We start from the raw sequence: 283122 nt of genomic DNA, 5'->3' as shown, positions 1-283122 counted from the left end.
GTTCGAGAACGACATGATTCCGAGTTACGACTCGTTCGACTTCGGAATCGGTGGCGACTCTGAATTTGCTAATAACAATTATATTGATGGGGTGGAGTACCTGGCTTTAGACGGTTTGTTTGATTACCCGGGCGGCGGCGTTGCGGATGTTTCGTGGCGAACCGAGTCCCTTTCGGCTTTGTAGAAACGTTTCTGGCTGCATGCCGGAGACCGCTGCATGCGTAAAATGGGGTTTTGTTTCATTTTACGTGTTAGACATGCAGATGTGCATATGATAGGTTGTAAAACTCGACAGAAAGCAAAGTAAAGGAAAAGAAAACTGTGAATTGAACAAAAAAAAAAATATTTTCATTTGTTTCTGTAAGATGTTACCTGGCATAAATATTTTGGTTTAAAATTTGTTTATACATGTTCATCAAAATATCTTAATTTAACAAAAAATCGTTTCAATCTTTACTACGCATGAGTGACCCTCAGTCTCCACTTGGATTATTTTTTTAGATGAGTTCTTAGTTTGCATACGAATGCAGAAAGTTATATATTTGTAATGATTTTGATACTAAAATGGTATGTTATTGATTGAGTGGCGTGGACATAATTTTTAAATAATAGGATTATAATATCCACACAAAAATTTCATCAGATCATTTCGTTGAGCACTTAGTACACCTGTCAATTCTTGTCAACCTATGCTGAAAGTTTGTGCCAATATATGTTAACAACGATTATTATTTGTAGATATGCTTGTCGATGCAAAATACTATAGAGATGTTGAAAACTGTCAACGCTTTACAACTAAAGTATTTCATACTAGAAGAGAAAAATGAAGATAAATATGATAGAAGAAAATAGAAGAAGTAGAAGGAGAAAGTTGTAATTTAGTTAACCTATGAAACTATGATACCCTCAGAGTATAGAACAATGGCAGAAAGAATAAAGAAGAAGACAGCTCTGTATATTTCGAAGAGTAAATGAAATACAATCCAATGCCAAATGACTGCTACATCAGCTATTTATAATAGCTAATATCTCATTACATAATGACTCAATTACCCTTTATAACAACTTCCTCCTAACTAACTCAATCCAATTGACTAACCAATGACATATTGCCATACAACTTAGTTTACATGAATCAGCATGACTATATGGTTATTAGTTTATAGGGTCAAATACGATATATAAACGAACATGCATGTGGTTTTTGAAGTTTTTGGGGTCAAGTGCAACCAAAACTTCCATGTTAGTTCCGCCACTGTTGTTATGGCTTATTATTACTTATTGGTTGACTGTGAAACATAGAATTTATGGTGTGTGATTCAAAAACAGGAGGGAAGGATGGTGGCCGGGTAGATCCTTCGATTTGAAGAGTTAATGGTTTTGCTATCGTTTTCATGATTTCTTTGTTCCACAGCACACAGCTGAAAGGCACATATCACTGAAACAGTGCAGATGAAAGTAGTAATGGAGGTCGTTGATTATATATCAATTTCCATAAATGAGATACGTGTGGCTTTAGTAATTTTATTGTGCGGTATTATTCACACACCTCTTTCATACATTTTTTTTCAATTCCAGCATTCAATCGAACAAATTGAAAATTATCAAAAATAAAAATTAATAAAAAGTGTATGAAAAGTTAAAATAGATGGTGGATAACAGTAATTTTCTTTTTAATGACTGGTTAAGGGATTCCACACTCATGATTCTTTACTTATAAAGTTATGATTATTGAATCGAAGTGCAAGTTTCTGTCAATGAACTGTTAGTATTCTTTTGAAACACAATGATGATATATATTTCATATCTTTTGGTTGCTTGCCAACAAATCAAAGAAGAACAAATTAAATATATGGAAATCAAAATGTTGGATTTTTACATCAGTTTATTATGGTTTTCTTTAAGTTTTTCTATCCAAATAATTCAGTCACAATATTATAAGTTATTTAGAATGAATCTCACATCGGACAAAAAAATCTGTAGAAAACTTCATTTTAATCCTGGGTAGAAATGACTTTTAGATTAAAACCATAAGTAAGATCAAAATCTAATTTTAGTTTCTTGATACATTAATAACCTCATTTATTAATTATATTTTTTTTTTTTTTAATTATTTCTCTTTTTCTTCTTAATTTTTAATGTATTGATTTTATTTCATTATAATTTTCATTTTCATTTCATTTATCGTAATATTTTTGTTGTAAACTTTTAGATAAACAAATTTTTGTTATATAATATATTTCGATATACTTTGTCTTCTTCATTTATGTACATTAAATTCATTATAATACATTTCGGTACACATATTTAGGTACACACATTTCGGTACATACATTTCGATATAAACATTTAGGTACATTAATTTCATATATTACATTTCGGTACTAACATTTTAGTGCATACATTTCGGTACACATATTTAGGTACATTAATTGAATATAATACATTTTGGTGCATATATTTCGGTACATACATTTAAATACATTAGTTTATATATAATATATTGCGGTACACACATTTCGATACTAACATTTAGGTAAATTAATTAAGTCTTTCAAGTTTGAAGAATGTTAAATAAAATTAATAAATTAAAAAACTCGTTTTTGGTCAAAAAATAAATTAAATAGTGTATGTTAATAAATTTAAATTTTTATATGTTAATAAATTTAAATATTTAATGGGAGACATTAAATAAAATGTACATTAATTATTTTGAATTAAGGACACATCAAGTGATTATAATTAATATGTAATCTAACACCAGGTTTATTTTAAATTTCAAACTTCTTGAAGGATTAAAGTTAAAAAAACCCCAAAAATCTTGTATGTGTTAAATAGTTTGACTACTCTTTGTATTACCAATTAATTTTATAGCAAATTTTCAATTATGAGTTAAAACTCTTGAGTCAAATATGAGTTAAAACTCAAAACTCTTTTCTAGGACAAATTTAGCCCAAGATTTCTCCCTGGATTAGTGAGGCTGGTACACCATATATGTATATATTTTTTAGTCTTATATTTATAAATTCATTGAAGCAAACGGTTAAGATCTAATTTGATGAAATCCAACAGTAAAAAAAATATCTAACGGTCCAAATTCAAATCCAACGGCTAAAGTAATAAAAAAAATTCTTTTATGTGTTTCATATTCTTTCATGTGTTTCATATTCTTTTATGATGGGTGACCCACTGAGAAGTTCTCGTGTGAGTTCCCAAAAACAAAACCGTGAGGGCGTGGTCGGGGCCCAAAGCAGACAATATCGTGCTACAATGGAGTCGAGCCCGGGATGTGACAATTTGGTATCAGAGCCAATCCCTGGTCGGAAGTGTGCTGACGAGGACGTTGGGCCCCTAAGGGGGGTGGATTGTGACATCCTACATCGCCAAGGGAAGTGGATCCTCTATGCCTTATATGTACATTCACATCTCTACCTAGCACGAGGCCTTTTGGTAACTCACTAGCTTCGGAGTTCATCGGAATTCTGAAGTTAAGCGAGTTCGTGCGAGAGCAATCTCAAGATGGGTGACCCACTGGGAAGTTCTCGTGTGAGTTCCCAGAAACAAAACCGTGAGGGCATAGTCGGGGCCCAAAGCGAACAATATTGTGCTACGGTGGAGTCGGCCCAGGATGCGATGGGGCCTGGGCCGGGATGTGACACCAAATTTAGCCCAGGATTCCCCCCTGGGTTAGTGGGGTTGGTACAACATATATGTATATATTTTTTTAGTTTTATATTTATAAATTCATTGAATCCAACGGTTAAGATCTAATTTGATAAAATCCAATGGTAAAAAAAATATCTAAAGGTCCAAATTTAAATCCAACGGCTGAAGTAATTAAAAAAAAAATTTCTTTTATGTGTTTCATATTCTTTCATAGTGTTTCACAAGTTTCATTAGTGATTTTTCAATATTTGTCGGAATCTAAATATTTTATGGTTAAAATGTTCATAAAATTAAATTAGGATAGTCTACATAATGTTTTCTTTTTAAAAAGTTACCTTGAGAAAAAAAATTAGCCTAAAAGATTGGAGAAAAAAAGCTATTTCTGGGTTAAAACCCAAATTTTCCGGGCAAAAAATTTTAGGTTTTAACCCAAGGGTTGGAGATTGTGACAACCCGTTCCAAATTTTACGTTTTTATTTTATTTTAAAAGCGTGAATTTACGAAAATGCCATAGAGATAAAGATTTTGACTTATGTTGACCATCGTCTAGAGAGACGTATGACTTATTCTTTTAACATATTCTCGTAGTACTTGTTGGTGTGAACGCATAGGCGAAAGCCGTTTGCGAGTCCGGATTATAACGGTATAGTTATGGACGTTTGAAATTGGTTATTTAAATATTTGAATTCCCACCTTGTGGGATTAGTGGACCAATTAAATTAAAGGGACAAGGAACCAATTAGAAGAGAGGAGGAAAGCCTGCAGCCAATCAGAAAGAAAGAAGAAAAAAAAAAATGTGAAAGCTTCCCGTGCACCCGTGCTCGACCTATGTGACCACCCATTTTCCAAGGCCGATTCCGGCCAACTCCGATGGAATTTTTCGATGCCACCACCAACATCTTGAAGCTATCATTCCCCTCTACAAAACCCACCCAAGAACCACCTTGATTAACCACAGTATGTGGCGGTTTGAGGCCACGAAAGTTGGCGGTTCTCACGGTGCTCTAGGCACCCTTTTTGATTTTCCGGCAAATCAGCCAAATGATGGCCGATGCTACCACTTGGGCTTTGTAGCCCATCATCCTAGGAGCAAAACCCAACCAACCTTGACCCCGTTGGACCACTGTAGAAGACGAATCGACATTGGGAAGTTTTAGGCACCCGCCGGCTTTGTGGGCAAAATTGATCATCTTCCGTCCACTTTTGGACTTCATGGCAGGTATGAAAGTTGCTCCACTCACTGAGATCTTCATTTCTGTGAAGTTTGAGAATTTTTGGAAATAGTTGGATTTTCCGGCGAGTCGGGGCGGTCGACCGCCACCCGCAGTGGCGCGTGGCCAGTGAGCCGCCAATGCTATTTTTAGGCTATGTCGAATGTCTTGAATTCAGTTTTGTCATTTGAATGATGTAGGTTGATCGTTGGAACCTAAATTCGTTACGATACGTTACTTGATAAAAATATGAATCGACGATCCGACCATTGGATCGTCACCAAAATTGGATACATTATAATATGTAATATTTAAAGATCATAGGAATTTATGGATCGGGACTTACGGATCTTCCTGAATTGGATTTGTAAGTTAGTAAAATAAATGTTCACGGCCACTTGTTTTAGGCAATTGGCGGAGATCTGACCGTTGGATCGTAATGAAATTTTAATATGTTATTCTAGAAACATATTGTGGATCGTTGGGAGTTGCGGATTGGAAATCTGATATGCGGATCTTCTGGGTCAAGTTATACAGGGTTGTAGACCCTACCGTCGATCTTTGATCGACTGTTGATTTGTGGTCAATGGGTCTCAAACTATTTTAGAATGTCGTTGAGGTTGTGTTTTATGTGAATTATGTATTCTACGGATAAGAGTTCTGAGATGTGATTTGATAATTGGTCACAGGGACCAATCATTTAGGACGCCTCGATTCGTGCGCTAGAGAATCATAGCGTGGACTCCAGGTGAGTGGATATTTTCCTTTTTATCGTACATATTATTGAGAGTTCTATCGACACTTTTAAATTGATTAGGTATATTACCTTCATATATAATTATTGTGAATGCTTGAAGTACTATATGAACTACGAATGGCTTGATCCATGTTTAGGGTACGTAGGCAGTCTAACGAGACGTTAGATGCAGCCATAATATAATTGAGACAAAAACCTTATTTGAGAAATTGAGTAATGCGAAGGAAATTGGTAAGGGCAAGTTTTAGTTTTGTGAATTAGTTAGTTAAATTAGTGTTAATTGGGTTGTCATGGATAATTATCCCTGAAAATAAGTAGTTCGGGAGTAGGGCGTTATTGATTGTACACTTCACACCTTATTGTTTATAATTGAAGATGCTACGACATGGTTAAGTATTAGATTGCATCATGGTATATCCATATGTATATTACTTGCATATAATTATTGGGAATGCTTTCAAGTGCAAAGGTGAATGTAGGACACCCAGGTAAGTTCAGGTGAGTTTATGGTATTAGTTGAATCGATTGCGTTATAGCATGACTACATTTATGTGTTAGGCAACTCCGATACTGTCGTACTGGTTGCCATGAGTTGCACATGTTATATTGAGATGCATTGAGAGCTCATAAACCTGCACCCCGGTGTTAGTGCTTCCGCCCGTGGCCAGGGCACAGTCCTTCATGTGATGTTCACCTCCCGCACCTTACGCTCACCTTGGACTCAAGGTAGGTGCACAGGATTGTCGTACAGACCACTATAGGTGGTTCCGACTCGTAGGTGATCCGCGATTATTCGCCTAGTCTTCACGTGATCGTAGCACTTAAGCGTACTTATTTACACCCAGTTCTGTCGTACAGACCATTAGAGGTGGTTCCGACTCGTGTGCAGGGATGTTTGATGAGCTATAGATTAAGTCGTACAAGTCACTATAGGTGACTCCCGACTTGTATGCTAGTATTGATTGATGAGATATAGATACCTGCACTCCGGTGTTAGTGCTCCAGCCCGTGGTCAGGGCACAGTCCTTCACGTGATGTTCACCTCCCGCACCTTACGCTCACCTTGGACTCAAGGTAGGTGCACATGCCTGTTGTACAAACCATTATAGGTGGTTCCGACTCGTAGGTGACCCGCGATTATTTGCCCAGTCTTCACGTGATCGTAGCACTTGAGCGTACTTATTTACACCCAGTCCTGTCGTACAGACCACCAGAGATGGTTCCGACTCGTGTGCAGGGATACTTGATGAGATATGGATAAGTCGTATAAGTCACTAGAGATGACTCCCGACTTATATGTTAGTATTGATTGATGAGATGAGTACAGTCGTACGAGTCACGTTAGGTGATTCTGGCTGATGTATCATTTTATATTGATTAAGTTCATTTGGCCTACTTGTTAATGCATTGTAGAGTCTATGGACATGGCATACTCGTGGTTTTGGCCATTTTTTAGCATAGGTGGATATATATATATATATATATATATATATATATATATATATATATATATGTTGTACTGTCCTATAGAAAACGATAAGGGAATTACAGTGAAGGGTTATTACTGATAGAAATGTAATAGTTTTTGGAAGCTTGGTTTTACTGTTTACTCACACTTTTTGTTTTGTACCCCCTTCAGGTTTTAACTGCTGAGTTCGTATCGACTAGGATATATGGCTAATCTTAGTATTGGTGGCTACTTTTAAGGGTATGATTCTTACTCACATTACTGTACTTTGCTTATGCTCTGACATCGCGTGTGAAATGGGTTCGCTCCCACTCGTAGCGCACTCTGGTATTTAGACACTATTAGGTTCAAATTTATTCACATTTTATACACTATCACACTTTATGGCTTCGTCACCTTCCAGGTGTCGGCCAACACAGCTCGATTTGGGGTCCTAGTGGACATTCCGGATCGGGATGTGTCAGAGATGGTCTAAAGGAATGTGATCGCTACATTGTTGATTAATTAAAATGTCATTAGCGAAATATACATTATATTTGTTATCAATTACAATTTTAGATTACGAAATAGGGAATAGGTGGTAATTAGTTTGCCACATATTGTTTCTAATAGGTATTTGGTTTTGACATATGAGACGTAAGATGTGCTACATATCAAAGGGATAAAGGGTTATGAAGACCATCTAGAAGGAGTGAGGATCCCGAGGATCCTCAAATCACATTCGTTCATTGTATATCGTGCGGTCAGAAATCATTGTAATTTATTTTTATTTAAAATTGAATATAAACAATACCTAACGAAAACTGACAGCATAATGTACGATGAACGGAGGATCCCCGAAATCCTCACAAAGAGAATCCGATGAGGATCCTCTCTCATCCAGAAGAGAGCCAATAGCTTTACTGGTCGCCGTCGAAGTGTTTGAAAGGTAACGTTTTTGGTGATATGCACACAAATTGTTGGGTTTTTTTATAACAATAAATTTAAGCTATAATTTAGTAGTGAAATTCATGGTGATTTGGTTACCCTTTTTTAAGAGTAAATCAATCTAAAAAGGGTAACTAAATCTAAGGTCAGTCGTGTGACAGCCCGTCCCGAAATATTTGTATCAATGGCGTGAAATTACTAAAGTACCCTTGAATGTTTGTGGTGTCGTGTGGTTTTACTTTGGATGTGGACCATTTATGCTAAGTCCTATCATTTGGGAACCAATTAGGAACTTGGACTTAGGTTTTATTTTTATTTGTTTTTAGTTGGTGACTTAGCTGGACATCACACACACACAAACCATTTTCCCGTTGACCCTCTCTCTCGGATTTTCTCCCATTTCCGTACAATTGTACGGAAAAACCTCAAACCAACCTTTCCAGTCACAGATCGAGATCGTTGTTGGTGTTTTTGAACTCCTTGCAAGCTCAGAAGTCGATCCATACCTTTGGTTGGACGTGAAACCTTCAAAAACCCTAGTTTCTCGCGAGCTCCGATTTAGGTACTGTTCATGCAATCGTGATCGTAAAGTTTTTAGAAGTTTTTAAGCTTCTAGGGAGCTTTAGAACATCTTCACGAAGCTCGGAGAAGAAAAATAGATGTTTTAGACGTCGGGAAGTTGAGTTTGGTGAGTTTCAATTTTGGTCGGATTATCGAGGGTTCTCCGGCGAGATTTCGGGGATTGTAGGTCTTGAAATTGGTAAGAATGTGTTCTCCTCATCCTAAGCTTCATTTTGATGAAAATTTCATGAATTTTGGTTGAAAATTGAGTGAGATATGAAGTTTTGAATATTTTTCCAGTTTCCGACGACGGCGACGGCAGCCGGTGGTTCACCGGAGAAGAAAAGAGAATATTCCGTCAAAGTTGACAGAATATTCCTTACGGCGTTAACTTTTCTGTTAGGTGTGTCAGGCACATGGCCGTACGTGGGGGCGCGTCTGGCCGTGCCTTGGTCGGCGCATGAGTGGTCGGAAATTTTTTTCTAAAAATATGGGGATGTTCGTGGTGTTAAGTAGATCACGTTGGTATATTCAAACACCTCATTTGAGCAATGTATGAGAAGTTATTAGCTAGTTTCGTTTATGTGCTTTAAATTAACGTTTTTATAGTTGTTTCGCATATAGGTGAGACCTATCCTCAGGACGAGTGTAGTCAATCGAGGTTTGGGGGTTACGACCTTTCCACATACCAGTGAGTGGGCTTTTGGTTTTCTGCATATGCCTATATACTTAAGATTTTTCCCAGAAAATCGATTTAAATGAATTTTGTTGAAATGCCATGCAAAGTGTATGCCTATTTTACTTATGCATTAGTAGTTGCATATATTTATGATTTGACGATGTGTACACTCAGGTAAGTACTAGGTGAGTTGTAGATTGTTTATGTAAATTGATGATTACGTGAGATGTGTTGAGAGCTCATAAACCTGCACCCCGGTGTTAATGCTCCCGCCCAAAGTTAGGACACAGTCCTTCACGTGATGTTCACCTCCCCACCATATGCTCATCTTGGATCCAAGTTAGGTGCACAGTCCTGTCGTACAGACCACTATAGGTGGTTCCGACTCGTAGGTGACCCGCGATTATTCGCACAGTCTTCACGTGATCGTAGCACTAAAGCGTATTTATTTATACCCAGTCCTGTCGTACAGACCACTATAGGTGGTTCCGACTCATGTGCAGGCATGATGTATGAGCTAGAAGTTCAGTCGTACATGCCACTTTAGGTGGATCCGACTGATATGTTATTTCTCATTGATCTATTTTACCTAAGTTACTTATTCTGTCGTATTGAGATATTTGGCATGACATATTTATGATTAAAGCTTGTCTAGCATGGTTTTGAGATACAAATATATATATATATATATATTCTATTTTCTGGGAAATTATACAGGTTTTACGGCGAGGGGTTAGAACATTTGAGAAATGCAATGGTTTTGAAAAGCTTTGTCTTTGCCCACTCACACTTTATGTTTTACGCCTCTCTAGGTTCTAGGAGGAGTTATCATTGGTGGCTTACGAGGTTTCCAGCGAAGGTTCTGACAGAATTCACAAGTGTAGGATCACCTTTGGGTGTTGTTTAATTAGTATTTGTCCTGTTGGACTGCACCTAGGTTACTTATGCTCTGGTTGTGTATTTCACACTTAATCTCGCACTAGCACCTTTTCTTAGCTAGTATTGCCGGTAACTTGGTTTTTATTTATTCGCATTTCTCTATATCAATATTGCTTCCGCATTGTGCACATGGTTACGTCACTCTCACGTGATGGTCAGCACGCCTTGATTTCGATCGGGATGTGTCAAGTCGTAACTCATAAGTAGGATTTTTTTTATCTGCACATTTTAATGCCATTCACTTTGAGTTAAAAATCCAATAACATCCGATCCAATTATAAGTTCAGGTTCAGGGCTACAATATATACATATAAATAAAGGAGATTTGCCTCCCATAGGAAGAAGGGTGATTTACTTGAGATAAACATCACAATGGTCTAATCATATTAATTTGGTTTGAATTCGTTTTTGGCAAAAATCGAACCTTAAACTTCTCATTTACAAATCAAAATTAATACAACTAAGCTGTAGTAGTTAGAGACAAACGTTAAAGGGTTTATCTATCAAATAAAAAGTCTTTGACATTTTATTGCTAGATCACTGTAAGGCTTAGCCTACTCTCCATCCCTTAGTATAGATAATATCTTTTGTTCATAGAAAATACAAAAAAAACCTTCCAACCTTCATCATTTTGGATAACTAGAAAGACTTATTTTTCTTTATCATAAATAAGAGCTAGAAAATTGGTTGGCAGTAACATTACAGTCTAATGAATTTTCTTTTTACTTGTAAATGAATTATTATGCAACTTAAACCAAATCTCCTACCTCTTAGCATAAAATATCCTTATATAATCTACGACATCCGAATGTAAAATATGTTTGAATAAAAAAATATGAGAAAAGAAACAACACCACTTCACTGCTTGGGCTCATGTGATGTAAATAGTTTATTAAAGGATGGACCCGATGGTCCAATATGGAAACAATTCGGGTCAAGTTTATGGAAAAACTTCCATTAGCATCTCCCCATCCCATCCACACATACTGAAGAGATATTTCCACCTTGCTCATTTAGCTTTGTGCTGCTACGAACACAGAGACTCTCACTCTCCTCCCCTCATGGCTCTTACCATAGCCAACAGTGGAAGTTCCACTGGCGGAGCAAGAGTCCTCTACAGCAGCTCCACCACCACCAGACAGTACCCCTACACCAACCTCTCCTTTCAACGCCACCTCCTCTTTCCTTCCTCCTCCAGAAGAGCCCTCTACGTGGTGTCAGCCAAGAGGTTTACTTCCAGAACTGGGAGGACCGACGGCAAGAACAGGAAGAGCACCACAACTACCAGAGACCAAGAACAAGACATGATGGGGTCGCAACGGACGGCTGAGATTGAAAACGTAGGTGGTGGGGTTGTGGGAAACGTTGATGATGGGTATTTCTTGCCTAAGCTTCCGGGGGATGAGCCTTGCTTCTGGGAAGGTGAAAAATGGGATTGGCTTGGATTCTTTGTGGAGTACTTGTGGGCTTTTGGTATTGGCTTTGCGGTATGTTCACTGCTCTTTGTTAATTCGTTCATCAATTTTGATCCCTAATTTACGTTGGGTGTTTATGTTCAGTCATTCAGATGTATCGAACAAATTATCGACGGTTTCAGTAATAATTCAGATTTTAATGAATGCTTATGAATCAACTAAATGATTAGCAATTTGATTAATTCTTTTGCTAGAATGATTCTTAAATAAAATAAATAAATAAATAGTTAAGTGCATTTCAAAGTGTACTTCGTTGTCCATCCAAATTGTGTTTACAACACTTTACTGATATCACAACCGTAACCTGTCATTTACTAAATCACAATTAAAAAAACACATTTAGATTGAAAATCGTTTAGCGGTTCATATATATCGACCAAATGGACGGTTCAAGTTTGAAGATCATAACGGTTACCAAAACTGTTTAGTCAAGTTTTATGAACAAGTCTAGGGAAGTCTAGCTCATAAGTGAATACTACATACCCCGCATCCCCTTGCATACAAATAATGGTATTCTAAGTCAATACACCGTCATGTGGATAAGTTAAAATACACAGCAATACATGATAAATTGAAATACCGTAATTGTGACATTCCATTTTTATGTAAATTTCTCGCGCACTTGTGTTATTTACAAATTGAAGGCTAATGTTTGACCCCCCGTTTGTTTGTTTTGTATTTCCCAGCTTATTGCTTGCTTAGTTGCTGCTACTTCTTACAATGAAGGAGCAACTGATTTCAAGGAGACTCCAGTCTACAAAGATTCGTTTCAGTCTCGGGAGTTTTTGGAAGAACCGGAGGCATCCAACCAGGATGTCTTCGAATCCAACCCGACTGAAGTGGCTCCTAGTTTGGAATAGTTTCTTAATAAAATGACCTTACGTACATCTGAAGCATCTGAATACATGATATGTCATGATACAATCCTAGGAAAACAAACATTCTGTCATACGTAAATACCTCTGTTTGTAAGGTGACTTGCCATGTCTAAACATCTGTTTTTCTGAATTTCATTTTAGTATCCTGTACGATGTTTAGCAAATTGTCAAAGATAGCCTTTTTTGTGGATTTATCTGTTTGAAGTAGAGAAAACTTGTGCATGTCACTGGGTGTATACACGTGTGTCTACATCTCTCAGTACACACGGGTGTATACTTCCGGTAACATGGCCTAACCTCTCCTCACTGTAGGCCTGTCTGTCGTCTCTGGTTTGCACCATCGAAAAACGGTTCCATGACACTGAAACATAAACCTAAGTAAGCCGAGAGGCCATATATAATTTGACAGTCACCGCTATTTTTATTCAAATCAATAGAAGTTCGATGGTATCTATAAAACCGTAACGGAATAAATTCTCGGCCCTAAGTAATTAGTAAAATCTCTAACCCCAACATAAAAAGCCATCAATATATTAATCTGGTGGTATAAATCTTATCATATTTAAAATAGAACGCCGGTCACTGGAAAACCTGCCACGGCGAAAGCCACTGCAAGATAACTTCCCATCTTCAATTTGGTACCGGCATTTGTAGTTCTCCCAAACCCCAACCCCATCGTGGTGGGGATTGGTGCCGTTTGAGGCATTGGAGTGGCTGACATCCGAAAAAATACCATGTCAGAATTCAAGAGGTATTATTACGTAATTAGAGGGAGTGTAACAATTGGATACTTTTATTTTTGCGTACCAGCAATTGTAGAATTAGCAGCAGACGAGCTGGTGTTATTCCCAAGGGTGGGATCTTGAGAACTAGGTGAACTAGGAGGCACAGGCACCCCTGCAGCGAAAACGTTGAAAAAGATTAGATTAATATAAATTAATGTAAATTATTACACAATAATAAAGAACAGCGAACAGATTTGGATCAGAATCGTCACAAATCCCTATTTTTCTTCGAAATCAGAAGTTACCTGGACAAGTAGAGATGTCGACTTGAAGGCTGCAAACAACGGGAAGCTGGAGAGCGCGAGTTGTGTTAATAGGGAAGGCGCTCAAAGTAGTGCCATTGAGCAAAAGGCAAAGGCACTCTGGCTGCTGGCTATATAGCAGCTTGAGGTTGACACAGCATGATTGTGCAGGTGACATGGCACTGCCTTGCACAAATGGTGCACAAGCGGCCAGCGGAAGAAGCTGTGTGGTGCATTGCGCAATGGTAGGGTTTTGTGAGAGGACGGATGGCGGAAGGGAAATAAGAGAGAGGAGTAGAGTCAGAGAGGAAATGGCGAAATGATTTTGAAGCAGACAGCTGTTAGGGGAAGCCATTATTGTGTTCTTATGTAGAAGAGTTAGAAAGTTACCAATTAAGGTGTAAATTAAATAGATGAATTGTGCATGTTTTGGATGTGATGAGTTTCTTCTACATGTATGGTGTGTGCTATTCTCTGCATGCACTTCTTGCTGTCTTAGTGTCAGTTGCTACACGCACTTCTTGTTCTCTTTTCCAAGGGTACAACACTAACATGTACATTCAACTTCAAAGATAAACAAAAAAAAAAAAAAAAACTTTTATTGACACTTCAATAATGTTAGTTTACATTCTTAAGAAAAAAATTACGCATTGAAAAGGACATCATCATTTTATTGAAGTGGCAATTGTAACTCCCAAATAAACTTTGTAAATTGACCTCAAAATTTTGCTTATGTCTTTGCAAGCTAATATTTCACCACTCCAAATGATATAAAACAAACCCTCTTCGTGGAGGAAAGGAAAAATTAACTCAATTCGATCAATTAAGAAAAAGTAATTATATCCTTCGTATTTTTCCAATACTTTTTAGATTTAAAAAAAAAAAAAATTTGTACATTTAGGTAAAGTCAGCCAGCCCAATAAACATAATAAGCAAAGAGCCCACAACAAATTGGAACAAGTAGACAGGCCCAATAGATTAAAAGAACAAACAGTAAGCATAACTTTAATTCCTATTTTGCAATGGCAGAACGTTGTCGCTGCCGCCACAAACAACTTGCCTGCAGCCACAGTGGAGAAATTAACTGAGCGGTACATTCGACATATCTGTAATGTTGGCTGAGGTGGTGTTACTATAATAACATCCGAAATATTATTCTTAGCATATATTTGTAATATCTCTCAAATAAAGATATAACTCATATGTATTGGTGTGCATCTTACTTTTATTAAAGAGAGGGTACAAAATGATTGTGCAAATATGTAGTAAGCATAACATTACTCAATAACATCCAAGTAGATTATCCTAAATAACGAGATACGTATGTAAAAAGAAGGTATGGTTACATGTTTTCTTAATCCTAAATGGTATGTAATAGCTTAGGATTCATAGGTAAACATGGTATGATACCTATTAAAATAGGCTCCAATACGGCTGCTCATAATTAGAATTTGTATAGATTTTGAGTCTAATCTTATATAATATTAACTTATAATCATGAAACCGACTTGATCTTTAGATTATAATTATGAGTTCTTAATAAACCTTCCATTTCCATTTTGGGTGGAAACAAAACTACTAATTCTTTGATTCCCATTATTAATAGGTTCCCTGCAAGCAGCCTGGAATTTTTTAACATACAATTAGATATAACTCAAAAGCATCATTATGATTACGTTGAAAAACAAGCCTATACAGCCATTTCTTATATTGGCCTTTCCTTATTTCCAAAGGCAAGAACGGTAAAGAGACAATTGGAAATCGCAAAAAGAAGTTCTCAATTAGAGTCAACTTAACTTTCCATATTTTCACCTGGATCAAAGCATTTGCCATGCATTTGTCAAAAAGGTGTATTCAGAAAGGTGATGATTTTGCCCCTAGTACTATGGTATCAGGATATTCTTCTTTACTTGAAAGTGAGAGGTCTTAGGTTTGAATCTCGTGGATGATAAATTCGATACCAAATTAAATTGCCTATTATGTAACTTAACCGAACTCTTCACCTCTATAGTGTAAAAATGTCGATGTACTTAAAAAAAAAAAAAGTGATGCTTTTCTAATGGCATATATAATTATTTGCGCCTCTGAAAGCAAGAAAGTAATTATGCTCTAAGCTTAGTGCATGTGAGAAGTACTAAAACAATGCAAAGAAGTCAAGAATATAATGAAAAAATCTAACCACATTGCCAGCATATATGTATACACACACACGCACATATAAATATCTTTGCGTGGGAAGAATCAGATTCCAAGATGAACAGCCATGGCTTAATGAATCAATAGAATCAATATAACCAGCTCATGGATGATTGATCCTTTTTCGTTTTCTATATTATCACATTGCATCATTACCTTTTCATATCACTATTTTTCGTCGTCCATTCGACAGTTTTGGATTCAGCAGCAACAGTACACATCTCTCTCTCTCTCTCACTATTTTTCGTCGTCCATTCGACAGTTTTGGATTCAGCAGCAACAGTACACATCTCTCTCTCTCTCTCTCTCTCTCTCTCTCTCATTGCGATTTAATGACAGATAAGGAACGTTTCAATTGATATTTTTTTTGGGGATACTTTGAATGCGATCCCTAATCTTTAACATTCTTTAATTAAAACTTTAATAGTATTCAAAGTTTGATCAAGGTCTCTTGACTTTGTACACCTTATTATGTTACTATTAATATTTATATTTTTATAGTTTTGACTGTTTGATATTTTATGAGATTTATAATCCTATAAATTGAAAACCCCTCATTATAATACTATTAGAAACGGTTACAATACAAAAAATTCAAACATTTTGATTGAATAAATGGATAAAAACTATGTAAAAATAAGAAATAAGAAATGGCAAAAGAATGTATCCATAGTGTTAAAAAAATTGGTACATTTTACAAAAAAATTGGTACATTTCACATATAACAAAGTGGTATATTAATAAAGAAGAATGGGTACATTATAAACAAATTAGGGTACAGATAAAAGATTAAAAAATATGAGTACAAATGAATTTTTAAAAATATAGGTTCTAAAAGAAATTAATACATGGGTACAAAATAAAACTAAAAAGAAAATACTACAAATTAAAAAAAAAATGTTGCAAATTAAAAGTGGGCACAAACTAAAAATATAAATATATGATACAAAGTTTAGGCATAAAACATAAATATACCATATGTAATTTTTCTATCATTGATTAAATATACAATGTCACGTGATGGTATACACATGGGTACAAACACAAATAAAACTTTAAAAAATATGGGCACAAAAAGAAACTAATATATGGGTACAAATTAAAAATGAAAAGAAAATTCGTACAAATTAAAAAATATTTGCATATTAAAAATAGGTACAAACTAAAAATAAAAATATATGATAAAAAATTTAGCCATAAATATAAATATACGTAATTTAACACTAAAGGAATATATTTAAAAATAAAAATATTTTATTATTCAAATAATTAATGATGTTATTAATACCCAAGGACCGTGATCAAAAATTCAAAATGAATAGGATTTTAATCAATGGAATAACAAAAAGAATATGTGAACCTAATTTTCCTTTTATTTTGGGGTCAGAACTTCATTAGTTTCTAAACTTAGTTACCATTTGTGTGATCTTATGTTGATCATGCATGTTTAGTTCTGCTACATGCTGATGCGAATCCATATGGACTGCAGTGGTTGTTACAGAATAGTAAGGAGAGCAATTCTCGATATGTGAGGTGAGAACAGTTCTTTTCTGTAATCTCTAAACTCGGCTTAGCAAAGTTGGCTAGAGGGAATTAAGTTGTAATATCAATTGAAGAAAGAAAAAAAAATACTCCAAAATTCGTCACACTCGTACACAAATATGTATATAATTTGATTGTTGATGTCTTGGTTGTTTCTGACTATTTTGTGTAGGTTTAGAGAATATGGCTACTATATATGGTAGACCAATTACTAAGCCTTATGTATAACTCGACTGCCCTAATCCATTATTATCCATTAAAAAAAACTGAGTTTGTTGCTCAGAGTTGGAGACTCATTTGATAGAGAAGGAGTGTCGGGTGAGTGTGTGCGGCAGATTTATCCCACAAGACGTGGCGATCAAGATAAGGAAGAAGACGAATCGCAGGGTTGAGATACTCGAAATACAAGAGCTTATGGACAACAGTAACACCGCCACCAACGATCAAGAAAACCTTCAAGATCAGGCGCCGCATATGCCTTTGATTAGTTCTTGGGATAATGTCATATCATACCCTAACCAAGTTGAAACTTTTTGTATAGAATCACATCAATAATCTTGACTCTCCTGATTAATTTGTAATTAAAACTGTTGTAAGGCCATTCAGTACTACAGTCTGGTGATATTCTTTTTTACTGGAAGTGAGAGATCTTAGGTTCGAATCTTATGGATGACGGATTCGATACCAAAATAGGCTATCAATTGTGTGGCTTAGCCAAACTCCATTTTCTCTTAGTGTAAAAATTTCGATTTGCTTAAAAAAAAAATTAAAAAAAAAAACACTGTTGGAATCATCTTTCTTTACAGAGTTAGAGTGAGCAGGATAACTTGTACTACTTTATGTTTCTGTGTGTTATAATTTGAGGTTAGAGAGGCTGTTCAAGTTTGGTGTTCATTACTTTCACTTCAAGTTAAGTGCATATGATTTTGTTCATATTGAGAGACTGAGTACATTTCTTTGAGGCCAAACTACATTTATTATCCATGTGATTTCATTTAATCTTCGACTTAAGGATTAATGTAAATGGGCTTTTTTTGGATGGAATGCGTTGTTGGTTTAGTGAAAAAGATAGTTTACTTGTTTAGTGCTTGAAATCTTGCAATTTGTTTTGTTTGGCTTCATTGTTTAGAGAATTTTCATGGCGATTTGAAGATTTTACTTAGTAAGTTTAATTTGGTGATTTTGAGGTGCGGATTAAATGAAGTTAGAGCATTCAAATCTAACTTTCTCATTCAATGTTATGACGAGTAATGATATTCAATTTAAGTGACGTAGAATTAACATATCTCATTGTATAAATTCTAGTACAAGTGTGATTATCTGACTACTTCGTTTATTTGGTTTATTATTTAGGCTAGTGATTATTTCGTATTAAGATTTGTATTACTTGAACAACAAATTTTTCTATCCTCGTAATCTATTTAAGGAAAGACAAACCAAAGAAAATCAACATCCCTAAAATTTCACGATTCTTTCTATAAAAAATAGGCCACAACAAATATTATTATTTCCTTCCGATTATTTCTATAAAAAAATAGACCACAACAAATATTATTATTATTATTTCCTGTTGGGGGAAAAAAAAAACTTAGAGTACTCAACTCTAACACAAGTGTTGGAGAGACAATACAAGTAAACAAATTACTTGTATTACACAAACAAAATATTACAACACAAACTATTAAGGACAGTCTTGAGAAGCTATGACACTCACTCACTTTCTAGAGACAAACTCTAGAGCACTCACACTCTTACAAGACTATTTTTTCTTCTCACTCTCACTTGCTTGCTTGCTTACAAGCTTGCTTGGTTGGTTACTTGTTGATTTGTTGATACAAATGGTGTGGATGCCTTCTCCTTTTATAGGCATGGATGGAACCTTGGAGAAGCATGAACACACCATGCTAGAGATATCTAGATAATTCCACTAACTTCCTAAGTTAGAATTATCTACATTAATCTTGCATGTTGGTGGAAACCTCACCATTCTTCTAGACTCTTCCACCAACTTAAGAAACAACATTCTAGTCATTTCTACAAAGTACTACTTTAACTTGGATAATCTAGCTAACCAACCTTAGTGAATGTTCTAGAATTCTTTATTCTAGATTTGTGTAGGTCCTTTAATGAGATGGGGTTGATTTCTTTAACATTTCCTCCATACATTTTGCTGCAATAATTCAAGACGTCAGCTTCTTTGCTGTTCGAGGAGCAACGACATTATTACAAAACGTGTTCCAACGATAAAATCGTATCTGGATCTCCCAGTTCAACAAACGCGAACTCATACTTTCCATTTCCTCTGCTTTCCACTTTCCCTCTCCCTGCAAAAATGGCAGCCAAATTGGATTCCTTCGGGTACCGTTTGGTATGTAGGACGGGACGGAATAGAGTGGGATAAGACGTTCTGTTCCACGTTTGGTGTGCCTAAAACGGGTGAAACGAGTTGTTCCACGGAACGAGTTTTTGGTGAATTTTCGTTCCACCTCACCCTCTTGGAACAACTCGTTCCACATCCGTAGAATATAAAATTATAACCTCTCCGTCTCCTTCTTCTTCCTCCCTCCTGTTTCCATTCGAGAACATCTTTACTCCCGCTTCGTTCCGTTCTGTCCTATCCCGTCCCATTCCGTTTCGTCCCGTCCCGTCTACATACCAAACGATACCTCAAGTACAATTTCCAGGAGAAGAGAGAGCGCTTGCTCTCCGTCCAGAAGGGCTACTCCGAGCTCGGCTTCGTCCACATCGAGGAGCAAGAGCCGGCGGGGTCTCCCCGCTGCTGCACTTTCCGATCAGTCTCCAACCGAATCGTCGGCTGGTGCCCAACCGTGCAGCATGCCTCGAGCCGGGCGGTTTAGATGGGTCAATCCGATCCGAGAAAGATCGTCTTCGCGGGGAAGATGGGTCTGGCGCTGATGATCGTCTCACTGCTCTTCTTCCTCAAAAAGCCGTTCAAGCAGCTCAGCCGCTACTCCGTCTGGGCAATTCTTACCGTTGTGGTGGTGTTCGAGTTCAGCATAGGTAAATTGCTGTCTTTATTTGGGTCCATTGTTTTCGTTTTCCCGTTTATTTAGCAATTTTGTCATCTGGGTCTTTGTCAAATTTGATTGCACGTGTCTGCTGTGAGTATGAATCCCATGTTGGAAAAAGCGGACCTGTATGTGTTTTTAAGAAGTTAAACTAACCTCGCATTATCAGTTGATTTTACGGTGCGACCTCAACTTCCTTCAGCTAGTTCTTTTGGGCATCTCTTTGTTTTTATTGGATATTACTTTTGATGTTTTTTGTAGAATTCGAGTTCTTTGTTTGTAAACTTGTTTATTTAATGTGGAAAGAAACGAACTTTAATGTGCTGAATTTAGGTGTTGGCTGAGGTGGTGTTACTATAATAAAGGTACATTCGACATACCTGTAATGTTGGCTGAGGTGGTGTTACTATAATAACATTCGAAATATTATTCTTACCATATATTTGTAACATCTCTCAAATAGAGATATGATCCACATATGTTGGTGTGCACCTTACCTTTATTAAAGAGAGGGTACAAAATGATCGTGTAAATATGTAGTAAGCATAATATTATTCAATAACATCCAAGTAAACTATCATAAATAACGAGATACGTATGTAAAAATAAGGTACGGTTACATGTTTTCTTAATCCTAAATGGTATGTAACAACTTAAGATTCATAGGTGAACATGGTATGGTACCTATTAAAATAGGCTCCAATGCAGCTGCTTATAATTAGAAAGTGTATATATTTTGAGTCTAATCTTATATAATATGAACTTATAATCATGAAACCGATTCGATTTTTAGATTATAATTATGAGTTCATAATAAACCTTCCATTTCCATTTTGGGTGGAAACAAAACTACTAATTCTTTGATTCCCATTATTAATAGGTTCCCTAAAAGCAGCCTAGAATTTTTTAACATACAATTAGATATAAACTCAAAAGCATCATTATGATTCCGTTGAAAAACAAGCCTATACAGCCATTTCTTACATTGGCCTTTCCTTAGTTCCAAAGGCAAGAAAACGGTAAAGAGACAATTTGGAAATCGCAGAAAGAAGTCCTTGATTAGAGTCAACTTAACTTTCCATATTTTCGCCTGGATTAAAGCATTTACCATGCATTTGTTAAAAAGGTGTATTCAGAAAGGTGATGATTTAGCCATTCAGTACTACGGTTTGATGATATTTATTTTTACTTAGAAGTGAGAGGTCTTAGATTTGAATCTCGTGGATGATGAATTCGATACCAAATTAGATTGCCTATTGTGTGACTTAGCTGAACTCTTTACCTCTCTAGTGTAAAAATATTGATGTACTTAAAAAATAAAAAAGAAGAAAGGTGATGCTTTTCTAATGACATATATAATTATTTGCGCCTCTGAAAGCAAGAAAGTAATTATGCTCTAAGCTTAGTGCATGTGAGAAGTACTAAAAGTCTAAAACAATGCAAAGAAGTCAAGAATATAATGAAAAAATCTAACCACATTGCCAGCGTATATATATACACACACACACATACGCACATATAAATATCTTTGCGTGGGAAGAATCGGATTCCAAGACGAATAGCCATGACTTAATGAATCAATGGAATCAATATAACCAGCTCATGGATGATTGATCCTTTTTCGTTTTCTATATTATCACATTGCATCATTGCCTTTTCATATCACCATTTTTCGTAGTCCTCAGCAGCAACAGTACACATCTATCTTTCTCATTACGATTTAATGACAGACAAGGTACGCTTCAATTGATATTTATTTTGGGGTCAGAACTTCATTAGTTTCTAAACTTAGTTACCATCTGTGTGATCTTATGTTCATCATGCATCTTTAGTTCTGCTACATGTTGATGCGAATCCATATGGACTGCAATGGTTGTTACAGAAAAGTACGGAGAGTAATTCTCGATATGCGAGGTGAGAACAATTCTTTTCTGTAATCTCTAAACCCGGCTTAGCAAAGTTGGCTAGAGTGAATTAAGTTATAATATCAATTGAAGAAAGAGAAAAAATACTCCAAAATTCGTCACACTCGTACACAAATATATAATTTGATTGTTGATGTCTTGGTTGGTTCTAATTGTTTGGTGTGGGTTTGGAGAATATGGCTACTACGTACTGGTTTGATACTGAGGTACTTTTATAAAAAATGAGTATAAAAAAAAAGCTGAGCTCAAAAAAATGTTTACTCTTTTGGTAAACACTTAAAAACAACTTATTTTCACAGTTTGGGTGAAAAAAAAAAACTGAAAACGTGAAACAGCAAAAATGAGCTTATTCTCATAGCACAATAGATTTTTTTCAAAGTACAACAATGCCAAACTAGCCCTATATATGGTAGATCAATCACCAAACCTTATGTGTAACTCAACTCCCCTAATCTATTATCATCCCTTAAAAAAACTAATTTTGTTGCGCAGAGTTGGAGACTCATTTGATAGAGAAGAAGGAGTGCCGGGTGAGTGTATGCGGCAGATTTATCCCACGGGACGTGGCGATCAAGATAAGGAAGAAGACGAATCGCAGGGTTGAGATACTCGAAATACAAGAGCTTATGGACAACAGTAACACTGCCACCAACGATCAAGAAAACCTTCAAGATCAGGCGCCGCATACGCCTTTGATCAGTTCTTGGGATAATGTCATATCATACCCTAACCAAGTTGAAACTTTTTGTATAGGATCACATCGTTAATCTTGACTCTCCTGATTAATTTGTAATTAAAACTGTTGTAAGGTCATTCAGTACTATGGTCTGGTGATATTTTTCTTTACTGGAAGTGAGAGTTCTTAGGTTCGAATCTCGTGGATGACGGATTCAATACCAAATTATGCTACCAATTGTATGGCTTATCCGAACTCCCTCTTCTCTTAGTATAAAAATATCGATTTACTTAAAAAAAAAAAAAAAAAAAAAAACTGTTGGAATCATCTTTCTTTACAGAGTTGGAGTGAGCAGGATAACTTGTACTACTTTATGTTTCTGTGTATTTTAATTTGAGGTTAAAGAGGCTGTTCAAGTTTGGTGTTCATTACTTTCACTTCAAGTTAAGTGCATATGATTTTATTTATATTGAGAGACTGGGTACTTTTCTTTGAGGCCAAACTATATTTATTATCCATGTGATTTCATTTAATCTTCAGCTTAAGGATTCGTATAGCTTTAATGTAATTGGGCTTTTTTTTTCAATGGAATGCGTTGTTGGTTTAGCGAAAAAGATAGTTTACTTGCTTAGTACTTGAAATCTTGCAATTTGTTTAAAATTTTAGCGAAGAATAATCTGTTAAATTAACCAAATTAAGTTGAAGTCTTTGTCACATAAGAAACGCGTGAAAAAGCCTAGGCAAAGTTAACCTTTTTTTATTAGGGAATTTTAACGAAAAACTCCTGATACTGTTCACTTTAACGAAAAACCACATTTTTACACTAAAAAGTCAATCTTGGTATTATTCACTTTACCCTTTATTTTGTCTTTATCGTTAAAATTCAAAGTTTTCAAACCCTTTCCATTAATTTTCATTTTTCATTATTAGTATGTTTGAACTTTGAGCCCCAAAAACTCTCATAGGGTTTATAACAATTTGTTTGGCTTCATAATTTTCATGGCGATTTTGAAAATTTTACTTCGTAAGTTTAATTTGGTGATTTTGAGTTTTGAGGTGCGGATTAAATGAAGTTAGAGCGTTCAAATCTAACTTTCTCATTCAATGTCATGACAAGTAATGATGTCCAATTTAAATGACGTAGAACTGATATATCTCATTATATAACTTTTAATACAAGTGTGTTTATCTGAACACTTGGTTGATTTAGTTTACTATTTAGGCTAATGATTATTTCGTATTAAGATTTGTATTACTTAAACAACAAATTTTTCTATCCTCGTAATCTATTTAAATAAAGACAAACAAAAGAAAGTCAACATCCCTAAAATTTCACGATTCTTTCTATAAAAAATAGGCCACAACAAATATTATTATTTCCTCCCGATTATTTCTATAAAAAAATAGGCCACAACAAATATTATTATTTCCTCCCGATTATTTCTATAAAAAAATAGGCCACAACAAATATTATTATTATTATTATTATTTCCTCCATACATTTTGCTGCAACAATTCAAGACGTCAGCTTCTTTGCTGTTCGAGGAGGAACGACATTATTTCCGAAACGTGTTCCAACGATAAAATCGTATCGGGATCTCCCAGTTCAACAAACGCGAGCTCATACTTTCCATTCCCTCTGCTTTCCACTTTCCCTCTCCCTGCAAAAATGGCAGCCAAATTGGGTTCCTTCAAGTACAATTTCCAGGAGAAGAGAGAGCGCTTGCTCTCCGTCCAGAAGGGCTACTCCGAGCTCGGCTTCGTCCACATCGAGGAGCAAGAGCCGTCGGGGTCTCCCCGCTGCTGCACTTTCCGATCAGTCTCCGATCGAATCGTCGGCTGGTGCCGAACCGTGCAGCATGTCTCGAGCCGGGCGGTTCAGATGGGTCAGTCCGATCCGAGAAAGATCGTCTTCGCGGGGAAGATGGGTCTGGCGCTGATGATCGTCTCGCTGCTCATCTTCCTCAAAGAGCCGTTCAAGCAGCTCAGCCGCTACTCCGTCTGGGCAATTCTTACCGTTGTGGTGGTGTTCGAGTTCAGCATAGGTAAATTGCTGTCTTTATTTGGGTCCATTCTCTTCGTTTTCCCGTTTATTTAGCAATTTTGTCATCTGGGTCTTCGTCAAATTTGATTGCACGTCTGTGATGTGAGTATGAATCCCACGTCGGAGAAAGGCGGGACCTTGTATATGTTTATAAGAAGTTAGGCTAGCCTTGCATTATCAGTTGGTTTTATGGTGCGACCTCAACTTCCTTCGGCTAGTCCTTTTGGGCATCTCTCTGTTTTTATTGGATATTACTTTTCATTTTTTTTTTTGCAGAATTCGAGTTCTTTGTTTGTAAACTTGTTTATTTAATGTGGAAAGAAACGAACTTTAATGTGCTGAATTTAATAAAGTGGAATGAAAATGAAGGGAATTGGAAAAAGCATGGAGCTCATGATTATAATAATGAAGTGAAGCTATAGTTTTTGGTCACGAAAGTTGACAATTGTTAATAATAGTTTGAAAGGTCAATTCTTTTTGTTAGTGTTGGACCCTTGACTCGAATTTGTTCTTGGCTAGAATTCGAAGTGCATTTCTTTTACAATGCAATATGTGTTCTTGTGCAGGAGCGACTCTGAGCAAAGGATTTAACCGCGGGTTGGGGACATTATCGGCTGGAGGCCTGGCTTTGGCCGTGGCAAACTTATGTGGGCTAGCTGGAGAGTGGGAAGAAGCTGTTATTTTCGCTAGCATCTTTATCGTAGGTCTGGATTTGGAACCAGTGTACTTTTTTTGTTTTTTGTAATATCATTGAAAAGTTCAACTATATGCTAGACTTGCTAGTTGGTTTCTTTTTATTTGATTTTCATTTTCGTGACATGTTATGTGGTCGCTAGGATTTCTTGCAACTTATGCGAAGCTATACCCGACAATGAAGCCTTATGAATATGGGTTTCGGGTGTTCTTGTTGACATTTTGTTTCATAATGGTGTCCGGGTATCGGACAAGGGAATTTCTTCATACAGCTGTATCTCGATTCTTGCTTATTGCACTGGGTGCTGGTGTTGGTTTGGGAGTAAATATATGCATTTTTCCCATCTGGGCTGGTGAGGATCTGCACAACTTGGTGGTAAAAAATTTCCTGGGGGTTGCAAAATCATTGGAAGGTTCGTTTACTATTGACATTGAATTTGTTTGACATTGTACACTTTTTCCTGTTACTCCAAACCCAGTTTTGTCGTTACCAATTTTGTTTGTTGACCATCATTTTTAGGTGTGGTTAACAATTACCTTAATTGCGTTGAATATGAGAGGGTCCCTTCCAAGATTCTTACATATCAAGCTTCTGATGATCCACTCTATAGTGGCTACAGATCTGCTGTGGAATCTACAAGCCAAGAGGACACTCTGGTATTATTCATTGCAATATGATGATGATTAGGAGTTCACGGCATTAGCAGATTTTCTGGTTTTATTTTTGTTTTAAACTCGATTTTTTTGTTTGAAGATGGGATTCGCTATCTGGGAGCCACCGCATGGTCGATACAGAATGCTTAGATATCCATGGAAGAACTATGTAAAAGTGGGTGGTGCGCTGAGGCATTGTGCTTTTATGGTTATGGCATTGCACGGATGTATACTTTCTGAAATACAGGTACTAACTTTATCCAACTAGATTGTGAGGCTATTAATAACAAAGGTGTAGTATTGTTTTTCTTCATTTATCTGTGCTTCTAAAGATGCTTTGATGTAGCATGACAATTTACTCATTCGAAAAGCAGATCCTTCTAATTTATCGTTAATTATGTTTGTTTGAGAGCGTGTAATTTCTTTCCCACGTCTGCTTGACTAGAAAGGAATTTGTGCATTCAGGGTGTTCATATATTTGTTTGTTGCGTAAATATATCCTCTTGATCTACCTTTGCTCCTTAATATGAATTGCACGTAGATTACCATAATTTAGTTTTCCCTCATACTTGTGAATCACGGGGAAGCTCATTCAGTACTGGTAGTCATGGTATCCATGGCATATTCGTTATCATGCATGGGAAAGTTTTTCCTGCCAAAACATCTCTGGTGTTTTGGTATTGAAGAATTCCCGTCGAATGATCTATTTGAGTGGGGTAATAATACTGTATTTGTGTGGTATCTTGTTTTATGCTCATGTACCTATAACTTCTTCATGATTTATAGTTTTTTCCTGAATTATCTGTTTCTATTTCTGTTTTCTTAATTTGAAATGGTATAGTGTCTGTTTACTGAACATCCAAGTTATGTGTATGTAGGCTCCTGCTGAGCGAAGACAAGTATTTCGTAGGGAGCTTCAAAGGGTAGGATGCGAAGGTGCTAAAGTGTTACGTGAACTTGGAAACAAACTGAAAACGATGGAGAAAATAGGTCCCATAGATATACTCAATGAAGTGCACGAGGCTGCAGAAGACTTACAAAAGAAAGTTGACCAGAAGTCATACCTGCTTGTTAATTCAGAAAGCTGGGAGATTGGAAGCCGGCCAAAGGAGCTGGGAGAACCTCAAGACTTATTGAATGCCGACGATGACGAAAATTATTTCCGGGAATACAAGTCCCTTAGTGAAGCTGTACTTGATCTCAGATCTTTTCCTGTGCCACAAAGTTGGGATAGCCAGATGCCCGTGAAGCCAAATGGCACGGGCTCTGTAACAACTGATGTCAACCACTCGAACTTGCCTGTAGGTGTTTCCTCAGGAAGCATGTTCATGAAACAGATTTCATGGCCTGCAGGACTTAAATTTAAGGGTGATGAACCGCCAGCAGCGGAGGAATCCAACACATATGAAAATGCTAGTCAATTGTCGTTGGCCACATTTACATCCCTGTTGATAGAGTTTGTTGCAAGGCTTCAAAATCTTGTTGACGCGTTTCAAGAATTAAGTGAGAAAGCACATTTCAAGGAACCTATCGAACCACCAGAAGTATTAGAGCCAGCTCGCGGAAGGTTTTGGATCAGATTGTTCAATTGTCTGAAATCCTGAAATCAGCATACGGCAATACTATTCCACTTTATCGAGATCTGCTGCTAGTTCAGTTCTAGAATACAACGGCACTGATTTCTTCTGCTGCTGTCATCACTCACAAGAGCTGTCGGCTTTCTTATTTAACGATAGCAGGTAAAGTTTTCTCTTTTTGGTTGACAGAATAAGCATATAAGCGCGGAGATGGTGGATACCTCCGCGCTTAGGGGACGGATAATCTGCAGGCTAACGTTAAGATTACTCAGAGCATTAGGGGATAATGACAATGGATATGAAATTGTTGTTTTCTGACTAACACTGCATATTGATGTTGGTAGTTTTAGTTTTTGCTCCACCAAATTGTAAGAAAAGATAATTCGGAGTTTCAAACTTTTTATTAGGCCCTGTAACGACCCTGTATCGCGAACGATTATATATATATATATATGTGTGTGTATTGCTAAAGTTATTTCAGTATTCTCTTCTTGATGTATAACTAAGGCGATTCATGACTTTTCTCGCTTCTAATAAGTATACTGTGCCATATAAAGAAAGAAAGAAAGCGGTTATTATAGGATGGATATTTGAACTAGGCCATAGCATTGAGTGGCGATTCCGAGGAAAAAGTTTTAAGCTTGAGCTTCATACGTTCAAGGCCTCAACCCAATCGAACCAATCGAACCAATCGGACCGGAATGAACTAAAATATGAGAATCCATTCGGGTCGGGCAGGATCCGATGTAAGATGTTTGGTCAAAAAAAAAAATAAAAAAAAAAGAAAAAAAAGAACAAAAATCCCCGGATTTTGACGGAAAATTAAAAAACTAATCGTATCTCTCTCTCTCCTTCTGGTTTCTCACCCAAAAGATCTGTCCCATTTCCACCACTGTCTCCTTCTAGATCGAAGCTCTGCAAACAAAGCCCTCAGGTAACCTTCTCTCTCTCCTCTTGGTGTTCTTGTTTGCGCTGTATATGTTCGTGTACTTGATTGATTATTATTCTTCTTTGATTAATTTCGCGCATCGATTTTTCCTTTCCGATATCATTTGATTTTATCAGGTTTCATTTTTTACTCGTAAAAGTAATTAAAAGTCTTCTAATTACGAACTATCTCTATGGATCTTGTTGGAAATGGATTGGAATTTGTTTCTATTTTTGGCTAAGCATTGCTTAATTGAATTTACGGTCCATTGATTTTAATTGAAGTAAAGTTACGGAATTTGTTCCGATTAGGGATTAAAAGTTGGGTGAAAAGTCGAAAACAATCGAAAAATTGTTATATACATGTATGTGTGTTTGATGCAGAAGTGGGTTTTTCTGAAGCCTTTTGGGAATTTGTGTTTTGATTTCAGTTAGCGGCATAATTTGTGGAAAAATATGGCTATGGTTGATGAACGTTTATACCCGATTGCGGTTTTAATCGACGAGCTCAAGAACGAAGACATTCAGCTCCGGTTGAACTCAATCCGGAGGCTTTCCACGATTGCCCGTGCGCTGGGAGAAGAGAGGACCAGGAAGGAACTGATTCCTTTCCTCAGCGAGAACAACGATGACGATGATGAAGTGCTTCTGGCAATGGCGGAAGAGTTGGGGGTGTTTATCCCCTATGTAGGTGGTGTGGAGCATGCCAACATTCTGCTCCCGCCTTTGGAAACACTCTGCACCGTTGAGGAAACATGTGTGAGGGATAAAGCGGTGGATTCGTTGTGTAAAATTGGGGGGCAGATGAGAGAAAAGGACTTGGTTGAATACTTCATTCCTTTGGTTAAGGTCAGATGATCTGATCCTCTTCCATTATTTATTTGTAGTTTTTTGCCTTCTCATTAAGCTTTCACTCTGGACACAGTATCTTGTGGTTCGATCTGGATTTCCCATCTATTGGTTTGTGGAGGGTATTTATAATGCCATGGTAGTAGGTTAAAGTTCCGTTATTTCTTTTCTTTTCTTCCCAGTTCATAATAAATAATTATTCACAAAAACCACTAGAACTTATATTTTGTTCTTGTTATCCCTATGAGAATGCTCTATACCTTGGTGCATTGGAATGACTGTTCCTTTTCTTCATATATCATTTTAAATACAGAGACTTGCTGCTGGTGAGTGGTTTACAGCCCGAGTTTCATCCTGTGGTTTGTTTCATATTGCTTATACTAGTGCACCAGAAACTTTAAAAACTGAACTACGAACGATATACAGTCAACTGTGCCAAGATGACATGCCCATGGTTAGGAGATCTGCTGCAAGTAACCTGGGAAAATTTGCTGGGACGGTAGAAGCTGTGCATCTCAAAGCTGACATAATGTCTATATTTGAGGATTTGACGCAGGATGGTGTGTCTCTTGTCACTCGTATAATATTTTATTATCATCCACTGTAGTATTATCTTATGATTAAAGACCAATAATCTTAGCATTGGTATTAAATATGAACTTGTCCCTGATGAATCTTGTTTTCAGATCAGGATTCTGTTCGGTTATTGGCCGTGGAGGGCTTTGCAGCTCTTGGGAAGTTGTTGGAGCCTCAAGATTGTGTGGCCCATATTCTTCCTGTCATTGTTAACTTTTCACAGGTATATCATAGTTTGAGTGTTAAAATTGCATGCTGTAATGACAAATCGTTATTCTTTATTTATGTTTATCATGTTGCTTTGTGTTTTCTAAAATGCAACTCAATCTTCTGAATTACATGAATTGCAATGGTTGATTATCTCTCGTCATTCTTGTTCTTTTGACCAGGATAAGTCTTGGCGTGTTCGATACATGGTTGCAAATCAATTATATGAGCTTTGTGAAGCTGTTGGTCCAGAAGCCACAAGGTAGTCGTTTTATTTTGTGGCTTGGCTCCTATCGTGAATACTGTTTTACTTGGATTAGGATATTGTAATTCTGTAACTGTGAATCAGTTGTTTCTCTATCTCTCTCTACCTACTTAGTTGGGTTCTAATTGATGAGTGTGGTGATGTTGGCATATATTAGGTCGGACCTGGTGCCTGCATACGTTCGGCTTCTTCGGGATAATGAGGCTGAAGTACGAATAGCTGCTGCAGGAAAAGTAACTAAGTTTTGCCGAATTGTGAATCCAGAACTTGCCATTCAGCAGATCCTTCCTTTCGTAAAGGTTGCACATCTCACTTAACCTGTGGATTATACTTTCCCTAAGCAGTTTGTTGTTGTAGTTTTTAGGCAATTCTAAATACTGTTATGCTTTTACTTACTATGTTTGCCTGCCATAGGAATTGTCAACAGATTCTTCCCAGCACGTTCGTTCTGCATTGGCTTCAGTAATTATGGGAATGGCACCAGTTTTAGGAAAGGCAAGAAAATTTTGGGGCTGTTATTTAATTCAAATTCTTACTTCGAAGCTAATTTTTCTCCCTCTCATTATATGATTGTTACTTTCTTTTGGTGTCTGCAGGATGCAACCATAGAGCAGCTGCTGCCTATTTTTCTTTCTCTTCTAAAAGACGAGTTTCCTGATGTGCGATTGAATATTATCAGCAAGCTTGATCAAGTCAACGAGGTTTGTCACAAGTTTTTCTTTCTGTATGTTTACATATATTTTTTTCTGTGTGTCTTGAACTGGTGGATAAACATGAGATTTTGTATAATGTACATACTTATATCTGGTGGTTGGACTATGTGGTATTCAATTTTGTTCTGGATTCTTGATGAAGGTAGACCTGTTTAGTAGCATACTGCTTTTATGTGGAATATAGCTAAGATTTGTGCTGAAGCAATGTTGGTGAATCAGAAAAAGCTTTTGCAGTATGGTGCTAAATTTGTACTTTTACAGAGAGTAATGATGATCTGATAAGGAAATTTTAGCATTTGCAAAGGAACATAGTGATAGTATAAGCATGAGCAACTCTTGTTGAAGTTATCCGGTTTAAGAGACCAAGAAGTGCTTTTAAATTCTGAAATTCTAGTCATTAACATTAAGTGGATTAGTTCAAGTTGCATATTGAATTTGAATAAGTCATGTTGATATTACTTGGTGATGCAGGTAATTGGGATTGATCTGCTGTCCCAGTCTTTGTTGCCGGCAATTGTTGAACTTGCAGAGGATAGACATTGGAGGGTTCGGCTTGCGATAATAGAATACGTTCCTTTATTGGCAAGTCAGCTGGGTGTTGAGTTTTTTGATGATAAGCTTGGCTCTCTCTGCATGCAGTGGTTAAATGATAAGGTTAGTTTGCCTTCTGGTTTGAGTATTGATGTTTTGGATATCTCATGTTTATCTCTTGGCTCAGAAAAGCAAAAAGAACAAGAAAAGGAGTGATGTTTATGCTTTTTTGTTTCTTTTCCATCATCATAAACAATGAATTTGCTGCCTATAATGGTTTACTTGTTAATGAAGTAAAGCATAGGATTCTTTTTTCTGGGTGGTTGACAGGTGGTGTGATTTAAAAATGTCTAAATTGTAGTATTCGGTGATGCAGTATTGCCTTGTTTTAGATCTATTTTACTGACAATATTTCTGATGATGGTAGGTTTGCTCAATACGTGATGCAGCTGCTAATAATGTGAAGCGCCTTGCAGAAGAATTCGGCCCCGAATGGGCAATGCAGCATATAGTTCCACAGGTTTTCTTTCTTTCCTTTCCTTTTTCTGAAAAGATTAGATGTGGTTATGTCTAAAGCTCTAGTGACATATTACTAAACATAGTTATCGTACCCTGCCTTGTTAAGGGACTGGATCATTGGATAGTGTTCTTTCGAATTTGAAAAACTTTTGACATGGTACATAAACAGTTGAAATTGGAAATCTCGTGACAGGTTTTGGAAATGATTAGCAACCCCCACTATTTGTATCGGATGACCATTCTACATGCCATTTCCCTACTTGCCCCTGTTTTGGGTCCAGAACTCACTTGTTCCAAGCTTCTACCGGTGATAGTCACTGCATCAAAAGACAGGTATAGATTAGAAGCTATTAAGTTAAATTACGCTTTTTGTTTGATTTAGTTTGCACTGTAGCGCTGAGAATTTCTTCTTGTAGGGTACCAAACATCAAGTTCAATGTGGCTAAGGTGTTGCAGTCGATTATTCCGATAGTTGATCAGTCGGTAAGTAATTCATTTGATAGTCCTTACGCAAAGGAGCATAATTTTCAAAATACAATACTGAAATTGAGTTAAAGCACTGAAAGGACTTATGCGTAATACGCTTTGCACAGGTGGTGGAGAAAACTATTCGTCCTTGTTTGCTTGAGCTTAGTGAGGATCCCGACGTTGATGTAAGGTCCTTTGCTAGCCAAGCCCTTCAGTCAAGCGAACAGGTCATGATGTCTAGCTAGCGAGGTAGTCCTTAGTTTCCGTCTTGTTTACTTTTCTTTTTGGTGAACCACGAAATTCAGATGTATCTTTTCTTTACCCTCTTGAGACGCAGAGGTTATTTTCGTGCGCTCAACGATTTGCCATGATTTTGGTTCTTTATGTTACATTTGTTTGAATCAGTGTTAGTAAATGTTGTTGTATCCAAATGTGGTGTTGGAATTTAGTTTTTTCGCCTCTGTGCTGGGTTCCGATGTATCGCTTTCTTTTCCTTCGAGAACATGAGAAACGGTGTTGGCAAACACTTGGCTTGGAGATAATGATTAGACAGCTACCAAAGTATCATTTCGCACTTCAAGTGTTTTGGAAACCCCGCTCGGAAGTCAAATCTCGCAGAGGAGTTTGGTTGAGTGATCAGCCGGAACATCAATGAAAAAAACATCCATAAAGACCAACTCCGACGACGCATATTAAGTAGGTTAACAGTTGGTTGTAAGGGGAGGAGAATCGGTAAGATTTGAATCTGCATCGGGGTGTATAAACATGGTTGTTTTACTGAAAAGTCATTTGCTTTTTGAATTTCAGTTTAAAGTCCCAACAAAAGGCTTTTTTAAGGAAATTAAGAATTGGATTGTAATTTTCAAATTTTTTAAGGAATATGGGATATTTTGCGAAAAGATTTTTGTCATAGTTGGTCTCCGAAATCGACATTTTAATTAAAATAGTCTTTAAAATAGCAAATTCGTCAATTTAATTCTTGAAATTGTGTCGCACAAATTAATTTAGTTATTCCGTCAAATTTTTTTCCGTGATAAAAATCTTGCGAAAATTGTAATTCAATCTGGCAACTCCAAGTCAATTGCTCACTCTGGTGATGCACTTCGACTCAATCACGTCCATCCCGATCATACGGTCATCGCCATCTCGCCCAACACTCAGGTGACGCAATTCCATTCGATCACGTCCGTCCAATTCCAATCTGACGACTACAGTCACCCAGAACAAGAATTATCAAAATAAAATAAAATTCGTCCTCTCTCTCTCTGTCTCTGTCTCTCTCTCTCTCTCTCTCTCTCTCTCTATAGATACAAAACATACATCGAGCTCTGGAGGTAAGTTTTGGATGCATTAGTGAGAAATTCGGATCCCCTTACTCACTGATCGGATCTAAGGTACGATTCTCTTGCAATTAGGGTTACGATTCAGATATTTTCCCAATTTTGCTCTCTAGGATTTGCGTTTTGATGAATTTGTGGTCTGTTTGGTTGCCGAGAAACTGCGGGAAAATTGAATCTAGTTATCTTTTCCGTTTTTTTGATGTGATTCGATTGGGTGCAGTGATCGCGGTGGTGAAAGATGTTGACCAAGTTTGAAACGAAGAGTAACAGAGTGAAGGGGCTGAGCTTCCACACTAAGAGGCCGTGGATCCTCGCGAGTCTTCACAGTGGTGTGGTCCAGCTATGGGACTACCGTATGGGGACGCTCATTGATCGATTCGACGAGCACGATGGGCCTGTTCGCGGCGTCCACTTCCACAAATCTCAGCCCCTCTTTGTGTCTGGAGGTACCAAATTCATATCTGAATTATTAATAATTTTTTTTTAGTTTTGTTTGGATTTGATGCATTTGTTTTTCGCAATTAGATTTAGTAGTTTTTGTATATGGTTTGATTAGATGTAGGTTGAAGGTATCTGTGAATACGAAATTGAAAGCGTAATTTGAATTTGTTTTGAAGACAATTGAAATTGACATAAACTTAGCCGAGTGCTTGTCCGGAATGCTTTACTAGTGGATGATTTGTAAAGTCCAAATTGATGGAGTACCGAATTATGATTATTTCACTTGGCAATTATGCAGTGTATATGTCCGAAAGTTGCCAAGGTTTATCAAATTGCAAGATTGATTTTGAGATGGAATTTTTTTTACCAATACCTTCTCGGGAATGATGATGTCGGAGTCATTATTTAGAGAGAGAATTTGTTGTCACTTTGAGTACTAGTAGTGCAAGATCATGATGTTGGAAATTAGAACTAACGAAAGGACTAATAGTGAAACAAAAATTGAAGAATATGCGATCTCTTTTCTCTGTTGTTTTTTCACCGATGTTACTATCTTATGGAAGATATTTATATTTACTATTCACCCCTGGAGAAAGGGATTTTTCTCCGTGTATTTATCAGAAATTCATCTAATGTGTAGATTGTACAGTTCATATGTTAATCTAGCTGTGTTGCATTTTTACAGGGGATGATTATAAGATTAAAGTTTGGAACTATAAGATGCATAGGTGTCTTTTTACTCTTCTCGGGCACCTTGATTATATCCGTACGGTGCAGTTTCACCATGAGTACCCATGGATTGTGAGTGCCAGCGATGACCAGACTATTCGTATATGGAACTGGCAGTCACGTACTTGTATTTCAGTGTTGACAGGGCACAATCATTATGTCATGTGTGCCTCATTCCATCCTAAAGAGGACCTTGTTGTATCTGCCTCTCTAGATCAGACTGTCCGTGTTTGGGATATTGGTTCCCTGAAAAAGAAGACCGTATCTCCCTCAGATGACATTCTGCGACTAAGTCAGATGAACACAGATCTTTTTGGCGGTGTTGATGCTGTTGTTAAGTATGTCTTGGAAGGGCATGATCGTGGTGTCAATTGGGCTTCATTCCACCCCAACCTGCCTCTGATTGTCTCAGGAGCAGATGATCGCCAAGTTAAATTGTGGCGGATGAATGGTATCATAATAATTACTTTCCTTGTCAATGTATATTTGCCTGCTCTGTTTGGGGAACACACCTTATTAATTCAAATTTTCATAAGATTCGTGGGCTGTCTAACAAATAATTTTACCTTGTAAGTCTCATAGGAGTCCAAGGAACAATTTCTTTTGAGAATAAATTTTGTTCATTTGTAATACAGAGGCACAGCTTTGGTTACTTTAAGGTTTTTTAGTCCTCAGAAGATTATAGTGCTTCTGAATAATATTTCGATTGTGTAGGGGATAGACTTGTTTGAGTTACTGATTCAATCTGTTCATTTTGTATTCAGATACAAAGGCTTGGGAAGTGGATACCTTGAGAGGGCACATGAATAATGTTTCATGTGTCATGTTTCATGCCAAACAGGACATAATTGTATCTAACTCGGAGGACAAAAGTATACGTGTCTGGGATGTAACAAAGCGGACTGGCATTCAAACTTTCCGAAGAGAGCATGACCGTTTTTGGATTCTTTCATCTCACCCTGAAATGAATCTGTTGGCAGCTGGTCATGACAGTGGCATGATTGTATTTAAGCTAGAGAGGGAACGACCAGCCTTTGCAGTGAGTGGTAATTCTCTGTTCTATGCTAGAGATCGCTTTTTGCGGTACTATGAATTTTCAACCCAAAGAGACACACAAGTTATTCCCATTCGACGCCCTGGTTCCACCACTTTAAATCAAAGTCCAAGGACTCTTTCGTACAGTCCTACAGAAAATGCAGTTCTTATTTCCTCAGACTTGGATGGGGGATCTTACGAATTGTATATGATATCCAAAGACAGCATGAGTAGGGGTGATGGTCTACAAGATGCAAAGAGAGGTGTTGGAGGTTCAGCTGTGTTTATTGCACGGAATAGATTCGCCGTGCTTGACAAAAGCAAAAACCAAGTCTTGATTAAGAATATGGCAAATGAGGCTGGTAAACAGATACCCCTTCCTTTTGCTGCTGATGCCATATTCTATGCTGGAACAAATAATTTGCTGTGTAGAGTTGAAGACAAAGTGGTTATATTTGATCTGCAGCAGAAGATTATTCTTGGTGAAATTCAAACCTCCTTCATCAAGTATGTTGTTTGGTCCAATGACATGGAATGCGTTGCCTTGCTCAGCAAGCATGCCATTATCATTGCCAGCAAGAAGCTTGTGCACCAGTGCACTCTTCATGAGACAATTCGTGTAAAGAGTGGTGGCTGGGATGACAATGGTGTTTTCATTTACACGACTCTAAATCACATAAAATATTGCCTCCCAAATGGAGACAGTGGAATAATCAGAACCCTAGATGTTCCTATTTACATTACGAAGGTTTCTGGAAATACTATCTTTTGCTTGGATCGGGATGGGAGAAACAGGGCCATAGTTATTGATGCTACGGAATACATTTTCAAGCTATCCCTATTGAAGAAGAGATATGACCATGTAATGAGCATGATAAGGAACTCACAGCTATGTGGGCAGGCAATGATTGCTTATCTGCAACAGAAGGGGTTCCCTGAAGTTGCCCTCCATTTTGTGAAAGATGAAAGAACCAGATTCAATCTGGCTCTGGAGAGTGGGAATATTCAAATTGCAGTTGCATCCGCTACAGCAATTGATGAAAAAGACTACTGGTATAGGTTAGGGGTGGAGGCTCTTCGCCAAGGCAATGCGGGTATCGTGGAGTATGCCTACCAGAAGACTAAAAATTTTGAAAGGCTGTCTTTCCTTTATCTCATCACTGGTAATATGGAAAAACTGTCCAAGATGCTGAAAATTGCTGAGGTTAAGAATGATGTTATGGGTCAGTTCCATAATGCACTGTATCTAGGTAATGTCAAGGAGCGTATTAAGATCTTGGAGAATGTTGGCCACTTGCCCCTTGCTTACATCACAGCTTCAGTTCACGGCCTACACGATGTTGCTGAAAGGCTATCTGCAGAGTTGGGAGAAAATGTTCCAACTTTGCCGCAGGGGAAAGTGCCCACTCTTTTAATGCCCCCTAACCCAATTATGTGTGGCGGTGATTGGCCTCTTCTTAGAGTCATGAGAGGTATTTTTGAAGGTGGATTGGATAATGTTGGCAGGGGAGTGGTGGATGAAGAGGATGAAGCTGTTGATGGTGATTGGGGTGAGGAGCTGGACATGGTTGACGTTGCTGGCTTGCAAAATGGAGATGCCACTGCAGGATTAGAAGATGAGGAAATGGGTGAAGGACATGAGGAAGAGGAAGGATGGGACCTTGAAGATTTGGAGCTCCCCCCTGAAGCTGACACACCAAGGGCTTCTGTAAATGCTAGTTCATCGGCTTTTATTGCTCCAACTACTGGCATGCCTGTAAGCCAGATTTGGATCCAGAGATCATCTCTTGCTGCTGAACATGCAGCAGCTGGCAATTTTGACACTGCAATGCATTTACTGAAAAGGCAACTTGGATTCAAAAACTTTGTTCCTTTAAAACCCATGTTTCTTGATCTTCACACTGGCAGCCACAGCTATCTACGTGCCTTTTCATCTGCTCCAGTAATATCTCTGGCGGTTGAGCGCGGGTGGAATGAATCTGCTACCCCGAATGTGAGAGGTCCACCAGCACTTGTGTTCAATTTTTCCCAGTTGGAAGAGAAACTGAAAGCTGGTTACAAGGCTACCACAAATGGGAAGCTCCCCGACGCTCTTAAGATCTTTCTGAGCATTCTTCACACAATTCCTTTGATTGTTGTTGATTCTAGGAGGAAAGTTGATGAAGTCAAGGAGTTAATTATAATAGTCAAAGAGTATGTTTTGGGGTTACAAATTGAGCTGAGGAGAAGGGAAACAAAAGATGATCCAAAACGGGAGCAGGAGCTTGCAGCTTATTTCACACACTGCAATCTTCAAACGCCTCACTTACGGCTTGCCTTGATTAGTGCACTGACTGTTTGCTACAAGGCAGGGAACATTGCCACCGCAGCTAACTTTGCCAGGCGGCTGTTGGAAACCAACCCCACCAATGAGAGTCAAGCAAAGAAAGCTCGGCAAGTGCTGCAGGCTGCAGAAAGGAATATGACTGATAAATCTCAACTGAACTATGATTTCAGAAACCCATTTGTGATTTGTGGGGCAACATATGTACCAATTTACCGAGGACAGAGGGACGTCTCGTGCCCATATTGTAGCTCACGGTTTGTGGCAACTCAAGAAGGGCAGTTATGTACTGTTTGTGATCTTGCAGTGGTTGGGGCAGATGCTTCTGGGTTGCTATGTTCTCCTTCTCAGGTTCGATAATCAAGCTCACTAAGAAGGATTCATCCTTTTGGAAGCGGAAGTGGTCATATCAGTTGACCAAATCTGTCAGTTAATTGGTAAGAAATATTACATAGAGTTCAACTTTCAAACGGATTGTTTGTGATTTGTTGGATCCATTGATGAAAGTCGATGGTGTTAAAATTGTGTGTGAAAATAGTCTCCTTATTTGTGTTGTATCCGTTTCATGTCTCCTTTTCTCCTTTCTTGTCTCGTTTAGGCTGGCTGCTTTCTTTAGTGAGAGGATCATGGACTAATTTATGCGTGTTATTTTCAGCTTATCACATTCGTTCTCATATGCTGGTTTGTGGTGTTATATCCTGTTGTGTTGTAATAAGTAGTGTGATGTTTTAGTTCTGTTCTCTTCTGTTTTTCCGTTTCTTAATTTTAAGGTAGATGTAGAGGAGTGCAGTCCTTTTCTGCACAACCGGGGTTTTTCCTGATACGTTAGTAATATATGCAGTCCCACTAGGTGTTCCTTGTGGCGTGCGTGTAATTTTATCTCTTGACATTGCTTTCTTGCAAAACCAATTTATTTCGACATTAATTTTCACTCTTGGTCATTCCATAATACTAAACGAAACTGCTCATTCTTCAAAGTTCAAAACGTAAACTTAATCGTGTGCATTCTTTTCTGTTTTTTGCAGACAATGACGAGCTAGAGAAGGGGCGGTTGTCTTGTTTTTGTCGACATTGGTGATATCTTGTTTTTCCGACCGAAGGCAAATGCAATGGTGTATTTACTCCTAGACAACATTTAAATCTTACAACTTTGAGCAAAATTTTGTTTTGATTGAAATGGTTTTGTAGTATTAAAGTGGAGTATCGCGTTGCGCTCACAGTTTTTGAAGGTATAGTTACTTTTAAATGTCCAGGATTACAGTTACAGTTTGTTCTAATGATATAAATCGTAATCGTATTTGAAAGATAATTGTTTTAGCACAAGCCATCTTAACTTATTTTATTTGCCGCTTTGACGCGGATGGGGGTGGCCAGGGCCCTCTTGCTTCCAAATCCGAATCTCCAATTCCCGTATTTTAGAGTAGTTTAGATATCTCACGTAGCATCTAATGCTACTAGGATTTTCTTACGTAGCATAGCATCCATGTTCAGCCAAGACAATGCCCTTTGCACCATCGGATAAGTACTCAGGGGCTTGGAATTTGAGGCGGCTAGCGAAAATGGTGTCGTGGGTTTTCAAGAGTAGCTCTGCGGCTTGGGGGTCGATGGTGGTTTTGGTGCCTAGGCGAATGGACGTTATAGGTCCATGTGTTTTGGCTAGGCGTCGGAGGGCTTACCTATTATATGAACGTTACCAATGATCGGTAGTGTCGTAGGGCCAACCGGCAGTTTTCGGTGATTTGGACTCCGGAATCCAGAGGTTAGGATGTGAACAAGAGAACGAAGGAAGCTAAGAAAGAGGAAGATGGCTATTGCTAATAGAATAGTCATATGGGACTCAAAGGAGGTGTCGAATATGTGTATATATACAGCCAGAACAAATCGGGGATATAACAAAAATTTTTGTCATTTGATAAACTGGTTATTTTGAAGACAGCATACTTGGTGCAAAACTGAGTGCAATAGTATTCTAGGATTTATACAACCGACCCTACTTAGTGCGATAACGTTTGATGGTGGTGGTGGTTGTTGTTAAACTAGTTAAATTACGAAACCCTACCAGTTGTGTTAGATTACATTTTGTTTATGGTCCTTTTGAATGATTGGAACAGTGTCATGAATATGATGATGGATCTTTACAATAAAGTCATCGATTATCTTATTTAGGTTTGGCGATCTAACGTAGCAAATGGGATCAAAAAAAGAAAAATAGGTACTTCATTATTTAGTATATGTATATATAAATTACAAAATATATATAATAAATTACATAATTGGATTAAGGTACATAAATTGTAAAATAAAATAACATAGATTATTCATCCAAGTATTCAACAAGTCACTTACGATTTATTATAAAAAATGAAACACAAAATAAAAGTTATCATATTTTGTAAGTGAGAGTCCCGACCATGGTAGGCTAGGTGCCATTTCTTAATTTTCAAACACCGAAGGTATGCTAAAAGGAACTTAGACAGCACTGGGCGAGAATTTTTAGAACAATGGTACATACACACCATATGCAAAACCAAATCTCTATGAATGTTAATTGTGTAGGCGATATGTGGGCACGACAAGCAAGTGTTTGGTTTTAGACAGCGACAGGCCAAAAGTCTCAGTCATGTCCAACTCGTTAGGGAGGAGGCCACTTGGGAGATCAAAATTGAAGCAGTGGACCAAATTTGCCAGAGCTAGACGAACCGTGGTTAACCCTAGTTGCATGGCAGGGCACCCTCTTCTTCCGGACCCAAATGGTAAAAGCTGGAAGTCATGCCCCTTAAGGTCAACGTCACTGTCATTAAACCTTTCAGGGTAAAACTCTTCCACGTTATCTGACCATACACTTGGATCTCTCCCAATCGTCCAGATGTTCACAAAGATGGTGGATTTCTTGGGTATATGATATCCATCAACCGTGATGTCCTCCATGGATGCATGTGGAATCAGCAACGGTGCTACCGGATGTAGCCTAAAGCTCTCTTTGACAACCTTGTTCAAGTAGGCCAACTTTGGCAAATCGCTCTCCTCCACCGTTCTATCCATTCCGATCACGGTTTGGAGCTCTTGTTGGAGAAGCTTCATTACCCTAGGATGCCTCAAGAGTTCGGCAAGGTTCCAAACAATCGCGGTCGCTGACGTGTCAAAGGCACCCGAAATCATGTCCAGTAAGATGGCTTTCACATTAGTTCGGTCGACTACGTAGACTTGCTCGTCGTTAGGGTTTAATGGTTGGTTCATCAATGAAAGCAGCATCTCCACAAAGTCCTTATGATTTTGAGGGCGGCCTTGTAGTTGCTCACTTTTAGAAACTTGTTCGTGTTCCCCAATTATCTTTTCCAGAAGTTGGTCGATTGTCTTGCTAAGTCTCTTCATGCGCTTGTTCAATCCCTGAGAAGGAGATCATGCAATGATGAATCGATGATACCGACCTATTGCATGATATATGAATGACATACGTGTACAAAGCATCGCATTTTGTGTTTGTGTAAATGGGAGCGAACCTATTAATGCAATATTTCAGAAGTTCCTTATTTTTATCTTCATATTAAAAAATTTAGCAGTCACATAGTATTATCCGTCACTCTTAAGTAAAAAGTCTTTAAGTTTGAAATTCACCCTCAAAAATTTTCTTTACTATTAGAGGAACAAATATGGTAACCTAAAAGGACACGTACACTTATATCACCATGCTATCATCAGTTCATATTTCATGTCTATTAAAAGAAATGAACACACACATGTATACCTGAATATCAAATGGACTGAGGAAAGGAACATAATCACCAATGTTGACTGCCCCTGTCAACAACATGATCTCCTCAATAATTCCCTTGACATCAAACGTATCATCATTTTTGCTTCCCAACACCATCCTATATGTTATGTCCTCAATAAGCTCACCGACCTTCTCACTAAGATCCACCACTTCTCCAGCCTTCGCGGCCTTCTTCAGTGACTGCACCAACAACCCGACCTCCTCCCTCCTCAGCGGAGCAAAGCCCTCAATTTTTGACGGACAAAGAAGCTGAAGTGTGCACAGCTTCCTAATATGGCGCCAGTACGGACCGTATTCACTAAAACCCATACCCTTTGTGCCATACGACAAGTAGTCCGATGATTGGACTTTGGGGCGACTAGCGAAGATGGTGTCATGGGTTTTAAGGAATAGCTCGGCAACTTTGGGGGACGAGACCACTATGGTGGTTTTGCTGCCTAGGCGCATGGACATTATAGGTCCATACTTTTTGGCTAAGTGTTGGAGGCTGCGGTGTGGGAGGTTGCCTAGCATATGAAGGTTACCAATGATTGGCAGCGCCCAAGGGCCAGGAGGCAGTTTTTTTGGGTGTTTAGATCTTGAGATTATGTGGATGAGAGAGCAGAAGAAGGCAAGAAAGACCAGGAGAAGGATGTGACTCATTCTCGCTGTCTATGTGATAACTGAGATTTGGACATTAATTTGCTCAGGCACTCATATATATATATATATATGTAGGAGAGGTGTTTGATCGATATATATATATATATATATATATATATATATATATATATATATATATATATATATATAAGATATATCTAAACTCTCGGAAATTAATAATTCTGAGGTTGCCGTCGGATTCTAGATAGATTCGACGGCTGATTTCATTTACGTATATTTTTTGGTCTACGGCGGCTGAATTGAACTAAACCCTAGAATAAATGGAGTCAAACAATGCAGGAGGAAAATGGGTGTGTCCCTTTTTAAGTATATTTTTGTTTGACATTGGTAGTGGGAGGGAAAAATTGATCGGTTCTGGGTGGAAGGGCAAATAATTTTGCAAAAAGTCAACTACGATTTATTTTTTCTTGTTTATTTAATAAATTCTCCTAAAAGTTATTTCTCATGATAGCAATGTCGGAGTTGAGTGGATTTTACTGCTAAATTAAAAAAATAAAAAATGTTCAATAGGCAAAAGAAAAAAAAAACTATAATTTATTTTTGAGTATATGCAAGACAAATTATTTTCATGAAGATAGAAGTATTAATTAATGTATTCAAAGAGAGAGAACTTTGGACGTACCAAATCTTCCCACTATGATATTATAATTTATACCAAAATAAGTCATAAACGACGAACTTGATATGTCACCATATATACCCTTTTTATATACAACTAGCCAGGATCGGGGACACCCATTTTAACACACGTTTGGAAACATTTCATAGTAGTTCTCGTTCGTAACTTTTTAGGAAATCGAAATGTCTTTATTTCAATTCTTCATCCACAAGTCATCTTTGTAAAAAAATTAGATAAATAAAAAACCAATAAGACATTTATTTGTAGTGATAAAATAGACGAATATGGTTCTACGAAGAAAACTTAAAGACTCTTAAAATTAAAAAAAAAAAAAAAAAAAAAAAACCCCTAAAGACTACCATTAAATCTAATAGTTATAAGGTTTCAAATTTAGGTGACTTTTAGTAGAGATAATCTTTAAGAAAAGATTTAAAAGATAAACAGATGGGTCGTTGAAATAAATTATGAACTGAGGTCAATAAAAAAGTGTCCATTTTGTCCATAATATATTAAAATTTCATGGTCCCGGATACCGTGTAACTAATTTCAAAAGACATTAAATTTGGGATAGTTTAGTTGCAATTCTTGATTTAGTTTAGTTGCAGTTTTTGGCCCCTAATTGTTATGCATTTTAGGTTTTGAATTGAAGTCCTTCTCCTGCCATATAATAATAAAAGAGATGCAATAATACGTACCAATAAAGACTCAAACCGTTATTTTACTTCATTTACACTACCAATTCAATTATTCAAAATTGCTTATGGGTTTCAACCAAAAAATAATAATAGTAATTGCTTATGGATGCATTCTAGATTATAAAAAAAAAGGGATCTTTTTATTTTTAAAAATATGAGTATATTTATAATAAATAAAAAAATTTGGGTACATTCTACATGCATATAAAAAATTGGTAAATTTTATATATAAAAAAAAAGTCCATTAATAATGGGTAAAAACAAAAGGTTGAAAAAATTATTTAGTACAAATAAAAATTTAAAATATAAAAAATATGGGTGCAAATTAAAGCAGGAAAGAAAATTGGTACAAATTAAAAAAAAAAGTTGCAAATTAAAAATGGCTACAATCTAAAAATAGAAATATATGATCCAAAGTTTAGCCATAAATATAAATATATCAAATGTAACGTTCCTATCACTAAACAAACATATTTGGAAATAAAATTTAATTATCTTGACATGTATATATTTCACTATTGAAATAATCACATTTATTAACAATAAAGGACCATGATAAAAAATTGAAAAGCAATAAGATTTTAATCAATGGACTGAGAACCTTATTTTTTTAATTTTTCATGGGAGATAAAAGAAATTTCGTCAATGGTATATTTTCTTGTTTGGATTTTATATTAACCCAAGTTAAGAAGTATTCATTACATCAATGGCTTTCGTCTATGACATATAAGAGTTACAAATCCTAGAAGGTTAAGGAGGAAGATGGATCGATTTTCACTTTGCGAAATTCCTGAGAAAAATGGAAGCTAAGATCAATTTTGACATTGCAAAATTCCTTTAGTTAAACTATTTGATATGTTTTTTTTTTTTTTTTTGAAATTCTTTTAAGCTAATAATTTAGTTAAGGCCTTTAGATTTAAGCACATTCAATATATATTATATACATACATACATACATATATACATATATATAGGAAAATTAATGAAACGGGTTTGAAAACTTTGAGTTTTAACGATAAGAACAAAATAAAGGGTAAAGTGAATAGTACCAAGTTTGACTTTTTAGTGTAAAAATGTGGTTTTTTATTAAAGTGAATAGTACTGCAGACTTTTCGTTAAAACTCCCCATATATATATTTGTGTGCATAAAAGAAGGGGATGAAAAAGTTGGTGGAAATTGGAAAGGATGTGGAAGAATTAACTACAAATGGTTCATAAGATGAACATTAAAACCTAAAAATTGATAACAATTTTAAGTAATATATTTTTTTTTAATTTAAAACTTTTTCACAATGATCACTTTCCAAACCGTCTTCAGTCTCCTTTGCCTGCTGAGGCTATGGCTATAAGGGAAGGGGCCCAATTGCTAGTAGATTTGAAGTCGTCAGCCGCCGCAGTGATTGAAAGTGATTCCTTGATGTGCATGTCCGCGTTGAAACTGAAGGAGACAAATCTCCGCGGTTGGCCCAGTACTTAATGATGCGAGGTTCTTCGTAGAGAAGTACCACGGCCACCGCTACCGCCTATCGTCATCACCACCCACCATCACGAATGCTGCCGCCTCCACCTGCGCTACTAACATTTTCTAACTTTTTATCTTCCACAAATATATTAATCATTCTAGATGCACGTTAAGTTTCGTATTTGAATTTCTTTATTCTTAAAGTTAGCCAAACAAAAAATTTACAATTTCTAAGATATAAATTCCATAATTTTAACATTCTTTTGAAATTTTAAATTTCCTCATAATCCAATATAGTGGAGGAGATCTAAATCCTCACGAGTGCCAGGATTAACATCTCACTTCTCAGGTTGGGAGTCAATATATTCTCAATTCCGTTGTGCTCTCATTCCTTCTATATTTCTCACTTCCGCTGCCGCACTCCCACTGCATGCGCAATTCACATCGTTGCATCGTTGCTTGCCTGATATGGCGACTCTTTTGTACGACAAGATGGTGGATGCTTCTTTTTGGTCATGTCCATGGCCTTCTTCCTTGTTACTACAGCCGTTTCTGACTTTTTTGGGTTATGTGCGAATTAAAAAAATCTTCTTTATTTAAAATAATAATAATAATTTGGACAATATATTCATACAGAATTCAACAATCAATATTCCAACTTCATTGAAATAAGCATCTCATTCTTACTAATTGAATAATTTCCAATTGCCATGAAATTGTGATTTAAGGTTCATCCATTTAAAACAAAAAGAGCATGATTAAAAAAGAGATACAGCAATATGCTTATGGTTGTGAAAAAAAAGTAATGTGCTTAGTTTTTTTTTTTTTTTTTTATTGCTAGAGAAAAATAGAAAAAAGTAATACACAAGTTTTTGTTATTGTTAGAGAAAATAGAAAATTTAATATTTTAAGGACTAGGTTGGGGTTGCTGCGTTTTTTTAAAGGCTCCTTCTATTGCTGCGTGTTTTTTTTTTTCATGAAAAAAAAGGTAAGTGTTTAGTAAAATATAGTGCTAAAATGGTTTTAGAAAAAGAAAATGAGGGTAGGGTTGTAAATATACAATTTTCCTTAAATGATACTATTCACTTGCCTTCAATAAAAAAAAAAGGTTGACAAAAAAAAAAAAAATTTATAGAAGCATCTGTAGAGTTGTTTCTGCTATTTTGAACTCAAAATTTTGAAAAAAGAAAAAACACTTTTTTTTTATCTACCAAACACAATTAAGGCCCCAACGTTAAAAAACTGCTTTTGTAAAAAAAATTAAACAACCCCAAACCAGCCCTAAGTATAGGCTCCACTTAATCAATTGCAATATAAATAAAATCATATGATAATAATTTTTCTTTTCAGTTAAAACTTTTTTTTATTAAAAATTTATACTCATATGTAATATATAAGAGGATAAAAAATTTTGATTGCACACCGCACGCTGCTACTCATCGCAACATCATTTCTTCTTCTGTGGCCGCGCTTACATGACAGTGGATGGATGGTGAAATATCTGAGATGGGAGTAGGGTAAAGGTGGTGAAACATTATAGCTGCGGACAATGGCAAAACTAGAAATTCTCGGGGAGGAGGGGCGAAATTTAAAAAATTTAGGGTCCCGAAAAAATGTGAACATTCATTCGAGGTCTAAGTCCAGGATTTGCAAGAAGATTATTTGAACTACATGTAATATTCATAGGAGAATTTGCACTAACTGAAATATTCAAAAGAGGATTTGGACTACTCAAAATAGTCGAAGGAGGGTTTGAACAACAATATTATTTGAAGGATGATTTAGCACTGTTTCTTGTTGTATCGTTCTATTACTTAACTGTATAATTAGCAAAATTTTAAAAGATGATGGACATGACTTTACACTTAGGCGAGGACCTAGGCAAATTTTAATAAATTTATTATATACCATATAAATAATTGTCTATTTATTCTATAGCTTATAATATCCAAAAAATATTGATTATAAAGCATATAATATATAAAAATATTGACAAATTTTCTTTATTACTTTGTTGAATTTGATGGTAAGAGAAAAAAACACAAATAATTACGAGTTCGTAATATTTCACAAATTATTTTTTGAAGCTCGCATAAATTTATAATGAGTTTTAAGATAAATAACAGTGTCAAACAAGTGACTTAAAAAATATTGGAAGAGTGGTCAAATTAATTGGACAATAATTAAAAAATAAAACAAATTCCAATATAAATGAGTTAGGTGGGGCAATTTGATTGGCCAATATTAAAAAAAAAAAAAAATTGTAATTCTCAAAAGTCACGTGGGGTGGGGTGGGATGGGAGAGAGAGAAAGTCTCTCTCTTTTTTTGTTTTTTTGGTAAACAAGTCTTTCTCTTCTTCTTTTCTCTTCTTCATTAGAAACAAATTAGAACTTCATTTCCAGTCTCCAGAAGCTGCAAAATGCAGATCTTCATTCCTCCTTTCTTTGGCCTAGGTTTTTCTATTTTTGGAAAAAAAAAAGAGCTCGCAATCAGCTTGTGCTGCGATAGAGCAGGAAAACCCAAAATGCCAGAAAACCAGATGGAATTTCATCACTTCTGACTAGACCGAAGGGGCTGAACCACCACTTCTAGGCTTGATTTCCAGCGAGGGGAGGGGCCACCACTCCTTGTCCTCATGTAGCTATGCCACTGGCTGCGGATGGGGACAAGCTACCAAGGGAAGAGGGGGCTGGTAGGGTTGCTTTTTTATGAAAAATATACAGATGCTGGATACAATTGATACCTTTCTCAATATTTTATCAAATATGAAAACTAACCAACATATCCAATTATCCTTCTATTTTTTACTTTTGAACCTCCGCTTCTCCTTTACTTTATATAAGATTATTTTAACTACTAATTGATTTGTCACTTTGACCTTATTGCTTATAATTGCAATAGACAATTTATTTTCACCCATGGTCATTGCCGGATACACAGCAAATGGGCGAATGTCTAATTAATTAGTCTCTAGCCGGTAAGTTGGTACGGCGAACAAGTGTTGGGCTTTTGACGGCGCCATGCCAAACGTCTCAGCCATGTCCACGTCTTCAGGTAAGAGGCCGCTCGGGAGGTGTTAGATCCCACATCGTCCAGGAGAGAGGATCCTCTATGCCTTATATGTGTATGCCCACCTCCATATAGCACGAGGTCTTTTGGGGACTCATTGGCTTCGGATTCCATCTGAACTCCGAAGTTAAGTGAGTTCGGGCAAGAGCATTCCCAGAATAGGTGACCCACTGGGAAGTTCTCGTGTGAGTTCCCAGAAACAAAACCGTGAGGGCGTGGTCGAGGCCCAAAGGAAACAATATCGTTCTACGGCGGAGTCGAGCTGGGATGTGGTGGAGCCCGGGTAGGGATGTGACAGGACGTCCCAATTAAAGCAGTGGACCAAGTTTGCCAAAGCCAGCGAACTGTGGTTAGCCCTAATTGTATACCAGGGCACCATCTTCGGCCGGACCCGAAAGGTAGAAGCTGGAAGTCATGTCCCAGGACGTCAACGTTGCTATTTATAAACCTTTCAAGGTAAAATTGTTGCACATTATCCGACCAAACATTGGGATCTCTCCCAATAACCCAAGTGTTTATTAGGATTCTCGATTTCTTAGGTATGTAATATTCATCAATTGTAATGTCCTGCATGGATTCACGAGGGATTAGCAACGGTCCAGCTGGGTGTAGTCTAAAGCTCTCAATGACCAACATATTTAAGTAACTCAACCTTGGTAAATCGTTCTCTTCCACCATCTGCTTCATCCCGATCACAGTTCGAAGCTCTTGTTGGAGATGCTTCATTACCCTTGGGTGTCTCAAGAGTTCTGTGAGGCTCCAAACGATTGCGTTAGATGAAGTGTCGAAGGCACCCGTAATCATGTCGACTAAGATGGCTTTCACACTTGTTCGGTCAATCATGTAGGCTTGCTTATCTTTAGGGTTTAATGATTGATTCATTAGTGAGAGCAGCACGTCCACAAAGTCTTTACGATGACGATACTGGAATTGCCCACTCTTAGAAACCTGTTCATGTTCTCCAATTGTCTTTTTTTTAAATTTGGTCGGCTGCCGCCGTAGTTCTCTTCGCGCGTTTGGTTAATCCCTGAGATGAAGAAAAGTTGGTCGGGTGATATGACTAGCAGTAGCTATTAGACAAAAAACTGAAATGAAAACTAACTTTTATCCACATTATCACTCAATATTAATGACATCATCACTTAATACTGGAATATTGTCACTTTACTCTTGGTGTCACAATGGATGTTTAATTTTCAAAACATTAGGTAATTTTTAGAATATTAAAAAAGTTGAGGACAATTTGGAATCATCTCTAAGGGTGAGTTTGTTTGCGCTTGCTAGCATTCGCTGGACTGGATTAGATTAAGTGAGAATGTGGTCCTGTGTTTGTTCCACGCCGGGACAAGTTTTAATGAGACTAATCCCGACTAACCAAGACTAAGGGTTTCGCTAGAGGGTCTTAGCGAGACCCCCCCGAAATCGGCTTGATTGCTAAGACCAACTCCTTGGTTGCCCCCTCTACTTGTTCCTCGCAAAATTCAAAAACATATCCCATGTACCAACTCTGCTCTGCTTCGCCCTTCTCATCTACCATTTTCAAACCTAAATCCCTCAAAATTCGAAGATGAAAAAGGCAAAACATTATGCACGCTTACCATTCTCAAAACCAGATCCAAACCCAAAATTCGATACAAAAATGAAAAAACAAAAAGCAAAAACAAAAACGATGTGCTTATAAAATGCATAGCAGTCGTCCAATCACACATGCACAAGAGCCATTCTAATTACACATGCATTCCAGACTCCCTAATTGCAGACCATCGTCATTGACGCCGAAGAAGCAAAATGATGAGTACCCATATGACTCAAACTCTGATATGGGTTCTAATTTGTCAATTGCATCGTAGAAAAATTAGAAGAAAAAAAAGGGAGATGAACGGAGAAAATAGGAAGAAAAAGGTGGAGATGAAAAGAGAGAGGGATAAAGAAAAAGAGGGATTAGGATGGACAAACTTAGGGAGAAACATAGGGAGTGGGGAGGAACAAGAGGGAGAGGATGGAGCAAAATTATGAAGGGAGAAGGAAATTAACAGAAAAGAAATAGGAAAGGACTAGGGAGGATTCTAGAATGATAAAATATAGACAAAAGTAAGAATAAAATAATAACAAAATGAATTAATAATATAAAATAATAATTATATTGAATTAAATAATATAATATTAGAATTTGTTATTGTTTTTTATTCTTAGTCCGACACTACACCAAACGCTTCACTAAGTTAGTCCAACTTAGTATAGTCTAATTTAGTCCAGCTTAGTCCCCAAAGCTAATCCGGTCCGAGATAGTTCGACGCAACAAATGCACCCTAAGAGTACGTTAATGAACACTTAAGTAATAATTCAATCATCAACTTTTATGACATTTTGAGTACAAATTTTTATCTACAAATGTAGTCTCTCTAGCATTACCCCACATCTAACGGTTTGGTAGTTATGTGTAATTAACCTTCAATAAAAGATATATCATTGGCTAAATATACAAGGTTCTAAATGAAGTTATGCATTAGTCGGGCAGCGGATTGAAGCTTAGCTCCTAGGCGGACTAAGCAAATTTAAGTAAACTTATTGTATATAGATAAATGCATGTTTATACTTAAAAAAAAATACATAATTGTATTGAGATACATAATGAGGGTTCATCCAAGTACCTCTTATAGTATATTAAAAACAATAAAATGCAAAATGAAAGTCATATATTTTCTGTCAAAGTGAGAGTCACAACCTAAGTGAGTGCCTAAGCGGGTCTAGGTGGGCTTCTAGACTTGTTTATGCGAACCCTAGGGATTAATCGGAGCAGTGGTCAGCCACCTAGCGCTTAGGTGGTGCTACACAGAAATTTTTAGAACAGTGTAAATATATAGTCCTTTCATCTACGACATTAGAAATATTCAGGATAACAATTAAGTTAGTAAAGACTAAAGAGAATATTTTTACCTGAAGATCAAATGGACTAAGGAAAGGCACGTAATCACCAATACTAAATGACCCTATCAAGGACACAATCTTCTCAATAATTCCCTTGACATCAAACAAATCATCATTTTTGCTCCCTAATATCATCCTATATATTATGTTCTCTACAAGCTCACCAACCTTAATTATTACTCATATCCACCACCTCACCTACCTTTGCAGCCTTCTTAAGCGACTGAACCAACAACCCCACTTCTTCCCTTCTCAACGGAGAAAAAGACTCAATTTTTAACGGACAAAAAAGCTGCTGGGTGCAAAGCTTCCTTCCTTGCCACCAATACGGACCATAGTAAGTTAGGGCCATGCCCTTTTGCCCATAGGTTAAGTAATCACAGACTTGGAGCGTGGGGCGGCTAGCGAAAACGCTGTCGTGGGTTTTCAAGAATAGCTTTGCAGCTTTGGGGGATGAAACCACTATGGTGGGTACGAAGCCTAGGTGTATAGACATTATAGGGCCATATTTTTCAGCCAAGTGTTGGTGGCGACGGTAGGGAAACTTTCCTAGCATATGAAGATTACAATGATTGGTAGTGCTGTAGGCCCATGAGGCAGTATTCCTCGGTGTTTCGACCTTCGGAATCCAAAGGTTAGGATGTGGATGAGATACCAGAGGAAGGTAAGGAAGAGCATGAGGATGACCATTGCTGAAGGAGTCATTCTGGCTTTCTATTTGAGGGAAATGAGACATTTTCTCATGGACTCAACGAAGGTGTTTGATGTGTATATATACATTTTCAGAAGGGAAACGACGCCACGGTTGAAATACACCGCTTTGTGATTATATATGATGGATTTTGGCCATCCGATGTCGTTTTAGCCTCCAAAACGCAATTTAAAGTTCCGTAATAAAAATTAGACCTTTCGTTTTTGTTCGATTAATGTTGTTTTTATTATCAACATCTTTTGAGTTGTTCTAAGCGGTTCTATCTTTTATTTAAGTCATTGGATTACAAATTGTAATTATTCAATCATTAATCATTTTCAACCCTTTGGAATTTCTCTCAAATTTTTGGCTGACTCCAGACCTCATTCTTTAATAGATTACTTTAGTAACCCTTTTGATTGCTTATGCTGCGTGAACTAAGCCAAGTGTTCCGATAGATTTGGTATAATGTCCTTTTGATTAGATTATATGTTATGGTGATAGGCGTAGGTACATTAAAATTGTGGACAAAAACTGAAACCTAATTTAGCTATCAAAAAGTCATCATCTATCGAAGGGTTTGGAATCCAATGCCAAGTTGGGTCAAACAGTAGAGGTGAAACATGGGTTCTTTAATTATTCAGTATACTATAGCAGTATAGCTATGTGAAAAAACCAAATCACCATGAAGATATATATAACTTTGAAGAAAAATAAAAACCTAATGCCGTATAATGTTCATAGCTGATCAAATGGTGGATTAAGAGTCGTAGCAGTCCTGTATAATGTTCACAAATAACTTGTGCATTCAATCTTCATCCTTCAGGTGCACTACTTCTGATTCATTTTTCAGGAGTTTCTATTATCTTTCTATCATTTTGTGAAAAGAAAATGCAATGATTGCGAATTAGCCATCTGCCATGCCTGTCGATTATTGTGGAACCGAAAGAGCCATTCCTTTAACGCGAGTAAAATTTGACCCAAAAAACGACTATAATAAAAAGAGAATTCAATTTCATTCCTCTATGTAGGTTGATTGTGTAGGCGGTAGCTCGGCAGTCGGCTCGACAAGCAAGTGTTTGGTTTCTGAGAGCGATGGCCCCAAATCTCAGTCATGTCCAAGTCTTTAGACACCAAACCACTTGGGAGCTCCCACTTAAAGCAGTGGATCAAGTTTGCCAGACCTAGAGGAACTGTGGCTAGTTGCATGGCATGCGCCTTCTTTTTCCAGATCCAAATGGTAAAAGCTGGAAGTCATGCCCCTTATTAAGGTCAACATTTCTACCAACCAATTCAAATCGCCACCAGCCCTAATTTATCATATAAGAAATAGGGTAAAGTACAAAAAATTACCTCAACTATTAGTGTCACGACACTTTCATATGTCATCTTTTAAAATTGACAATGTTGTAGAAAAAGAATGTGTGGCTGAAAGTATCTTTCATTAATATGTGAAGAAAGAAAATATATACAATTACATGCCTTGCACAACAAGGTACTATCCCTACAATATAGGAATACACTTATAATTAGGATTACAATCATATCTAGACTCCAACTAGGAAGCTATTTCTAACACTCCCCCTCAAGTTGGAGAGTGGATATCAAGAACTCCCAACTTGCGCAACATAGTCGAAAACTTATCCTTCCCGAGAGGCTTGGTGAATAAGTCTGCCAACTGGTATGTCGTACCAACATACTTGGTTGTGACTGTGCCATCCACAATCTTATCTCGTATAAAGTGACAATCCATCTCAATGTGACGAGTCCGCTCATGAAAAACAGGATTAGCAGCTATATGTAACGCTGCTTGATTATCGCAAAATAAAGCAGAAGGACCATCCAAAGGAATGTTCAAGTCCTTTAATAAATACCGAAGCCAAACTAACTCACAACAAGCACCGGCCATAGCCCTATATTTGGCCTCAACTGAAGAAAGTGAAACAGTTTTATGTCGCTTCGTCCGCCACGAAATCAAAGAATTGCCTAAGAAAACACAATACCCAGAAGTTGAACGACGAGTGATAGGACAACCTGCCCAGTCAGAATCACAAAATGCGACCAACTTGGTGTGGTTGTCTGAACGGAATAATAAACCTTGTCCTGGAGTAGACTTTAAATAACGAACAACACGAAGCGCAACATCCATATGAGGTACACGTGGCTCATGCATAAAACGGCTCAAAACATGCACAGAATATGTGATATCCGGCCGAGTGATGGTGAGGTAGATTAACCGTCCTATTAACCGCCGATACTTTTCAGGATCCTTGAGAAGTTCTCCTTGATCAGATAGTTTTGTATCATCCATAGGGAAAGCAATCGGCCGTGCTCCCAGAAAACCATAATCCTTGAGGATCTCCAGTGCATACTTTCGTTGTGAAATATAAATCCCACGTTGAGATCGAGAAACCTCAATACCCAAAAAATATTTTAAATCACCAAGATCTTTTATTCGAAAGTGATCTCGAAGAAAAGACTTCAGAGAATCGATGGCACCAACATCATTGCCTGTAATCACAATATCATCTACATAAATGAGCAAGGCTGTGAAAGAAGTACCAGATTTTTTGGTGAACAGTGAGTAGTCAGCTTTGGATTGGTGAAATCCGGCAGAAAGAATGGCACTAGTGAACTTGGCAAACCATTGACGAGAAGCCTGCTTGAGACCATAAAGAAACTTGTGGAGGCGACACACAAGATTCTCCCCCTGTCGCCGAAGACCAGGAGGAGGAGACATGTAAATTTCCTCATCCAAATCACCATGCAAGAAAGCATTATTAACATCAAGCTGATGGAGAGACCAAGACTGGCTGCAAGAAGACAACGCACTGTAATCATCTTGGCAGTAGAAGAAAAAGTGTCATGATAATCAATACCTGCGGCTTGAGTGAAACCCTTAGCCACCAAGCGAGCTTTGTAACGCTCAATAGAACCATCAGAATTATGCTTTAGTTTGTACACCCACTTACAATCAATAGGAACTTTGCCAGGAGGTAAGGGAGTCAAGGTCCAAGTACCGTTGGCATGTAAAGCCTCAAGCTCCTCATTCATGGCACGATGCCAATTAGGATCACGAGCAGCCTCTGCAAAAGAAGATGGCTCCAAACTCCGACTGACAGCGTAAATATATGAAAGATGATGGGGAGATAACCGGTGGTAAGAAATAAAATTACAAAGTGGATATCGCGTACCTTTAACAGAACTGGGCTGCGAAGACGATGGGTGTGGAGGCAAAATCACTTGCGAGCAAACATAGTATTTTAAATAGGACGGGGGATGGTGAGTGCGAGATGAGGTGCGAGTGGCTGGTAAAGGAGGTGGAGGTGCCGTGGGTGAGGAGGGATTAAGAGGGGCCGAGGGTGATGAGGGGTCAATGTCGGTGGAGGGAGGGACAGGCGGGGCCGGGACTAAAATGGGAGAAGTGGGTGGCATAGAAGTGGAGGAAGGAAGAGGGGAGATGGGGTCGGTGACAGGAAGCAGTGGAATGGGTACGGGAGGAGGAGGTGAAGGGGACGTGGGGCCAGGAGAAGAGGGATAGGGAAGGTCCGGGAAAGGGGGAATGGGAAGAGAAGGTGTGGGGGTTTGGGTAGGTGGGGACGTGGCAGCAAAAGGGAAGGAATCTTCATGGAAAATAACATCTCGACTGGTGAAGGTGCGGTGAGTTTCTAAGTCATATAATTTGTATGCTTTTTGGCCAAGAGGGTAACCAATGAAAGCACATCGTTGGGCCCGAGGGGAAAATTTTGTGGTAGGATGGATAGAGGTGGCATAAGCAAGGCAACCGAAGACACGAAAATGGTCATAGGATGGGGTTGTAGTATGGAGGACCTCAAAAGGAGATTTATTATGTAAAAGTCGAGTAGGGAGACGATTGATGGTATAAGCAGCGGTAAGAACACATTCACCCCAAAATTTGAGGGGAATGTGTGATTGAAAACGAAGGGCGCGAGCGGTTTCAAGAAGGTGCCTATGTTTGCGTTCAACAACGCCATTTTGTTGCGGAGTGTAAACACAAGAAGTTTGAAAAAGAACCCCATGATCAGAAAAAAAATTGCGAAGAGAAACAAATTCTCCCCCATTATCGGTACGAATGCTTCGAACTTGAGTGTGAAATTGGGTATTAACATAGGCAAAAAAGGATTTGATTAGTTGTTGAGTATCAGATTTGTGCGTCATGAGAAAGACCCACGTAAAGCGGGAAAAATCATCCACAATAGTCAAAAAATAATGAGCACCAGTAAGGGAAGATTGACGATTCGGACGCCAAATATCACAATGAATTAAATCAAAAGGAAAAGTTGTAGAAATTGAACTTAAACCAAAAGGTTGACGAGTTTGTTTTGCCAAAGGACAAACAGTACAAACATGACTAGAATCAAATGAACAATTAAGGAAATTAGAGGCTAAAATTTGCAAACGGCTAGAAGAAAGGTGACCAAGACGGCGATGCCATAAGGAGGATGGGATGGTGATGAGGTTGCATAGTGGTTGACTGTGAAAAACATTCATGAAGATCGTCCCAAACAGCCTTAGCGGTGGTGGAAAAAAGAACGGATTCGGCAAGGTCGGGCTCCAGGGAATGGAGGATCCATGAAAGGATCATATCATTGCAGCGCCTCCAAGAGGCGTGAGCATCGGGGTCTTCGGCAAGGTCGGGTTCTGCAATGTCACCGGTGATAAAACCAAGTTTATTCTTGGCGCTTAAGAAGATGTGCATCCCGTGTGCCCAGGTTGTGTAGTTATCTCCGTTTAACTTTTTGGAGACAAGAACAAGGTTGGGATGGTCGGAATGGTGAAGATAAAAAGGGTTGGGGCCATCGGAAGAAGAGTCTCCCATGAGAAAGGAGAAACGGCAGGGATGACTGCCGAAAAAAATTGCGGTTTTGAGAAAAAAAGCTAGGGTTTGCAACCTGCTCTGATACCATGTAGAAAAAGAATGTGTGGCTGAAAGTATCTTTCATTAATACGTGAAGAAAGAAAATATATACAATTACATGCCTTGCACAACAAGGTACTATCCCTACAATATAGGAATACACTTATAATTAGGATTACAATCATATCTAGACTCCAACTAGGAAGCTATTTCTAACAAATGTCATACCTCATCTTACGAATTTATGCCAATGTTATACTTTCCGTTAGCTTGGCGTGAATTTCCTAGTTAAATGCTGACGTAACTTGATTCAAAGCCCACTTTCTATTAAAAAATTAATAAAATATTATTAAAAACTAAAATAAAATCATTTAATATTTTTTAAATATTAAAATAATAAAGAAAGTAAAAAAAAAAAAAAACAAAACAAAACAAAACTTCATCCCTTCCCCCTCTCCCCCACGCGTCCTTCTCTCTTCTCGCCCATCCCCCCCCCCACCCCCAATTCTCCCCCAACTGAGCCCTTACCTGCAACCCAGAAAAAAAAAAAAAAATTCCTAGTTCGTCTTCCCCTCGCATCCACCCTTCGCACCCACCCAACCTCGCACCCATTCCTCGCGGAATTAGCCTGGCGAATGGGATTTGGGTTTTTTTTTTTCTTTCTTCTTCTTCTTCTTCCTCCTCTTTCTTTTTCTGTCTGGGTTGCAAGGGGTTGGATTTGTTTTTTCCGGGGGGGGGGGGGGGGGGGGGGGGGGGGGTTTCTTCTTCTTCTTCTCCTCCTTCCTTCCTTCTTCTTCTTCTTCGGGGGGTTAGGGGTTGATGGGTTTTCAAATTTTTATTTTTTTTTTTGTTTTTTAGTTGAAGATTATGCAGGGGTTGTCACACAAATCCCTGGATTCACGGCACTCCGTTGATTCCTGCGCATTCCAACTCTATGGCTAGAAACCTTTCCAGCTACAGCAGCAACAACATACCTCCACACCCATCTCCAAAACCCTAGACTTCGCCGATCGCAAATCCAATGGCCTCCTCGTCCACACTAAGCGCCCCTGCCTCTCCAACAGGACGACTTCTTTTTCTATCGATGCCATCGACATGTCTCGGCTTACCTTGGTCGACGACGACAAGACGATCTCCGGCAAACACCATACTAGGAACGGGAGTTTCCGGTTCATCGCGAAGAAGCAGCGGCGTCGTGGGTCGAGGTCGGTTTTCGGAAGGAGTAGTGAGCGAAGTGGGACCCGAATGTGCTGCTCGGTTGGGGCTTCGGCGGCGAGACGTGTTTGGATTTTCCGATAGCGGTGGGGACGGACTCGAGTGGGGAACTGTTGGGGAATGGGGATGCGAATTGGGCGTCGGATGTGAGTGAGGTGAGGAAATCGAGGAAGGAGAGAGATGGAGGTGGGGGTAGTGGAGAGAAGGAGAATGTGGGTGTTGGGTTTGGTCCCATTGGGGGTTTTGATGCTCAGGGGAATGAGTCCGGGTACGGCAGCGAACCGGGTTATCGCGGGGACGCGAAGTTCAGCTATGGCAATGAGTTTGATGAGGAGGAGGAGGATACTCAGGTATTGTTTTGGGGCGATCAATTTAGAGATGCTGATTCTATGATGGAGACAGTGGGGGAGAATACATTCGCAGATCAAAAGTCCCATCACAAATGTCGGCGTAAGAAACACGATTGCAGAATGGTTAATGCACTGAGGTAGCTGAATTGATTGGAGCATACAAATGGCTTCTATATATCATTTTTCTTGGTAAGCAAAGGTTCATTTGTATCATTTTGGCATCGGCTTTCTATTCAGAAGGAAGGATGTTGGCAACCTAATGGAATCTGTGTATGCTCTAATCACTGTTATCTGATAGGAGCATATTCATGTGACTTAATTAGCTTGTTCTCGTGCATTTATGTTGTGTTTCCTTAGTTATTTTAGTGTTTAAAGTCACTTTTGTGCATTTTCAGATTACAAAGCCAAAGTGTGCAAGAAGATGCAAATTGGAGTCTTTTGGAGCAAAAGAGGAATGAATGAGTGGAAGACTTGAAGAAACGATGAATTCCTACTCCAACGATGAATTCCTACTTCAACGAGGATTCCTACTTGAAGTAGGAAAGTTAACCCTAGGTTTCCCGTTTTGGTAACCTTTCCTAATCTTAAACGTCCGTATTTTCTAGCCACTTTGAAGGCCTTGTAGGCACTTTAGGACACAAAACAAAGGCCCTAGGCCTCTTAAACCCCTTTGTCGTGGCCTCTCCCTTTCTTTCCTTCCCTTGCCGTGCAAGGGGGGGCAATTTTGTCCTAGGTTATGCAATTAATCACATGTTCCTCTCCTAAACTAAACCCTAGCCGCACCTTGCAGCCACTCCCCTTTTAATTTCTGATTTTATTTCCTAATTTTAGAAGCCTTTGATTTAATTTTAATTAACCAAAATAAGCTAGGGTTTTATTTTCTGAAACCCTATATAATCTAAAGCCTAGCCGCACCCTAGGGAGGACTTTTTTCATTCATTCTATTATTTCATTCAGCCACCATTCCATTCAGCCGCAACTCCCATCCCTTTCTTCCTTCAATCCGCAGCCACCATCACCCAAAAACCTTGTTGCCGCAGCCACTCCACCCTTCCAGCCACCATTCCCAACCTCCATACACCTTCCCACCTCCTTGCCGCACCACCATATCCCCATAAATCCATTCCCAACCCCGAAAATCATCCAAACTCACCCTAAAACCCTCTATGCCGCAGCAAGAAGAAAGAAAGAAAGAGGAGCTTGAAACGTGCAGAAATTCAAAGTGGATTCGTTGGGCGTTCTAGGTGTAATCAATCTTTTGTTCTTTATGTTTAATTTCAATTTTGTTTCTCTTTCTGTGAACATGAGAGGCTAAATCCCTAGTTAGCTAGGGGGTGATTCAAAACCATGTTTATGCTTGCAATATGAATTGATTACCTTTGGTTGAAATTTCATGAGTTGTGGATTCAATTTGTTTAACTGCTTGATTGATAACTTATTTGTGTGTGTTTATTGAGAGTGCACGCTTAGTTTTCATGCATGAATATGATGCTAGAATATAAGTGAGTTTCACCTAATAGTTACAAACTTATATTCACAAGTAGTGGAGGTCGCTTATAAACGATCGCGTTAAATGAATTCTTGGCACTAGTATCATGCTCATCATAGTAACGAATGCCTCGTCAACACTTATAGTTTTCATGTTGCTTAATGATCTTTGATTGTATCTTTATTGTGCTTTTCACGTAAAGGACTTTTGGAGAATGTTTTGAATTGTGTATGCGCTGTCCCATCCAATTCATTAACTTAAGGAGAACTTGAAGGTTAATTTAAGCGAACCTAATTAACCCGGGGTGTTGAGTTTCATGATTCATCGAAAGACCAACTGAAAATCATCTTGTATGCAAGTGTGACATGTGTGGAAAAGAACCTTCTAGCTAGCATTCCATCCATATTTTCATCAAATTCGTATTTACAATCTGTTTTATTACAATCTGTGCATTTTGTTTAATTTCGTCAAAAACTAAATCCCCCTTTAATTTAGTGTTTAATTTAGTTAGAAAGTGTCTTAGTTTGTGTTTCTAAGTGTTTTGATTCAATTTATCACCCAAATTCGTCCAAATTAGTGTAAGTGCTCAAAACTGCCCAGATTGTGTTTTTAAGGCAGTTTTGAGTGTTTTGGTGCTGTTTTGAGTCTTTTGGTTTGTTTTAGTGTTTTAAGTGTTTAGTTTTGCATTCTTTGAGTCTAGTTTAGTGTTTTAACCTTTGTTTTACGTTTTTGAGTCAGTTTTCAAGTGATTTAGCAATCCCTCCTAATCCCCGGTTTAGAACAATCCCTACTTATACATATACTACAATTGTCAAAAGAGGGTTTTAATTTGTGTGCTTATATATTTCGCATCACTATCACATTTGTCGAGTCCATTTTGAGAGTGAGAGGTTTTGGTGTATATACGCAATTGAATTCGGATTTATGCGGCAAATTTGTATTCTAAAATCGTGTGCAAAGGATTATGAATGTGCCATTAAACTCGCTAGCGTCTGAATGTAGGATGAATTCATACGTACGTTTTCGGTGAGTTTGTAAGGTCTGGGCTGAACTTACATTACCATTATATTAATAATGCCACAAGTGTTCTCTGAAAAAAAAAAAAAAAAAAATAAGGAAGAAGATGAAGATGGGGAGAGAGAAGAGGGGGAGGGGTGGAAAGGACGAAAGCTTTTTATTTTTGTTTTTTAATTTTTCTTTATTATTTTAATATTTAAAAATATTAAATGATTTTTTTTTAGTTTTTTTAATATTTTATTAATTTTTTAATAGAAAGTGAGGTCTAGATCAAATCACGTCAGCATTTAACTTACAAATTAACGACATGATAACAGAAGGTATAACATTGGCACAAATTTGTAAGATGAGGTATGACATTGTCAAATTTAAAAGATGAGGTATGAAAGTGTCGTGACACCAATAATTAAAGTAGTTTTTTGTACTTTACCCTAAAAAATAAATTGATTTGTTAATTTGTTAAACTCGATAAATTGGGATCTCTTCTAAACGCCATAATAAATGTCATAACATGCTATAAATGATACTAGTTATATGCCCACATTTTATACTTTGGTAATTAAATTTGTCTATTGCTATAAACATATTTATGTCTCTTTTTTTTTTTAACAAAGGATAACATTTGCATTAAGGAGTGGGAGAGTATGTTAAGTCTCATATTGGGCTAGCCATAATAATGTGGTTTAAGTTCGCCTTTGACGAGAATTGAACCTAAAACCTTCACTTATAAGTGAAGAAGAATACCAATAGACGGTAGTATTAAGTTGCATTAATGTCACTTTTTTAAGAAAAAAAGAATTTTTTTTTCTTTCTAAAAACGAAATAAAATTGGGTCTGGAACTTGGAAGAATGGAAAGAGGTTGAAGTGGGAGACTTGGGTTAAAAGAACCTTCTTAATTGTTTTATTTAATTTTTAGGTGTGTTATGTTTACTTGACTGTGAGGTTTGTGTAAATAAAAAATTGCAAAATTTATGTTGTATGTAATTACTAAATTGCCTATTTATTTTATTTTTGTTCAGCTTTGATGAGAGGGTTAGAATTGTAATTTTATGAAGTTTTTGTTGACTATTAATAGATAGTTTAGATAAAGAGCTATTTAAAAGCATTTTCAGTGAAAAACACTATTTGATTAAAAAGTGTTATAGAAGGTAGTTTTTGTAGTATTGTCAAGCTAGAAATTGGTTCATTATGAATATATTGCTTAATACTCACATTTTTTTTTTTTTTTTTTTTTTCTTTTTTGCCAATTTCAGACCAATTTCTCCATTGACATGACCAGGTACAAAAGAGCACATACACCAAGTGTGTACTTAGTGGTACAAGGAGTGGAAGTACAAGTTGTACTGTTACTAAAATACTTGTGCATCTCCTGATTATGCCCTTACCAATGCAACCCCCGGAGTTTGAGGAGAGGATGGGTGAGTGGGAATGGTTGTGCAGTCATTTTCAGAGCATGGCATTTCTGGTAAGTTTGTTTGTTTGGTTTTTTTTTTTTTTTTAATTTTAAATTTAATTCAAATTTTTTTACCTTTTTATTTAAGTTTTTTTGGCTTAATTAATTTTTTTTAACTTAAAGCGTACATAGGCTGCAAATAAGAGTAACCGAGCAAAGCATTACTAGTTTTCGACCCCATCTTTCCGAGCTGAGGAGCATCATGCGTAGAGTTCTCATTTCCCGAAAGTGGAGGCTTGGAGGGATCATGTTAATTATGGCAACTAGGTGACTAACGACATTTATGTAAGCATTTCGTTCTAAATTTTAAATTCAAATTTCATTACACTAAAAAATATTTAAATTATGATTGATAATCTTAATTAGTTTCTCTCTATTTTGTAGGCTTCTATGTCGTAGAAGAAGGACAAGTACCTCGCCAACCTCCCACCAACAACCGGACACGCCAATGGAGGAATTGACACCCGATCTAGGTGTCTCTACAAGTGCTACAAAGAATTATGTGGCCTAGGAGAGAGTTGGGTTCTTGATCTCGAGGAATCTTCTTCATCTAGCTCTCATCCTCTAAGTGGGAGGTCTTCCAAATTACAACAAATGGAGAGGAAGCTGGGCGCCAACGAGAAGAAGTTACTTGTGAGCGAGAGGAAATCCTTCGACGATATATTGCTGGGATATCCCAAACAATGTCAGCTTCTAGTATTGCATTCTCGTTCCTCCGAGCAACCTTCAGGTGTCATTCCACCAACTACCTAATCAGCAACCACTGCAATAATTGTACTTAAATAAATTTCTTTAAACTTGTGATTTATTTTACCTTTTTGGATTAATATAATTAGAATTAAATAAATTAGTTAAATGAAAATATTGTAATTAGTTAAATGAAATATTGTTTGAATTACAAAATTTTAAAAAATATTTAAAGTCTTTGCTCAACGAATATCTTTGTCACGCGAAATTTTGTAAAATTATTTTATTTCTTGATACTCGAGGAAAAGGTATCGTCAAAGCAAGCTGCATTCGTCAAGCTAGTTCGGTCAATAATCCTTGCCCAAACGAAAAGCTTATATTTTTGTGGGCAAATACTTGAGCTACGATTTGCGCTATGAACTTTGCCCGAAAGAATTTTCGGGCAAAATTATAGGCGACGAAATGGTATTTGGCCCAACAAATTTTTTTCGTCCAGAAATGATTTTTTTATTTTTAATAACAACTTGTTTGTTCTTTCTTAGTTCTTGCAAGGTTTTAAGAAGAGAGTTCAGGCCAAGACAAATCATAAGAATTTAGCTCGGGTATTGTGTTTAATTGAGATTTATCTTAAGTTTGAGAAGAAGATAGATAGAGGATCGAGACAGAAGAATATATAAGAGTAAAGAATTGTGCTACAAAGAAGAGAATTACTTAAGATGAGCCTGAAGTGTAGTAGGCCGGCCAAAAAAAATACTGGAAGTTATCTACAAAGTATCGCTTTTATTGAACTTGTTATAAGAAATTAACAAAGGGAATTACTTTGAAAAAAAAGTCGTTGGGGGTAATGGGCACTCAATGCCCACTTGCTGGAGTTTTGAGATTTTTAGTGTGGGAAACATTTAGTTCCCAATGATTTTTATATAGTTCTAGTACTTTCTTCTATTAATTAGGATTTGGACCATTTGAAAATGGATTGAAAGCTTGGGTCTTATGGTTGTGTGGATTAGACTTGTAGAATATAACCTAATACAATTAATATTAATTAATCAATTGGACGACAAAATGGTGGATTCCAAGTTCGTTGTCTCTCAAACTGAAGATCTCCAGAAAATCATCCATGACATTCATGTTGAAGGGATGGTGATAAATGAGTCTTTTCAAGTGGCGTCTTTTATAGAGAAATTGCCACCTTCTTGGAAGGAGTTCAAGAATTATCTCAAGCGCACAAACGTAAGGAAATGACCCTCGAGGATCTATTTGTAAGGCTGAGAATTGAGGAAGATAACAGAAAGAATGAGAAAGGCATGGTTTCGAGTATGGAAGCCAAGGCGAATGTTGTTGAAGGAAAGTTCATCGAAGCAAAGGTCGAAATTCCAAAAAAACTAAGAAGAAGGAAAAGAACTTTGTCCCTGGTGTGAAATGGAAATACTTTAAGAAAATCAAGGGAAGTTGCTGGGTTTATGGAAAGCAAGGCCATAGGGCTCAAAAATGTTGCCATCAAAGTGATCAAGGTCCTGGAAATCAAGGCAACAACAACCGTACAAACCTAATTGAAAATGATTGGAGGTCCTAGCTGCAATGATTTCTAAAATCAACCTTGTATATGACCACGTTGATTGGTGGATAGATACCGGTGCGACTCACCATGTATGTGGTGACAGAAATATGTTCTCTTTGTACCAAAAAGTCGAGGGAAATGAGCAAATGTTTAGGGGAAATGCGTCTGCATCTGTTGTGGCTGGAGTAGGGAAATGTGTTATGAAATTCACTTCTGGAAAGGAATTAACCCTCATTGATGTGATGCATGTCCCCAATATAAGGAAAAATCTTGTTTCTGGTCCTATCATTAGTAATAAGGGATTCAAACTAGTTTTTGAGTCTAATAAGTTTGTATTAACTAAAGAGGGAATGTTTGTGGGAAATGGTTACCTTGCTGATGGATTATTCAAACTGAATGTACTTGCTAATGCTATGAATGAAATAAATAATGCTTCTGCTTATATAGTTGATTCATCTAATTTATGGCACTCTAGGCTAGGACATGTAAATTTTCGTTCTCTTTTTAGAATGCACAATTTAGGTTTGCTACCTAAACTTGGTTATTTAGATAATGTTAAATGTGAGACTTGTATAGAATCGAAATTTACAAGTCCAAGCATTAAATCAGTGCATGAAAAATCCATTGATTTATTATATTTAATTCATAGTGACTTGTATGATTTAGATCATATCCAACTCGTGGTGGAAAGAGCTATTATGTAACATTTGTAGATGATTTCAATAAGTATTGTTATGTTTATATACTTCATTGTAAAGATGAGACCTTGGATATGTTTAAGACATATAAGGCAGAAGTTAAGAATCAACTTAACAAAAAGATTAAAGTCTTAAGGTCTGATAAGGGAGGAGAATATGAGTCTTATGCCTTTGCTGAATTTTGTGCCACACATGGCATAATTCATCAAACAATAACCCCCTATACACCGCAACAAAACAGTGTTGCCGAACGGAAAAATAGGACTTTTAAAGACATGATCAATTCCATGTTGAATAGCTCTGGGCTTCCAACAAGATTTTGAATCGAATTCCACCTAAAATGAGAAATGAGTCACCATATGAATTATGGAAAGGAAGAACCCCAACGTTTAAATTGCTTAAAGTGTGGGTTTTGCCTGGTAAAAGTACAAGTCTCATTGCCAAAGAGAACTAAATTAGGGCCCAAAACAATAGATTGTGTTTTTATTGGTTTTGCATCTAATAGTTCAACTTATAGATTCTTAGTTTTTCATTCCGAAGTAAGCGATATACATGTCAATACAAAATGGGCAAGTCTAATCTCTTGAAAAAAGAGATTACATGATGATGTATCTGAGGTTAATGATGAAACTAGAGAACATGATGATGGTTCATCCTCATCTAGAGTTTAAGAAGAAGAAGAACTTCAACCTAGAAGGAGTAAAAGGACAAAAATTTGAAATGACTTTGGGCTTGATTTTGTGACCTTATTAACTGAGACAAAACCTCAATCATTCAAGGAGCCCATGTCCACTCCTTAAGCTCCATTTTGGAAGGATGCTGTTAACAATGAAGTAGATTCCATTATGCAAAATGATGCGTGGGAATTAGTCGATTTGCCCCCTGGCAATAAGCCAATTGGGTACAAATGGATCTTTAAGACGAAATTAAAATCAGATGGTACAATTGACAAATATATGGCTCGCTTGGTAGCAAAAGGATACCGTCAAAAACATGGTTTAGATTTCTTTGATACATACTTGCCTGTAACAAGAATTACTTCAATAAGACTGTTGATTGCTATAGCTGCACTAGATAACATGGAAATACATCAAATGAATGTAAAGACGACATTCTTAAATGGAGACTTAGATGAGGAAATATATATGGAACAACCCCAGGGGTTTGTGGTTAAAGGTCAAGAACACAAAGTTTGTAAACTTGTGAAATTACTATATGGGCTTAAACATGCGCCAAAGCAATGTCATGAGAAATTTGACCATATTATGATCACACATGGGTTTAAGATAAATGAGTGTGATAAGTGTGTCTACACAAAAACTCAAAATAATGCTTGCATTATGTTGTGTTTATATGTAGGTGATATGCTTATAATGGGAACTAATAAAGAGATAATAAATTGTACCAAGAAGATATTGAAATCAAGTTTCGATATGAAAGATTTTGGTCTAACTAATGTGATTCTTGGTATAAAAATCAAAAGAAACTAAGAAGGTTATACTCTTACACAATCCCTTTATATAGAAGCTACACTTAGAAAGTATGGTCATTTGGAAAGTAAAGATGCAATTACTCCGTTTGATGCCAATAGCAAACTAAAGAAAAATAGTGGTGATGCTATATTTCAACATGAATATTCACAAGTTATTGGAAGCCTTATGTACATTATGAACTGTACAAGGCTTAATATAGCATACTCTGTGAGTAGACTGAGTAGATATACATGCAATCCTGGGCATGATCATTGAGAAACGTTAATTCGAGTATTAAGATACTTAAAGCATTCAATGAATTATGGATTGAATTATATGAAGTATCCTCCTGTGTTTGAAGGATTTACTGATGCGAATTGGATATCTGATAATACTGATATGAAATCCACATGTGGATATGTATTTACTTTGGGAGAAGCAGCAATATCTTGAAAGTCTTCCAAACAAACATGCATAGCCCGATCAACGATGGAATCAGAATTTATAGCTCTCGATAAGGCTGGAGAAGAAGCTGAGTGGCTAAGATATTTTTTGGAAGATGTTCCCATATGGTCTAAACCTATAATGGCAATATGTATACACTATGATAGTTTAGCTGCACAATATCAAACTAAAAATAGTGTATACAACGGGAAGTCTAGACAAATTAGACGAAGGCATAAAACAATAAACCAATAGCTCTCTAGTGGTGTAATTTCTATTGACTATGTTAAGTCAAAAGATAATATTGCAGATCCGCTAACTAAAGGTTTGTCTAGAGAGCAAGTTAAGCATACATCGAGGGGAATGTGTTAAAAGCCAATAGAATAAAATGAAATTGCCAAACGGAAACCTAACCTAGTTTATTGGAGATCCCATGGTCTAGGCACAATAGGCAAACTGGTTTGGCTAGATTCAAAGAAGAAACACACTTACATTCCCATTCCTATGATGGAAGAAGTGTGGTGACTGCTGATGGGTGTAGGATACATTAGTTTAATGATATTGATACTTGTGAATCAAGTGGAATAGTAGCAGCCTATTCTTAATCAATATCACATATATGAGAGTAAATGTGGGGTCACATTTATGAGAATTATATGGCTACATTCTCTAAAGCTCTCATGAATCTAGGATTTGTTCAGGACCAAAAAGAACACAAACGTATGAATTTGTGATGTGTTGGTGTGGCATATGTTTTGCTTATTGTCTTGGTTTACCGTGAAGATGAACAGTTCAAGATTTTATATTCACTGCGTCATCTAGTAAATCCAATAAGTATATACTAAGGTAGGTTCAAGTCCAAAAGACACCTCTCCTGATGTATGTCACATCTATTGTTTACTCTTGTATCTTAGTTTCTTTAGGACCACATAGTCGTCTCAAAATGTGGGGTATTTTTGGAGTTTTGAGACTTTAGTGTCCCACATCAGGGAACATTTAGTTCCCAATAGCCTTTATATAGGTCTAGTCCTTTATTCTATTAATTATGATTTGGACCATTTGGAAATGGATTAAAGGCTTAAGCCTTATGGTTGTATGGATTAGGCTTGTATAATATAGCCTAATACAATTACTATTAATTAATCAATTGGGGCACTTGGGGCCTTGGAAGTTAAAATTAATCAAAGTTTGATTAATTTTAATTTTGGATTAAGTTTTTAATTAACATATTAATTAAAAACTGTTTTGATTAAGAGACACAGCTCTTAGAAAGAGTTGTGCATTTTCAAATATGTTTAATAGGTATTTGAAAGGGTGTGAAAAAACCTATATATTCAGTCTCAATTTTCAGTATTTTCATCTTTTCTTCCTCTTTCTCTTTCGTACAAAATTTCCAGAGAGTAAACACACAAAACAATTCGTCAGAATTCTATAATCCATTGCAGGTTGTAGAATTAGATAGTTGTATCATGGTCGAGTAGACATTGTAGAACCACAAGCACAAGAGTGGGACATAAATATTGTTCGAAGGACATAGCTTAAGCATTAGCCTCTATATGTGATTCAATCAAGTTAGCATCATTTAATTCTTGTATTATTTCTATTATTTCATTCTGTATAGCAAGTATTTTTCGTTAATAAAGAATTTAGTATTTCGAGTTCTGTTATTTTTATTTATTTCTGAATTGTTCTCCAACACCGTTCTAGCTCATAGTTGGGGCAATGCCCCCGCTTTAGCTAATAGTTGGGGTAAAAAATGGATACTTCATTTAATTAGTATATGTAGAGAATCAACTTTGAAGAGGATGCTGGTGAGTTGTAGCAATGTATGCAAGTATAATGTTGATAGCTTAATTGGGTGGATTTGATGGTGCCCACTATTCTAAAAATTGGTCTCGGTGCTAGGCGGTGGAGCCCTGCCCCGATTTTGGGCAAGGTGTTTGGAAAAATCTGCTGGATGCTAGGCGGCGCCTAGGCTGGCTAGGCGGGCCTAGGTGGCTCCTAGGCGGTCCTAGGCGGTTTTTATTTTTTTATTTTTTTTATTTTTATTAATTGTGTGCTTTTTTCTTTTTTGGTTTCATAGTGGTATACTTATGGAAATGATGTACCTAATTTGCAAATGATGGATTTACTACAAGTTCATCCAATACTTATGGAAATGGTGTACCTAATTTGTATTTTATCATTATTTTATTATCCATGCAAGTATAGTTTTTTTTTAGGTGTAAATATGCACTTATTTACAAGATATATAATAAATTTACATAAATCCACCTAGGCCACGCCTAGCCGCCTAGGCACTAAGCCCTTACCCGCCACCATGACTAGCACCTTGTGATTTTTAGAACCTTGATGGTGCCAGTATAAAAAACATCTTCAAGTTACAATTCGTGGATACTACATTTTGATTCTGAACTGACAGCAACATATATGTGTAACTAATCTAATTGTGAAAGTCTCTGATAATTGTTTAGTCGGATATTGTCGACGAATTTTCCCTCACTTTTCTTCGTGAATTCCTCATTTTTCTATTATAAATAAAAGCTTAAAGTTATTTAGAATAGAAATAAGTGTTTATATATGGTAACAAATCTATAATAGAAAACTGTGTTCTTAGCACAGTAAGGTATAGTTACAATAGAAGTCTCACCATGCATGACATGTAAGACACGTACATTTATTCAAGCCACACGACCGGATATAATTTCTTACGGCATTTACTATATCGATAGAAAACGGATAAACGTCTATTTAGTCTCCAGGCGGTAGGTCGGCATGGCGAGCAAGTGTTGGGCTTTTGTCGGCACCGAGCCGACCGTCTCAGTCATGTCCAAGTCTTGAGGGAGGAGGCCACTTGGAAGGTCCCAGTTAAAGCAGTGGACAATGTTTGCCAGAGTCAGCCGAACTGTGGTTAACCCTAATTGCATACCAGGGCAACCTCTTCTGCCAGACCCAAATGGTAGAAGCTGGAAGTCATGCCCCCGAAGATCAACATTGCTATTTATAAACCTTTCAGGGTAAAATTTTCCCACATTATCCGACCAAACGTTAGGATCTCTTCCAATAGCCCAAGTGTTTATTAGAATTTTCGATTTCTTAGGTATGTAATATCCATCGATCGTAACGTCCTGCATGGATTCCCGAGGAACTAAAAATGGTGCAATTGGGTGTAGTCTAAAGCTCTCCTTGATCACCGCATTCAAGTAACTTAACTTTCGCAGATCGCTCTCTTCCACCATTCGGTCTGTTCCGATCACACGTTGGAGCTCTTCTTGGAGATGTTTCATCACCCTCGGGTGCCTCAACAGTTCGGCAAGGTTCCAAACAATTGCGGTAGCTGAAGTGTCAAAGGAACCCGTAATCATGTCGAGTAAGATGGCTTTCACATCTGTTCGTTCAATCCTGTAGCCTTGCTCATCGTTGGGATTTAATGGCTGGTGTATTAATGAAACCATCACGTCAACAAAGTCCTTGTGATGATGATGGCCTTGTACTTGCTCACTCTTAGAAACTTGTTCATGTTCCCATATTATCTTTTCAAAAAGTTGGTCGACTATCTTGCTAATTCTCTTATTGCGTTTGGTCAATCCCTAAGAAGAAGAAAAGGTTAATATAGGCATGATAAGTAATCTTAAGACCTATTTGATAATCATATAATTTTGGGTTTTAGGTTTTTTTTTTTAAGATAGAGAAAGGGATAAAATAATGTGGGGAAAATGGTGGTGGGATGGATTTATGGGAAGAGTATACATAAAATATATCGAACAAAAAAGTGGAAAACTATAAACACAAAATTCAATGATTATCAAATAGTGTAATGCTGCATAAACTACGTCAGAGACGACTATGCATAGCATGTTGCGTACCTGAATATCCAGTGGCCTGAGGAAAGGCACATAATCGCCAATATTGAATAAAGCTAGCACGGACATGACTTCCCTAATAATTGTCTTGATATCAAACATATCATCACTTTTACTCCCCAATACCATCCTATATGTTATGTCCTCAACAAGCTCACCGACCTTTTCACTAAGATTCACCACCTCACCTGCCTCCGCGGCTTTCTTTAGCGACTGCACCAACAACCCCACCTCCTCCCTTCTTAACGGAGCAAAATCCTCAATTTTCGACGGACAAAGAAGCTGCATTGTGCAAAGCTTCCTAACATGGCGCCAGTATGGACCATATTGAGTAAAGGCAATACCCTTTGCACCATACGATATGTACTCAGAGGCTTGGAGTTTGGGGCGGCTAGAAAAGACGGTGTCATGGGTTTTAAGGAACAACTCTGCAGCTTTAGGAGATGAGACCACTATGGTGGGTACCAAGCCGAGGCGCAAGGACATTATGGGGCCATATTTTTTGGCTAAGTGTTGGAGGCTGTGGTGTGGGTGGTTGCCTAGCATATGAAAGTTACCAATTATTGGTAGTGCCCAAGGCCCTGGCAGTTGCTTTCGGTGTTTTGGCCTCTGGAAAGCAGTGGTCAGGATGTGGATGAGATACCAAAGGAAGGTAAGGAAGAGTAGGAGGATGAATATTGCTGAAGGAAGCATTCTGGCTTTCTGTGTGAGAGAAATGGGGCATTTGCTCATGAACTCAAAGGAGGTGTTTTATAGTAGAAGTGTAAAGTGTGTAAAGTGTGTAAAGTGTAAAGTGTAAAGTGTGTAACCTAACCTTTGTCCGGTTTCTCTTTTTCCTCTTCCACCTATCTTCCCTTTTCTTGGAGTTGATGTGATTAGGTGTATTAGGTGTAACTTCTTAACAGAATCAACCAGATTTGCAGAAAAGGAAAAGAAGAAGAAACAGCAAAGAGAAATTCGAAAGCTTAGAGAGAAGATGAGAGAGATTGTACTGATAGAATGAATACACGATACAAACATTAAGCTGCAATGGGCCTTTTTATACCTCTCTAGTAGTCTAACTACCTTTGTACCGTGTAGGCTACTAATCACCACCCTAACTCTCGACAGTAATACTGATGACATGGTAGATTATGTGGCATTTCCTTGAGTCAATATCAGTCAACATCGCCCCTCAATCTCAACTAGGGTAACCAAGTTTGAGATTGAAACAATGTTGAGTGAATTTTGGACTGTGCAAACCTTTAGTAAGCGTTGAGCAAAAATTGTACATAATATGTAAACAAATAATTCACTCGATATAATCTCACCCTCATTCATTTTTCCAAATAGGGTTTTATTAATTTGAGTTCAACCCATTCGAGACTATATATCTATTAATTATAATCCTTCGTTAAAAGGAAAAAACCCTTTGATTCCAATATGAATAAATCGTAACTTGGGTGTTTGATTTTGCAATTACACCTAGGTCGAGCCCTAGATTGCGTATGTACCCTCGTTGAGGGATCAAGTTACTCATAGTTCTTTATGTATTTGATGGGGTTTGATGCCTTGTGCAGTTTCAGCTCGTGCATGCAAGGAGCATTTAACGCCTTATGCAATTTACACTCTTGCAGGCGAGGACTTTGAGCCATGGGAGCTTTTGATGCCTTGTGCAGTTTTAGCTCGTGCAGGCCTTGTGCAGTTTTAGCTCGTGCAGGCGAGGACTTTCAGCCATTGGAGCAAAACGCGACTTCGTGCCATTTGAGACTTGATATGGCTTTGTGCCATTTGAAATTTGACAAACCTTTGTGCCATTTGTAACATTGATAGGGATTTTTACCACCTACAAAAGTAGGGATAAAAAAACTTAAAAATACTTGCAAGAGAACAAGGTGGTTATAGTATAAAAAAACTCAAGCAATTTCGTTTTCCGCAGGGATTAAATGAATAATTTATGTAAATATCAAATCTTAATTAATTATTTGAAAAGAAAGATTGGAAGAGGCTGGTTTTGAATTTAAAAATAATATAAACGAATTTAATTAAAAAGGTTAAAGAAATTAGCGAAGTAAAGAAAACAAAGGAAAACGTTTTGAAAACCAAATTGTAAAAGCCTAGGATTCCGTCGTCCCCTTAACAATACTACGTAGTTCTTCTAATTCCTTATGAATTACAAATGCATATTTTGAAGGTTAGGTTTTCCTAAAGTATGCCCTACTTGGAACCCCCAACATAGAACGTATATCTAACATGCAACCCGTCCGTGGCGTCCAGATCGAATGTGAACATAAAACTCATTAAGTTTTGTGAAAACCTTTTGAAAAACCATGTAACTCCTAAAACGTGTCGTCCATCCTAAGTAGTTACACATATTAACCACAAGAAGCCTTAGTCAATTTTAGGGACAACCCTCCGCCAAAATTGCATCCAATTACTTATCTAAACAACCTAATGGTGGCCAATCATCAAGACAATTACATAGTTTAAAGCATAGTGATTAATAATTCAAAACTTGCATGCATAATATCATAAGTAAATTGAAAAGAAACTACATATTCTTGTTAAGGCTCGTGGCCTCGCCCTAGCAAACGAAACTAGTTATGAACAATCATAAAATAAAATATTATTAAAAACATAGATAGAAACACCTTGATAATAAACTTGAATCGTCCAAAGTAGTGTGTGCGTTCTCCTCCTCTCTAACCTAATGGCTAAAAAGCCTTATTTATACTACTACAAAATAAAATCCTTCCTAGAAAAGGTCTTAGAATAAAACTAGGAAACATAATAAAATAATAAAACAGAAAATAAAAGGTTTCCTATTTAAACTAAAATTCGGATTTCTTAGAAAATCACACTTTTGACTGACCAAATCAACTCCAATTTGGTCCCAAAAGATCTCTTTTAAAAGCTGAAGATGTCCCCTACAAATTCTCGGAAGGAATCTTCCTCAAAATACGCTATCTTAACTTCCGCCCAAAACGTCCAGAAACGTCAATCTGGGAAAGCTGCGCACTGGGCCTTAATTTCATCGCCATGATCAAATGACTTGGTAGAAAAATCTAGAATTTTGATACAATCATCTTGAAAGACACACAAACATCCTCCAATTGGAATCACTCCAAAATTCATCCATTTGATCACTTTTTGCTTCAGAGGAATTCAAATGTCCTGCATTGAAAATATAATCCGAAGTATGAAAATTCTACCAAAATAACCAATCAATTAATATTAAGATTAGGGTAAAATATATAATATAATATGGACTCATCATACATAGTGTAAGTCCATCGAGCATTGTGCTTTGAGATGGTTCACATCTACAGTATTTGAAGTGATTTACGTCATCCACTTTACTCTATGTCTGGTTTTAGCCTGATACCATATCTTTTGTCTCGACATTTCTTGCTCCATGTTTAACTTTAACTTCATGGAGGTCATGCTTGTGATAAGCTCACGTGAGAGGTTTTTTTTTTTTTAGGTAAACCACGTGAGAGGTATTTTATTTTTCCTCTTCCTTTGCACCTTCCTTCTCCAATAGGTTTCGTAGAAATTCAAGGAATTCAATCCTATTTGAAATAGGATTTTGAAAGCATGAAAGCTGGAACTTTTTTTCATTGTGAAAAGGTTAAATATCCAAAATGGTCCCTAAGATTTGCATAATCAATAGAAATGGTCCATGAGATTCAAAATCAATAGAAATGGTCCTTGAGATTGTCTACCATCGATGATTTTGGTCCTTCCGTTAAAAACTCTTTGGGCAATTTTCAAAGCTTCGTACTCAAACGATTCTTAACCAAATTCAACCCATAATGTATCAAAATGAAGATAGGAAAGTTTAGAACAAGATTATACCTATTTGGAAGCCCAATGGTTGCCGGAGATGGCCGGAAAATAGTCTGAAAGGTGACTGGTCCGTGGGAAAACTAGAAAATTATCCGGAAACTGGGTAAACTTTAAACGTTCATAACTTCTTCAATACTCAACGAAATCGAGTGATTAAAAAAAACATCATACTTCTTGACGAGATAAAGAGAATGGTACATTTCTCGATGTGCTAACTCGAAAATGGTTAGCCACTTTCGAGCCGTTTTTCGGCCAAACCAAGGTGAGTTAGCTGTCGAGAAAGGTACCATTATCTTCGTCTTATCAAGAAGTATGATTTTTGTTTTTGAATCACTCGATTTTGTTGAGTATTGAAGAAGTTATGAACGTTTAAAGTTTACCCAGTTTCCAGCGAGTTTTCCAGTTTTCCAGTTTTCCCACGGACCAGTCACCTTTTAGGCTATTTTTCGGCCATCTATGGCAATCATTGGGCTTCCAAATAGGTATAATCTTGTTCTACACTTTTCTATCTTCATTTTGATATATTATGGGTCGAATTTGGTTAAGAAACGATTGAGTTATGAAGCTTTGAAATTTTCTCAAATAGTTTTTAACGGAATGACCAAAATCATGGATAGTGGACAATCTCATAAACCATTTCTATTAATTTTGAATTTCAGGGACCATTTCTATTGATTATGCAAATCTCAGTGACTATTTTGACTATTTAACCTTGTGAAAAAGACTTGTTTGACTTGTCTTTCCTTTGAGTTTTTAAACTACCCAGTGGAGGTAATGGAGTCATCCATTTTTCCTCTTTCCGTTTCTTAGCTTTGGAACCTCTGTCACTTCGTCTCCATGCCTGCTTTTTTTCTCTTTTTGTTGTTGGCTTTCTAGGGATGTTTCGAGACGGGATCCCAAACCCAAACACATAACCCAAATCCTGAACCAATCTATTTTGAGATGAGATTCCAAAAACCGAAACCGAACCGAAAGTTTGGGATTCTCGAAAAAATTTTGGGATTTCAGGATTTCGGTACGGTTCTGGATTGGCCATTTTCCGTGCAAAGATTTCCCACGTCACCGACAGAGGTGGAGAATAAGGGAGGAGGAGAGATTGAGAGACAAAGAATCAACAAGCGAGTCATGGTGGCTGCACAACATGATGGTAGACATGTGGTGGTTGCGCCACGAAGTCATTTGGTGGTGGTGCGTGGTAGCTGCATTGGCTGGGCGACGGAGAAATCAAAGAGAACTCAGATGAGAGAGGGAGAGAGAGAGAGAGAGAGAGAGAGAGAAAGAATATCAGGGTTATGCATGAAAGCCACGTTGATTTTGTATTGTGAAGGCGAAGCTGTCTTTGCCTTATGTTTGAAAGTCAATATGCCTAGAGTCTAGGTGCTAGCAAAGAGGTGGAAGTCATAATGGCTGAGCCATAATGATGATAGCTAAGGTGTAGGAAGCTTTATGGAAGTGAGATGATAGATGGGAGAGTTTGAAGTCTCCGAGGAAGTGAGGTGACAGAGAGTAACAAACGGTTGAGATTGAACCTCAACTAAATCCAAAGGCCATTATTAATTCAAATATATATAAAATTATATTAAAATATTGATCGGTTCGGTTTGGGAATACCGAACAAGGCTGTGAGATCCCAATCTCGTACCAAACTATTCGGGATCAGGTATCGAACGGTTTGGAATTTTCGGTTCGGTTTCGAGATTATTTCAGTATGGTTTGGGATTTTCTCGATTTTTTTCTAGCTTGCACAATAGATTACAGAACAGCGAGTCTTTGCTTTCATAAGTGGCAGAGCACCATTTCTCTTATAAATGCCTTTTCAGGCTTTTATGGTCAGACTTTCTTTCAAAAGAAGTTGGAGAGCTGTGGCATTTTAAAGTTGCCACGTGAGTGTCTTTCCCATTTGACTTGGGGGGTTGTCAGCAAGCCCTTATTTCTTCTCTGTGAATTTGAATTCTTCCAAGTCCAGTAGGACTTTACGTGTGAGAAATATAAGCACATATCTATTTCCCTCATGCAATAATTTTTCTTTTCGTGGGATTCATGCCACACGGGCTGAAAAGGCATTTAAACACCTGTTTTTGTTGGCTGAAGCTCTCCCAAAGTCTTTTGAATTCTTTTTGAAAGTCCTATTTCTTATTTCAAATAAGCAGTGTATCGAAGACTCATGAAAGGAAGACAACAACCTATGTTATTCATCTGCCGTTGCTTGTTCATCCGCGAGAAAGGAAGGACGACACACCACTTCTTTGTCGTTGCTGCTTGTCTCCCTCCATCTTAACTTTTGATGAAAACGGACAGCATGCCGAACTCTTCCTCCTTCACCACGAGGTGCATGGCATCCAATTTGTTTCATTCTTCACCACCTGCCATTTGCACAGTTGCACTTTCTTTCTTCATGGACCTTATGAAAGCTCCAGAGTCTTTGATGAAATTTTATAAGAAAACTGCAGCAGCATGTCTTCAACTTCAAAGCAGCAACATGTCTTAGTATTTAGAGCAACGATCAACATGTGAGAAACAAGTTAGTGGTCTTTGTTCTCGCTACTGATTTCTTGTGAAAGAGCCGTGTCTGAAGCTTGGCACTACTTATGAAGGCGACGAATTTCATTGAACGGTAGGCAACCAGAGAGTCCTTTGTGCAGCAAATTTATGCGAGCTTTCTCAAAACATGAATGGTAATCGACGACCAAACTTGAAGTCGCCTTCTACTTGCTGGTGGAGATGGAGGATTGCATACGTCATCTTCCTCGGCACAGAGCATGGACGATAGAGAGCATCGACCACTCCTTGGAAATTTATGGGGCCGACGACGATGGCGTGGAACAGAGAGCGTCTGGCTGTGGAGCTTCGTCTCGAACTTCAACGAGTGGTCTAGACCACTTAGGAATTCATGGCAGCGACGACATTGTAGGGAGTGACTCCGACTGTTCTTTTCTTTCTTGGCATGGACGGCGAGCATGGATCACTTAGACTTGTTTGGAACTTCACAGGGTGGTTTAGACCACCTACAAGAAATTCATGGAGTTGACGGCAGCGACGGGGAGCATGGATCACTTGGACTTGGTTGGAACTTCACGGAGTGGTTTAGACCACCCACAAGAAATTCATGGAGTTGGCAGCGACGGGGAGCGAAGAGCATTGAAGAAGCAAATTTCTTCTTTTTCTTTTTCCTGCCAAGCCGAGAGAAACCAAACAAAGAAAGATTTAGAAGGATGGATTTGTACCTTTGAATGCTTCGTTGCTTTCCTTTGTCGTGTATCCTCTTCTCTGTTTGCCTCTCAATTTCTTCAGCGTTTTTTGTCTCACCTCTGTAGCTTTTGCCATCCCTCTCCCTTGTGTTTTACGTCCTATTTATCTATCTATTCTATTCAGAGGAGACCCCTTGCCAACTTTTTTCCCCACTTTTTTTCAATTTTACCCTCACTTTTCAATACACAATATTGACATGAGGATGGTAAAATAGTAATTATCTAATATTAAGAAGGGTAAAATGGGTAAAATGGTATACAATATTTACATAAAAAGGTAAAATGGTAATTATATAATATTAAGAAAAATATGCCCTTATTAAAAAATCTCATCATCATTGTCTCACTCTTTTTAAAAATTTTAAAAACTAATCACCCTCCTTAATCATATCCTCATTTTTTTTCTATTTTATCCTCATTTTTTATACACAATATTTACATAAAATTGGTAAAATCGTAATTATGTAATATTAAGAAAAATATGCCCTTATTAAGAGATCTCAACATCATTATCTCATACTCTTTCTAAAAAATTTAAAAACTAATCACACTCCTTAATCAAAAATAAAAAAGAAAATGAAATTGTTAACACACAAAGTGAATGCTCATCTTCTAATAGCCTTTGAAGAACTTTAAGTTTGACACGCAACGTGGGGTGAAAAGTATGGTGAAAGTGGGTAGTTTTTAGTAACTTCATTTGCACGTCTAGGGAGACGGAGGAGCTGTTTCCTATTATAAAATTACTATTTTTATTTTACAATGGATCTTGCCACTCACATTTCCACTCACAGCATCTATCTGTTCATCAGTAGGTAGGTACTCGACCAACATATCACCTTTATGCACCCTCTCTCAGACAAAATTATAATCTGTATCAAAATGTTTAATTCGCGAATGATAAACAGGATTAGCACTAAGTGCTATAGTTGACATATTATCACAAAATATGGTTGGTTGAATAAGCATAACTACCCCCAAATCATTCAAAATCAACCGAATCCATGCCACATTTGCTGCAGTATGTGCAAGTGCCTTGTATTCTGCCTTTGTAGAGCTTCTAGAAACCTAGGATTGCTTTTTTGATCGCCAAGAAATTGGATTCCCACCAAGATATACCACATATCCAGTCACTGACGGTCATGTGTTCAAATCAACAGCCCAATCAGCATAAGAGAATGATGTTAAATGAATATCAGTATCAACTGAATATGTGATTCCACATTCTGCAGTACCTTGAAGATATCTAATAATCCTTTTCATAGAGGCTAGATGCACATTTGTTGGAGTAGTCAAAATTTGACAAACTGAATTCACAGCATAAGCTATATCTGGGGGTGTAAAGGTTAGGCATTGAACCAACCAAACTTCTGTACAATGTAGAATCCTGCAATGGTTTACCCTCATTCAATAACATTTGATTGTGTGGCTTGCATGAAGTATTTGCAGGTTTGCAAGACTCTATTCCAACTTTGTGAATAAGATCTTTAACATACTTTGATTGATTCACAAATATGTCCACATTCTCCTTGTAATGAATATGGAGACTCGAGAAGTATGTAAGTCTCCCCATATCCTTCAAGTCAAAAACACCTGCCAAATCTTCAATAACTTGTTGAGCTTTAGTAGCATTCAATCCTGTCAAAATGATGTCATCCACATATAGTAAAAGAACAACAACATCCTTGTCATCACTTTTCACAAATAAACTTGTATCAGATGAAGATGCAACAAATCCCAAAGCTGGTAAATAGCTTGTGAACTTTGAATTCCATGCTCAAGGAGCTTGTTTTAACCCATATAAAGATATGATCAACTTGCAGACATAATTAGGTTTAGTTTGATCAACCAACCCTTGAGGCTGTTTTGTATACACCTCTTCCTGTAAGTCACCATGCAGAAATGCATTTTTGATATCTAACACGCCCCAACCCAGATATCCTAATGACACCTAGATGACACATGCGGACCAACACTCAAGAGTGACGAAAGCCCTAAGTGTAGGAATAAACCCAAATGGTACGAAACAAATAGGAATATGTAAGAACTTGCAAATTCAAATTCAAATAACAAATGGAAATAATATGAAAATATGAATGCTAAATGACACAGTGATGATGCAAAACTCCCATGAATGAAATAGGAGAATCAACGAATACAAGTCTGAAGAAAAGATACAATACGTCCAGAGCATACCACTAAGTAGAGTACAAAAGAAAGGTGAGCGTCAAATTACAAGAGTAAAGAAGAGCCATACATAGATGAAAGCAAATAGAGTCACTGGTATGGAAAAGCCTCAAAGCTCGGGTCGTACTCTTCTTCACTATGTCCTGAGGGGGCGCAAAAACAGAAAAGGTAAGTGAACCATAATTTATAATAATACGAATAGTACAAAAACCAATTTATTTTAGAAGATAATAACCCCCTGTTTTGAAAATATATATATAATACTACATAGTAGGGTTTATAAAAACCCTAGCATGCAGTGTAAAACATTTGTGAAACATTGTAAATCATATCCGTGATGTACTCAACTAGGGGTATCATAGTCGCCCAAAGGTGAAGCTGAATAACTTGTCCATCACCCGTAGGTGAAGCTGTATAAAATAGCATACATCCACATCGACACTAGCCGTGGCTAGTGAAGCTGTCCGACACCGCTTTCGGCAGTAAAGCTGGGGGTATAGATAATATATCATATCTTTCCTCCATCATCTGTGTCATATGGCCATAGACATAATACATGTGGTGTGCAGATGTGCCGTATGATAACCTACTAGATAAGTACTAAAAACATATTTCAAAATCTCGTATCATAAATCCATGACAAATCATGTTCACAAATCTATAAAATAAATCATCTTTGTAACTTCATAATATAAGTCATATCCGAGATCAATAGAAATCCATATATGCAAATCACATAATTTATAACCGTTCGTAAATGTAATTTCAATAAAATCATGAATATTCCGTAAAAGCTATTAAACCATGAATTCGATATAAACCATAATTATATAAACCTGGAAAACATAATATAAAATGTATTAAATACATGAATTATGAAATGCATGATAGGCTAATATTTTATAAAAATATTTAAGTTATGAAGGGTCCACTCACTGTATTCTAATACTGGAGGGCCGCTCGTACTAAGATAGGCTAGATGACCTTCAACCGATGCACCTATACATAAAGAAATTACATTACATTTAATAAAACTATACTAAAATGTTGAAATTTGGAAAAACGACCGGGTCTTGGTTTAGGGTTAGTGGGCCGGCTACATTTGGGTTATATTTAGGTGGGTTTAGGGCTAAGGGTTTAGATATGAGCTAAGGAAAAACGGGCTGGTTTAATAGGGTAGTGGGTTAAGCTAATTGGGTTTTGGACCTGGGCCCGGATTTAAAAGGGCAAATAGAATGGGCTCCCAATTGGCTAGGGCCAAATTGACCCAATTCTTCCATGGGCCGACTGAAAACATTGAAGAAGAACACCGGACTTGGGGTTTTTGCCGAGAAAACTTCCCTGGCTCCGATCCGGGGTCCAACCTTAACCAAAAACCTTCATTCAAAAGCCGAAATGAAGATCAAAGAGTAAGGGTTCGAGTCTTACCAAAATGAAGCGACATTGACGTCGAGATCGGTCGGAAAATGGCCAGACACTCATGGTCACTCGTCGGACCCGATATTTTTCTACATCCAAACCACCCCACAATGTCTGAAAATACCCTAATCTACCCTAAAACATAAACTAAAGGGGAATCTAAGGTGCTTACCTTAGTCGGAAGGTTCAAGATCTCACCGGTGTCACCACGCCGTGACTGCACAGTGTCAAGGGATGAGAAAGAGTGAGAGCAGAATGTGAGGGAGAAAGAGGAAGGGTCCTCGTGGCAGCAATGGTGGTGTGGGGGTTGTAGTGTGTGTGTAAGTATGTATGTGTGTGTGCTGGTTGCGTCGGAGGAAAGAGCACCAAGAGATATATATATATATATATATAGAGAGAGAGAGAGAGAGAGAGAGAGAGAGAGAGAGAGAGAGAGAGAGAGAGCGCACGGGAGAGGAGAATGGAAGAAGGCAACAATTAGAGGGTGCCACATGTCACCCATGTAGTGGTCTAAAAAGGTTAGATATTTCAACTACAAATTTACCAAAACGCCCTCACGTTTTAAAAAAAAAATTGTTACGCGTCGTTACAATATCTAACTGCCTCAATTCCCATTTATATATAGTTGCTAAAGACAAAATTAGTCTCACAGTAGTGTGTCTTACTACTGGACTAAAGGTTTCTGAGTAGTCAAAAAACCTTGAGCCACAATTCTGGCTTTATACCTGGATACACTTCTATCATGATTTTGCTTAACTTTATAGACCCACTTACTTCCAATAATTGTTCTGTCATGTGTAGAATGAACCAAATGCCATGTTCCTTGAGCCTTGAGTGCATTAAACTCTTCTTGCATTCCATTTTGCCACTGTGGAATTGTAGAAGCTTTTCTAAATGTCGATGGTTCATCCAAATATTTAATTGCAGCAATGAAAGAAAAACTACCAGTAAATTCACACTCATAACCTGTAATGTTTGTAATTCTGGAAACAAAGCAATGTAACATGTATAAGATCTTCTTAGAACTACACCTGACTTCAACCTTGTGACCATAGTGTGAACTGATTCTTTATTAGTTTCAACCCTAGGAGAAGAAATTGGTAGGATTGCCTCTAATTGTGAGGGACTATGGATAGGCAACAATGATATTGTACTTGGAGTTGATGTTGAGAGAGTATAAGAGCTATTGTTATGAGCATTGAGATCCTGTGAATCTTGACTGGATGAGCTTAGAACCTGCAAGCTATTCCTTGATCATTCTTCAACAATTTCAGGATTTCCAAATGACTCTCTATGTGTTGGAGATGTTGTTGTAGTTGTATTAGAATCAGAACATGACAACTGAACAATGATTGGAGACATTTTTGTACTCTGTACCTTGTTTAACTTCCCAGAAGATAATTGCAGTCTTCTTTTAAATGGAAATGTATTCTCATCATGAATTACATGTCTTGACAGTACCAGTTTATTACTACCAAAATCATAGCATACTACCCATTCCCTTATATCCAGCAGCAAAACCTAGAAAAACACATTGCTTGGACCTAGGTTGCAATTTGTTTTGAGTATATGGCCCTAAGAATGGATATACTGCAAATCCAAATATTTTCAATATATTCAACACATGCTCTTGATTAAACAATAGCTGATATAGAGACTTCTTCCCCAAAATCTTACATGGCATTCTATTAACTAAAGATGCAGCATGATTGCAAGCATAATTCCAAAACTGTAATGGCACCTCAGCCTCAGTTAAAAGTGTAATTGCAATCTCTACTATATGTCTATGTTTCCTCTCAGTAAGACCATTTTGATGAGGAGTATAAGGACATGATTTAAAATGTATAATTCCTTTAGTTGCCAAGAAAGACTGAAATTTGTTACTCATATATTTAGAACCACCATATGTTTGTAAGCACTTAATTATAGAATTGAACTGAGTTGTAACAAATGCAGAAAACTTGAACACTATCTGATTTATTGATAATAGGGAAGATCCATACAAATCTTGAGAATTCATCCATAAAACTTACATAATACATAAACCCTTTTAGAGACTTAGTTGGAGTAGGCCCCCAAATATCAGAATGTCCTTCTTCAGATGGGTGCCCTAGTTTCTTATGCCAAACTGAAACTTTCCTAGCTTTCCCAAGTAGTGCAACTGCTTTATTTGAACCAGCAACCAATCTTCTTGAAAACACATTCACAGGATCTCATATAGCTCTCCTCTACTCTTGCCTTGGTACAATATGATTCTTGTTGTCTTGTCCTGTCTAAAGAACACAATCTCATGACATATGAACTAGCAATTATTATCTTTACACAGTTTCTTGACAGATAAGAGATTAACAGTAATTGTTGGAACATGTAAGATATTCTTGAGAAACAATAAATGATGTGGAGTTGAAAGAGTTGCAGAACCAATATGGTTAACAATCAAACCTTCCCCATTACCAATAGTGATTTTCTCATCACCATTGTACTGCACAGGTTGATTTAGGTTCCTAAGATTAGTTGTCACATGGTGTGATGCACCAGTGTCTAGCACCCATGTATCAACAACAGAGAAGCTTTGAACATTCTGACCAAATTCTAATGCAGTCATGTGAGATGGTGCTTAAGCAGAAAATGCAGTGGGAGAATAAGGTAGAAGTGCACCCTGATAGGAATAATTGTTTATGTGCCTGCATTCTAGAGCAGTTGCCCCTTTTTCCTCACAAAATTGACATATAGTAACTTAGTATCCATTTGAACCTGAATCATTATCACTCATGTTTAAGCAATTTGGAGTAGTATGCCCAATTCGAGAACATATTTGACACTCAACTACTGCACAAGAGTTCCTAGAGCCATTATAATTGCTTCCTCCTCTCTGTCGATTGCCAAAGTAAGGCCTTGAGTTATTAAAAGAACCATATCCACCGTAACCATTCCTGTTATAATTCTGTGAAGAATTGTAACCATTCATGTTATTATAAGACATGTTTCCGTCTTGATACCCTTGACTATCAACAAATCTTGAAACAGCACTAATACTCTCCCCTTGTGAGTAACTATTACTCTAATTCCCATTCTTAGATTGATTACCCTGAACATACATTGCAGTCATGCTACTTGCTAAAGTAGTGATTCTTGCTTCTATAGTAGATTTAGCACGAATCAACTGTGCTCTAAAGTCTTTTAGAGGAATAGAAGTCTCTCTGGCTAGAACAACCGTCTTAACCATATCACACTCAGGTGGTAATCGAGATAGGGCAGTTATAACCATATCATTATCATTAATGTTCTCCCCTGTAGACAATAGTTGATCACGAATAGCTTTCAACTTGAGCAAATACCTATCAATAAAGTCACCACCCTTTTGAATGGTATGAAATTCAGTTTGGAGCTTATTAACTCTAGCCCGTGACACAGAAACATATCTTTCTTGTAAATTTGTCCAAGCCTCATGTGATGTCTTACACCCTATGACATATTCCATAGCATAATCTGATAGAGTAGTAATCAACAAACTCAATAGTGCCATATCCTTCTGAACCCAAGATTTATAAGCCTTTATTATTTCTTTAGTCACTCCACTCTCAGTATCAATCACAAACTTTGGTGCACAAGGAGATTCACCAGTAAAGAACTCCAAGAAATCATACCCTCTCAAGACTGACTGAAACTGATAATTCCACTTAACAAAATTGTCATCTTGCAATTTCACAGCTAACATACCAAGCAAATTTTCAATTCGTACTGATTTATCAGACATCTTGATCACTTAATTCTTTCACAACAATCAACAATCTTCAACAATCGGTCACAATATACAAATACCAATCTGTAACAAACACTAATCTTTCAAGAAAATCACAATTCGCAAATCACAATATACCAACAATCAATGGCAATGAGTAATCTTTTACCTTCAGTCTTCAACAATTATCAACCTCGCAAAGCAACAAACTCAGACAGTTAACATTTAACTACCTTGGCATCGGCCTTCTTGATTTACACACTCCAACTGCATATATCTCAGCAATGACACAAATCTTTGATTCCAATCCTTATCGCAGACACACATACACTTTTTCTAAGATCAACAACTCTTGGCATCAGCCTTAATCATATGCAAAAAATAACCCAAATAGAAACAACCAAACAAAACACCCAAAATCGCCATAATTCTTCACTTATGCAAAAACACAAACACCTAGTGTGTAGAAAATAAAGGAAGAAAGTAATCAACCTGATTCAGCGACCCAAGAATCGAAGAAAACCGATCAGCAAGTCTCCAAGAACTGTAACAAAACTCCAAGAACTTCACCGAAATCGTCAGAGGAAGAGAGCACCAATGATCGTTCGAGCGATTGATACCATCTTAACAGAAGCAACCATAATTGCAGAAAAAGAAAAGAAGAAGAAACAACAAAGAGAATATCAAAAGCTTAGAGAGAAGATGAGAGAGATTGTGTTGTTAGAATGAATACACGATACAAACATTAAGCTGTAATCAGCCTTTTTATACCTCTCTAGTAGTCTAACTACCTTTCTTATTGTGTAAGCTACTAATAACCACCCTAACTAACTCTTAACATTAATGTTGATGACATGACAGATTATGTGGCATTTCCTTGAGTCAATATCAGTCAACATAACTCCCTTGATTTAAGGGAGTTGATTGGCCTAGATGTTTGTCCGTTCTCTACACCTCTCTCATATATACTTGGCCTCTTGTGTTCCTCTCATGGAGGAACAAAGCTTATGGTAGTGGAACAACGTATCTTTAGCATCCAAATATCTTATGGGAACCGTTCATTTTTCTTATCGTCATCTAACGATCATATCCGTAAAGAAAATCATTCAGTTTGGGAGAACACAAGCATTATCTTTTTAGTTTTCATTTTGTGTACCTTTCTTACATATATTTCCTTACATCTCCACCCCTCATTTCTCCATGTATTTTCCCTCTACAAAAATGAAAACTAAAAACTAAATCATCATCAAACAAGTCGTTCGTTTTATAGTTTTTTAGTAAGCTGTATTAGATCTTAAGCATATTAAATTGTGAGGAATGTGATTCGAACTCAAGTTCGCAAGGGGAACACATCACTTGCCAATGTAGGTATGCTCACCTCAATTAATGTTTACGAAGTTGGGATAAAAGAATTTTTTTCAAGTACAAGCGATATCTTACACAAATCCATCCTATTATTACGAAAACTCTCCTTGTTTATACTAAAGAGAAGGGAGTGGTGAATTTTGAAGAAGCTTGTTCAAGAAATGGTTATTGTAGCATTACGTAATGCCCATGAATGGATTCAATGAAGCTAAGCGTGAGCTAGCAAGTTTGCCACTCGTGTCGAATTGTAGTATTACATTATGTTCTGCGCACTTCTTCGATGCGGTTCCCTTGAAAACCAATTTTCGGTTGCCTTATTACTACGGCAGGCAGATCGGTGAATTGTTAGATTGTGAGTATGAAATTAACATTGTATTCGGTTGTGGTGTATGAATTGATATGGAAAAGTCTGATTAATAGGCTTCAAGTAATCCTAATTCTTGCAGGATTGAGAGTACTGATAATGGTTTAAGTTTTGTGGACTTGAACGTGGATTGGGATTGTGTTTATACGCATGTGGAATGGATAGTTGAGTCCTATACTGATTCTAATAGGAGAACAGTGCGGATTATGGTGAGTATATAAACACTAGCCTCTGCTCTTGCAATACACGGCTCATATTGGATCTTAGACCTATTCTTGGAGAGCAGTTGATTCTTGTTAAAGAGGAGAAGGTTGATTGTTTGACAGGCTGACATGATCCTTGCACTTTGTTCTTATAAACTCTAAGTGTTGTTCTTGTGTTCGTGGCTTAATGGCACATCTGTGGTCTTTGGTTCATGGTGATTACATACTTCTAACATGGATGAGAAGAGAAGTAAATATATTTCATTTCAGAGGGTGGCAAAAAAATTGTCAAGATAACCAAATTGGTTGTTGTACGTCCATATGAATCAAAACATAAACATCAAACAGTTGAAGTGGTGCTAAACTAGCCAATTAAACCATCGTCTTGCTAAATACGATCTTTCAATTAATTGTGCACGATAGTTTGGAATGAGTTTATCTTGTGATTAGTGTTTAAAATATCAAAATCAGTGAATTTCTCGATATGCAAATTTGTGTAAATATCAATATTAATATCGGTTGCTTTCAATGAAAATGATGAAAATTTAATATAAAATTTAATTTATGGAATGTCAAACACTGGTTTAGACAAAATATAAAAATTTCTCCTATTTTTAACCGATATGTTGGAAATATCGACGAAGTATGTCGACTTTAGCCCAATTTAAGAGTTTTTCTGATATGGGATTAAGTTTAAACTTCATCCCCCTCCTCCTTTTCCATATCTCTCTCTAATTTTTCAGTTATTTCCACGAAAATATCGAAAAAATCTCACATCCTAATTGTGATTGCTTATTTTTCAAAAAAAAAAAAATGAAAAACTTGTTAAATTGTTTGTACCTATCAAATAAACTAATAGTTCATCATGCTGTTAAATTGTTTGTACCTAATAATTGAATCGAATTAAAAGTAGTAAGTGCACATAAATGGTAGTATAGTAATTCAGCTTATGTAAGTACGAGTATGGAAACCTATCAATTCTAGTTGTTTAAACCTAATTCAATTCACAATCAAAACATAAACAAAAACTAAGGTAAAACACAAATTTGCACCACTTTTTTTAGTTGATGATTGTAATGACGAAAACTTATTAGATTGGATAATCATTTAATGCGCTGAAAAACTAAGATTTTGAACTTAACGAAACCAAAAACTCTGGTCGTAACTAAACTAAGTGCAAAACCCAAAAGACAAAACAAATTAGGGAAACACACATATAAAGTGATAAACTTAGATAAGAATTAATTTTGAACTTAAACCAAATTAGAACTCTAGTTGCGACTATGAAGACGAACTGTGATTGTGATATTTGTACGATGTAATTGCTTTAATCTTTCCTAGCTAGTCAGAGTTTGCATAAAAGGAACAATATTACAACTACATGATGTTAGATTTCAAGTTTTCAACCCGCAATGAAGGTTGATCGCGCAGGCCGTACGTCGGTCGGCATGATGATAAGCAAAGTCTCGAGTGTTCGATTTTTGGTAGTGACAGGCCAAATGTCTCAGGTGGTGTAGGCTTTGAGAATTTCAGTACCAAATGATTTGTTATGGTGCGTTTAGAATATAATCTTCAAATTTTTATGGGAATTAAACCAAAGTTGCTAAAGAATCTATTACAAAAATCAGAGAGGGAGGCATTTGAAAATGACTTAAATGTAAGGCTTATTATTAGCTACGCCCCCCCCCCCCTAAAACTTCATTTTAACCTCATTTTACCGAGAAATTTTTTATTGTGATGGGAACACGGATGGTACACCGTGTGTTTTTATCTAAGCGGTGAAAATTTTTATTTTTTAAGTTAATAACTTTTTAACACACATATCCCACCATTTGTATAGTGACACGTGGTGTACCACCCTGTATGCCGGTCACACTGAAAAATCTCTCCACTTTTCCCTCTGTAATTCAAAAGTCACCACTTTATTCCTTGAAACACAAAATTCGTTTCACTTTGACCATGAAACTTATACGTCGCCTCCTGAAACATATGTGGGACCTAACATCTAATAAGACTATACCACAAGTGCAATAAATTTGGTTATAAATCTCCAATGTGTTAATATTTAACAACCAAAGAATTTAAGTTTAAAAGAAATTGAAGAGATGAAAAAAATAAAAAAATAAATGATTAGCATAGCGCACCCAAATCAAACTCACATAAGAAATTAACAGATTTAAGGTAATGTGGAGCGAATTTTGAGTTTTACAAAGATGACTTTCAAGTTTCAGGGGGCAAATGGGATCAAAATGCAGTTTAGGGGGGGGGGGGGGGGCAAAGTGGAGCGAATATGAGTTTCAAGGAGTAAACTGACAATTTTTGAGTTCCAAAGAGCAAAGTGAAATTAAAATGAAGCTCTAGGGGGTGTAGCTAAAAATAAGTCCAAATGTAATATATTTGAAGAACTTTTAAATGACACCTTGAAATGATTGTATTTAGAACTTTTAAATGGCACCTTGAAATTAATAGATCTAAGGCAATGTGGAGCGAATTTTGAGTTTTACATAGACGACTTTCAAGTTTTAAGGGGCAAAATTGAATCAAAATCAAGTTCTATGGGGCAAAGTGGAGTGTACTATGAGTTTCATGAAGTAAAATGACAATTTTTAAATTACAGGAAGTAAAGTGAGATTAAAAAGGAGTTTCAAGAAACATAGCTAAAAAAAAGCCTAAATATAATATATTTGAAGAACTTTCAAATGACACCTTGAAATGATTGTATTTAGAATTTATTTGGTTAGTACCTTTGTAGGGCATTTGTAGAGTTTTAGCAGTAAATTGTAACGCTGAAATAGTTCATTGGTAGTGTTTTGGCAATACATTTATAATAATAAGTCTAAAGTTCTTTGATGCATAAACTGCATTATGAAACTTTTACTTCAGGCCTCCTATTGTTTTAGGCCTCTGTACTCTTCAGGTGATGCTGAAAGTCGTTTTATTTCAGGAAACTTTCATACTTGGAACGGTATGTGCTGCGTGCTTTCTTTTAGTAGGAAGGCTACATATCCAATACCAGTCCAAATTATTATTAACTTTAAAAAATAAAATAAAAAAAAAGTATGATTCAAACATGGAATCTCGAGTGCAAAACGAATGTTCTTAATTAACCAAGTTATAAGCCACTTGCATCAATTCAAATTATTGGGTAATATTTTTGTTTCTGTAACATCTTCTTGTCTTAATAAAGTTCCATATTGACTAAAAATTAAAATCCAAAGTATACAGTTAATTACTGTTTATTTATGCCTAGACACTGTGTGTGTGTGTGTGTGTGTGTGTGTGTGAAGGTCGATTTTATAGGCGGTGCGTTGGCATGGCAAGCAAGTGTTTGGCTTTCGACAACGATAAGCCGAACTTTTCAGTCATGTCCAAGTCTTTAGGTAGCATGCCAGTTGGGAGCTCCCAGTTGAAGCAGTGCACCAAGTTTCCCAGAGCTAGACGAACTGTGGTTAACCCTAACTGCATAGCAGGGCACCCTCTTCGACCAGAGCCAAATGGTATGAGCTGGAAGTCATGTCCCTGCAGGTCAACGTTACTATTCATAAACCTTTCAGGGTAGAATTCTTCCACAGTATCTGACCATACATTTGGATCTCTCCCAATGGTCCAAATATTGATGAAGACTCTTGATTTCTTGGGTATGTGATATCCATCAACTATAACGTCCTCCATGGATTGATGAGGGATAAGTAATGGTCCAACTGGGTGTAGCCTTAAGCTCTCCTTGACCACCATGCTCAAGTAATCCAGCTTTGGCAAATCACTTTCTTCAACCATTCGATCCATCCCGACCACACTCTGGAGCTCTTTTTGGAGACGTTTCATAACTTCCGGGTGCCTCAAGAGTTCGGCCAGGGTCCAGACGATTGCCGTGGCTGAAGTGTCAAAGGAACCAGAAATCATATCGAGTAAAATGGCTTTGGCATTTGTTCGTTCGAACATGTATACTTCCTCATCGTTGGGGTTTAATGGTTGGTGGATTAATGAAAGCAGCACGTCTACAAAGTCCTTATGATGATTGCCTTGTACTTGCTCACTTCTAGAAACTTGTTCATGATCCTGAATTATCTTTTCGAATAGTTGGTCGACAGTCTTGCTAATTCTCTTCATGCGCTTGGTCAATCCCTAAGAGGAAGTAGTTAAGATTCCATACAATCCAATCAATATACGTACTAGTCTTCTACATGAGTACTCTAGCCATCGCTATTTTAGTCTAGGCAATGAAATGGTCAAGACATGCATGCATATATAAAAGGGCGGCAATCACGGGATCACGTGCAAACCCTTATTACAAAAAGAATAATGGTAAGTAAACAAAGTTTTGAGACTAAATTTGCATACCACATGATGTGTTATCAATATGAAATAAGCACGTTAATCAACACTTAAGTAATAATTCAATTAGCAACAACCATGTCATATGGTTTACAAAATTTTGTTTAAAATTTGGAGTACCTAGCATTATCTAATACAAAAGGCTTTTCACGTTGGTTATGCTTAGTTTGATTCATACATATATATAATAATCAAGTAATTTGAGTTTAATTTCGATAACATTATTGTTATATGGGCAATGTCAGAGAGACTAAATTTGGAGACAAAATTGTGTAAACTAAAGTATATGGAAGTTGATCATTAGATTATTACTTAAGCATTAATAAACATACTCATCCCTATTCGTAACACATCATTATGTTTACAAATTTTATTTACAAATTTAGTCTCCCTAACATTACTAATTATAAGCCTCAGAATCTGTATCTACTCACTACCAGCATTTTATTTTTTGAATTTTTGTAAAAGACTCTTTTAATGGTAAAATCCTTATTAATATTACGTCTTCCATGAAGGATAAAAGAAAACCATATAATTTGTATACAGTTGACTGCAAAAAAGTAAGGCTCCTAAAATAATTAGGGATGTGCTATCCACACACCTCATTTTACTTCTCACATACATCTTAATAATTTATGTCCGTTAATCTTCTTCAATTCATCCGATCCGAAAGCTGAAAATTAAAAATGTATGTGAGAAGTAAAATGTGATGTGTGAATATCACATCCCAATAATTAATTGTAATAGAATATCCCGGCCGGCATTGAAAATATCTTGCCCACTTTTTTGGTCGACATATTAAACTTGACAATGGAGCCAAATTAAGCATAAGATAAGAAACCGTGTCAGTGTCACTGCCATCAGCGGTGATAATATCAATGTTTGCAGCCTATGGAAATGGACCATACGAATACGATATGATCTTTCTTTTAGCAGTGTGTGGATGCGACTTGTGAATCATGTCACCAACAAACAAACAGACGAAGAAAGACCGCTGGCTAACGTAAACAACTAATCCTCTAAGGTTAGTAGCGTTGTGAATTAGTTACTGGCTGATTCACTTTCCCTAAACCATGAATTAACCTTGTTCACTTTACTTTGTTGACACTGCTTCTGTTCCTGTTAATGTACCATCCATCCAAAAATTTTCACGAGGACAGTGTTAAGATCAGTCGCTTATACTTGCATTTACTTATTTCAAACGTCTTGTGTTTGTTCTTTAGCATTTCAGGATCAGTAGCGTGCAAGCAGTGATTCTAAATGTTTCTACTTTATGATCTTGCTAGCATTTATCTGGTTTTATTGTTGATTCATGCATGTTACAATTTTGGTAATTAAGGATGAAGGGTAATTAACATACCTGAAGATCAAGTGGAATAAGGAAAGGCACATAATCACCAATGTTGAAAGCTCCTGACAAGAACATGACCTCCTCTATAATCCCCTTGAGATCAAACATATCATTATTTTTTCTCCCCAACACCATCCTGTACGTGATTCCCACAACAAGATCACTGACCTTCTCACTAAGATCAACCACCTCACCCGCCTCCGCAGCTACCTTCAGGGACTGCACCAACAACCCTACCTCCTCCCTTCTCAACGGAGCAAAAGCCTCGATTCTCAAAGGAGAAAGAAGTTGAAGTGTGCAGAGCTTTCGAACATGGCGCCAATATGGACCATATTCAGAAAAAGCCATGGCCTTCGTGCCGTAGGACATGTGCTTGGAGGATTGGAGTTGGGGGCGGCTAGCGAAAATGGTGTCGTGGGTTTTAAGGAATAGTTCAGCGGCTTTGGGGGATGAGACCACTATGGTGGTTTTGCTGCCTAGGCGCATGGACATTATGGGTCCGTACTTTTTGGCTAGGTTCTGGAGGCTGCGGTGTGGGAGGTTGCCTAGCATATGAAGATTGCCAATGATTGGTAGAGCCCTAGGGCCTGGAGGCAGTTTTTGGCTTTGCCTTGAGGAGGCGTTGATTAAGATGTGGAGGAGAGACCATAAGAAGGCAAGGAAGACAAGGATTAGGATGGCTATTTCTGAAGGACTCATTTTTTCTTGATTTCTAGGTGAGATCGAGAAATGGGACATTTGGACATAGACTCATATAGTTGGATACTTATAGAGAGTGATTCAAGATCCAACGGCTGATCAAAATATTACCAAATGGAGTCAAATCATGTACGTGAAAATGGGAACTTTAACCTAGTACAAGCAAAACAAAATTTTACTAAATGACAGAAAAAATCAAAGTTATATGAATACGAACTGTTATTAGCACTTCAAAAATCTTATTCTAGACTCCTCACAAATGTATTTTACTTTCTATTTATAAAAATTTATCGTGCAAAATAAGATTTTTAAAGTGCTAATAACAATTCTCTTATTTTATATAAGCAATATTTCAAGTTTAAACTAATTAAACCGCATAGAATGAGAGTTAAACTCACCAGATTCATTCGCGCCTAAGTAGCTACGATCCTCGGCCCACCTCTGCAATCTTTATAAAGTTGGTCGAAGAATTTGAATAAGTTTAATGACGAATGGTAGCAAGAAAGTTGATTGCAGTTAATTGAAAGTTGAACGTAGATGTAGTGCAGTTGGCGCCGTTGGGTTTGGTTCGTGCGTCTGTCTGGCTTTAATGGCTTGTTAGCATCATGTTCTGCACTTCTAGGGTTTTAAAGTATATTGCACTTTCACAGGGTGGGAAAAATGGACAAGAATCAATTTATAAGAAGCCAAACCGCCAGAATCTGCAGAAAATGGCCAGTTTTCTGGGGAAATTTCAAACGCTCATATCTCACTCATTTCTCACCAAATTCCACGATTCATATATGAAAATTCATCTACTCAACGAGAGTAGTCCAAATATGGTGGTTAGAGTCCTCACCTTGGCCGGAATCGGCGGGAAATTCGCCGGGATGATGTCGGTCCGTTTTGAAGCTCCAGAACCTCCTTTTTCTTCGGTTTTTCATGAAACAAAACCCATCACTGGGTTCGTGGGAGTGAGACGGTCACAAGTATGGTGATTTTGGTGTAAAAAATTCGTCGGAAGATGGTGTGGTGGACTTTTTGTTTGGACACAGAGAGGGGTAGAGAGAAAATGTGAGAGATGATAAACGGGAAGAGATTGGCCAATACAGAGTTTTCCCGAAAGTGGGGTGGGTCTCACCTGGCACACCAAATAAGGCCGCATGTGTTTCCAATAAATGTAAAATGACGAAATACCCTTGGCGTTTCAAGTTTTGTTTTTCGTTTGCGCGCGTTCGTAGCCATCCGTATTATTTTTCATTGGATGAATTCAGGTATCCCCCCACGAGGTGGAGAAATTTTTAGGTGTACCGGGTACACCAAAAAATTTTGATGTACCCTCACTCATTAAAATTTGATTTTATTTATTTATTGAAAAATAAGTGAGGGTACAAAAAGTGAGGGTACACCATTATGAGTGAGGGTACACCAAAATTTTTTGGTGTACCCGGTACACCTAAAAATTTCTCCACGAGGTGGGGACTAATCCTTCGACCTGTATTATTTAAATATGTTAAGAAATATGAAAAATCATGAAAGAATCAAATACGTTCACGTAAAATGCTGTTTAGCACAATAAAATATTTTCTTCTTTTCACACTTTTTGAAAAAAATTCTACGCGGTAAATAATAAAACTCAAGGATTGATTTTCGCATTAGGCATTAGTCTTTTGGCAGGTATGAGAGGATTAAATTTAGACACACCAAGACAAATGATTGATTTACCTCATGGCCCAAGCAAATAAAAAAAAAAAGATGCAACTAAAGATTAATATACATAATGTTTAATTATATTACTTATTTTGTAGAAACAATTGTATATGCTATAAAATATATTTTTGCAATTATAAAATTTATACGATAAAAATATCGTGGACTCGCAATAGCTAGCAATAATGTGCTTTAAATTCACATTTAGCGAGAATCGAACCTAAGACCTCTCACTTACAAGTAAAGATAAATATCACTAGACGGTAGTACTAAATGGCATACCCAACGTTCTATTAGGTACGAGATTTGATAGTTAATTAATCTTCGTTAGTTGAAATTAACAATGATTATGTATAAACGGGGGCTATGCGACTGAATGATTATATATAAACTGGAGCAAATTATGAGTTTCAAGGAGTAAAGTGAATTACAGGAAGCAAAGTGAGATTAAAATGAAGTTTCAAAAAACGTAGCTAAAAATAAGCCTAAATGTAATATATTTGAAGAACTTTCAAATGACACCTTGAAATGATTGTATTTAGAAATTATTTGGTTAGTACCTTTGAAGGGCATTTGTAGTGTTTTAGTAGTAACATGCAACGCTGAAATAGTTCATTGGTAGTGTTTTGGCAATACATTTATAATAATAAGTCTAAAGTTCTATGATGCATAAACTTCATTATGAAACTTTTACTTCAGGCCTCCTTCTATTTTAGGCCTCTGTACTCATTAGAGCAACTCCATCGGGAACAATAGCCCGATGGACCTTTGATTTTTCCTACCCAATAACCCGAGCTGCTTGCTCCAACCCATGCAGGTGTGTGGGTTGAGGGGGCCCCGAATGAGAGGCCCGACTCGAATTGGTGGCCCGAGAGGCTGAGGCCAAATGATGCATGGATGATGTCAGCCACATTATAAAATTAATAAAAAATTAATAAAAAATTAATAAAAAAATTTAAAAAAAAAATGTAAACAATTAATAAAACATCCGAAATCTATAAAAAAAAAAAAAAAAGTTTTAATTTTTCTATAAATATCTTATCATTATCTTCCACCTTACACCATAATTTTATATTTTCTCAAATACTTTGGGTTGTAATTTCTTATTTAATGAAACGTGGTACAACGAGACTGATTAAAAATCATATCCGAAATTTGAAATAAAATTATTTTTTATTATTTTATAAAATAAAAAATACTAATATTTATTACATATTGTCATGGCTATTCAGTTTAGGGGTGGAGATGCAAAAGACAATTACTTTTCATTAAAGGCAGTTACTGTTCACTAGAGGCTATTCAATAGAAAGTTACCCTAAGGGGCCTTGATACACTAGAGTTGCTCTTAGGTGATGCTGAAAGTTGCTTTATTTTCTTTAGGAAACTTTTATACTTGGAACATTAGAATTATGTTGCGTGCTTTCTTTTGTTAGGAGTATTATATGAATGGATGAGATGTTGCCAAATGTCAATAGATTAGTCTTGCAGTTATAAGGTTGTTAGAAGATAGCTTAGTTAGGAAGCTGTCTTATATAGTATAAATAGCCTTTGTAATGAAACAGTGAAGGTTAATGAGAAAATAGTAAAAACACAATTCAGAAATATATCTTGCTGTCCAAGTATTTCTTCTCTCTTTAATTCTCTCTCTATCTTCTTCTTCTTCTCTGATATCCGTTTAGATTGGTTTACATGGTATCATCGCCGGAAAAAGCTTAAAGCTTTGGGGTGTATCGATCTGGGATTTTTTGTATCTGCTTCCGTTTCTGCTCGCACATATATATGTGTCTCTCTCTCTCTCTTCTATTTCTTTCTTCTTGATTTGGGTCTTTTCTGCTCGAGTTAGGGTTCATTCGTTTGTGTTTGGTTTTCTGCACACCAAGTGTTCGACGTTTGTTCTCTGTAACTTTCGGTGAAGCAATTCTACCAAAATGGTGACCGTGTCTCAGCTGTAAATCTTGCAATCGCCTATTACATCTCTTCTCTCATCAGTCTCTACGTCCGTAACCATGAAGCTGGACGATACCAATTACTTGACTTGGCATTTCCAGATGCAGCTGTTGTTGGAAGGCTATGGCATTATGGGATTTGTCGATGGGTCTACTTCTTGCCCTCCTCGATTTTCTGATGTGATTTCTGGGGATTCTGAAGTTGTTTCGGGTAGTACTACTGCGCAAGTTGAATCTGATGCATACAGGATTTGGAAAATGCATGACAAAGCGTTGATGCAGCTTATTTCTGCCACTCTTTCGCCTCCTGCAATTTCTTGTGCGATTGGGAGTACAAGTTCTCTGGATTTGTGGACTCGACTGAAAGAACAATTCTCTACTGTTACTCGATCTAGTATTTTCCAGATGAAATCTGAGTTACAAACTATCAAGAAAGGTAATGATTCCATCACTCTGTATCTGCAAAGGATCAAGGAAGCTCGTGATTATTTGTCTGCTGCTGGTGTTCATTTTGACGATGATGATATTGTCATTCTTACATTGACTGGTTTACCTTCTGAGTTCAATACCATTCGATCAGTCATTAGGGGCCGTGACACAGTTATTTCTTTGAAAGATCTTCGTTCCCAACTTCTTGCTGAAGAAGCAATGCTTGAAACTATGCATGCTGCTCCTTTGCTTACTGCTTTGGTTGCTCAACAGCCGGGGTTTTCTTCTAAGAATTCTGATGGTTTTATGTCTCAGAACCACAACTCCAATTATCAGTATAATGGTTCTCGAGGGTTCAATAACAAGAATAAAGGCAGAGATCGGTTTCATTCCAATAACAGGTTTGGCACCAAGCCCTTCCTTTCTAATTCTGGCCCTGGAATTTTGGGCAATTCTCCTCAACAGTTTGGTTCTTCTCCATTGATGACCTGCCAAATCTGTGGCAAGCCTAATCATCTTGCCACTACTTGTCGTTTTAGAAATACTCCTGTTTCTCAAGGCTGCCAAATCTGTGGGAAAACTAATCATTTTGCTGATACTTGTCGATTTCGAAATACTGGGCTTCATTCAGGATGTCAAATCTGTGGGAACTCTAGTCATAGTGCTGAGTTTTGTTTCCAGAAGCGCTCTAATGATCCGATGACTGCCATGTATGCTCACAACAACTCTGGAACTCAATCTATTTCTCCTCAGTCCTCTGCTTCATCTCCGCAAGTTTGGCTCACTGACTCAGGAGCAACTAATCACATGACCACTGAGTTGCAGAATCTGTCTCTTGCAACTCCTTATCCATCCACTGAGACTATCCAAGCTGCCAATGGTGAAGGTTTAGCCATATCTCATATTGGCTCCACCACTCTTCACACTCCATTACAATCTCTGAAATTAAATTCTGTTTTATATGTTCCAAAATTAACACAGAATCTGCTGTCAGTTCATAGAATCTGCTTGGACAATAATTGTTGGATAATCTTTGATGCTTTTTGTTTCTGGATTCAGGACAAAACCACAGGGAGGATACTCTACAAAGGCCTGTGCAGTAATGGGGTGTATCCGATTCGTTCTTCCACATGGGGTGCTTCTTCAAAACTTGCCTATGCTGCTGCTTATCTTGGACAACAAGTGAATTCAAGATTATGGCACAACAGACTAGGTCATCCTTCTAATCCTATAGTATCTCAGATTTTAAGAAAGTCCAGAGTGTCTTGTAGTCCTGATTCATTGCCTCTGTTGTGTTCTAACTGTCTGGAAGGCAAGTTTACAAAACTTCCTTTTCCTGTGTCTCAGTTTAAGTCTGTAAAACCTTTTGAGATAGTTCATAGTGATGTTTGGGGTCCAGCTCCTTGTTTGTCCATTGAAGGGTTCAAGTATTATGTGACCTTCATTGATGAGTGTACTCGTTATACTTGGTTGTTTCCAATAAGTAATAAAAGTGATGTTTACTCAACTTTTGTCTCTTTCTATCAATACATTTCAACTCAATTTGATGTCTCTGTGAAAACATTACAAACAGATGGGGGAGGGGAGTATATAGGGAAATCTTTTCAAGCCTTTTTTTTTAATAAAGGAATTCTTCATCATATGTCCTGTCCTCATACCCCTGAGCAAAACGGCCTAGCTGAGCGCAAACATAGGCATATAGTTGAGACCTCCATTACTTTGTTACAAACAGCTTCTTTACCCTCTCTTTTTTGGTCCTATGCAGTTCAAACTTCTGTCTTTCTTATCAATAGGATGCCATCTTCTACTTTGGATAATAAATCCCCATTTGAGCTAATTTTTCATGCAATTCCCGAAATTCAACATCTTCGAGTTTTTGGTTGCTCTTGTTTCCCACTCTTGAGACCTTATAATAGTACTAAACTTCAACCTAGAACTACAAAATGTGTCTTCTTGGGGTATGCTACTAAATTTAAAGGGTACATCTGTTTTGAGGTGACTAAGAAACGGTTTTATATATCAAGACATGTTCTTTTTGATGAATCTGACTTTCCTTATTCCAACCTAGTGTCTTCTGTTAAACCAGTTGATTCACCTGTCCTTATCTCTCATGTCTCTCCTTCTGGGTTGGTACCAAATAATGATAATGTGATGGTTGTGCCTTCTGTTTCTTCTTCTAGTTTGATGCAGTCTAGGTCCTCCCAGTCTGCTCCATCTAGTTCTGTAGCTCCTAGGTGTCACCCCATCACTGACCCCAGTTTGTCCAATGGATCTAGTCTGTCTATGCCCTCTGCACCATCCGGTACTCATCCTTTCCCTGGTGATCTTCCTGAGACTGCCCCCATTACTAGCACAGCGGATCAACTAGTATCCTCTTCTGTTCCTGTGGTACCTGAATTTCAGCCTGACCACCTCCAAGTAGTCATCTCTGCTCCTTCCTTTAATTTGCATCCAATGCAAACTCGATCGAAGAGTGGTATTTCTAAGAAAATTGCCTTCTTGTCTGTGGTTCATGAAAATGGAGGGGCTGATCTTACTAAAGTGGAACCTGCTACCTATAAATCTGCCTTGACATCTCCTGTGTGGTGTGCAGCCATGAAAGAAGAACTCTCAGCTCTACATAATCAAGGTACCTGGTCTTTGGTCCCTCTTCCTTCTCAAAAGAATTTAGTGGGCTGTAAATGGGTGTTTAAGATCAAGAAGACTGCTGATGGTTCTATAGGGATGTATAAGGCCCGTTTAGTTGCAAAGGGGTTTAATCAAGAAGAGGGTATCGATTATGGGGAGACTTTCAGTCCTGTGGTAAAACCAACCACTGTGAGACTTGTCATTGCTTTGGCTGCCCACTATGGCTGGTGCTTAAGGCAGTTAGATGTGAAAAATGCCTTTTTACATGGCATTCTTCAAGAAGAGGTCTATATGTCCCAACCTCCTGGCTTTCATGATTCTCAACATAAGGGTTATGTGTGTAAGCTCCATAAGTCCTTGTATGGGTTGAAACAAGCCCCTAGGGCCTGGAATGACAGATTTACCAAGTTTCTCCCTTCTTTGGGTTTTCAGTCCACTTATTCTGATTCTTCCCTATTTGTCAAGCATGCTGGTGATTCTATTGTGATTCTTTTATTGTATGTTGATGATATAATCATCACAGGCAGTGTCAGTCAATGTGTTACTGATATTATTCATGCCTTGGCACATGAGTTTGATATTAAGGACTTGGGACCATTGCATTACTTTCTGGGGATTCAGATTGTGCAGCAACAAAATGGGATCTTTTTGTCTCAAGCTAAGTATATCACTGACCTTCTCACCAAGTCAGAAATGTTGTCTTCCAAGCCTTGTGCCACTCCCTGTTTACCTTATACTCGGTTATTGAAGGATGATGGGAAACCATATACCAATCCAGCCATGTATAGGAGTCTTGTGGGTGCTCTTCAGTATCTAACATTCACAAGACCTGATATTTCTTTTGCAGTGCATCAAGTGAGTCAGTTTATGCAGGCCCCGATGGAATCTCATTTTCTGGCAGTTAAGAGGGTTCTTCGATACCTTCGAGCTACACAAGGTCTTGGCATTCGTTATGTTAAGGGTGATTTGGATCTTAAAGCTTTTAGTGATGCAGATTGGGCAGGGGATCCAAATGATAGGCGTTCCACCACTGGTTTGGTTGTTTTTCTTGGCTCAAATCCGATCTCATGGTCCTCCAAGAAGCAACAAATTGTCTCTCGGTCATCCACAGAGGCCGAGTATCGGGCTTTGTCTTCTACAGCAGCTGAGATTGATTGGATTAAACAATTGTTGGGTTTTCTGCAGGTTTCTATGTCTGACCCCCCTACTCTGTATTGTGATAATCTTTCTGCTATTGCCTTAACATTGAATCATGTCCAGCATCAACGAACTAAGCATATAGAGGTTGATATCCATTTTGTGCGCGAACGAGTTGCTAACCACCTTTTGCAAGTGCATTTTGTCTCTTCTGGTGAGCAGTTTGCTGATATTTTCACTAAGGGGTTGTCCGCGCCTTTGTTTCAGCTTCATTGCAACAATCTCCGGCTCAGTCTCACTGCCCCTGAGCTTGAGGGAGGATGTTAGGAGTATTATATGAATGGATGAGATGTTGCCAAATGTCAATAGATTAGTCTTGCAGTTATAAGGTTGTTAGAAGATAGCTTAGTTAGGAAGCTGTCTTATATAGTATAAATAGCCTTTGTAATGAAACAGTGAAGGTTAATGAGAAAATAGTAAAAACACAATTCAGAAATATATCTTGCTGTCCAAGTATTTCTTCTCTCTTTAATTCTCTCTCTATCTTCTTCTTCTTCTCTGATATCCGTTTAGATTGGTTTACATCTTTTAGTAGGAAGGTTACATATCCAATACCAGTGCAAATTATTATTAACATTTTTAAATGATAGGACAATCTATATTGAACTTAGGAAGGGGGATTCAAACATGGAACCTCGAGTGCAAAGTGAATGCTCTTAATTAACCAAGTTATAAGCCACTTGCATCAATTCAAATTATTAGGTAATATTTTTGTTTCTGTAACATTTTCTTGTCTTAGTAAAGTTCCATATTGACCAAAAATTAAAATCCAAAGTATACAGTTAATTACTGTTTATTTATGCCTAGACACACCCCGTGTGTGTGTGTGTAATAATATATGAAGGTCGATTTTATAGGCGGTGCGTCGGCATGGCAAGCAAGTGTTTGGCTTTCGACAACGATAAGCCGAACTTTTCGGTCATGTCCAAGTCCTTAGGTAGCATGCCAGTTTGGAGCTCCCAGTTGAAGCAGTGCACCAAGTTTCCCAGAGCTAGACGAACTGTGGTTAACCCTAACTGCATAGCAGGGCACCGTCTTCGACCAGACCCAAATGGTATGAGCTGGAAGTCATGTCCCTGCAGGTCAACGTTACTATTCATAAACCTTTCAGGGTAGAATTCTTCCACATTATCTGACCATACATTTGGATCTCTCCCAATGGTCCAAATATTGATGAAGACTCTTGATTTCTTGGGTATGTGATATCCATCAACTATAACGTCCTCCATGGATTGATGAGGGATAAGTAATGGTCCAACTGGGTGTAGCCTTAAGCTCTCCTTGACCACCATGCTCAAGTAATCCAGCTTTGGCAAATCACTTTCTTCAACCATTCGATCCATCCCGACCACACTCTGGAGCTCTTTTTGGAGACGTTTCATAACTTTCGGGTGCCTCATGATTTCGGCCAGGGTCCAGACGATTGCCGTGGCTGAAGTGTCAAAGGAACCAGAAATCATATCGAGTAAAATGGCTTTGGCATTTGTTCGTTCGAACATGTATACTTCCTCATCGTTGAGGTTTAATGGTTGGTGGATTAATGAAAGCAGCACGTCTACAAAGTCCTTATGATGATTGCCTTGTACTTGCTCACTTCTAGAAACTTGTTCATGATCCTGAATTATCTTTTCGAATAGTTGGTCGACAGTCTTGCTAATTCTCTTCATGCGCTTGGTCAATCCCTAAGAGGAAGTAGTTAAGATTCCATACAATCCAATCAATATACGTACTAGTCTTCTACATGAGTACTCTAGCCATCGCTATTTTAGTCTAGGCAATGAAATGGTCAAGACATGCATGCATATATAAAATGGCGGCAATCTTACACGGGATCACGTGCAAACCCTTATTACAAAAAGAATAATGGTAAGTAAACAAAGTTTTGAGACTAAATTTGCATACCACATGACTTGTCATTAATATAAAATAAGCACGTTAATCAACATTTAAGTAATAATTCAATCATCAATATTTAAGTAATAATTCAATCATCAACAACCATGTCATATGGTTTACAAAATTTTATTTAAAATTTGGAGTACCTAGCATTATCTAATACAAAAGGCTTTTCACGTTGGTTATGCTTAGTTTGATTCATATATATATATATATATATATATATATATATATATATATATATATATATATAAAATAATCAAGCAATTTGAGTTTAATTTCGATAAAATTAATGTTACATGGGTAATGCTAGAGAAATTAAATTTGGAGATAAAATTGTGTAAACTAAAGTACATGGAAGTTGATCATTGGATTATTACTTAAGCATTGATAAACGTACTCATCCCTATTCGTAACAGATCATTTTGTTTACAAATTTTATCTACAAATTTAGTCTCCCTAACATTACTAATTATAAACCTCAGAATCTGTATCTACTCACTGCCAGCATTTTATTTTTTGAATTTTTGTAAAAGACTCTTTTAATGGTAAAATCCTTATTAATATTACGTCTTCCATGAAGGATAAAAGAAAACAACCATGTAATTTGTATACAGTTGACTGCAAAAATTAAGGTTCGTAAAATAATTAGGGATGTGCTATCCACACATCTCATTTTACTTCTCACAAACCTCTTGATAATTTATGTCCGTTAATTTTCTTCAATTCATCCGATCCGATGGTTGAAAATTAAAAATGTATATGAGAAGTAAAATGGAATGTATGAATATCACATCCCAATAATTAATTGGAATAGAATATCCCGGCCGGCATTGAAAATGTCTTGCCCACTTTTTTGGTCGACAAATTAAACTCGACAATGGAGCCAAATTAAGCAGAAAATAAGAAACCGTGTCAGTGTCACTGCCCTCAGCGGTGATAATATCAATGTTTGCAGCCTATGGAAATGTACCATACGAATACGATATGATCTTTCTTTTAGCAGTGTGTGGATGCGACTTGTGAATCATGTCACCAACAAACAAACAGACGATGAAAGCCCGCTGGCTAACGTAAACAACTAATCCTCTAAGGTTAGTAGCGTTGTGAATTAGTTACTGGCTGATTCACTTTCCCTAAACTATGAATTAACCTTGTTCACTTTACTTTGTTGACACTGCTTCTGTTCCTGTTAATGTACCATCCATCCAAAAAATTTCATGAGGACAGTGTTATGATCAGTCGTTTATACTTGTATTTACATATTTCAAACGTCTTGTGTTTGTTCTTTAGCATTTCAGGATCAGTAGCGTGCAAGCAGTGATTCTAAATGTTTCTACTTTATGATCTTGCTAGCATTTCTCTGGTTTTATTGTTGATTCATGCATGTTACAATTTTGGTAATTAAGGATGAAGGGTAACATACCTGAAGATCAAGTGGAATAAGGAAAGGCACATAATCACCAATGTTGAAAGCTCCTGACAAGAACATGACCTCCTCTATAATCCCCTTGAGATCAAACATATCATTATTTTTTCTCCCCAACACCATCCTGTACGTGATTCCCACAACAAGCTCACTGACCTTCTCACTAAGATCAACACAACAAGCTCACTGACCTTCTCACTAAGATCAACCACCTCGCCCGCCTCCGCGGCTACCTTCAGGGACTGCACCAACAACCCTACCTCCTCCCTTCTCAGCGGAGCAAAAGCCTCGATTCTCGAAGGAGAAAGAAGTTGAAGTGTGCAGAGCTTTCGAACATGGCGCCAATATGGACCATATTCAGAAAAGGGCATGGCCTTCGTGCCGTAGGACATGTGCTTGGAGGATTGGAGTTGGGGGCGGCTAGCGAAAATGGTGTCATGGGTTTTAAGGAATAGCTCGGCGGCTTTGGGGGATGAGACTACTATGGTGGTTTTGCTACCTAGGCGCATGGACATTATGGGTCCGTACTTTTTGGCTAGGTTCTGGAGGCTGCGGTGTGGGAGGTTGCCTAGCATATGAAGATTGCCAATGATTGGCAGAGCCCTAGGGGCAGGAGGCAGTTTTTGGCTTTGCCTTGAGGAGGCGTTGATTAGGATGCGGAGGAGAGACCATAAGAAGGTAAGGAAGACAAGGATTAGGATGGTTGTTTCTGAAGGACTCATTTTTTCTTGATTTCTGGGTGAGATTGAGAAATGGGACATTTGGACATAGACTCATTTAATTGGATACTTATAGAGAGTAATTCAAGATCCAAAGACTGATTAAAATATTACCAAATGAAGTCAAATCATGTATGTGAAAATGGGTACTTTACCCTAGTACAAGCAAAACAAAATTTTACTAATTCACAGAAAAAATCAACGTGACATGAATTTTTTACGGAACTATTATTAACAATCTCATTCTTCACTTCTCACAAATGTATTTTTCTTTTTATTTATAAATATATAAGCAATATTTCGACTTTAGATCAAATTTCAACGGTCCGAATCCCGAACTAGGTGAATTATAGGTGGAAGGGAATCCGGAATAATGAATTGTAATAGAATATCCCGGCCGGCATTGAAAATGTCTTGCCCACTTTTTTGGTTGGCAATTTAAACTTGACAATGGAGCCAAATTAAGCATAAGATAAGAAACCGTGTCAATGTCACTGCCATCAGGGTGATAATATTAATGTTTGCATCCTATGGAAATAGACTATACGATCCTCGCCGGATTCTCTTTGTGAGGATTATTTCCGCATCCTTCAATCATATTCGTTCATTATATGTTGTGTAGTGAGTTTTCGTCGAGTACTGTTTATATTCAAATTTAATAAAAAAAATTATAATAATTTCTGACCGCACGATGTACAATGAACGGATGTGATTTGAGGATCTCCAGAATCCTCACAAAGAGGATCCGGCAAGGATCTTCACAAAGAGAATTCGGCAAGGATACTCACTCCCAACATGATCTTTCTGTTACGAGCGTGGGGATGCGACTTGTGAATCACGTCACCAACAAAAAGACGATAAAAGTCAGCTGGCTAACGTAAACAGCTAATCCTCTAAGATTAGTACGGTTGTAAACTAGTTACTGGCTGATTCACTTTCCCTAAACTATGAATTAACCTTGTTCACTTTACTTTGTTGATACTGCTTCTGTTCCTGTTCATGGATCCATCCATCCAAATATTTTCACGAGGACAATGTTAAAATTAGTCGCACATATATGAGCTTACATTTTGAACGTCTTGTGTTTGTTCTTTAGCATTTCAGGATCAGTACGTAGCGTGCATGCAGTGATTCTAAATGTTCCTACTTTATGATCTTGCTAGCATTTTTCTAGTTTTATAGTTGATTCATGCATGTAACAATTTTGGTAATTAAGGATGAAGGGTAACATACCTGAAGATCAAGTGGAATAAGGAAAGGCACCTAATCACTAATGTTGAAAGCTACTGTCAAGAACATGACCTCCTCTGTTATCCCCTAAAGATGAAAAATATCATTATTTTTTCTCCCCCAACAGCATCTTGTACGTGATTCCCACAACAAGCTCACCAACCTTCTCACTAAGATCTACCACCTCGCCTGCCTCCGCGGCTACCTTCAGGGACTGCACCAACAACCCTACCTCCTCCCTTCTCAGTGGAGCAAAAGCCTCGATTCTCGAAGGAGAAAGAAGTTGAAGTGTGCAGAGCTTTCGAACATGGCGCCAATATGGACCATATTCAGAAAAGGCCATGGCCTTCATGCCGTAGGACATGTACTTGGAGGCTTGGAGTTGGGGGCGGCTAGCGAAAATGGTGTCGTGGGTTTTAAGGAATAGCTCGGTGGCTTTGGGGGATGAGATTACTATGGTGGTTTTGCTGCCTAGGTGCATGGACATTATGGGTCCGTACTTTTTGGCTAGGTTTTGGAGGCTGCGGTGTCTGAGGTTGCCTAGCATATGAAGATTGCAAATGACTAGCAGAGCCCTAGGGCCAGGAGGCAGTTTTTGGCTTTGCCTTGAAGAGGTGTTGATTAGCATGCGGAGGGGAGACCATAAGAAGGTAAGGAAGACAAGGATTAGGATGGTTGTTTCTGAAGGACTCATTTTTTCTTGATTTCTAGGTGAGATCGAGAAATGGAACATTTGGACATAGACTCATATAGTTGGATACTTGTAGAGAGTGATTCAAGATCCAAAGACTGAATAAAATATCACCAAATGGAGTCAAATCATGTATGTGAAAATGAGTACTTTACCCTAGTAAAAGCAAAATAAAATTTTACTAACTCACAGAAAAAATCAAAGTTATATGAATTTTTTACGGAACTGTTATTAGCAATCTCATTATGCACTTCTCATAAATGTATTTTTCTTATATAAGCAATATTTCGACTTTAAACTAATTAAACTGCAAAGAATGAGAGTGAAACTCACCAGATTCATTCGCGCCTAAGCAGCTACGAGCCTTGGCCCACCTCTGCAATCTTATAAAGTTGGTTGAAGAATTTGAAGAAGCTTAATGACGAATGGTAGTACGAAAGTTGATTGAAATTGATGGATACGGAGACCGTTGAAAGTAAATGTAGTGCAGTTTGGCGCTGTTGGGTTTGGCTTACACGTCTGTCTGGCATCAGTGGCTTGTTAGCATCATGTTCTGCACTTCTAGGGTTTTAAGGTATATTTCACTTTCACAGGGTGGGAAAAATGGACAAGAACCAAATTATAAGTAGCCAAACCGCCGGAATCTGCAGAAAATGGCCAGTTTTCTGGGGAAATTTCAAACGCTCATATCTCACTCATTTCTCAACCAAATTCCACGATCCATATGAAAATTCATCTACTCAACGAGAGTAATCCAAAAATGGTGGTTAGAGGTCTCACCTTGGCCTGAATAAGTGGGAAATTGGCAGGGATGATGTAGGTCCGTGGGAGTGAGACGGTCACAAATATGGTGATTTTGGTGTAAGAAATTCGTCGGAAAATGGTGTGGTGGGCTTTCTGTTTGGACAAAGAGAGGGGTAGAGAGAAAATGTGAGGGATGATAGACGGGAAGAGATTGGCCGAGAGAGAGTTTTCCAGAAAGTAGGGTGGGTCTCACGTGGCACACCAAAGAAGGCCACATGTGTTTCCGATAAATGTAAAATGACGAAATACCCTTGGCGTTTTGTAGTTTTGTTATCAGCTTTGAATTATTTACGTTTGTGCTACGTGAGCAACATGTATTATTTAAATATGTTAAGAAATGTAGAAAAACAGGAAAGTATAAAATACATTCACGTAAAATCCAGTTTAGCACAACAAAATAAGGGTGGGCATGGGCTAGGTCGGGCCTAAATTTGGAGAGACTGGACCGGACTTGCTTAAAAAGGACACGGGACAGGCAAGGCGGGGTATTGCAAATTTGATTAGTGGAACATGACGTAACTCGGGCCGTTTGAAACGGGTTGGTTTGGGATGGGTCCACGGGTCCTTTTTTTTTTTTTTTTTTTTTCCGGTTTTGATCGCCTCCCAGACTCACCATCCTCCAACTCGGTCCTCGACATCAAGACCCACATCCACTTGCCGTGTCGTTTCCAAATCTGGTACAAAACCATAAACCCAAGTCACCACGAAAATTCTATTCTCACTGTTGCCAAACAGAAAACAAGAAGGGATGACCATCGATGGTGACCAGTCGAGCTCCGAACTCGACATCGACAATAAAATCATGCATAGGCTGGAACCTCTTATCCGTGAATTGCAATAGCAAGCAAGATTTTTCGACACCTACAAATCCAAAACAAAAACCCAAAACCAAAACCCAATTGTTTTAAAACCTCAATTCTCAAACCAAACAAACAAAAAATAAAATAAATAAAAAGCTAGGGGAGAGAGAGATCGAGAGGGAGGAGGTTGAGAATCGAAAGATCCAAGGTGTGAGAAATCGGAAACAGAGGCATCGGGAGAGAGAGAGACTGGGGGAGAAAGAGAGAGATATGGAGGAGACTGAGGAGAGGAAAGTCTTTGAGAAGGTGTGAAACACTGTGGTGGAGGTCGCGGTGGGCTGTGGGTGTGGTGTGTCTGCTCCGGGAATGAGAGTTGCAGAGATGGGGGGAGAAGAAACAATGAGAGGAAGGATGGAGAAGGATCGAGAGATTGGATTTGGGGGTATGTGTGGGTATGTTCTCTGAGAGGAAAGAGCTGTCAAGGGGAGACAATGTTCTCGAGAGTGATGCGGGGAGCTTGGGAGATAATAATATTTTTAAATAGGGATGTTGCACAAATGGGTCCCTAGGTACCTCTTTTTTTATATTTCTAGACTCGGCCCGGCCCTAAAATTCTAAAGCCCTGCCCCGTTTCTCTTTTTAAAAATTAGGAACCTGCCCATACCCGTCCCGACCCGCGGTTCCTGTACCCGTTTGCCCACCCCTACAACAAAAGCATTTTTGTCTTTTTACACCTCTGAAAAAAAATTCTACGCTGTAAATAGTAAAATTAAAGGACGGAATTTCACATTAGGCATGAGTCCTTAGGTAGGTATGAGAGGATTAAATTCAGAACCACCAAAACAAATGATTGATTTACCTCATGGCGCGAGCAAATGAAAAAAGATGCAACTAAAGATTAATCTACATAATGTTTAATTATATTAGTTATTTTGTAGAATTACGATATTTATACGATAAAAATATCATGCACTTGCACCCATCAAAAAATTGGACATGATATTGATACCCAACTTTTTATTGGGTACGAGATTGATAGTGAATTAATCTTCATTACTTGATTAATTAAGAATTGAAAGTTTTAGATTCGAAATCTATTCCTAGTGTGGAAGCGACATTAATGATCAGTGAGAATGATGAAATGCCAACGTAAATTTTCTTGAAAGAATAAAAGAATAAATAAAAATCTTCGTTAGTTGAAATTAACAATGATTATGTATGTTGGCTATCCGGCTGATTATGTTTCCTTCCGGTAACTTCTTCACCCAGAAAAAATGACTGAAATCCGAAGGCGCGAGCTTCCGCGCTTCTGATGACAGATTGAATCCAATTGCACCAGATCTAAGCCCCCCATTCCTCTCTCTCTCTCTCTCTCTCTCTCTCATACCATCTCTCTGTGTAGAGAGAGAAAGAGAGCGACAATCGTTGACCGATGGCTCGGATCTTCGAGCACTTCGTGGTGTGCGGGATCGGACCCGAGATTCGGACCCTCGACGGCGCCAAAGGATTCCACGGCTTCGACACATATTACCTGCCGTCGCTTCTGGACCAGTACCCTCCGCCCAACCACACTCTCTACCCTCCTCCTCCGCCTCAGCTCCCCACCGTAAGTGCCGCTACCCCGCCGCCGCCGCCACAACAGCCAATCTCCGCTGCTTCTGTTTCTGCGCTTGTACATTTTGTGAATGATCTGATGATTGTTTTCTGATGCAGTGTGTGTTGCCAGCCGGTGTTTTGTTCTATTCGTCGGGCTTTGATTCCAATTACGCCTACACGTTTCCACGGAGCTACCCCATTGTTCTCACTGGTATGCACTCTGCTGTATGCATTTTCGAGAATCCGTTTCGTTGTTATTGGATTTGTTGAAGAAATTATCGAGCTTGCATAGTTGAAGTTAGTGTTGTTGCTTAGAAACTCGAACAACGACGCTTAAGTAATGCACAGATTTATACATTTAGGGTTGTGTGAAATTTGTGGGAACACGATGCTTCAGAGGACATCAGAGCCATTATACGAGCGGTTTTCCTCATTTCTATGTTTGAACTTTAAACAAAGCTTTAGAATTTGGATAGAGCTATTTGTTTCCCGTTTAACATTAGTACATACGTTAGTGTTGTTACGTAGAAACTAGAAAAATGACACGTAGAGGTTTTACGCACGTGTATACATGCGAAATTCGTGGTGATAGGAATATCGAGAGAATTTTGAAGCCGGTATTAGGGTAGCTTGGTTGATTGGTATGTTTATACTTTAAACAAAGCTTTGGAATTTAGATAGAGTTATTTATTTTCTGTTTAACACTAGTACAGAAGTTAGTTTTGTTGCTTAGAAACTGGGAAAATGTAATGAAGAGGTTTTGCACACATTTATACAGTTAGGATTACGCGAATTTGTGGTGATACGAAGACCGAGGGGGTACTGGTGCCATTATATGGGTAGATTTCCTGATTAGTATGTTTATAATTTAAACAAAGATTTAGAATTTAGATAAAGCTATTTATTTTCTGTTCAACTTTTAGTATGCTTTTTTAATCATCGTTTTTATGTTTAGTTCCATCTAGTGTTGCAGTTACTTTCTTAAAAGTATGCATGTAGGCATGCCTTATTGTTTCTTTCTAAGGGTGTAATCCTTATTTGCTGCAGAGGGTGATGGGACAAAAATTTATGTTAGTTGCATTGCTTTCCGGGATCCAGTCAGTGAGGATATTGCTGAAGCTTATTGTATACCTGCAAATTCATTTGCTGATAAATGTATCTGTCTTGTTTCACGGTCACCCAGCTTTCGTTTACTTAAGAATGCACTGGAGGAATTATTTGCACTTTGTTTTTCCCCTAATGGAAGTAGGTGAGAATCCCCTGCTGGTAAATTTGATGGTCTTGGATATGGAGATCCGTAGTGGTAAGAATCCTAATGTTTGGTAAAATTTGCAGCAAACCCTTATGGGAAGTTATTGCATCTTTGGTGTCCACTGTACCTTTGCCTACTCCAGGAAAAGACCGAGTTCTGTTTGCTATTGACAATTGTCTACTTTCGGTGGAGGCTCCACCAAAGGATGGGCTCCCTCATGTTGATGTACACCCTCCATTCTTTTCTGCTTTGTTCTGAGTATGCTTCTGCCTTTTGTTGAAGATTTGACCTGGCTGTTCAATAACCCTATGCAATTTCTTTAATGCAGATATCGTTTCAGCCATTGGTACAGTGCCTAGATGTTGACAACTTGATTAAATTTTTCACCGCTGTGTTGCTTGAAAGGAGAATACTGATCCGATCAAACAAGTGAGCATTTTACTTGAGACAATTTAATACTGTGTATTTGTGCGTCCTTTTGATAACTTGTCCTGTTTTTGGCAGATATTCACTTTTGACCCTTGTATCAGAAGCCATTTGCCATTTACTTTATCCATTGCGGTGGCAGGTAAATATTGATCTTCTGTGAACTGCTTTTTATGGATCAAGAAAAAAATGTTCCTCTTCCCTTTTATATATGCTTCATTTAGTTTGTCATTATGGTGGCAAAATTTCTTATGCTCCAACGTTTCCACCAAACTTATTTTTTGTTCAATGGAAACTAATGCTGTAGTAGTATCGTTTATGCTTCTTGTATTTGACTTTTGTCTCTTTTGTGCATGTTTATTGTGCGAAGCAAGTCTATATTCCGTTACTCTTTTTCAGTGGAGTAGACTATATTGATGCGCCTACGCCATATATGATGGGTCTCCATTCAGGTGTTGATACGTCTACTTTGGCCATGGATGGTGTAAGTCATTCTGCTTAAATTGTACTTTTGTCAGTTTATAGTTATTATAATTTACACGTACTGGTTGAACAATATATATCCTGGTCTTTTGTACGCATTTTATGTTTACTAGATTCCTAATCAGCATAGCCAATTACAATATTTTCATAAATATGTCTTACAGCTCTCCATTTTTACCCTTTTCTTTTGGGTTTGTTTGTTTGTTATTTTATTTTATTTTATTTTATTTTTTTCTGTGATTTCGTCTATCACGTCTTCCAACAGAATGCAAAATTTTGATGAAATTTTGTTGTATGTAAGAAGATTAAACTGATGTAATATTTGTTTTTTGCCTTCCTCATGTGGTTCTAGGTAGTCGTTGTTGACCTTGAGTGTAATCGTATCACAACAACGGAAGATATACCTCCAATCCCAGAGCAAGAATTGGGCAATCTGCGTGGAGAGATATCAAAGCTATTGTATCCCAATGTTGTGGGGATAGATCAGATCAAGGATGGTTTATATAGTTCATCTGAGCAATATTCTAAAGCTGGCAATAAACCTTGGGGAGAGGGTCACGACCTTCAACTTAGGTGATACTTGGGTGCCAAAGTATTAATGGTTAATATCATTTTTTTTTTCATTCATGTAAAATTTGAGATGTTGATGTCTTATTCTAGGGGTTCCACACTAAGCAAGCAATTATGCCTTGATTGATCTTAACATTTGTGACCAACATAGCAGATTACGATCAAACAAAATCTTGCTGTCATTGTTGTTCACTTGATTCTTCTTTAAGTTTAACTTTAAGTTGGTGAGGTCTTGAAGCAATGTAATTACCTTAGAACTGTTAACCAGTCTGTGATTATACTCAGTGTCTTCCATCTGATCTATGGCTACTTAGTTCTTCTAAGGCCTGACTGTTTGGAGATTGTTAAGTATTCACACATATTCCTTGTGTTTGATTGTTTTGTGCAGGTTAGTGTTCTTAAAGTTCTTTGCATCACTTTTAAGTGGCTACCGCAACTTCATAGTACGAAATTTTTATCTAATTTGATCATGAATTGGTTTTAATTATTTATATTTGTGGATTCATTTGAATTTTATTCGGTATAATTGTCTTTTTTCCCAAGGAAATTTCTGCTACTCATGTCTTCAACACTCAAGCATTCTTGGCAATGCGCTCCCGGTCAACTGGCCAACCACCAGAACCCATGGTATTTATTTTCATTGAACCCATCTTTGTCTTCGAGATATCAACTTACATTGGCTATATTGGCACCATAATCAGTATGACTACTGTAGTTATGGTCGTGATTGTAATTGTCGTGATTATTATTCTTAGTGCTACTCTACATGTTTGCAGAATTTTTAGGAGAGCAGGCAAGTATGTTTGTGTGTACTGTTGGTTTATTGAATGTGTTTATTTTAACTAAATTTTTTTCTTTCGGTATCATTTTAACTTCATTTCTTGTCCTGGGTTCCTAGTGTTAAGCTTATTTCTGCGTTGGTATTTACAGTTAATGCAGTTTCTGGATTCGCATGGTTTCATGGATTATCTAGAGAGATGTTTGGGTTCCGAAGAAAACACTAATAATCTACTTGACAAGTTACAAGATGCACTTAGAAGGGGCCAAAATCCTATTTCAATTCTTCCCTCAAATTCAGTAGAGCCTGAGATTATAACAATTGCAGATACGGATGTGGGAAATTCAGGTGAATTTGATGTGCTGTTATCTAAGATTGAAAATTATGTCAACAGAAGAAGATGTTAAGGATTTTAAGTTTGACATGGATTTGGTTTTTTCTTCATTTTCTCTGGATTTCAGGATCAGGTACCAAATACACATATGATAGGTTTCCCTCAGACCTTAGGACTGAAGAGCAAGAAGAAAAGAGGAAGCAGATCCTGGCTGCAGCAAGTGGATTATCCTCTAGGTATATATATGGCATGTTATTACACATGAAAAATGGAATGTTGTTCATGTCTGTTACTTTCAGTCAATCTGGAAATAAACTTGCTTCATTTAGAGACACTAAAAAATGGTTATTAATCTTGCTACTAGTTAGTAATTTGGTTCATGTAAGCAATTTTGTGGATGATAAAAGGTGGTGGCAGTATATATAAGTAGATTGAGATTTTTGAATTTACTTTTTTTTTTTTTTTTTTTTTTTTTTTGAGTAGAATTTGAGACAGTGACTGTTCTTGAGATTAGCAACTTTAGTACCGCTGGAGTAGTGAGATTTTGAGACTAGTTAATTTTTATCTTGGCTGACCATGAAACCAAACAATTCTTGGCTATTTGAGGTTGGATATGGCTTTTTTCAGTAAAATTGAACACTTATGCACATATTAATGGAGCTTCTAATCTTGTGTCATTTTCATGTTTCTCCCTCAGCTCACAATCTGTTCCAGGGGGTAAAGACTCTAAATCAGAAACCCTAACTCCAATGGAGAGGGCTGTAAGTTCTATACTCCGACATGATGTGTAGTAGTGGTATCTCTACTTTAGAGCTTTCTTAACCATAAAATATTGGTCATTCAGGCGGAAAGGGAGTGCATGGTTTTGGACATAAAAGTTAAGCTGCAGGTACATGTTTTACTTTGATGTTATTAAGTACTGGTGGACGAAATTTTTTTTACTTGATTAATATTTTATTAAGTTCTACAGATGTACTTATTGACATTTTTTTCACTTCTAATGTTAAATGATGTGATTGTGTTTAATGACCAGGGTCTGTGGCTTCGCCTTCTGAAATTGGGACCTACTGATGATCCTCTTTCTTCATTTGAATATGGCACAATCCTCGGTATGCTTTTCTGTGTTCAACTCTAACATGTATTATGACAAGGCTGAGTTCTGATGTCTCTTTCTTGGAATTCCAATCTGTTTTGTGGTTCAATGGACCTTGAATTAACAGGCATTAGTATGTTGGCTTTGCAGCTTTAATTGAATCTGATGCTGAGGGAATTGGTGGCAGTGGGTTTGTTGAATGTATAAGGGAACACATAAATCAGGGATGGCACTGTCAGTTGACTGAAGGACAATTTCTTGCTGTTAAGGAACTGGTATACAAATAAATCTCATTATTTTCAGAAGATGGATCTAAGTTAGTTATAATAGTGAATTGTGAAGATCTTGTAACATCAAAATCTCCTTTGTTGAACTTTTCTTTTTCCCTGGCTTCATTGATATGGTTTTGTAATCCAGCAAAAACCAAAACATTTTCTAAGTTATGAACTGGTATAAGGATATCCTACTTTCCCTCCAAAATGCACATACACATGAGCACTCATTTATATTCATATTTTTGTAGAAGCTTACTTGAAGACAGATTATTGACTATTTATGTCAATTTTGCATGTTGTCCACTGTTGTCATTAGGCTAATAACCTTTATACAGAAGATGAATTTTGTGATAATCTGTTTTTTAAATTTATCTTCTTCAACAATAACTTGTATTTGAATTCAGCTCAAAACAGCTATTAGTCGTGCAACTTCCCGAAATGATATGTTGACAATCAGGGATGCCCTTGAAGTATCCGCTGACATGTATAAGAAGGATGCACATAATGTTTCAGACTACATTGAGCGTCATCTTATATCTTTGTCCATCTGGGAGGAATTACGGTATGTGGTTACAAGTCATTTGCCCCTCAATTTCGAGCATAAATTATTCTGATGTTCATTTTTCCCTTGCAAAAAGTTGTTGTTGGTTCTTCTCATTGGTCTATCACACTTATATGCTTTCCCATATTCTGTGAAATTTTTAACTGAGTTTATGTTCAGTAATGGAAGTAACCGTAAATCTAGACCACTGCAAAGTGTTATAAAGCCTTACGTTTCCGGTCTTCCTTGAAGCTCAGAGCTGTAAAACTGTAATTTAAACTTACATCATGACAATGTGGATATTCAAAAGTAACAAATAAACCAGATGACGAGAACGCCATTAGTGATAGTAACTTACTTGCAGTACTTGACAAGCATTGCTTACTCTTATTTATAGGCTGCCTTAAGTAACTCTATTAGATTTTTGAGATTTGTATTGTAGTTCATATTCTTTTCCGCTACATAGTGGTTTTCTTATCTTGTTTAGGTTCTTTATAGCACTCAAGTTTCTATTTCTTTATGTTAAAACTGACTTATTTCTACATCTGTCGTACCTAGTTACATTGTCCTACCTAGTAGTTTTACAAGTGAATTGTTGGTTCACTGTGTATTTTTTTTATTTTGCAGCTTTTGGGAAGGATACTTTGACTATCTAATGGAACGGTCTTCAAACAAGTAAGAATTCCAGGCATTTATCTTCTTTTTTACTTGGTAGATAAATCAACTTAATCCCTAATTTTGAATTTACTGTCTGATGAATTTAAATATACAAGGCTTGTACTTCGGATTTAAATAGTAAGCTTAGACGGAAGCTAGTAAACAAACTTCAAAGTAGCATATAGTTTTTGATGTTCTACTTGGTACACTAGAAATAATGAACTTATGTTGCAGCATGTCAGATGTAATCTTTTGCAAAGTAATGTTTGTTTTTTGTTGTTACATCAGGTCGGCTAACTATGCCTCTTTGGTGGCTGCGCACTTAATTTTTGTGGAATCGCACATGGTGCTGTTTCTTCTTTATCTTATACTTTTTCTGGTCCTTGTCAACCTTTTAATTTCCTGTCATTAGTTTGTTTACGAGTTTGTTTTATGTCAACATGAAGGCTGGGTTGGGAATTCCTGATACTGATGCTTGGTACATGATTGAAACGATAGCAGAGAAGAACAATATTGGATACACACAATTTGTAAGTAATTTTTTTCTCTATTTCAGTTTATGCAGTTCTAATTAATATTGCAGTATTATCCTTGTCTATTTTTCTGTATGAGATTATAATTTCCTTAAGATTAGGTGCTCGCTGTTGGCTAGATGATATTAGGTTATCTGTGTTGGTTCTGTCTTCAGTGATGCAGGTTATTGGTTTCGCTCTCAAATTCTGAAAACCGATAACCTATGCTCACAAAATTGTTTCAAAAAGAACTTGAAACATACGTTATTACTTTTGGGGTGGCTAGGAATGCCCTTGATCTTGTAGTGCTGTTTTGGGTTCGAACTTGTCATCATCTACTTCTACTCATTAGTCTAGTGACTAATGGCCATTCTGATGCACTGTTGAGATCCATGAGGAGCCGCGTTCAAATTTATTGGCACCCTCCCTTTTTACACTTGGATGCATGCAACTGAAGTTTTCTTTGGTTTTTCGATCCATTGGTGATGGTGTTCCATGGTTATGTATTTTTCAGATAAAGCTGAGAGGGTTCTTGTCGCATATCGAGCACCTACTCATTGGTTATTGGGGAATCACTAATTTCAAGGGTCAATCTATGTTGTCTCATGGATTAGCATCTCCACGTTCAAAAGATGCTACAGTTGAGAATCAGCAGCCTGCTGAAGCTTCTGGTGTTGGAAGGAGCTGGGTTCAGAGCATGTTCAGCAGGGATACTGCATCCAGAACCACCTCTTTAAGTCGTGTTCGTAAATGGACTTCTGATGGTGGCTCTTCAGGTACGTCTGTTGCTAAGATTATGTGCTTGCATGTGATGTTTGATTATCTGCATGTACTCACCGTAGTTTCTTGTCATTAAGCTGCAAATGAACATGGAACTCCTCGTAAGCAAGATTTGTCAGCCACTGGCCAGAAGAAAACTCAAACCAATGTTCGCTTACTTAGAGGTCATAGTGGTTCCGTCACTGCTTTACATTGTGTAACGAAGAGAGAGGTTTGGGATCTTGTGGGTGACCGGGAAGATGCCGGTTTCTTCATCAGTGGAAGCACAGACTCCACTGTAAGCTTTACATATCTACCATACAATTCATTGCACAAAATCTATCCTGTAAAGGGGTAATAGTAATTCTTTTCAGCAATCTTTCAGGTTAAGATCTGGGATCCTAGTTTTCGTGGTAATGAACTTCGGGCAACCTTGAAAGGACATACAAGGTTTTGTTTGTTTTCTACTGTTTTTTTGTTCTTGCTATCATCATGTTCTTTTTTGGTTGCATTTACTAGTTTACTATTCTATTATTGAACTTTTAAAATAAACTTCAGTGTTACTAATTTTTTTTAAAATTTGGTTGGCTTTTCTTGCATGCCCATACATGATGCAACTTAGCATGACTAATTCAACTTAGTTTAGTGTCCTTCCTCTCATGTCCTTCTGGGCCTTGTTACAGAGCTGTCCGTGCAATAAGTTCTGATCGAGGAAAAGTAGTATCAGGTTCGGATGATCAAACTGTTTTAGTATGGGATAAGCAAACTACTCAGCTTCTAGAAGAGTTGAAAGGCCATGATGCACCAGTGAGCTTACTCACTTTGTATATTGACTACTTTTCGGAGCATAAAAAATCAACTCAGTTGTTACATTATGATGCGATGGTCATGAAAAGTGACCAATAGTTCGAAATTAATATCTCGTCCTTAATGTACATTGCGTATTGAACTCTATTCCAACCGTCCATCCTTGTAGGTTAGCTGTGCACGCATGCTGTCTGGTGAACGTGTACTTACTGCTGCTCATGATGGAACTGTAAAGATGTGGGATGTCAGAACTGACACTTGCGTGGCAACCGTTGGTCGTTGCTCTAGTGCTGTTCTATGTATGGAATATGATGATTCCACAGGAATTTTAGCAGCTGGTGGTAGAGATGTGTATGTATAATGAAACTGATGATTAAGCATGCTCATAAAATTATGAATTAAAATGTTTATTCAACAAATTCCTAGAAATTAATTCTCTGCGTTCCTGCATTATCAGCGTTGCAAACATCTGGGACATTCGTACTGGCAAGCCAATGCACAAGCTTGTAGGGCACACGAAGTGGATTCGGTAAGCTAAAGGAGCATAGCTTTTCCAAATTTTATGTTTTTATTGATGATTCTTAAGTAGACACGTAATTTATACGTCAATCTTGCAGGTCGATTAGAATGGTGGGGGACACAGTTGTTACTGGTAGTGATGACTGGACTGCAAGGATGTGGTCTGTTTCCCGAGGAACTTGTGATGCTGTTCTAGCATGCCATGCTGGCCCCATATTAAGCGTTGAGTATTCCACACTTGACAAAGGAATAATTACAGGTTGGCACTGTATATCCTATTCTGTTTGCATTGTTATTTCCATAGATTGCTTCAAAGATTTTTGGTTGCAAATCTTTTACACGTGCCAATAGGAACTAGTGGAATTATACCATGTGATTTCTGTTTCAGGTTCAACTGATGGGCTACTCCGCTTTTGGGAAAATGTCGAGGGTAAGAGCACAATTTTCTTCATTCTTTCATTGTCGACTATATTATTGCTGTGTTTTCTTTTTCTTTTGGGTAAGAAATGGAGACGCTATTGAAAAGTCAAGGGAATACAAAATGGTGTGGGTTGTTTTCTACAAGATCGTGTAATTATCACATAATTATGTCAGAGTTCATGGAAGTGATTAAGTTTCCCCTTGAATTACTGTCAGAGATGCATATTCCAATTAAAAGTGAAGCCTTTTTCAATGTTACTGTTGGTTGCATGCAGGAGGTATAAGATGCGTAAAAAATGTTACTGTCCACACTGCTGCTGTATTGTCCATCAATGCTGCAGAACACTGGTTAGGAATTGGAGCAGCTGATAATTCCATGTCTCTCTTTCATCGGCCTCAAGAGAGACTCGGTAGCTCCTCTAGCACGGGATCAAAAATGGCCGGGTGGCAACTATATAGAACACCACAAAGAACAGTTGCTGTGGTATGAAGTCGTGACTTTTCCTGCACTGGTCATTTTATTCCTACAAGCGAACATTCTGTTGTTTTTCTGTTTTACCATTATTTATGCTCCATATCGTCATAAATGTTTACGCAGACATCTCGATGATTTATTGTTAATGGCTATTTGATTCCCCAGTTTTACTCCCCTTCCTTGTGCTATCCAGGTAAGATGTATTGCAACGGACCTCGAGAGGAAAAGGATATGCAGTGGCGGTCGTAATGGACTTCTTAGGCTTTGGGAAGCCACCATAAACATCTAAGTTCTTTGTGCATTTGTGTATTTCCGCTGAATATTGAATGGCATAGGTTTTGTTTTCTCTTGCAGTTACTATACGTTGTACCTACCTACTTATATTCTGAGATGTAACGTGTTCAAGCTATAAATACAAACGAAGAGAAGTTGGGGGTGTTTTGTTGTTGCCCCGTTTTTGTATTATTATACGAAACAGTATTTCTTGCTCGATGGTGTGCGTTTTCAAGTTTGCTTGGTTTGGTATTTTTACGTTGCATTTTCAGCACCAAATTACGATGTCTTGCTGATTTTACCGGAGATTGGATTGTGGTATTGTATGTGGGAAATTTATCCCAAAATTTTCATTCACATCGAACGGTATACACACGGATGATCCATCCCTCCACCATGAATGGAAAACCGAAGCTTCTTCATCGGTGGATCAAAAATCACGGCGAGCATGTCATGACTGAAGTTGCTGTACTTCGTGTTTTGTTCAATAACCCATCATTCTTTGGGTAGCTGGTGGGTTCATAGCAGCTTGCCGCTTCTGCTGCATCCTCTGAATTTGCTCCAAGTTTCCTACCCATCCTACAACATACAGAGTTGAAAATTTTCAGATATGAAACCCCTGATTTCAATGCGTTTGCTTTTAGAGCCTCATTTCGATCTCGTAGATTAGAGAAGTTTAAAACTGCTTTGTCGATAAAAAATATATATTGAAGTCTCGTACCCAAAGAAGGGTCTAGGCCTCTGAGCTGGAGCTCCCTATGTTCTTGGCAAAGAGCACACCACTCGCATAAGAAGTGACTGATGCAATCCGGAGCGGGGCTTTCGGGCAGATCGAACTTGTTCCTTAGCTTTTTCCGGTATGTGCAAGATAGTAAGCAAGGCACGAAGATGCACAACATGACCAACATGTAAATCAGTGTATTGGTTGCACAAGCTGTATGAATGACCAACATAAACACCGCAGCAGCCATTAATAAGATGAGTATTGTGGACGTTAGAATTGCTAATTACGAAACTTGAACATTGATTCAGTCGACTTACAGCTTCGACCATTATCGACAATCTCTGCAATCTGACCGAACACCCAGCATGGGCACAATAACGTCATGAGAGCTGAGATAATCAAAACAAGAAATATTTCATGAATATTTCCTGCAGATTACTGTAGAAGAAAGTTGGGAGTAAATTTATATCTAGAAAACACATAATGTAGCTAGCACTTTAGAAGTAATAGTGCCAAAATTTGAAAGAGACGAGCCCATGGCCAACTCGTAATCATACTGATCCTGTCTCTCAACTACTTTCATCTTAAACCTGCTCAGTATGACAGGTATGTGGGAGTTTTATCACAAAAAGTCTCTGTGTAATTAGAAGTTGAATTTATATTCTTCAACAAGTAGTATGAACTAGAGAATGAGGATGAATTAACTTGGAACTTGGAAATACCATTTAGGGGATCCTGCATGCACTCAAAGAGCCCCGTTTTCCAAGTTCCGTCGATGCCTGCCCGAGTTAGCAGCACTGGTACGTATTCAATGTTTTGGATGGGTATTCCCGTTTCAGCAAAATCATTGTTATAATGCAACACCGGCTGCAGTTGATTTCTTGCCGCGGAAGCATGATTATGATACTGCAGCTGTAGCTGCTGATGAGGAACAATTTGGTAGGCAGCCGGAGGAGGAAAAAGCACTTGGTGTGTACTATAATATATTGCATCAGCAGAATCAGCTCGATGGTGATGATGATGAAAATGATTAAATGCATCGGCCGAAGTAGCTCGATGATGATGAGGAGGAGGATAATATGTACGTGAAGGCGGGCGTGGAGCTGAAGGTACAAACGCATTGTAATTATGATGAGGCCAATTATTAATCTGCTGGTGCAAGATGAGATTAGCACTATGGAGGTTTGAGGGTGGCAACTGTACTACATGTAATGGCCGGGCATGTTGATGATGATAGTGATCGTGATCTGCTTGATGGTAAGGGCGTGATATTCCGGCATTTTTGTGGGAACAGGAAGAGGGGTTTGCCCGATGATTACCTGCTTCGTGATCAGGACTAGGTCCTTTGTTAATAATGTTGATATTGGAATTAATATTAGGGTTATTTGGAGGTGGGAGTTGTTGAGGTTGGTGGTGGTGGTAGTGGTGGGGGAGTTTTTGGACATGTATATGTAGTGATGCTAATTTTGACGCTTGAGAGTGGAATACCAGCGGTGCCGCCTGATTTGGTTGATGTTCCATGATCGTTTTGTGCTTGAGGACGTCCTATATATGAGATCAACCCTAGGACATCCCCCTGTCCAGGGAAGAGGGGTTTGACCATCAATGGTACCCAATGGAAAACAACTTCAACAAGTCCTTATATACAGACGAGAAAACTAAGGACAGCCTCTCACTTACTATTCTATCCATACGCCCACACATTATCAACACGGTTGACTGCAAGGAAGCACTGATCACTCCAGCTAACTAGTCTCTAATTATACATAATTGTATGGGATAATGAAAAATTATAAAATCCAATATAACCTTTTGTCCTAATTTGAATGGAGGGAAAATTAAACTCTCATACAAGGAATATGGTCATATTGCTCTGACTAATTAATCTAATCTACGTCTGCACTTTTTATATAATGTTGTCGCATATAATCATTTACTAGTACTTATTTATTTAACCTAATGACCTTACCAACTTGTATAAAGATGAATGTCTACTTACCATTAGACCTAGCTTGCAGCTGCACACGTTATATCTAAATCTTTAATAATATACAGAACTCCAGAAATCATCAAAACAAAAAGCGTTTTTCTGAATTTTCAATACATGAAAATGGCAAATCGTTCAAAATTACAAAAAGGAAGCGATTCATATTCAGAGTATCCACAAATATCAACATACGAAAATAAACACAACACAAAGAGAGAAAAATAGCCTTGAGGCATGCATAAGTAAATGCAAGTAATCTGCAAACGGTTGAACTTGTTCATCACAAACATTAGTCTTTTTTAGTCAATACTGATTCATATTTTGGTTCATTGGAGGCATCATCATATTAACATTCGGCTGCTGCAAGCTGGGATTCCTTTGCACATTTCCTATCCATCCGATTGAAGGGTCAATCCCTCTGACTTGAAGTTCCCGGTACTCTTGGCAAAGAGCGCAGGGTTCGCAAAATAAATGGGTGACCCAATCGGGTGCGGGGGACTCGATTAGGTTGTATTTGCTGCGCAGCTTTGTGCGATACGTGCATGACATTATGAATGGTATCCCAATGAAAGATGCAATCAATCCGTAGAACAGTCCGCTGGTCGCACATGCTACACAGTAGTATGGATATATAGGTCAATATCGCATGCACAATTTGGGTTAATTCTCTCTTCAAATATTGTAACATGATATGAAGTTTGAATAGATATATGTTTTGAAATTTGGCTTACAGGATGTGCCGTTATCTATAACCTCTGCTATCTGTCCAAACGTCAAGCATGGAACGAAAGCCGTTGTGAGAGCTGAAATGTCATAGTAATGTTTATAATAAATCTCAATTCATAGTTCAAAATATGAGAACTAGCTATACTTTGGATGCGGAAAGAGAAATAAATAAGGGTGTGGCTGTTTTTGAAAGGGCTAGAAGTGCTTTATGACAATTAAAAACACTTTTGACGCATTTGGCAAAATATAGTTAAAAGTGGTTTTGCGTTATAGCACTTTCTGGGGAAGCACTATGGAAGCACTTGAAAAAACTTCAATTTTAATATCCTGTGTTTCTAATGGAAGGTACTTATAGCAAAAGCACTTATAAACAAAAGTATTTCCTACAAAAGCAGTTTTAAAAAAAGCCCTAAGGTATGTATGTACGTACGTACCATTCATTGGATCATCCATGCAATCAAATAACTCAGAACTCCATTGCTCAGTTCCAGCATTCTGCAGGTTGACGTGATTAAGAGGTCCCTGCTGGTAAGGACTCTGCTGCATTGGAACACCTTGAACAGCATAACCATTATTAGGCTGCTGTTGTTGGTATTGTTGATTCTGTGTGGAAAATTGCACTGCCGGCTTCTGATATTGCTGATTATAATTCGCTGGAGATTGGGGAGGAAATTGTGCTGGAGATTGGGGAGGAAACTGAGCTGGAGCTTGTTGGTTCCCCACGCCCATTGGTTGTGGTCCTTGTGGCGGGTAGACCGCCCCGGGTTGGTTAGGCACATTTGCATACATGAGATTACGGTTAGGATTGGTTTGCATATTACTCTGGGGCTGGGGTGGAAACTGTGCAGGCCTAGGCTGCTGATAGTTTGCTTCTTGTTGTTGATTTTGGAATTGTGGGTTTTGTGGTGGGAATTGTTGTGGGCTTTGAGGAGGGAACTGTGCTGGCTGAGGCGTTGGAGTCTGGTAGGGGTTTTGTTGTGGAGGACCTTGTGGTGGTGGGAACCCTGCTGGCTGAGGCTGAGATGGCGGTAGTTGCTGAAAGACTCCTTGTGGTTGTGCTTGGGGGTCATAATTATTTTGAGGTGCATTATTGGGTGGCTGTGGCGGTGGCTCTTGGTATTGATCTTGTTGGTTGTGGTCGTGTCTGGTGGTTTCAGACACTTGTTGGTATTGAGATTGTTGATCAGCTTGTAACTCATAATCCACCTCCACTTGAGGTTGGTAGAGATCATGATCACCGTCGTACGCAGACGGCCCTCCTTCTGGATTTCCCATTAGCCTAGCTAGCTAGCTTCCACTCTAATTTTCTTTTTGATGGGATCTCAGAGAAATAGAGATGAATAGATACAGGGAGCTGCGGATGAAAACAATAGTTGCATGCTATACATTTATATATATGCCACTCCCACCAACTTATGAAGGGAACATGTTGTGCAATTGAGGAAGCAATCTTACTAATTAACAAAACCCTACTTGTGGGATTTCTGTCAGGATATTACTGAAGTCAAACACAAAGCTATTGAAAGTCAATTATCTTGCGAAAAAAAAATACCTAACAAAATGTTAACATCAATAATGTTACGCCCAACTTAATTTCATACACAAATTAGTAATTGCAGAAATATTAAATAAAATAATTTCGTGTTATTATTAATGGAATATATTTACTTTGCCAAATATCTGGCAAGGGACTTTACTTTCTTCAACAAAAAATTTCTTTACGTGTGAGAGGGGATAGATTGTATGGATTTGTTCGACTTCAATACTTATCGTGGGAAAGTCGTGGCGATCACCGTCTAGTGTCGATAATATGGAACTGCAGAAGAGTTGACTTTGACCAGAATGTCATTAATTATTTGCAAATGCAGAAAAACGCTGGCAGCTAGCGGAATGTGTCTGCAAATTGTAATAGATATATTTTGATTATTGCTAGTGGAGGAGCTGCCTTTTTTAGCTTTGGAATTGAGAGCTTGACCCAGCAAACTATAATCTCTGGTTAAGATCATAATTAGGTTGACCTTATTAGTGGTTTATATAATCGTTGAGCACATGGCCTCTTCAATAGCACGAAACATCCTAATTAAAGTCGATGGGAAAATCATATTGCTTCAAGAGATCCTTATCAACTGTCCAATTAAGTTGAATGTTTCAACTAATACGTATATAATATAATTATATATATATATATATATATATATATATATATATATATATATATCTGGGACAAATCTATGACATCACTTTGTTTTAACTAATATGTATATAATATAATTACTTATATATATATATATATGCGTCTTTTGTTAGGAGGGATCTTGCTTCACTGTTTATAGAGCACGACACTCGACTACATATCGATATATAAGATATTGACAACAAACTAAGACATATTGACAACGCGTATAATAAACTTCAACCACCCCTAATGGCGAATCTAGGATTTGAACTTTGGGGGGTCCTACTATTAAATGTCCAAGTTGTTTAGATAGAAAAGTGCATGAAGTGCTAGATTGTTTTTTTACTCACTGAGGCAATTTTTCAAACGCCTAATTAACTTGTTGTCGTCAGCCAAATCATGTTGTGAACATGTCAACATATATCAACATATACATGCCGAAGGAATTAGATGAATGATATGAGAGAATTTGTCGAATGCAGTCGATGCAACCTGTCGAAATATGACTGACAAATGTTACATCAAACACTTGGTGGGTATAAAAAAGACCTATACATACCAAACATTTGGAGGGTCCTCGAAAGACATTCACATGTATATTTTCAGACTACCATCACCATATATGCATCCATATCAATACGTTTTATCAACACAATATGATATCAACAATATGAATGACATATCGAGTATCGGCTCCATGATATCAACAATATGAACGACATACACACACACACACATATATCAGTCCCCTCTCATTGAAGGATCCTTCAAATAAAAGATTCTTTGTGGGGCTCACTCCACATCATAGATCCAACTGTTCATCTTGTAGATCATTTCTCAAAGATCATCTCATCATAATATGCTTGTTCTGTTGGTAATAATGAAGAAATTTCAGTTTCTTCATGGTAATCATTTTGCCTTGATTAAGCTACTTCACATTTTCAAGTTCAAGTATTGCTTATATATCCTCTTATGTTTTCATGGGATTGTTGTTTTGGATATTTGCGTTCATTTATCTTACTTTACGCTTCAGTAAAACACTTTTTACGTTTCATCTTCTAAAAACAGGAAAAGAGAGAATTTTGTTTAACTGGTCAATTTCCTTCTTAGTTTTTTGTATAGAGAGATAGATATCTTCCAATATATATATGGTTAAGATAATATGACTCTGAAGTATCCATGACGTCAAAAACCGTGGACTAGACCCTGCCCTAGGTATAGAATCCACTGTCTTAATTATACTTGGTAGCTTTGATTAAACCATTGTGTGACGAATATTACACAGGTTATATCGCCAATGCTCAGAAAATAAACCAAGGTGGAAATTCTGTGCCCCCGTACGTCATGCCGGGCATAATATGAATGACCTGCAAGTGGAATTCCATTGGTGAAGTTGTTGACTTCATATAATAATTTACTTGAATTTGATATCTGTTTGAGACCGATCGAAGCCTTGGAAATAGAATTTTGAAAATCAATCTTAATGCACATAACAAAAGAAGTATAACTTGATCAGCAGGTACAATATAAGGGGTGTTTGTGTGTAACTCAACTGATTAGTAGCGTTTGCTGTACTTATGGTTTGTTGGCACTAGATGATCTAAAAGTTCAGAGAAATAAAAGACAAGACCAAATAACATGAAACTAGCTAGGACTTTTCTTATTTCTTTATCTTCATATACATTTTTGTTTTTAATTTTCAAACAAATGATGACCGAACACCGCCATGCCATCAATGCACCACAGTCAGACTCTGGTACTCTTCGACGGAGATGGATAGTTCCATGATAATTTCCGGGTGAACTCACCCCTCATAATTCAAGAACAACTTCATCAGAAAAATTTATGAAATAATAAAAATCTCAAAATATAAGTCTATTTCTTGGCACTGCATCCCCGTTGTGTCCAGCTATTACTCGAAGCCTGACCGAACTTCATGTGTCATTGAACACGAAGATCCCTTTGATCATATGCTGGCTTCAGTTTCCCATTTACGGACACTTGAAGAAACAAATCAAACACCTTCTGGAAATCCATGATCATGCCCCATTCAATTACAAGAAGCGAAGAGTGTGTTTTCAGTATGCAGCAACTGTAAGAACTTACGCAAAGCCAATTGTTGGAACTTTTGCTCTTCCAGGTGAGTGTCAAATGTCCTGCTTTCGTCTACATAACAATATTTATCGATGATTTGTTATATCGCAGGCCCCTCTGATTTCATAAGTTCATCTTCTATGGCTCGTCTATCTGTTTGCGAAGATAATCAATCTTTGCCGGAGCACATCTCATGTTTTGTGTATGAGTTTCAGATGAAGCTGTGGTAGCAAAGCAACCCCAGGTCCATGCTGCTTCAGTCATTATTTGCTCAGTTTCTCACTTTTTCTTGTTGCAGTATATAATGGTGCTTCCCTTCAGTTTCAATTTGTTTTATTGTCCCTTCAAGTGGTGATTATTTTGTAGTAAGAAACACAAGAAACTGAAAAATTCATCCTGAAGAAGTGAGAAGTTTAAATCTTCAAACCGAAATTGTTTTGGATTATGATGTTTGGTGACCCACAAACATATTGTGTGTAAAATGTTTGTTAAGTTCAAATTTTTCACATTTGTTTGATGCACAAGTAAATGGTGCTTCATTTCTGAAGCCCTGAAGGGACTGCAATTGAGAAAAATAGAAGCCACTTAACTTGAGTATAACTGTACTGTTGTGCTTAGGATAGCACCAAATCAATTTTTGGAACCAACTCAAGCTAACCCACAGGAAATATATCAAATAAAATGCAAGAACAAAATATAAAAGACACAAAGATTTTAACGAGGTTCCTCCACAGTCAGTGTAACTGGAGTACGTCCTCGGAGCAGTAAGAGCTCACCCAATAATCCACTATCAACCAAATGGGAGTTTACAAAGTGTTGGCAATCTCACAACCCAAAAACCCAATACACCCAATAGCTCTCACACACCAAAGAAACAAATAGAGAAAGAAATATAAAGAATAATTTCTTCTCTATACATATAGCTCAAAGCTATTACAACAACAACTACTTTGGTGGATGATTACTAACCAAATGAAGCAGCAGCTTCTTCTTCCTTTTGGGCTCTCTGCAACTCTCCTTGCTCTCTGCAGAAAAGCTCTTTCTTCTCTCTTCTTTTCTCTCAACCGAAATGAATGAGCTCTCATTATAAAAAGCAAATTCTCTCTTTCTTTGAACCAACACCCACGGGTGGTGAAGACAACAAAACATCTTTTCCCTTTTTTTCTCCCCAAAGAAGGAAAGATGTTTTCTTCTTTTTGGTTTGTTTATTATAAAGATATGGCCACTTGGCCACATAATCCAACAATCTCCACCTTGGCCAAGTTCCGAAAACGCCATGATAAACCAACCAACACAATTGACACAAAAAAAACACTCCCAAACACTAGCAAGAGAACAACTCATGCAGAGCCAATTCTCCAAAACTCCTACTGCTCAACGCCTTCTTTATATAGGCAAAATGTGAGCCAAGTTCAAGCAATGAACAAACTTGGCTACACCAACAACCTTAGTCAACATATCAGCGGGGTTGTCTTTAGTTGGAATCTTCTGGAGAATGATTTCTCCTTCACCAACAACTTCACGAACAAAGTGATAACGCACATCTATGTGCTTGGTCCTCGCATGATGAACCTGATACTTAGCCAAATAAATGGCACTCTGACTATCACAATGCACCTCCACCTGCTTCTGATCAACCCCCAAATCTCTAATCAGTCCATGTATCCAAATGGCCTCCTTTATAGCTTCAGCCACTGCCATATATTCAGCCTCTGTAGTAGACAAGGCAACAGATGACTGCAAAATGGACCTCCAACAAACTGGCCCTTTAGCCATAGTAAACACATAGCCTGTAGTAGACTTCCTTCCATCCAGATCACCTGCATAATCTGAATCAACATAACCAACTGCAAAATGACCAATACCAGAGTCATCTCTCTCAAAGCATAAACCAACGTCTCGAGTACCATGGAGATATCTTAATATCCATTTAGCTGCTTGCCAATGCTCTTTACCTGGATTATGCATATATCGACTCACCATGCCAACTGCATGAGCAATATCCAGTCTAGAGCATACCATTGCATACATCAAACTACCAACCAAATTTGCATATGGTATATCTTTCATTTGCAGCTTCTCTTTATCAGTTTTAGGACACTGTAGAGAACTTAATTTAAAATGAGGAGCCAAAGGGGTACTAACCGGTTTGGTTGAATCATGAACTCCAAACTTCCGAATCAACTTCTCAAGGTATTGTCTTTGATTCAAGCATACCAAACCTTTCTCTCTGTCTCTAGTGATCTCCATGCCAAGGATCTTCTTTGCTTCACCAAGATCCTTCATCTCGAACTCATTCTTCATTTGCTTCTTCAATTTCTCAATCTCTTCGACATTCTTTGAGGCAATCAACATATCATCAACATATATCAATAAATAAATGAAAGACCCATCTTGCAACTTCTTGAAGTACACACAATGATCATATTGACTTCTAGAATAATTTTGGCCTCTCATAAATTTATCAAACCTCAAATACCATTGTCTTGGAGATTGTTTCAAGCCATAAAGTGATTTCTTCAACTTGCAAAACAAATTTTCTTTCCCTTTCACTTTATACCCATCCGGTTGACACATATAAATCTCTTCATTCAAATCACCATGTAGGAAAGCCGTCTTCACATCAAGTTGCACAAGTTCAAGATCATATTGTGCAACAAGAGCTAACATAATGCGAATTGAGGAGTGCTTCACAACTGGAGAAAAGATTTCATTGTAGTCAATGCCCTCCTTTTGTGCATACCCTTTAGCAACTAATCTTGCTTTGAATCTGACATTGCTTTTCTCAGCAACATCTTCCTTCTTGGCATACACCCATTTGCAACCAATAGCTTTCTTACCCTTAGGCAATTTAGCTAACTCCCAAGTCTTGTTTTTCATGAGAGAATTCATCTCGTCACCCATGGCATTGCACCACTTCTCCTTTTCCTCACTCTCAATGGCTTCCTCAAAATTGGATGGAATCTCATCAGTGATAATAGGAAGAGCAAAAGCAACATAGTCACTATACCGAGCTGGCTTGGTAATTTGTCTTTTTCCTCTGTTCTTGGCAATAGACTCTTGAGGTGAAACTTGCTCTTCAACTTGAATAGAATCTTCAAGTTCAACTTCTTCAACATCCTCATGGTCTCCCACTTCTTCACTTGTAGTGGCTTCGACATCAGCGGAAATAGGATTTGAAGTACTAGAGGCAACTTTCTCAAGCTCCACCTGTTGGACATCTTTCACATTCTTTTCAGAGTCTCTAAACATATTTTCTTCATCAAATGTCACATCTCTGCTGATTACAAGTTTCTTCATCTCCGGGCACCATAACCTGTAACCTTTGACACCACTACTAAAACCAAGAAAGATAGCCTTTTTGGCTCTAGGATCAAGTTTATTTTCAGTTACATGAAAATAAGCAGGTGAACCAAAAATACGAATATAATCATAATCATTAGAAGGTTTTCCAGTCCATACCTCCATTGGCGTCTTACCCTGAACAGCAGCTGAGGGTAATCGGTTGATGATGTGACATGCATAAGTAACTGCCTCTGCCCAAAACGACTTGCTCAAACCCGACTGAGACAACATGCATCTAACCTTCTCAAGCAAGGTTCGATTCAATCTTTCTGCAACTCCATTTTGTTGTGGAGTTCCCCGGACACTAAAATGTCTCACAATCCCTTCCTCTTTGCAAACTTTAAAGAAAGGGTCGGATGTGTATTCACCACCATTATCCGATCTCAAAATCTTAATCTTTCTCCCAGTCTGGTTCTCAACCATTTTCTTCCAACCCAAGAAAATGCTCAACACCTCACTCTTGTGCTTCATAGTGTAGACCCAAGACCTTCTTGAATAATCATCAACAAAGGTCACGAACCAATGTCTACCACTCAAAGAGGGAGTCTTTGTAGGACCCCAAACATCCGAATGCACATAATCAAGAATGCCCTTCGTCTGATGTACAGCAGTACCAAACTTCACTCTAGTTTGTTTTCCCAAGACACAATGCTCGCAGAAATCAAGCTTACAAGTCGTGGCACCTTTTAGAAGACCTTGTTTCACAAGTCCTTGTAGAGCTCTCTCACCAGCATGGCCTAACCTCATATGCCACAGTCTAGTAGTATCAGAATCGGATGTGCCCATATTTTCTGAGACTACAGACGCTTCACCTGTCACAGTGCTACCTTGCAATAAATACAAATGGCCACATCGAGGAGCTTTCATCACAACAAGTGCACCATAAGTCACTTTCAATGTCTGCCCATCTGAATGAAACCTGAAGCCCTTGGCTTCCAAAGTTCCCAAAGAAATAAGATTTTTCTTCAAATTCGGTACATACCGAACACCTGTCAACTCTTTAACCATGCCATCATGCAACTTCAAACGAACTGTACCAATCCCTTTTGTTGTGCAAGGATTGTCATCTCCCATGAACACAACACCGCCATCAAACTCTTTCAAGCTTGAAAACCAATCCTTGTGAGGAGTCATATGATGAGTACAACCCGTATCCAACACCCACTTAGTAGCACAATCAAATGATGAGGAAGTGGTTAAAGCAAAATCAGAAAAATCTGTTTCAACCTCAGCAACATTAGCTTCAGAGCTTTCTTTTCCTTTGGTCTTCAACCTAGGACAATCTTTCTTCCAATGGCCCTTATTACGACAAAAGGCACATTCATCCTTTTCCAAAGGTTTTCTACCTTTAGAGTTTCCTCTAGGTCGAGACTGTGATTTTTTCCTGCTAGAAGAGGATCTCCTCTCCGATGATCTACCTCTAACAAATAAAGCTTCAGAGGTACTATCATGATTTTTATCTCTATGCCTCATTTCATAATTCATCAAGGCATTTGACACATCTTCAAATTTCACAGTTTCTTTACCATGCATAATAGTGGTAACAAAATGCTCATAAGAGTCCGGCAAGGAATTCAACAATATTAAGGCCTTATCTTCATCCTTAATATCCTCATCTCAATTAAACAAGTCGGCAATCAACTTATTAAAAGCATCAAGGTGTCTAATCATTTTTGTACCTTCTTTGTATTGGAAGCGGTAGAGCTTTTTCTTCAAGTGTAGCCGGTTCTCTGCACTCTTCGTCATATACTTGTCTTCCAATTTTTGCCACAACACACTTGCCAAAGTCTCCCGCATCACAAAATACTTCTGAGTTTTTGCAAGGCACAACCGAATTGAAGAGCAAGCCCACAAATTTAATTTCTCCCATTCCAGTTTCGACATAGCTTCAGGCTTCTCTCCCAAGGCGGCAAGAAGATCTTGTTGAGCCAACACATCTTTAACCTCACATTGCCACATCCCAAAGTTGTTTGTGCCATCAAACTTTTCAACTTCGAACTTTGCATTTTGCACCGTAGTTCTTGCAAACCCGGAGCTGCTTCCAAAAGGATTCTCATCTTGCCCGTCTGACATCTTTGGCAACTAGACAGTACCCAAGAGCAACCAGTGCTCTGATACCAATTGTTGTGCTTAGGATAGCACCAAATCAATTTTTGGAACCAACTCAAGCTAACCCACAGGAAATATATCAAATAGAAATGCAAGAACAATATAGAAAATAACACCAAGATTTTAACGAGGTTCCTCCACAGTCAGTGTAACTGGAGTACGTCCTCGGAGCAGTAGGAGCTCACCCAATAATCCACTATCAACCAAATGGGAGTTTACAAAGTGTTGGCAATCTCACAACCCAAAAACCCAATACACCCAATAGCTCTCACACACCAAAGAAACAAATAGAGAAAGAAATATAAAGAATAATTTCTTCTCTATACATATAGCTCAAAGCTATTACAACAACAACTACTTTGGTGGATGATTACTAACCAAATGAAGCAGCAGCTTCTTCTTCCTTTTGGGCTCTCTGCAACTCTCCTTGCTCTCTGCAGAAAAGCTCTTTCTTCTCTCTTCTTTTCTCTCAACCGAAATGAATGAGCTCTCATTATAAAAAGCAAATTCTCTCTTTCTTTGAACCAACACCCACGGGTGGTGAAGACAACAAAACATCTTTTCCCTTTTTTTCTCCCCAAAGAAGGAAAGATGTTTTCTTCTTTTTGGTTTGTTTATTATAAAGATATGGCCACTTGGCCACATAATCCAACATGTACTGTTTCTGCTCCTACACTACAAGGAATACGCAGATTTGGGACTGATTTGATTTTCTTTTTCTTTTTTGAGCTTATTGAGAATAATTGGATGTTTGTTTAACAGGACCTGATTTGGAGATGGTTTGTTGAAAGGTTAAGGGCATGGGGATTTTACCAATTCTGAATATGGTATGTGATTTTTTTTCCGATTGATTTGTTCATTTGCCCATTTTGTATGTTTGGCCTTTTATTTATTGACTCAATTCTCAGGTTGCACATTCAGCAGAAGTAGCAAGCCAAGGAAGAACACTGGATAGATCACCACCTTATTCAAACTGGCCCGTTCCCTAATCGTGGAGAGGAGCAAGAAAATCATTTACTGGACGTAATAAATATCTCACTCAAATTTCATGTTAACCAAAAATGAAGTAATAAAATAATTGAATAAAAGTGGGATTTCATATAGGAGACTGATGGAAGAAAATGCTGATTAATTTAGTTTAAAATGGAAAACTGGTTGGGACGGATATAGGAAACACCCCAATCGAAGGGACGGAGGGGTATCTGTAGCTGCACTGTCCCAAGCCACATTAGGGACTGGAGTCAGTTGCTAAAACATACAATAAGAGCGGATTGCTGTCAGTGTGTAGTGTGGGTATTCCTTGTAGGGCTACAACTTTTCAGTTTCAATTCCATTTGAATTTAGTTTTCTTTCAAATGATTATGGATAATACTTAGGTACTCATTGAGAGATTTTTCAATATGTTTGGAGCACGGGATAATATGTCATATGTTATTATATAATTGGAGGGACACTTGAAAATAAAAAGTTCTCTCCAACTGTATTAATGACATGTAATGTACCGTCCGTATTCCGAAACACATTGAAAAATATCTCATACTTACAAGTGAGTACTGACTTGTAAATATAGTCCAATTAATGATATTTGGTAGATATATATATATATATATATTTTAAATTTACAAAAAACACGTATCATCTTTTAATTTGGTCAAATAAAAAAAAAAAAAAAATATATATATATATATATATATATATATATATATATAAAACTTTCACTAGTACCTATATAATATTATCCAATAGTGATTATTTTGGGAAAGGGCAAAAAATCGGTGCCCCACAAGTAAACAATCTCCCAGAAAAACGTGATATATCCAGCAGAAGACTGCAAACGAAACCCTAATTTCATTTGGGCCTTTCACATCTCTTCACAACAAGCTCACTCCAATGGCTCCTCCTTCTCCTCCAAGTGCTACTACTATTGTTGGTCCTCCACAGATCAACACCTTCGCCCCACCACCACAACCCAATCCCGCTCCCAGCGGGTCCCGACCGCCCATGGGCTTCACCGAGAACGGTTCGGGCACCTTCCGCTCCTCCGGCAACGCCTGCCTCGATCTCTTCTTCCAAGTCGTACCATCCACCCCCGCCTCCTATATCAACCAACAACTTCCTCTGGCCTGGGCCCACGACGCCCTAACCACCCTCAAGCTCATATGCAACCTCCGTGGTGTTCGCGGCACCGGAAAGTCCGATAAGGAAGGGTTCTACACGGCGGCATTTTGGCTCCACAAGAACCACCCCAAAACCCTAGCCTGCAACCTCGCTTCCTTTGCCGAATTCGGGTATTTTAAAGACATGCCGGAGATTCTATACCGCCTTCTAGAAGGCCATGACGTGAGGAAGAAGCAAAGGGAGGAGTGGTCCATTGCAAAAGGCAGATTACTCGGCCGTAGGAGATCGACAATCCGGCGACTGGCACGGAGAAGAACCCGACGTACTAGTACTAAAATTACCAAAGCGGCCTCTGGAGCCATCAACCGCAGGAGACAGAGTGAGCCTAAAGTGGTTAAGATGATGAAGGCATTGGAGAGGGTAAAATTGGAAAAAGAAAAAGCGAGCGCTGCGAGGAAAGAGAAGAAGATCGCCATGGCGAAGAAGGCTGTTGCGAGGTACCTGCGTGACCCGGATTACCGGTTCTTGCACCATCAGGTTTCGGATCTCTTCGCGGAGTGCTTGAAGTCGGATCTCGAAAATTTCAAGTCCAATGAGTACAAGAAGATCACCCTGGCGGCGAAGTGGTGCCCTTCCCTCGACTCCTCCTTCGATCGCTCCACTCTTCTCTGTGAAGCGATTGCAAGGAAGGTGTTTCCGCGAGAATCCTACCCGGAATATGAAGGTGTAGAGGAGGCGCATTACGCGTACAGAGTGAGAGACCGGCTGAGGAAGGAGGTGCTGGTGCCGTTGAGGAAGGTGTTGCAGTTGCCCGAGGTGTATATGGGTGCTAATCAATGGGGAGCTATTCCGTACAATCGTGTGGCTTCCGTGGCCATGAAACTGTACAAAGAAAAGTTCATGAAGCACGATGAAGAGAGGTTTAAGAAGTATTTGGGGGACGTGATGGCCGGAAAGTCTAAGATTGCGGCGGGTGCTCTGCTTCCTCATGAGATCATAGCCTCGCTGAAACATGGTGATGGCGGGGAAGTGGGTGAACTGCATTGGACAAGAATGGTGGAGGACATGTTGAAACAAGGCAAAATGAAAAATTGTTTGGCTGTGTGTGATGTCTCGGGAAGCATGCGCGGGACTCCGATGGAGGTGTGTGTTGCATTGGGATTGTTGTTGTCCGAACTGAGTGGAGAGCCTTGGAAGGGAAAGGTCATCACTTTCAGTCATGACCCTCAGTTACATTTGATACAAGGGGATGATCTAAGTTCGAAGTGCGAGTTTATAAGGAGGATGGAATGGGGCGCGAACACTGATTTCCAGAAAGTGTTTGATTTACTTTTGGAAGTGGCCGTGAATGGGAATTTGAAACCAGAGCATATGATCAAGAGGATCTTTGTGTTCAGCGACATGGAGTTCGATGAGGCTTCGGCTTCGAGTTGCAGGTATCCGGGGAGATGGAGTTGGGAGATTGATGGTGGTAGGGAGGAGAGCGGGAAGTGGGAGACTGATTATGAGGTAATACAAAGGAAGTTTGAGGAGAAAGGGTACGGGGATGTGGTGCCCCAGATTGTGTTTTGGAATCTCAGACACTCGCGTTCTACGCCAGTGTCTGGATCACAAAAAGGAGTGGCTCTCTTGAGTGGTTTCTCCAAGAATTTGATGAAGTTGTTCTTGGATGAAGATGGTGAAATTCACATCAGCCCGGATCGTATTATGGAAGAGGCCATCTCCGGGGAATTGTACCAGAAGCTAGTTGTCATAGATTGAATATGATGATCATCATCATCATGTCCGAAATCCTGCCTTCAATTGTTTTGATCATTATTTCCTCTTTCCTGTAAAAAAAAAAAAAAAAATTGTGAATGAATAAGAAATAAATTGCCATATTTTTGTTTGGCCTGGAAATTAAATGTCTTGTTTTCATTCTGTAGAATAAAATGAGTCTTGTTCATGTTTGTGTTTACAAAATTTGGTTTAGAAATTTGATCTTCCTATCGCATTTATATTTTAAGTGGTTCGTGTTTGGGGCAGATTCCATTTTTCATGAATGTCAAATATTCAGGAAAAGACAATTATAAAAAGGTTATGAGACTTTCAATGGAGATCACATATTAGCAAAAAAAAAAGAGAAAATAGGAGGCACATTAAAGTGAAATCTTGTTCATGTTTTGTAATGATAGATTTAATACAACTGAGAAATTAAAAATGCCTGAGATCTATCAGAGTTCATGTTTACTACTTTCACTGAGATTTGAGGACTAAAGAGTACGTGCTGTTAAATTGGTATATTCATCTTCCTAGTTACCACTTAGTGAGGAATTGGATTTGTCATCTGCCTTAGTATGTCCCAAAAATTAGTGAGGAGTTGGATTTGTTATCTGCCTTAGTATGTCCCAAAACGAAGAGAAAACTACTGTTATTCAATCAGAAATTTACAGTCGTTTTCCCTCAGTCTTTTCTTTAATTATTTGTGTTTTGAATAGTCCGAAGAGTCGTCTGATATTATTCATAATGTGCTTTTAGAAGATAAATGTACTTGGGGCCAGGTATTATAAGCTCCCTCCTCCCCTTGTTTCTCAATTAATTCAGGAATAAAAGCCTCCCTCGTATACCCCCGAGATTTTTTCTAACAAAAGAAAGAGATTAATGTTTATCGGTGAACAATGAAGGGATTCATCGCTTTTTTTATGTTGTAAGGGGAAATCGGAGTGCTCTTGAAATTTGAATGTGATGACATTATCTTGTTCTTTAGAATTGTCGTATATTAACTGTAATAATCTTTTTCTGATAAGAGATAAACTGATGGACATTTCCCTTGGAATGCCTGTGCCAGTTTTGAACTTCCACACTAACGAGAAAAAGTTATGCCATTTTGCACTGTTGTTTCTGTTAATGGTAAATTGATCCAAAGAGTGTTATAGATATGCAGCAGCCCTATCCAAGATTCTCTGGGGTAAGAATAATCTAAAGTAATGCTCAGATGCCATTACAAATTAACACATAAGATAAGACCATAATATATTGAATACACCTGGATTTGAGAGTCTATAAAAGTCCATCAAAATTAATATAAAATACACCCACAACTACAAAATTGGTTTAATATGTCGGAAAGTGATGGCAGTTTTATATAATTACTGTCGGATAAAATTTCTGACAACATGTTTAAATAGTGTCAGATAACAAAGCACTGTTATCGCTTATATTAGACATAAACAATAACGGTCGGATATAACCGACATTAACTTATTACTATCCGACATAAATAGTGAACCCGGAAAGCTCCCGCCCTTAACTCCACGACATATGTTTCCCGTCTGTACCGCCCTAACACGAAATGCATCAATTAATACATGTACATTAATCTTCTTAGCTAAAAGGAAGAGGAATACAAATTTTTACACAAGTGCAGTATATAATCTTAAGGTCCGTGACCGTGACATACGTGGAGATAACAGCTCGAAGGCAAAGAGACTGACTGGCATGCAAAATATTCGGCAAATTGACTTAACTCACATTGAATCATTTCTAGTATCTTCACGAATCAAAAACAGTAAGAAGTTTGTGTTGCAACTCAAGTTAGTTCACTGTTTCCATTCCAAATTTAGATATCACTGATGCATAAATCTAAAGTCTTAGCAAATGCAAAGCATAAAATAAAATAAAAAACATTAAAAGGGAGGCAAAAGTCTTACGTACGAAGAGCTTCGCCACAGATTAAATATAAAATCTAGTCATTAGCTAGTCTATTCAGTCTTGCCTGTAGTTACTGTGCACCCCTTTCTCTTTCTGGTTTCATTCCCTTAATATTCACTAGGCTTGGCTTCCATGAAGCTAAAGATTTCTCAATATCCGTATTCTCCGTATCCATATCATACCAAAAACATTGTTTCCCTTCACTGTTATAAAATCTGATCTTATTAAACCAAATGCACGAAAGAATAATTTTATCCTCCAAATGCGAATCGTCCTTTAAAAATTTCAGGGGAATGATGATCTTGTTTTCACTCCAAATTTGGTGCTTGTAGTCTTCTAACACCAAGACATTAAGGACGTTGTCCTTTACCTCGGCAACTACTAGATGATCATGTCAAGAGAATAAATTTCTAGGTAGGAATCAAGTGTTGAATTGTAATCTTGTCTTGGCCCAAAGATAATTGATCCGGCCCATACACAAAGAAAGATCCATGCACATGCTAGAGAATTCTAGCAAAGTTCAAGATGGTGGAAGAGTCTAGAAGAATGGTGAGGATTCCACCAACATACAAGATTAGTGTAGATAATTCTAGCTTAGGAAGGTAGTGGAATTATCTAGATATCTCTAGCATGATGTTTTCATACTTCTCCAAGGTTCCATCCATGCCTATAAAAGGAGAAGGCATCCACCATTTGTAACAATCAAGAAAGCAAGTAGCAAGAAGTGAGAGTGTCAAGTAAGAAGTAAGAAGAAGCAACAAAGCTTCTAAGAGTGTTTGAGTGTTTCCTCTTGTACTAAGTTTGTGAGTGAATAAAAACCTTGTGTAATACTTTGAGAATTCTTTCTTTCTCTTGCCTATCAATTCCGCTGTGTTACATTTTTCTTTGTAAGATAAACCTCTCCAAGTAGTGAAGCATTTTTAAACCCCAACATCAAGTTCATCCAGTATAATTTCGGCAGCAACATGAATCGCTTCGTCAGACTGATGTACAAACCTCAATTCCAGCATCAGCCTCTCATCACCCTGTTCCGGTAAATTTTGTTAAGGGTTTTTCAGAGGTCTGTTGGGGTTTAAAAATGCTTCACTACTTGGAGAGGTTTATCTTACAAAGAAAAATGTAACGCAGCGGAATTGATAGGCAAGAGAAAGAAAGAATTCTCAAAGTATTACACAAGGTTTTTTTATTCACTCACAAACTTAGTACAAAAGGAAACACTCAAACACTCTTAGAAGCTTTGTTGCTTCTTCTTACTTCTTACTTGACACTCTCACTTCTTGCTACTTGCTCTCTTGGTTGTTCCAAATGGTGTGGATGCCTTCTCCTTTTATAGGCATGGATGGAACCTTGGAGAAGCATGAAAACATCATGCTAGAGATATCTAGATAATTCCACTACCTTCCTAAGCTAGAATTATCTACACTAATCTTGTATGTTGGTGGAATCCTCACCATTCTTCTAGACTCTTCCACCAACTTGAACTTTGCTAGAATTCTCTAGCATGTGCATGGATCTTTCTTTGTGTATGGGCCGGATCAATTATCTTTGGGCCAAGACAAGATTACAATTCAACATCCCCCCTTAATCTTGTCTTGTGACGCCAATTGAGTTTCTTAGTCTGACAAAGTCTTCTTGTTTGAGTGGCTTGGTGAATATGTCGGCAACTTGGTCTTGAGACTTCATGTATTCCACTTGCACATCCTTTCTTGCGATGCACTCTCTTAAGAAATGATAACGGGTATCTATGTGTTTGCTCCTGTTATTGAATACTGGATTCTTTGCTACAGCTATTGTAGACTTGTTGTCGACATAGATCTTTGTTGGTTCTTCTTGTCGCATTCTTAATTCTTTCAGCAAGTTTCTCAGCCAGATTGCATGGCAGACACATGAAGTAGCAGCTACATATTTAGCTTCACAGGTAGAGAGAGTGACAATCGGTTGCTTCTTCGACATCCATGTGAATGCAGTGTCTCCCATGAAGAACACAAATCCAGTAGTGCTTTTTCTATCGTCGGAATCTCCTGCCCAATCACTGTCGCTATATCCAACAAGTTTGTAGTTATCAGAACTTGAATAAAACAAGCCAAAGTTAACAGTACCTTTGACGTATCGAAGAATTCTTTTGGCCGTTTTCAAATGTGTAGTTGTGGGATTCTCCATGTGGCGACTGATTAATCCGACAGCATAGAGAATATCTGGTCTTGTGCAAGTCAAGTAGCGCAAGCTTCCAACTAGACTTTTGAAAAATGTTGGATCTACGCTTTCTCCTTTGTCATACTTGGTTAGTTTGACTCCGCACTCCATTGGCGTGCTCACGGGCTTGCAGTCGTCCATTTTGAACTTTTTCAGTATCTCCTTTGTGTAGCTTTCTTGGGAGATGAAAATTCCTTCTTCGTTCTGCTTGACTTCAATGCCTAAGTAATATGCCATCAACCCGATGTCGGTCATCTCAAATTCTTTGGTCATCACTCTCTTGAACTCTTCAAACATGCTTGGATTATTCCCGGTGAAGATTAAATCATCCACATATAAGCACATAATCAAAATATCTCCATCTTTGACTTTGACGTATAGAGCATGTTCATGAGGGCACTTGATGAAGTTGTTTTCTTGAAAGTACTTGTCGATGCGACTATTCCATGCTCGTGGCGCTTGTTTTAACCCATAGAGGGCTTTCTTCAGCTTCAGAACTTTGTCTTCATGCCCTTTGATCTCATAGCCTGACGGTTGCTGAATGTAGACTTCTTCTTCAAGGACTCCATTTAGGAAGGCGGACTTCACATCCATTTGTTGAATCTTCCAACTGTTTTGAGCTGCCAAAGAAATTAGTAATCGTATAGTTTCCAACCGAGCAACGGGTGCGAATACCTCATCATAGTCGATTCCGGCTCTTTGACTATAGCCTTTCGCCACTAGTCTTGCCTTGTATCTTTCGACCTCTCCATTGGCATTTTTCTTTGTCTTGTACACCCACTTGACTCCGATGGCTTTGTGTCCTTTCGGAAGAACAATGAGTTCCCATGTATCATTCTTCTGGATTGCTTCAATTTCTTTATCCATTGCTTTCCTCCACTTAGTATCTTGCACTGCTTCTTAGAAGTCGACTGGTTCACAATCAGCAAAGAGACAGAAAAGTGTAGGATTATCAAGTCTTTCAGCTACCTCATAAAGATCTCGTATACTTCTTGTGCGTGGTACTTCTATTTCATTTAGACTCCCACTTGACAATGCTGATGCTGATGAATTACCATGATTGGTTGATGTTGGTGAAGCAGGTGGAGTAGTGGATTCTTGTTGAACCTCTCTTGCTTGCTCCATCATCCCTTGTTCATTCTCTTCTTCAAATTGAGGAAAGAAGTGAAGATCACCTGCATGCGGGCCAAAATCCCATTCTCCTTCTTCATCGAACATCACATCTCGACTGATCACCGTCTTCCCATTGTTTGGATTATACAGCTTATAGCCTTTTGAATTGGTGTCATAGCCGATGAAGATGAACTTCTCACTTTTGTCGTCGAGTTTGGTTCTCCTCTCGTCTGGTACGTGTACATGGGCTATGCTTCCAAAAACTCTTAGATGAGAAATACCTGGTTTTCTTCCACTCCATGCTTCTTGTGGAGTTTTTCCCCACACACTCCTTGTTGGAGACCGATTGGATAGGTAGACAGCACATGCTACAGCTTCTGCCCACAATTCCTTAGGCAATTTCTTACTTTTGAGCATGCTTCGAGCCATGTCGAGGATGGTTCGATTTTTTCTTTCCGCCACTCCATTTTGTTGAGGGGATCTTGGAACTGTCAAAGGTCGACGAATTCCATTTGCTTCACAAAACTCTTGAAATTCCTTCGAAGTGAATTCTCCTCCTCGATCAGATCTCATGGCTTTGATCTTGCAACCACTCTCCTTTTCTACAACGGCTTTGAACTTCTTGAATGCTCCAAAGACTTCTGATTTCTGCTTCAAGAAATACACCCAGGTTTTTCTTGAAAAATCATCAATGAAGAGAAGGAAATAATTATTTTTACCCAAAGAGCTTGGTTTTATTGGACCGCACACATCGGTGTGAATGAGCTCGAGTGGCTTCTGGGCTCTTGTGGTCGACTCATTTGGAAAGCTTTTCCTGAACTGTTTCCCAAGTAAACATCCTTCACAAACTTGATCAGGGTGGCTGATGCACGGTAAGCCTCGCACCATCTCCTTCTTAGATAATAACTCCAATCCCCCAAAGTTAAGATGCCCAAAACGAAGATGCCAAAGCCAAGATATGTCTTTGTAACATATCTTAAGACACTTTGCAACATCGTTTTGAATGTTCATGGGAAACATTCTATTTTTTGACATTTTCGCCTTGGCAATTAATCTTCCTTTGTCATCTCTAAGAAAAAGGATATAATTTTTCGTATGAAAATCATAACCATTTTCTAAGAGTTGACCCAAACTCAAAATGTTGCTTTTCATATTGGGCACGTAGTAGACATTTGAAATTAATTGGTGACCGCCATTTTCGAAGGGAATAAGGATGTTACCTTTTCCTTTTACGGGTATTTTGGATTCATCTCCAAAAGAAACGTTGCCACTCACTGATTCATTGAGCTCTACGAAGATGCTTCTTCTTCCGCACATGTGGTTGCTGGCGCCGGTGTCAAGGTACCATGTATAGTCTTGGTCTCCATCATTGTTCTTGCATGCTAGTAGCACAACACCATTCTCTTCTTTCTCTTCTTTCACATAATTGACCTTCTCATCAAGTCTGTTGTTTGGAGCTCTACATTCCCAAGCATAATGCCCAAACTTTTGACAATTATAGCATTGAACTTGAGATTTTTCATACCTTGAGTTTGAGCGTCCTCTTCCGCGACCTTTTGTTGAGCTTTCTCCTCTTTCGTAGTTGCTATGGTTGTTTAAGTTCCAACCACATCCACGCCCATGTCCACGTCCGCGACCTCGACCACGACTTCTTCCGTATCGGCTTCTCTCGTTGTCGAAGCTTTCTTATTTCTTCTTTGGTTGAACATGCGTCTTAAGGAGCTGCTCATCATTCCCTTGCCTCTTCTTATGTTTCTCTTCATATGCTTGTAGTGAACCCATTAATTGCTCTATACTAATTTCTTCCAAGTTTTTAGTTTCTTCAATCGTCACGACAATGTGCTCGAACTTGGGGTCCAACGAGCGTAGTATCTTCTCCATAATTCTAACATCTTCTAACTTTTCTCCGTTTCTTTTTAATTGATTGGAAACAGCTAAGACTCTTGAGAAATAATCAGAGATTGATTCAGACCCTTTCATTTGTAGAGATTCGAACTCACCTCTTAATACTTGAAGACGAACCTTTTTCACTTGTTCGGCTCCTTTGTAAGAGGTTTGAAGCTTCTCCCATGCTTGCTTGGCAGAGGTTGCACTCGAGACCTTCTCAAAGCCATTGTCATCTAATGTTTGGTAGATAAGGTAGAGAGCCTTCTTGTCTCTCTTTCTTGAATCTTTCAAACTCTCATTCTGGGGTTGAGACAGAGTAGCTTCATCTTCTGGCTCAGTGTAGCCTTTCTCCACGACTTCCCAGACATCGTGTGCACCCAAAAGGGCCTTCATTTTGATACTCCAATTATCGAAGTTGTTGCTGTCGAGCACTGGAACTTGGAAGGCTGCCATAGCATTGCTAGCCATAGCTCTGGTACTACTTTGTTGGGGTTTAAAAATGCTTCACTACTTGGAGAGGTTTATCTTACAAAGAAAAATGTAACGCAGCGGAATTGATAGGCAAGAGAAAGAAAGAATTCTCAAAGTATTACACAAGGTTTTTTTATTCACTCACAAACTTAGTACAAAAGGAAACACTCAAACACTCTTAGAAGCTTTGTTGCTTCTTCTTACTTCTTACTTGACACTCTCACTTCTTGCTACTTGCTCTCTTGGTTGTTCCAAATGGTGTGGATGCCTTCTCCTTTTATAGGCATGGATGGAACCTTGGAAAAGCATGAAAACATCATGCTAGAGATATCTAGATAATTCCACTACCTTCCTAAGCTAGAATTATCTACACTAATCTTGTATGTTGGTGGAATCCTCACCATTCTTCTAGACTCTTCCACCAACTTGAACTTTGCTAGAATTCTCTAGCATGTGCATGGATCTTTCTTTGTGTATGGGCCGGATCAATTATCATTGGGCCAAGACAAGATTACAATTCAACAAGGTCTCCATTGTTCATCCTTCCCAACAGTTCGAACTTCAAAACCAACACCAGTGCCAAAGTAATTCTGTTTTTCGATAATGTAAGTACATACAACTTTACACTCACTAGATGATGAATTCAAGTCAAATGACAAATCGTAGGTATCCTTGTGTGCATCAGGCAAGCAAAGTACTTGGCAGGTTGCTGGATTTCTATATGTCGTAATACTGTGAAAGCAAATCGTACATCGTAAACAAAGACTAGCATCAACAATTACTGCTGATTTTGCATACAGTAATTTACATTTATTTTAATTTTAATTTTTAATATATATATATATATAAAGAATCAACAAAATTACACTTTTACTATAATACAATTATTTCATAAATAATCATATTGTCAAAAGTATTACAAGTTGACAAAGCTAAGGTCAATATCAAACTACACATGAAATACCAAATAGGCCTCTAATAACAAAAAAATTTGTCACTTGAAAGACTTCACTTCTCCTTGAAGACCTCCAAACGTAGTCCTTTGAGAGTGAGATACTGCTCCTAATGCATGAACCACACTAATTGCTATCTCTATCTGCATAGACATAAGCACATGGAGCAAAAGAAAATCTATTGTACAACTATATGTAGAAATACACATTTAATCTCAAGTAAGAAAAGTGATACTGAAAGAAAACCTAATCATTGTCATATACAAACCTAAATCCCAAATTATTCCTTCACATTTTTATTGTTTTACACTCATACATGTATCAAATGACTAAAATATACACAAATTATGCCTTACAATTTTACTGTTTCCTATAACCAGCATAAAAATCATATACTTGCGAATTGATAAATTAAAAAGTCTCTAACATTTCACGCATGAAGAATTGATGCGGCAAGTAGAAGATTGGATATTCGATCAGTGGATATGGTTATCAATTATGATATCCCCAAAAACTCTAAGGTAAGACTCACTGTTTTTTGACCTAGTGGCTTGCTGTTATCAATTTACATCAAAGTTAGCCATTTATCTAGTTTTTGGGTCTTAATATATTACAAATTCAACATCAACGGGAGCACCAACGAATTTCAATTTTTTTTCATTTCTTTTTGTTCCATTTTCTTCAATCCAATCAACTTTCTTGGGAACTAAAACAAAAGGAGAGAAAGAGAGAGTTCCCAACCTGTCTCAATTTCGTCTTTGGAAACTAGGCCCTGGGAAAGGATAAAGTGCCCAACCAAGATACTCTAGCTAGTCAAAGGAGATCAATTCAGTTGGTAAGTTAAGAGCTAGTCAAAACAAAATGTTAACTTAGAAATTGATAAAGACTTTAATACTAATAAAAGTAAGTATAAACTTTTCCACTCATTACCACTGCATCTGCAACCTCTTCGTTTAATCGAATAAATAAGTGAATATAAATCATACCAAAGGAACTCAATCAAATTAGCATTTTTATCCCATAGTACAAACTAAACAAAGTACTACACTGCTACTATAATAGGCTCATAGAGTACTAGGCTAAGCAACAAAGTCAATAATTTAAGTACTAGGCTAGGCCCCAGTGTTATTCTACTACTACTACTACAACATACTCACATATTATTTGGATTCTCAAAATAGATTATTTGGATTACAGTATCATTGTAAGTCTGTAACATCTCTATCTCCTTTGCAAAAGTAGAACCTTGCTGAGTACCCCATGTGACCTGAAGGTCTAGGACATGCATACAAAGAAACCCAAGTCACTCTGCAATCCCAACCAAATCACACATACAGAGAGCAAAATTAACAAATCCCCAACACCATAATTAAAACTCTTTCAGAGGAAATTGAATTGGAATAGTCTGGATTAATATTAGTCTAAAATTTGTTAAATACTTGGTGCCTCAGATTTGATAATTCATTAGGCGCCATTACTTACCGCTTTAGATTTGGGAAGGAATGAATTCCAGCATACCTATCAAAAATTGTTTCACTCAATAAAAAAGATTAGGTAACCCAAACGTTGTTCAAATGCATATATAAGTTTATAACTTAAAAAAAAAAACATTATAACAAGAAAAAAAGTGTTGATACAATTCCTACAATACACTTAAAGGTGGGCATATTAACACTTATTTAAGTTATTAAATCACTTAACCTGTATATATTTGTCGCTATACTTGGAAATATAGGTGGTGATCTAACAAATAGCATGAGCGACCTGCAAAGGACAGAAATGGATTCGCAAAAGTTATTTGCTGCCCAGGCTATTTGGATCTTTGGACCATTTTTTTCATATTAGTGTACCTAACCGTACACGAAGAGACCATTCCTTAAAAAACAGTGAAATCCAAAATACTCAATTCCATTTAAAAAGAAAAGCAAGTAGACTTTAGTGAAACAAGAACTTCAACAAAAATTTCAAACAAAAGTCCATCACAACAAAGAGAATACAACACACACCCAATTCCTCATATGGGCTAATAAAAGGGTTAGAAGTTTAGCAATCAAGTATCAACCTGTAATTGAAAATTAATATGAAAATTTTGAATTAACCAAACGTTCATAAAGATCCAAATGTAGAAGCCCAAAAACACAAAAAAGAAAAAAAAATATATTGAAACTATGGATTAGATAGTGATCCCAAAAACCAAATATAACCAATAAGCACAAGTTCCATCATTAGTAAAAACCGATCGATTCATTGATTTTCGTATGAGTGATACAAGTATTGGTATACACAAGCAACATGAGGAAATCAACCTCCAGGACGTGTAGGATTACAATGCAGAGCAACTAAAAGATAAACATTACAATTGAGAGCATTAATATCCTAATATCCAAAAAACAGTAGCTTATGTTTTTTATTTTTGAAACTACTCAAGTACAGAGCACTCACTACTCTGGATTCAAAGAGAACCTCACATAATAAAATCTCTTCTCCATAAAACATAAATGATAGCTCTTGGAATTGACTGCAGAGTATAAAGTGGTAGCTTAAACAATTATGTATGGTTCAATTTCAAAGCATCTACAAAGCCCAAAATTACTAAACCTTCTTTTCTTATTAATTTGTATAAGCAACAAGCCAGAAAGATTTTACTTTTAAATAGCAAGAAAAACAGAAGCATCTCAGAAAAATAATTTCACCCTACAACTTCACAGCAAAAAGAAAAATACTAAAAAAATAAAAACCAAATGGAAAACTGATTAAAAAAATCCTCCATATGTAATAATAAATCAAGTTAAAAAAATCCCCAATCACAAAATAATCAAACCCAAATTGGAGGATGCAGAGTGCGAATGTGCAGGTGGAGGGACTGTTGGAGGAAAGTACTTGTAAATTCAAAACCAAGTTTATATAAAAATAAAATAAAATTTTGAAAGAAAAAAAAAACTTCAACCTTAAAACATTGGGAGAAAAACGGCGGTCTCGTGTGTCTGGGAGAGGAAGATTTAGGTGTTGATTTGAGTTTTGGCAGAATGGATCTCCTGGGTTCTTGAATTTTCGATGGTGGACAGCAAGCGACGTGGAGATGAGGCCATGGACCGCGACAAAGCGATGGAGAGAGGGGTTTGTTGTCTGGGTAAATAAATATGGGTATGACATGCATGCCAAAGAGGAGATGGCCTTCCTGTTGGGTCACAGTGGTGTGAAAGAATCGAGCAATCTGAAAGGTAGAGAGTAAGAAAGGGGAAAGCTGAAGTGGAATGGTCTAGAATTTCACTTGTTTGATATTTCATTTTGGCGCTATAATTTCCTGTTGTGCATTTTTTGTTAGGTGTGGAGTGGGAAAGTTTAGGCACCAACCTAGTAACTATTATTTACGATGTATCATTCGTGCCATAAAAGGTAGAGATCCAAATATATAAAAATTTCACTTTACGGCATAACGTGATGCCTTAAAAGAGAAGGAAAGTATGTCGTGTTAATTGTCAAATACGTCACACAATGCTTACGCCGTAAATATTTTTATTTAACGACTTGCACAAAAGTGATGCCGTGAATGCTAGATTATGTGCAAGTATTACGACATCAACTTTACGAATGTCATGAATAACATCATTTAAGGCATGCCAGTACTGTACACCGTATATTTCAAGTCGTAAAAGGCCCAAACTGTTCTAGTTGCTGCCAGACAGGTAATTTCTTCATGTTGATAAATCGCAGCATAGGATAACTGCCCCGAACTCTTGTTGTACGATGAACTCGTTATCTTGATCAATCAACAAAAACCAACGCTTGCACACGCACTTGAATCTTAGTAAAGACTCCACCGGCAACCAGCTCAAAATCTCATTGATTATATCAAAGGGAACGTATGGAAGCTCTAACGATGATAATTGTTCATTCCTACAAAAACCTAAAAATCGACCAAACAATGCTTTTACAGGATCCAAACACGAAATTGCCCCCATGATGGCAGTCTAATACAATAAAAATTTCCAACTGATGCTTCCAGAAAACGATACCCCAAAACCACCAAATTCAATTTGATTTTGAAAACCCTAGTATGATGTAGACAAGCGTGATTGAAATTGAGTTTCAATCTTCTAAACCCTATTTTTATTTTGAAACCCCAAATTCAGAATGAATTACCAAAACTCCCAAAACACCGAATTGTAAATTGAAAAATCGTGAACAAAACCAATGTTGAAGCAAAACCCTAGCATCTGAGTTCAATCATACAAACTTCTAAGCAAAATAAAATAATTAGGCTCCAACTAACCGATATTTAAGATGGCTCACAGAAAACTTCTCAGCAAAATAAAATAATTAGTCTCCAACTAATCCATATTTAAAGATGACTCACAAAAAAAAAAAACTAAAAGAGTAATGATAGGGTGACCATTTATTTTAATTATATTTTGTAAACTATATGATGTCGTATTAATGATTGAATTATTACTTAAGTGTCGATTAATGTGCTTAATTCGCATTGGTGACACATCGCATGATATGTAAATTTGGTCTACCTAACATTACTTAAACTAAACCGTGGGAAATATTATTAAATGACTTATGTATCTTATATAAAATGACTATTAAAGCCCTTAAGATTTTAAAACATAAAAACTCCAAACATTAAGAAAACTTATATGCTACTTAATACTACGGTCTAGTGGTATTCCTTTTCATTTGTAAATAAGAGGTCTTAGATTTGATCATCACTAAATGCGAAGTTAAACCATATTATTCTGGCAAATTCATTGTGAGGTTTAGCCCACTTCCTCAACCCTTTATTGTAGATACTATCGTTAAAAAAATAAAAAATAAAAAAAAACTTATATAGGGAAACTTATCTTATCATGAGGCAATCTAGCAGCATCAGTATTTAGAGAGTAACAATTGTTAAAATCAACCAAATTAGTTGAGTGAATAACTTTTAATAGCTAAAAGCTTTACAAAAGTAATATTTTCACAATAATTCTTTAGACATAAAAATCGATTGAAGGTGGATCAAACTTGACTAATTCTGGTTTACTTGTGCTACAACTTACTTAAGATCCCAGTTTCCATAATCATGTTACACTTCCCTATTTTATAACCGCAACATGAAAAAAAGCTTAGAATAATCACACAATTCCATCCATCCCTTGAAAACTCAAGCATCTTCGACAGTGAAGATTAGATACGTCATGAATCAAGATCAGTAAAAAGAAACCCCGAAATTGATAGAAAACTAAACCCTCAAATGGATAAAATACTAGATGTGTTGAAAATCGAATAGAAAAATACTACAAAGTCCTAAAAAATTTAATTGATAAAGAGTGTGGGTGTGAGAGTAGTATTGGAATATAAGTTTTGAAAAGTATGTGGAGTATATTAAAATAAATTTAACCTAAAAAGTAGATATGTTGTTAATTAGATATGTGCGATGTAGTCAACAAAATGCGAGGTGTGTATATAGCAATTTTTTTTTTTTTTTTTTGGTGTGAGATGTTAATAAGATTCTTTTAAAATGAAATTCTCCATGACTTCATATTTTTTTGTACAATGCTTTATAATGTTGATACGAAAATTGTGTAAAAAAATGTGAGATACAGATTATAAAGAATTCCACCTTTGAAAGAGTTTCGTTAATATTTCTCTTTTTTTTTTTTTTTTAACTATCCAATGTATCCATTGTACTATTTTTTGGTGTTTAAAAAAAAAAAGTACTTCTAAAATCTAAATCCGCGGCTGAGAGGCTCTACCCCCTCATCTTCTTCCTCGCAATTTGGCCGTAGGGTTTATACCTCTGTTTCTCAAAACCCTCAGCTAATTATAGGTTTATATAACAAATTATACACAAAAAAATATGAACGTTGCTGCTTCCCTATCATCCATCGCCACCGTCCGCTTCCCCAATTGCCACCGCTGCTTCCGCTTCTCAAAACCCCTACTTCGATCTCCGTCGCTTCAGATAATGTCCCAATTCTCGTCATCACCATCTCCCTCTGCCGCATCCGCGGCGCCAGTGAGCTCGGACACGGCGCCTGTCGAAACCAAGAAGCCGCCCAAGCAGCCGTGGCTCATCGTCGGGCTCGGAAACCCCGGGAAGAAGTACAACAGCACCCGCCACAATGTCCGTACGGCCATCTTTGGAATTGACACACAAAGTTCAATACTTTGATCCTCATACTTGTGTTAAATCTTGATTATTTGATAACCCAATTGCTAATTTCTCGTAAATTTTAAAATCCAAAAGCTTGCAATTTATGGTGGTGGTGCTGTTTTGCAGGTGGGTTTTGAGATGGTAGATGCCATAGCTGAAGCTGAAGGGATACCTTTGAGCAGTGTTTCTTTCAAAGCCCTTGTTGGAAAAGGTTTGTTTGCTCTAAATTTGGTTATCTATTTCAAATTTACAAGATTGCATTTGGAAAAGGTTTGTTGTGTTGATTCAATATTCTCTACTTGTGTGATTATCTGCACCTGGTGAAATATTGTTTGATTGATTGTACATGTTGTTACTTAACCAAACCCGCGAGGGCCGCAACTAAATTCACTAAATTGCTTGCTCGTGTTCACTTTTGCATAATTTTTCTGCATGTATCTTTTCTTAAGTCTCTACCATTTACTATCTCATTTTGTTTATGAAATTGTGGCTGTTTTACAGCGCTTATGGATGAATGGTTCTTTACTTCGTTTCCAAGATCCCCAATTGTTAGGGAAAGTTATAATCTTCATAGAGCTTTGTTTTCATATTTTCCAGGCCTTATTGGCGATGTCCCGGTTATATTTGCCAAGCCACAAACTTACATGAATAAAAGCGGTGAGTCTGTAAGTAAGCTATCCCAGGATTTGTCTTGAGACTTGTATGTGTTTCGGTGATAATTGGTTGGTAATTGGACCCTTTGTTGAAGGTTGGATCGATTGTTTCATATTACAAGATTCCATTGACGCAAGTACTTGTGGTGCAGTTTCTCTCCTTTACTTAATCACTACTATTCTATCTCTCTCTTTTTACCTCATTTTCCTTCTCCGAGTCAGAGTGTCCTGTTTCTCTGCCGTGCCTTAAGCTTTTGGTTCCCGTTTTCAGATATTTGATGATCTAGATCTTCCCTTTGGAAAACTGCGGATGTTGCCAAAAGGTGGACACGGAGGACACAATGGGTAAATATACAATGCCATCGTAGTAGTCTGCCTGTTAGATTTAACTCGGTACGTTAAGGAAAATATATTTAAAATGGCATAATGACTCTTGACTGGTTCCGGTCATCTGCTTTCTCTTGCAGGATGAGGAGTATCATTGATCACTTTAAAGGGAGTCGAGATTTTCCTCGCTTAAGAATCGGTACTTTCCCTAGACCACCAAAAGTGTTTCCCTAATACTTCTTTATAAATTACGCATTAGGGAAAACGAACTAAATGTGTACAAAAATTTCATTCAATTGGTGAAATTTCTGTAGGCATTGGACGTCCTCCTGGGAAAATGGATCCTGTCAACTTTGTTCTTCGTCCATTTACTAAACAAGAACAACACGAGGTTTGTAAAGTTTCTAATGCAATCTCTAGAGAGGCTTATGTATAGATTAATCGGTGATTCTAACTACTAGAAATGCTTTTCAGTTGAATTTTACGTTTCAAGATGGTGTAGAAGCGGTGCGTATTCTTTTGCTCGAGGGGTTCAACAAAAGCGCAACATTCGTTAATACTGCCAAACCCTTGGAACAATGCGGTTAAATTGCTTCATTTGTTATCTTGAGAATCATATTACTTCAAGGTTTCTCATTCCGGCGGACAATCACTACTTGCATTGTTATCTGGTGGTGATGCCGACTGACAAACGCTACCTGAAGAATTATACAGAGCCCCCATAGGATTATGCAGTCCAGAGTGGTTCCGATATCCTCTCGCTGAAAGTGCAGCTGCGGCTATACATTTGATAAGAACATCATACTTGAGAATTAGCAACTTATATTTTTCCCTTTTTTTGTTTTACATATTTGGATCTATGCAATTTATATAGTCTGAATGTTTTCTCGTCAAATACAATTAAGCTTTTCAAATTCAAAACATTCCAACATTTTGGGTTTTCATCTCAACTAAAGGCATGAAACGGGTTTATCGCTACATGACGTTTTTGATAATTGGATTGAAACATCACATTGACGGTGAACCAATTCTTCTCTATGTGAAGAGGTCCAAGTAATTTCATTAGTTTTTGGATCACTCACCTACCTTTTGTAAGTCTTCGTGGTTTGATCTATATGCTTTCAATAGAGTAAAGCCAAGTACTTATTTTTACTTCTCACCTTCTTTTTTGTAGTCGAATAGGATGAAATGAAAAAAATTAATAATTACATTATAACACTTTGCTTCTCTTCAGTAATTAAATTTTGAATTATATTCTTATAAATGTGATTAAATTAAAATATTACTCGAATAAAACTTCAAAGGGTTTTTCTCTGCAGGGGTCTGGGGACCCTCCAATAACTGTAGATGACTATAATCACAAGGCAGGTGCGTTTTAAGCCTGAATATCTTCAAATATCTGGGTACTTTAACTAGTTCCTTAATCTCCCATTTCACTAATTAATCATCAAAATAGTATTAAGAAATAGTTATTTTCTTGCAAAAAGTATATAATTTTCCAACTTCTGACTTCTGAAAAGAAAAAACAATTCATTGGTATTTGGTAATCAGTTATAATTAGCATAATCTAAAGTTGATTGACCAAAAAAAGATAATAATAAATCATTTAATTAAGTTGAAATTTGGCTCTCTATACAATAGATTTTTGCTGTTCAACTAGATGCATTTCCATTCGTCCGAACAAAAGCCACGGGCCCCAACCAGAAAGAGCAGCTGCCGACAATCACGGAAACAACTTACGTAAAATGAAATCCAAAGAATATGTAGGAGTTTCTATTTAAAATTGATCATTGCCTATTTATAAAATTTCGTGTTTATAATTAGAATCGTTTATATTATAAATCATCATATAAAGATCGTCTATGCAAAAAATTAATTAAAACTAATGTCATTTAGTTATTGAACTGTATAAAAACAAATGAATGAAATTGGTAAAAGCATTAAGAGCCGCCTATGTATTTGTTAGAATAAATTGACTAAACGACCTTAGTTTTAATTCAGTTTTTGCAGATATGATTTTTACAATGTAATTCATAATACGAACGGTTCTGATCATAAGCACAAAGCTCTGTGATCAAACACTAAGAGTTTTGAGTAAAATTTCTACTCGTCTTTGAGTAGTCCAATATTGTTCTAAAATGAATACACAGCTCCTGCTCGATAACATAATATCATACAAATTTTTCTCCGCCGATATCACGGCCCCAAGTCTCCAAGACGTGCTAAACAAGCACAAAGCATCACTGATCAAATTTTTTGATCAAAAACCTTATATTATAACACGTTAATTAGTAACATAACAGTGTAACCATCATCACCGTCAAACAATGACGTTGTCTTCCACTACTTCCACAGGAGCTTATTACCGACGTTGTCGTCCACTTCCAAAAGTGGACCCTACGATCCATGTGATCCGTACCCCACCAGAGTCACAGACATAAACGCTCCAAAAATCACATGCAAAAACAAACAGTCAGAGATGGGAACACGGCACCGTCAAAATATGAAATTTAAACAAACAAACAAATACAATTCCACGTGGCAGACATGCAGGCCTGTTGCAACGTATTCCCCAGTTTGGTACTCTTGTACGGCATAATATAGCTCGAATTAGAAGGAAGATTCTTTACCCTCCTAATTTCTTTTCATTTCCATCTGTTCCTATTTGAACGGTTACAGCTTAGTTACGTTAAATCTTGTATTGATTTTTTTATAGAAACAATAAAACAAAAAACAATATATAAGAAAAGGAAAGAAAAGGGGATAAAAATAGGAGGTAAGATAATCCTCCTCCATTGAACTAGAGTTATGCCTGTGAACACATTGAAGACCCACAGTGTGCAACTTGGATAAAAATATCCGATTTCGACCTATTTTAAGTCAGATATTTCATTCGATTTACTGAAACTGAAATTCTGATATAAAATTTTCAAAAAATTTTGGACAAAAATTGGAAAGTATTTAATATTCCAAGTCCGATCTGAGTTTGCATAACTTAATTATATACTCATTAGCTTTGGATTTGTAATTTAATGTGCTCAAATATGTAACTATTTTTTCAATTACACTTCCTTGAATATATTACATAAAAAAAAAAAAGTGAGAGTTTGAGGCCAATTAAAATCCATAACCTTGAAATTCCGAAATAATCCGATTCCAAAAGTACTAAATTCCGTATGCCATTGCAATTCCGATTCAAAATTAAAATTGATATGCATTTTTGAAGCTTTTTAGTTTGAAGTTGAAGGCATGTATTTCAGATCCGAGTCCGACCCGGGCCACGCCGACAATTCAACTATATTTCTCGGCTAAAAACCCTAAAAAAAGAGGCACAGTACTCAAAATTTATATAGTAGATGGATGTGTAATGCATATTTTGAGACAAATTACTATCCTACTTTTATTGTATAGTACTAAAACACAATTTTAATTTAACGTCTTTTACTTGTTAGTACTACAGTCACGTGACCTACTCTTGTTAATAATAAACTAGTTATACTACGTGTCAACTAATTTGTCGCTCATATTATGATACGTAAACTAATTACACGTAAATATCAGCGAACTAGTAAGGTTACAAATATTTGATATCGAAGTAGATGCTACATCTGAAATAGTTATACCGCATTCATATTTCAGTACCTCACAATACCATACCAAATATACGGTTACTTTCTTTTATCATTTATAAAATTTATGAGGGGATAAAATAGCTGGTTGTCGTACATTAATTTCATGTCACGATCCGAACCTATTACCTAAAAAACCCGAGTCCGATCCTACTGTTTTAAACTTTTCTTAACACTTATTTGGCGAGAATCCCACGCGCTTGTTCGCAAAATCGTAGCTGACGCGTGTCCCCTGCTGCTGCACGTTCCCGATGATAGACAGCTGCGACGACGTCGGCGCGAAAGCGAAGCAAAACGTCCCCGCCGAGTCCACTGGAATCAAGTAGTTCTTCGCGGGAAGGCTCAACGACTTCCCGCCGGAAAACTGAAACGACACCGTTGGGACCTGCACCTTGGTCCGCGACGACAGGTTGTAACACGTGTCGAACAGCGAGAAGCTGCTCGCAGTCGGCAGGTCCCGAGTAAGCCTCTTGAATGCGTCGCGGAGCGCGTTGTACGCCTGAGTCTGCAGCCGAGTTATGGCTGTCCCCGAGTCGACGATGATCCCTCCGTTTCCGGAATCGTCCACCGCGAAGACCGACGGCGGGACTGAGACCGGTTGGCCGCCGACGCTGAATCCGGTGAGCCCCACGTAGTAAAATGTGCCGACTTTTCCGCTCTTGACTAGCGGCGCCGTGACGGAATCAGCTGGTGCGGCGGAGTTGAACTCGAGAGTCGACGACGCGGACGAGTCGCGGTTAACCAAGCAGTACGAAAACGTCGTCGCTTTAAACTGGGAGGTAAGTGACAAGGGCCCGCCACCCAGGCCCAACAACCCGGCGGCCGCGACAAATAATCCCTCATTATCGTGTCCGCATCCCAACGCGATTTTGTTAATCGAGCCCGAGTTCCCAAACGACAGCGTTTCAGTGACGTAATCGCCGATGGTGTAGGATCCGTCGCCGTACGACACCTGATAGAGGCACTTATTGGCGCGGCAGGTGGACTCCTGGAGGGCCTGGCATTGCGGCGCATCGCAAGTGAGCTGGCTGTAGGTGGAAGATCCGGCCGGGTTGAAAACCGGGTCAGATTGCTGGTAGCAATCGGAGCAGGGGCCGCACTGGAGCCAGTTGACGTCGCTGCCGGTGTCGAGCACCATGTAGAACGACTTCGCCGGAGTCCCGACGCCGATCCGGGAGAAGTACTCGCCGCTGCCCTGGCTGACGCCGGAGACGACGGGGGTGGAGAGGTCCTGGGATTGGATCTCGGTGTGCATGGGCTCGAGATCCACTCTTTTTATCCCCTGGAGGGCCAGCTGGAGCTTGGTGTGGAGCGAGTTCACTCGGGCCGAGTCGCGGCCGAGTCTGGTGAGGGTGAGGGATTTGTAGTCCTTGTGCTGGGAATTGAAGAGGGCGTCGCGAGGGTGGAGCTGGAGGGAGAAGGCGGAGGAGTTGAGGGGTTGGGATTCCTGGGATTGGGATTCCAGCGGTTGGAGGGACTCCGGGTCGAAGGAGAGGACAGCGTGGGCTTGGCGGAGGGAGGCGGAGACGTCGAGGAAGGTGGCGGTTTCGGATTCGGGTACGGTGCGGGAGAGTGAAGTGAGAGTGAAGAATGCTGAGAAAATGGCCAAGTAGAAAAGCGTCTTCTGAGCCATTTTTGCAGAAAGCAGAGGGCTGAGCTGCTCAGAGTGATGAGTGGGAAGTGAAAGTGGGAGATAGACTTTATTTAGCAACATACATAGAGAGAGAAAGAGAGAAAGAGAGAGAGAGAGAGAGGGTTGGTGACGTAACGATTGAAGAGCATTGGGAAGTGGATTGGGACAGGGGCCCAACTTAATTTGGATTTTGAAAAGCTGGTGGCCATCTCTAATTTTACCAACTTTCTGTGTGAAAATTTGAAAATGGATTTATATTCACACTGTTTAATCAGTTAACTTGTCCGATTATTGATTGTCGATAACTATGTGGTTACGTGTGAATATTAACAGATTTTTATATAAAATTGAAATAATAGAAGGTAGATAAATTTAGAAAATATTTTTATCGATTTTATTGTTAAGAATCAGGTTTAATGACTATTTTACAAAATTTTAAAAGACGTTAGGTGCTAGTCGGGTAGTAAGCCTTTAGAGTCTAGGCAATTAGTAAGAACCTAAGCAAACTAAGTAAATTTGAGTAAATTTATAATATATTGTATAAATAAGTGCGTACTTATACTTTCCATTATGATACCTAAATTGAAAAATAGAATGACATATAGATTATAATGTATTAGAATATAATGAAAACATGAGGAATAAGCATACAGACTACAGTGTGTGTTCATAAGCCTTCTACAATTTTTGTGTGTTCATAAGTCTTTTACAATTTTTGAAGAAAATAAAATATAAAATAAAAGTTATCTATTTTCTATCTAAGTAAGGGTTGCAACCTAGGCGAGTGCTTAGGCAAGTCTGGGTGGGCTAAACAGCGCCTAAGCAATTCTAGACGCATTTCCTTAATTTTCAAACACCTAGAGATTAATCGGAACGATCACTAGCCGCCTAGCGCCTACACAAAACTTTGACAGGACTAGGCAAAATTTTTTAAAACAATGCTATTTTTATTAATAAACCAAAATTTATTGTAGCTTCTAAGTTCTAACGTGACATCCTTTCATTATGTGCCATAATCGAAAGGCACTTATAAATACGTGTTTCTTTGTTTTTTAAACTTGTTTTATATTGCAGAAATGGAAAATGAACAATATTCTTTTGGCTTGTGTGCTTTTTAATGGCAGAAATGTCGGGAGTGGTTTGTTTCTTTGTGTTGCGTTTTGCATTTCTTTTTCTCCTTCATTTCGGGCGCAAAGGTAAAAGTTTGGTGATTGATTTCAACCGATGATGAGATTAAAGGTGATATTAATAATTGAAGTCAAGATCTACAGCGCTCTTTCGACAGCAGTACAGCTGAAGAAACACTTATGCGTTACCACCAAAAACAATATTTCTCGTCTTATATCTTTCTTCACGTAATTTTTTAATTGCATGTATAAATTGTTAGAATCGACAGCACTACATGATAGAGAAAAACACAAAATAAAGTAGAAAGATAGACGCCAAAAATTTACATGGTTCGGCAATTTGCGTCTTCGTCCACAAGGTAGCCATCAGTTATACACTATATAAAAATAGCGGGTACAACAAGAACAATCTTACCATGCCAAAGACAAGACTTGATGAATACTCAATTTTAACTATAATGTATGCTCACCATACACCTAATAATTTGTCATATGTTCTTTTACCTAAATTCTAATTAACTTTCAAATTAAATGTTACTTTTTCAATTTTGAAAAAATTAATCAAGAATAAGTGAAAGGACACGCGGTATATGATTAGGTTTAATGTGAGCATAAACCAAAGTTTAGGGTGGCGAGCAATAATGCTCTGTCTTCTTACTTAACATTATCGGTTAGTTATCGGTGATTACAAAATTCAAGATTACACACATTTTAAGAAAAATTAGTATTACGGTTTAGTGGTGTTTATCTATATCAATAAGTGAAATGTCTAAAGTTTGATTTGACTCACACAGATAACGATCATGTATTATTTTTTATGTTCAGTTCGATACTTAACTAGTAACCGACCCATGTTATTCGCCTAATTCAGCCTCCCATTAGGATATCCTCCTCCTCCTCATACCTCATATAGTAGTATTTTGTTGCAATAATTCTTACAACAATTTATGCATGTACATATATAAACACGCATATACCTCTACGCATGTACTAAGACATTATTTAGTAATTTTTCGAATATAATAATTCTTAGATTAAATTTAACTTGCTGAATAATAGAATTCGAAGAGGATAAAGTAATTGATATCAAAGATTAATCTGTTTAATTAAGCAATAAGCATTTTTTTTGTGTTTTACCAACTTACCGCATTAGTCCAAGTTTCCAGAATGCCTACAGTCTCATATGAAAAACGAATCAACGGTGCAGAAAGAGTATTGGTAATTTCTGCATCCCAATACTGGGAGTGTATTTCTGCTCATCCCTTTTAATTGATGATAATGTTGACTACTTATTATTATTGGATGAGTATAAATTTTGATATTTGTATCTATCAACTACACATATTTCAAAATTTAAATTCTTCAAAAGTAATAAATAAGATGGTCAACATCACTATCACTTTAGAGTGGTGAACAAAAATATTCTTGTAGTAATGGTATCCTATTGTTGCAGCTATTTTGAAAGAGCGGATGGACATTGGCACCAAAATTAATGACTCAAGATTCTCATTTGTGAATCACATCAAACGATATCTCAAATTTTGAATGTGAAAACATTACAGTAAATGGGAGGTAGATATCATTCCATATCATACATATAAATATATATATATATATATATATATGGATATATATTTTTAAGTGAATGAAGCACGACCAGCGATTACCAAATCAAGTTTGCACCATTGATTTGGATGATCGGAGTAGGAAGATTAGAAGATTTTAGATTTTCGTAGCCAGACATAGATTTTGCTTGTTTTTTCACAAGCCGAGTTTTGACGAGCTAAACACAAGCTTCAGCTGTTTCGAACTTATTTTCAACTCTTGCATGTAAACAAAAGTAAAAACCAAAAACAACCAAATTGATGGAATCGAACTTGTAATCCCAAAGCACCATAGATGATAGATCTGTAACAAAACACAGGAAGCTGATGAGAGAACTCATCAGCAACAGCGTCTCCGAAGGCAACAAAGCCATTGAAGACAAATCCATGGGAGGTGATGGTGTAAACACCCGAGCCGGAGCTCTACGCATCCCGAGATAATCGCGACAACACATCCTGAGAAAATCGCAACAAAGTAGCTACAAATCCAAAATCAAATGGGTTTGCGGAGGGGCAAGGAGGTGAAGGATGGAAACGATGGTGAAAAGAAATTGGAATTGATGGCATAGGATTTAGAAAATTAAAGCACAAATTGGTGACGATCAGTAGACAGCTTGCAGGGAAAACCAAACCCGAGAACCACCGACCCAGGCCATGGCAAGGGCCGGCGACGGAGGAGATGGAAGTTTGAAGAAGGCTCAGCACACAGGTTGAAAAGGCTCTCACGGGGTGGAGAGAAAAGCTCTCACAAAAGGAGAGAACTGTACCAAGAACCGGTTACAATTCCTTATTGTTTATTAGACTTTAAAATTTAAATGCTTCTAGCTTTACATTTATTTAAGATAATCTGTTTTCATATTACATTAAGGTGGTTAAATAGTTCCTCTATCATCCTTCTTTTTTTTTTTTTTTTTTTTTTGAACAATCGATATTATCTATACTAAAATTAAAACTAAGATCTGTCACTACTAACAAAACATACATATACAAATAAAGACCTAATTACCAAAAAAAAAAATAAAAAAATAAAAAAATAAAAGGGACGAAAACATAGACATCAAAGCAAACACACAGAAGGGAAAAAAAACCCTCGCCGCCCCTTGCTGCTTGTCATGCATGTCCTCAAGTTAACGGAAAATTATAAGGAAAACAATTGAAAAATGTTTTAAAACTTTGAGTTTTAACGATAAGGACAAAATAAAGGGTAAAGTGAATAGTACTAGGATTGACATTTTAGTGTAAAAATGTGATTTTTCGTTAAAGTGAATAGTACCATGAGTTTTTCGTTAAAGTTCTCAAAATTATAATTAAGGTCAAATAACCAAAAGGCATAAATCGATATAATTTTAAAAAATCACTAGAATGAAACATGCCAAAGAGCACCCCTTTTTTGGATACCATTCACAATCTCTGTCTTTACGAAGTACAACCTTGCTCCCGAGTATCAATGTTTTCTCTAGTACACATCAAAAACACACATTTAAGTTGCATATCTGATAAGATTCATTAAATTATAGGAAAACTAATAAAAAAAAACTTGAAAACTTTGAATTTTAATAATAAAGACAAAATAAATGGTAAAATGAATAGTACTAAGTTTAACTTTTTAATATGAAATGTGATTTTTCATTAACATGAAGTGTACCGCGAGTTTTTCGTTAAAACTTCCTTAAATTATTTAACGTAACAAAATCTAATGACCCTTGTTCACATACGTAATTTAAATGTGCACCAAAGAAGATTCACCGAAGTATGCTCTTCCCATGTAGCCGTTACCGTTGGCGAGCTTAGTCAGTCGATTAGGGCGGCAATTTACAACAATGTCAGCAAACCAATATGAAATCTTCAAGATCAATCTCTCCCTTCAGGCTCTGCTCCCTCCTCCGTCGCAAGAAGAACCCGAATCTCGCTCTCCAACTCTTTCAAAATCTCAAACCCGATACGGAAACTCCGCCTGGACAGCCCTTTCGCTACTCTCTCCTTTCCTACGACCTCATCATCACCAAGCTCGACCGCGAGAAAATGTTGGACCAGATGGAGCAAATCCTCCACCAAATGAAGCAAGAAACCCGTTTCTACCCGCCGGAGATAATCTTCTGCAATGTCATTTCGTTCTACGGTCGGGCTCGCCTTCCCGACCGCGCTCTCCAAGTGTTCCATGAAATCCCTGCTTTCCGTTGCCAAAGGACGGCGAAATCGTCGAATTCGCTGCTCGATGCGCTTTTCAAGTGCGGGGAGTCAGCGAAAATGATGAGATTTTTTGTGGGTTTTGAGAATTACGCGACCCGGCCCAGATGAGTGTACTTATAATATATTGATCTAAGCTTGTTGCGCGAATGAGTGCTTGGATGATGCGCGGAAGGGTGTACGTCCGACTACTGTGATGTTAGGGACGTTAATTTACCGGCTTTGTTCGAATTTCAGGTTGAAAAAAGCATTTAAGTTGAAATATGATATGGTGTTGATTCATGGCGTTGTGCCTAATCTATACGTGTATACCTCTTTGATAAGAGGGCTTTGTAAGATTGGTGAAATGATTTCGGCTTTTAGGCTGAAAGAGGAGATGGCGACGAAGAAAATCAAGCCCGATTCAGCTGTTAATTCAACTTTAATCAGCGGGCTTCACAATGCTGGCCGGAAAGAAGAGGTTTCCGGGCTTTTGGACGAAATGAGATTGTACGGGTGCAAACCAGATACCGTGACTTTTAATACATTGATTCACGGGTTGTGTAAAGAGAAGAATTTTGAAGCAGCATAGAGAGTTTTGGATGAGATGGCGGAGAAAGGGTGTGAGCCAGATGTCATTAGTTACAATACAATTATCGGTGGACTATGCAAGGAAGGGAAATGGTGGGAAGCTAATGATTTGCTCGAAGATTTACCAAGATGCGGGTGTACTCCCAACGTTGTTTCATATCGAACAATGTTCGATGGACTTTGCGATTGGAGACAGTTCAAAGAAGCAACCCTTGTTTTGGACGAGATGGTCTTCAAGGGCTTCGCGCCCCGGATTGCAAGTACACAGAAACTTGTTGCGGTGTTGTGTGAGGAAGGTAGTGCAGAGTTGTTAGGGACAGTTTTAACTAGTCTGAGAAGGGGAAGGGGCAGATTTCTTTATGTAGATGCGTGGGGAATGTTGACTGATATGATTTGCAAGAAGGAGAAGCTTGCAAATGTCTTTAAACTTGTTGATAGTTTAGTAATGCAAATGTAGCAATTGATTTTTTTGGCTATGTCAATAAGATAAAATTGGGTTTTGATCAAGTGAAGGCATTCTTATATAACGTCCCACCGTAAGTTATTTTTCCCATAGACTTTCATTGACAAATATGTTAACGATAACGTACTTGACGCATTGATAGTATCACTAATATAAATGACATATTCATTGTTGTTGATAGGATTATTGATATTGAATGGTCGGATTAGCCAACTGATCAGGTGATATAACTAAAAAATTATACGTATAAAAGTTCTTTTAACCATGTGATATCCCGTTATCGTTTGGAATACTACTGTGACGTGGATGCTTTAGCCACCCAATGAATGAGAATGACATTATTTGTTTTAAGTTTAACCTAAAAAATAAAATATATTTCAGCGCCTAAAAAAATCATTTTATAAATTAAATTAAATGCCCAGGTCGCCAAGGGGACGTGGCTCATATGGTAGAGCGCTCGCTTCGCATGCGAGAGGCACGGGGTTCGATTCCCCGCGTCTCCACTCTTTTTCTGCATTTTTGTTGACATTTTATTGTTACGGTGCTCTCTGCTCTCATGGAGCGATTTCTGAAATCTGTTTTTTGAATTCACTTCGCAGAAACCCTGCATAATAATCATCCGCAAAACGTTTTCCAAAAACATAATTCAAATATCGTGTTTAAAACAGTCGTGCAAGACAAAGATCCTTCCTGTTTCTGGAACCAGATTTTGTCTTTGATAATTCACAAACAAAACCCACCACTATTAAACTGATACGGAGTTCCCACGTTGAAAAAAAATGAAGTTTTGCTTTAGCTTTAAACAATATTGGACCTCTCCGTTTTATTGTCAATTGATGTTTAGTTGAATGCTCACATTTTAATAATAAATACCCCTCTATTCGAATTTTGTCGTTCAAAAGACGAGTAAGGGGCGGGGACGAGGAAGGGAGAGTTTCCGGAGCAAAGCCCCAGGAGTTTAAAGTTCAAACCCTTACTGTATGCGTAGTATCTTTATCCCTATATAACCTATGTCAACATATTGGTCAATTAATTTACAGGGCCAAGTTAATAGAACAATATGCTCCCGTCTATACACTTAAGTTTGAATCTTTCTCCAACAGTTTGAAAATATAGTCTAAAATATCGTTTGAATAAAAATTGTTCACCGATAAATGATTGCTGTCATAATTGTTTTGTCGTTCTTAACTAGATGAAAACTGTGAGCTCTATAAGAATGAGGAGATAAACTGAAAATTTATGAACTGTAGATCTATATATTATAGAACAGGATGTTTCTTTCGCCTTTAATGTTCACATCTCTCTTATCCTTCCTCGCTCTCATCTTTTTTTGCTTTACTTAAACAAAAAAAACTACAACAATCTGACTAAATGAAGTCAGCTATATGAATCCTTGAACGTTACTGCACTCAATTTTGTGTCAAGTCTTCCGTTAGCTCTAAGTACTCCATTTCTTTTCTTAGAGAATTAGAAAATATGCCCTGAACTGCTAGTATTATACCATGAAACAGTTCCTTTAATGTGAGCAAGTTATATGCACATAAAAGCAGCACAAATTCAATGCCAAATTAACTTATACTGCTATTCTCTGTGTAAATATTTGGTTTATTAATTATGATGATGATGATACTAATAGACTCTAGCAGTACTCTCAACATCCATCACTGGCGGGCTCAACGGAGCTTAAAAGCCCGTTGCCTCTGAGCTGCATGCAGTGATCTTCTGCATCCACCTGAGCACACACAATTACGACAGCCAGGCCGTTATGATGCGCCTCCTGCATCACGTTCACCGCAATGTCGACAGTCATTCCTGGGATGACCTTCATCAGAACTTGGACAACGTACTCCCTCTTGTTATAGTTGTCATTGTGCAGCATCACTCGGTATGGCGGAGACATTTTCCTTGATTTCCTGAACAAAATTGATCAAGGAAAAGCTTAATTAGTAAATTATACTTTCTAATGTTAATCAAATGATTTATACGTGCAACGGAGCAAAGGGCTGTTAAAACTTAAAATATTTTCTAACCCTCAAATATTTATTTACTAATAACAGGCTTGTAGCTCGTTAGGAGCTTTCACCCTTATACTCGAGGTCTTGAGTTTGCAATTCTTGCATTGGCACTTGCTATGTTTCTTACTTTCCTTGAAAGCTTTAATCGTTTGCTTAATTGTACTGAGTTAAGTCGGCCTTACGTTTAACACCCTTCAAGATGCTAGATATGATGTTGGGGTTTCAAAAAAATTCATCCCACTCACAAATTTTACCTTGAGGGACTTCAAAGTACCGAGAACCTTTAGATTATATTATTAAAAATGCACTGCTAGAACACTACCAATGAACGGCTCAAACGCTACAAAGCACCAGAGAGACACTAAGCAAAGGACTTTAAGGTGTTACTAGAAAGTTCTCTCAAATATATTGCATCTCATCATTTCTAATCTTCTATCTAACTTTTGTAGTACATTCTGAATAAGTTTAGTACAAGTTATATAAAACTTTGAAGTCTCTCGTCTAAACGCACCATAAATTCTACTTTATTTACCTCACGTCAAATTCAGAGTCACGATTAGGAGTTGTTTTCTCTATGGTTGGCTTGTCCAACACCCCACCACCTGTGCCAAGCCTGGTGCTCGATGCTGTCATCAAGATGCTCCGATTTGGACTTTGTCTGTAGAAATAATGTTTATCACCTGTTACATGGTCATAAAACCTTGAGTTAACCAACAAACCCAAGCATGTTTACTACGCAACGTAGGAATGTAAAAGAGAGAAACTCATCCATAGCGCGTGATTGACTTAAGATACCACCTCCAATACATCACATATTATTCTTAAGAAAATGCATAAAAGAGTTTTAGGAATCAAATCTTATCGCGCCATAATTATTATTTGAGATATTGTCACTTGGACATCATGCGCATGAAAAGTTTCTCAATTTTAAGAGTTGAAAAATTAGTGTACAAAATACAGAATTTGTGCCTAAGAAAATGTATAAAATAGTTTTAACCATCTCCACAAATGGATGCAAACTTGACAGAAATTACAGGATTAGTGCGTAAACTAAAATTTTTGCTCAAATTTGAAAGAGCCCAGAAACACAAAGTACCTGACTTGTTGAGATTGAATCCATGGTTTGGCGAAAGAGGGACTCGACCGCAGATGGCAGCCATGAGCCTCTCTCTCCTCTCTCACTCTCTCTTTCTCTCAAACTCCGAGTGTTTGTGCCACAAGAGACTGGAAAGGAGAATGTGTGGCAATGGCATATACAGGGTTGTGTGGGCCGTGACTTCAGATGGTGTTAGTTAACGACACGTCGTATGAGAATCATTCTGTGGAAAATATCCGGCTCTGGACTTTGTGTGGCACGGGTTGTTTAAATATAAACCTATGCAATACTTATTTTATTGACAAAAACCCATTTCGTTTTAAATATCCAAATAAAATTCAAATTTGAAATAAACTGCCATGTAAACAAATAAATACCTATTATTTTCAAAATATTTACAATTGTGCCACAACACCCTAATTATGTTGATGAATTTAATTATCTGCCATAATTATGGCAAATAAGTGCTTTATTATTACAAAAGTATCTACTCTATACTTGTTTTGCCATCATTTGTTCCATTTCTTATATTTGTTTGACAATCATTGTAGGTAAATTATTTTGCATGTATACATTAGGCACATTTTGTTGTTATTATATATGTGTGAAATAAATTACTTATATTTTTAAGTAGAATATAGGTAATTAATTAACTTTGAATCAATTGTCTAAAAACATCCTTTTATTTTGTAGGTAAATAATTTTGCATGTATTATTACATATACTAGGCACATTTGTTATTACTATGTGTTGTTTACAATCAATCAACATTCATTTATTCTGTAGGTAAATTACAAAAGTATCTACTTTATACTTGTCTTATCATCATCTGTTCCATTTCTTATATTTGTTTGGCAGTCATTGTAGGTAAATTATTTTGCATGTATTATTACATATACTAGGCACATTTGTTATTGTTATGTGTTTTTTGCAATCAATCAACATTCATTTATTATGTAAGTAAATTATTTTGCATGTATTATTACATATGTTAGGCACGTTTTGATATTATTATATATATGTGTATGCATGTGACATCCCACATCGCCCAGGGGAGTGATCCTTAAATGTATATTCACATCCTTACCTAACACGAGGCCTTTTGGGAGCTCACTGGCTTCGGGTTCCGTAGGAACTCCGAAGTTAAGCGAGAAGGGGGCTAGAGCAATCCCATGATGGGTGACCCACTGGGAAGTTGCTCGTGAGTTCCCAAAAACAAAACCGTGAGGGAATGGTAAGCCCAAAGCGGACAATATCGTGCTACGGTGGTGGAGCGGGCCAAGGAAGTGTTCCGCCCCGGGCTGGGATATGACATTTGGTATCAGAGCCTAACCCTGGTCGCGTGTGTGCCGACGAGGACGTCGGGCCCCTAAGGGGGGTGGATTGTGACATCCCACATCGCCCAGGGGAGTGATCCTTATATATATATTCCCATCCCTACCTTGCACGAGGCCTTTTGGGAGCTCACTGGCTTCGAGTTCCGTAGGAACTCCGAAGTTAAGCGAGAAGGGGGCTAGAGCAATCCCATGATGGGTGACCCACTGGGAAGTTGCTCGTGAGTTCCCAAAAACAAAACCGTGAGGGAATGGTAAGCTCAAAGCGGACAATATCGTGCTACGGTGGTGGAGCGGGCCTGGGAAGTGGTCCCGCCCGGGTCAGGATGTGACAATGCAAATAACTTAATTAGCTTTTGAATCAAACAATATTTATTTATTTATTTTGTAGATAAATTATTTTGCATGTATTATTTTACCTGGAACTTATATTATTATTTTAGATATGTAAAATATTGGTAATTTTGAATAAAATAACAATTGTATATTTGTGAAAAATACTAATTTACCTGTTACAATTATTTGAAAAGGAAAAAAAAAAGGTAATGCTATTCATACCATGTTTTTGTATCATATTTTCATACCATATTAAGTGGCATTTGATGTGGATAGCAACATCATTTGAATTAATTAGATTTTTAAATTTAGTTCATTATTTAATAAACTAATAATTAAGAAAAACTAGTTAATTAAATAATGATTGTGGTATACAAGGAGTCTTTCTCCTTCATTTCCTTGGGTTTTGCAAATTTTTCAAATGATGTGGTTATTCACATCAGATGCCACCTAAGGTGGTATAGAAATGTAGTATAAAAACATGGTATAAATAGCATTACTTGTAAAAATGCTCATTTTTACATAAATGTGAAAACAACTATATAAGGAATCAAAATTCTAATATCATGTAATTTTTGTTATTAATATGCACCGAAATCATGACACTAAAAGTTTTCTTTTCCAAATTTGGATAAACATTTCAAAACGTTTAATTGAATGAAATAATATAAAATAAATGTAGATAACAAGTAATAGACCCAAAGTCAATGATATTAAGGGTAATTTAGACATCCAAAAATGAGTAATGATATTCATACCATGTTTTTGTATCACATTTCCATACCACCTTAGGTGGCATCTGATATGGTACCACAATTATCATTTAATTAACTAGTTTTTTTTAATTATTAGTTTATTAAATAATGAACTAAATTTAAAAATCTGATTAATTCAAATGATGTGGCTGTCCACATCAAATATCACCTAAGGTGGTATGAAAATGTGGTACAAAAATATGATATGAATAGCATTACTTTCCAAAAATACCAATTGTGCCAAGTCATACTTAATTATGGATATTGTTTAGTTGAAGCCTAGTCATTGGGTTTTTATTAGAAAATTTTACAATTGTGAGTTTTAGTTAATGAAAATTGAATTTCAAGGGGTATACTTATACTTTCCTTTTATTTTTAACAACATATATATCCACTCGTCGCACTTCGGCACTAACAAAATTTGCAGATAGCCATGGAGCTCTTCTCCCTGCAATCTTTTCTCCTCCTCCTTATCTATTCTCCTTCTACATCTACCACCACTTCTTCGCTTCGTTGAAGAAATACAAACGCATTGGCTTCAAAAACTACCTGATTCTCGGAACCCTACAGGAATTCTTAAAAAACCGCCACCGGTTCCTCGAATGGACAACCGAAATCCTCACTAGCTGCCCCACCAGCACCGCCATCTTCAGCCGCCCAGTAAAAATCTGCAGCGTCATCACCACCAACCCTTCCAATGTCGAACACATGCTGAAAACCAACTTCAAGAACTACCCAAAAGGCGAAAGGTTCATATCTCTTATCCAAGACTTTCTCGACAGTAGAATCTTCAACTCCAACGACGAGCTCTGGAAGGTTCAGAGGAAAACCGCTAGCTATGCTTTCAACACGAAATCGCTTTAGAACTTCATTATGGAAAACGTTAGGGTTGAGATTGAGTTGATGTTAATTTCGTCTCTGGACACAGCTGCCTAAACAAGATGTCATTTGGACTTGCAAGATGTTTTGGAGCGTTTTGCTTTTGACAACATTTGCAAGTTGGCTTTTATTGTAGACCCAAATTGTCTCGGAAGCGGTGGCGGCAGAAATATGAGTCCATCAATTTCGATTCCCAATTCGGATCTGTTTATGCATGCATTTGAAGAAGCGGCCACACTTATCTCTAGGAGATTTTTGTATGCGTTTCAGTTTATGCAAAAGATAAAGACGTTTTTGAACATTAGATCAGAGCAGAGGTTAAAAGAATCAATCTCGACCATCCATAACTTCGCGGATAAGATAATAAAGTCGAGAATTAGCGACGAACGGTTGGAGGATCGTCACGATTTATTGTATTTGTTTATTGGTATTCCCGAAAACAGCTCGCTGGATTTTCTTTGAGATATTGTGATAAGCATCATTCTCCCCGGCTGAGACACGACATCATCAGCTCTGACGTGGTTCTTCTGGCTTCTGTCGTCCAAACCGCACGTGGAGCGTGCCATTTTAAAATGAGCTGGAAATGATTCGGGTACGAAATAGAAAACATATCGGCGATGTTTATGATTTGGACGAGCTCTAAGACATGCACTATTTGCATGCGGCGATTTCAGAGGCGATGTGGCTGTACCTTCCCATACCGGTCGACATGAAGGCATGACAATGTCTTGCCAGACATGACAGCCGTGGGGAAGGGGTGGTTCGTGATGTACCATGCTTACGCGTATATTCAGATGAAGTTGATTGCGGCATCAGGGATGGAGAGGTTTGTGATCGTCGTACAGGATAGGGACACGTGTCCGGAGCATCTGTTGTCATTGACTTTCAGGATGAAAGGTGGCCTCCCCGTGAGCATGAGGAGAAGAAGATTTGTAGCTGATGATCGATGAATCGGTGATTATATGATGTCGTTTGATGACACAAAATTAATAAGATCTTAATGCTTCTAAATTTCATATATCATTCATAAATATGCAAACTTGTTGTGATTTATATTATTTATAACATATATGAGATTATGTAACATCCCACATCTCTTAGGGGAGTGATCCTTAAATGTATATTCTCATCCCTACCTAGCACGAGGCCTTTTGGGAGCTCACTAGCTTCGGGTTCCATGGGAACTCCGAAGTTAAGCGAGTAACGCGCGAGAACATTCCCAAGATGGGTGACCTATTGGGAAGTTCTCGTGTGAGTTCCCAAAAACAAAACTGTGAGGGTGTGGTTGGGGCCTAAAGCGAACAATATCGTGCTACAGTGGAGTCTGGCCCGGGAAGTGGTCCGGCCCGGGCCGAGATGTGACAATTTGGTATCAGAGCCTAACCCTAGTCATGGTGTGCCGACGAGGACGTCGGGCCCCTAAGGGGGGTGGATTGTAACATCCCACATCGCCCAGGGAAGTGATCCTTATATGTATATTCCCATCCCTACCTAGCACAAGGCCTTTTGGGAGCTCACTGGCTTCGAATTTCATCGGAACTCCGAAGTTAAGCGAGTAGAGCGTGAGAGCATTCCCATGATGGGTGACCCATTGTGAAGTTTTCGTGTGAGTTTCCAGAAACAAAACTGTGAGGGTGTGCTGGTAAGCCCAAAATAGACAATATCGTGCTACAGTGGTAGAACAGGCTCGAGAAGTGATCCGCCCCAGGTCGGGATGTGATAATTTGGTATTAGAGCCTCACCCTGGTTGCGTGTGTGCCGACGAGGACGTCGGGCCCCTAAGGGGGGTGGATTGTAACATCCCACATCGCCTAGGGGAGTGATCCTTAAATGTATATTCGCATCCCTACCTAGCACGAGGCATTTTGGGAGTTCACTGGCTTCGGGTTCTATGCGAACTCCGAAGTTAAGCGAGTAGCGCGCGAGAGCATTCCCAGGATGGGTGACCCATCGGGAAGTTCTCGTGTGAGTTCCCAAAAACAAAACCGTGAAGACGTAGTTAGGGCCCAAAGCGGACAATATCGTGCTACGGTGGAGTCAGGCCCGGGAAGTGGTCCCGCCCGGGCCGGGATGTGAAAGATTACGTGAATCACTAGTAGATTGTATTTAAAATACTTTATGATTTTCTATGTTTTGATTGTATTACTTCAAACGCAAGGAATCTTAGGTTGGTTACTATAATTTTTTTTTTAAACAATATGATATTCATTGATAAGTAATATAATACGTACAATTATTAAGGATAAGGTGCATGCAATGGGCCTCGATAAAAACCTTATGACAAGACATGAGAAATAGTACACCAAGAATTCCTCAAGTCGTTCATCTCTCTCTTCCTCTCTTTATTGTACCCTTCAGAGAAAATAAATGTGAAATCCCATTCCTGGATTTCACTATTATAATCTACGTATTTGTATTATTGAGATTTTATATTATTTTCGAGAATTTATATTAATTTATTTGAATTTAGATTTTTATTAAACTAGTTATGAAATTGAAGTTTGGAAATTAATTATTTAAAATCCGTAGACCTTTCGTGGTCACAATTTATATTTTCGAATAGAGCTCAATCTCAAGTAGGGGTGGGCACGGTTTGGTTTGGTGCAGTTTTGAGTGAAATTGAAACTGAAACCAAAATTTTTTGCAGTTCGGTTCGGTGCGGTTTTGAAGTTAAAATCGAAATGAAACCAACCCGTTTGGTTTGGTTCGGTGCGGTTTCAAACGGTTTCGGTTTGTTTTTTAAGAAAAAAATGTACAATTTGCAATTTAACATATTAATAAGCATTTCCCAATAGCAATAGGAAAAAGACATTTGTTATGTTAACAATTAGCATGTTGCATGCAGTTGTGATGTTAAAACATGTTTGTGCAATAAAAGGGTGTCCATTACAATGTTTATCATAAAACAAGTTGAATAAATTTGAATTCATTAAAAGTGAGCGAAACTTTCATACTAGAATATGTGATATCATGCTTCAAATGAGTGGACTTCATTAGATCATTGTATGACTCTTGATAACAAGATTAGTCCACCCTTGTACATATATGTGTGTGTGATGGTATAAAATAACAAAGGTCCTTCAAGTTAATGAACGAAAGAAAGTGATGAATGATGATATTCTAATGTGGTTGAGTCCATACTAAGTGTATAGATTCTAACAAACAACCAATTAAAACATGAAATCTAATATGAACATTTAATTAAATATTTATTAATATTTACGGTGCGGTTTGGTTTTAGTGCGGTTTTCAAAAGCCAAAACCAAAACCAAACTGTTTTCTATGTTGCGGTTTTCAAAAGCCAAAACCAAAGCCAAAGCCAAAACCAAATCGAAACCATTTCAAAATCGTAAAACCAAACCGTTCGGTGAGGTTCTATTTGATTCGTTTTCGATTTCGGTTTTGGGTTCTAAGTGCCCACCCCTAAACTCAAGAACGTGTAGGCGTAAACCGTTCGTGAAACGGAGCTATAACGAAGGAGTTATTAATGTTTAAAGTTAAGGACATTTTGGTAATTTAACATTCCTTCTAGAAAAAGAAGAAATGAGAGAAAGGTGATAGATAGACAGCTGAGATGAAAAAGAGAGAAAGATGAGAGTGCTACATGTGTGGCTGTGATGAAAGAAAAAGAAAAGAAAAGAGAGAGATGAATGGCTGAGATGAAAAAGAGAGAAAGATGAGAGTTTCGAGAGGAAAAATGAGGGAAGGGAAGGACCAATCAGAAACAAGAGAAGGGAGAGGAAAAGAGAAAAAGGAAGGAATTGGGTCCCTTTGAAGACCTGCGACCCAACCCGAGTAGAGAACAATTTTTAACGGGTTTTTTGCCCATTCTTCCGGCGATTCACGACCTACCACTTCTACCAAACATCTACCCAACCTCCCTTTTACCATTTCCACCCCAAAGTTGATGAAAATTGGCTTGGAATTTGTGGAAACCATACATGTGGGTGCGACGGCCTGTGCCTTCGATCCATCATTTTTGAAACATTTTTATTTGATCTTCACCACCAATAGCATCTTCTTGAACCCAGGAACAAAGCCCAAACAAGTTTGGGGGTGGCGAAGGTGTTTTGGAATCGAATCAAGAACACCCAAATCAAGGGTTTCCAACAGTTCATGAGAGTTTTCAGGTGTTTCCCGGCCGAATTAGACCTAGGTATGAAAGTTGTTCTTCTTATTGAACTCTACCTGCCTGTAAAATTTGAGAATTGTTTAAAATAGTTGAATTTTCCAGTAAGTCGAGGCTACCAACCGCCACCCGCATTGGCGCGTGGCCAGTGGGCTGACGATGTTTTTCTAAGTTCAATTTGATGTCCTGATTTTTTATTTGATATTTGTATGACCTAATTTGATCGTTTGAACCTAATTTCATTATGATATGTACTTGATCAAAATATGAATCAATGATCTGACAGTTGGATCGTCACCAAACTTTAATGTGTTATAGAACATAATATTTAAGGATAGCTGGAGCTGACGGATTAGGAATCTAACTACGGATCTTCCCGAATTGGATTTTTTTTAAGTTAGTAATATTAATTGTTAACCATCATCTAATACTAGTAATTGGCGGAGATCCGACAGTCGGATCGTAATGAGAATTTAGTATGTCGTTTTATGAGCATAATGTGGACTTTCAGAAGTTACGGATTGGAAATCTGAATGGCGGATCTTCCGATTTAGATTTCTAGGGTTGTGGACCCTATTCTCGACCTTGATCGATGGTTGACTTCTAGCATGAGTTCTTCTAGCGTGTTATCGATCTTAGAGTGTGATTAAGATTTTATGGAGCTTGATGGGCTCATCGTGATGACGTGCACCTTGATTTACGTAATGATGGCATTATATGGTGATATACTTGTTTATTTTATGTGATTTGACTGTGTATTGAACTTGTTATGGAATGTGTGGTTTGATTTGTATGATTGGCTTAATGTGATGAAATATAAGGGCTAATAGTGGACTGTTAACCCATTGTCATGGGGTTTGTTGCTTTGACACTTGTTTCACATCTTGTTTCCTTATTTCAATTTTTGTTTCATTCAGCCCTTCTAAATTGAGTATTTGGTTATTGTATTGTTTCTTCGAGCTATTGTTATATCCCTTGGCCTTCCACTCGGTTCCGTTGAGTGATCCGGAACTAGGTATCCGTTGAGTGATCCAGAACTAGGTATCCGTTGGAGTTCCGGTTAGAGGTCTGATCCCTGCTCTGTCTGGATTCCGTTGAGTAATGGTCCGAAATCCCTTATACTCCGCGATTCCGTTGAGTGATGGTCCGAAATCGTATCCTACCTTAGATTTTATTGAGTGGTTCGTTATGCATTGTACTCTGCGATTCCGTTGAGTGATGGTCTGGAATCGTATCCTAGTTTGGATTTTGTTGAGTGATGGTTTGGAATCCTTTCTATTCCGCGATTTCATTGAATGGTGGTCCATAATCGTATCCAGCTTGTATTTTATTGAGTGGCTCTACATGCATTGTACTCTGTGATTCTGTTGAGTGATGGTCTGGAATTGTATTCACTCGAATTCTGTTGAGTGATGGTCCAGAATCCTTTATACTTCGCGATTTCGTTGAGTGATAGTCTAGAATCATATCCTGGTTTGGATTCCGTTAAGTGGTCTAGAATTCCTTTGGTGTCTTGGTTCCTTAGATTTTTTTTTTCAGCTTTAGAGATGTAGGCTTCGGCCGAACTGTGTCGCTATAACCCTGCATTTCAGTGTATTGTACGTGTTATTATTTGGTGTGATTATTGGATGTTGTTGGATGTAATTTTTATGATTATGATAGACTGTTGACCAATATGGCTATAGATTATTATTGCGCTTCGTCAATTGTTCCTTGAGATGCTGCACGTGTTGAATTGTGTATTATGTTGAGACATGGTGGTTTATGTGATGAATGTTCAAGTGTAGTGAAACGATCGACGAACTACGAATGGCTTGATCCCTATTTAGGGTATGTAGGCAGTTTAACGAGAATGTTAGATGCATCCATAAATTATACGAAAACTACTACGCAATTCGATTCTTGATTTATGCTTTGTACATATCTCGGAGGTGGGGTCTATTAGATTTACGGATGCTTGATAACATCACATGTCGATTCTGAACGTATGTCGGAAACGAGGCGTGACAATAAACCACAACATCGCTGCTCTAAGACTGAATCCCGTTCACATGATTCATCATTGCAATTCAGAATTATTAAGAATGAAGAGTAAAGACAAGGTTAAAAATAACCAATTAAGTGTGTGAAATTCATTTTCCTATAAAACCAGCCTATAAGATAATTACAGTGGCGCCACAGTTTTCATAAGCAATAGGGATTTGGAAGTCAAGAAGTTAAGAAGGTAGGCAAATCCAATTCAAATACCCCTTTAAATCGTAAGACACTCACATGTCCGCGCGACACCACCTCATCCTCTACGATGCGTTGCGATGCTTCCTCTTGGCTCTGTGGGGGCCATGTGTCCGTCGCAACAACCTTACCAACTACCGCCACCGCCAGCCGCTCCTCCTCCTTTATCTGCAAGGCCACAGGCTCTTGCTGCACCACCGCTCCCAAAGACTCGTCCTCCCCCTCATCATCGTTGTCTACTCGTTCGACACTAGTAGTAGTCGCCCGTGGTACAACCCCGTTAAGGGGAGACAGTTGAGATGCAAAAAGCGGAATCAAGAAAGTTGGTGATCGGTAACATCCACGTGCTTTATAACCCAACCCGAGGGGAAGTAAAATTAGGCCAGGTACCTTCTTTTACATTCATGTTCATTTCCTTGTGCATAAAGCAAAATGTCTGTTCCCTGACACTGATGAACAAGGTACACCTTCTCATATCGAGGGTGAAAATCCTCTCGCAGAGATGGGGTAATGCCCCTGTTGTCCTTCGCGGCGATTTCAACAGCACTCCTCGGGTTCGATATTCTTAAGCCCCAGAGTTCATCCATATAACATTGTCATTATTTACTCTACGTACTTTTAACAGTGACATATTAAGTTGAGTTACTTCCCTGCTTATTGAAAGAGTGCAAAAAGTTCTTGTCAAATCTGACGTGACTTGCTGATGCTATCCGCTTGGATAATAATTTTTGGTCACGCGGATACTGATGGACGTGTTGGTGTTGAAAGTTAACTAACTGAATAAATATGTGGGTGATAAGTTTACGAACTCTATCACACGTTTCACTTTCACTCTCAATGAAATTAGACAGAAAGATAAATGAGAAAGGAAGCAGCAAGCTTCTATGATAACAATACTTTGATATATTAAATGAGTTTACAAACTGATCATTCCTTGTGGATGGAATGGGATTTGACCCCTAAAGCCTTACGGGGTAGACTGACTTGTATGTGCAGAAAAGAAAGAACCACACAAGCGGTCTTTAATAATCAATACAAAACAACGACATAACATGCAAAATAAATGAAGATGTTCAAAAGTCTTTACACTCTTTAAAACACGAAGTAGGATTCTCTCTTCTCATATTCTCATCTATTTCCCTCTCTTTCTCTTATATATTGTTTTTTGTCTTATTGTTTTTATAAAAAAAATCCTTAGGGAGAGGAGGCGGAGGGAGATGGAGGACCCCATTAAAAGGTAACGGATTGGGGTTTGCTTAGGTTTTTGGGGTGGGTAAGAAAGGTGGGTTTGGAGAGCTATTGATTTGGTTTAAAGTTTCAGAGATTTAGGGATAATGGGGTGAAAGGTTTAAAATTCTGAAACGGAACAAGGGATTTTGATCAACTGAGATTGTGTAACGTGGGTCTTCAGAGGGAAGAAGGGTGAGTTGTGGTGATTATCTCGGCAGCCACCTGTGGAGAGCAGATCACTATAGAGCCACTCTTCAATCTGGGGAGAAGAGAATCGGGTACAGAGAAGAAAGGGAGAGTTTTTTTGTTTAATTAGTTTTAAGGGTTAAAAACATTAATTAATTATTATTTTTTAATTTAGTTGGATGGAAAAGTGGGTCTTATTTTTACCACATCATCATCTAACAGTTAAATTAATAGAAAATTTAACAGAGGTCTGACATTGCAACAAATTCGTAAGTTGAGATATGACATTGCAATGTTTAAAACATAAGGTATGAGATTGTGGTTCGACTCATAGTTGAGGTAGTTTTGTGTAATTTATCAAAAAAAAAAAAAACATAAAAGTTAAATGAGGTATGACATTGCAATGAATTCATAAAACAAGGTCTAACATTGCAATGTTTAAAAGATGAGGTATGAGATTGTGGTGCGACCCATAATTGAGGTAGTTTTATATAATTTACCCAAAATTTTTCATATAGAAATAATTCCTGGTAAAATTCTTAAAAATTCATTGTGACAAATAACCCAACAAAATAATTCAATGTATAAAGTTTTGAAAGCACTGTATGTTAAATTGAAAGGAATCGTGTATTTAAAATTAAAAAAACAAAGACGCGGCATACAAATAGATTCAACCGTTTAACAATAATATTTATTATAATAAATGACTAAACTATTAAAAATTAATAAAAGACATTAATAATTAATTAAAAAATATTTGAAGCTGTTGTTGACACGCCTGACCCAGATATCCTCCAAATACCAAGGTACTCATGTGTTGGCCGACAACCGAAGGTGACGAAGCCATATTAGAATGCATGAGGACTAGAAATAAATAACTAACATAAATAAAACTTGTAAATTTAATTATAATGAATATGCAATTGTGGAACGTGTTCAGAGCATACAACTAATCCGAGACACTAAAAAACAATAATATAAAATTGAATGGACAAAAGGGATGGGTCCTACATCGAGAGAACTCGAAGATGCCAATCCGATAGTGCCTTAACGCCGGGATTGTACGCCTCGATTGTAAGTCCTGAGGGGGTATAAAACAAAACATGAGTGGACCAAGTTGATATATAAGTAATATTAAAATAGTTAAACTTTAACATACTAACCTCCAGGTTTAGAAAACTCGTATAGCATAATAAGTAATAGGTTTTTCCGAAAACCCTAGCATACCATAAAACTTCTTAAAATATATATTATGTATTATATTTAGTGTGCTTAATAGTAGTAGCACAAGGGTGTGTGTGTGTGTGTATATAAACATATGTATAGATAAATCTTCATTCACCTGAAGGCACTACATCGACCGTCCGTAGGCAATATATAATTATCTTTCGGCCGAAGCCACCAACCTATGCTCGGCCGAAGCCATATATAAGTATCTTTCAGTCGAAGCCACCAACCTATGCCTTGTTGAAGCCAATATAAATATCATTCGGTCGTAGGCGGTATCATTTGCTCATAGGCCCTACATCACCCGACCGAAGCCAATTAATGATTTCATTCGCCCGTAGGCAAGACATTATGAGTAACCTCTAAATTAGCACATAAAAACATTAACATAATATTTCTAATATATATATATATATATATATATATATATATATCTATCTATCTATCTATCTCAAATTGGAGATCAGTAACTAAAACGTCATATCGTAAAATCACGTTCATAAGTAGGTATATAGTCATCAATTATATATACCACAACGAACGTAAAGTTGATAAAGCATAATGTATCATAAAGTGTAAATCCAATTTACTCATAAACATTTCATAAAACATAACCAACAAATCATGCTTTCATGTGTACATTTCTAATGGTAAAATCATGCATTTTAGAAGGGGTCTGCTCACAGATACTTCGCCGTTGAAGAGCCATGCAAACAAGAGAGGATGGGAATGCCATACACAATTGCACCTAAGTACATAAAGGTACCAATTAATGAAACTCTATCATAACGATTGAATTTCAAGAACCAGACGTCATAAACGGATTCAGATTGGGGTTAGAGCCTGGTAGCCCGACCCAAGGGTTTGGGCTCAAATTAGGGTACGGGTTTTGGGTTACCAGGTCGGGGTCGACCTAGTTTCAGGCAGGTTTGATGGAGAAGAAAGCTGAAGCTTCCCAAGCTCCATTCAACCCTAAAACTCAACCAAAACACATCATGCAATATACCAAAATGAAGCCCAAGGAATAAGGAAGAGATTCATACCAGTGACAGGTCGAAAGGTGGTAGGAGTTGGTTGGAAAATGGTCTGCAAGGCACGGCAATCTTGTTGGAAACTAGGGAAGGTCTTCCCGAGGTGTTCATGGTCGAAGATACCACGAACTATGTTGGAGCTCGTTGGAGTTCGATTTGAACAGTTATAGTGACATTGTTCCATGAGGGAGAAGGAGAATGAGGTGTCTTGTTGGTCCAGGGTTAAGATGGGGAGGGCCTGAGGGTGATGGTGATGGTGTTGCCGTCGTTCGTTGCATGTGTGTGTGTGTGTGTGTTTGTGTGAATCGCTGGAGAGGAAAGAACACAATGAGTAGAGAAAGCTATGAGGTTTGTCACGGGAAAGGGAAGGAAGAAATAGAGAGAGCCGGGGGAACCAAAAAGGAAATGGGCCCTAAGTGGCACATAATTTAAGACCCAAAAAGCACCAATTTAAAATATCTAGCCCAATCTCAATGAAGTTACCAAAATACCCTTATGTTCCGTAAATTCTAGGACAAGTCGTCACAGCTGTCAAAATTGACAACTACTCCTTTTGCTGCCATTCCATGTCATGCTACATAAGATTTGACATTTCGATTGGAAACAATTAGTGGCTGCCATTTTTTTATTGTTATAGCTTATGTTGACATTTTGACATCTCCTTTGGAAATCGTTAGGGTTGAGATTGAGTTAAGGTTAATTCCGTCTCTGGACACAATCGCTGAAACAAGACACTGTTTGGACTTGCAAGATGTTTTGGAGCGTTTTGCTTTCGACAACGTTTGCAAGTTGGCTTTTAATGTAGACCCGAATTGTTTCGGAAGTGGCAGCGGCATAAAATATGAGTCCACTGATTTCGATTCTAATCTGAATCCTGATCGGTTCATGCATGCATTTAAAGAAGCGGCCACACTTATCTCCGGGAGATTTTTGTATGCATTTTGGTTTATGCAAAAGATAAAGACGTTTTTCAACGTTGGATCAAAGCGGAGGTTAAAAGAATCAATCTCGATCGTCCATAACTTCGCAGATAAGATAATAAAGTCGAGAATTAGCGACGAATGGTCGGAGGATCGTCACAATTTGTTGTCCTTATTTATTGGTATTCTCGAAAATAACTCGTCGGATTTTCTCCAAGATATCGTTATAATCATCATTCTCGCTGGCCGAGACACGACATTATCGGCTTTGATGTGGTTCTTCTGGCTCATGTCGTCCAAACCGTACGTGGAACGTGCCATTTTAAAGAAGCTAGAAATGATTCGAGTACGAAACAGGAAACGTATCGGCAATGTTTATAATTTGGACGAGCTCCGAGACATGCACTATTTGCACGCAGCGATTTCAGAGGCAATGCGGCTGTACCCTCCCGTATCGATCGACACGAAGGCGTGTCTAAATGACGATGTCTTGCTGGATAGGATAACTGTGAAGAAGGGGTGGTTCGTGACGTACCATGCTTACGCGATGGGGTAAATGGAGAGGATATGGGGGACTAACTACTGCGAGTATTTGTTGGAGTGGTGACTGACTAAGGACGGCACGTGTTGGCAGGAGAGTGTTTTCCGGTATCCGATATTTTATGCCAGGCTAAGGATGTGTATGGGGAAGGATTTGGCGTATATTCAAACAATGTTCTAAAAAATGGCATAAGCGGCTTTGGCGTTGGGCGATGGTGAGCCGAGCCGTTTTCTTGCAAATCGGTGAGAAAAATCGGATGGGCTCTAGGTGGCCGGCTAGGCGGTGCAAGGGAGAGCTAGGCGGTTTTTTTTTTTTTTTTTTTGTAATGAAATTAAAAAATAAAATAAAAAATCCTATCTAAGTCTAAGTGGTTGAAAATTGTGAACTTGTTGTACATGTGTCATCCTACAATACTCCTCATTATGGTTATATGGCATTGTTGACCCTAAAAATTACAAAACCTACGTGGCGCGCAGGCCGAGTAACTAGTAAGCTAACTACGTCCTTCGGTTGAATGCGGGGCGTGCCAACTCGTCGGCCGAGCTCGGCAGAGGAGTAAAATTTGTTGATGTCGCTTTGAGCGCGTCGTTGACTTCTTTATCTTGCGATTGCGACCGAGGAAGGAACACTCTCGGTCTCTGAGTTCTACAGCCTGAAGACAAGGCTGCTAATTCTGCGAAGTTCAATAATCGTCGGAGCCCGATTCGGTCACCGTGATTATATTCGTGAGAGTATAAGCACGTCGAATCGAGACCAAGGTGTATGGGCACAGGTACTCGAACGTGATGTATGTCTTGATGGTAAACGTAGTTCGGCCGTCGGAATGCCGAACCCTGAAACCTACTTGCGAGTATCCAATCATAAAACCACTCGGCGTCCTGTACGCCGAGCAATGCGATTCGTAACACCTAACTATGCCGAGAAAGCTTAGCAAGGTGACCTCTGCCAACAAAGGTTCGAAAACCTTTCTCGACCGAGACTTGGATAGATAATCGGTCGACCTCGACGCAGTGCTGTTTATCCAAACTGAAGGTGCTTCTCGGTCGGCTGATTCTGCGGCGGCAGTGCTGTTTATCCAAACTGAAGGTGCTTCGCCGGGCGCTTCCACAGTGCTGTTTATCCAAACTGAAGGTGTGTCGGCAGGAAAAGAAAAGGAAAAATCTCAAGGTGTTTGAGAGGTTTTGCGCAGGGCAATTGTATGCTGATTGTGAAGGTCCTTTCTGTTTGCATGATTTCTTGTATTTATAGTGCCCCATTCCTTGAAACCGACTCCGATTTGGATTGGGAGTCCTTGTCCCATTTCGCTTCTTCTTCGAACAAACCTACTCCTACTGGGATTCTGAATTTTCCTTCTTTTCGGGACTTCATTCCTTGCTGGTCGAGAATCCTAGTTGCACCAGGACTCCCTCGACCTTTCTATTTATCTGGACTACCTATGATAGGATTTGGCCGACCCTGTTAGCTGGCCCGGGCCCTATTATTCGGCCCATAGTATTTATCATCTCCTTGGGCCGAGCACATCCTGCTGCTCGGCCTAGCAATAATATTTTGGGCCCAAACAGGCATATATGCTTAACGTGTTTTTAAAATTTGGACTTATTGGATACTCTTTTTGTATTTTATCATTTTTTATTATCTTATCCATGAATTTCATACAAGTATAATTTTTTGTAAGTGTCAATATGCACTTATTTACAAGATATACAAGAAATTTAACTAAATCTGCCTAGGCCGCCTAGACCCCGCCTAGTCGCCTAGGTCTAAGCGTCAGCCCGCCGCCCGATTAGCGCCTAGCGTTTTTTAGAACCTTGTATTCAAATGAAGTAGATTGCGGCATTGGTGATGGAAAGGTTTGTAATCGACATACAAGATAAGCATACGTGTCCTAAGCATATGTTATCCTTGACTCTCATAATGAAAGGTGGACTGCCCGTAAGTGTGAGGAGAAGGAGATTTGTAGCTGATGACCGGTGATTATGTGATGTTCTTAATAAGATCCTAATTATTCTAAATTTCATATATCATTCTTAAATATGCAAAATTGTTGTGACATTGATTACAATGTATATGTGATTATATAAATTACTAGTACATTGTACTTAGAATATTAGAAGATTCTATTCGAGCATGATTTTATTAATTAGAAGGCAATAGACCCTTTTTTGTTTACTATAGTTAACGGCACAAAGCATGAAAAATAATACACATAGAATTCCTCAAGCCGTTAATACCTCTCTTTCTCTCTTTGCCGCACCCCTCAGAAAAAATAGGCCACAACACACCACTAACACGCTCCTATCAATGCTCTAATTAAAGAACTGAATCATGTTCACAAGATTCATTGCAATCCAAAATTATTAAGAATGAAGAGTAAAATCAAGGTTAAAAAATAAACAGAAATTAAGTGTGTGAAGTTCATTTTCCTAATAAAACCAGCCTATAAGATAATTACAGTGGAGCCAAAGTTTTCATAAGCAACAGGAATTTTGAAGTAAAAAAGTCAAACAATTTGAGAAGACAGGCAAATCCAATTCAAATCCCTCAGAAATCATAAGACACTCACAGTGACACGTCCTCATCGTTATCGTCGTCTACTGGTTCCGAAACTAGTCGTCCGTGGTACAACCCTGTCAAGGGGAGACAGTTCAGTCCAGCCTATAATATATTGCATATAGTCATTTCAAATCTTCTAACTTTTGTAGTGCATTTTGAAGAAGTTTAGTATAAGTTCTGTATAACTTTAAAATCTCTCGTCTAAACGCAGCATAAATTTCTACTTTATTTACCTCACGTCAAACTCAGAGTCACGACTGGGAGTTGTTTTCTCTATGATTGGCTTGTCTAACACCCCACCACCTGTGCCAAGCCTGGTGCCCGATGCTGTCATCAAGATGCTCCGATTTGGACTTTGTCTATGAAAATAATGTTTATCGCCTGCTACATGATCAATAATAAAACCTTGAGTTAACCAACAACCCAAGCATGTTTACTCAGAAACATAGGAATGTAAAAGAGAAAAACTTATCTATGGCAGTGATACCACATCGATCATTGGTACTTCAAGTCTATCACGCACTGTGACATATTTTAACTTTTATATATGACAATACGTGATTGACTTGAGATAACGCCTTCGCAACACCATGTGCATGGAAATTTTCTTAATGTTAAAGAGTTCAAAATTTAGAGGACAAAAAATACAAAATTTGTGCCAGAGAAAATGCATAAAATAGTTTTACTTTTAACAATCTCCACAAATGGATGCAAACTTGACGGAAATTACAGAATTAGTGCCTAAACTGAAATTTTGCTCAAATTTGGAAGAGCTAAGAAACAAAAAATACCTGATTTGTTGAGATTGAATCCATGATTTGGCGAAAGATGAACTCGACCGCAGATGGCAGCCATGAGCCTCGCTCTCCTCTCACACACACACACACACACACTCTCTCTCTCTCTCTCTCTCGATAAGTCTGAGTGTTTGTGCCACAAAAGACAGGAAGTTGAGATGTGTGGCATGTACACATGTTGTGTGGTCCGTGACCACTGCGGCACTGCCTTCGATTTTCTGATGGTGTTAATTAACGACACGTCGTATGAGAATCATTCTGTGGAAAGTATCCGGTTCTGGACTTTGTATGGCACTGAGTCTCTGGGAAAGGAGACAAAGTGTGATGAACATGGAAAGCGATGTTTAACCTTTGTTGCCAGGATTAGCAGTAAATTACTCACTCACTAAGAAAGTAACTGCGGCGCATGAGCTTGCGTCCGTTGGTTTTCTGGAGATGAGTGATTCAGTTTGGATCGATCGATCCTTATCTTCGTTGATTTATGTTTTGAACAATGATGATCTTCTGTGTCCATATTAATTTCGTTGTGGTGGTGTTTAGGGTGATGCTTCCATTCGGTGGAGGTATCTTTATGTTCTATCCCCGTTCACTACTAGTTTGCTTTCCTGTTCTCTTTTGACTTCTGTGCCTTGGTACGATATCCCTTGCTTCCAAAAAAAAAAATAAATAAATAAATAAAAAGAAAAGAAAGTAACTGCGTTGATTATATTACAGTTTAATTCTACGGCAAATATGATGTCTGCCACTATATTTTAATTTTTAAAAGCGCATATATATCCACTCGATCGTCTCACTCTGGCACTAACAATATTTGCGGATAGCCATGGAGCTCTTCTCCCTGCAATCTTTCCTCCTCCTCCTTCTCTCCCTCTCCTTCTACATCTACCACCACTTCTTCGCTTCGTCGAATAAGTACAAACACACCGGCTTCAAAAACTACCTGATTATCGGAACCCTACCGGAATTCCTAAAAAACCGCCACCGGTTCCTCGAATGGACAACCGAAATCCTCACCAGCTGCCCCACCAGCACCGCCATCTTCAGCCGCCCGGTAAAAATCCGCGGCATCATCACCGCCAACCCTGCCAACGTCGAGCACATGCTGAAAACCAACTTCGAGAACTACCCGAAAGGCGAAAGGTTCATATCCCTTATCCAAGACTTTCTCGGCGGCGGAATCTTCAACTCCGACGGCGAGCTCTGGAAGGTTCAGAGGAAGACCGCCAGCTACGCCTTCAACACGAAATCGCTCCGGAACTTCGTTATGGAAAACGTTAGGGTTGAGATTGAGTCGAGGTTAATTCCGTCTCTGGACACAGCCGCCGAAACAGGACGCCGTTTGGACTTGCAAGATGTTTTGGAGCGTTTTGCTTTCGACAACGTTTGCAAATTGGCTTTTAATGTAGACCCGAATTGTCTCGGAAGCGGCGGCGGCGGAAAATCTGAGTCCACCGATTTCGATTCCAATCCCAATCCGGATCGGTTCATGCAGGCATTTGAAGAAGCGGCCACACTTATCTCCGGGCGATTTTTGTATGCGTTTCAGTTTATGCAAAAGATAAAGACGTTTTTGAACGTTGGATCAGAGCGGAGGTTAAAAGAATCAATCTCGACTGTCCATAACTTCGCGGATAAGATAATAAAGTCGAGAATTAGCGACGAACGGTCGGACGATCGTCACGATTTGTTGTCCTTGTTTATTGGTATCACCGAAAACAACAACTCGCCGGATTTTCTCCGAGACATCGTGATAAGCATCATTCTCGCCGGCCGAGACACGACCTCATCGGCTCTGACGTGGTTCTTCTGGCTCCTGTCGTCCAGACCTCACGTCGAGCGTGCCATTTTAAAGGAGCTCGAAATGATTCGGGTCCGAAACGGGAAAAGTATCGGCGATGTTTATGATTTGGACGAGCTCCGAGACATGCACTATTTGCACGCGGCGATTTCAGAGGCGATGCGGCTGTACCCTCCCGTACCGGTCGACACGAAGGCATGTCTAAACGACGATGTCTTGCCGGACGGGACAGCCGTGGGGAAGGGGTGGTTCGTGACGTACCATGCTTACGCGATGGGGCGGATGGAGAGGATATGGGGGACTAACTGCCGCGAGTATTTGCCGGAGCGGTGGCTGACCGAGGACGGCATGTGTCGGCAGGAAAGTGTTTTCCGGTATCCGATATTTCATGCCGGGCCAAGGATGTGTCTGGGGAAGGATTTGGCGTATATTCAGATGAAGTCGATTGCGGCATCGGTGATGGAGAGGTTTGTGATCGACGTACGGGATAGGGATACGTGTCCTGAGCATCTGTTGTCCTTGACTCTCAGGATGAAAGGTGGACTGCCCGTGAGTGTGAGGAGAAGGAGATTTGTAGCTGATGACCGGTGATCAAGTGTGTGAAGTTCATTTTCGCAATAAAACCAGCCTATAAGATAATTACAGTGGCGCCAAAGTTTTCATAAGCAACAGGAATTTTGAAGTTAAAAAGTCTACAATTTGAGAAGATAGGAAAATCCAATTCAAATCCCTCAGAAATCGTAAGACACTCACAGTCGCACGTCCTCAGCATCATCGTCTTCTACTCGTTCCGACACTAGTCGTCCGTGCAACCCTGTCAAGGGGAGACAGTTCAGTCCTGTTCCGCTGGACGTCGTACGCCATTGGATCCAAGCACAAAATCAACCACTTGTGTGTGTGTGTGTGTGTGTGCGCGTGCGTGTGTGTGTACACACAATGTATAATAATATGTGTGTGCATGTTATATAGGACTCGTCTACCTTTTGCTCATATATAACCGAAGAATTTTGTATTAGAAACATGTTAGAAATGTTTATGGATGGTTTTGGTAATTTTTCTCATAGAAAGTTTTGAGTACATCTCATCGCCGCTTCACATCGAAGCTCCTGCGGCTCATGATGGGCTGTTATTGGCAAAGCAAATGGGTTTACAAAATGTTATTCTTGAGAGTGATTCACTACATATTTCATTAGTATTGCAGTCGGTTTCTCCATGTTCATTTTTCATCGGGAACATTATGGAGGATTCGAAGGCCATGTTACTTGAGATCACTGGAGCTTATGCGACCCACGCTTGTTGCCAATCCAACTCTAGGTTGCTCACCGTCATGCCTGCTACGTCCTCTCGACCATCTGCAAATGTTCCTGGACGTTTGAAGAACCCCAAGATTTTGTGTGTGACATTTTGCTTTCTGACATATGTAATTGTTGATGTTGATTGGCTCTGTTAAAACTTGCCCCAACGTTTTGTACTTGGTGATGAATCTATTATGGATTCTCTCTTGAAATGAATCAAATGCCGCAATTTCAAAAAGAAAAATAAAAAACATGCTTCTTGAAATGCATCGGGAATTTGTGTCATGAAGAAGCTGTTTTTTCAAAGGGTAATGTTAGGGAGACCAATATTTTAAACCAAATTTGCAAACTAAATGATGTATCAAAGAACGACATCTTGCAGTTTAAGCATGGTCCGAGAGAGCTACATTATTGGGATATCAAATAATTTAATAGGCAATTTAAACTAAATAAATAACATGCATATGTTAACTCAATATATCTGGTTGGTTGTAACTAATAATGTGACAAGGAACAAGGATTGTGAGATTAACTTTCTTGAATTCATAGCCACACAAATGCCGCTTTGTTGGATCATTCTTGTGCTCAGGAACTTTCTATTCATAATTGATTACGTACAGCTACCCAAAGTGTTGATCCTTTAAGATTATCAATGTTAATAAATTTAGCAATGGATGATAAAGTGGTATCTCTAACATATTTGAAAATTTTCAAACGAAAATAGCATTGAGGTTAGGCCCAAAATATCAAAATTGATTTGATTTGATTCGGTCTAGTAATTTTCGTTAAAATAGAATCGAATCAAACCAGACTCACCTCTATTATTTATTACTTTACACTTGAAAACATATTCTTCCTTGTAAGAAAGCACTGCTCGATCATATAACCCATCTAATTACAAAAATCATGTTCCATTAATTTTTCCCACTCACATAAGGTCGGCAAGATGTATTCATTTCTCCTCATTCGTGTTTCTGTGGATGCGTGACACCGTAGAGCTCACGTGGTCCCCACACTCCTCCAAATCCACACGCGACACGTCATTAATCGATTGATTCCCTTTAACCACCTTAAAATCCTGTCCGTTCATTTCACCTGGGTCCCACCAGCTAAAAATTTGATATATCAGGAAGCTGGTACCATTACGTGTTAAACGCGATCCACAGCACAAAATCCAGAAAAAGCCGAAAGCGACACGCGTTTGACTCCGACCCAATCAGGGCCCGCCACGTGTACTACCCTCCACCCAGCACCGCAAACATCTCCCGCTTCCTTCCCTTCGATATCGGAGGCCCCGAAATTTGCTCTGGATTTTTCTTCCCAATTGCCGCTCGGATTTTGCGTTTTTTCGATTCTGTAATTTCCAAATCCGAATTTCCGTAAATTAATTTAATTTTTCCGAAATCCCGATACAAAAAATCAAAATTTAATTGTACTGTTATGAGATGATTCAACGGTTCGTTGACAACATCATCGCCGTCACCAAAGAGTGAGTTCCCCAATCCCCTTCTTTCAAATTGATTTGGTTCGAATTGGTTTTGTAAAAAGATGTCGAATTCGGCTGTTTGGGATCGTTTTTGAATTTGGGTTTTCGAATTTGCAGGTCAGTGAAGACGTTAACGTACGAATCGCTGAACAATATCGTGCGGCTGATCAATGGAATTTCGGCTCTGTTGCTGACGTTTCTGCCGGGGAAGGCGAACATTCTCGAAGGCATTCATGGATGGGAGCTCAGGCCCACCTTTCGCGGGCCCAGATTTCCTCGCTGGATGGAGAAGTAAGTTTTGGGTTTTGATCATGGAAGAATTTGGAAGCTCATTGAATTCATAATCTTTGAAAATTTGGAAAAATTTGGTTATCTGTTTTGTGATTGTGGGAATTGGGATTATTTACGGGGAATGCATGTAATGAGTGTAATTTTTTTGGTGGGCTATAATTATTTTAAACGTATAACAAATTCAGAAATTTGAATTTTTTTTTTTTTTAATTACTTAGCAATTTTTTTTTTGAATTGTTGAATTAGGATTGTTCATGATAAATGAATGGATAAGGGTGTAATTTTTCGTGGCCAGTAGCTATTTTGTATGAAAATTTGACTGAATTCAGAATTTTGGAATTTATTATCGCATGGCAGTTTGTTCTGTGATTGTGGGAATTGGGATCGTTCAAATGAACGTGTGTTTTTTCTGGTGGGAAGTAGTTGTTTTGTATGTGAAGTTAGTTCCTCTTATGTAGTATCTATGTATCTTCTTGTAAGAAGTGTAACGTTTCATGCATCAATATTTGTTGCTGAATGACATGTCCATTTTGCTTCATGCTTGTAGTGGGGTGTCCTCTTTCAATCGTTTTGTACACGAGCTTTCTGTGGATTCTGATTCTGATGGTTCAAACCTTGATTACGCATACGGAGATGAAGATAGTGATGATGGCATATCTCCTACATCACCATCCTCTCAAAGTTCAAGAGCCTCTCGGGCTTCTAGTTTCAGTAAGCGCGATAGGCGCTGGTCGTGGTGGATGTGGATCAGATACATATTTTTCTGGATTCTGTTTCCAGCTAGGTTTCTGCTTGGGATTCCAGTTCGCATTTTGCAATTGTCTTATACTAGGTCATCAAAAGCCTCTTCTGCCCCAGGAAGCAATGAGGCTTCGCAAACACACCCTATAAATAAAGTGCAGATTCTCAAGGATTACATTGTTCACCGATCCACTGATAGGAGACGTGGAGTCATTGAGGTCTGTGCACAGGCTAAATGTGCCCTTTTAAAATAAGATGCATCATTTGTTTCCTCTTCCAATTTCTCATCTTTAACTTGTGCTTAACAGGATCTTCATCTAGCAATCGAGATATTCATAGAAGCTGTTTTTGATGTTGTTCACAAGGCAGCACATTTTGTTCTTTCCCCTTCTGTGGCTTTTAAAACACTATCAGGATGGTGTTCACTGAGCAGCGGTGGTGTTCAAGATAGCCACAGTAGTGATGCAGAAGTTACTGTTCCGACAGCTACACTTGGAGAGAATGATCCAGCTCCTAAAGAAAGGACTACTTCATTTCAGCAGTCCCTAAATACCGATGCTCGGACTTGTCAGGATGTCATAACAGAGCTTGGGTAAGGCTTTTGGTACCACTTACTTGATCGTAGAACCTTTCACTTTTCGTTTGAATGTTTCACATGCTCTGCAAATTGCTCAATTTTTTTTGTCTCTCTTAGGTACCCATATGAAGCTATTCATGTGATCACTAGTGATGGCTATGTTCTTCTCTTGGAAAGACTCCCGAGGTATAATCAATATTTTTGGCTTTTTTTCCTTCCATAGACAATAACTGTTTTTTTTTTAATATATGGTGTCTAATATTGTATTGTGATGCTGCAGACGTGATTCCCGGAAAGCTGTTTATCTACAACATGGAATTTTGGATTCATCTATGGGGTAAGTTATTTCTTCTGTCCTTCCTTCCCCAAGTGTTCTAGAAACTATGCCTTAAATGTTGAGTGGAGGTTTACTTGTGGCGCTGGCTATCAGAATGATACATAGTCCTTCCTGCTACAATTTCTCTATGATTGCTACATTCTCATCTTTAAAAAGAAAAAAGAAAAAAAAAAAAAACGATTTCAGAATGGTATAACTTATTTACTTTTTGAAAAGGCAATTGGCTCATTATTAGTAGTGTTCTTATCTCTTGTATTTTGCACGCTTTGCAAAAAAAATTTGTTCTATATATAGTGAGCTTTATGTATGATTTTTAATGGGTTGTTTCCTTTCTCCAGTTGGGTGTCTAATGGGGTTGTTGGTTCACCGGCATTTGCGGCTTATGATCAAGGTTTGCATGTTTCATTCAAAAGTATATGCTTGTAGTACAGACAGTTTTATTGGTTAGAAATATGCTAATGCTTTGTATTTTTACAGGATATGATGTTTTCCTCGGTAACTTTCGTGGCTTGATTTCTAGGGAACATGTTAACAAAAATATCTCATCACGACAGTAAGTTGGCATATGCATGTTATATTGTTTATGAAATAATCATCCTTGATTCCTTCTGACTTAAATTGTCAACGGGGGCGGAAAGAGGTTGCAATATTTCAGATTTGTTAAACACAAAATAGCAATTTCCATAAAGTACTTTAGTACAAACTGAGTTACTGAGCTTAGCAACCAATGCAGGTATTGGCAGTACTCCATCAATGAGCATGGGACTCAGGATATTCCTGCAATGATAGAGAAGATTCACCAAGTTAAAACTGCTGAATTGAAACTTAGTCAACCTGACGTTGACGAAGAAACAAATGATGGTCAACCGTACAAACTCTGTGCAATTTGCCATAGCTTGGGAGGAGCAGCAATACTTATGTACGTTATAACGCAGAGAATAGAAGAGAAACCCCACAGACTCTCGAGGCTGGTTTTACTGTCACCTGCTGGCTTCCATGGTGATTCCACCTTTATGTTTACAGTTGTGGAGAATGTCTTTCTTCTATTGGCTCCTCTTCTGGCTCCTCTTGTGCCTGCCTTCTACATACCAACCAGGTTCTTTCGCATGCTTCTGAACAAGTTGGCGCGAGACTTTCATAACTATCCTGCTGTCGGAGGACTGGTTCAGACCCTGATGAGTTATTTTGTTGGTGGGGATAGCTCAAATTGGGTTGGTGTGTTAGGGATACCACATTATAACATGAACGACATGCCGGGCGTATCATTCCAAGTGGCTCTCCATCTTGCACAAATCAAGCGTGCTGGAAGGTTTAGAATGTTCGATTACGGGAGTGGTTCTGCTAATATCGAAGTGTATGGATCTCCAGAGCCATTCGACTTGGGGGAGCACTATGGGCTTATTGATGTTCCAGTTGATCTGGTTGCTGGACGAAAGGACAAGGTAATTCGGCCATCAATGGTCCGAAAGCATTATAAGTTGATGGATGAATCAGGTGTTGATGTATCATATGGTGAATTTGAGTACGCCCACCTGGACTTCACATTTTCACACCGAGAAGAACTATTGGCGTATGCCATGTCACGCTTGCTGCTTGTTGAGCCAACTCCAAAGCAGCAATCCAGTCAGAAGGCCGTAAGGTTGAAGAAGGAAACCCCGGCCAATAGTTGATTAAGTTCGAGAAAGCCCATGCATATCCATCCTTTTTTTTCGTCAGGATCTGGCATGTGCTACATTCTCAGGTGCAGATTACTGTTAGTCTGTTATAGGTGAGAGTTGCTGCCATGGTTTCTTCTCCTCCTATTTTTTCGTCGAAAGTTTACTGTCCGAAGGCTTATATAAATACCTTGGATTGAGCGTTGTACAAAAACCCATATGTGTAAATTTTGTAATGGATCAAAGAATCATGTGTGTCTTGTAACGTTAATACTGCATAGGATGTTTTGTCAAGCGAACACTCGAACATTTCCTTTTACATTGCAAAACTCCACAAACAATTAGTACTATGAGAACTGTTTACATTATGTTGGTATGATTTCGGGTGTTCGACCGAGCCCTATTTCTTGCTAGACTCTACAAATCATTGCCGGGAATCCATGTCGTTCGGTTTTGTGTTCCCGAAACCCTAAAACTCGTGGGGATTCCATGTCCTCTCAATCGTTGTATCGGTCGGGGCATACCGCTGTGGTGTTGAGGCCTTCCTATAAGCCTGTTACAGTAAGCACAAAAGTCCCGTGTCATATGTCTAGCGAAATAGTCGGTTTTGAGCAAGTGCAGATGAACAAGCGCTTCGTTGCAGATGAACAAGTGCAGATGATTACTTAGTCATACCTTCGCTCGGCTGACCGGAATTAGTTGATCGTGAAACATAGCAGATATCGTTCCCTGAAAGCAGGCAAAGTTAAATTAACCAGCAAGTCTGATCACGCTTACTTGATCAGGAAAGTTAAAAACTGATAAATTTGTTGAACTGAAACTTGCATGAAGCTAACTTTTACCTCCCCTGCCGGAACATATGTTTCGTTTTGGGTGCGTTGTTAGAACTAGCAGCAAGCTCCAACCCACCATATAATCTGTGAGTTATTATACTTGCAGTTGCAACGGCTGTTCCTGCAACACACACACCAATTAATTTTGTTCCACACTGTCCTGAGAAATTTCTTTGGCCGGCGCAGGGCGCAGAGGACCAAGGCCTATCGGTCTTTTGAGTACCTGAAAAGGGCCGCGGAATGCTTAGGTATTCCAGTTTGGATATGTGTCTTGCCCCCAAGTCTTATAAATTTCTGGACGTTGGAAGTTGTTGGAACTCCCGGCGAAACTGGGAGTTGCAGGAAAAAACCAACTAGGCCTGCTAGTGTTTCTTGCAGTATTTATAGCCGCCTTCAGCGTTTCGTATTCCTGAGCTGATATTTGCGACAGCTTGTTCTCATGGAGTCTTCCGGTAGGCATTGTTTGGTGTCCAGAACTTTCTCCTTCTCGCGATTTTCGTTGAGGGGAAGCCTGCAAATCCACTGAAGATATTCTTAAGGATTAGGTTCCTAAACCAAAACTCAAAACAAGATTTAGTTCGTGCTGATGGGAACGGAGAGACTTACGTACGATTTACAGCCCTGACATAGAAACATTTTAATAGTAACCGCAAGTACATGACATACATGTCGAAGTGGTGTCCGTATCCACTCAAACTATAACTCATGCCTTGCGTGACATGTTGATGTTGTGTTATGAATACAAGAGACGAATAATGAACGTACGATTCACAGATGTGACACGAAAATGTTTTAATAGTAACCGCAACACCATGTGACATACATGCCGAAGTGGTGTCAATATCCACTCAAACTATAATCCATGACCTGTGTGACACACTGATGTTGTGTGATGAATAAGAGAGACAAATAGTGAACGAACGATTTACAACTGTGACACAAAAATGTTTTAATAGTAACTGCAACACCACGTGATATACATGCCGAGGTGGTGTCAGTTTGTGTAATGAATAAGAGAGACAAATAGTTAACATGCGATTTACAGCCATGACACAAAAATGTTAAAATAGTAACTGCAACACCACGTGACATACATGTTAAAGTGGTATCAGTATCCACTCAAACTATAATTCATGACCTGCGTGACACGCTGATGTCGTGTAATGAATAAGAGAGGCAAATAGTTAACGTACGAATTACAGCCGTGACAAAAACGTTTTAATAGTAACTATAACATCACGTGATATACATGCCGAAGTGATATCAGTATCCACTCAAACTGTAACAAATGCCCTGCGTAACTTGCCAATGTTATGTTATGAATACAAGAGACGAATAATGAAACTTTCAATTTGTAGCATTGTCACCGTACGTTTTGATTATAACCGTAACATCACGTAACATATATGCTAAAGTGGCACCCCTAACCCACTTTAACTATAACTTGGGGCCCGAGTGACATGCCGATGTCGAGATACGCCTTACCATATCATTGCCATTTTTTTTAGACCCCAAAGCCAAGCCAAACCCAAGTGAGAGTCTATGAATTTTGCCAAAAGCTCAAATAAATAAGCCCACAACCATGGTAGGCCAATTGGATCTGTTAACCGGTCACTGACCCGTCCGACTCGACACATTTACAAATCAAGAGATCCACGTCCACCGTCTGGGCGCAGCTTGAAACTTTCCCGAGAAAATCAAGTAAAGAAAGCGAGAGGGAAAATGGCAGGGAATACTTGGGCCTACGTCCGGATCATCTCCGGTACCATTCTCGGTGGCATTCTCGGCTTCTACGTCATGGACCGCGCCGAGAAAAGCTACAAGGTCACTGGAATATTCATATTCTTAATTCGCTTTCTATCACTGTTTGGTTTCCGGGAATTCCTCGGAAAAGAAAATTACAGCTTTCTCAGCTGCCAATCACTGGATTAATAGCATGAATTTATCGAATTTCTTATTTATTTGTTAATCTGATTTATTTGTTGGGTTTTTGTGATTGCAGGAGAAAGTGCAGGAGAGGCTGAGGAAGTATGAAATTGAAATGAAGAAGAGAGAGAAATTGGATGAGTTTGAAGAGTCTCAGTAGATTTTATCTTTGTGTTTTATCTTTTTATTTTTCTTCTGCTTCTGCTGAAAAATTATAGTTTTGAACCATCTTCAAAGGCTTATAACATTTGTATTTGAAATTTTCTGTTTTTGGACAATATTACAAGCTAATTACGTACTGTTATTACTACTTTAGAAGCTCAAAATAATAAAATGATGGATAGTTAAGGTTCTAAACGATACTCTGCGCTAGTCGAGTGGCAGATTGGGACCTATCGCTTAGGCGGGATCCTAAATATATAATTGTACTGTGATACATTATCCAAGTATTTATTAAGTCGAGTAAATTGTAGCAATGGTTCCTTAATTTTAACTCAATTGAAGTCATGATCCCTCAATTAAAAATTCATTATCATTGTTTCCTCAACTCATCAAAACGCGCAGCTATAGTCCCTCAATTAAAAGTTCATTACCATTGGTCTCTTAACTTTAATCCAACCATATAAATGATCCCTCTAACTTTAATCCAATTGGAGCAATAATCTTTCCAACATAACTCGTTTTACAAAATTCTGATAAAGTTGATAAAAAATGACCATGGAAAAATGATAAAGTTACTTGCATTTTATTGAAATAAGTTTCTTACATTATTGACAAAATAAAATACAAAATAAAAGTTATTACTTTTTTGTTTAAGTGAGAGTCGCGATTTAAACGGATGATGAGACGGGTTTAGATGGGTGCATAAGGGCACTAGACGAACACCTCAGCAGTCTAGGCGTACTTTCTTAATTTTTAAACGTCCAGAGACCAATTAGAACGATCGCTAGCCGCAGTACCTAGGCAGAGCTTAAGCGGCGCCATACAGGAATTTTTAGAAGAGAGTTGATATACCTTCAGCAACATCGTTTTGCAGAACCCCGACGCTAACATAAATGGCACACTGGTATTGCTCAAAAATTTAGAATGGAGAACCAATACAGCACACAAACAAATCTTTGTTCTCGTGAAATGTCCAAACGAAGAAAAGCAGGAGTGATTTTACAACCACGTCCTCGACACCGGATTCGGGTGTCCGAGCAGGCAAAACTGAAAACTGGAAACAATAATCTGAACCAGAGCTTCATTCCCATATACAAGACGCGTGACTTTTCTTCTGCGCTGGAAGGCCGTCTCTGAAGGAAGTTTCACGCGTCCAAGACGCCATCTTATCAAGCATCAAGAATCGGGGAGCACTCTTAAGGATGAGTGTCGCGAGCCCGCACACAATCGTATCAAGCATCGAGAATTGGGAAGCGGTGTTCCGGCCACTTGGGATACGCACGCTTGTACAGACTCATGCATACGGTGTCACTCTGCTGGAGGACCCCATTGAAGATGCATTTCAATGCCCCTGAAACAAAATCGTATGGAAGAAAACGCACTTCATAACTAACTAAATGCAACGACAGAGCACAATCGATTCTGAACCATTTGGGCATTGTCGGAGATTTCAGCGACTTGAAGAAAATTCGATATAACAAAAAGAAGTGAGAGGAAAAGAGAAACAGATTGCTATGTAATCTTACCGTGTGTACCAAGAGGCTCCTTGATGCGACCACGACGACCACATTTGGTCCATACTTCAACAGGCTGCCACCACCAAGGACGTTAAAAAACATACCCGTAGTGATTGTATTGAATTTTCTCGATACAACAACACAAATTTAAAAAATAAAAGATTATCTGCAATCTCACCTTGAACCATTTAACGTCCTCTGGGTTATGGAACATATATCTTACAGAAGCTTTCAGTTTTGATACTCGTTGAGGGTAACTGCATCAAATATGCTTACGGTTCAATACATCAAAACTTTCGAAGGAAAACATTTGTACCACAAAGGTCGCCACCCCCAAGAGTCAAGAATGAATCATACCCGGTTAAAGTAATCTTCTTTAGTATAATTCGGTCAGGGTCAATGCATTTCAGTGCACCAACAGCAGCTACAGTAGGTGGAGTGGCCACCCCTTCAGAACTCTTCAAAGCTATCAAGGGAAGTGGAGGAAAAGAGATTGGGGCATAAATCGAAGCCATGGAAAAACGTCCTGGATGTAGAAATCTCTCCATCTTATGCTTGTCTGAGTTCATGTTGTCAGTAGAATATATTGGCCTGCAAAGTGAAGAGCGAAAGCGTCGATCACAAAAATTCAATAAATAGAAGCGTTGGTGGCATCACAGACACTACCTGGCAATGAATTGGCGAAAGCCAACATGAAATATTAATTCGTCCTTGGATTTGATAGGAGCACTGTACGTGTCGTGCTTCTTTATGCTGCAAAACATAGATCACTGGGAATCATGAGAAAACTTACCCTTAAGAAGACAACAAAACTGCAATTTTTTCTCAGCTACAAGATACCTGAAATGAAGTACAGACATCTTGGACTCATGCTGCAAAAGACCACATGCTATGACAGGAATTGTCTTTGCATGCATACATAATTTAGAAGCGACACTAGTTGGCACTTCACTAATATACAGCCTTGCATATGAGCTAGCTGTGGCACACTCATCACTGTTTTCTTGGTCCATTGCTAACGCTTTAGCAAGGACATTTTTCTGTGTTCTGTTGAAATTATCGAATGCAAAGATTCTGGCATACTCTGCAGGCAAAGACTCCTGAAGTTCATCATAGACGTACGTCAGTTTAACAATTGATGCAAATAGATGGACGACTATTACACAATTACAAGAATATTACTTTGGGATCCCATGAAGAGGTCCTGAAGGACTTCAGGCCCCTATATTTAGCAAAACGTTTTCTTGCTGGAATGTCTAATGGTGTATCCACTTCATCCGGGAATTCTGAAACACAACATATAACCATTATAAGCCAACTAGAGAACACAGCACTAATACATTGGCTTAAAGGTGCTACAGACAGTTTTTATAATATAAATCATATAGAAGCAGAAAGAACATAGCTAAGTACCCTCATCATCAGCATGTGCTTGTTTTATTTTTCGGATCTCATTCTCCAACTGTTCCTTAGTCAGGTTTTCACCTTCCTGTAAAACAAATACTAAAAAGGTAAGTCTTATAATGTACAGAACTCGAACAAACAAAATAAACTTCTTAATGACAGCACATAAATATTACCATTCTGACCAGTACAAGTACAGCGACAATTGAATTCTTACAGACAAATACACATTGTGTCCTTTTCCTTTTTTAAAAATTTACTTAAACCTTAAATGATCGCAGATGAATTCTTTACATATTAATGAAAATGTTCATAGATAGAGAAAGAATCAACGACAGAGAAAAACTCGTGAGTGAATCCTCCTATGCAACATTCTAATTCAAACAACTACGGTGAGTGGTTTGTAGTATGTCAGTGACTCAGGTTCCCCAGAGAAACAATAGGATTCTGACCATTAAGAAGTAATATTTTACCAAAAGCAACTGACCAGAGTTTACCTTTGCGATTCCATGGCTAGAGGGTGTGGTTGGTGTTTTAATATTCTTAAATCTTACGGTTCTTCGCATTTGAAAATGACAGTAACACCAAAATAGTGTTCGGTATTAATTATTGTGCTTCATGTTAGATCAGAAACACTTTCAATGAGAACAGAGAGACTGACTAATTCTGGTAACACAATAAAGATCACTTGATGCACAAATAATATACATGTTAACCTCACCATCATCACCGAATCAATATCGGTTTCTCCATCAGCGTCCCTTATTGAAGCTTGATCGTCACTCTCATCTGAATAATTATTGTCATCTTGACCAGGATAACCACTGTCCCTCTCATCCAATACCATACCATCAGCTTCATCATCAGTACTTGACTCCTCTTCATCTGTATCATCCACAATCCAAGCAGCCTGCAAGAACCGAAATCATGCCTCTGATATATCACTAAAGTTTGTCCATTACCTCAACATGAACAAAGAAATATGTGACTAACATATAAGAAAGAAACATTCAGACTTGTGAGAACTGACAAGAAAGAAAGCAGACCTGGTATTCTGAAGTGCCTCGAGGAAGAGTCCTCTTTTTCTTCTTTTTTTGCTTCTGACTTTCTTCAGCCTCAGCCATTTCTGCTTCTGTTGGCCATGTCTGACAAAAAAGAATTTATGTTTGAGTCAAGTTGTTACTTGTCCCACAACCAGTCCAATAATTCACCAAACCTAATAGTAAATTTAAGAAAATCCAAAAGTATATCATACTAGGCGAGCAGTATAGGACTCTGAAGTCTGAAAATGCTCTGATGAAAATTTTTAATAGCATGACATTCTACTTTCATAGTTCATGCAATTCCACTGAAATCCCCCTATTTTTGTTTTATTCTTGGATTAGCAATAATGCAATATACAAGCCATATTCTTAATATCAACCCACATTTATGTTAATGGAAATAAGTAAGACATAAATAATAGAACAATATGTAATCTTGTTACCTGTTCACCTGCAAGGGGATCAGGAACATTCTCAACTAGTAAAGCCTCCTGCTTCATAGGATCGGGAACCAAAGAACGAAGGACCTTGAAGAAGAAAAAGAGAACAGAAGGAACTTGAATATTAAAATTTCAAATGAGAAACACTTCACAAAATAAATTAATCACATCAAATCTTATCATTAAAAAGGAAATAATTTATTCTAGAGACATCGTACTTGTATACAAATGAAAAAGCTAATACCTCTCTATCACCCACTTCATCTGAGTCCATGGCATCTTGCTCTTTTCTTGCATTCAAAGGAAATGGATCCTTGAGAATTTCCATTTTGGACAGCTGGAAATCCCCGGCGCCGGAAACATGAACCTGATATAAAGTAAAATAAGACAACTTCCAAATCATGTGACCAAGGACAAGTCTTTGGATGAGCTAATCACCAGTTGGTTCACAGAAAGACTGCGAGCACGTATATATCCAGTAAGAAGAAGGGTGCACTTTCCCAAACTGGAATCATCTGCTACCATATCAACCTATCAAAATACAAAATGTGTTGTTACACTGATGAAACTAGTTGTTCTTCTACAAGGCAAATATGCCTCAATGAGCTACAAAAACTTCACCCCTAAAATTTCTTATGGTTTCCACCTCTACCTAAAAAGAATGATAGCAAAAACTTAAATGAACACCTTCTGGGCCATCAGGTAAGGCCGTTGACTTCGCCAGTGAGGAATTGAAAGCCTTTGTTCCTTAAAGAGCCACATGAACTGCAATTATAGTAAGATGACAAAGGAAATCTATGAGAGGCATCAAATTATGTAAAATATGAAACAAAAAAATGTCATTTGAACTGTAACCCACCCTGAATTTTAACTTTGAAAGCATTAGCCTAAGATAAAGAATCTAGAGTCAACAGTTACCTTGTGCAAATCATCCTTTGTATCAGCTGGATAATATTTACAATCCTCGGGAAATTCAGAAGCAAGACTAGACATACATATTTTCTTAGAATCATGTCTTCTTTTCACATCAGCAGGTAGATCCTATATGCACGAAACATCGAAAAGAAAGAAGAATAAATCCTATGTCAAGTTGAGCACAACCTTTCCTATTTTCCTAGTATTTCCAGGAATATATAAAGCATATGGACAACATACACGAATTAGCACCACAGTGCTTGGTAAACCAAGGGACCTAAAAACAGAAAGGCATTGACTTCCAAAGGAGTCAATGTAGTCAGACGTGCTTCCTTCACGTAAAGAGCTCGCTGATGCCACAAAAGCAATGAGATCAGCAACCTACAAGTCAAAGAGTTTACAATGTCAGAAAAAACACCAGCAAAATTAGGAAGAGTACACAAGTGTCAGACTTTTTTACCTTAGCCATTTCCATACATGTTGGAAGATCGCCATGAGGTGCCTTCAATACCTAAAAAATTACATGAGTTGGATACAATTATTCACATCAGTCATCAATGTTAATTACTCGGCCCACACAAAGCATTTATATGAGAGTCATTCCATTAGAATTTAGAATACAGCAGCAGAGGCAGGGTACCGTTGTTCTGAGCTTGTACTCGGGAGAAGCAACCGTTGGAAATGCGGCTTCATAACCTTGTGGAGATAGCAACGATAAAAGATCCCCAGCAAGGGAATTTAGGTTCACATCAGCAGAAAGTCCGAACAAAACCTGCCATTGTTGAAAGTTAGAAAGATAAGAAAGCTGATAAAAACATCCTAACTGTGTATTAAATTATTAATCCACTCGAAACACTTTCCTCCATCAATTCCAACTGAAAAACAAAAACTCACAATGACACGGGGAGGACTTGCTGATCCACTCGAAGCCCTCTTCTCTTTCAAAACAGCCGCCCTCTTCTGCTCCCGAAGCTACAAAGTATCGAAATTGTGAATTTTGTGGCGAAATTGTGAATTAGACATCCAATTCATACATACATACCGAAAACCGAAATGACAGAAAGACGAAATTTTGAAATCAATTACCATCTTGCTCCGCTGAACGCGAGCAGCTCGAGCTCCCTTAGTGACATTGCGCTCCGGTTTACCGATCCTACTCTTCTCTGAAACACCAAAAACACTCCCTTTACACACAGCGATTGCAATTCATAGCAGTTTTTTCAAATTTTCGACGAAAAGGAGGTTCAATCAAAAGGAAGCGTGAGAAAGTAGAAGCATATAAAGAGAGAACCCGAAGTTTTGTGGAGATTGCGAGAAGATTTGGAGGCGAAGCGCGTCTTGTGCTGCTTATTCACTTGAGCTCGCGAGCCTCCCATCACGACGCGGGGAAACGCTGCAGGCGGCGGCGAGTTGCAATAGCGATTAGAAATATAGCGAGTAAACAACACCGCTGAGCTGTATATATATTAGATATATATATATATGGAGAGAGAGAGAGAGAGAGAGAGGAAGCGATGGGTCGAAAAAGCTTACTCGCCGCCGCAGTCGATCACTCAGTGCCGTGCCGCCAAAAGAGAGGGAATGGTGGAGAAGAAGGGAGGGAGAGAAGCAGAGAGGCGGTACTATCTTTATGAAATTTCGGGCTTCAATTTCTTTCAACGTAGGGTTGGGCAGGGCTTCCTCAAAACGCAGCGTTTAACTAACTGCACTTTGGCTAAATCATGGTTTTAAACTAGGAATTATTATTAGCACTTCAAAAAAATCATTCTACACTCCTCACAAGTATATTTTTCTTTCTAATTATAGATAGTTTGGAGTGCTAATAACAATTCCCTTAAACTATAGTATATCTAGTTTTAGCGGAATAATGCTTCGTGATGTGAGTGTATTCATTGAGATTTGGAAAGATTTTAATAGATTTATAAATTTATGGATTTTAATAGAGTTTAATCTAATTATTTCAAAATCTTAGGTTGAGCAAGGCGGAGAGCAACGACTAGTTAGAGAAAGGGCAAAGGAGGAGCTAAGGACACAGGAGCTAAGTCATGGAGCCAGAGGGGACAGGTTGAGGTGATTGGTTGAGTTTGTGCGTGGTTTAGAGAAGTAGGATTCTCTCTCCTCTTACCATTCTCTCCCCTCCTTGTATATATTGTTTTTTATTTTCTTCTAACTATTAAAAAATTAATACAAAATGTTGACATAACTTAATCATAACCCTTCAAATAGAAAAGAAAAGAGATTACGAGGGAAGATAATTCTACTCCTTGTTTGGGTGGTGAATCGAGCCGATGGGGCAGATACCAAAATCGTGAGGGTCTCAACTCTTGGCGATTCTTGAGGAGACACAAGGGCGGAGACCAAGAACGGCGGGAAATTGAACCAAATTGGAACTGGTCCTGTCCAGTCCGGTTCGACTCGGTTCTCATTGTCAAAATTAAGAAAAACCGATTTGTATTGAAACCGTAAAAGAAAACCGGTTCAATCCCGGTCAAAACGCTGCGTTTTGGCTTAATGATTGGAATATTTTGTAGATATAAAAAGGCGGGAGATCCGGAAAAAGAAACGACCGTTGAACTGAACACAGTCGCAGAGTAACCGGAAAAGAAAGAGAAATGGAGGATTCCGGTGCGATCCTCTGCCAAATCTCAACCTACAAGGACATGCTCGACCAGGTACACTCCATCTCCTCCGCCATCTCCAATGCCATTCAACGTTTCCATTCCCCCAATTCTCCCCCTTTCTAGTACCGCATCGGCATCGATCGAAAAAGAAACTTCTTGCGATTGTGAAATCAGGTGAACGAAGAAATCGAAGCGAATATTCAGATAACGCGGGAGATCGAGTCGGAGATCGTCAAATTCTCCGAAATCGAAAGCGCTCTGTCCGCTAAAGAATCCGACCTCACCAAGACGCTCTACCTTTCGCACTTTGAGCTCACCGGACTACTCACCGTCGCCAGTAAGTTCCCTTCCCAGATTATCTCGCTTGATTACCGTTAATTGTAGTATTATTAGCTAGCCAGTCACTTAATTTTGTGATTTATTTGTGTATTTAATTAATAGAGGATTTGAGGAAATCGGTTGAGGTTTTGGAGAAGGAATTGCATTGTCTTAGAACGAAGCGCGATCATACTCTTTGTAGAATCCATGACCAGCGGTATATAACGAACATTTCAGTTTCGATTTGTTACGAATGTTTAAGGATTTCGAAAGAACTTAGGAGTGTAATTGATATCGGCATTTAAGGTACTAATGGCTAGCTGAATGATTTGTTTTGTTACAGGGAAAGGTTTATCGCATTGTGCTTAGAGTTCCAGAAGGACATTGAGAATGGTAACGATAACGAATTACAAGCTCTTATGTCGGAAAAAGAGTTCCTCGAAAATGAAATTCGCTTATTGGAAGAGAAGAACAATGGTCTGAAGAACTCAATGCTGGCATTTGTTGAAGGAATTCTCGAAGATCTTAATAGTTGCAACTCCGGTACATATACCTTTACCTATTTTTGCACATTTTAATTTGTCCTGTCAATAGTTTGTATTAAACACATATATTACTCTTGTAGTTGAATCTAGTAAGTTATCCAGTTCAATTGTATGCACTGAACGAGCCCCTAACATTATCATGCCGATTTCTCTTCCGGTTAAGTTGTTCTTTGACTAAAAAGAGATGTTCTAACGTCTTCGAATTGCATATACATACTAGGATTTGTACTAGTATACTATGTGTTTTGATCCAAACTTTAACGATGTTGTCACGCTGATAACATACGTACTTGAGACTGCAAGAAAATCGCAACTAGTTGTGCGAGGCCATGCCAAGTTTTACCATTTATAAGTTTATAACCCACGACAGAATTCAGTTATTCCATGAAGCATATTTCAGCTTCTGAGAAATTCTCACTTCTCAATTCAGCTTTATCTAATCCAGAGGTAGACTTTTGATTAAGCGGCTCGTTATAGTATAGCTTTTGCCCCTTGGATGCACTGTGATAAGATAATGAGTCTTTCCATGCAGCTTTACAAGTTGAGATACGGAGGGGGAACCAGGAGAACGAGAAGTTGCTGAAGGATATCGATAATATGAAAACTTCATTGCTTTCGAGTTTCAGCTACTGCGATTGATGATGTCAGTGGTAAGCCTTTTACATACACTAAATGACATGTTAGTCTGTATAATAAGCATGAAGATTAAGACAGATGCATCGATGCGATCTTTGCTCCGTACATGTAAGAGTATATACAAGTGCATGGATGATCATATGCAATATTTGCTATGATACCTACATTATCCTCATTCCCTTTTAGCGGCTTACAGTGACTTGGAATTTATAATTTGCAACCCCACGCATCAATTTACAGCTTCGAACCAGGTGCAAGATCGTGGAAGGGACAAACTGGACAGTAACTTGGAGGTGTACCCTCCGTTTCTAGCCAAACAAAAAGGTGTCCTCCGAATCCAATTAGATTGGTAGGCCTAACTTGTACTGCTGAAATCAATTTTCTTCATGAATAGTTTCTGGCATCAGGCTTTTGCAGTCATGCATGCAGCATTTGTTATTTGCTTACTGTCGGCTTGGATTCTTGTGTCAAGTAGAAGAATGCTAGTCGAACTAAAATTTTATTTTCTTCCGGATGCAAGATTCTTTCATGTCACTAACTCACGTGGTAATTGCCCACTGAACAACTAGTGCACTTCTTAAATACATGGTGATAACGCCAATGATATTAAAACTTGATTGCATGGGAGAATCTCGCAAAACAATGCTTAAAAGTTCCAACTTTCTTTCTCATATATGTCCATTATGAATTTATGAGTTTATGACCCTTGCATTTGGAGAAGGACTTGCACCTATCTGAACTAATAGCGCAAAACAATGTCGCATGTTTTAAATTTTTCATGTAGCAATGAGTTATTGATTTACAATATCGCGCTACAATGGTGTATCCAATATACATATCTCAAATCATATGAAACTCTACCCGATACGCTATTGATGCAGTAACCCAAACCAACCCTAAAATTTTCCATTGTTTTCTCACTTTCAACTTTAGGTAGGGGGTCCAGCTTTCATTTCTATATCTAGTTTTTCCCATATCTGATTGTTAAGGTAGAAAAAGCATAGGGAATAAAATGGAAATTACTCCGAAGCTCCCATATCAAAAACAAAAGAGGAGTCGTAGATAGGAGATAGCTATCGATAAAGATATAGGAATTCATATCATTTTTGGATTTATATGTTCGGAAACGACATACTCGAAAATTCAGATCATGCAATTTAAATCTTGCGGTCCCTATTAGTCTATTTTACTATCTCAACTCATTCAAAACCAAACTCTTGAACAGCTTAAATATCTCAACTCAAGATATATTTGTTCGACCTAACAAAAAATGTGACCTTCGAGTAAAACCCTTGAGTTTGTTTTCCATGTCACGGACAGTGACCATATCCCTCTGGTGAATATCACGTGCGCACTGGCCCCCGACCGTTCCATACGGCTATGTCGCTTTTGTTGTCTGATGATATTGTGGTGGTTGGTTCAAGCCTTCTCAATTGTCAATTATCCAGGCCACACAAGTTATAAAATTCCGCTGGTCCTCTGATGATTAGAAAGCAGAAAAGAAAAGAGAAGCTGGGTGGGTCCTTTGCCAATTTGCCATGTAGGGTTTAGTTCGTTCACAATTTCATCCATGTTTTAGTTTAGGGTGTAAAAAAGTGCTTAAGTTGTCAATTAAAAACTTATAATTGGGGCTAATTGTGGTACTTAACACTAAGTTTGATCTAAGAGAAACGGCTTCTTACATATAAGAAACCGAATATTTTTCTTTTAAAACGGAATAATTTCTACCATGGGAGCAATTGGATGTGTATTCCCCTCTCTCTACCTCTCTCGTCACTCAAATAGGAATAGAGGAACATATCACTTATTACTAGTTGTATCTCATTCTTGCCATTAACAGAATGAGATCAACTTTGGATCCTTGTGTCTGTAGTCTGCAAACTAAGAGATCCGTTCAAGAAAGAGAAAGAGGTTTAAGCCGTTTAAGTTAATAAGTGTTGTATGATTGAAATTAAATGGTCAGATTTTTCGATCTGCGGACTCTGGACACAGAGATCCAAAATGAATCATCCATTAACACTCTTGTGATTGGAGTTCCTACGTGACCTAGTTAGTGTATCTCTCAATTTCTAGGTTGGCAGTTTGGCATGCCCAGAGAGTAGGGCCCCAAAGGACCATGGTGCATGATTATTGACTACTGACCAGTAATAGATCCACTAATTATACTTCTTTTGGGACCCCCCAAATTGGGTCTGGCTGGATCCCACACTATCTTCTCCCTATAAGAAACCTTCCTTCCTCCTTTTTTTCTCATGCAACTTTTATCACTTCACCCACATCCTGCATCCAAAAATAACTCACCCAGAAGAGCTACTGAACTGAAAGAGCCATAGAACTAATTCAAAGAGTTTTCCGGAAATAGAGAGATGGAGGTGAAGAGTAGCGATACCAACACCGTTGAAGCCTCGAAAAGAAGGTTTTCGTCCAAGGGGGGTTGCGGGTTTCTTAAAGAAGGAAGAGGAAGGCTCTACGTTTTCAGAAGATGCATTGTTATGCTTCTTTGTTGGCATGATTAGGAATTTAGGATGAGTATTTGGTGTATTTTTTCGATCTATTCGCCTCTGAAAATCACTTATTTCTTCATTTTTCTTTCATTTTTCAATGTTAATATAAACTATCTGTACCGACTTTCATTTCTCTTTTGGATATTATAAAATTTTGGTGACTTTCATCATATCTTCCAATAGAATTGTTATTGAATCCCTCTGGTTTTTTTTTTTTTTTTTTTTTTTTTTTTTTTTGTTCCTTCTAAAAGCAGCTGGTTGCCATGGTTTATTCTTTCAGAGGCCAAAAAGACCTAGAGGCATTTCAGCTCTTTGTTATACTTCCTTTTGAAATATGATGCTAATTGTAATTTTCCATGGAGTTAATGCTGCATTTTCATCGTTGTGGAATATCATCCATGCCAAATAAATGCCTTAAAAGGTTTATTTATTTATTTATTTTACAAGACAATATTTTAAACTACTTTAATTTATTAGAAGTTGAATGAAGGAGGTGGGCACACGGATAAAGACTTACATGGCATAATGTACAGCTATGTTTAGTATTTCGTGTCAATAAAATAAAACATGTGTAAATTTGCTTTGTCCAAATATTCTTGTTTTATTGGAATAAGATACTCCGTAATAATGTATAAGTGCCATATAAGTTATCATCGGACACACAACCTAGCTAACTGACCCAATTTACGTGCGTGGAATAAGTTCTGTATTAAAACCAATCATCGAGTCGCAGGTTAGGTCATCATAGTCGGTGGGACTAATGTTGAGAAATGGTAACCTCAGCCACATGATGAGGAACATGAGCCTTGTGCATGTGTTGTCTGGACACATCACCACCATGCACTCGTGTATGTGACCTTGTTTTGGGAAAAAAAAAGAGCCAATAAAGATGGTGACAGTACATCTTCCCATCAGGACACAAGGTTCATTTTTTTTTCCATCTCTGTGGGTCTGGTTACGCTGGCAGATCCTCTCAATCCGGAAAGGAGATCCTCTCTAGATCTCACCGATCAAGAAATCTTGACTGTTCAATTTAAATTTTACGACCCTTATCAGCTCATTCTTCTAGCACACCTTACATATATCTCTCTTTAACGCTCATAAATCTCTCTTTTTCAAACAGTCCAAATTTCTCGATCCCTAAACTCTTGAGTGTGAGATCCGAAAAATGATGTTGAAGATCTTATGGATAACAACTTTCATATTTCTCTTTTATACAATATTTTTTTTTTTTTTTTGCAGATATATATAATTTTCATCATTACTTCAAGAAGAATTAATTGTTAGTAAATGCCAATAAGGGTTGGCTTAGTTGGTAAGGTCCCTATCTTGTGTGTCACTCTACCAAAGTTCGAGTTCCATTGCTAGCAGTTATTGTTGGAGCGTGATCTGTAAATTCCTATGTAAATCTATATTGGTAGCAGCTGGCTATTAGATGCCAAGTGTAAATCCTCCTGGCTCGAGTTGTGGGTATGTTTTGGCGTTGGTGGTGAGAGTAACCCTAAACTTTCTGTTAGTAAATTTGAATATAAATGGTATGAGCCTTGTGTTATACTAACCACCTTGACATCCACGTTACTTGCTCGTGTATGTGCATCTTGCATGAAACAAAGACTTCATTTATCATGTGCCGTCACTTGCTCATTCTTAAATGACGTTGCATGGTTGATTTGGGATATAACCACCTTGACATCCACGTTACATGCAAATGTCTTTTTCGCTACACCTTTGGTATGCCAGTTCAAGCGCTATATGAGAATGCTAATACTCATAAAATCACATTATTAGTTTGGATGCCACAAAAATGTGTGCATGTTTGTAAGTACTTTTAAAACGACTGAAAACAGTTTTAGTGAAAGTAGATTCCGAACTTTCAAACTCAACCAAAAATCCTAAAAATAGAGTCCGCATGCAATGGACTAGGCATATAATGAAAATCACGTAACTTTTCTGAGAAAAATAATTTAAAATAGCAAACTATAAGGGTATAATTGCAAAAAAAAAAAAAAAAAAAAAAAAAAAAAAAAGAAATCAGTCAATCGGATGGTTCATAGGTCGCAACCTACTGGGCTTCTGAGCTTCTGCTTTCCCTTGCTGATACAGTAAGATCCGCAAGCTGTCCTACCTCAGGTAACGTTATCACTCCATCTCCTCCTTCTTCCTCTTTTCATTCGTATATTTGACAGACCTATGCATATATGCATGTATATACGCGTTCAGTACAATCTAGGGTTTTTTCACACCCACAATCAATGTTACTGTATGGTACAGAAAGTTCAAATCTTGAAGTATCTTTGCTACAGTTGCGTTTTTTTTTTCAAGACAATGTTCGAAATTTTTAAAATTTGAAACGGTAAATTATGCAAGATGTGAAATTTAATTTAGTTACATGGAAAAATGGATGAAAATTTTAAACTTTTTTGGGAATTTTTAAAGGAATGATTGTGGCTGAAAGTGCCCATGTAAGCTCAGCAAACAACTTGGCACCAGAAGCACTTTCAATGGGTCGTTTAGCGAATGGGGAGGCCGAGAAAAGTCTTCACAAACCAAACAACCAAACTCAATGTCAAGGCTCTAATGGGAGATGTGGAAGCTCGGGCTCTCACGGAACCAAATCTAGACCGTGTCGTGAGGAAAATTGTGGGGAAGGAGATATAGGAGTGTCTGGAAAAGATGCACCAACTGATGTTTTAAGTGTAAGTGGCAGTGGCACTTCGATATATGACTCACATTCGAGAACGTAGTTGCTTGGAACAGTTTTCGTGCTTTATTTAGCGTGTAATGATTGTGTTTAGAGATTGAAATTTATTGTTTTGTAGAAACCGGTGGCAGAGCAAATGGAAATGACATTAGAAGACATGTACAACCAAGACCTCGATGACGAGGATGATGATAGCGATTGGGATCCCTTCCAACAGCATGTAGAAGTAATGAAATGGTTCTGCACCAACTGTACAATGCCCAATCTTGGTGATTTTGATCATTGTGATGTATGTTCTTCCCATTCGTACTATTCTGCCTTTGATATATCATCTATCTGCATGTAAGGAGGCATAGCTGTTATAACTGTGCAGGTATGTCGAGAACATAGAGAATCTGGTATCTTGAGGCAGGGGTGTTTCGCATCTGCCTTTGATTCAGGCCTCACTGAGACTGTGTCTGACACTAGAGAAAGACACAAAGGTTGGTACATGATGACTATTGAGTTTATTTCAAATGGTTGGTGTGTCAATCTTTGAAAATTTCTCGCAAGAATAATCCTTTGAGATTTTTCATTGTCTTATTGCCTATCTTATTTTGGTGGCTAATGTTATTGTTTGGGATGAATCATAATTGTTGCCTCTTAAGTTTGAATATTGGTTCCAGATATAGTAAGCAAAAGTTTTCATCATTTTGATCTACAAGTATATTTGTTTGTGGGTGGGTCGTTTGGTGTGATATGTTTCAGTATCACTCTAAGTGTGTGTCTGTCATGACTCAGTGCATTGCATGTTAGCATAGTATGTTTGCCATATCTTAATATAAAAGAGCTAATGCAAGCTATATTAGTAGCCAGTAGTTGTTTTTTTCTCCATACTATTCTTGGCCTATTGGATGCTGATGTTGCCCTTTTTCTAAAATATCCGTTCTTGCTTGGCTATGGTTGTTCTGGGATGTATGTCACTGTTGGAAACATGGTGTATTTTTTCCTGTCAAATAGACTGATGATGAGTTTTGGTAAACTTCCAAATTTGTATCACTATGGTGTTAATGTGTTGTTTTGGTTTTTAATTATATTTTTCTGGTAAATGCAGGCTCACAAGATTCAGCGTCAAAGAGTTCCACTGCCGTAGGTTTCGATGAGAGAATGTTGCTACATTCAGAAGTATGGTGTTGCTGCAATACATGTCTTCCTCATACTCTTTGTTAGTTCTCATTTATTGTTCTTTTTTGTCTGTATGTTGTTTAGATGCAAATAGGTGTTCTTTCTTCATTACATATAACTTAAGTGGAGATCTACAAAGCAGTTTTACAAGAAGTTTCATGTCTATCCTTATCTAGAAACCCAAACTGCAGTTATTTTGAAGTACTATAAATTTGCTAAATCGTTTAATATACTTATATTTTCTGACACTAATGTGATAAGTTGGAAACTGCTCATTTCTGTTTGTGTAATACTTTTATTTTTTCTTTTCTGGTGGTTGTTATGCTAGAGTAGGTTCAAATGAACTCACATCCGCACCCAGAAAGACCAGATCGTATTCGAGCCATTGCTGCTAGCCTTGCTACAGCTGGTATTTACCTTCACTGAAGTTCTTTTTGCATGTCAATTGTTACTATCGAGAGCTTGTACTCTGGCGTGCTGTTAGTACTTTGTCTAGTAATGGATGTTGGTGTTATTTTGTTTTAGACTGATACGCAATGGGAAATTCAACCTATGCAGGTATATTTCCAGGAAGGTGCCATCCAATTCCTGCTAGAGAAATCACACGTGAAGAACTTCAGATGGTTAGTAACCATTCATCAAACATCTGACCTGTTGCTATTTTGTCTGTGCACGACTAAGGAAATTGGATCTTTGTAAGTTGAGTCCTGATTTGGGAGGGGGTTTGTAGTTCATTTCATAACAAACCTTTTTCTGCATTGTCAAGATGCTAAAGACGAAGACTTTGTGTGACTAGTTTCTATTAAAAGGAAACAAATGACAGTTATAATATTTATCGTCTTCCTTGGTCTATGATTTTGTAATTGTTGGCTCTAATTTATTTTTTTATTTATTTTTTTTATAAATAAAGGTCCATTCTTTGGAGCATATTGAATCAGTTGACCATACGGGCCATATGTTTTCAAGGTATGTTTATTTGCGTATCTCTCTCTCTCTCTCTCTCTCTCTCTGGAGATTGCATTTGTGAAAGTATGATTTATCGATGTTCTTTTTAATTGATAAATTATGTATGGTTGGCAGTTATTTCACTCCTGACACATATGCCAATGAACATTCAGCATGTGCTGCTAGACTTGCAGCAGGTTTATGTGCTGATCTTGCTAAAGCAATTGTTTCTGGACGTGCCAAAAACGGTTTTGCCCTTGTATATAACCTTTTACTCTTACTTGTCTGTTTCAGAATTATCGATGTAATGAGAACTCTTTGAAAATCTCAGTTCTTATTAAAGTTACGCACATTACTGAATGACTCAGGTTAGGCCTCCTGGTCATCATGCTGGTGTAAGACAGGCTATGGGGTTTTGCCTCCACAATAATGCAGCAGTTGCCGCATTAGCAGGTCAGGTTTCTGGGGCTAAGAAAGTGCTAATCGTTGATTGGGTAAGGTCTATACCCTAATGTATTTATCTCTTTACAGTGTTTCGTGAGCTGCTTATATATAGATATGTTCAAACCTGAAAGAGTATTCAATAAAACCTGCAGGATGTTCATCACGGGAATGGCACACAAGAAATATTTGATCAGAACAAATCGGTGAGCAACCTTGTATTTAAAACTGTAACTGGAATGTCCGGTCTGTTTGTGTTATGCATTTATTTAGATTTCAGTGCTGATAAGTTGAGCTCATTTTCTAGGTCTTGTATATATCCTTACATAGACATGAAGGAGGGAAGTTTTATCCTGGCACTGGAGCTGCTGACGAGGTACTAAACTGATTGCAATTGGTTTTTGTTTTTGTTTTCCTTTTCATATTATTCTATAATATTTTGGACTGTATCTAATGGGATTACGTGATTACTATTTCAGGTTGGAACCATGGGGGCTGAAGGATACTGTGTGAACGTTCCATGGAGTCGTGGTGGAGTCGGTGACAATGATTACATATATGCATTTCAGCATGTTGTGCTTCCTATAGGTTGTTATTTCCTAACAAGGAACTTGTGTCATAATGATAACAGTGAACTTTACTATTTAAGTATTCTGTCCGTTTTGGGACATATGTCCTCGTGAATACCTATTGTTTTCTTTAGACGATTGTGATGGTTTGGATTTGATTCTCTGATGTAAATGATTTCTGAAATTTTTACAGCTTCTGAGTTTGCTCCCGATTTCACCATCATATCAGCTGGATTTGATGCAGCACGAGGTGATCCACTGGGATGCTGTGATGTAAGGACTAGTCATTTCATTGCAGACAAGCACATTGCTGGACTTGTATTCTCTTAGTCTGTCTTTCGTTTTAATGATTTTGTTGTTGTAGGTTACTCCTGCGGGCTATGAAAAGATGACACACATGTTGTCTGACTTGTCTGGAGGAAAGATGCTTGTTATTCTTGAGGGCGGGTTTGTGATTCGTATTTTTTTTTTTTTTTTTTCTCTTAGTGGATCACACCTTGCTACATATATGTATTTAACTTGAGAAAATTTAATTGGATAATGTGGCTTTTTGCAGTTACAATCTCCGTTCAATATCTTCTTCTGCCACTGCAGTAATTAAGGTAAGCATTTCATACAAATCACGCAAAGACCGAAATACATTTTTATCTGAATATGCGAAATATGTTTCTGATTTGTCTATCTGTGAGATAGGTATTGCTGGGTGAAAGTCCAGGATGTGAATTGGACACCACTCTACCTTCCAGATCTGGCCTACAAACCGTTCTCGAGGTCCTTCAAATTCAAAATAAATACTGGCCTGCTCTCGGATCCAGCCTTACGAAATTGCAGTCACAAATGAAAACGTACTCTGTTCAAAACAAAAGTGAGGAACTCTCTCTCTCTCTCTCTCTCTCTCTCCTTCCGCTGTATGGAGTTAATTTAGCATAGCGTAAAAAAATTCACATTCCCTTCTATCGTTGCCTGCAGAAAAGCAAATTAAAAAGAGCCGGCGGACTCTGGCACCATTGTTTTGGAAATGGGGAAGGAAAGCTCTATTGTATCATCTTTTAAACGGGCATTTCCATGTAAACCGGAAGGATTGGTGATCGCCTCTGCTGATCGTAAGCACATATGCTTCCCCGTGTAGTTTGATGCATTTTTGTAGACAGCTAGCTCAGGAATGATATATTGATACCGCTTCCGTTCGCTTTTTTGCCAAGCGATGATGTTTTAATCATACATTATCAGAACTTATGAATTTCAATTCGAGTACAGATCTCTCTCGCTATCTTGCGTAAATATATTCCGGCAAGACCCCGATAACAAATCTGTCTTTATAAGGAGGTATGCAGCTTTAATTTCGGGATGTTTACTTCTCAGAACTTATGCTCTGCCTTCTGCTCTACAATGTATTATTACTCCCCTTCAAATCCACTTAGAGACCTGAAAACCCTAATAAAAAGGAAGAAAATTACTGTTTTGTTATTAGTGCATTGTTGGATGTGCCATTGGGTAAGCAACTGGGACGGCGTATGGAGGATGGGCATGGGGGTGGTGGCCTGGAGGAAGCATAACTGGAGTGCCCATGGCCGACGCCATATGCCCTGGAGGAGCAGAAACCGGGTGCCCCATTGGTGCTCCATACATCCCTAAACCTGCCATGTGTGGCTGAGGCCTGTGCTTCACCGAATGCGGTCCTACTCCTACTCCTGTCGTGGTGGCCGCAGTTGGCGCATACGAACTGGTCTGCTGTCCGGTAATTGGCGGCTGCTGGTGAGATGAAACGTCTCCGTTGTTGACGCTTGTAATGTCATGGATGCTTGATCTCCTCCTGTCTCTGTTCATGGAGTTCAAACGGATGAAATATTTTTGTGCGTGGCTTGCTACTTGAGTTGGGGTTCTGGAAATGACAAAGTTTCTTGAAATGCTTCTCCAATCCCCTTTCCCAAACTTGTCTAGACCAAGTAGAAATAACCTGATGAAAAAATAAAATCGGTTACAAACTTTTAATCGGAAACAGAATTGAAGGATAATAAACAAACAATAACGCTTTCTTGGCATTACAATGTCAAATTGCCTACGCTTTCTTATCTCCCCACATTGATTTCATCAATTTTGTCAGTTATACAGTTTATAAAAATCAAATAGGGGAAAAGATCCATTGCCATATCCCACATGGTTTTTTTTTCCTGAATCTAACTTGACCTAATTCCAAACTTATAGGCAAATCTTTCCAAATTAATAAGTATGCTTCAGATTGCGTTCTTTCTTAAATACGAACTTACACGCATCAGAAATGTCACTGCAACGACAGTTGAAAATAGAGATTTATATGTGAGCAAAAGCAATATAACGAGTGTACCTGTGTTCTTCTTCAGTCCACGGTATCCCCTTCTTCCTCTCTTGGTCCGCCCTTGATCCTCCCTTACCGCCATGGCTAGCGGAGTCGTGACCTGAACCCAAAAACCCACCTCCTTGACCGCAATTCAATCTCTTATCAGAAGCCGATGCCCCGGAAGAAGAAGCACGATGGCCACTGTCCTTACTGGACGATACTGTATTAGCAGCTTCATCAGCTGTGTAGTTAGGCGGGGACACTCGCCCCGCCTCGATTGCACCCACGTCGTCGACTAGCATTTCGTAGTGTTGCTTTAACTCCTCCATGCTTTTGCTTGGAACCAACTCAGCAATCTTTTCCCACTGTTCTTCTGAATTTTCATCGATCCAATGCATGGCAATAGCGTTCTCGAACGCTTTGTCTTCTTCTTTGCTCCAAACGCTAGAACTCGACATGGTTTTTTACGTTTGGAGGATTAGGGTTTTGAGAACTAGGGTTTGCAGAAGAAGCTAGCTCTTGGTGTAGCTAGAGAATGGGAAAATGGTGAAAATGGTGAGGAGTTGGATTCATTTTCTTTCTGGTTAGTGGGTTTAAAGAGAGACGGAGAGAGAGAGGGTGCGTAGGATTAGAGGGTTAGGGAACAGAAGAGAGAAGGTGTGTGTAGGATAAGGAGAGAGATTGTCAAATTATCAATTGAGAAAGGAGGACCACTTTGGAATTGAAGGGATGGGTCCTTTGTCATCTAGGACAAGCTTGAGCAAAAAATCTCAAGCTCTCTCTCTCTCTCTCATCTCTCACTAATGTTTCTGAATCACTTACTGCTGGTGAAGAGAGAGAAATAGAGAGATAGAAAGACAATGGCAATCATGGAGGGGGTGAAACTTAGAAACTTTTGGACGCCCATAGAAATTCTCAAACTACCAACATCACATGCAAACTCAGTTCTCAACTATAATCGAGTACATGTACCAGCATGATCTGAATAATTACCTGTTAAAGTAAACCAATGAAGCTGTTTCCAATACCACCAACCTATTTAATCTTGCAAACTCGCATACATTTTTACCGGAGAAAACCTTGCATGCACTTATATCCCGTTGCATGGAATATCACGTAAAAAACGCATAATCATACATACATACATATATATATACACATATATATATATATGCAAGAAAGGCTTAACAAACAACAAGTGTATGCAAGTTTTCTCAAATTCAGTCACGTAACTCTTTTTGACAATATGCAATGGCATGTCTCAATTTAAATATAAAGATGAAAGATTCTTTTTTTTTCTATCTCTGAGACGTGGCCAATTCTCCATTCCAAGTTGCTAAAATGCGCCCCCATATAACTCCAACTCTGAAAAAGAGATGTCATATAAATTTGACCAACATGCATTATTGCCAATTTTACTTTCGTCGAACCTAACATGCCTCATTTTTCTGGATTGAGATCATCTTTGAATTTTAAAATTCTGAAGTAGATATATTTATTAATCTGGGCTATTGATTTAAATCAGTGGCTTTTATTAACCTCATTTTACTGATTCACCTCACATACAAAATCACATCCTCATCTTTTTCTCTCTGCCTCATCTCTCTTGAATTGTCCGGATTACTGAATCCGCTTGCCCTGGAGTTTGAGATTCGGAGACGATCTCAATTACCTTTCCCTGATTTCCCACACCCTCTCGTTATATATATATATATATATATATATATATATATATATATATATATATATCAGTATTGCTATATACGTTTGTCATGAACTTTTTTATGAAAAACAAAACAAAAGCCTCACAGTAACTTGTAATTTTCTTGTGTAGAATTTTAGAAGAAAACAATAAAACTGGTTAGAATTATTGTTAAACTTAGAAGTATGTTATGATTCAATGAGATTAGGCCTCTGAGGGTGGACTTAAACATCATGTCAAAATCATCTTAATCATTCTTGATTGATTAACGGTTTGTGGCTTTAACAAAGAGATAAAAACCCAACCCAGTAATGATAAATAACAAGATATATTCAATTAAACCACGAAACCAATTTGTAAGGCTGCTTGATTATGTCCACTACTGTTATAATTCCCTTCTAGCGCCACCTAGGTCCTCGCTTAGGCATTAGGCAATTAGCTACAATCACGATTAATCACTAAACATTTAGAAATTAAGAAAAGATGCCTAGATTTGCTTAGGCTTCCGCTTAACCTGCCTAAGCACCTCAGAGGGGACGTTGAGGGTGAGTGAAAGGTGCAGTCGCATAGGGCCCCAAATTTGAAGTGGCCCCTAAATTTTTGCCATCTAACATCATGTAATAATGTTCTATTTTAAAAAAAAAAAAAGAAATTGATTTGTTAGCACTTTAAAACTGCATTATGCACTTCTTATTAGAGATTTTTTTTTTCTTTCTAAATATAAAAACTTGGAGTACAATAAGATATTTTGTGTGTCTAATAACACCCTAAAAAATGAAAGTTTCTTAATTTTATTATATAACAACGTTATACATTCAAGTAAAACTTTAAAGTTAGAGGTTTGAAGTTTTTTTTTTTTCATGTTTGATTGTTTAAGATAAAACTGCTTTTGATTATTTAGTGAAGGTTATGTTTGTAGATCTTTTTACTTATCATTAATAACACTTGTAAACATGCAATCACTGAGTACTAAAGTTGGTTTGTTTTATTTTTATTTTTATGAATAAACGGTATTATATACACTAAGGATGTGGGGGAGTGAGTTAAGCCTCACAATGAGCTAACAATAATGTGGTTCAAATTGGCATTTGACGATAATTGAACCTAAGACCTCTCACTTCCAAGTGAAGAGGAATATCACTAGACCGTAGTACTAAGTGCTTTGTTTTGATTTAAGTGAATGTTTTCTAGTATCAATATGTTGTCATACTTTTATTAATACTTAAAACTATCTTAAGAATGGCCCCTTTTACAAATTTCGCACAAGACCCCCAAAATTTCAGAGACGGCCTTGAAGCACCTATCTAGGTCGCCAGCTTCACTTAGAGAGAAGATATATAACTTTTATTTTGCATTTTATTTTTTCAATAAATTGTAAGAGACTTATTGAATACTTACATAAACACTCATTATATGTTTGTTCCTCATGTTTTCGATATATTCTAATACTTCATAATTCATATATCATTCTATTTTGCAATTTATATATGCCAATACAATTATGTATATTTTTCCAAGTACAAATAGACATTTATTTGTATGTTATATAATAAATTTAATTAAAATTAAAAAATTGGTCTCTGCCTAGACCCTGCCTGGACAACTAGATGCTAGCCCACTAGTGGCCACCGTATTAGTGCCTTTCAAAATCTTACATGACACGTCTCACATTAAATGAAAATTTTATTACGGATGACGTGACCCTGATACCCTTACACAAAATTTTTCTCCCGTTCAAGCCCAGAAGTTATGGTTAGTCCACAAATATTTTAGTGAAGAAGATGAGGACCATTCTGAACGAGAATTGACCCTTACGCAATGGAGTCTAGGAAATCTCCATTAGATTTAAAGGTAGACAATTATCAACCGTGTCACGTTCAACCGTCAATTCTTTGCTCAGCAAATTGACGTATTAATTAACGGTTTACGATTGACTTGTGGTCCAAAATTTACATCAAGATTTCTTTTCCTTTCTCTTTCACAAAGAATCTTTAACCCCCAAAAAAAAAAGAAAGAAAAAAAAAGAACCACTCAGTTGTTGCTTTGTTGGTCAGTTGGCCATGCTCAGGATAAATAGAAAGAGAAATTTTATTTAAATTCATGTAACTTTTTTTTACATTTAATTTTAAATTTTAAATGTTAATTATCTATTTTACCTTATTGCATAATTACTATTAAGTACAAAATTAAATTAATAATAAAACTCAAATTTATCAATAAATCCAAACATTATAACTAAACCTTACGATTACTCTTTATTTATCCTATGTTTATTTCGGCTAAAACCTTAATAACTCTCATAGAGAAAAATAAGTTTTTTTTATTGATGGATGGTGATTTTGAAGTTTTGAATCCTTCAACCAAGGGATAACTCAATTTATGAATTTTTTGTTCGTTTGATTTCAATTTTGTAGAGTTTATAAGATGAGTATTTTCGTTTTAAATTTTTTTTTTCAATCAATCCAGCATAATTTGTTTATCTTTCTGCAACAGCAAATTGCTGCAGTCGGTCTCCCATTGTTTATCTACACCCCAAAAACCCAAAAAGGCTTATAGATATTGCAAGGACCTTGGATTCCGTTTGCTTCTTCTGTTTTTATTTTTATTTTTTCCTTTCTCTGTCGGTGTAGTATGACTACACCCCAAAATCATGGCATCAATAGTATTGCCTAAAAGTCCTAATACAAAGACTGCACCCCAAAAAACCAAAAAGACTTGCAGATATTGCAAGCATCTTGGATTCCGTTTGCTTCTATTTTTATATTATTTTTTTTTCTTCTCTGTCGGTGTAGTCTAACTACACCCCAAAATCATGGCATCAATGTAGCTATTGGTGCAAATAGTATTGCCTAAAAGTCCTAATACAAATGCTGCACCTCAAAAAACCAAACAGACTTGCAGATAGTAGTATATACAAGCACAAAATAGAGTTAAAAATCAAATGAGTGTAAAAATAAATCTATATATTGAATTGGGTTTATAAGGGTATATTAGGTAGTAAATTAATGTTTAAAAAGATATTAATAGTTTAGTTAAAAATCAAATAAGTGAAAAACGTAAATTCATTATAGAAATAGGTTACATGAGTTTAAATAAAATTTTCCAAATATAAATTACTGCGGTAAAAAGTGCTATATTCTTTCTTCAAGGCCCACCAATATTCTGCAATCAAAGGCTCAACAAATTGCCATCTTCGGCCAATCTGAAAGGTTCTTACAAAGTCGGTGCCAGTGAGCGTTTCTCCATATTAACGTATGCCCTGTATTTGTACGTCCTTAGATGCCCGGGTGAAAACCGGGTTTATCGCCACTGTAGCGTCCAAACTACTAATACAACGTCATGAGGAAGACTCGATCAATATGGCTTTGTATTAGTGGTTCAAGACGTCATAATAGCAATGAACTCATATTCTTCTGCCCGGCCGCCCATATACAGCATACACTTGCATGAGAGAGGCCCCCTCCTCGGCCCACCTCATGTGAGCGTGTCGCCGTAACTTCAGTAGTTGTATTGATTACTATGGCCGGAAACCATAAAAGACTTATACTGGTAAAGCGAAAAGAAACAAGATTTACACACCAAAACAAAGCAAAAATTCATCTTTCACTTTCGGATAGGGAGAGGGCTGAAAACGATATTGAATTGATGCAATAACCACAAGTGGAAGGTTGTGCCCCTCGTCGTTTCGACAACAAAGTACTAGCTTAAACATTGTTGAGAATACAAATAATATGAATCTTCAACTTCAATTAGAAAACCAATTACCTTCTAATCAACTCGCGTGTTTCGTAAACGATCCAAACTGTTTAAAGGTCGAAAAGATTATCAATCACCTCAAGTTTACCGTGAACGGGATTACTCATTTGGCAGTACTTTGATTCTGCGCACATCTGTTTTTATAAAGGAAGAAAGTTAAAAAAATGAAATGAAAAAACTTTAGATATCACCAGGAAGGAAGCACCAAGTACCTATCAATTACCTCGTTGAAAAATGGATCTCGAAGTCGGGGAAGTTATCTCAGCCCAGAAACAGAAGGACGCTACAAATATATTAACAAGTGCTGTCCTTCGATGGCACATGAAGATTGTTGATATCAGAGGCAACTGATTCCCAGCCAGTTTTGCACACTATCTTGGTGATGTTGATGATACAACCCCAACTTGTACAAGTGGGCGCCCAGGAAGTTTTGTATGGTCAGGAGCTCCTTTTAGAAGGGCCGCCTTTTGTGGGTTTAGCAGTAGAAGTTGCTGCATGTCGTCAGGAAGTACATTGAAAATCGCCTGCAGATCTCCCTTAAGTTTTTGGCAAGTTGCAGTAGAGTCTGTGCTAGCCCTTCCTGATTGCTGCGCCTGAGAGAAGAAAATTTTCGGGAAAAAATGAATATAATACAATTTCTTCATTTATTAATAAAGACATGAAAATTAGTTCTTCAGTGATATTATGTTCAACATCATCTTCTGCTTTAGATACTTCTGAGCATATCTTTAAGCTATTCTAACTCTGATGTAATGCTCGCTACTCCGGTTCATTAAATGTGATGGCACAGTTAATGAACAGGTAACCTTATAGCCACTTATATGTTCACTTAAGAATAGGGTTAGTCGGTGATCCCCTCATCGTTCTTACTTTGAGAATAGAACAAACTTATGCATAAATCAACAGGAGATAATCTACTGTTAACTCAAAACAACATTGAAATTGCAACGGGAGATAATCTTCCAGATTTCCTACAAGAGATACCAAGAGAAAAGATAACAACACCTAGTAGCCTTGTAAACCAGACATCTTGTAATGCTTGAGCAATTGCACCTTTTGACCTCTCTCATAAAGATATTAGAGTCGTCTTAACAAGTTACTATAAATCTGAAAATTATCTTAAAAGTGGTTTCAGATGGACCATCATAAAAATGCTAGTACATATAGCATGCTTTACCAGAAACTGTTCTTGGTTTTTTTAATTTTAAGTGGGGAGGGGAGCATTGATAGAAGATGGCATGCTTAGCGGGGAGTGGGACATTACCACTGTTTCTTCATGAAGATGTCTCTCAATACAATCAAAGGAATCAACAATTTCCAATTCAGACATCTTAGACATTAACTGTAGTATATCAGTCTTCAATCTGGCCTGCCTCCATAGTCTATGTTGTTCTTGTTCAGCAACAGCACGCCTTCTTTGAAACCATGGTGCAAAGTTTGGTCCCTGTAGAAATTGCCTAAACAGACAGAAAACACAGACCAATGATTACCATATGTAAAGGAAACCAAGTAGAACGGTTGGTGAGGAGTGGTAGTAAATGTTACATTTATTACCGGTATAAGTCCAGCCAGTTAGATCTCATTCGTTTCGATAGAAACTTCCCAGGTCCTCTTTCTGATAAACTTCCCAGGAACTCATCAGCATTAAACGGAATAAGAGGGGGAGGGTCTACAAACGGAGAAGATCCTTCTGAAGGTGTTCTAGTCCTAAAATATGGACCAAAAGGAGCCAAAAAGTTAGTAGTGAGCTCCAAGAAATGTCGCCGCAATATTTCATTGTTAACAACTGACATTGATTCCTCAACCCTTGGTGACATCCCAGCATCTATAAGCCTATTCAGGATAGAAGTGTCCGGCTTAGTTGTGGCAGAGTAAGTGCTCCAAATGGCTTCCTTATGTTCCGTCATGAGACAAAGAGGACCCTCTCTCCACAACTTCACAGAATTCAACAAATTTGAAGGAGATAATTTTTTCAAGGAAAGCTGTTGAAAGCCAAATCCTTCGGCTCTACCTGTAAGTCTTCCAGTAGATGACCTGGAAGCAAGGGTAAGCCGGTTTGTATGAGGAGCAGGGCTTCCAACTGAAACAATGTGGGGCATATTACGAAGAGATTTAAGAAAAAACAGGTTGGTTACACCCAAAATCATAGGTGGAAAGGTATCTCCTTCAAGGAGGGAGTTCAGGTGGGCAAATTTAGGGTCATGGATGGTGAAATAAGGTCTAAAATCCACACTGCAAAGTAAAGGTGCAACCAAGCTGACAAGACCAGCAACAGCCTCGCTGCATTGTGGAGGAGTTGGAGCTATGATAAGCAAGGGCTCACCAATAAGTATCAACTCCCACATAACCCAGAGCTGTAATAATACACCCCTGAAGATGCCAAATAGATCCGAGTCATGAAAAAGGCCCTGGGGGACTGACTGGTTATTAGGAAGAAAAGGAGCCATCGAGGAGGCAGACTCTTCAAGCAACATTCCGTTCTCTGACGGCAAGCTATGTGCAGGTGGCAAGTTCACTTTCAGCGCAGCATTCCCAATAGGAAGCTCCATCAGCCTACCAGGTACAGGAGCAGGCCACATTGAAACATAAGCAGTAATATGCTCAAGAGCTTTCCTTCCAATGTCAAAATATAGAGGACCCATGATTTGTAACAACGGTCTAAACACACTAGAGTACGGACTGTGAGACAAGATTACCACAGACTTCTGCTCCCCGCCTCGTTTTAGCCTCTCATCATGTCTCTGTCTATTAAAAACATACCCATACATGTATCTCGAAGCATTAGAATTGTTGTTACTTTTTGACCTCTTAAGGACATTTACATCGGGAGACTTAGGATCTAACTTCTTATCACTTTTAGTCATCTCGGTGGAGGACACATTGTCAATTTGAGAACTTTCCCGCCTTTGAATCCGGAAAAAGAATATACTATCATGAATGCTTGAGCGGTTCTGATGCTGGGAAACAGAATCCGGGAAAGAACTAAAGGCAATTTCAAGCTCCTCATCTTGTGTAAGACAATCGGGTGGGTAGCACTCTTCAATTAGCTGACCCTGTTCAAGATCAAACCTAATAATACAAAAGGCCACAACCCATTGCTGCAAAGATTCTGGATCAAGCTTTGGACTATTTTCGGACTTCACTGAAAATGAAGGAGAACGACTCATTTCCAAAAAAAAAATCAAAGCCCGATTTTACTGATCAAAATGCCGCTCCACATCGTCTTCAGCAGCCATTTCGACAACAAAACCACTAATACCCAGTTGAACTTTTGTGGGTTTTCTTCCTCACAACCTAGCCAATAAATTTCGAAAGACCTCATTAATTTCTAGATAACAATGTAATTCAAAGACGGAAATTTTTGTTAGGTAATTACAGCTTTCCTTGCGAATGCTTGAGTAAATTATACAAAAGAAACAAGTTACATTCTTTTTTTCTTCATCGATTGAGATTACAGTTCTTTAACAATGCATGAATCTAAAGCTAACTTCTTGCTTAATTCAGGTGAAATTACCACATAACAAAAACAACCCATGATTCCATTTTGTTCTTTCCTTCCATTTTCTCAGCAACCAAACAAAGTCCCAAGAAAAAAACCAACACACGAAAAAATGCAACACAAGAATCACAAACTCGAATTAAGAATAAAGATCTACGCAAAAGGGTTGCTCGAACTTTACCTGAATCGGAAAACCCAGAACCGAATTCTTGCAGAAACCAATCTGGATCAGCGAAACGAAGACACCCAATTGGCCAAAAACAAACGGAGCTCCCTCAGAAATTGAACAACTCGAACAAGAACAGTAAAGATTCTACAAAGGGTTTATGCGAATTGAACCAAATGGAACTCCTTTTGGCTGTGCTGAGGAAGAGGCGGAGTATCCGAAATTCAAAATCCCATGAATTCGAAATTTTGAACGTTTTAATTTATGATTTAATTGGGAAATTTTACAGAGATCGTGAATTTTAGGGTCTCTGTCGATCAGTTCAGGCCGCAATCGTGACTTGATTTGGAAAGTATTTGACCGCTAGCTGTTGCAATCTGGTATCTCTTCCTCCTCGAACCTGTGCCTCATCATCGTCATCGACATCTAAACCTGGGGTTCAAATCCTAAGGACCGGAGATCAAACTCTTAAAATTTGATCCAACGATTACAAACAGGAAATTATTTAAAAATTATAATAATTGTAAACGTTGAATTAAATTTCAAAAATCCGAACCTTCGAATCTCTATAATTTGGTAGAAGAGATCCATAGGAGATCTCTTCCCAAATAATTGTATCCACCGTACAAAATTTTTTGGTCCCTGCAATGGTGCGGTTACTCTCGTTACCTACTCCTTTAATATTATCTATACACTTATTATTTTCAATTGTGGAATCAAATTGAAAAAGATCAATGCCACAAAGTATCCGATTACAATTATTTCGTACTCTGAAAAAAATTAACGGTCAAATTTAAGCATTGATACTCCATGAATGAATTCGAAACTTTGAATATCATGAGGCATTGTAGTAAAATCTAAGTTTTTTTGGTCATATATGTACTACATGTGTAAATATTATATACCAAGTTACAAAGATGTTGATCGGACTCATAGTTCGTTTAAGCGCTTGCGGTAAAATTAATTTTGAATTCTGAAAAAACTTTTTAGAAAAAATAACACATGCGTTTCTTACAAAAAGCACCCGAGATCCCCTTGAACTTTTACTAAAAATTAATTTCAAAATTATTTTTACTAAAAACACTTTTAGTCATTTAAAAACTAATTGCAAACGAGCCCTTACACTTCTTTTTGTTGTTGGACTTGGAGATATTAAGCATTTATAAAGTTGTCATCCAAATATTATGTTCTCAAAGTCTTTTTGTCCTCTTGAGTTTATTTTTTGCTATGACCCTTCGAACTCTACCTTAATCTCGCTCTACCCCTAAAAACCAAATTGCGTCGTTTTACCTCCTGAAACTCAATTTTTTATTTCAAGGACCATAAACCTCAGTGAAAATTGACCATTCGTAACACTCATTTATGACTCACTTGTTATACTAGTACTTTCCACTCTGCATATTTACAATTTCAAAAGGTAGAAAAAACAGAGAAAAAAGCTACTCAGTTTTGGTAAAAGTGACTGCACATCCTGCATCTCCTATAATCCTTTGCTTTGCTTAATTAGAACCAGTAAAACTCACCACCATGGAAGTTAAAGTATAATCCGTGTTAAGAACATTTGCCGAATCAAGGTTACCGTCCCGCTCTATCTACCCCAGTTCCATATTATACAACATTCGAAGTGGGACGGGTGGATTGAAACCTAAACATCATACACAGGTAACCGCTGCTCGATTGATTCACGGCATATCGGGCACTTCTTACATTTGTCACAGCAGAAACTGCGCGATATTGAAAAACAATGAGCACGAGTTGCATCTATACCAAATTGAAAAATTTACAAACTTAACAGTCATGTGATTGTACCTGCAAAGGACACGATGCCGACATGGTAGCAGGACCACACTAATCTCTCCCTCGAAGCAAACGCGACATAACACTTTTTCCTGACCGATAGAGTATCAAAAAAGTTTCAGTCACAATCGAAGATACCCAGTTTCTGAAAATGAAACCACACACATGCACATGCGCTACAACCAGTTAAGGATGAGAAAGAATTACATTTTGAAGTCTTTCGTACTCCTGCTGGCTGTATTTGGTGATTTCTGTCTGTTCGCCAAGAGCCGCTTGAAGTCTCCACACCTGATATTTTAGATAATAATTCAAAGGCACAAATGAAGATTTATATATATGAAGTATTGGACAATATATAATAACTAGCCAAAAGCAACAAAAACAAAGGCGCTATGATCACCTCCTCAGTGAGATCCTTCTTAGGCATTTTCTTCACTATCTCAGGTGGGTAACCACAAAAAGTGTTGTATCTGCATTTTAGGAACCAAATATACAAATATCAGAAACGCTAGATCTAGAAGTTTCATGAATTTTTTAAGGGTGGTGCTATCCACACACCCATTTTTACCTCTCACACACCCTTCTCAACTTTTGACCATCGGATCGAATGAACTGAAGAAGACAATGGACAAAATTTAACTAAGGGTGTGTGGGAGGTTAAAAGGGGTGTGCGAATAGCACTTTCATAGTTCAAACTGCAAACTGTATCACAGTTGCGTATAGATCTTTCAGAGAACATAGAAGACAAAGACCAGTACTAACCCGGATGCCCCCTCATGAAACAGTTTGGCATGTTCTTCTCGACTTCCTTCATCTATCGACCACCAGCCCAGTAGCCTGCAGTAAACAATTTTCAAATTTAGAATCATTCCATAGTATGTTCACTGACTGCTTATATAAATCCAATGGGTTTAAATCCGCTTATTAAAGATCTCTTCAGAATCAGGGAAGAGTGAATTAACAAAACAAAAACAAACTTTCTACCTAGAACCATGGTGCAAAAACCCGAAGCAGTCATGAGCTCTTGAAGAAAATCTAAAATATAATCCCGTGCCAGCCCCACTACGCAACAAAAGTACAATTTTCTCCACCAACCTACATGCAGAAAATAGTACACCGGCGCCTTGGAGTAAAAAAAGAGGAGAGAAGAGAACTGGAAGTGGGATGTGTCTAGCGTTTTCTGGGGTTCCCTGAAATTTGAAGTTACAGAAGGTCGGTTAATAAAATTACCCAAAATGTAGCCATGAACCACAACCCAAAAACATGACATACCGCAAGGCGCATACAAAGGAGAACTTGAAAGCCAATCACGGGAATTTTCATAAGATGCCCACCAATATCTTGCAGACCACACATTCTATCTTGATTCTGATCCTCTTCTGCTGAAACTACTAAACTGCTATTCCAGTCAAGATATCTAATAGTTGTAGAAGATGAAGTAGCTTCTCTTGTACGAGAATTTCTATGAATCACTGGATTGGACCACTTTGTACAGACAAGAAAGGCAAAGCATTCTGCAATACTGTGAAACATATGCACTTCTTAGTCACCCAAAATAGGAGCGGAATTTTTAATTTACACTATAAAAGCAAACAGAATAAGTAGCTACAAAATAGGATATATAAGCACAAGAAGCACAGAAACTGTACCTAAAATTTATAAATAAATCCCACCAACCAAGAGCACCAACATCACCTGCACATTTCATATGAGGAAGATCTCAGCAAATTAAAACACCACTTTGGACTCTCTCTGTCCCTCTTCCCTACCATATACATATATACATGTATACAGTGAGAATATATATGTGCATGTATGCATATTTAAGATGATAGTGCTATGGATCAATTGGACTGTCCAGAGAAAGGATATTACAGATGAGTAATAAGAGAAGACACCATTTTGAATGCATTTTTCATTGTTACATTTGACAGCAAGGAGTAACAGAAATTACCGCATAACTTAAGCAGAGTGAAGACTGTAGCAGCAACAAAGAAAACCATGGAGATTGCTACCCAGAAATGCTACAAGAAATACATTGGCAAACCATTAACGGCAGTTTCCAAAATTGAGTTTCTAAAAATAGGTAAAATTAAAACAAACATTTAAGTTGAACAGAAAGTAAGACAGGGGGGGATTTCAAAAGGCACCTAATACTCTCACATCAAATATTAATTAAATACTTACTAAAAGTAAAACCCAACCTAAAGTGTTAAAACTATTTTCCCACTATATCTGAAAGTTAAAGATAACACAAATGGACATGCCATGATGTCATTACAAAATAGTAAATTTGAACAAGAAAAATGCACCAAATATAAAAGGATAAAACACAAATTGCAAGCAATATCATGGAAAAACTATTCATTTAAACTTGAGTACCATGATAAGAAACTTTGGGAAATCTTGTAGGAAAAGCTAACGATTGCTATCCATTGTATGACACTATCTTCTTCGGACATTAGTGATGGCAGAGAAAATAGACGATTCATTTTCATTGCTTTTACGTGATTGACACTTCTCCAAATAATTTATATTTCCTTGAAGACTTGTTAACGTAGAAGATAAATTTTATCAAAGCCATATAAACTATCACTTTAGAATAAGGTGGTATGAAAAAGTTTGCTAATCCTTGGACAGTTTATCAACTAATGAAATAAAACTTACAGGAAGTATCTCCCATATTGTCTCATCGCTCATGCCTTCATTATCCCCTGGCATTAGAGCCCTGCACATCCTGTTAAAGAAATGAATATCGATTAAAATCAGCAAAAAACACCCACTACACTAGAGCATTTCTAAGGGGGGGAAAAAAAGAGAAAGTAACAAGGGAGGATTATGGCTAACACAACACATATTTCCATATTCTTAATTATATCTAACAACACAAAAATGATTTTTTTTTTTTTTTTTCTGTAATAGATATTTGATGTTTTCTCAATAAAAATAAACAGTAATCTGTTATACAACTTATACTAAAATATGAGATACAAAAAGAGTAAATGTCAAAGGAGATACCTGAAATTGTCAATTAGAATAATTACTTCAAAGGCCAGTAAGGGTAGAAAGACAACCTTCAAGTTGACAGCTGCAAAACCATGAACTGCAAAGAGATAACTAATCAGGGTCTTGCACTAGGACTCATTCTATTATCCAAAGATGAAATCCTTCTAGTAACAGGGCATTTTAAAGCATAACAGCTCAGTACAGAGTTCACAGTTTGATGCATTAAAAGAAAAATCAATAAACTTCATTAGGGTCAACATCTTCTGCTTGCATTTCCGACCCATGAAAGTAGGCATCACCGTATCAGTCCCCAAAATCATTTTTTTCAAGGATAAAAGCAAGGAGTAGGTTGCGTACCGGAAACACTTTCAAGATATATACAAAGGAGCAACTCAAATGCAACTAGCAATGGTGTGGCAACAACAGCATGACATGGTGCCCACTGTACAACAGAGAAAATCTTAGTGGTGCAGATTCACAATTATAAATGACAAATTTTAGTCTTTTGTATTCAAACCACACAGGGTATCAGTGTAATGGAAATAATCTACACAACTGTAAAGAAACACAATGACATACATGACGACCGTGTGGAACAGAAGGAGCAGGTAATGAGAATCTTCCTCGGGCAACAACTGCATGAAATATCCAAAGTGGAAAGAAAATTATCCTGCAACCAAAACGCAAAACAACTCAGAAAAGAAACTATAGTGATTGATGCTAAGAAGATATATGCCCTCGGGTGGTTCTAAAGTTCTAACTAATATATGCATATATATATGAAAGTCACCTTTCTCTATCAAACTTTTCACAACGAAATATCTTCAAAGAGGTGCCAATACCACTGTCATTTGGAAGACTGTTTCCTAATGTACGTAGCACACAAAATGGACCATGGGCGGTATGACTATTGGCACGAAACAGTTCAATACAGGCTCTTATTTATTTTCTTCGGAGTTCTTACCAAATAGTTCATGTCATTTAAAACGCAGAACGAAAAGAACACGGACAATGACGCTTCATCTGTAATAACAAGAATTTTGAATCCCATTCGAATTGAAGAACGCTCCTTGATCCTAAACTTGCACTGCCTATGACACCAGTGAATTAATTTCCCAATCTATAAGCACACCAATTCCTCTTTTCACACCAGCTGCCATTTCTCCACCAAAATTACACAGTTTCTAATTTCATTTTCTCACCAATTAGAACAAAATTTCAAACTTTTTTCCTTTTCTTCTCAATCACAAATATACACAGGTCACATGCAAACCAATTTTCCATCAAACCAAACAATACCCATCACCTGCCTCATCAATCCAACAAAATTCCCAAACTTTCCCACCCTAAAATTTAACAATTCCATTCAAATTAAACAAAAGTTAGAGCTGAAGAACTTAGGAGAGAGAGAGAGAGAGAGAGAGAGAGAGAGAGAGAGAGAGAGGGAGGGAGAGTAAACGGACCACCAAGAGTAGGAGGCGGCGACGCCGTCGAGCTTGAGGACGAGCAGTAGCGTAAAGGAGAAGAGGAGGCTGTGGGCCACCAAGGCCTGCACGGACTTCAACACTCTCCACCAGTTCATCATCGCCGTAAAACGACGTCGCCCACTGCGAGAGTCGAGACTTCAGATTGTGAGAAATCTCAGAAGGAGGTTGCTGTTTCAGACTTCAGTAGGCGCCATTGAAACGAAAGAGGCAACAAATATTCTCTCCCCTTCTTCTCTTTCGTCTCTCCTTTACTTTCCTGAATAAAAAACAAATCGCATTTACTCTCTCTCCCTCTCTCTCTCTCTCTCTCCTCTGAAAAAAATAATAATAAATAGTTATGGATTTTGCTCGCTTCCACTCCACGGCAAAGTGATGCTGTCGCTACTGCGGCGGAAACGGCTGGCGCGGCCTGCTCCGGCTGAGCTCTTTCCGATTCGGAGACCCGGATTGTTCGGTGCAATTACTATTTTACCCCTGCAATTAGCTAGGTGTGTTTAAAGTTAAAGGTACTATGTCTATTATCTTTATCCATAACAGTTGATCTACCTAATAAGGAAAAACAATTAGATGCACAAATGTTCAGAAATCATCAATCTGGCGTTCGGATTTTGGTGATTTCATTCTTTTTACGTTTTTAAAGAAAGATTTGGTTGAAATCTTTTGAAATCTACGGTTTAACTTCAACGTCGTTGTTTGAGTTAATATTTGAACATTGGGCTGCAAGGATAAAGAAGCTCAAATATGCCAATTAAAAGAAGATTTACCCGAAACCCAAACATCAAGCCCAAAGACAATTTGGCTCCTTCCCATTAATGCATAGGCCATGTGCCTATAATTTAAATGTTAAGTGATGAGGACTAACTCATAATCAGCCAAAAAACATTTTTCAGTGGCAATACAAGTAAAAAGCTGATAACTCACTACCCTCCAAGTGCTTTCGGGCAAGAGTAAAGTCACTGCAGTGGGGCTAATTTGCCTATAAAAGGAGGAAGAGGCCCCAGAGACAAAGACACTTAACTAATCAAACAAACAAATATACAAACTCTACCTCATGCCATATTTGCATCTAAAAGTTGTAATCAGCCCAGATCTCAGTCATTTTCAGGATATCTTCCTCACAAAAGCTATCTTTTGTCTTTTTTAGAATCTATGCTATCACCCCTAGTGGCGTAGTATCGATTCCCTTGTGTAAACTGGTTTACCATCCATCCTTTTTTAGCATAGAAACCTCTGTAAACCCAAAGAGAAGTGATTGCAAGAGGTTCAACCTTGCCAGACAAGGTGAAATCTTGCCCGAAGCTCTTTGTTTGCTTTCTGAATTTGTAGATCTATTACTTAATGCATTCTCCATTATGTATTCAAGTCATATCCGTATGTTTTCCTACTTTAAAAGTCTTATTTGTATCTAGATCTGGTCAGTTTAATGGATATGCTTTCATTTAAAACCAATCAAGAACCAAACAAATGACTTTCAAACATACAAGATTATGAATTGAAAGTCCTTGGTCACAAGGTAAGAAAAAGAACTTAATGTGGACTTAACCCATCCACAACAATCATTTGATAACAAGAAGTCCGAGTAACTTGGGGCGCAAGTAATCGACTAAAAACAATTTTGTTCTACATCTACTATATGAGATAGCAGTGGCACGCCTAGCACTTAGTTAGTTTTGATTGCGAGCCTCAAGGCCTACACCTAATGCCCCACAAAGGCACCTTTCAAAACTATGTCCTCTTCTTGCAGCACATCAGCAAGCAAGAACCCGACTACACATCTAAAGTGCCAATCCCTTGGGGAACTGTGCTTTGAGCCGAGAAGCCCTCTCCAAAGAAATCTTCGCCTGAACAGCTGTCAATCAATCACTTGAAGATTAATCTCATCTTTAAAATATAAAGTTAAGACAGTTTGAAAATAAATAAATAAATGAAACAAAGTTCTTTAAAAAAATGGAAGTTCGTCGCTCCTTGTTGAGGAGAAAAACTCAATTCAAGTCAGGATTATGTATCCTTGTCTATTCAAACACATAAAAATTCTCTCTTTGTGTCGTGTTACACTCCACTCACTCGTGTCCTTCAGTGTAAGTATGATGCCCTAGTGTTGCAAGTACACCACATATTCACTAAACTCACCTCATTGTTGATTACAACGACATCTTGTGAAAAAGAGATACAGGTGTAAAAGAAGAAAACATGAGTGAATAAGTACCATCTGCAAAAATAATATAGCTAATTATTTGACTAATTTAGGTTTTAGTTCATGGTAATGAACTCAAATCGGGTATTAACGACATGATCTGTTTTGATGGTGAATTGTGATGTTTTAACCGTTAAATCTTGATTTTTCTATATTTAAACAAAAATTTAACAGTACTCGAATACCAAATACTCCAAATCACCAAGAAAGTCTTAGACTATACTTCTCTCCTCAAATTCTTCTTGTTTTGAAACTTAATTGTTGTCATGTTGCTTAAAGTTACAGGCTCTGAGATTATTAGCGGCAGATGAACAATGGAATGAGCCGGACAACGTAGAGTCCCTAGTGTTGGGGCCCCTTGGCGAGGAGATTCAAGAGCTTGCTGAAGAGGTGGACTATTTGGAGTCTGAATTCTTGCTGGATTCTTTTTGTGAGGATTTCGGGATCCATGAATTGTGTCCATTCATCGTACATCGTGCAGTCATAAATCATTTTAAATATTTTTATTTAAAAATAAACACAAAAAGTACTTGATAAAAACTGATCGCACAATGTACGATGAACGGACACGATTCACGAATTTCTAGAATTCTCACCAAAAGGATCCGAACAAGATCCTATTAGGACTATTTGGATGGCCGGGCCTATTAGTTCATATCAATTAAGCTTTGTTTGGAACCATTCTTAAAATAGTTAAAAGGGTAATAATTCAAGGTCACGAGCCGAATTTGTGTGACTAAGGTCAATCTAAACACGATAATTTTATTAATCGCGCTAATTATTCTAAATCTGAATGCAACACAATTATTGAATGTGTCACACGTTAATGACATGATTCAAAGCGCTAAAAAAAAATGAAAGTTAGTTTGATGACGTACTAAGAAAATCTTAAAAATTTGGCGTTTATAGGTTATAAAAGCACTTTTTAGCGCTTTCTAGAGAAGCACATAATTATTTTTAAATTTTAATTCTAATCGTGCATACCTGTTCGGAAGACGATCTGGTCCGAATCTCTCCCATCAAAGGCCCATGATCAAGTGATCCGAGCCGTTCAAATTTGATCCAACGGCTACAAACAAGGGACCCCCTCTAAAAGTTATAATAATTATAATCGTTGGATCAAATTTTAATAGCTCGGATCACTTGATCTTAGGCCTTTGATGGGAGCGATCCGAACCGGATCCTCTTCCCACCCTTTCAACCTTTGAACTGAATAAAGCAAAAGAAAACTAATATAAACAAGAATAAAGAGAAGTGAAGGGAGAAACAAGGGGTGTGAAAATTAGTTCTCCAAAAATATTCATATGCTCCTAACAATCGTAGTTCAATCTAAAATGCTTATGAGCATAAGTGCTTTCTACATAAGCATTTCCAAACGGCCCACAATAACCAAAACAATGCCGAAAGATGTTTGGTGTAGTTGCATTCATCCCAAAACATTTACAGAGACGAGCTTTACATGCATACTAAAACATAAATTACCCTCCCCCTATCTGAAGGACGACTAGAAAAACTGCTGGAGCCATTGACAATTTGCTGCATCCTTTTGCAACTCATCCTTCATCTTGCCAACCTTTTGCAATGCCTGCTTTAAATCCATTGTCTCCACTGGCAAATCCGAAAACTCCTTCAGAAACTTGTGCGCCCAAGCAGCTCCTCTGGACATATCATCAGAGTCGGGCTCTCTCTTACGCTTGAATCCAACCTGTAAATCATGATCACTGAATCAGACCATAACTCTCAACCTCGCCGTGTACTTGACAAGGATAATATGGCACTAGTTATGGATCCATGCTAACTCACATACATATGGATTTATATTAGAAAATTTGTAGTATATCGACGCATCTTAGATTGTTGATTAAAATCCAAAAATTAAACAAATTTAGATTAATTCTTTTGCTAACGACATCATCCACTTGTTCATTGTACTAATGAAAGGGATTAGATAGAAGGCTGATGCTTAAAGTTTCTGTACTTATGTTTTTGGTGCTGTGATTAATGTATCAATCTAAAAGTACGACGCTAGTCCTCTTAGCATTGTACGCATGTGAGTTCAATGGCGTGAATGTATAACAGATTTGTACGATCAAACGCCAGGTTGAGGCAACGCAAGAAGTTATAGCATTGTTACTAATTATTCAAAGCTATAGTCATCACCTCTTCTCCAACATCATTTAGCGTGACTGTAGTAGCAGAGAAATCCTCCAATTTAGCAGCTTTTTCTTGAGCAAGGGAAACAACACTTTCAGGAAAGTTTGCAAACTCTGCAACCTGAATACCAAAACTTTCATCACAAGCTCCTGGCTCAACCTGGAAAGTATGATCAAATCAAGAAAAAGAGCGAGTTCAGTTTTGCTAAACCAATATCGCATGCACTAGCATGAAAACAAAGAGAAGATGGAAGAACATTATAGAACTTAATAGCGAACATCAGTGCATGACATCAGCCTCCAAATCTACTACTTGAGACCCTGGAAAAGACAACATAAATAACCTATACAATAACAAGAGAATACATCTACCTTGTACAGCATAGTCAACTTGCGGCTTGATGAGTCAGTATGTTCACTAACGTGATAGTTTGCTACGCCAACAATTTGCTTCATATTAGCTTCCTGAACGCCATTTTCATGAGCTAATGCAGTTAATTCATGAAAGTGGGTTGCAAACAAGGTAGGTGCTTTAATCACTTCAACAAGGTGTTCACAAATGGCCCAAGCTAAACCTGAGCACCATAGTAAATACTGATAAGACAAAGCTGTAAACGTTAATATTACTATCACTCATTAACAAAACTGGAATATAAAAACTTGGCAGTATCAAATGCATCGGAAAAAAAAAAGCTCAAGAGTTAAACGAATCGAATCCATCATAAGTTGAAGTCCCTCGGCCTAACTCTGTAGACATCGAAATTTCAGTAAAACAAATGTTCACCAATGCATTAAAGTTTTGACGTGTCAAGGCATACATGGCATACGCCACAAATTGTACACATGGCGTGTGACTCAACAAAATAGGAAGAAATACCCTTGAAGGATTAAACAAGTTTTTCTTCTCATTTTGGGCAATGACAAGGCAAGTACATTTCAATCCATTGAGGATCAAAACAAGTTTTTCTTCTCATGTTGGGCAATGACAAGGCAAACACACTTCAATCCATTACGGATCAAAGCAAGTTTTTCTCATTTGGGCAATGACAAAGCATACACATTTCAAGTTTAAAATGGTGTTAAGTGGGAAATTAGGCCATAAGTTAGACCACTTCAAGTTTAAAATGGTATTAAGTGGGAAATTAGGCCATAAGTTACACCACTTCAAGTTTAAAATGGTATTAAGTGGGAAATTAGGCCATAAGTTACACCACTTCAATTTCAATATTGCATTAAGTGGGAAAATTAGGCAATGGTGCTTGGAAAGGAAAAAAATATTTTGTGGTGGTGATTCATTCTCAAAGCCTATAAATAGGCTTCTCCATCAAGGTATCAAGCATCAACCAATTCACAAATACATTTCTCTACTCCCAAATTGGAAGAGAATTCCCCAAATCCTTGAAGCTTTGAAACTCCAAAGCTTCCAACCATCCAAATTCCCAAGAAAAGCCGACACACACCAAAAACCAATTCACAAATACATTTCTCTACTCCCAAAATGGAAGAGAATACTCCCCACACACACCAAAACCTTGAAGCCTTAAAGTTCTAAAGCTCTCAAGAAAATCCCGAAGGATCAAGAAAGCACTCTTCGTTCTTCGTCAAATCCTCCTTCAAGATCAAGCCCCAACGGCCCTTGAAGAACTCCCACCAACTCAAGATCAAGCCCCGACGGCCCTTGAAGAAAGTGTCATTGTTCATCATCCGTTCATCCTAAGCATAAGCCCCCAACGGCCCTTTGGATCAACAACCTCAACAAATCCACACCTCCAATCGTTCTTCAAGATTAAGCCCAAAAGCCCTTGAAGATCCGCTCATCCATCAACCTTCAAGATCAAGCCCAAAAACCCTTGAAGAAATCCACACAACCATTATTCAAGATCAAGCCCCGACGGCCCTTGAAGAAAGTGTTCATCGTTCATCCTAAGATCAAGCCCCAACGGCCCGTTGGATCAACAGCACAAACAAATCCACACATCCAATCGTTCTTCAAGACTAAGCCCAAAAGCCCTTGAAGATCTGCTCATCCATCAACCTTCAAGATCAAGCCCAAAAGCCCCTTGAAGAAATCCATACACCCATTCTTCAAGATCAAGCCCAACGCCCCTTGAAGATCCGTTCATCAACTGTTCATCCTTAGATCAAGCCCCGACGGCCCTTTGGATCAACAACTCATCCATAAACCTACACCCTATGAAGATAGAATCAGAGGACCAAATTTGAGAGAGATCGTAACCCCAAAATCATAAACACAAAAATATTATTTTGTACACGTTATTCTTGTTTCTTGTTTCAAGGAAACTTTCGTGTTCACAAATTTGGCACGCCCAGTGGGACCATCTCTACCTCTCATCTCTGTCTCCGTTCAAGATATTCAAGCACAGTCCATGGCTTCAAACAAAGAACAAGTCATGACTATCGGCACTACCTCCATTGAAAAACAGCTGGTTCAGATGAAGGAAACAATTGCAAGGCTGCTAAAGACTGCAGAGGAGAAAAACTTGCAAACCGCCGGACTCATCAACCGTCTGGAGGCGCAACATGGCGTCAAAGTGAAACCAAGCTCTCTTCCAACTAAGAAGACTGAAGAAGGCTTTAACCCAAATGCCTACGAACTCATGTCAAAGGCTAGGCATGACTTTGCTTCCTCTTCAAATCTTGGAAAGAAGGTTTCAAACACCGTCAACGACAAAGATCGTGACCTCACCAAAACTCAAAAGAAGTTGAAGGAGCATGGTTACGGAGTTGACAACAACCAAAGCACACCTCCAAAATCAATGGCATCAAGCAAGGGACAAGCCGTTCTTGCAACCACCAAGGGAAGAAGCATAAGCACTTCCGCCGCAAATGGAGCATCCATTGGTGCCACAACCACTTCTCAACATGCCGCTGCAAAGTTGGTACTGCTAAGCAAGCAAGAGCAGCATCAAAGGCGCGAGTCGGTCATCCACCTGACCTTGATGGGGGCACCAAAGCATGCTATTGAGGCACACAAGATGACACCCCAAAATGGCCAATGGGGTTCTTCATCAGCACTATGGATGTCTGAAGGAAAGTCATGTCTATTGGTTGCACAAGTCATGACCATCGGCGTCACCTCTGTTGAAGAACAACTGGCTCAAATGAGCGAAGCAATTGCAAAGCTTACACAGACTGTGGAAGAGAAGGACTTGCAGATTGCCGCACTTGTCAACCAACTAGATGCGCTGCCCGACGTGAAAGTCGACCCAAATGTTGGCCTATTAAAGAAAGAAGTCGACGAAGAAGAGAAGCCTCCAGTGGAGAAAGTCGAAGAGAAGCTGAAGCTAGACCAAGCAACGACGTTCATGGAATCTCTCTCTATCCAGCAGCTACAGGAGATGATCGCAAGCACTGTCAAGACACAGTACGAAGGAAGCTCGCATGACTCCGTACTGTACTCAAAGCCTTACTCCAAGAAGATTGATGCTTTGAAGATGCCAAGGGGTTATCAGCCCCCAAAATTCATGCAGTTCGATGGAAAAGGCAACCCGAAGCAACATGTCGCCCATTTCATTGAAACTTGCAACAATGCTGGGACAGAGGGAGACTACCTTGTCAAACAGTTCGTACGTTCGCTGAAAAGTAACGCTTTTGACTGGTACACCGACCTCGAACCCGAGTCTATCAACAGTTGGGACCAGCTAGAAAGGGAATTCCTCAACCGTTTCTACAGCACTCGTCGTACTGTAAGCATGCTAGAGCTGACCAGTACGAAACAGTGGAGAGATGAACCTGTCATCAACTACATAAATAGATGGCGCTCCTTAAGTCTGGATTGTAAAGATCGGCTTTCTGAAACCTCTGCCATTGAGATGTGCGTTCAAGGCATGCAGTGGGGACTACACTACATCCTTCAAGGCATCAAACCACGAACATTTGAGGAGTTAGCCACCCGCGCCCATGATATGGAGTTAAGCATCACCCGTCATTGGAAGAAAGAACAGATCGCCGACTACAAGAATGACAAAGTTTTGGGGCCCAAGGTGGATAAGGCTGCGTGGAAACCCACCAAGGAAGCAATGACGGTCAACACAACTCCAGTCAAAACCCATACACGAGGCAAGGCGATTCAAACCGAAACTTTTCGTGATCAAGAGATACGTAGACGCACTTTGAAGGAGCTTGAGGAGAAGACTTATCCATTCCCCGACTCTGACGTGGTTGCCATGTTGAAAGACTTGCTTGACAAAAAGGTGATCGACCTACCTGGGTGCAAACGGCCGGAAGAGATGAACCGTACTGACAGTCCAAGGTACTGTAAATTCCACCGCTTCATTGGTCATCCGACGGAAAAGTGCTTTGTGCTAAAAGATCTCATCATGAAGTTAGCTCAAAAAGGGATCATCGAGCTAGATCTTAATGATGTGGTGAAGTCAAACTATACCACCGTCACTTCTGGCTCTTTGAACTCAAAATCTTCACCTCAACCGCTGGGGGCATGCTCCAAAACCATGTCAGTCACGTCAAGTGAAGTTGAAGGATGGACTTATGTCACTCCAAAGAAAATGCACAAGAAACATAGGTCTCCTCCACAAGTTCACCAATCGGAAAGGGGGCAAAGCAGCTACCGTCAACCTTCAAAGCTACATGAAAGTGTTGAGGATGAGGAAGTTATGACACAAAGATCGTCCGTTGCCATCACAATGCGCGATTTCTTCCCCAAAGACTTCTTCAATCACTCGGTCAAGACTCCTTGCTATGAAGATTGCAAGGAATGCCTCTCTAAGATCGTTTGACAAATTCAACCAACGCTCCTCGTTCGCACGAGCCTAAAAGGCGACAACCAACGCTCCTCATTCGCACGAGCCTAAAAGGCGACAACCAACGCTCCTCGTTCGCACGAGCATAAAAGGCGACAACCAAAGCTCCTCGTCCACACGAGCCTAAAAGGCGACAACCAAAGCTCCTCGTTCGCACGAGCCTAAAAGGTGACAACACAAGCTCCTTGTCTGCACGAGTTGAAACTGCAAACGACACCACAAGCTCCTCGTTCGCACGAGCCTAAAAGGCGATAACCAAAAGCTCCTTGTTTGCACGAGTTGAAACTGCAAACGACACCACAAGCTCCTCGTTCGCACGAGCCTAAAAGGTGACAACAAACGCTCCTTGCCTGCACGAGCTGAAACTGCAAACGGCACCAAAACGCTCCTTGCCTGCACGAGCTGAAACTGCAAACGGCACCAAGCGCTCCTTGCCTGCACGAGCTGAAACTGCAAACAGCACCAAAACGCTCCTTGCCTGCACGAAACTGCAAACGGCACCAAAACGCTCCTTGCCTGCACGAGCTGAAACTACAAACGGCACCAAACGCTCCTTGCCTGCACGAGCTGAAACTGCAAACGGCACCAAATGCTCCTTGCCTGCACGAGCTGAAACTGCAAACGGCACCAAATGCTCCTTGCCTGCATGAGTTGAAACTGCAAACAGCACCAAACACTACTTGCCTGACGAGGAGGTGTTCTACATCGACATATTCCCAACATGGACAATGTTCTTCGACGGATCCGCACGAGCAGACGGAGCGGGGGCAGGAGTGGTATTCATGTCGCCACAAAGGCAAATACTACCTTACTCCTTCCAACTGAATGAGCTATGCTCCAACAATGTTGCTGAGTACCAAGCATTGATCATCGGGCTCCAAATGGCGATCAACATGGAAATCACAGCTCTTGAGGTATATGGCGATTCCAAGCTCATAATCAATCAACTCTTAACTGAATATGAGGTGAGGAAAGATGATCTTGTCCCATACTTCCGGCTAGCGACCCAACTGCTACAAAAGTTCGAAGCTGTGACACTAGAACATGTGCCAAGAAAGGAAAATCAAATGGCAGACGCTCTCGCCAATCTAGCCTCGAGTATGACACTAGGAAAAGATGAAGTTGCAGACGTGCCAGTTTGCCAAAGATTGGTGATTCCGCTCGTTAATGAAATGTCACTAGATGATACAAATGTCATCTCAGTACTTCCAGTCGATGCTGAAGAGTGGAGACAGCCGCTGATCGACTACTTAGAGCACGGAAAGCTTCCAGATGATCTTAGACACCGTTCCGAAATACGTCGACGAGCACCTCGCTTCCTTTACTACAAAGGAACACTCTACCGACGCTCTTTTGAAGGAGTACTCCTGAGATGCCTAGGTGAGGAAGAAGTTAATCAAGCCATGGAAGAAGCACATTCAGGTGTGTGTGGGGCACATCAGTCTGGACCAAAGCTACACTTCCAGCTTAAAAGAATGGGTTACTACTGGCCGAGCATGGTGAAAGACTGCCTGGAACATGCCAAAAGGTGCCAAGCCTGCCAATTCCACGCCAACTTCATACATCAACCGCCTGAACCATTACACCCTACAGTTGCTTCATGGCCGTTCGACGCATGGGGATTGGACGTTGTATGACCAATTACGCCAAAGTCATCTGCGGGGGAAGCTTACATCCTAGCTGCAACAGATTACTTCTCCAAGTGGGCTGAAGCCATCCCTTTAAGGGAAGTAAAAAAGGAAACTGTTGTTCGTTTCATCAAGGAGCATATCATCCACCGATATGGGGTGCCTCGCTACATTATCACTGACAACGGAAAGCAGTTCTCCAACCGACTCGTGGACGAGCTTTGCGACAAATACAAGTTCAAGCAGCACAAATCTTCCAGTCGAACTCAAGATCAAGCCTCAATGGCCCTTGAAGAAATTTCCTGCTGCCCAGTTCAAGAGTAGCACAAAGGAAAATCAACGATTGGAGGAAACCAGAAAATCTTCCAGTCGAACTCAAGATCAAGCCTCAATGGCCCTTGAAAAAATTTCCAGCCCAGTTCAAGACTAAGCCTGTGGAAAATCAACGATTGGAGGAAACCAGAAAATCTTCCAGTCGAACTCAAGATCAAGCCTCAATGGCCCTTGAAAAAATTTCCAGCCCAATTCAAGATCAAGCCTCGACGGCCCTTGGGTTGACATCTACATTAAGGGACTTCAAAACGCATCTTCTACACGTGACAAGCACATGTCTACGACGCGCCTTAAAGTGGGGGCATTTGTAGACATCGAAATTTCAGTAAAACAAATGTTCACCAATGCATTAAAGTTTTGACGTGTCAAGGCATACATGACATACGCCACAAATTGTACACATGGCGTGTGACTCAACAAAATAGGAAGAAATACCCTTGAAGGATTAAACAAGTTTTTCTTCTCATTTTGGGCAATGACAAGGCAAGTACATTTCAATCCATTGAGGATCAAAACAAGTTTTTCTTCTCATGTTGGGCAATGACAAGGCAAACACACTTCAATCCATTACGGATCAAAGCAAGTTTTTCTCATTTGGGCAATGACAAAGCATACACATTTCAAGTTTAAAATGGTGTTAAGTGGGAAATTAGGCCATAAGTTAGACCACTTCAAGTTTAAAATGGTATTAAGTGGGAAATTAGGCCATAAGTTACACCACTTCAAGTTTAAAATGGTATTAAGTGGGAAATTAGGCCATAAGTTACACCACTTCAATTTCAATATTGCATTAAGTGGGAAAATTAGGCAATGGTGCTTGGAAAGGAAAAAAATATTTTGTGGTGGTGATTCATTCTCAAAGCCTATAAATAGGCTTCTCCATCAAGGTATCAAGCATCAACCAATTCACAAATACATTTCTCTACTCCCAAATTGGAAGAGAATTCCCCAAATCCTTGAAGCTTTGAAACTCCAAAGCTTCCAACCATCCAAATTCCCAAGAAAAGCCGACACACACCAAAAACCAATTCACAAATACATTTCTCTACTCCCAAAATGGAAGAGAATACTCCCCACACACACCAAAACCTTGAAGCCTTAAAGTTCTAAAGCTCTCAAGAAAATCCCGAAGGATCAAGAAAGCACTCTTCGTTCTTCGTCAAATCCTCCTTCAAGATCAAGCCCCAACGGCCCTTGAAGAACTCCCACCAACTCAAGATCAAGCCCCGACGGCCCTTGAAGAAAGTGTCATTGTTCATCATCCGTTCATCCTAAGCATAAGCCCCCAACGGCCCTTTGGATCAACAACCTCAACAAATCCACACCTCCAATCGTTCTTCAAGATTAAGCCCAAAAGCCCTTGAAGATCCGCTCATCCATCAACCTTCAAGATCAAGCCCAAAAACCCTTGAAGAAATCCACACAACCATTATTCAAGATCAAGCCCCGACGGCCCTTGAAGAAAGTGTTCATCGTTCATCCTAAGATCAAGCCCCAACGGCCCGTTGGATCAACAGCACAAACAAATCCACACATCCAATCGTTCTTCAAGACTAAACCCAAAAGCCCTTGAAGATCTGCTCATCCATCAACCTTCAAGATCAAGCCCAAAAGCCCCTTGAAGAAATCCATACACCCATTCTTCAAGATCAAGCCCAACGCCCCTTGAAGATCCGTTCATCAACTGTTCATCCTTAGATCAAGCCCCGACGGCCCTTTGGATCAACAACTCATCCATAAACCTACACCCTATGAAGATAGAATCAGATGACCAAATTTGAGAGAGATCGTAACCCCAAAATCATAAACACAAAAATATTATTTTGTACACGTTATTCTTGTTTCTTGTTTCAAGAAAACTTTCGTGTTCACAAACTCATCGATGATTATTAGTGACTTGTCTGTAGCTCCTTTCAGTATAGATGCAGTCTCAAGCATTTCTTGCATAAAGGTAGAAACTCCATGTAGCTAGAAAGAAGAAGAAACACAACTCAATTTCCACAATGGAAAGACAAAAATCCCCCGTAGGAGATAAGAAGACTACAGAGAACTAAAAGATCATTTAAATAGCATAAAAAGAAGTTCAAACTTCAAGAGAATATACCAGGAAACTCACTTGGCAGTCGCCAGCTCCCACCCGAGCAAAAATGCAATCACGAACAGAAATGCTAGCTGCGTCACACGGAACGAAGCAACCAACTTGTGCCATCAGAATATTCACACCAACCTGCCAGTGCAAAGAAAATTCAGTCACTTGTTAATAGTGATTAAAGCATTTGGAATTGAACATGGATGTGGGGTGTCCAATTCGGTGACAAGAGCCACATATCAAGTGCAAGAATGTAATAGTTGCATGGAAAGTTATTTATGCTGATGGAAGCAGTAGGAAGAAGCATTTGACGAAGTCATTAAAATCACACCTGTCGGATAAATGTTGATTTACCACCCATATTGGGTCCTGTGATGATTGGGAACCAACTCTTTCCTCTCACCTAAGCAGCAGAAATAGTAAAGAGCACATCAGAACCCATCCAACTTATAAATTAACCAACATCTTGTTCTTTTTTATTTGTTTTCCTGGGTTCACGAATTCTCACAAGTTTATAATCGTTGGGTATAAAATTCACCCAGTCCTGAGCCTCCACGCAGGGATGTCTACTCCCTTCTAATATTATATCCCCTTCATCCTATTATGGCCAATAGGACAATAATTATTGTTAAAAAATACAAATTAGTAACAAGGAAAAAACATTATCATTGTTCAGTAAGAAATATAAAGAAATAACAGGTAACTGATTACCGGTGGCGTGATGACTGGCCTAGTGTAAGGAGTAGGACAGCTAGAAGCCAAATCAGCAAAACCAAGTAAGACATCCATTCAGAGAGCAACCCAGCTACAGACCAGATAACCTGGAGATGAAAAATCCTTTAATCCAGAACAGGAGAAAGGATTAGGCACAAAATACTTTAAAGTATCACTACCTCGGAGAAAGTTATTGCCGTTTGAACAACTCGGTTAACAAGCTCTTTCTGACAATTCTTATACTCTTCAACTATTCTTTGTTACTGATCTCCTAACTTCTTAAGCTTTGTGTTGGTAAATTTCACTCCATCCTTTCGGGTTTCCAGAACAATGAATTGCGTTGTGAGCTTTTTCCTTATTTTTGGCTCTTCCTTCTTTGTGATTCTAAAGACATGTCCAAATTGTGTGCCTTTATCTAATTTTAAAGCCTTATCGACAGTGAGATCAAGATCATTGGCGGTTTGTTTATGCAATGTGTGTATTTGGTGCTCCAACAACTCTTGCTCTTCCTTCACTGCAGAAAGTGCCGGGTCATAATTAGATGATATCATGTACTCTCCATTCTTAAGTTGATCAAGGTCAATAGCAGCTTCCACCAGAGAAATGAACTTATTTAAGTGGCTACCATCAGTCCATAACTCAAGGGGTTCCCAATACCCTTCCTTGGTCAGTGAGGAGAACTGTCCATCATAGCGTTCTAGGGCGCTCTTAACGTAGGGAAGTCTTATACACGACTGCACTCGAAAAGAAAAAATGGGTCAGCTTAAATGCATAGGTACGTCTATAAGATAAGTGCATTATACTAACATTTTGTTTAACAAATATTCATATATGGTCATACCAACAAAATCTCAACACGGTAGATAACCTAATAAAATAAAGGTGTTATAGATCATACCTGATAAAGTTTTACAATATGCTGCAAACCAGCTCTTTTCTTCTCAAGATTGTGCATCAGCCGCTCGATGTCTGAAATTCTTTTCAGATGCTGCCTCAAATCTTGGCGAAGTGCAGGATCCTCCACAAATGCTTGTACCAAATCTAACCTCGAGTTGATTTCATTTACATCCAATAAAGGCTGTTTGAGCCACATGTGCAGTAATCTTTTACCCATTCCAACAGTACAAGTCCTATTCATAAGACCAAACAAACTGAAATTTTTGTTTGCATCGGTTTTACTTTCCAGGACATTAAGTGCCCTATTAGCAGCAGAATCTAACCTCATATAGCTGTCAAGATTATATCTTGGAATGCTATAGTTTCCATAATTGCTCTTGTCAGCAAGTAATTCTGCATAAGAGAGCAATGCCCCCAATGCACCAGGTGCAAACTCAAACCCGGACACTAAATCTCGAACTGGTTCAATGGAGCCTTTGACAAGCCGACTGAGATCCTGAACCAAATCCCTCGTTTTAAATTCAATCTTCTTCCTCTCAGTTAACATCACACCACATCTACTCAATGCATCATGCAACGTTCTAATTTCGCTAGTTTTGCCACTCTCTAGAGGCAGAAAGCATTCCTTGCAACCAAGTGCAACTAAAGCTGATTCCACATTTGTAAAGTGACTATCATCAATAAATTCAGCTAATCCAAGTACTCGTTTAGTTAGATCCAACATATCCTAACCCAACTGTGCAACCATTTTCCTGAAAGTTAGGTAATAGCTCAACAACCACCGGGGTATCCTGCATCTCATTGTTGGCAAACAAAACACCTTCGAAACTGCAAAGGTTTCCAGGGGTTCCACTTTTCACCAGCCTCCAACTTGAGCCACTACCCTCATAAATCTCAAGAGTATGGTCTGTTCTTTCCAGTAGTAGATCACGTGCAATCATCTCAAACATGTTTTTAGTAACACTCACACTGGATAGGCCATTGGATCCGCTACCCAACTGTCGTAAAGCAGTGGTGGTACGGTAGTAGGTCTTTGCAATGAAAGTGGCATTTTCACCATGAGCGGTCTAGTAGTCCTGAGATAACAAGTCACATCCAATGGTCAAAAACAATAAGAATTACAGAGAACCCCACAGAGAAATAATAGAGGGGGAAAAGGGAAAAATAAAATTAGGGAATGCACAAAAGAGAGCCGGAATACAAACTGACCCGTCGATCAAACAATCGAATAGCTCTTGAATCCTGTAAAAACAGAAACAGAGCAAAATCCAAATAATCAAATCGGAAAGCAAATGCAATGAAACAAAATCAAAACCAAACCTTAAAGTCCATTTCCATCTCTAGCCAAAGTCATTCAAATAAATAAATAAACAAATACAAAAATAGAAACAAAACATGATTTTTATCACTTTCCCTTTCAATTTCAAGAAATTAAACAGACAGCTAGGGTTTTGAATACTCACACTGGGGAGGGTTTTGAAGAATGAGAGAAACCCTTGAGATTGCTTTGCATCTAACAAAATTGCAGCAAATATATAAATACAGAAACATACAGACACACACACACACACACACACACACACACACACACACACACACACACATATTCAAAACTAATTGATGTAATTAGTAACAAATGCAAAGCTAGGGCTTTTGCGATGCTGTACCTAGCTTGAGCTCGGGAAGCTTGCAGTGGTCCTCAAAATTGGCATCCATGGCCGATCCGCTGCTAGGACTTTCGACTCTCCGAGCCAGAAAATAGAGCTCTTCGTGCCTCGAAGTCTCTGAAAGTGTGGGTTTTGCACATGAAAACGAAGCGAACTTTAAATTTTTAATGGAGTTTTGGGGATTTGGCGGGGAAGAGACGAGCGGCGGCGGGCTTTTGGAGGGCCGCGCGTGTCCCACGCTCGTTGGTTGTAGTTCGTCGTACGCAACTGAAATCTGGCGCGTGGGGTTTTCGTATGTTGGTTGGACTTGGGCCGGCCCAAGAAGGCCATGATCTTTTTTTAACCCTTTTTTCGGGTTTCGAGGAGGGGGAAAGCCCAAACAAGAAAGAAGGCCGAGATTTCTCGATCCAATGCATATTGTTTTTTCACTCGCTATTATATATACACAAATAACTTTTTGAATGCGATGTGTAAATTTTTAGACTCAAATTTTAGGGCATATTAATTAAAATAAATGACTGCGAAGAATATATCGTTCATATTTATATATTTAATAATAATCTAATTAAAGAAAAAGCGGGTGGATTTTGTTAATTTTAGATCTCGTACGTTACTTTCTCATTGTCATACTAAGTAAAGATGTCCCAAACGATTTGGATGAGGATGGTGCTTTGGAATTGTAAGCACGCTCTATGTTGAGAATGAATCCATATTGATAGGAGGAGAAACTTTGCATGGCTTTATAAGTAAGTTGAACTACTCCTTATATTATCAATTGGTTTTATGGTAGAACCTCGACTTTCTTCATGGTATCATAGGAGGTTGTCTTGTGTGTGAAGCTCAACGGTCACACGTGCTCCAAGTCACTTGATTTGTGTTGTTCAATTGCTAGGTTTGAAAATTCGCCACACGTGAGAGAGAATGTATTGAGAGTTTCAATTCTACATTGAGAAAAGAAGGAACCTTGCATATGCGTAACGTAATTGAGTTACTTTCCGTATTGCCAATTGATTTTATGGTAAAACCTTAACTTATTCACTATCTTCTTTTCGTTTTTCACTTGTTAGTTTGTTTATTGTCAATGTGATTAGATTTTGCATCTTCTTGCTAAGCATGAGGTTATGTTTCTTGATTTTGAGATTTGCATCGTTGACGGGTCATCCTGGCTTTATAATGTACTTATTTTTCTCTCATTTAATTTTCAAAAAAAAAAAGTGCAATCCCTTAATACTAAGGTTTAGAAGTACATTCGCGTAATAATTTAAAAGTGTGAACAAGCAAAGTCAAATACCACGTTCTGAGTTTGACCTGTATAAAATTTATCTAGTTTTACTGGACTTGCTTTGTATTATCTCCTTTATAATTCGAGCTAAAAAGAATATCAGATCAAGTAAATTATTATAAATGTTATCGTCCTTGTTTTGTCCCAAAACTACACCCTACATATATGGAGCTAAAGACCATCATTTGTTTAACGTGTGAAATTTAATTACAAAATTTCATTTTTGTGGTGAAGAAAAATCATATAAAGTGGGATACACACGCGCACACACAGTACACTCATCGTTTTCTGAGTATAGCCGCTTAAAACAGTTTATTAATCAATTATCTCTTGTTGTACCCACCTTATACTTAAGAACTTGTCCTATTCCCCAGGAATCGTATCAGACCCACAAAGAAACAAAGGAAAAGACAATCTTAATTTTAAAAAATAGAGAAAAATGTCTTCTGTGAGATACGATCAAAACTGTACTTAGCAGACAAAGTACCTTTCATAATTTTCTTATCCAGATAATTTTTTGTTTTTGTATTTTTCTTTCCCAATTATTGCTAAAGGGGTGTACCACACACCATTTTTATTTTATACACTCTCTTAATTTGCGGTCATCGGATCAACTGAATTAAAAAAGATCAAATGACAGAAATTAACAAAGGATGTGTGAGAAATAAAAAGAAGTGTGTGAGTAGCAGACCCCTTGCTAAAACGTGTTTAGCGTGAGACCATTACTTCCTTCCACCTTACACGGTAAACTAGTTTTCTCAAAAACCTAATTTTCTTTCAACCTTAATCTGTGTGTATCTCTTTGGCATCATCTTCGTATGTTATTCCGTTGGATGTACATCTCATCACAGAAGGGCCTGCTGTAATATAATGATAAATAACTCTCATAACAAGACTAGGTTCAGAGTCCTAAAGAATCAAATAAGCCGAGACTTTGTTCTTTATTTGAAAGCGGTAAAAATTTTTCTTTTAAGTTTAGTTGGTTCTCCTCACTCTTCATGTCATTCGTCCAAGATGAACATAATATTTAGTTTTTATTTTTCTTTCTGCCAAGGCATTTGCTCATTCGTTCGTATCGACGAGTACTACTCAAAATACATGCTCGTTTGATTCCATAAACGCCAAAACTAGTCAAATACACTCCAAATTAAGTCAATATTGGCTTGAAATTAGTATGGCATATATATAATAAAGGGAATTGTTATTGGCACTCCAAATTTCTCATTCTACACTCCAAACTTTCTATGTTTGGAAAGAAAAATACATTTGTGAGGAGTGTAGAATGAAATTTTGGGAGTGTCAATAACACTTCCCATAATAAAACCTAAAAAGATACTGATATATATATATATATATATATATATATATATATATATGTGTGTGTGTGTGTGTGTGTGTGTGTGTGTGTGTGTGTGTGACATGCAGAAACGCTAGCTAGGTGCTTTCATTTTAGAGTAAGATGAGAAGCTACTTGATAAATAACAATACACGGTGCTCATGAGTCATGGGAGAAGAAAAACTAGGGATTTGGATCCTCTCCTGAGCTAATGGAGAGGATCCTCCTCATCAATCATCGTGGGCCGTTGGATTTTTATCCAACGGCTACAATCATTATAACTTTAAAGGGACGCCCCTGTTTGTAGCCGTTGGATAAAAATCCAACGGTCCACGATGATTGATGAGAAGGATCTTCTCCATTAGCTCAGGAGAGGATCTAGGTCCAAAACCTAGGTCTTTGCGCACAGGAACCGTACGTAAACGTACAACATCGGCCGTAGAATATTCTTAGGTAACACCCACGCCTCCACAAAGTGGCCAATCAACGACTTGCGTGTCAAATGTTGAGAATGAGTCACACATTCAAGTCCAGCCTTATCTTTTAGGTTCGCCCAAAGCCTAAAAAAATAGGCTAGCACCCAAATAAACCCCTCCACCCCTAAAAATAGGCCAGCTCAAAGTCCAAGCCAGTTTGTAGGGCGGGCCAAAATGGGCTGAGGTAGGCAACGCATAACGTCAGTGGACAACACATTTTTTTTGCGTCAGGCGTGCGAGAAAGATGCTTGCGTGTCCCCGACACGCTGGGCCCCTACTACAAAAACACTAAAGGGGCGCGAGACATGAGCCACATGGCTAAGCCTCGACCGTTGGATTTCCAACGGTCAAAAAAATTTGAAATTCAAACCCAATGTACGGCTAGTGACATGGCACAATTTGGACCGTTCGATTTTTAGATCAACAGTCCATATTTTTCAGCCAAAAAACTTTAAAATAAAATGTCACAAATTAATAATATTTTTTATAAATAAAAAATGTCAGAAATTAAAAATTATTTTTTATTTTTTAATTATTTTATAATAAAAAATTAATAATACTTTAATAAAATGGACTAGGCTATTTAGTTTTAGAGGTGGAGATGTACTTGGGCAATTACTATTTATTTCAGTCAATTACTATTCATTTGGGTGGAGTTTGACACGCCTCGATCTCGATGTTCAGGAGACATCGGGATGGCCGCGTGCTGGCTGACACCCGAGTGTGACGCAAACCATTTAATGAATGCATATGCTGAGAACATGTGAAACATGCATGCAAATTTCGCACAAACTACACAATGTAATATTCCAGCATAAACCTTAAAAAATAATATAATAATATTCAACTGCCAATAATAATAATGATAGTGGTAATGCATGACATATTCAGAGCGTACATCTACTTAAGAATATGAGCAAAATGTGTTGTTACAAGTGATGTCGAAGTAGAGAGGATGGCACGATGTCACTGGTAGGGGAATGCCTCGTAGCTCGGATCGTATGCGTTGTTCCTATGTCCTGAAAGGGCGTAAAACAAATAAGAGTGGACCAAGTTGATATATGAATAGTAAAAACATAATTATTCAACAACGTACTAACCCCCAAAGTTTATGAAAACTCATATAGCATAATATATAATAGGTTTTCCAAAAACCCTAGAATGCCATAAAACTTTCATAAAACATATATCGTATAGTGTGCTAACTAGTGGTATCATATATCAGTGTCATACGACCAAAGCCACCAACCTACGCCCTGCGGAAGCCAATATAAGTATCTCCTGACCAAATCCACCAACCTATGCCTGGCCGAAGCCAATATAAATATCATCACCCATAGGCAAAATAGTGACCACTAGATATGCACAAAAATATTGAATATAATCATTCCAACATAAGTACATATATCTCAAAGCATCTTCATAGTATATAGTCATCCATCATATATACTATAAAGAGTATAAAAACATATTCATAAATAGTATATAGTCATCCATCATATATACTACAAAGAACATAAATTTGATAAATTATGGTATCCCAAAATATTCTCAGTAAAGCATGATAATCATAAAGTGTAAATCTAATTTACTCCTAAAACGTTTCATAAACGTAACCATTAAATCAGGTTTTTCATGTATGCATTTCTACTATTAAAACATGCATTTTAGAAGGGGTCCACTCATAAATACTCCGTCGTCGAAGAGCCGTGCGAAATAGGAAGAACGAAATCGCCGCTTATAAACGCACCTAAGCACATAAAGGGTCAAATTAATAAAACTCTACTAAAACGATTGACTTTGGGAAAACGGACTTCAAAAATGGATTTAAGACGTCGAATTACCCTAAGAAGGGTCCCGGGTAAATTTCGAAAAAATCAACAAAAGTCAACACAGGAATATTCTAGAGAATATTCCAACTGGGTCTGGGTTTGAGGCTACCGGGCCGAAGGCCCAAGGCTTGGGTCCAAAGGGGTTTTGGTTGATTGGGGTTAAGAGTTTGGGCTCACAAGCCTGGCATAAAGGTTTGGGGGTTTTGGTTTTGGGTCAGGCCGAAGGCCTATGTTAGGGCCTAAAGGTTTGGCCCAACTATTTGGGTTGGGCTGCAAGGTTGGGCCGAGTCCCAACCTGGGTCCGGATCTAGGTCTTAGGGATTTGGGTCGGGTTGACCCGTTTTTAGGCCACACTTTGATCAGTTTCTGGGCTAGTTTTCAAACACTCGTAACTTCTTCGCTACTTAACCAAATCAAGTGATATAAAAACCAAAGTTATAGTACTCAACGAGATGAAGAGATTGATACCTTGCACACCGGCTAACTCGTCGTGGTTTGGCCAGAAATCACCTCGAAAGGGGCGGTGCTGGTCGAAAAGTTTGGAAAAGCTACTCCAAGCTATTTTTTGCGATTTACACGTATATACAACTTCAAACAAGTTTTGATCTAACCTTAAAGCACATCCCAAAAGATTCTAGAAGCTGACCAACGTCGGAAATCATGCAAACACGTTTGGGAAGACAATGAATAGTGATAGCGTTGCTAGAGGGTTCCTCAGCTTGTCAAGGGGTTCCCGAAGCTTTTTTATCCTCGTTGCACTGGTTTGGGGTTGTTATGTGTGTGTGTGAGTGACTTACAGAGATGAGAAAGAGCTTTCCGAGAGAGAATGCATGGGGGAGAGAGGGTCCGGGGGTGAAAAGAAGGAGAAAGATGAGAGAGTTATGAAAGAAAGAGAGTAAGAGGGATTTTAAAATAATAAAAAGGGGATAAGAAAATCCTAAAAAGGGAAAGGGGGATTCAGGTAAGGTGGGGGATAAGGGGACCAAAATCCCATGTGGGTCCCACGGTTCGTAAATTAATAACGTAAGGGACGAAACACAAAAATATCCAACAAAAAGTACAATAATTTGGGACAGGGTTTCACAATCTACCCCCTTAAAAGAATTTTGTCCCCAATATTACAAACTCAAACAAATAAATACAGATACTGACTTCTCATCAGTTCTTCCGTTTCCCACGTCGCTTCCTCGACTGAATGGTTTATTCACAACACTTTCACTAACAAAATAACCTTGTTCCTCAGGGTTTTATCCTGTCGACCGATGATCGCCACTAGTTCCTCAACATAACTTGCATCCTGACTCACTTTTGACGGTTCCGGCTGAATAACGTGGGAGGGATCCGATACATACTTCCGTAATATGGAAACGTGAAATACATCATGAATTTGTGATAACTCTAGTGTTAGCTCCAATTTATAAGAAACCACACCAATTCTCTCTATGATCTGGTAGGGGCCAACATATCGATGACTCAATTTGCCCCGCTTACTAAAACGAACTACACTTATCCAGGGTGATAACTTCAGAAAGACAAAGTCACCAATCTCGTACTCACGATCCTTGGAATGTCGGTCTGCGATACTTTTTTGCCGATCTTGAGCCATCTTTAGATTCCTCTTTATCAACTGGATATTAGTATTAATGATGTTGATAATTTCTGGCTCCACTAACACTAGTTCACCGACTTGAGTCCAATGCAACGATGTCCGGTACACCTTCCCATACAGTGCCTTGAATAGTGCCATGCAGATACTGGAGTGGTAGTTATTGTTGTAGGTAAACTAGATTAGAGGCAACTAGTTATCGCAACTACCCTTCTATTGGAGAACAGACACTCTCAACATGTCCTCCAAGGTTTGAATCATCCTCTCAAATTGACAATTGATTTATGGATGATAGGCAGTACTGTACAACAGTTGATCCATGGCGTCATTGAATGCTTTCCAAAATTTGGAGGTGAATCTTGGATCTCTGTCTGAAACAATGGTAACGGCCACACTGTGAAGTTTAACGATATTGTCAATGAACAATAGTGTTAACCTCTCCAGTGTGTAGGTCTGTTAAACAGGTAAGAAGTGAGCAATCTTGGTGAGTCGGTCTACAATCACCCATATGCCATCAAACCTCAACCGTGTGCTCAGCAAACCATACACAAAATCCATGGAGATGTCTTCCCACTTCCACACGGGTATAGGGATATTTTGCATTAACCCTTCAGGTCTCTGTCTGTCTGCCTTCACCTGCTGGTAAATAATGCATATCCTCACATACTCTGCCACATCCCGTACCAGTAATAGAATGGACGAATGGTATGATACAATTTGGTACTCCCCAGATGCATAGCATACGCCAACATATGTGCCTCATCAAGAATTTCCTTCTTCACCCAAGGTTTTAAAAAATGTTAGGCGCTAGTCAGGCGGCAGGCTGGCGCCTAGCGCCTAGGAGGATTTTAGGTAAAGTTTTTATATATCTTGTAAATAAGTGCATACTAACACTTACAAAAAATTATACTTGTATAAAATTCATGAATAAAATAATAAAAGAATTATAAAATACGAAAAAAAATCATTGGTTCATAAGGAAGAGAAGGTGCATGCATCCTTCCCCATTTCATAAAGCACCATGTGTGTGGTCACTGTGGTGTGACCCCTCTCTTCCATCCCTATTCCTTAGTCCCCATCCCTCACATCAGCAAAGAAAGTTAGAGACTCTGGAGACCATTTTGACGCCTAGAAAACCGGAACTTTATTCTTTTTTATTATTTCCTTTTCCTCATCATCTTCGTCTTCTTTCTGTTTCCTCTTCTTCTTGTTTTTCTTTCCGTTTTCCCTCTGTAAATTCTCCAATTTTTTTTTTCTCTTCTTCTATTTTGAGCCGTAAGTGCTTCTTCTTCAATGGATTTCAAAGAGAGGGAGTCGTGACAACTAAGAAAGTCGCGGTGCATAGAGAGAGGGAGTCGAAGCGGGAAAAAACTTTAGTGATTCTGGGTCAGTTTGGAATTTCTTCCCAGAAAATCATTTCATTCCACCCTAAAAAGTATAAGTATCTCCCGGTAGAAGCCTACCTATGCCTAGTCGAAGCCAATATAAGTATCATCGCCCGTAGGTAGAACAGTGACCACTAGATACTCACAAAAACATTGAATATAATCTTTCCAACATAAGTACATATATCTCAAAGCATCTTCATAGTATATAGTCATCAATCACATATACTATAAAGAGTGTAAAAACATGTTCATAAATAGTATATAGTCATCCATCATATATACTACAAAGAACATAAATTTGATAAAGTATGGTATCCCAAAATATTCTCAGCAAAACATGATAATCATAAAGTGTAAATCTAATTTACTCCTAAAACGTTTCATAAACGTAACCATTAAATCATGTTTTTCATGTATGCATTTCTACTATTAAAACATGCATTTTAGAAGGGGTCCGCTCACATATACTCCGTCCTCGAAGAGCCGTGTGAAATAGGAAGAACATAATTGCCACTAATAAACGCACTTAAGCACATAAAGGGTCCAATTAATAAAACTCTACTAAAATGATTAAATTTGGGAAAACGGAAGTAAAAAATGGATTCAATACGTCGAATTACCCTAACAAGAGTCCCGGGTAAGTTCGAAAAAGTCAACAAAAGTCAACAGAGGAATATTCCAAGAATATTCCTTGAAATATTCCAATGGTTAACTGGGTTAAGGGTTTGGGCTCACACGGGCTTGGGCTTAAAAGCCCGGCCCAAAGGTTTGGGGGTTTTGGTTCTAGGTTAGGCCGAAGGCTTGGGTTTGGGCCTAAGGGCTTGGCCCAAAGATTTGGGTTGGGCTACAAGGTTAGGCGGAGTCCCAACCTAGGTCTGAATCTGGGTCTAAGGGATTTAGGTCAGGTTGATCCGTTTGCAGGCTATAAATTGGTCGGTTTCTGGGCTAGTTTTCAAATGCTCGTAACTTATTCGTTACTCAACCAAATCAAGTGATATAAAACCAAAGTTGTAGTACTCAATGAGATGAAAAGATTGATATCTTGCACGCTAGCTAACTCGTCGTGGTTTGGCCAGAAATCGCCTTGAAAGGGGCAATGTTCATCGGGAAGTTTGGAAAAGCTACTCCAAGCTATTTACACGTATGTACAACTTCAAACAAGCTTCGATCTAACCTTAAAACACATCCCAAGAGTTTCTAGAAGCTTACCAACATCAAAAATCACGACAACATGTCGGGGAAGACGATGAATTGTGACAGCATTGCTAGAGGGTTCCTCGGCTTGTCACGGGGTTCCCGAAGCTCTTCCTTCCTCGTTGCATTGATTTGGGGTTGTTATGTGTGTGTGTGAGTGAGTCACAAAGAGGAGAGAGAGTTTGCCGAGAGAAAAGGCACGGAGGAGAGGGTGTCTGGGGGTGAAGAGAGGGAGAAAGATGAGAGAGTTGTGAAAGAAAGATAGTGAGAGGGATTTTAAAATAATAAAAAGGGGATAAGAAAATCCCAAGAAGGGGACAAAAATCTCATGTGGGTCCTACGGTTCGTAAATTAATAACATAAGGGACGAAACACAAAAATATCGGACAAAAAGTACAATAATTTGGGACGGGGACATGGCATAATCCGGACCGTTCGATTTTTAGATCAACGGTCCAGATTTTTGAGCCAAAAAACTTTAAAATAAATAAATTAATAAAATGTCATAAATTAATAATATTTTTTTATAAATAAAAAATGTCAGAAATTAAAAATAAAATTATTAATTTTAAATTATTTTATAATAAAAAATTAATAATAGTTTAATAAATTGGACTAGGTTATTTAGTTTTAGAGGCGGAGATACACTTGGCCAATTACTATTTATTTGAGTGGATTAAATAGACTTTGCCCTAACTCATTTTTTAAGGGTGGAGTTGCTATTATGAGTTGGGATACTCCCCATATTGCCAATTCATTTTATAGTGGAACGTCAACTTCTTCTTGGTATCAGAGTACGTAGGTTGTCCCACGTATAAAGCCAAACGGCCACACGTGCTCCACGTCACCCCATTGTGTTATCTACGGATTAACTTGAAAATTCATCACACATGAAATGGCTTGTTGAAAATTAGTCGTACATTAATGGGTTGAGTGATCTTACATAAGTTTATAAGAGGTTGGACTAGAGCAATAAAGAAAAGTAAATGAAAAATTACTAACTCTCCCGAAAATGGATGTTGACTTGCTGTGTTGTCCAAATTGACACAACAACGTGTCCGGTTAGAATTTGACGAATTCCAACTTCTAATTGCCAAAAACGGGGTTTTATTACTTTAGTACAATTTTGATATTTTGTTATTTGTTTATTCTCTTTTCTATTTAGATGCCTAGGGAATTTCTAGGGTTAAAAACATTATAAATAGGTCATCCCAAACCTCACAGGTCTAAAACGTTGTTAATCATGAATTTTATATTAAGTCGGAAATCATGAAGTAGAAAGATAATATCAGTAGTAAGCATATTGAGAATAAAAAGGAACATGCGGACTTTCTTTCCCCATCATCAATATGTGAGTACCTCTGAAATGCTTTAGCTGTTACAACATCAAATTAGACATAAACAACCTACATTGGGACAAGAAAACTCCAGGAAATAGACCGAAAATTGACTTTAAGTGAGGTGTAATAACCAGAAATAGGCACCGCACAAGAACTTGTCCCACACAAGGGCCCCCAAATTCCTTTGCTATATGTAGCAAATGGTGCATCCCCTACAAAACTCAAATGATGGATCACATTCACATAATATTCCAAATGAATCTGATGAGTAGCTAGCAAGCTCATGTGATGGAAGCTAAGGTGGTAATTTTTGAACCACAGATTTGAACATGGTACAGACAGGGCAGAGACCCTCGCCCGCAAGGAAATGAAAGCACTTAGACTAGCAACCAATGTAACCATGGACTTTTTAGGGTTTTATTGTACGCTCACATTATAGCGCCCACTCTAAGAAGTGGTACACTCATCACCCCTTTACTTTCATAGTTATCTTCTCCTTGAAAGCAACCTTAGAACAACCACGGTACATCATGTGGTCCTTGTTATCATGCCGGTCTAAAGAGGTCAGGCTTTAGCTAAAACTAGTCTAGAGAGACAGAGAGAGGGACAGAGAGAAGTGGTTTATGTCCATAAAGAAGTAGGTTTCTCTCCCCTCTTTTTTTCCCTTCCCTTCATTCCCCTCCTATTTCAACGGTCACAGTTAAGCCACGTCAATATCTTATATTAATTTTTTTTTATAGAAAGAGAAAGACAAAATAGAAAATGTGAGAGGAGAAGATAGAAAATGATGGAAAAAGGAGGAGAAAGAATCGTAATCCTTATATAAGTGGGGAGAGAACGGCATGTGAAAATGGAAATAAAATTTGAGAAAGAAAGGGAAATAGTAGGTATTATATATATGCAAAGAGGGCTTTCAGTTGTCGATAGGACTACTGGTATATTCATATAAAATGATGGGATAGGTTGTGTGTGTCTTTTCCACATTGGCTAGGGCTCTTAGAAGGTCTTGGTATAGGGCAATGGCAAGTGCAAGCATAAGCAACTCTTTTCTTGACAATGAGAGTTTTTTTAACCTTCATTTCGTTTAAAAACCTTACGCTGATAAGAACGCATGGGATGGGAGGGAACCCGACAACATTCTTAAATAGACATACGTACTCACAGAGAGAGAGAGAGAGATGAGGCTTCTCTCCCTTTTGGTGACAGCGACATGAATGGAGATGCCACAGTCAAAGGAGTATTTGCCCTATGAGAGGGCATGCCTCACAGTTGGTGTGCCCCCTTGAGTTAAATAATTATCCTTTCCTAGGGTTAGACAGCCACGGGGAGGTTCATACTTCATACATTAGTATCATTATGTATAACACAAAAGACAAAAGAAGGAGAGAAGAGAAAACCTAGCTAAGCTTGGAGCAACACATATAGATTTTTTCTTATATTTTGCTTAGCTTTTGATATTGTTGACTTCTCATGTGAGTTGTGTATAATTAATACAAGGACTATTCTAACTAGTGAAAATTAGTGATGCAAACAATGTGACTTGTATGATGATATGCATCAAAACTGAAACTGTAAACAAATATCATATATGAGGAGTAATTAACTTTTTTAAGAATTTGTAAGGTTGCTTAATTTTTCAACGTGGGACAACACATCACATTCTCACATGCCCGTTACATGTGGCAATGGTCAAATAAAACACGTAGGCAATACATATTAGGTTGCATGAATCATGTGTAACCGTTGTGCTTCACGCGTGAGCCAATTGTCTCTAATAACATTTAAGAATTTTGAGATTTCACTAGAAAATTAATTAGCAATATGAAGAGTAACCAGCTCGTTATAAGGACATGAAAGATCGCTAAACTTTTTGACGTGGGACGTCACTCCACATGCAATATTCAATGAAGAAGAATAAGTGTTAGAACTCATTTGGATGTACTTTTAAAATAACTGAAAACACTTTTGGTGAAAATGTTTTTAGAACCAATCCTTAGTAAACATGCAAGTAAATTCTGAAAAAGCACTTAAAGTGTTTTTGGAATTCAAAAATATATTCTCTAAAAGTACTTTCAATTATTTTAAAAGCACATCCAAACGAGCCCTTGATTATGGAATATTAGTTGAATCTTCCCAAAACAAACCACAAAATCCACTCTCCATCTCCATGTATGCGTAACACTATCTAGCTACTGTGGGGTGTGTCTATGCAAGGTCTTTGTATTTTGAGATAGAGAAGCTAGGTTATTGAATTGATCTATACCGGGCGACCTGCAAACCACGTGGACTGGTGGTGCCAAATACTAGGTGTTTTCCTATCCACTCGCTTCCTTTCACACACAGTGATATTCTAAATGGTAGGGCTAACTTTTTGATGAAAAGATTAAGAAAAAGATAGCTACTCAGCAATAAATTGCCCCCTACCCTCCCTTGCTTCTTTACCATACCACTACCTTACTAGCTTCTCTCCCTCTCTTTCTCTCTCTCTCCCCCTGTGATTCAAGAGTTCAACCCCCATGGACATATGATGTTCTTGCTGTGCTGTCTTTCTGAACCTTTCTATTTCCTACGATGACGACCGATGGTAAATGTACGATCTCTCTCTGTCTTTTTGTAGCTAGCTAGCCTTCTCTCTCTCTCTCTCTCTCGCGCACACACAAAAGAAACTAAATAAATACAGTACATGTAGTAAAGGTGTACATATATACATATACGTACAATATATATACATATATGTACAAGCATATAGAGGTATATATGAGTAGCACTGCTGGCAGCATCTGTCTTTCTTAAGCTAAGTTCAGCTGGCCGTAAATACGGTAACACACGACTGTCTTTCTCAAAGCTATCCCTTCCCTTAATTTTGATTTACTACTCTTGCAGAAAAGGTGAAAAACAAGCGCACTGAAATCACATTCAGCGGCAATCGCTTCCTCATCAAGCATTTATAAAAGCGCAAGTCTCGATCATCAGTAGACCGATATCCCAAGCGTACCAATTGACCACTAGCTGCTAGCTAGCTAGGGTTAGTGGTGTGCAATTTCATTGAAAATTCAAAGCAACCAAACAAGCAAAGAGCCCAAGAGGGAGATATATAACATGTTTCCCTCAGACAACACCGATAATGTTAACGAATTAGTACCCGTATCTTATCCTCATGTCGATCAACCATTTTTCCACAGCCGGCCATTTGACCATGACATTACTACAGTAACCCCCAATTTCTTTACTAATTCCAACCCCAATCCCAACTCCGGGCAACAACGAGGAGGAGAAGAAAACCTTCATCAACAACATCATCACCCTCCTTTGTCTTTGCTCTGCTTCCCCTCTCCGTTTGAAGACGACGACGTTTTACTCTTTCAGCAACACCATCACCAAGAACCTGACCATATTGAGATTTCGCTTCACGAGTCTCAAGTACCACCTTATTTTATGAAGGAAGCTGCTGCTGCTGCTACCGCCACTGCCGCTGCTGCTGCTGCCGCTGCTGCCGCCAGTGCCGCTGATGACAACACCGGTACCGTCGTAGGGGATGATCATCAGAAGACTACTACTACAAGTGTTAACATTAAAATGGTGGACTGGGATTCCAACAAAAATGGCCATCACATGGACATGGATGATCAGCCGCAGATCCCGAGAAGGAGGACTAACAAGAGAGATCGCCACAGCAAGATCAACACTGCCCGAGGCCCCAGGGACCGGAGAATGAGATTGTCCCTCGAAGTTGCCCGTAAGTTCTTTGGCTTGCAAGATGTGTTGGAATTTGACAAGGCCAGCAAAACCGTGGAGTGGTTGCTCATTCAGTCAGAACCCGAAATCAAGAAACTATCAAGAGATCACCATCGGAAATTCAACTACAAAAACATGGTGAGATGTGCCAAAACCACGTCTCCAGCCACTTCGGAATCGTGTGAAATACTATCCGGCGTAGACGAGGCTCCAACAAACATTAACATTAGTAATGGTGGCAACGATGATAATGATAAGGTAAGAAGCTGCGGGATCAAACCCTCAGCCAAAGAGAGAAAGATTGTCCACAGGCAATCAAGGAAGCGCGCATTTCACCCTCTTGCAAAGGCTTCGAGGGAAAAGGCAAGGGCAAGGGCTAGGGAAAGAACAAGAGAAAAGATGCAGAGATCAAAGAAGCCTAGTAATGACCAGGCAAAACTAAGCCGTTTGAATTCTTGGAACCCATTTGAAAGTGGGGAAGAATCATCAGCTTACAACAACAATATGAACAATACTGCTAACGATCAGCCTGATTCACTGGTGGCGTTGCGACCTTACCCCGATGGGGTTGAAGAACCATTAAGCAGCTCCCTAGCCGGAGATATTCAAGACATGGTTGTTGATCATGGTGCTACTCATGATGCTATGGTGGTAATGGGAAAATGGAGCCCTTCTTCAGTGTTCACTCCTCTCCAGCAAAATACTGGAATTTCCCAAGAGGTAATTAACTTCCCACAACATTTCAGTTTTTCTGATGTATATTTTTTCACAACAAAATATAAAATGTATATGAAAATTATGAAGAAAAAAGAACGTACACAATCGAAAATATTTGATGCTATAACAAACGTGCACATATAATCAAACAGATAATATGTCCAAGATAATTTAAGTTTATAAGTATTAGTTTGCTATAGCTACTTCTGACAACACCACATAACTCTTAATTTGCAGCACCAACAGTTTGCCGACTTTCAATTCTTTGACAAACCGTGGGACGTCTACAACAATACTCATAAGCTATTCTAAGTGGAAAGTTTGTCTCTCAATTATTAAATCTCAATTACAAGAGCCTGAAAAACATTCTGATTAGCTTTGTGTAGTGTTTCTTTCTGTTTGGAATAATGTAAAATAGCAAATTAAGTATGTTAATTTTCAATCATGGTGCACTTTTCCTCTAAACTAGTATACGTAAATTAATGATTAATATCTACACCCTTTGCACTAACTATGGAAATATTTCGGTTTAAACTCTGAAATAGCTTCCTTGCTTATGTTTTTGTGTTGATATAGTATAGATATTTGTATCCAGCACAATTTTTTTATGATTAATATCTACATCCTTTGCCCTAACTATGGAAATATTTCGGTTTAAACTCTAAAATAGCTTCCTTGCTTATGTAATGTGTTGATATAGTATATATATTTGTATCCAGCACAATTTTTTTTTTTTTTTTTTTTTTTTGAGTAGAGGTCTATATTGAAAACATAGTTAAATAAAAGTCTATAACAACATAGTTTTCCACTTGAGGAATATGTCTATATGGTTTTTTTTAAACCCTAGATATTTTTTAGTATAGGGTTACTTCTCATGCATATAATATACATTATCCATATGTATGCTGAACTCTCTAAGTGCATACCAGCCAATGAATTCTGGCAATTGATCATCAGCTTATCCTTTTAGAAGTGATTGAATAGACACTTGAGTGATCCACTAATTCCCAATATTTCAAGTCATATGCATGCTTCAAAAGTCCATTGAGGCCTGATTAGGAGAAATATCAACCGACAAATGAACCTTCCCTTCATTTCTGAATGGAAGACAGTGCAGGTATCATGTATTCGTACGGAAATTTTTGTTGGGGGAAAACACTAGTAGTTGATTTGTTTAAACATATGATCAAAAGAACTTGAATTAATATAGAGCTATGCAAGTAAAATACACCTATGAAAATTTTGAAGTAATCGTATGTATTTATGTGGTTGAGAGCATGTACTTAACTTCATAACAGTTATATATGGAGTGAGAGTTTTAAATATAGAATAATAGTCACTTAGTACTACAGTCTAATGATATTCCTCTTCACTTGTAAATAAGAGGTCTTAGGTTCAATTCTCGCGCCAAGACGAATTTGAATCACATTTGCTAGCCCACTGTGAAGCTGAGTCAACCCTCTCCCTTTTAGTGTAAATAATATCGTTTATTCAAAAATAATAATAAAGAATAATAACAATGATATTTTTTTAGAGAGCGATCCTAATTAAGGGTGGTAATTAGGGATGAGTGACACACCCCGACCAAAATCAAGGCGTGCTGGCACACCTTGATTTTGGCATGAGTGTGCAGTTTTTTTTTTTTTTTTTTTTTTAAACAAACCATAATATCTACACTTTTTTTTTTGTTTGGGGTTGGGGGGGGGGGGGGGGGTGGGGAGAGAGAGAGTGGACTAAGCCTCATATTTGGCTAGCCATAATAATATTTGTCGAAGCCTCACATTTGGCTAGCCATAATAATATTTGTTGAAAATCGAACCTAAGACCTTCCACTTACTAGTGAAAAAGAATACTACTAAACTGTAGTACAAATTCTTATAGTACCTATGAAAAGTCCACAAAATTGCCCATGTTAATTTAAATAGGCTATCAAGACTGGAAAGGGATCCTAATCAATTTCTTCCTTCTCTTCCTCCAACACTGTATATTCCTTTAAATCATAAGGTGACTTGTGATAGTTCGGGGAGGATAACTAAGAAAATAGGAAATTAAAAAGAAAAATCCTTGAGGGTCAATTTAATCGGATGGAAGGTTATCTAAAAATATGAGGAATTTGTGGTCGACTTTACGGTGAAAATTTCTTAACTATATATGTTTTCACTCCTTTATACTAGTAACATACATATAATTACAAGCGAATTTCAACGCTAATCTACACTATGGGAGTGGAGAGGATTTGAACTCAAACCGTTATCAGTTGAAGAGAAATGCCTTAACCACCAAAATAATTCACCATTTGGTTTAACCATCAGAGCAGTCCACCACAAGCTATTATATATGGTTCATAAAACAATCACTCTGTGAAAGAAAACATGTCTTATTTGTTGCTTCCGCGAAAATACGTTTTTTTTTTCTTCATAATTTGTCCTATAATAGCACTGAAAATAACAAGAAAACTCACTGTTTGCTAATTACCATTTAAGTTTTGGATATGGGCACAATTGGTAAATCGAAGCATTTTGAAGTACTTTTTTTCTCTTCACAATAACAAAATATATGTGCTATACGAATTTGTATCCATATTTATCTAATTTAACAATATATATATATATATATATATATATATATATATATATATATATATATATATATATATATCTCTCTCGAAAAAGTGTCCTCTTCTCCTCTCCCAAGTTCCCAATTTCATTTTTAACTTTTACAGGTTATAGTGCCATGGTGATGTAACTTTTCTAAGTTTAGCTTTAAACGAAATACAAAAAATTGAAAACGGTGAGGATGAAGTCCAAAAGTTTTGAAGAAATATATTTTAGGGAAAGAGGTACGATGAGCAAGAAGACAGTACTAATGGTTAAGTTAATAACAAAATTCTCAAAGTGTGCGAGTACGAAAATTCAAGAACAGGCACACAAAGAATGGACAACGAATACACGTAATTGGTTGGTTACAAAAGAATCCGTACGTCCCATTTGGATTTTAAGAGTCGTCCTATCTTGAAAATTCTAAGATGAAAATGAAGGTGCCAAAATAGTGGGAACTGGATCCTCTTCTGAGCTCAGGATGGGGATCCTCATGAACAGCTCATTCGGGCCGTTCAAATTTAATTCAACGGCTACAATTATTATAACTTTTAGATGACCTTCTATTTGAAACCGTTTGATCAAAATTCAACGACCCAGATAGGCTACTCAGAAGAATCCCCATCCTGAGTTCAAGAGACGATCCAGTTCCAAAATAGTGGATGGCAGATACGTCATGGAAACATTTCAGAGGCCTTGCAAGTCAAAAATAAACACAGAAAAAGGGTAACATAGCAACACATCATTCGGTCTAGAGGTGAGAATGGAGCTGCGATAAGGTAAATCCGGCTAAGAACGGCTAAAGTACGTGTGCTAATATGCATCGGATATGTGGTTTGGTCATAACTTAGTTTTTCCTTTTCCGTCTTTCACTTAATTCTTTCTTTCTTTTCCTAATTAAGATTTAAGAGTATATGCCCAAGTTTCACTTTGTACATTCCTTAAAGTTCATGAAAAATTGAATCATTTCTTAATTGGCCTATTTACCGAAACCCTAATCCATACTGTTATATTGCACAATGCCGGATTTTGGTTTTCTTTTTTTCCACATAAATTCTGATGATTCCATGCCATGGCCATCAATTCATACTACTCCTTTAGAAAAAGGAAAAATAAGGCTAACAGAAATGGAATCATAATACAGCAGCTAACAAATGACCGAGCCTTGTTGGTGAACTGTAAATATCTTTCTCATTTTTGTTGTAAGTTTGACTCGGACAAAGGGGAAGATGGCATACAGAAAACTGCAAAGTTCGGTACGTTCACCCCATCTAGATTCTCTTTTTTTTGGGAACAGATGCTTTTTTCACTCAAAATAAATAAATAAATAAAGAACGTTAAAAAGCACCATAGCTAGATTCCACAGGCTATTTTTCAAGTAAAAAAATAGATACCACACGTTCACATAAATATACATACACACACACATATATATATATATATATATATATATTTTTTTTTTTTTCTTCACATAAAAGAAAAAGGTTTATGATATACATAAATCATAGAAGAGTTACCGGTCTGATTAATTATTGCCCAAAAAAAATCTCATTAATTATATAAAAAAGCCTGTAAATTTTGATCAGATCTGATTGACTACTATAAAAGATTATCAAAACAAAACATTAATGATAAATGATATATCGAAGCCACACACATCCCAGATCTTGTATGTTACACTGCTAATTATGCCCCATCCCCAAATAGAGAGATCTTGAGAAAATATAGACAAAAGCAAAAACCGAAAGAGATGTGTGGAGGAACTCAGGAATACTGGATACCGGAAGCTGTTCACAGCATTGCTCCGGCCACAAGATCTCTTCCCTCAACATCTCCTTAATTTATTTCATACTTAAATGTGGAAAACGGTAAATCAACAAACCCTAAAAGGAAGTATATCATATTTCTAATTTTGAGCATGTAAACTCTCACCTTCTGCGCTCACTCTTGAAGTTGATGCAGAGCCACACAAAACCAAAATAAACAAAAAAATGCAAAAGAAAAAATAAGATCTTACAAAATTAGGATGAGATTCCCAAATTAAAAGCAGGGAAAAATCATCATATTAATCAGAAATTTCCTCCTCCAACATCGATCTGAGAGAGAGAGATGGAAGGACAGGAGAAAAGAAAAAATTCTTCCAACTAAACGCTGAAACCCTAACAGAAGCGCATGAGACACCTGAGAAACCCTACTGGTGAAAGGGAGAAAGAGCTTGTCTTTGAGTGGTTGGACCATGTAGAAGTGGGAAACACCTAATCAGGTACATTTTCTGACTGATGAGGGGAGCTGCAGGTGAACAAAGTGTCTCTTGCACATATGAGAAATGACCCCCTTCTTTTGGGGTGGCCTGTCTAACCCATTATTAGCGGTAGTGCAACAAATAATTACACCACTGCGGCCCTCTTTTTCTACACCCACCTAATCCGAAAACCTAAATAGCCCTAATTATCTTCTAAAGAGGAATGCCAGTAATTTTATTGTTCGAATTTTTCACTCTTCTTTCAATCTTTAATTGGTGCGCGATGATATGAAATGTTATTGTTATATTTTTTACGTCCCTTGAAAAATAAATTCTTTCACGAATCAATTAAATATGGAATTGTATAGTCATTTAACGATTATTAAATAAAAAAGACGAATCAAGTTATTAAGTTAACACATTGATTTTTTACAACATTATTGATCAAACAAACAGTTAAACGATTTCTTGTTTAGATAGATTTTTACAACACTGATCTTTAAATAGTAAATTAAAAAAATAAACGGTTCATAATCAACTAGAAGAAAATATGAATGAAAAAGAATAACGTACACATAGTATTATCCACCAGTATCTTTTTTTAAGGGTGAAACCGTGAAAGTATTATCCGCAACTACTTTAGGAGATGCCTACCATGAAAACAAAAAAGTTGACAAGAAACACTAAAAAGCCAGTGAAGTATGACAAAACATTAGATAAGCTTCACATTTGGTCGTGTATCCATCTAGGTAAACTGAGTGATTGTGTCATGTTTGACATGTTTGTGTTGTTTTCGTTATACTCAATATTTGAACGGATCATGTCGTTTCAAATCCGTTAAAATAAATAGGTAATATGATTTGATCCGAACTCGACTCGTTTCGTATTAGATTAACGGATGTGCAAGAAATTGTCAAGTCTACATGATGTGCAAGATCATGTTGGAGCTAATCTCAAGCCTGTATCCATGCACACGATCATTGGAACGGACTGATGAACAATATTGGAGCCAATCTCAAGCTCTAGCACAAACTAATTTATCTCATGTCATCAAAAGAGAAATTTTGGGTCAGCAAATGCTATCAATTAATTTGATTTTTTTTCTTGAGTATATTGATATTTTTACATTACGGAGAGGAGGAGTTTGGCTAAGCTACACAGTGGGCAGCCTAATTTGTTATCGAATTCGCCATCCAAGAGATTCGAACCTAAGACCTCTCACTTTTCAAGTGAAAATGAATACTACCAAACCGTAGTACTGAGTGGCAATTAGAATTAAATCAAGCAAATCTTGATTACATTTCAGCAGTTGATTATTTCTATTAACTACATATATAATGCACCATCATATGTCAAACAATCAAATTTTATGGTCGTGATATTAATTTCATGATATGGAAATTTTCTCAAAAGATGGCTAAGCAGAAAATTGAAGGTGCCAAGGACTACTCACATTTACTTGTGCAAATAAGCGTCTTTGGCAAACATTAATTTGCCCGAAAACCTGACATGGTTGTGCTTTTTGTTCTCGTTGGCTTTAAGTCCTCCATTATTTTCTGCTACTCGTCATAAATCCTTAATATGAAAAGATATTAGAAAATGCAGACCATCTACAGCAAAAGTCAATTGAGAGAGAAAAAAAAGGGCTTTCATAAGCAAGAATAGCATAAATATCACAGAATTAACAACTGTAGGTACGGGAAGCTAAGTGGAACAACAATTCCGCCTAATCATTCAAGAAAATTGGCAAGAAAAAAGATGTCATTAGCTAGTTAACTAGGTAAACTTCTATTAAGTAATTAAGCCAGCAAACTTCCTACCAGAAACAATCAAACCCTAGCAGAACAGATGAAACATAGTACCCACAGTCTATATACATAATATGCAATATATATTCAAAATAAAATTGAAGTTTACTTGGATAATTGATTGCTAAATAAAAGGCTGAAAGATATAGTAAAAGCAAACTACTAATTTAACCATTAAATTTCAGTTTAATCAATTTCGATCTGTACATTTAGTGTTTCCCTAAGCAGCAAAGAGTCGAATTAAACCAAATTTTATAAAGTCACTATACTGAAAATTAAGTATTTCCCCTGTTTTAAGATTTCAAGGAGTCATCTAATACTAAAAAGGAGAGGCACCTATGGGAGCAACGTTAGATACAAGACCCAACTGTCGGACTGGGAGCAATATATCCTGTTTTCATTTTTTTTCGATCGACGAGTTAGATTTTAAATTAGATTTATTAAGTATGCTTCATATGTTGATTAAGCACTAAACATGAACGAATAGACCATGTTATTGAGACTAACCGTGATCAATTAAGATACAAACGGAAGGAATTAAAGGTGACCTACCTTGGATTAAGCATCTTCATCATCAGCTATATAGCCTTAACTAATTTGATTATCTTCTTGAACTTGAAATGACAATGGGATTACAGGATCAATAAAAACCAAATTGACAAAAGCATAAGGATTGAGGATTATATGACGATGAAGTCATTTCTCACACCAATAGAAAAAGTCTCCCCTTCTCTATGATTCACCCTAATGGCACAAACAATTATGCAATAGGGCAAAGCAAACTTAATTAAATCTCACCTATAAAGGATTGAATATCGAAGCAAAATCCTGCCTTGTCTACATCTTATTTGACTAATTACAGCAAAAAAAGGAGTAACCAACCCAATAATCTTACCTTATTTATATCTTATTTGGTCATTAACAACATATGTACTGTGACAAACCAGCCCAACAATTTTACATGGTGTACAAGCAATTGATCTCTTACTCAATTGCGAACAAATTATTGTTACCATAAAGATTGAAATTCTACGAGGCGTGCTACGAATTTTACATTTCTTAAATGGCATCATGTCTACGTTTGATACAGGACTAATTGGTTCGATCTAACGAAAGAGAAATCGGATTGCATATGTTTGCGGGCAGAGAAAACAAAACGTTTGATACAGGACTAATTGGTTCGATCTAACGAAAGAGAAATCGGATTGCATATATTTGCGGGCAGAGAAAACAAACATTGGAGATTTATCATTATATTTTTTTTTACAAGAAGTGATAGGGATTTCATTAACAAACAAGAACAAATACATGGGTTGCCACATGGTACATTCTTCAGTGACCAATTCAAATTTGAAGATAATTTACACAAACAAGCATAAAGGTAATCCCTTAATGGGCTACCACAAGCACTACCGTACTAGCACAAGCACGCATGTTTAGATCCGCCGTAAATATGGCAAACGCAACGAATCTAAACTAGGCACATGTAAAGTCACCACCAACATGCGAGACTGTTGTAATTTATAGATCAATTTGTGAGTTAAAGAGTTAGAGAGCAATTAGTAATAGACTACTCCCCTTTTTTTTTTCGCCAATGTTCTAAAAATCGGCCTAGGTCGTTGTTTAGGTGCTACGCAGTGGCCAACCGCTGTGATTAACCCATAGTATGGAAGAAAATCAACAAAGGGATTAGGCGGGCATTGAGGTGGCTTAGCAAGGCGATTGAGTAGCCTAGGCAGTCTAGGCATTTCAGATATTTTTTTTGCAGAGCAGCTATGTTCTAGTTCTGGTTTTGCATTTTGCATTCTATGTTTCAAACTTTGATGTTCCATAGAAGAAGATGAGAGGAAAAAGAATAGAAAAATTAGTTTCTATCTCTTCCACACCCTCGTGACAGACGTGACCACTCCAAAATTTTTGTTTAATTTTTTTTTTAAATTGTTTCCAATTAATTGAATTGGGATATCTAACATATATTAAATATTGATGTGGTGGCACCCCACCTACCTTTATGTGGCCTAGCATCCCACTTAAGAAATACTCTCTGCAGACTACAAGTCTACAACATATATTTGACACTTTTACTTTTCTTTAAGTTCACTATAAATTCCTACCTTTTGAAAAAAATTTCATAAGTTATTATGGTTATATAATCATTTGAACTTTCATCTCATGCTATCAAATTCACCAAAATATTAAAGGTATATAATAAATTTACTTAAATTCACCTTGTTCACGTAGGCCCCCGCCCAGGCGCTAGCCCTAGCACACCGCTAGACTAGTGCCTAGCGTCTTTTAAACCTTGGTTTTGGATTCTCTACTCATTTGGTTTAGGGTTTATAATATGTGGGAATTGAGTTCTGAGAGTTCAACACTCTTTTGTAATCTTAGTTTGTTTAGTGAAAATTCCTCACCGTGCTTCACTAGTGACTTATGTTTTACACCAACTCACGTTAATCTCTTGTATTCTTAATTTGAGATTTTAGTTTCTTCCTTTTTGCCTACAACTTTGAGATTTGGTACTTTGTTATAATTCACTTCCATTTGCGCATAAAAGTACAACAATTGGAATCAAAGCCCTAAGTTTCATCTGGGCTTCATGATGAACCTTTATTGGAGAAATTTGATATTTGAAGAAATCGACAGGAGGAACGACTTTGGTATTTAGCAATTCAAGATGTGTGTTGTGTTAGTCCAACAAGGATTTCTAAAAGTGCTAAAAGAAAAGAAAAGAAAAAAAAAAAAAAAAAACCTCTTAGAGCAACCACTTAGAGCAATTTTGCTGTTGTAGATGTCAAATATGCATCGGAGTTATAGCTCAAGTTGGAAAGCTTGTTTACCCATCCCATTTGGTTGTCTTTGAGGCAACATTTGTTCACTCCGCATGGTCAAAAGGTGGAGTTTGATTATGAAACTTTTGTGAAGTGCCAATTCGCATTTTTAGTTCGTTTGTTTGAGCTTTGCATAGATTTTGTGGCTCATATTGTTAGTTTTTGTAATGGAATTTGTGGAGAAGGTGTTGGAGGAAATTTCAAGTTTTGAAGACTTTTGGATTTTTTGAGTCAAGGTGGAGATATGTCTTTTGAAGAATTTGTTGATCACTTTGCGTTTGTACTTTGGTATCCCAGTCTGAAATTTGATTTGGAAGTTTGCAAATTTCTCGCCGAGGTGGAGATTATTTTGATTTACAACTCAAACTCAAAATTAGGTTGCAGATTTAATTTTGTGTTTTTCTATTTGGATTTGGATTTGACTTCTTGGTTGGATGTCTTGCTTGGTGAATAGATTTTGTTAATTACCTATTTGATTAGGATTTGAATTTACTTCCAATTAATTAGGATTAGGATTCTTATTATAACCTAAGTCCTATGCATTATAAATACGACCTTAGGGTAATTTATTTTGTGTGCCTCACCATTAGTTTAGAGCGTTTTCTATCATTGGGTTTCAGGAGAAGGTCACCATTTGGAGTCATGAGTGTGTCTGTGTGTGGCAAATAGCTCATTGTGTGAGTCAATTTGTGCGTTTGAGAGTTAAGAGAGAAATTTGGGAAAGACTACTTCGTTTGTTTCGATATAGACAGGTTGGTTGATCGAGGAGTCACAAAGAGAGTGAAGTTAATGGCTATAGACGGTATCTCTTTATTCTTCGTGATATTGACCACATTTCTGATCCCTATTTGCATTTCAGTTCCCCGCGTTAGCCATTAACTTCACTCTCTTTGTGACTCCTCGATCAACCAACCTGTCTATATGTATCTATTCGACCTAACGAAATTCTGTCGCCAGTTCTACTGCCTTGACTTTTCGAAGTATTCAAGCAAGACAAACCTTAGAGTACGCCGTGCACGGAGACCGGCCTATAGCTTTCACCGAAGGGTTTAGGTATGTAATTTGAGGGATTTGGGTTGTGTGAGTTAACACTCTTTTGTATTGTGTTAATTTAATAAAAATTCATTGTTGTGCTTCCCTCATGGACATAGGCTTCAAAATCATGTTAATCCCTTGTGTTCTTATTTTGAGATTTTTGTTTATTTGCTTTTGCCTACAACATTGATATTTGGTGCTTTGTTAGAACTTACTTCCGTTTGTGCAAAAAAATACAACAAAGACCGCATCAAACAATCGCACGGAAGCAAGGCCACATCACTCGCTATGAGAGACATTACCTACTAGACACGGTATAAAAAGAACCTATACTAATCCGAGAATGAAATCCACCCATCAGCTCATCTCCACCCGATTTACTCGTCACCATTGGTGACTTTACCGCTTATGTGAGATTCGCCGCTACCGCAAACCAAGCAAGGGAAGCCACCAGGATCCGTCCAGATAAGGCAGCACCGCCACGATTCCATCCAGAAGAGTGGTTCCAGCCAAAAAATCAAATCATAGGAGGGGATCCAACCCACAACAACCAAAGAAACCAGCCCAAGTTTATAGATTCAGCCCCTAAACAAGGGAAAGGCCTTAAAAGGGGGAGGCTCCAACAGAGCCATGAAAAATGGCTGCGAAAGTTGTGGGGCAGACTGTAGGGCAGCACCATGGAGGGAGAAAATGGAAAAAAAAGAAGGTAGGGTCACTGAAGGAGTGGTCGGGAGAAGAGGAGAAAAAGAGGAGAAGAGGAGGCAGGGTGTAAGGACGAGCAGGCGTGGAAGGGGATTAATAAGAGGGGGAGAGGCTCGGAGGATGCGGTGAAAGGCTACCAGCGGCCCCAAGCACAGCTGAGTCTGGTTGCTGATCTAGGGTTTTCTTTTGGAGAGAGAAAGGGAGGCTTCCGGAGAGAACATGTAAAAACTTGCAGAAATAATATACAGTACTTATCCAGTTAACTCGGACTTTAACATGTAAAAACTTGCAGAAATCACAAAGATTATAGAGTAAGTAATGAAAATAACACATACATGAATTAGCTCAGAATCCAAGAGCGAAAATTCGATCGAATTAAAAAATCAAATCCAGAATATTGTGTACAGATTGCATATGTATCAAAGTCATAGTCGAATCCGACTATCAAAAGTTGTAAGAAATACCAAAGCTCTACAGAGTATCTTAGCTAGCTTTAGAACCCTTAACCGTTGAGGAAGAAAATTTGGACTGAATTAATGCTCTATTCAATATTTTGCAGTTACAAGATTGCTTTTTGAATTCTACAATATTCATCTATCACAGTGACGACTGACAGATAATCTGTTAACAACTACAACTAATTCTTCTAATTAACTGACACGCTCAACGGAGGCTATATATGGAGGGATTCTTTCATATTGGTCTCTTCTAGAAGTTTAACCTATAGGACTTTATCTCCGCACAGGATTTTCGTTTTAAAGTTTTATTCTGTTGAATCAATCGAGGATTTAAGGTGATATCTCAATTATCTTTCACCTCATATTTCAATTCAAATTTCATATTTCATCTTTTTACCAGTACATACTATTTGTTACATCTCAATCAAATATCAAAGAAGAAAACATAATTACTGCAATAAAAAAAATACTGTAATTATAACATATTTTCTGATAATAATTATATAATATAAGTTATCAAGTGCTGTAAAAATGGTAAGAAAACCACATATTACCACATTTTTCTACCAAAAAGAATTTAATATTCCTTCCACTATTAGTAAAATTCAAATTTACAAGATACAGATATAATTCAAACAAGTATAGAATGTGTTTCTATTATTTACTACCAAATAATTTTAAAAAGAAAACTATTATTGTGCACTCTCACAAAAGTATTTTTCTTTTCGAAATATAAAAAGTTTGGTGTGTACTTTTAGATTTCTAGACCATCTATAAACCTTGGGTTAAAACCTAAAATTTTTAACTCATAAAATTTTGGTTTTAATCCATAAACAGTTTTTTTGTTCCAACGGGTTAAATTTTTAGCTTGAGATTATTAAAAAATGAATTTAGGATTTTTTTTTCCTTATAGTAACTTTTAAAAAACAATAATTATGTACATTATTCTAATTTAATTTTATGAACATTTTAACCTAAAAATATTTAAATTCCAATAAATATTGAAAAATTATAAAGCTGAAACTATGAAACTTGCGGAACACAATGAAAGAATATAAAACACTATGAAACTTGCAGAACACGATGAAAGAATATAAAACACGTGAAATAATTTTTTTTTTAATTATTTTAGCCGTTGGATTTAAATTTGGATTGTTAAATCTTTATTTTTATCGTTAGATTTGATCATATTAGATCTTATTTGTTAGATTTAATGAATCTAGAAATATAAAACTAAAAAAAATATACATATATGATAGGGCCAACCCACTAAGCCAGGGAGAATCCTCGCCTAAATTTGCCCCAGAAATGAGTTTTGGGTTAAAAATCATATTTGCCCCAAGAGTTGGAGTAAGTTGGGATGAATTTAGAACCTATCGTTTGAGTTTTACTCTAAGGATTGGAGGATTGTAGTAGGCTTAGAGTGCCAATAACTATATACCCTTAAAATAATATTATTGCAAAATTAAAAATTAAAAATTGTATTGTATTGTATCCATGGAAAACTGTTTAATGTAAGCAAAGTTATAATAGTTTTGTGAGTTCCATTTACATGAAATTATCCTCAATCTGGAAACCATATTTTATATATATATATATATATATTCTGTCCAGCTCAATGACTATAATCATGGATAAATAGTAGGAGTTTCGTTTTATTACTAGTAATTATTAACCCTTGATTCCATTGGCACCTATTTTTGACAGAAGCCGGACTGCATGTATACTACATGTACTGTTCAGTTGATGATCAGTCTGGGAATATCATGAATCAAATCGACATACAAAAGTTGATCGATCGAGCATGGTATACGTACCTTTGTGTTAATAATATATTCTGAAGTACACAAGATAATTTCCCAGAAGCTTTTCAGCCTGCAAGTTATGGCAATTCTCCTGTATATATAAGCTACGAAGAGAAGCATCTAACTAGAGAAGCAAATACGGTGCATGAAGTTTACGCAAACTCACCTTACTTTTATGAATGACGACGTCCACAAAGGAAGATGTACAAGAAGTTGCAGTGTGTGTTAAGCTCTAGGACAGCAAGTATTATGATATAAATACACACACACACACACACATGGTGAACTGCCACTTTAGCCATGAATTATCACCTGAGTGAAAATTATATCCCTAAATTATTTTTTCAGAAAAATCAGTTCTTGAATTATTAAAATATGCCAATTATATCCCTAATATTATTTTCGAAACTACTATATTCAATTTTCCGTCAATTTAAGTCACGTTACTTGCATATGATACACATTTGAGAGTAGATTGGTAATTTTACATAAAGAAATAGTGTATGTAACTTTGGAGGGTAAATTAGATGTTAGATTTGCAATCTATATAAAATGTTAATGGCTTATAGGCAAGAAAAAACGGTATTACACTCTAAAATATGTCTAGTGATTTAGTGGCTTATACACACGCACAGAGACTCCAAGTTGAAGCTCATATTTGTGCCCTGCAATAATCAATTGAAAAAGAAACATTTGACCAAAAGAAAAAATAAATAAAAAAGATCAATTGACACATACAGTAGAAGACCAGAGCACAGTAATCATTTGAAGCAGGTAAAGATATAGAGCTAGCTTTCCAGTTTCCACAGATAGGAGTAGGACAAGATCGATGTCAAGATTTGAAGGGAAACCGAAGGCTACAAATCTGGAAAAAGAAAGATTCAGCAATAAATGTTATAAAAGCATGCGCAAGTATTATTAACAGTAGCAATTGTTGGATTTCCAAAAAATAGAGTCTATTTGTATATAGATAGCTAGCTACGATTGTACAATACAATATACTATACTATTTAGAGCAACAGAATCACAGATTAGTGTCAAAGTTTCAGTACACAGATATAATCAAGTAATTAGTGGTGTAACCATTTAATATTACGGAGTTCTAACTTCATCAGATTTTCGATGTGCGACATGCTTTAACACATTTTCTACGAAGGACCACTCTTGGGCATACACGAAGGAAACTCAACAAGGAAACCCTTTTTTATTTGGGATTCAAGTATATGATTTAGGTTTCCCAACTAAGGACTCTGGAGTATTTCGAGTGTCCCAACTAAACCCTAAAGCCTACTGGATGTTTTCTTGTCTAATCACAAGTGCTAATTGACCATAGGGAAATACTATAGTGCTTAAAAAAATAAAAAAAAAAAAAAAGGGTATTGGCACCCTTTGTTTTAATAAAATTACAGTATAACCACCACAGTTTATTTTGTAACCTTACATTACATTGTTAATTAAAGTAGGATGTTACGCGCGGACGTGATTACCATATTTACATAAACATTGGTGGACGAATACATTTCTGTTTATATTGAGCAGTTGAATTTTACTTGTGGAGTAAAAACTTTCTGAGTGTTGCGTGACATGCATATATCATCTGGTATAATTAAGTTGCTGATCGAAGAGCAATCGAAGCCACCCGCACTGTTAAACAACGTGAGTAACAGTAAATGAACTGACTCATTAGCTACTGCATATATCTACAATTGTCAAGTACATATATAGATATGGGGATTTATTTGGTTTCCAGCAGAAAAATCCCATCGATTCACAAGAAAATCTTAGCCTGATAATGCATCAGATTTCTTTGCTCCTTTTTTCATATAGCTAGCTAGCACTTATTGTATTCATTTCAAACCCAGAAACACTGTGACGAACAATTTCTTACGTCCCCAATCTCACCAGCTTTGGGCGTGGCAGTTCCTACGTACCTAGCCGCCTTCACTTTTCTTCAGTCTTTTGGATTGATAAAATTGTTTTTCCATATTTTTAATTTCTCCGTCACATGTGCCATAAACTGACGTCACTAATTCTAATTGGAGGCTGAAATTCTTGAGTTCAAATCTTTTGCATCTAAAATGGCTTGCAAGTGGCTTGTAACTCAATTGGTTAAGAGTTTTTGCTCATGCACTTGAAGTCTCGTGTTCGAATCCTCATAGTTTAAATTAATTTAGTGTAATTATCCTATCATTTATCCAAAAATATCTTATGTGACTCTCTGTGACTTAACTCATTTGTTAACACTTTGCTATTTATTTAAATCCTATTTAATAGCGTGAACTCTTCCCCCCCAAAAAAAAAAAAAAACTAAAGATAAATTAAGGAAACGTGTCACTCAAGTAGATAGAACATAGAGAGGCCTTAGAGGATTTTGAGTGCATAAAATTTGAACCCGAAATTCTCTTATTCTGCCCCTATAATTGTTAATCCATGTAGGCATTCTCACCCATTAACTTCCGTCCCTACTAATTCCAAAGTCTTCATGCACTTTCTGATACCTCATAGTTTAATATTAATTTACATGTCAACAGTACAAAACATAGTGCCAAAAGCATAAGTCACAGAGAGTTCATGAAATGTCTTATTTTGAAAGAGTCCAATTAGCATTCCTCTTCCAATACAGTCATAATTATATTTTTATTGATTTGCTAACGTAGCCCTCGTTACACAATGTAAATATTTGCGTTCACTCCCTCCTTCTCTTTTGTTCATCTGAAGATTCATCTAAACTTAAGCTTTGCAGAAATTCAAACATGTCTTTTTCCCTTAACTCGATGGAGCACCGAGCCTTTTAAAATCTTGCATTTGTTAATACACAAAACAGAAACACAACTTGTAAGAACAAACCACCACAAAGCCTGATGCAATCAATTACAGTCTTCAACGAACCATAAAGCATGGCCATACTCACCATGCAAGGGTAAAGGCAGTCCATGGTTTTCGCCTGGCATGTGGCCGTGGGGGACCCCTCGTGGCTGTGCGCTGTGGCCTGTGCCTGTGGGTGAGAGACAGACTCGATCAGAGTAGCTTAGCTCCTCTTTTCTTGCTTATTTCTTTCTCTCTGCCTTCTCCCACAAGTAAGATCCGTGAGAGATCCACGACAGCAACATATAATTTTATACTGGTTTGATACTGAAGTGTTTTTATAAAAAATGAGTATAAAAAAAAACTGAGTTCAAAAAGGTGTTTGGTAAATACTTAAAAACAGTTTATTTTCATAATTTTGGATGAAAATAAGCTGAAAACATGAAATATAAAAAATGAGCTTATTCTCACAGCACAGCAAGAACAGTTTTTTTTTTCAAAACACAGTAATACCAAACCAGCCCTTTGACTGAATAGTGTCATTCATATATTTAGCTGCACACCCCTAGCTACTTCCCCTCTGTAAACCTAAAAACCTTCATCTTCCTAACCCTAGGCAATAGTAACCCAACCCCCAGCCTCAAAGGAGAAACAAAATAGAAATGCCATCGAAAATTGAAAAATTAGGGTAAACATATGAGGCGCGAGAACATGAAGTTCATACTTATGACTTGTTTGCGATTGCTTAAAGTGTTTTATAACAATCTTACAAGGTTTTTGATATGTTTAATAACAAATTCAAAATTATTTTTAGTCATAGAAGCAGTTTATAGAAAAACGATACTGAAATAAACCTTTAACACAATAAACTTTCCTCAAGGCTACGTTTGGTAGGAGGGAAACAGAGCTTGGTAAAAGGAAAGTGTTGCCGCAAGTCAAATGATTTTTTTTGTTGGGGGGGGAGGGGGGAGGGGGGGAGGGGGGTACGTTAATTACCATTTTAATGACAAACTTGTCCTTATTAACAATTATTTTTTTTGATATCCCAAAAATGATAGTTCCTGCCTACTTTTCCATTGTTACCAAACATGCACTGGCGGATCCATAAAGGGCTTTGGAGGGTCTCGGGACCCTTAGGAAGCTTGAAGAAACACTTGTGATAGACTTTCAGGACCCTCCAACAATTTGAGCAGGTGCAGTGGAGAGCCTTATTGCCTCAATGGATATGCAAGCAGCAGTGCTTATTACAAAGAAGAAGAAGAGATTTTTAATTTTTGTTTTAAAAGACCTAGCCAAAACAACAACATTTTTTAGCCAGGTCATTATAAAAAATTTTAAAACTAAAATATCTCTGTTTTTTTTTTTCTACATAGCTCAAGAACCCCGATCTTTTCCAGTATCCCCAAATTATATTTAAGAATTCCCAGCCCCAATCATCACAACCTTCCAACTTTAAACCCAAGTTATCCTATTCCCCACCACCATTTGCTGTTCCACCACCCTTAGTTGCCTATTTTTATTTCTTCCAAATTCATATAAGCTTTTTAATCCTAGATTGTAGTCCCAACTCCCAATTAATAATATATATGTACAGTAACAAATTTTATCTTTGTAGAGTCACTAATTGCATTATGTTGCTGAGGAGAATTTGTTGGTTTTATTAGCTTTGAGATTAATCTTGATTTATTCAATGAACAAAATTCAATAGAAAATAGTGATATGGAACCAAATTTTTTTTTTTTTTTTAATTTTTATGTTGAGACCTCCTGTGACATCCCACACCGTCCAGGGGAGTGATCCTTATATGTATATTCCTATCCTTACCTAGCACGAGGCCTTTTGGGAGCTCACTGGCTTCG

The 283122-nt window shown here is 38.0% G+C and overlaps 29 protein-coding genes, 1 non-coding gene and 5 pseudogenes across 40 annotated transcripts in view; 19 read left to right on the top strand and 16 right to left on the bottom strand.

Moving 5' to 3' along the window:
- Positions 1-184, top strand: part of LOC137712414 (uncharacterized) — a 741-nt gene extending 557 nt beyond the window's left edge. The window contains exon 1 of the mRNA XM_068451494.1: positions 1-184. This exon is cut by the window's left edge and continues 557 nt beyond it. Coding sequence (XP_068307595.1) covers positions 1-184 — 184 coding nt within the window.
- Positions 185-11186: 11002 nt separating this feature from the next.
- LOC137713398 (uncharacterized) lies at positions 11187-12753 on the top strand. The gene is made up of 2 exons (XM_068452689.1): positions 11187-11695; positions 12370-12753. The coding sequence occupies exons 1-2, from the start codon at positions 11270-11272 to the stop codon at positions 12541-12543; spliced, it is 600 nt and encodes a 199-aa protein (XP_068308790.1). The 5' UTR covers positions 11187-11269; the 3' UTR covers positions 12544-12753.
- Positions 12754-13123: 370 nt separating this feature from the next.
- On the bottom strand, positions 13124-13943 carry LOC137712666 (non-specific lipid transfer protein GPI-anchored 10-like). The gene is made up of 3 exons (XM_068451793.1): positions 13592-13943; positions 13369-13458; positions 13124-13275 (listed from the first exon to the last, which is right to left on the bottom strand). Exons 1-3 carry the CDS (start codon positions 13941-13943, stop codon positions 13124-13126), a joined length of 594 nt encoding a protein of 197 aa, XP_068307894.1.
- A 10579-nt stretch (positions 13944-24522) lies between these two features.
- LOC137713104 (aluminum-activated malate transporter 9-like) lies at positions 24523-28380 on the top strand. Its single transcript, XM_068452359.1, has 6 exons — positions 24523-25001; positions 25567-25704; positions 25837-26106; positions 26214-26350; positions 26448-26594; positions 27226-28380. Exons 1-6 carry the CDS (start codon positions 24626-24628, stop codon positions 27949-27951), a joined length of 1794 nt encoding a protein of 597 aa, XP_068308460.1. The 5' UTR covers positions 24523-24625; the 3' UTR covers positions 27952-28380.
- A 349-nt stretch (positions 28381-28729) lies between these two features.
- Positions 28730-33427, top strand: LOC137712545 (serine/threonine-protein phosphatase 2A 65 kDa regulatory subunit A beta isoform-like). The gene is made up of 13 exons (XM_068451622.1): positions 28730-28858; positions 29283-29700; positions 30014-30260; positions 30387-30499; positions 30666-30745; positions 30906-31047; positions 31163-31243; positions 31345-31449; positions 31933-32115; positions 32420-32512; positions 32705-32844; positions 32928-32994; positions 33105-33427. Exons 2-13 carry the CDS (start codon positions 29308-29310, stop codon positions 33222-33224), a joined length of 1764 nt encoding a protein of 587 aa, XP_068307723.1. The 5' UTR covers positions 28730-28858; positions 29283-29307; the 3' UTR covers positions 33225-33427.
- Positions 33428-34250: 823 nt separating this feature from the next.
- LOC137712782 (coatomer subunit alpha-1-like) lies at positions 34251-40154 on the top strand. The gene is made up of 5 exons (XM_068451943.1): positions 34251-34373; positions 34540-34765; positions 35446-35940; positions 36254-39284; positions 39873-40154. The coding sequence occupies exons 2-4, from the start codon at positions 34558-34560 to the stop codon at positions 39205-39207; spliced, it is 3657 nt and encodes a 1218-aa protein (XP_068308044.1). The 5' UTR covers positions 34251-34373; positions 34540-34557; the 3' UTR covers positions 39208-39284; positions 39873-40154.
- Positions 40155-41391: 1237 nt separating this feature from the next.
- On the bottom strand, positions 41392-43271 carry LOC137711914 (cytochrome P450 CYP736A12-like). The gene is made up of 2 exons (XM_068451066.1): positions 42593-43271; positions 41392-42234 (listed from the first exon to the last, which is right to left on the bottom strand). The coding sequence occupies exons 1-2, from the start codon at positions 43262-43264 to the stop codon at positions 41392-41394; spliced, it is 1515 nt and encodes a 504-aa protein (XP_068307167.1). The 5' UTR covers positions 43265-43271.
- A 5750-nt stretch (positions 43272-49021) lies between these two features.
- LOC137712413 (cytochrome P450 CYP736A12-like) lies at positions 49022-52764 on the bottom strand (annotated as a pseudogene).
- A 3446-nt stretch (positions 52765-56210) lies between these two features.
- Positions 56211-59344, top strand: LOC137712412 (uncharacterized; annotated as a pseudogene).
- Positions 59345-70548: 11204 nt separating this feature from the next.
- Positions 70549-72608, bottom strand: LOC137713644 (cytochrome P450 CYP736A12-like). The gene is made up of 2 exons (XM_068452969.1): positions 71880-72608; positions 70549-71603 (listed from the first exon to the last, which is right to left on the bottom strand). Exons 1-2 carry the CDS (start codon positions 72606-72608, stop codon positions 70761-70763), a joined length of 1572 nt encoding a protein of 523 aa, XP_068309070.1. The 3' UTR covers positions 70549-70760.
- An 18720-nt stretch (positions 72609-91328) lies between these two features.
- LOC137712903 (cytochrome P450 CYP736A12-like) lies at positions 91329-95711 on the bottom strand. 8 transcript variants are annotated; one of them, XM_068452100.1, is made up of 4 exons: positions 95453-95711; positions 95013-95336; positions 93925-94767; positions 91329-92354 (listed from the first exon to the last, which is right to left on the bottom strand). In XM_068452100.1, exons 3-4 carry the CDS (start codon positions 94651-94653, stop codon positions 91524-91526), a joined length of 1560 nt encoding a protein of 519 aa, XP_068308201.1. In that variant the 5' UTR covers positions 94654-94767; positions 95013-95336; positions 95453-95711; the 3' UTR covers positions 91329-91523. The 8 variants fall into 8 exon arrangements, with proteins under 8 accessions (XP_068308201.1, XP_068308202.1, XP_068308203.1 ...); XM_068452101.1 differs by having other exon boundaries at positions 95013-95315; XM_068452102.1 differs by having other exon boundaries at positions 95013-95232.
- Positions 95712-103197: 7486 nt separating this feature from the next.
- LOC137713528 (cytochrome P450 CYP736A12-like) lies at positions 103198-106565 on the bottom strand. The gene is made up of 3 exons (XM_068452838.1): positions 106020-106565; positions 105826-105984; positions 103198-104185 (listed from the first exon to the last, which is right to left on the bottom strand). Exons 1-3 carry the CDS (start codon positions 106548-106550, stop codon positions 103355-103357), a joined length of 1521 nt encoding a protein of 506 aa, XP_068308939.1. The 5' UTR covers positions 106551-106565; the 3' UTR covers positions 103198-103354.
- A 4738-nt stretch (positions 106566-111303) lies between these two features.
- On the top strand, positions 111304-122061 carry LOC137712743 (DENN domain and WD repeat-containing protein SCD1-like). Its single transcript, XM_068451893.1, has 30 exons — positions 111304-111678; positions 111786-111879; positions 112716-112917; positions 113004-113145; positions 113249-113349; positions 113425-113488; positions 113717-113830; positions 114182-114402; positions 114788-114842; positions 114943-115026; positions 115330-115525; positions 115639-115747; positions 116209-116272; positions 116356-116400; positions 116545-116620; positions 116755-116879; positions 117284-117441; positions 118048-118095; positions 118366-118423; positions 118524-118607; positions 119104-119365; positions 119447-119646; positions 119734-119798; positions 120032-120155; positions 120325-120506; positions 120613-120684; positions 120773-120933; positions 121063-121104; positions 121370-121578; positions 121763-122061. The coding sequence occupies exons 1-30, from the start codon at positions 111505-111507 to the stop codon at positions 121856-121858; spliced, it is 3627 nt and encodes a 1208-aa protein (XP_068307994.1). The 5' UTR covers positions 111304-111504; the 3' UTR covers positions 121859-122061.
- Positions 122062-122170: 109 nt separating this feature from the next.
- On the bottom strand, positions 122171-122950 carry LOC137712744 (protein PLANT CADMIUM RESISTANCE 7-like). Its single transcript, XM_068451894.1, has 3 exons — positions 122884-122950; positions 122564-122776; positions 122171-122421 (listed from the first exon to the last, which is right to left on the bottom strand). Exons 1-3 carry the CDS (start codon positions 122948-122950, stop codon positions 122327-122329), a joined length of 375 nt encoding a protein of 124 aa, XP_068307995.1. The 3' UTR covers positions 122171-122326.
- A 1906-nt stretch (positions 122951-124856) lies between these two features.
- On the bottom strand, positions 124857-126554 carry LOC137712411 (uncharacterized). The gene is made up of 3 exons (XM_068451492.1): positions 125714-126554; positions 125285-125356; positions 124857-125164 (listed from the first exon to the last, which is right to left on the bottom strand). Exons 1-3 carry the CDS (start codon positions 126552-126554, stop codon positions 124857-124859), a joined length of 1221 nt encoding a protein of 406 aa, XP_068307593.1.
- A 10330-nt stretch (positions 126555-136884) lies between these two features.
- Positions 136885-138889, top strand: LOC137711905 (uncharacterized). The gene has a single exon (XM_068451061.1). The coding sequence runs from the start codon at positions 136894-136896 to the stop codon at positions 138880-138882; it is 1989 nt and encodes a 662-aa protein (XP_068307162.1). The 5' UTR covers positions 136885-136893; the 3' UTR covers positions 138883-138889.
- Positions 138890-153163: 14274 nt separating this feature from the next.
- LOC137713147 (peptidyl-tRNA hydrolase, mitochondrial-like) lies at positions 153164-155618 on the top strand. 2 transcript variants are annotated; one of them, XM_068452408.1, is made up of 8 exons: positions 153164-153540; positions 153697-153781; positions 154168-154235; positions 154319-154369; positions 154495-154568; positions 154691-154749; positions 154865-154941; positions 155025-155617. In XM_068452408.1, the coding sequence occupies exons 1-8, from the start codon at positions 153274-153276 to the stop codon at positions 155136-155138; spliced, it is 795 nt and encodes a 264-aa protein (XP_068308509.1). In that variant the 5' UTR covers positions 153164-153273; the 3' UTR covers positions 155139-155617. The 2 variants fall into 2 exon arrangements, with proteins under 2 accessions (XP_068308509.1, XP_068308510.1); XM_068452409.1 differs by lacking the exon at positions 154319-154369 and having other exon boundaries at positions 155025-155618.
- Positions 155619-158213: 2595 nt separating this feature from the next.
- On the bottom strand, positions 158214-159864 carry LOC137713785 (protein ASPARTIC PROTEASE IN GUARD CELL 1-like). Its single transcript, XM_068453137.1, has one exon. The coding sequence runs from the start codon at positions 159810-159812 to the stop codon at positions 158349-158351; it is 1464 nt and encodes a 487-aa protein (XP_068309238.1). The 5' UTR covers positions 159813-159864; the 3' UTR covers positions 158214-158348.
- A 4406-nt stretch (positions 159865-164270) lies between these two features.
- On the top strand, positions 164271-165757 carry LOC137712409 (putative pentatricopeptide repeat-containing protein At1g53330; annotated as a pseudogene).
- Positions 165758-166193: 436 nt separating this feature from the next.
- On the top strand, positions 166194-166266 carry TRNAA-CGC (transfer RNA alanine (anticodon CGC)). Its single transcript has one exon. It is a non-coding gene; the product is annotated as a tRNA-Ala (tRNA).
- Positions 166267-167242: 976 nt separating this feature from the next.
- Positions 167243-169010, bottom strand: LOC137713043 (ATP-dependent Clp protease adapter protein CLPS1, chloroplastic-like). Its single transcript, XM_068452277.1, has 3 exons — positions 168875-169010; positions 168311-168458; positions 167243-167676 (listed from the first exon to the last, which is right to left on the bottom strand). The coding sequence occupies exons 1-3, from the start codon at positions 168936-168938 to the stop codon at positions 167415-167417; spliced, it is 474 nt and encodes a 157-aa protein (XP_068308378.1). The 5' UTR covers positions 168939-169010; the 3' UTR covers positions 167243-167414.
- A 2722-nt stretch (positions 169011-171732) lies between these two features.
- LOC137712479 (cytochrome P450 CYP94D108-like) lies at positions 171733-173128 on the top strand (annotated as a pseudogene).
- Positions 173129-182395: 9267 nt separating this feature from the next.
- Positions 182396-185648, top strand: LOC137712408 (cytochrome P450 CYP94D108-like; annotated as a pseudogene).
- A 2145-nt stretch (positions 185649-187793) lies between these two features.
- Positions 187794-190338, top strand: LOC137713660 (cytochrome P450 CYP94D108-like). Its single transcript, XM_068452987.1, has one exon. The coding sequence runs from the start codon at positions 187848-187850 to the stop codon at positions 189411-189413; it is 1566 nt and encodes a 521-aa protein (XP_068309088.1). The 5' UTR covers positions 187794-187847; the 3' UTR covers positions 189414-190338.
- A 1053-nt stretch (positions 190339-191391) lies between these two features.
- Positions 191392-195554, top strand: LOC137713027 (uncharacterized). Its single transcript, XM_068452255.1, has 9 exons — positions 191392-191606; positions 191721-191894; positions 192442-192853; positions 192944-193227; positions 193330-193398; positions 193493-193549; positions 193888-193940; positions 194027-194102; positions 194283-195554. The coding sequence occupies exons 1-9, from the start codon at positions 191563-191565 to the stop codon at positions 195217-195219; spliced, it is 2106 nt and encodes a 701-aa protein (XP_068308356.1). The 5' UTR covers positions 191392-191562; the 3' UTR covers positions 195220-195554.
- Positions 195555-197646: 2092 nt separating this feature from the next.
- On the top strand, positions 197647-198247 carry LOC137712021 (uncharacterized). The gene is made up of 2 exons (XM_068451172.1): positions 197647-197861; positions 198040-198247. Exons 1-2 carry the CDS (start codon positions 197760-197762, stop codon positions 198121-198123), a joined length of 186 nt encoding a protein of 61 aa, XP_068307273.1. The 5' UTR covers positions 197647-197759; the 3' UTR covers positions 198124-198247.
- A 763-nt stretch (positions 198248-199010) lies between these two features.
- Positions 199011-205126, bottom strand: LOC137712727 (uncharacterized). The gene is made up of 22 exons (XM_068451871.1): positions 204978-205126; positions 204736-204837; positions 204531-204607; positions 204339-204416; positions 204085-204216; positions 203905-203955; positions 203685-203825; positions 203448-203570; positions 203217-203294; positions 202968-203060; positions 202774-202896; positions 202533-202616; positions 202093-202191; positions 201768-201956; positions 201056-201131; positions 200825-200928; positions 200483-200742; positions 200309-200395; positions 200000-200233; positions 199821-199899; positions 199652-199715; positions 199011-199476 (listed from the first exon to the last, which is right to left on the bottom strand). Exons 2-22 carry the CDS (start codon positions 204818-204820, stop codon positions 199358-199360), a joined length of 2376 nt encoding a protein of 791 aa, XP_068307972.1. The 5' UTR covers positions 204821-204837; positions 204978-205126; the 3' UTR covers positions 199011-199357.
- A 930-nt stretch (positions 205127-206056) lies between these two features.
- On the top strand, positions 206057-207567 carry LOC137712407 (uncharacterized). Its single transcript, XM_068451491.1, has 5 exons — positions 206057-206116; positions 206240-206402; positions 206507-206600; positions 206727-206926; positions 207461-207567. Exons 1-5 carry the CDS (start codon positions 206057-206059, stop codon positions 207565-207567), a joined length of 624 nt encoding a protein of 207 aa, XP_068307592.1.
- A 4598-nt stretch (positions 207568-212165) lies between these two features.
- On the top strand, positions 212166-217142 carry LOC137713004 (histone deacetylase 15-like). Its single transcript, XM_068452231.1, has 18 exons — positions 212166-212198; positions 212505-212764; positions 212888-213058; positions 213143-213251; positions 213863-213933; positions 214267-214342; positions 214492-214556; positions 214844-214899; positions 215014-215137; positions 215247-215372; positions 215475-215525; positions 215627-215695; positions 215799-215907; positions 216082-216161; positions 216253-216335; positions 216445-216490; positions 216582-216753; positions 216858-217142. The coding sequence occupies exons 2-18, from the start codon at positions 212507-212509 to the stop codon at positions 216974-216976; spliced, it is 1785 nt and encodes a 594-aa protein (XP_068308332.1). The 5' UTR covers positions 212166-212198; positions 212505-212506; the 3' UTR covers positions 216977-217142.
- LOC137713005 (transcription factor MYBS1-like) lies at positions 217094-219148 on the bottom strand. Its single transcript, XM_068452232.1, has 2 exons — positions 218233-219148; positions 217094-217845 (listed from the first exon to the last, which is right to left on the bottom strand). The coding sequence occupies exons 1-2, from the start codon at positions 218661-218663 to the stop codon at positions 217356-217358; spliced, it is 921 nt and encodes a 306-aa protein (XP_068308333.1). The 5' UTR covers positions 218664-219148; the 3' UTR covers positions 217094-217355.
- Positions 219149-223532: 4384 nt separating this feature from the next.
- LOC137712849 (uncharacterized) lies at positions 223533-227968 on the bottom strand. Its single transcript, XM_068452023.1, has 5 exons — positions 227344-227968; positions 225218-226957; positions 224928-225120; positions 223887-224256; positions 223533-223797 (listed from the first exon to the last, which is right to left on the bottom strand). Exons 2-4 carry the CDS (start codon positions 226828-226830, stop codon positions 224035-224037), a joined length of 2028 nt encoding a protein of 675 aa, XP_068308124.1. The 5' UTR covers positions 226831-226957; positions 227344-227968; the 3' UTR covers positions 223533-223797; positions 223887-224034.
- A 695-nt stretch (positions 227969-228663) lies between these two features.
- Positions 228664-234174, bottom strand: LOC137712915 (uncharacterized). The gene is made up of 14 exons (XM_068452116.1): positions 233595-234174; positions 232711-232801; positions 232489-232573; positions 232144-232228; positions 231793-231862; positions 231080-231149; positions 230775-230820; positions 230398-230647; positions 230110-230315; positions 229888-229962; positions 229526-229595; positions 229333-229413; positions 229138-229217; positions 228664-229052 (listed from the first exon to the last, which is right to left on the bottom strand). Exons 1-14 carry the CDS (start codon positions 233714-233716, stop codon positions 228974-228976), a joined length of 1410 nt encoding a protein of 469 aa, XP_068308217.1. The 5' UTR covers positions 233717-234174; the 3' UTR covers positions 228664-228973.
- Positions 234175-237057: 2883 nt separating this feature from the next.
- On the bottom strand, positions 237058-238539 carry LOC137713192 (DNA mismatch repair protein MSH2-like). 2 transcript variants are annotated; one of them, XM_068452464.1, is made up of 4 exons: positions 238338-238539; positions 237973-238125; positions 237386-237517; positions 237058-237355 (listed from the first exon to the last, which is right to left on the bottom strand). In XM_068452464.1, the coding sequence occupies exons 1-4, from the start codon at positions 238419-238421 to the stop codon at positions 237317-237319; spliced, it is 408 nt and encodes a 135-aa protein (XP_068308565.1). In that variant the 5' UTR covers positions 238422-238539; the 3' UTR covers positions 237058-237316. The 2 variants fall into 2 exon arrangements, with proteins under 2 accessions (XP_068308565.1, XP_068308564.1); XM_068452463.1 differs by having other exon boundaries at positions 237058-237517.
- Positions 238540-246580: 8041 nt separating this feature from the next.
- Positions 246581-250275, bottom strand: LOC137713191 (DNA mismatch repair protein MSH2-like). Of its 2 annotated transcripts, none has more exons than XM_068452461.1 (10): positions 250075-250275; positions 249871-249920; positions 249617-249649; positions 248409-249483; positions 247690-248244; positions 247508-247617; positions 247305-247394; positions 247128-247199; positions 246824-246934; positions 246581-246675 (listed from the first exon to the last, which is right to left on the bottom strand). In XM_068452461.1, exons 4-5 carry the CDS (start codon positions 249129-249131, stop codon positions 247771-247773), a joined length of 1197 nt encoding a protein of 398 aa, XP_068308562.1. In that variant the 5' UTR covers positions 249132-249483; positions 249617-249649; positions 249871-249920; positions 250075-250275; the 3' UTR covers positions 246581-246675; positions 246824-246934; positions 247128-247199; positions 247305-247394; positions 247508-247617; positions 247690-247770. The 2 variants fall into 2 exon arrangements, with proteins under 2 accessions (XP_068308562.1, XP_068308563.1); XM_068452462.1 differs by having other exon boundaries at positions 247508-247561; positions 247691-248244.
- A 13257-nt stretch (positions 250276-263532) lies between these two features.
- On the top strand, positions 263533-265398 carry LOC137711895 (transcription factor TCP12-like). Its single transcript, XM_068451053.1, has 2 exons — positions 263533-264983; positions 265218-265398. Exons 1-2 carry the CDS (start codon positions 263628-263630, stop codon positions 265290-265292), a joined length of 1431 nt encoding a protein of 476 aa, XP_068307154.1. The 5' UTR covers positions 263533-263627; the 3' UTR covers positions 265293-265398.
- Positions 265399-283122: the final 17724 nt, after the last annotated feature.

The sequence above is a fragment of the Pyrus communis genome, chromosome 13 (genome assembly GCF_963583255.1).
Source record: "Pyrus communis chromosome 13, drPyrComm1.1, whole genome shotgun sequence".
NCBI lineage: Eukaryota > Viridiplantae > Streptophyta > Magnoliopsida > Rosales > Rosaceae > Pyrus > Pyrus communis.
This window is presented reverse-complemented; position numbering and strand designations above follow the sequence as displayed.

Excerpts from the sequence above, each read along its gene's own strand:
- LOC137712411 (XM_068451492.1), bottom strand. The coding sequence starts at position 126,554 with ATGGGAAATCCAGAAGGAGGGCCGTCTGCGTACGACGGTGATCATGAT. Across the intron at positions 125,357-125,713 it reads CATGGATGATCCAATGAATG|CTCTCACAACGGCTTTCGTT; the intron begins GTACGTACGTAC and ends ATGACATTTCAG. Across the intron at positions 125,165-125,284 it reads TATAGATAACGGCACATCCT|CATGTGCGACCAGCGGACTG; the intron begins GTAAGCCAAATT and ends ACTACTGTGTAG.
- LOC137712407 (XM_068451491.1), top strand. The coding sequence starts at position 206,057 with ATGGAGGATTCCGGTGCGATCCTCTGCCAAATCTCAACCTACAAGGAC. Across the intron at positions 206,601-206,726 it reads TGTAGAATCCATGACCAGCG|GGAAAGGTTTATCGCATTGT; the intron begins GTATATAACGAA and ends GTTTTGTTACAG. Across the intron at positions 206,927-207,460 it reads TCTTAATAGTTGCAACTCCG|CTTTACAAGTTGAGATACGG; the intron begins GTACATATACCT and ends CTTTCCATGCAG.
- LOC137713192 (XM_068452463.1), bottom strand. The coding sequence starts at position 238,421 with ATGAAGCAAATTGTTGGCGTAGCAAACTATCACGTTAGTGAACATACT. Across the intron at positions 238,126-238,337 it reads AGTTGACTATGCTGTACAAG|GTTGAGCCAGGAGCTTGTGA; the intron begins GTAGATGTATTC and ends CATACTTTCCAG. Across the intron at positions 237,518-237,972 it reads TAAATGATGTTGGAGAAGAG|GTTGGATTCAAGCGTAAGAG; the intron begins GTGATGACTATA and ends CATGATTTACAG.
- LOC137712903 (XM_068452099.1), bottom strand. The coding sequence starts at position 94,653 with ATGTCCCATTTCTCGATCTCACCTAGAAATCAAGAAAAAATGAGTCCT. Across the intron at positions 92,355-93,924 it reads TTATTCCACTTGATCTTCAG|GGATTGACCAAGCGCATGAA; the intron begins GTATGTTAATTA and ends ACTTCCTCTTAG.
- LOC137713660 (XM_068452987.1), top strand. The coding sequence starts at position 187,848 with ATGGAGCTCTTCTCCCTGCAATCTTTCCTCCTCCTCCTTCTCTCCCTC.
- LOC137713528 (XM_068452838.1), bottom strand. The coding sequence starts at position 106,550 with ATGAGTCCTTCAGAAACAACCATCCTAATCCTTGTCTTCCTTACCTTC. Across the intron at positions 105,985-106,019 it reads TGGTTGATCTTAGTGAGAAG|GTCAGTGAGCTTGTTGTGGG; the intron begins GTCAGTGAGCTT and ends CTTAGTGAGAAG. Across the intron at positions 104,186-105,825 it reads TTATTCCACTTGATCTTCAG|GGATTGACCAAGCGCATGAA; the intron begins GTATGTTACCCT and ends ACTTCCTCTTAG.
- LOC137713785 (XM_068453137.1), bottom strand. The coding sequence starts at position 159,812 with ATGGCTCAGAAGACGCTTTTCTACTTGGCCATTTTCTCAGCATTCTTC.
- LOC137711905 (XM_068451061.1), top strand. The coding sequence starts at position 136,894 with ATGGCTCCTCCTTCTCCTCCAAGTGCTACTACTATTGTTGGTCCTCCA.
- LOC137712915 (XM_068452116.1), bottom strand. The coding sequence starts at position 233,716 with ATGATGAACTGGTGGAGAGTGTTGAAGTCCGTGCAGGCCTTGGTGGCC. Across the intron at positions 232,574-232,710 it reads CTGTTCCACACGGTCGTCAT|TGGGCACCATGTCATGCTGT; the intron begins GTATGTCATTGT and ends TCTGTTGTACAG. Across the intron at positions 231,150-231,792 it reads CAATATGGGAGATACTTCCT|CATTTCTGGGTAGCAATCTC; the intron begins GTAAGTTTTATT and ends TATTTCTTGTAG.
- LOC137713398 (XM_068452689.1), top strand. The coding sequence starts at position 11,270 with ATGGCTCTTACCATAGCCAACAGTGGAAGTTCCACTGGCGGAGCAAGA. Across the intron at positions 11,696-12,369 it reads CTTTTGGTATTGGCTTTGCG|CTTATTGCTTGCTTAGTTGC; the intron begins GTATGTTCACTG and ends TGTATTTCCCAG.
- LOC137712545 (XM_068451622.1), top strand. The coding sequence starts at position 29,308 with ATGGCTATGGTTGATGAACGTTTATACCCGATTGCGGTTTTAATCGAC. Across the intron at positions 32,513-32,704 it reads TGCAGCATATAGTTCCACAG|GTTTTGGAAATGATTAGCAA; the intron begins GTTTTCTTTCTT and ends ATCTCGTGACAG. Across the intron at positions 32,995-33,104 it reads TTCCGATAGTTGATCAGTCG|GTGGTGGAGAAAACTATTCG; the intron begins GTAAGTAATTCA and ends CGCTTTGCACAG.
- LOC137712744 (XM_068451894.1), bottom strand. The coding sequence starts at position 122,950 with ATGACGTTATTGTGCCCATGCTGGGTGTTCGGTCAGATTGCAGAGATT. Across the intron at positions 122,777-122,883 it reads TGTCGATAATGGTCGAAGCT|CTTGTGCAACCAATACACTG; the intron begins GTAAGTCGACTG and ends TCATTCATACAG. Across the intron at positions 122,422-122,563 it reads AGGCCTAGACCCTTCTTTGG|GATGGGTAGGAAACTTGGAG; the intron begins GTACGAGACTTC and ends TGTATGTTGTAG.
- LOC137713043 (XM_068452277.1), bottom strand. The coding sequence starts at position 168,938 with ATGGCTGCCATCTGCGGTCGAGTCCCTCTTTCGCCAAACCATGGATTC. Across the intron at positions 168,459-168,874 it reads ATTCAATCTCAACAAGTCAG|GTGATAAACATTATTTCTAC; the intron begins GTACTTTGTGTT and ends ACCATGTAACAG. Across the intron at positions 167,677-168,310 it reads GACTCTGAATTTGACGTGAG|GAAATCAAGGAAAATGTCTC; the intron begins GTAAATAAAGTA and ends AATTTTGTTCAG.
- LOC137712849 (XM_068452023.1), bottom strand. The coding sequence starts at position 226,830 with ATGAGTCGTTCTCCTTCATTTTCAGTGAAGTCCGAAAATAGTCCAAAG. Across the intron at positions 225,121-225,217 it reads AACTGGCTGGACTTATACCG|GCAATTTCTACAGGGACCAA; the intron begins GTAATAAATGTA and ends CTGTCTGTTTAG. Across the intron at positions 224,257-224,927 it reads ATCTTCATGAAGAAACAGTG|GCGCAGCAATCAGGAAGGGC; the intron begins GTAATGTCCCAC and ends TTCTTCTCTCAG.
- LOC137713027 (XM_068452255.1), top strand. The coding sequence starts at position 191,563 with ATGATTCAACGGTTCGTTGACAACATCATCGCCGTCACCAAAGA. Across the intron at positions 192,854-192,943 it reads GGAGACGTGGAGTCATTGAG|GATCTTCATCTAGCAATCGA; the intron begins GTCTGTGCACAG and ends TGTGCTTAACAG. Across the intron at positions 193,941-194,026 it reads ATTTGCGGCTTATGATCAAG|GATATGATGTTTTCCTCGGT; the intron begins GTTTGCATGTTT and ends GTATTTTTACAG.
- LOC137713004 (XM_068452231.1), top strand. The coding sequence starts at position 212,507 with ATGATTGTGGCTGAAAGTGCCCATGTAAGCTCAGCAAACAACTTGGCA. Across the intron at positions 214,557-214,843 it reads CACGTGAAGAACTTCAGATG|GTCCATTCTTTGGAGCATAT; the intron begins GTTAGTAACCAT and ends TTATAAATAAAG. Across the intron at positions 216,491-216,581 it reads CTGCCACTGCAGTAATTAAG|GTATTGCTGGGTGAAAGTCC; the intron begins GTAAGCATTTCA and ends TCTGTGAGATAG.
- LOC137713147 (XM_068452408.1), top strand. The coding sequence starts at position 153,274 with ATGAACGTTGCTGCTTCCCTATCATCCATCGCCACCGTCCGCTTCCCC. Across the intron at positions 153,782-154,167 it reads CAAAGCCCTTGTTGGAAAAG|GCCTTATTGGCGATGTCCCG; the intron begins GTTTGTTTGCTC and ends CATATTTTCCAG. Across the intron at positions 154,370-154,494 it reads CATTGACGCAAGTACTTGTG|ATATTTGATGATCTAGATCT; the intron begins GTGCAGTTTCTC and ends TCCCGTTTTCAG.
- LOC137711895 (XM_068451053.1), top strand. The coding sequence starts at position 263,628 with ATGTTTCCCTCAGACAACACCGATAATGTTAACGAATTAGTACCCGTA. Across the intron at positions 264,984-265,217 it reads ATACTGGAATTTCCCAAGAG|CACCAACAGTTTGCCGACTT; the intron begins GTAATTAACTTC and ends CTTAATTTGCAG.
- LOC137712021 (XM_068451172.1), top strand. The coding sequence starts at position 197,760 with ATGGCAGGGAATACTTGGGCCTACGTCCGGATCATCTCCGGTACCATT. Across the intron at positions 197,862-198,039 it reads GCGCCGAGAAAAGCTACAAG|GAGAAAGTGCAGGAGAGGCT; the intron begins GTCACTGGAATA and ends TTGTGATTGCAG.
- LOC137712743 (XM_068451893.1), top strand. The coding sequence starts at position 111,505 with ATGGCTCGGATCTTCGAGCACTTCGTGGTGTGCGGGATCGGACCCGAG. Across the intron at positions 116,401-116,544 it reads ACATAAAAGTTAAGCTGCAG|GGTCTGTGGCTTCGCCTTCT; the intron begins GTACATGTTTTA and ends TTTAATGACCAG. Across the intron at positions 120,934-121,062 it reads TGACAAAGGAATAATTACAG|GTTCAACTGATGGGCTACTC; the intron begins GTTGGCACTGTA and ends TTTCTGTTTCAG.
- LOC137712727 (XM_068451871.1), bottom strand. The coding sequence starts at position 204,820 with ATGGGAGGCTCGCGAGCTCAAGTGAATAAGCAGCACAAGACGCGCTTC. Across the intron at positions 201,132-201,767 it reads ATATTGATTCGGTGATGATG|GAAGGTGAAAACCTGACTAA; the intron begins GTGAGGTTAACA and ends TTTGTTTTACAG. Across the intron at positions 199,716-199,820 it reads AGGACGTTAAATGGTTCAAG|CCTGTTGAAGTATGGACCAA; the intron begins GTGAGATTGCAG and ends TGGTGGTGGCAG.
- LOC137713104 (XM_068452359.1), top strand. The coding sequence starts at position 24,626 with ATGGCAGCCAAATTGGGTTCCTTCAAGTACAATTTCCAGGAGAAGAGA. Across the intron at positions 25,002-25,566 it reads GGTGTTCGAGTTCAGCATAG|GAGCGACTCTGAGCAAAGGA; the intron begins GTAAATTGCTGT and ends GTTCTTGTGCAG. Across the intron at positions 26,595-27,225 it reads GTATACTTTCTGAAATACAG|GCTCCTGCTGAGCGAAGACA; the intron begins GTACTAACTTTA and ends ATGTGTATGTAG.
- LOC137713191 (XM_068452461.1), bottom strand. The coding sequence starts at position 249,131 with ATGTTGGATCTAACTAAACGAGTACTTGGATTAGCTGAATTTATTGAT. Across the intron at positions 248,245-248,408 it reads ATATTGTAAAACTTTATCAG|TCGTGTATAAGACTTCCCTA; the intron begins GTATGATCTATA and ends TTTCGAGTGCAG.
- LOC137712666 (XM_068451793.1), bottom strand. The coding sequence starts at position 13,943 with ATGGCTTCCCCTAACAGCTGTCTGCTTCAAAATCATTTCGCCATTTCC. Across the intron at positions 13,459-13,591 it reads CGACATCTCTACTTGTCCAG|GGGTGCCTGTGCCTCCTAGT; the intron begins GTAACTTCTGAT and ends TTTTCGCTGCAG. Across the intron at positions 13,276-13,368 it reads TGCTAATTCTACAATTGCTG|CCACTCCAATGCCTCAAACG; the intron begins GTACGCAAAAAT and ends TTCGGATGTCAG.
- LOC137712782 (XM_068451943.1), top strand. The coding sequence starts at position 34,558 with ATGTTGACCAAGTTTGAAACGAAGAGTAACAGAGTGAAGGGGCTGAGC. Across the intron at positions 34,766-35,445 it reads GCCCCTCTTTGTGTCTGGAG|GGGATGATTATAAGATTAAA; the intron begins GTACCAAATTCA and ends GCATTTTTACAG. Across the intron at positions 35,941-36,253 it reads TAAATTGTGGCGGATGAATG|ATACAAAGGCTTGGGAAGTG; the intron begins GTATCATAATAA and ends TTTTGTATTCAG.
- LOC137713005 (XM_068452232.1), bottom strand. The coding sequence starts at position 218,663 with ATGTCGAGTTCTAGCGTTTGGAGCAAAGAAGAAGACAAAGCGTTCGAG. Across the intron at positions 217,846-218,232 it reads TGGACTGAAGAAGAACACAG|GTTATTTCTACTTGGTCTAG; the intron begins GTACACTCGTTA and ends TTTTTTCATCAG.
- LOC137713644 (XM_068452969.1), bottom strand. The coding sequence starts at position 72,608 with ATGAGCAAATGCCCCATTTCTCTCACACAGAAAGCCAGAATGCTTCCT. Across the intron at positions 71,604-71,879 it reads TCAGGCCACTGGATATTCAG|GGATTGACCAAACGCAATAA; the intron begins GTACGCAACATG and ends TCTTCTTCTTAG.
- LOC137711914 (XM_068451066.1), bottom strand. The coding sequence starts at position 43,264 with ATGAGTCACATCCTTCTCCTGGTCTTTCTTGCCTTCTTCTGCTCTCTC. Across the intron at positions 42,235-42,592 it reads TCAGTCCATTTGATATTCAG|GGATTGAACAAGCGCATGAA; the intron begins GTATACATGTGT and ends TCTCCTTCTCAG.